At 39.1% G+C, this 288,358-nt stretch overlaps 11 protein-coding genes and 2 long non-coding RNA genes across 30 annotated transcripts in view; 10 read left to right on the top strand and 3 right to left on the bottom strand.

The window, feature by feature from the left end:
* The window catches only part of dcp2 (decapping mRNA 2), a 12,582-nt gene extending 1,288 nt beyond the window's left edge, over window positions 1-11,294 (top strand). Inside the window, exons 2-11 of one of the 2 annotated variants that reach the window (XM_080874146.1) lie at window positions 661-812; window positions 1,023-1,150; window positions 3,883-3,981; window positions 4,078-4,230; window positions 5,637-5,749; window positions 6,605-6,685; window positions 8,273-8,372; window positions 8,727-8,816; window positions 9,097-9,148; window positions 9,726-11,294. In XM_080874146.1, coding sequence (XP_080730272.1) covers window positions 661-812; window positions 1,023-1,150; window positions 3,883-3,981; window positions 4,078-4,230; window positions 5,637-5,749; window positions 6,605-6,685; window positions 8,273-8,372; window positions 8,727-8,816; window positions 9,097-9,148; window positions 9,726-9,850 — 1,093 coding nt within the window. In that variant the 3' untranslated portion in view covers window positions 9,851-11,294. Of the gene's footprint in view, window positions 1-660; window positions 813-1,022; window positions 1,151-3,882; window positions 3,982-4,077; window positions 4,231-5,636; window positions 5,750-6,604; window positions 6,686-8,272; window positions 8,373-8,726; window positions 8,832-9,096; window positions 9,149-9,725 lie in introns of both variants that reach the window. The other variant, XM_080874145.1, reaches the window with a different exon arrangement.
* A 2,020-nt stretch (window positions 11,295-13,314) lies between these two features.
* On the top strand, window positions 13,315-56,216 carry ythdc2 (YTH domain containing 2). Of its 5 annotated transcripts, none has more exons than XM_080875017.1 (31): window positions 13,315-13,470; window positions 15,263-15,428; window positions 15,606-15,696; window positions 17,175-17,371; window positions 17,919-18,121; window positions 18,579-18,745; window positions 20,508-20,610; window positions 22,405-22,561; window positions 23,504-23,611; window positions 23,741-23,871; window positions 26,502-26,637; window positions 26,835-26,961; window positions 27,275-27,340; window positions 30,490-30,665; window positions 31,588-31,684; window positions 32,076-32,163; window positions 33,874-33,954; window positions 34,047-34,129; window positions 34,262-34,367; window positions 35,792-35,911; window positions 35,992-36,264; window positions 37,672-37,798; window positions 39,274-39,461; window positions 40,584-40,773; window positions 41,707-41,798; window positions 42,971-43,090; window positions 43,185-43,339; window positions 46,009-46,177; window positions 51,258-51,473; window positions 51,595-51,780; window positions 55,457-56,216. In XM_080875017.1, the coding sequence occupies exons 2-31, from the start codon at window positions 15,269-15,271 to the stop codon at window positions 55,505-55,507; spliced, it is 4,164 nt and encodes a 1,387-aa protein (XP_080731143.1). In that variant the 5' UTR covers window positions 13,315-13,470; window positions 15,263-15,268; the 3' UTR covers window positions 55,508-56,216. The 5 variants fall into 5 exon arrangements, with proteins under 5 accessions (XP_080731143.1, XP_080731142.1, XP_080731141.1 ...); XM_080875016.1 differs by having other exon boundaries at window positions 17,175-17,383; window positions 40,587-40,773; XM_080875015.1 differs by having other exon boundaries at window positions 17,175-17,383; window positions 51,261-51,473.
* A 1,306-nt stretch (window positions 56,217-57,522) lies between these two features.
* On the top strand, window positions 57,523-67,848 carry hmgcs1 (3-hydroxy-3-methylglutaryl-CoA synthase 1 (soluble)). Its single transcript, XM_080875018.1, has 10 exons — window positions 57,523-57,673; window positions 59,458-59,906; window positions 61,047-61,172; window positions 61,470-61,634; window positions 62,374-62,542; window positions 62,712-62,882; window positions 63,688-63,794; window positions 63,909-64,034; window positions 64,563-64,720; window positions 67,011-67,848. The coding sequence occupies exons 2-10, from the start codon at window positions 59,459-59,461 to the stop codon at window positions 67,086-67,088; spliced, it is 1,548 nt and encodes a 515-aa protein (XP_080731144.1). The 5' UTR covers window positions 57,523-57,673; window position 59,458; the 3' UTR covers window positions 67,089-67,848.
* Window positions 67,849-70,787: 2,939 nt separating this feature from the next.
* On the top strand, window positions 70,788-132,299 carry tln1 (talin 1). 2 transcript variants are annotated; one of them, XM_080875007.1, is made up of 57 exons: window positions 70,788-71,249; window positions 84,832-84,891; window positions 86,579-86,741; window positions 87,147-87,244; window positions 87,543-87,672; window positions 87,841-87,993; window positions 90,080-90,222; window positions 91,309-91,436; window positions 91,534-91,594; window positions 91,777-91,881; window positions 92,336-92,491; window positions 93,986-94,087; window positions 94,866-94,942; window positions 95,212-95,392; window positions 95,765-95,878; window positions 95,985-96,093; window positions 97,840-98,048; window positions 98,137-98,235; window positions 98,430-98,597; window positions 98,739-99,033; window positions 101,013-101,179; window positions 101,283-101,411; window positions 101,950-102,063; window positions 102,642-102,755; window positions 103,515-103,649; window positions 104,014-104,142; window positions 104,297-104,399; window positions 106,252-106,460; window positions 106,585-106,704; window positions 107,116-107,313; window positions 107,556-107,695; window positions 107,798-107,891; window positions 108,110-108,199; window positions 108,812-108,934; window positions 109,856-109,999; window positions 110,098-110,259; window positions 110,785-110,925; window positions 111,061-111,242; window positions 111,776-111,908; window positions 112,405-112,506; window positions 112,647-112,817; window positions 112,943-113,191; window positions 114,190-114,309; window positions 114,402-114,548; window positions 114,719-114,885; window positions 115,250-115,433; window positions 115,944-116,069; window positions 117,363-117,479; window positions 117,842-118,027; window positions 118,321-118,428; window positions 124,612-124,717; window positions 125,117-125,241; window positions 125,665-125,790; window positions 125,947-126,009; window positions 126,090-126,272; window positions 130,189-130,314; window positions 130,723-132,299. In XM_080875007.1, the coding sequence occupies exons 3-57, from the start codon at window positions 86,612-86,614 to the stop codon at window positions 130,855-130,857; spliced, it is 7,626 nt and encodes a 2,541-aa protein (XP_080731133.1). In that variant the 5' UTR covers window positions 70,788-71,249; window positions 84,832-84,891; window positions 86,579-86,611; the 3' UTR covers window positions 130,858-132,299. The 2 variants fall into 2 exon arrangements, with proteins under 2 accessions (XP_080731133.1, XP_080731132.1); XM_080875006.1 differs by having other exon boundaries at window positions 84,828-84,891.
* Window positions 118,869-124,555, bottom strand: LOC308392130. Of its 4 annotated transcripts, none has more exons than XR_013970763.1 (5): window positions 122,339-124,555; window positions 121,732-121,797; window positions 121,231-121,387; window positions 120,682-120,778; window positions 118,869-120,385 (listed from the first exon to the last, which is right to left on the bottom strand). It is a non-coding gene; the product is annotated as an uncharacterized lncRNA (long non-coding RNA). The 4 variants fall into 4 exon arrangements; XR_013970764.1 differs by having other exon boundaries at window positions 122,495-124,554; XR_013970765.1 differs by lacking the exon at window positions 121,732-121,797 and having other exon boundaries at window positions 122,339-124,550.
* Window positions 132,300-133,330: 1,031 nt separating the features above from the next.
* Window positions 133,331-158,800, top strand: tpm2 (tropomyosin 2 (beta)). 4 transcript variants are annotated; one of them, XM_080876602.1, is made up of 9 exons: window positions 133,331-133,597; window positions 138,185-138,310; window positions 140,774-140,907; window positions 141,484-141,601; window positions 142,484-142,554; window positions 143,437-143,512; window positions 145,012-145,074; window positions 145,171-145,240; window positions 158,260-158,800. In XM_080876602.1, exons 1-9 carry the CDS (start codon window positions 133,484-133,486, stop codon window positions 158,340-158,342), a joined length of 855 nt encoding a protein of 284 aa, XP_080732728.1. In that variant the 5' UTR covers window positions 133,331-133,483; the 3' UTR covers window positions 158,343-158,800. The 4 variants fall into 4 exon arrangements, with proteins under 4 accessions (XP_080732728.1, XP_080732729.1, XP_080732727.1 ...); XM_080876603.1 differs by lacking the exon at window positions 158,260-158,800 and adding an exon at window positions 146,884-147,209 and having other exon boundaries at window positions 133,333-133,597; XM_080876601.1 differs by lacking the exon at window positions 143,437-143,512 and adding an exon at window positions 144,342-144,417 and having other exon boundaries at window positions 133,335-133,597; window positions 158,260-158,779.
* A 380-nt stretch (window positions 158,801-159,180) lies between these two features.
* Window positions 159,181-192,007, bottom strand: LOC308393097 (carnitine O-acetyltransferase-like). 2 transcript variants are annotated; one of them, XM_080876598.1, is made up of 15 exons: window positions 191,849-192,007; window positions 191,360-191,493; window positions 187,635-187,931; window positions 185,991-186,109; window positions 185,785-185,838; window positions 184,893-185,058; window positions 183,657-183,831; window positions 181,942-182,120; window positions 172,272-172,372; window positions 164,994-165,113; window positions 163,075-163,197; window positions 162,304-162,439; window positions 161,862-161,924; window positions 160,450-160,587; window positions 159,181-160,083 (listed from the first exon to the last, which is right to left on the bottom strand). In XM_080876598.1, exons 2-15 carry the CDS (start codon window positions 191,387-191,389, stop codon window positions 159,892-159,894), a joined length of 1,893 nt encoding a protein of 630 aa, XP_080732724.1. In that variant the 5' UTR covers window positions 191,390-191,493; window positions 191,849-192,007; the 3' UTR covers window positions 159,181-159,891. The 2 variants fall into 2 exon arrangements, with proteins under 2 accessions (XP_080732724.1, XP_080732725.1); XM_080876599.1 differs by lacking the exons at window positions 191,360-191,493; window positions 191,849-192,007 and adding an exon at window positions 190,951-191,290.
* Window positions 192,008-205,572: 13,565 nt separating this feature from the next.
* On the top strand, window positions 205,573-211,211 carry LOC308392267 (carnitine O-acetyltransferase-like). 3 transcript variants are annotated; one of them, XR_013970786.1, is made up of 7 exons: window positions 205,573-205,819; window positions 207,275-207,397; window positions 207,574-207,709; window positions 209,123-209,185; window positions 209,658-209,788; window positions 209,965-210,195; window positions 210,524-211,211. XR_013970786.1 is itself a non-coding variant. In XM_080875236.1 (6 exons), exons 1-6 carry the CDS (start codon window positions 205,719-205,721, stop codon window positions 210,011-210,013), a joined length of 603 nt encoding a protein of 200 aa, XP_080731362.1. In that variant the 5' UTR covers window positions 205,573-205,718; the 3' UTR covers window positions 210,014-210,383. The 3 variants fall into 3 exon arrangements, 2 of the variants coding, with proteins under 2 accessions (XP_080731362.1, XP_080731361.1); XM_080875236.1 differs by lacking the exon at window positions 210,524-211,211 and having other exon boundaries at window positions 209,965-210,383; XM_080875235.1 differs by lacking the exon at window positions 210,524-211,211 and having other exon boundaries at window positions 205,574-205,815; window positions 209,965-210,383.
* Window positions 211,212-222,056: 10,845 nt separating this feature from the next.
* Window positions 222,057-227,931, top strand: LOC308390431 (derlin-2). The gene is made up of 7 exons (XM_080872428.1): window positions 222,057-222,209; window positions 224,163-224,228; window positions 224,668-224,741; window positions 224,968-225,061; window positions 225,246-225,441; window positions 225,580-225,670; window positions 226,477-227,931. The coding sequence occupies exons 1-7, from the start codon at window positions 222,117-222,119 to the stop codon at window positions 226,580-226,582; spliced, it is 720 nt and encodes a 239-aa protein (XP_080728554.1). The 5' UTR covers window positions 222,057-222,116; the 3' UTR covers window positions 226,583-227,931.
* Window positions 227,932-228,199: 268 nt separating this feature from the next.
* LOC308390415 (SWI/SNF-related matrix-associated actin-dependent regulator of chromatin subfamily B member 1-like) lies at window positions 228,200-238,633 on the top strand. The gene is made up of 9 exons (XM_080872388.1): window positions 228,200-228,580; window positions 230,474-230,585; window positions 231,314-231,422; window positions 231,640-231,777; window positions 234,331-234,458; window positions 234,540-234,706; window positions 235,431-235,621; window positions 235,715-235,846; window positions 236,930-238,633. Exons 1-9 carry the CDS (start codon window positions 228,491-228,493, stop codon window positions 236,967-236,969), a joined length of 1,107 nt encoding a protein of 368 aa, XP_080728514.1. The 5' UTR covers window positions 228,200-228,490; the 3' UTR covers window positions 236,970-238,633.
* A 1,910-nt stretch (window positions 238,634-240,543) lies between these two features.
* LOC308390436 lies at window positions 240,544-242,065 on the top strand. Its single transcript, XR_013970444.1, has 3 exons — window positions 240,544-240,716; window positions 241,839-241,923; window positions 242,031-242,065. It is a non-coding gene; the product is annotated as an uncharacterized lncRNA (long non-coding RNA).
* Window positions 242,066-242,771: 706 nt separating this feature from the next.
* Window positions 242,772-249,026, top strand: psmb7 (proteasome 20S subunit beta 7). 2 transcript variants are annotated; one of them, XM_080872399.1, is made up of 9 exons: window positions 242,772-242,872; window positions 244,290-244,383; window positions 244,880-244,977; window positions 245,135-245,275; window positions 245,419-245,534; window positions 246,144-246,202; window positions 246,897-247,048; window positions 248,446-248,472; window positions 248,760-249,026. In XM_080872399.1, the coding sequence occupies exons 1-9, from the start codon at window positions 242,811-242,813 to the stop codon at window positions 248,869-248,871; spliced, it is 861 nt and encodes a 286-aa protein (XP_080728525.1). In that variant the 5' UTR covers window positions 242,772-242,810; the 3' UTR covers window positions 248,872-249,026. The 2 variants fall into 2 exon arrangements, with proteins under 2 accessions (XP_080728525.1, XP_080728526.1); XM_080872400.1 differs by lacking the exon at window positions 248,446-248,472 and having other exon boundaries at window positions 242,782-242,872.
* Window positions 249,027-260,375: 11,349 nt separating this feature from the next.
* Window positions 260,376-286,232, bottom strand: nek6 (NIMA-related kinase 6). Of its 2 annotated transcripts, XM_080871825.1 has the most exons (10): window positions 286,120-286,232; window positions 279,377-279,477; window positions 278,856-278,996; window positions 269,466-269,528; window positions 267,781-267,891; window positions 266,755-266,863; window positions 265,780-265,887; window positions 265,362-265,456; window positions 264,869-264,982; window positions 260,376-263,919 (listed from the first exon to the last, which is right to left on the bottom strand). In XM_080871825.1, exons 1-10 carry the CDS (start codon window positions 286,163-286,165, stop codon window positions 263,809-263,811), a joined length of 999 nt encoding a protein of 332 aa, XP_080727951.1. In that variant the 5' UTR covers window positions 286,166-286,232; the 3' UTR covers window positions 260,376-263,808. The 2 variants fall into 2 exon arrangements, with proteins under 2 accessions (XP_080727951.1, XP_080727952.1); XM_080871826.1 differs by lacking the exon at window positions 278,856-278,996 and having other exon boundaries at window positions 260,377-263,919.
* Window positions 286,233-288,358: the final 2,126 nt, after the last annotated feature.

Genomic DNA, 288,358 nt, shown 5'->3' with positions numbered 1-288,358 from the left:
TGGCAGGATATGAAAGGGGAGAATCTTATTATTCTACAGACCCAACGGTGTTGGTGCTTAGAGTAAAATGCTGTAAGAAAAGAGTACATGTTCCTATTGTTCGCCAAGAAGCTTTTAACTGTTAACTGGAGGAACATTGCTACTAGCACTGATCCAGTAGATACACAGACTGAAACACATTTACTTAACAGCAAAGCAAAGCTGTTAAGTATATTTGGTTGATTATACAGCCAAATATGGATACATATGTCTTAAGATGGACTCCAGTCATATCACACTTGAATGCCTAACTCCCTAAATATAACCAGATGCTCAACAAACAAAAACAGCATTAGAATTAAATAGCCCTTTGTCAAGGAAGGTTTTGGTAATATATGTTCAGTGTTGTTTACAAGAATCACAAAGAAAGCACCTCTCAGCATTAGCAAAGTTTTTCTCATTTTCCCATGCAAACTGTTTGTCTGCAGTTAATTTGTTAGAATCTGGTTAATGTCCTTCCTTTAAGCTTTAAAATGGAAAAAAACGCAACATGAAGTAACAAGACACAGTACAAACATTGAGTTGCAGAGCAACACAAAGTATAATGACAGTACTGTGAAAGGAGAAGCTCTACATACAGTTTCTGGTCCTAATCCCATTTCTTTATTTGTGCTTCCCCAGCCGGTTCATCCTGCACATCCCCAGTGAGGAAAGGGACAATGCTATCCGAGTTTGCTTCCAGATTGAGCTAGCCCACTGGTTCTACCTGGACTTCTGCATGCAAAACACTCCAGGAATTCCTCACTGCGGGATAAGAGACTTTGCCAAAGCTGATATCCTTACATGTTACAGAGATTTTAAATAACTTGTGATTTAAAAAAAAAAATCTGTTTTTTATAATGTGTATTACTTTTGAAGGCATTTTTTATAATGACAATAGGCAGTGTAGTTGTCCAGCACCTCTTCAGATGATCAAATGAGGTGTAGTTGCTGTTTATGTTACTTCATTTTAGCAGAGATAATTTTTCTTGACTGCTGCAAACTGTTCCATCACTGTCCGTTTCTGTTGCCTCACGGAGAGGATGTGCAGAAAGTTCTTGAGCAGTGGAAGGAGTACAAAATGGGTGTACCCACTTATGGTGCAATCATTCTAGATGAATCCCTTGAAAATGTGAGTTGTTGTATACTCATGCACTGCAATGGCTGTGAATTCTTTTCCTCTGTTTTAGCCACCGTGTTAATTAGTGACAGTATTGTATTTGTATGTTGAGATCTGGTAGCACTTAGAGAAAACAACTCCTCAATATGGCAAAAAATCTCAGCAAGTGGTGTGGTAATTAGTGTGGAAGTGGAATATTTTTATTCTGTGGACCCTATCGTTTTGGTACTTGATTCTTAAGGAAATCTGGATAGTAGATTCTAGGATGGGTCTTAGTTTATTTGAAAACGTTTTCTAAACTTCCTGTATAAAAAATGGTATTGACTGCAACAGATTCTTATAATTTAAATGGTAAATAATGTTCCTGGGTTTGTAGTGGGCAGAAAAATGTATTGAATATTTGGCAGGTGCTTTTTGTTTGAGGAATTAAAATCCTCTTTTTAGGTTAGCATGCATCACACAATGACTATAGATGCGTAGTAATGTGGTTTGGCTTCTACATCAAAATTGCTACAGGCCTGCTGTGCTATGTTTTTCATACAAAACCTAGATGCCATGCTATAATTGGGATGCTATAACAATATGTAGTATAGAAATGTTGTTGGATTACTGTGTCTGCAGTAATGCAACGCACATGCAACGCTGCTATGATGTCTGAGATGTTCGATGAGGTAGGTTCATGGCTGGTAGTTGGATAGGGCCAGTCCATTCTGGGAATCCTTGAGTGTCGGGACTTTCCGGCCTTCAGTTAGCCATTCTGTTTGTGTCTCATCCATTAGCAGCTGGTTCATTTATGCTGCCAGGCACTCATGAAGCACAGTTAGCTTCTTAAGCCTGTAGGTGTGGATCATATCTGCACCTGGTGCTATCCAACTCTTCATGCTTGACTCTTTCTTGGATGTCTCCCACTGTGATATGGATAATGGACCCTGTTCAGGGATATGTATCAATTCATTTCAAAGCCTTTATTGTCACTGCATTTGAAAACACAATGACATTTGAATCACATCACCCGGTTGGCAACCAAACACACCCAGATATGTGTCTCACATGTAAGCAGTGTGAACAAATAAATAAACAAAAAGTAGGAAAAAGATTCATTTAAATGTGCATTGTAATAAATACTAAAAATGAATATTTAAAAAATCTCCACTTTATTCATATTGAGAACAGATTTGACACAGTAAAGTAATTACACTGACTGTAGTTATTGCACTTGAACTGTTTTTGTGTAGTTGTTTTTGTTCAGGGTTATTGCCTGTGGGAATAAACTTTTGAGCCTACTGGTTCTCGTCTTCAGAGACCCGAGGGCAACATTTGGAACAGGTTATGGCCTGGATGTGAAGAGCCAGTGACGATTTTTATGCCCCTGCTGATGTAGTGTTTAACTGCAATTTGCCGAAAGGATGAGAGGTGGCAGCCAGTGACTTTTTTTGTGTGCTGTGTTTATGATGTGCTGTAGTCTTCTTTTTTTTTTTTTTTGTCTGTGGATGAGGAGCTTGCATACCACACTGTGATGCAGTATGATAGCAGGCTCTCACCAGTAGCTCCGGCTGCAACTTGTTTCTCTTCAGGCTCTAGGGAAGTGCCAGCACTGCTGAGCTTTTTTCACTGTGGCAGTGGTGTGAGCAGTCCAGGAGATGTTCTCTGCTAGGTGGGTTCCTAGGAGTCGGAAATCCTGGACCCTTTCTACAGTCTCCGTTGATGTATAAAGGGAGATGGTCTGCTCTGTACTCCCTGAAATCATTGATGACTTCCTTCTTTTTCTTTGTGTTGAAGGTGAGGCTGTTCACAGAGCACCAGGTGGACAGCCTCTGGATGAGTCCAACTATGTTGGTGTCATCTGTGAAATCTATTATGAAGTTAGTGGCGTGGATTGGTGTGAGTCATGAGTGTATAGTGAGTATAGAACCGGGCTCAGGGCGCAGCCTGTGGGGAGCTGGTGATAGGTGTGAGTGTAACACACAGAAATTAGTTGAGAGTGAAGGAGAGGTGGGGGCCGAGCTTTACTGTTTGTTGGCAATCTGGGGGGAATTTTTTTTAATCCAGATGCAGGTATGAAGGGGGAGATCAAAGGCAGACAGTTTGTTTATGAGTATGTCTGTGATTAGTGTATTAAAGAGCATTCGCACATGGTTTCTCCATTTGATTTTGCCTGTGAGTGAACTGGTGTGGGTCTCAGGATAAGGCTTTGGCTGGCTTCTGGCTTTAATGCGTCTTAATACCAGCCTCTCAAAACACTTCATAGCAACAGTGCAACCTGTTTGTAGTCAGTCAGGCTGTCAGGGGTGGATTTCTTGGGCAGGGGGAGGATGATTGCAGACTTCAGGAAGGGTGGGATGTTGGCTTGTGCTAAGAATGTGTTGAAGATCTTTGTGTAGACTTCTGTAAGTTGGTCAGAACATGCCTTGAGTAGCCTACCCGGCACACCATCAAGGCCGGCAGCTTTCCTCTGGTTCACTGCACTAAGCACCTGTCGCACTTTGTGCTGTTATACAGCGAGGGGTTTCATGCTGTTGTCAGATGGAATCAGTGTGTTCCGGCTGGGTCTTTTTTCCTCACACCTGGCAAAGAACTGATTTAGGTTTTCTGCCAGGGAGACACTGATATTTTGGGGAGAGGGGCTGCCTCTTTTGTAAATTATCAAGTGTATGAGGCCTGTGAACACTCGTGCATGTGTTTGGTGAATGAAAAGAATTCTGTGTGTTTCAACTTACTGGTCTTTTGTTTTATTTCAATTTCAGGTACTGCTTGTTCAGGGCTACCTTGCAAAATCTGGTTGGGGCTTTCCAAAGGGGAAGGTTAATGAGGATGAAGCGCCAAATGACTGTGCAGTTCGTGAAGTAAGTCAGGCAGTTCTTATATCAATTTAAAGAAATAAAAGTCACATATCTTAAAATGGCTTTAGTTCTTATTTGATAATGATGGTTGCTTTCCAGGTGTTGGAGGAGACGGGTTTTGACATCAAGAACCGTATCTGCAAAGATGTTTACATAGAGCAGAAAATCACTGACCAACTAGTGCGGCTCTACATCATACCAGGAGTGTCCAAGGATACAAAATTCAACCCCAAAACTAGAAAAGAGATAAGGGTAAAAAAACCCAACAGTTTTTCTACCTTTCGGTCCAGATTTATTAATGTCTTGAGCTTGTGCAAAGCCTCTTTTGTCACTTTCTGGATGAAAATGAATTAAAATGCACTGAATAAAAAGGAGGGAACAGAGAAGCCCAGAGCTCTCTCCTTATCCACCTCCTCCAGCTCTTAGCTGACACCTTTTTAGGCCAGCTAACAGGTGTAATCTCTCCAGTATGTCCTGGGTCTATCCCTGGGTCTTTTTCTAGTAGGACACACTCAGAACACCTTACCAGGGATGTTCATATAAGGTGGTTTAGGGATCGTAGTCCTATCCTCAAACCACTTCAGCTAGTTCTTTTTGATGAGGACGAGTAGTGGCTCTACTTTGACTCCTTTCTGGATGACTGAATTCCTCACTTTATCAATAAAGGTGGGGAGAGGAATCGAGCACCCATTCTTCTAGAAAACTGGGTCCCAGTTGTCCAGTTCCTTGGAATTGTTAGTCTGCCTGCATATCTATTCCGCTTATCGTTTCTTGCACTTGCACTACAATCAGCAGATTTCAGTTTATGTGTCAGAGGAGGAAAATAAAGAGACATATGGATATTTATTTTTATTACACAAAAGGACAAGATAAATGGTAAAGTGGAAAACTGCATCCAGGACAGAAACAACTGCATTATGCTGCTAACACAATTTTGGTTCTTTGCAAGCATCTGCCAAGACAGCATGCTAAAGCTAAGCTAGGTGTGAAGCGGCAGGAATGAGAATTAGCACCTCCATGTCTGAGGCATGGTTCTCAGCCAGAAAAATGGTAGTGTGCCATCTCCAGGTAAGTGACAAGTCACTGCCCCAAGTGGAGGAGTTTAAGTATCTTGGAGTCTTGTTCACGAGTGAGGGAAGAGGGGAGCAGGGAAATGGCAGAGAAAATTGGCCCGCTTGTGCAGTTATAAATACACTGAAATGGTTTGTTGTGATGAAAATAGAACTGAGCGAGAAATTGTCCATTTACCAGTTGATATATCTACAACCCTCACCTATTGTCACAAGCTGTAGATAGTGAACAAAAGAGGCTGTATTGTTTTTGTCCACTGCTCCTGCAAACACCCTTATCATGTCTGTCACACTATATGCACTAGTCTTAACAGATTGCAATGATCATGACTGTGTTTATTGAAAAATTGAAAAAACCTTACTCTCAATGGCTTAGACTATTTGCATTTGTGGCATTTTGCTAATTCACCCTACTGTCAACTCGCTTCAGCTGTAGTCAGTCAGCTGTTAATGTTTGTGAAGATTATTCGGTGTTGCAGTGAAGCAGAAGTTTTCTGGTCCTTGATCTGTACTGTCTGTAGCTGACAGAAATGTTTACACTTTCACTTTGTTTTTGCTTTTTGTTTTGTTTTTTTGCTTTTCTTGTAGAACATTGAATGGTTTCCTATCGAGAAGCTTCCCTGTCACAGGAATGACATGACACCAAAGTCTAAACTTGGACTTGCCCCAAACAGGTTTTTCATGGCCATTCCATTTATAAGGTGTGTTTCTAGAAAACAACATCTAATCATTTTTATTGTCCATTGATAGTTTTCAGTTATAGCAAGGTATACGTTTGTTTTCTTTCTGGTAATAAGATGAGCAAATAAATGTCACTCTTGTGTCTGTCTGAAATTCAGGTGAAATGTGTTGAGCCCAGCTTATCGTAAAGACTTGAAAAAAAAGGTTGCACTGACACTGGGCCGATTTTAGTACTTATACCATATAATACTTCTACTTCTACCAGCACTTCCTAGAAGTTGCGTGCTAATGTGCTCTCTTTAGTCTCACCATGGAATTGTGAAGAGAAGAAATGTCAATTTCTTTGTCACACTAAGATGATCACCATTACTCTTTGTAATACAGTTATTATTGTAGCAAAGTAATTTCAAATATCAATATACGATGGACGAATAAAGTATTTCTCATCTCAGCTCATCTCCTTTAACACATCCATGGGTTTGGGTACTCCCCAGGGTCAGAATGTCAGTGTGAAGATGTGGTTTCATGTACTGAGTTTAAATATTCAGTGAAATTGGCATGAAATCCATAATAGTAAATGAACAAGTTCATGGAGGGAGAAATGGATCAAAAGTAGCAGCTGCTCTGAAATCAGTATGGATGTCAGAGACGATCTGCTCTTCAGGGCCATCAGATCTGAAAATAGAACTAATGATCCTTACCCATATAAGTTAGCCTTCTTTTTGTAATTTGGTCCAGTTAATGCATATTGATCAACCAGTTGTGCATCCATGAAGTCTGTCAAACCTCTGAACTGTCTAAATAAAATTTTGCGTCTTGTTTGTCATGTTTTTGATTTTATGTCTAATGGCAGATCTTCTGCTTTACTTGTGTAGACCACTGCGAGACTGGATTAGCCGGAGGAAAGGCGAGTCAACAGACAGTGATGAGGACTTTGCAAACATCAGCAACATTCGGTAAAAAAACAAACAATTCTGCAACAGAAATCCCACACGGTAGTCAGTTCAAGTCAATTGTATTTATATAAGGCCTAATTACAAAATTTTTTACCTTAAGGCGCATTATTTTATAGGATAAAGACCCTGCAATATTAACCCTCGGAGGGTTAAGCAGGTTTTATAATTTTTAAATCTATGAGTCTGGTAGGGTCTGCTTGGGTCCCTGTTAGGTTAATTTTGTTATGCGATAGTGACAGCAAGGGTCAACTACTTGGTTTTTTGATTGCACAGACTCGTCTGTAGAAAATTTACATCACAATCCCCCAGCTACAAACACGCCCAGGCAGTGGACTTCAAAGAAGTATGACAGGAATGACTACTCAGCTGTCGGATCTCCACCCGTCTGTGTTCATGTCCGCACCAGGCTTTAGAGAGAAACTCCAACAATCAGCCAATCCCCTATTACCAAGCACTTGACGACAGTAGGAATTCCCTTTTAACAGTAAACCTCTGGCACAAGCAGGTTCAGGGAGGGGCAGCCATCTCTCATGTCAGGTATCACCAACTCTGCCATTCCCGTCAGCTCTACCGAGATTTATACCTTCTGGGAGCTCGACACATTCGCCTCAGTCCTAGCAGCAGGCTTTTCTAGTTTTACCATTTACCATTCAAAGCATGAAAGACTAAAAGGCATTTTGACCCATTTATGCAGAACATTATTCCGTTTCTTAAATAATGTTTGGGTTTTTTTGTCTCCAGGTTCTTTGGTGTCCTTAAAAAATCTAGAGACATGCATCCACAAAAGCCCCCCTATGAAATTGAAAGTTTTCACCTAAAGTGCTTTTTTAACAGAGCAGGTTTATTCTTTATTCTTTGCTCTACTGTGCAATGATGTGCTTTAGCCTTGTGATGCTCAAACCTTGTGAAGTCAAGTAAAAACAACTGTTGATGCTCACAAAGAAGGACATGGATTTTGTAACAGGCTTTGTGTAATCTTAGCCCCAAACAGACTCACAGACTATTTGGGCTCACAATGCAGATTTTACTTTATTTACAATGCGACAGTTCACAGACCAGCCAGCTCTGATGTCCTTGACTCTCCAACTCTCTGGCATGCAACTGGAATAGCCTTCCCTGGTACTGCCCCTGGAACCCACTGCACACCCCTCCCTGAGCCACAGAACAACCCCATAAAAGATGTGCAGTTATCACAGGACTTAGAGTAAAAAAGCTGGAGTGAGAAACATCATCAAGAAATTCACGGAAAGCCACACACTCAAAGTAGACAATCACTAGAACTCTGCATAGGAATGGACTGTGAGGTTGCATAATAACGATAATGTTGACACTCTTAGTTTTTGGAAATATTTGGGAATTTTTCTGTCTCTCTGAGATGGGCAGACTAAGCAATTTACCATCATGTGCACATAGAGCACTGAGAGTACTCCATGTGGGCTCTCAATGCTTTTAAAAGCATTGTTATGTTTATGTATAAACATAAGCAAATCAAAACATGAAATGAAATTCAGTGAAATTCCCACACTTTCATAGATTGCCGCAATTTCAAAAATCCAATTTCTTTTTGTTCTTCCTTCTGTCTCATAGGTCAAAATCTCGTCACCTCCCAGGTAGCGATGCCTTTCCAGGAGAGAGCTGGACAAAACACAAGCAGCAGAAAACTTTGGGCCAGTTTGAACTGAACCAGGTTAGAAAAAGACTACAGTCAGTCACCATGTGATAACAGCAGGCAGATAATTAAAAATGAGGGAAAGAATCTATCAGTAAGTGTAATGATTCTTTCAGCCTATGTCCTCATAGAAAATGTATGTCTCAGCAAGTCCAAATGAGAAAGATAAACATGTATGAACAGGCATTTGTTATGTTCTAGTTGCATGTGGAGTACTCAATGTGATTCAGGTCCAGACTTTGCCAAGGCTTTATTAAATACGTCTGATTTAAATATATTATTAATTACTATATAGGTATAAGATGGAAGTAGAATCTGTCATTTGTTATTATAACCACAGTCATCTCATAAAATCTGTTCTTTACTCTGTAGAAACCAAATGTGAAAGGCAATGGGAAGAAATTTCAAGACTTGCCTTATATGAAGAAAGGCTCTTGTGACAATGGAGCCAGCAACCAGCAGGTGAAAACCATATTAGTAAGTGCCAAAACATTTTTGGTCCAGATAGTGGTTTTTAGTAACCAGAGAAGCCTCAGACATTATGCTGACATTTAAACCAGAAAAAGTCTCAAGATCATCAGTCAAAAACAGCACATGCACTTTCTGCTGGTGCAACTTAGCTAATATTAAGGGTTTCAGATGCTGTTTTTATTGAATATATAATATTAGTAAGCATTTAAATTTGGCATCATGTAAATAGTTAATGAATTACCAGCATCACACTCTTTAACCGATTCTACAGAAGGAAGATAAAAGACTTCAACCGCGAAGACTACAAGACAGTTTTGAAAGAGGTATGATTTTTCAGCACTCTGACATTCTATTTGGTCGAAAGCCTTTACATAGATCGAGGGTTTATTTCTACTCATTTGACCAAAGGAGCACTTAAAAAGACAAGATATTCCTTTCACTGCAATTTATCTAAGAGCCTTCTGGACAGTCAGCAATGGCAAATGCTCCTTGCATCCTTCATATCACATGTTATTAACACTGTTAATAAAATGCATGTAATATATCATTATCTAATGGAGTAATGCTCACAATAGGAGTGTGTGCAATAAATCTAACTGCTTATAAGTAAATTTCATCTGAATCTATTGAAATAATGGTGATGTGGTTCTCAAAGGCAAACAGTAGTTATGTAGTCATCCCTTTGACCTGAATGGTTGACCATTCACTCTAATGCATCAAGTTACGTATGGAGCAATAATTTTATTTGGTGTGACAAATGATTTTTAATTTCTGTGCTTTCCATTTTATGCATATAAAGATTAATTTAATTTAATTTAATTTAATTTAATTTCATAGATGATGACCACTGATAGCCTCCAATTGCCACATCACACAGTTAAACGGCTTTTTTTTTAACAGATGCAGCTCCAAGCAGCTCCTGCGGTCATCAAGAGAGTAGAGATTATGAGCCAATGCTGTCCTCTAAGGCTTTCCTACATTTCAGATTTGACAGAGACGCCATCATGAAGAGTTTCGATTACTGATATCGTTGATGCTGATCTGTGCCTCCTCTGTAACGTCAAACCTTGAACTCAAGAGACATTCTAAATTAAGGATATGAGTAAACAAGGGATATTAAGGATGTAACTAAACCATCTCCTTCTCATCTTGACTTGCTTTTTATGTGCATGTGTGTTGCCTTTCTCACTTCAGAGTAAGTTTTCCTGAAAGAGGTAAACCATAGTAGAGGACTACGCAGGTAAATCAGTAACTTTTTACAGGTAAATGATGTTTTGAAAACATTTACTTTGAACTTTTAAGTACATTTATGATGACAGTAAAAAGTGGGAAATTAATACTTAGTGCATTTGGCCAGCGAATCTTTTTTTGAATTTGTCATGTTATATTTTGGTTTTAAGCTATAATATATTCAGATAATAGCTTCCTCCAGTCATTCAGTTAAGTAGCAAACATTTTCTGCACGTTGTCTTTTAACAGTGAAACTGGCTTAATGATATTACAGTGTTCTTCAGTTTTTTTCCTCTCAAGAAACTTTAGATTTTATGCAGAAATATAGAACTTTGTATAACATCTTTGAATAATGACTTGGGAAAGAAATAAAGTTGTCTTTAGATTGAATGCCATTAAATTCATGTTACTCTGTCACTGTATCACTCTATGACTGCCAATATTAAAATCACTATATAAAGCTGATGATTGCAGATCCAAGAAGTGAAAAGGTCTGCCATTATGAGAATGACCATGAAGCAGGATATTTCTTTTATTTTTGATTAGAGTTAGCTGAATCGAAGACAATTCAAATGAAAAACATGGAGGACTGCACAAATATCTTCCAGTTTAAATACGAAATTATAAGTGAATTTCACATTCAGTTTAATTAGCATCATGGTAGTGCAGCACTTATACACAATAGTTTTAATTTTGGTGTCATGTTTGCATTTTCACCATCAAATATGTACAAATGTACAAAGATGATTTTTTTCATATATCATTAAAGCTCAATCTGACTGATTTGCGATCTGCTTTAGACCTGTGTTTCTCAGTCTATTTCGAACAGTCTTAATTATAGCCTTTTACCACATCTACCATGTTTTACCATGTTTCCTGTGATATTTCTTAACTGTAAAAGTTCTCAGTCATAGCAACACTATCTGACTGCTATGGTATTCTGTTGGCATGAAAACTGGAAAAGTTTGGGTTATTTACTTTGATGGAGGATGGCACCATTGAGCCACTAGATCAGAAAACAAAAGCAAGGGCAGTTTTATAGATTATAGTTTCACTGAGAGTAACTGTTTTCAAACCACATCTCAAGCAGTTCTCATTTTCCTTGGAGGGATTATGCACTTGCAGATGATTTCATTGCATTTGATGTATTTTCTAGTAAAGTGAATCCCTGGGACTTACTTTTACCATTGACCGTAATTCATTTTGGGGTGTTTTGACTTTAAATGAGAATGTTAATAAAAACTTTTTTTCAGTCTCAGAATTTAACTTACTTAAAATAAAATCATACATCAAGAAATTCCCTTCAATGTGGTCCAAAAGTCCACTGCCCTCTCTCCTAAATATCTCCATACCTCCTGTACCTCCCCATGCTGTATGTCATCTGGGCCAACTGCCTTTTATCATTCTCTTCATAGCTGCTCCTTAAAAATTTCTCTGCATTTTCCAATTCGTCATCTGTCCTCCATCTGTCCTCGCTCTCTCATCTTTTCAACACTCTCTTCACTTAGCACACTTAGCACATTTCCATCTCTGTTCTTAACCACCTAACCTGCTACATGTCCTTTCTAGCTCAGTCTCTCTGCTCAGCCAATCAATACAAGTCATTTTTCTGTTCCTCAGTGTCCACCCTTACATGCAACTCAGTGAAAGCCTTGTACTTTAAGTCTGTCACCCCTCCTTTCGCCATGCATATAGCATCCCAGTAGTCCTTTCTACTGTATTAGGTGTTTGCCCTAAGTAGTACAGCTGTACTTCCCATCAATCTGAAAAATCTTGCCTACCACTACTACTATCTACTCCATTTAATCCTCTGGGTTTGATATGTGTGTGATCCTCAAGTTTGGGTCCTCGACCCAGAGGCCTGGGAGTTTGAACAGTCTGTACAGTGTCTTAGCTGCTCTTAAAACTACACTCTTCTGCACAGAGACCTCTAATGTTGTGCCTGCAATCTGCTGGAACCACTCTTCTAGATTTGGAGTTTTAACTTCTAATGCTGCTGTTACCACTCTTGAGTGGTAACAGCACTCACTTCCTACTTTTTCCAGGCTTGTTCTGTGTGGCTTTGAATTTGAATATTTCTGACAGCTCAAACCTTTACTGTGTGTGAATTGGAATATAACTTTTAACTTGATTTGAGTTGTGAAAAATGGCATCCCCAAAAATCCCAATTTCAACCCTATTAAAAATTTGACTTTAAAGCTGGGTCTGTGCTGGGGAACCAACCAATTAAAATCAGTTCTGCCAAGAACCACCAGAGAAACTTTTTGATGGCTACCAAAAGCATCTGGTTGAGGTGCAACTACTGTACCTAAGAGACATTTAATAAAAAATTCATGGGGGTGTTATATTTGAACCTGTGTATATACTTTTGACCCTGTGAGATGGCTCAGTTTGTAAGCCTGGGGGGCTCCCAGTCTGATGTGGTGGTTAGTAATACTGGGGAACCACAAGGAATGGTCCTATTGGCATTCTTGTTTACCTTGTACACCTCAGATTTCCGTTACAACAGTTAAACATGACACTGCAGTAGTTGGGTGTATTAAGGGTGGACAAGAGTGAGAGTACAGGAAGCTGTTAAGGAACTTTGTTGAGTTCAAAGAAATCACCTCCTTCTGAGTGTCAGCAAGACAAAAGAGATAGTGGTTGACTTCAGGAGGAAATAGCTTGCTGCTGGCGTGGAGGGAAGGGGACAGCATCAGTGCCAGAGATGCCAGCAGGATCAACAAACTCATCTGCAACCCTGCATCACTGGTCAGAATTTGGAGGTGTTTGAGTCAGTGATGGACAGGAGGTCACTGAATAAACTGCTCTACATCATGGACATCACTCCCACTCAACTCCACACTTCTCCTTCACCCTCAGACCGATTCGCCGCCATGAAGAACGCTTCAGAAAATCATTCTTGCCGTTCTCTATAAAGCTCTGTGGTAATTCTTCATTCTGTGACTGGTGAATACACATGTTAGACATAGGATTCTAAACATAATTTGTATTATACCTTCGTGCAGCTATGTTTCTTTGATTTATAGATTCATTAAATCACTTCTTTCATACATTTATCTATCTATAAAACACGCATGAGAAATAACTTGAAGGTAACATCAGAAAAATTTCTTGGTGAAAAATACACATCTATGTAACATATACATAACACCTATATTCTTGAAACAAACGGTTTACTTGAATTTTCAGCCTTCGGAGCCATGCTCCTCCAGTCCAGTAGGCGGCGGTAATGCTAATAAACTCAAAAGAAGAAGAAGACACAAAAACACGGGTTTAAATGGATCAGATTAGCGGTGGTCTAAGGTTTACATAAAAAGGAAACTCAATTCAGCTTTGGCTTCTTGCGTATTCATGTGAATCATCCTACTATGTGAATTGTTGAGACTACAGTCGAACGTCTTCACTAATCAAGGTACGATATAATTTCTAAATTCGTTTTCTGTCAGGTTTGGACCTACAGTCAGCTACATTTTATGACGATATTCCTTTCCTCTTAGCTAAATTATTTCTGTATTTGGCCACCAAAACAATGAAACACTTAAGCCACTTGTTAAGAGGGCTCTTTAAAGCAAACGTAGCTAACCGAAAGACTGCTTTGTCTAAAGTTGTAAGATGCTTCTCGCCGAGAACTGCACCTGTTTCGTAGTTATATAGCATGCTAGTAATGTAGTGGTAACCTTTATGCTAGAAGTTACACGGCTTACACAAGTTGCACTCTTTGGATAACTTTTCAAAAATAAATCAAAAGTAGATTAGTATTGATGTCCCAACTTCACTGTTTTTATGCTTTTTGGTGATGTTTTGGCAGCATGTCAACGTGTCCAAAGGTTTCAAGTCGCAGCTATGATATAAGTAGAAAGCAAGAGTAAAAGTCGTCTAAAATGTATTCCAACTTCTGGTCAAAACAGGTATAATCTTATCCTACCAACACTGTGATCCACAAGCACTACCCTATGCCGAGAACTGTAGTTCTGTATTTCTCTCGGTTATGATTGAAAATGTTTAAACTCATTAGTTGTGGATGCTACCTTTACGGTTTTGTAATTGGCGGGAAAGAAAATTGTTCGAAAACGACATGTATCTCCAAAGAAGAGTCTCGAAGCATTCTATGACTGTGAGTGGCTGAAACAGACCAAACCATAACTAGGTAGGGCTGGCGCCACTCGGGAAGCACAAGGGATCATGTGTCTGGTTAAAGTTTGAAGGTTCATCTACGCCAAAGTACAGATCAGGATGAACGATTTCCATAAGGTCCAATACAATCGTACTGCAGTTCCACTCACCACAAAAATCATCTGTTGGTTATATTGCCATTTGACTTTTTTCTGATACTGATACGCACAACAGCGCGCGCATAAACTTAAGAAATCCAGCAGCATAACTGAACCGATGAAAATGAATCGTGTCTTTATTTTGAACAAAATAATAGTATGATGGTGCATTATGTTGAGCAGGCACCTGACTTTGTAAAGCTGTGACGATCACCAGTTAACATGGGTGTGTTTCATAAATCAGTAACAGGTATTATACAGCTCACAGAGGGAGCAAGATGTGGCTGACCTGTGTACTCGTGGGAAAAACGTGTGCTTGCGATTTATGTCACATAAATGCATATATATGAAACTTCGGACTCTATTGATTTTTATTTCATTCATTTTAGTCATGTTTTGTATTTGTTAGTAAATTAACAGCTAGCTTAATGTACTTAACACCTTATCTTTTCTGATATCTTTCCTTTTTGAAGCACCCAATAGCAATACCACCTCACACAGCTAGATGGAAATACAATAAACAAATGAATCAATAACATAGTGGTGAGTTGACATTGATTGATTTAAGTGGCTTAAAAGACAGTAGAACATTTTGAATCACGCATTAAAAAAATTAACTACAATATTTGATTTTTAAAAGTTCTTTTTAGCTAGAGCATCACTAGTGCATTCAGACATTCCTCTACCATTGAATTAGGCAAGATTGTCTGAAGTTTCTTGCTTACTTAGCTTCAGCTGTTGTCATGCCAGTGGTTGTGGGGATGCTGAACAGAGTCACAGTCTCAGGGGGAAAAAAAATAACATTCAGGAGATATGCAAGTCTATAGATTCTCTTTTTATGTTGGTTTGTTTAGAGGTTAACAACAAATAGGCTGCAGGAAATGATGCATGCATGTATGTTTTCACAACACTTTTTCTGTTGTTTTCTTGCAGTGCAATATGTCAAAAATTGGTGCAGCTACACAAAAACCATCCATGAATCATAATGCACCACAACATGGTTCCAGTGTCAGCAACTTTAAAGAAATTCATATTGATGAAGAAGTCAAGATAGCAGTGACCTTGGCTTTTGAGAGGTTTCAGTACAGTGACCAGAAAGGTATAAGCTGTTTTTATTGGTCTATATAAGAAAATGAAAAACATTCATTCTTATAGTATCTGACATCATTTTGCCAGTGTCATATTCATTACATCTCCCAGAATGAGCAGAAAATAATTATGGTTGTCACTCAATAATTTGCTACTATTTATTATTTTTCTTTCCCTGACTAAACAGAGACGGAATTTCCTTCCTCCTTGACCAGTACAGAGAGGGCTTTCATTCATCGAATGGCCCAGTCTCTGGGTTACATTTCTAAGAGCAAAGGGTAAGTTCTTCCTCCAGGATTGTTGCTCATCAGTATCTCAGTCATTACACCTTGTGCTAAATGTAAGTAATTAGCACTGAAAATGAGCTGAGTAATTTAAAAATGAATGTACCCTCTTTCTTAAAAGGGAGACAGAGCATTAATCTGCAGTAAAGTTGGTTTGTAGTTTTGATTTAAGTGATTTTAATGGTGACTTTGCAATTGCATATAATGTCTATAGCCATACCTTATTGCTGATCTGGACTTCCTTAATAAAAAGAAATATAATACTTAGGAATTATTAGTATTAGGGTGAATACATAGATGCCAGTGGTCATTACAAATTGTGCTGTTTGTGTTTTCTCCTGCAACTTTGCACTTGGCATCTCTGAGGTCAATTTACCTCAGAGATGCCAAAAGTTGACAAAAGCCTTCTTTTCAGAAACAACTATGCATGCTTGAATAACTGCTCTGCTTCCTATTCAGCACTTACACAAGGATTAATTAAAGTTATCTAATTTAATTCCAGTTACAGGAGTACAGACATAGTCCATTGTAATTATATCAGTAAATAGCTTTTGATCACACCTTGTAGATTTTGCATTTGTAGAGACACTGAATTATAATCAATTTGCAAATTTGTGTTTAAGTATAATCACAATGTGATATGAACAGGGTTTGAATATTTAAAAAGAACATTTCATCAAAGATTTCAATTAATCCTTGAAACATTTTTATGTGATTTACTGCAAGACTAGTAAAGTAGTATTGGTTAAATTTTAATAAATGTTAATTATTCTAGATTATTTCAGGAACTATAAAATTCTCTGAGGTGATTGAGACGCTAGCATTTAAAGATTATACATTTTATCTAAAATTAATTAAGCCACATTCATTAGAGGTAACTAAACAGGTATGTGCAACTAAGTTAGACATATCACCACCATACCTCTCGTCAGACTTGTCAGATCTTACTGTCAGCTGGTAAACTGGTGGGTAATTAAAAGAAGAAATTTAATTATATTGAATAACCAATGTTGAATTCACAAAAAAACCCAAAAACTTGACAGCAGTGTAACAAGAAATACAAGACGTTTCTGTCTGTGAGTCCCACTTAATACAAGGAACAGTGTCTTGTTTTTCACAATACTGCAATTCAGTTTTTGCAGCATGACCAGTTCCTGGCACACATTTATTAAATTATGCTTTTTATGTCATTTCTGTCCTTAACAGCTCTCTTTCCAGTTCCTTCAAAATCCTCTTTTATCACTTATGCCTCACTTTACTGCTACACGCAAAGGGAAGGTCATTAGTGAACCTAACAACAGGGGTTTCAAATACATCACTTCTTCACTGAAGACCAACCACACATCCCCACAAGCTAGACTGGGACTGAGGAGCTGTCAAGCCTAACTTACAATTACAGAAACCCCCAGAGCAATAGACCAAAACAAGTTTTAATAAGTATGGTAATGGAGAACGTTTTCCTTGTCTTTCAGAAAGGGACCAAATCGCTTTGTCACCATCAGGAAGAAGAATGAAACGGATAATCCTCAGCCAACCATACCCATGACACTCTCCCAGAATACCTTCTATTTCATCCGCAGTCTGCTACAGAGGTTTCCCGTCAGCAAGAAGGAACGAATAGATATACAACCCAATGAAAAAAGTGGCATATCTGTGCCTGCAGAACCTGGTGACTGTCATTGTGTGTGCATAAAATACAGCTGTGTTTTACTGATGACTGCTAATATTCTCTATGAACTGGAGAGAAAACAACAAAAAAAGGACCAAACTGATGTTAAAGCAAAATGTTGACTCTTCGCTTACTGGGCTGCACGGGGAGAACATTGGTAGATATACATTGGCTATAACTTTATGTCTTAAAATATAAAGGTACAAAGTCACAGACAGAAATAAAGTCAACTTTGCTTATTATTCCAGTTTGGACATTTCAAAATAAAGACCCAAATTGCTTTAAAGACTGTGCACACTTTCAGCTGTCTTTTTTTTTTTTTTGTGTGTGTGTGTTTCCAAGCCTGACGGCACTAGTCATATGGGTTTGAAACGCTTTTTGATGTGGACCAAATCTCCCATATTGTGCTTCTGTAACAGTAATTGTAAAATAATAACAAACACACACACAAAGTGAAACAGAAATATCTTTTGACACCTTTCGTCTTTGGATATAGCTCAGTCAGCAGCTGCATTCTTCTTAGCCTGTCTTTGTTGTGTTCTTTCAGACAACAGTTATGACAAGAACAGAGCGAGCGGACGTTTAAACAATGGGATTCCTATGGTTCCTCGGAGGAGAAGTCCATCAGAGCTGGACAGTTTTCGATGCTCCCTGCCTGTGCATGAACACCAGGAGGAGATCATCCAAATTATCAAAAAAAACAGGGTCGTGCTCGTGTTGGGAGAGACTGGCTCTGGAAAAACAACACAGGTGTGTCTGTGGACAAATAGATATTCCAACACTCGGTTCTGACATCTTAGTCATGTTTGCTTTCTACATTTTTTATTTATTAAGATGTTTATCCTAAGATACACACTGAAAACGTAGACAACGCACCAGTAGCCTCTGGCTGTAATTGCTCTTAGGATGTGGAGGTTACTTGGTAACCTTACCTCCGGTACCTCTGCTTATAACAAGTAAAATATTTAGATACTCAACCTGTACCTATATGTTATGTTAATATTATAATATGTTAAAAATATCCAAAGAATATCTTTTTAGAATGGGTTTCTTTTCAAAAGTATAGTTGATAAAATATTTAATGCATGTTTTAAAAAAAATAAAGTCATAATTATATATTGTGTCTGGGAAAAATAGATCTTAAAATTTACTGTGTTGGGGTTTTCCATTTTCAATGTGGTTATACATATTGATATATTTTATCCAGATCCCACAGTTCCTTCTGGATGACTGCAGCAAGAAAGGAGAGTCCTGCAGGATCTTCTGCACTCAGCCCAGACGCCTGGCTGCCATTGCTGTGGCTGATAGAGTGGCAGCTGAGAGGGGGGAAGGTGTGGGCCAGACTGTCGGCTATCACATCAGACTTGAGAGCAGGTAGATAAGACCAAAGCGAAAAATGACCAAATTATATTTAGGTTTCAGTTAAGCAAAGGACTTGTAACATGTTCACAGTACACATGCAACTGTAAATAATTTTTAAACTGATAAAATAATCAGAGTTAAACCTAAAAAAAAATTCATATCCAAAAAAAACATTAGAGGCAAAACCGAAATATAAAAGCAGACCTGTCCCTTTGTAAATAATGTGCTGTGGATATAAAGCAACAGTATAGTTGAATTTAATTTTATTTATATAGGGCCAGTTCACAACAGCAGTCACCTCAAGGCACTTTATATTGTAAGGTAAAGATCCTACAATGTTAGAAAGAACATCCAACAATTAGATAATCCCATAGAAAAAAGCACTCTGTGACAGAACCAGGCTCAGGGAGGAGCAGCCATTTGCTGTGATGGTGAGGGGAATGGGAAGAGAACAGAGAAAGACAGGAGAAAAGGCAAACGATAAGAGAAAGAGCCAGAGTATAATGCTAGTGATTAAATACAGTAGTGGTGTATAAACACACAGATAGTTTAAAAAAAAAAAAAAAAAAGATGAGCGAAGAAGAAACGCTCAGTGCATCATGGGAAGCCTTCCAGCAGCCTAACACTATGGCAGCCATAACTATAACCTTTATCAAAAAAGAAAATGTTAAGCCTAATCTTAAAATTAGATAAAGTTTCTCTCTCCCAAATCTAATCTGGGAGCTGATTCCATAGTAAATGGGCCTTATAGCTAAAGGCTCTGCCTTTCATTCTGCTTTTGAAAACCCTTGCATTAGGGTTGTCCTCCTCATCCCTGTGTTGTTGTGGAATAGTGAGGCTTGGCTCTTGGAAAGTTTGAGCATTGTGCTCATAGTGTTGAGACATCCTGTTGTGCCAGTTACGCACGTCTTCTGATATCTTCCCCTGTCATTGTAAATCAATGCACACTCCAGTTAGCTACTGACACAAAATAAGTCATGCTTACTGGTGTTAAAATTAGCTTAATTTACAGTAAATGGCCTGGCACCACACTGAAACACAAAAACCATAGTAACTCAGGTTTGTTTGTTTCAGTGCGGAATAGACGAGATGAGCTTAATGGTGCACACTGAGAGATTTCTAACATGTTGTAATCAGCCAGTGTTTATAAAATAGAGTTTTCGTTTTATCGCAATTCCTTTCCTGTCTGCTTGAGAGTGTTTGCTGTAAGGAAGCTCCTAGCGATTAATTTCTCAGTTGACTAAACTAGCAAAAAAGAAAATTTGACTGAACAGTCTAAAACTAAGAAACACTCAGATATTACGTTAAATTTGAACTGTTTAATGGACAATGCCAACAATGTCAATGTTATGAACACAGCCCTACTCTAAGCTGATTGACTGAACTCCTCATCCTGTCACTAGGGGATCCGTGATCTCATTCTTTTGCCTTTTAAAGATCTCAAATTAACAGTGTTTTTATTCCCAAATAATTATAAAATCAATCTGGCTTCAATGCAAGTCTAATAGCAAACATTTTCATCCTGATATTGCAGTCGCCTGCATTGAGGTCCTCTCAGCTTGTTTTACAAGTGTGAACTTTCAGCTGAAGCATTGACAGTACTGACATGTAAGTGATGTCAGAAGCATGACAGAGCCAATGAAAAACCTGAGCTTTTTAAATACGAAATTCATTTTAAAATACATGCTTCGCACTTTTTGAAGAGTGATTTATGTTTGGAAGTTACATGTTTCTTAAAATGGAATTATAAATATGAATACTTTGCATTTCTCAGGGTATCTCCCAAGACATTGCTGACTTTTTGCACCAGTGGAGTACTCCTCAGAACACTGATGACTGGAGATGCAAGCCTGACAACTGTCACACACGTCATTGTGGTGGGTATGAGGATTATACAAGCAGACAGCATATAGTCTTAAAAAAATTTTCATCTACATTATATTGCCTAAAGTATTCACACATTATTCACTCATACAAATAATCGAGGTCAGCTTTTCCAATCACTTCCAGGGCCACTTGTGTAAATCAAGGTAACATCAAGCACCTAGGCACGCCGACTGCTTCTCCAAATGTGTGAAAGAATGGGTCTCTCTCAGGAGCTCAGTGATAATAGCATAATACCGTGATAGGAAGCCATCTATTAAACTGTTAGTGATATTAAAACAAAGTGAAAGCAATTAGGAGTTTAGGATGCCATGTAAAATCACTGAGCAGTGTACCTAGTGAGTAGGGATGGGTACCGGTATCCAGTGCTATTAAGGCACCGGTTCTGACATAAACTGTAGTAACCAGACCAAAAAGCAGCGCACATTTCGGTGCTTTATTTCTGTGCCCCCCCCCCCCCCCCCCCCCCCCCCCCCCCCCGAGATGTCATACACTTTGGATTCTAGCCAATCATTTTACCTTTGCAAGCGTAGTAGGCGGGCACAGGTGCGTACGTTCTTTTAGAGCAGAGCTACAGATTAAAAATGCCCAAGGCGAAGCGGTCAAAAGTCTGACTGTACTTCACAGCAAAAGATGCAAACTCAGCAGCCTGCAACAAGTGCTTTAAGGTGATACTGTGCAAAGGAGGTAACACCTCGAATCCAATGAAACACCTGGCGACGTATAGCATTTTGTTAAAAGCCAAGAAATGCGCCGTATTTGATAGCTTGCTGCGAACCACACACCGAGCACATCTACTGCGGGTGTGGTGCCTGTTATCGGACGCGGAGTTAGCAACATCCCCCGAGGAGTAGAGTCCTGGCCCCTAGCCCTGCCAGTGTAGCAGAAATGATGATGGATGATGACGGCAGCAGCAGCCGTTCTTCTCTGAGGGAGTAGCTTAATGTTGTTCGTGTGTAATTTACGTTGAGTAGGCTAATCACGTTATTACATTAATGCATGTAAGGTGAACTAGCAAACACAGTCGTAGTTACATGCGGCTGTCTTCTTGTTTGATGGCAGATACTCCCTTCACCCTGGCCAAAAAGGCTAAAATGACAAAAGAAAAAGTGGGAAACAGCTAAACATGAGAGGTTTTTGGACAAAGTTTTTTTTTTTTTTTTTTTTCTTCAATTGATTAAGCACTGCTTCCAGCCAAGAGTGATACCATATATGCCCTATAGCTGCAGAAAAGGCTAACATTGTTATCTTTTCACAAAAAAACAGCTGAACATAAGAGGTTTTTGGACAAATTGTGTGTTCTCCATTCTTTAAGCACTGGTTCGAGCACCGTTTAAGCACTGGCACCGTTTCAGAAGTACTGGTTTGGTATTGGTATCGGATAAAACCTAAACGATACCCATCCCTACTAGTGAGGTTCTATTGCAGAGTCCATAGCTACAGACCTCCAAATTCCACATAACCTTCAGATTAGCTCAAGAATAGGACATAGAGAGGTTCATGGAATGGGTTTCCATGGCCAAGCAGCGGCATCCAAGTTGGTGCTGACAGTTGCAGTCCAATTGATTTAGATTTTTGGCTATACTTGGTTATGTTTCTGGTATATAAAATAAATAGTAAATAAATGAAAACTGTCCTAGTGGAATGTAGTGTTTTTGCTGCCTTCTTTGCTTTTTCAAGAAGTTACCTCTTCTCACATAGTAGGCAAGATGTAGTACAACATGTCACAGAAAGCAACATTAAACCAATGGAGATAGTTAAAAGAAAATAAAACTGACTCTCAACAGGATGAGGTGCATGAGCGTGATGGTCTGACTGACTTCCTCCTCACGAAGATGCGGGATGTGCTTCAGAAGATTCCCACAATAAAACTGATCCTGTCTAGTGCAGCTCTGGATATAGACCTGTTCCGTCAATACTTTGGCTCCTGCCCAGTTATTCACCGTAAGTCTACAAACCTGTCTACAAAGTGTTAGTGAAATCAAAATTAATACCAGCTGGTGATGCTTTAGCACTTTGCTTACTTTATTAGTTACCTTTGTTTTTACTACAATGAGAGGAAATGCTTTACAATAAGAGCAAAATCTGGGATAATGGCGACAAGTAGAGGTTAAAAAAATAACCCTGTGTAGTAAAAAAAAAAAAAATCTTGTAATTATGAGAAGTCATAATAATGATCTAAAGTCATAAGTATAGCAAGCTTGCTCATTATGACAGCTCCTTTCTTTTTTTTGTACTAGTGGAAACAAGGTTGCATAGTCTGAGTCACAGCTGAACAACTGAGATAATAGATTAAAGATTGCGGTTTAGAGCAAGGTCCTGAAACACTTACAAATAATGAAATGACTACTATGGAGCAACAGTTATATATACTTGATATAGTATAAATATTTTCGTTATATAAACAAACATGACAAAAGCTTCTAGATTAACAGTAGCCATTGCCCAAAATATAGTCCATAATTATTTAAATAATGATACTTCTTTTGTAATTTTGCAGCTCTACAGTCAACAGTGGATTTAAATCAATCCAGATGAAATTAAAATGCAAAATTAATTTCAAATTATATTCATTTGTAATTTGAGCAAAGTTACATGGAAGGAAATTTATTCATGTCGATGTTGAACATAAATCTGTACAGCAGCTACAGATCACATTAAGGCATTTATTTTTTAATACAGATAAGATAAATGGACATGCTTTCATGGATTCCCTTCAGGAACAGTTCATTTCCATATTCAAAAATAAGTTCATATGTTTGGGAAATAAAAAAATGAGTGTGCTTCTCCAAGGTTTGTGGATTGTCTATATGTGTTGAAAAGTCATGTTTTCATTTTATTTGATATAACTTGAGGGGTTCAAAAATGTTCCTTTTTTTCCTGTAGTCAAAGGAAGACACTTTGAGGTGAAGGAGTTCTTTCTAGAGGATATTCTGAGGCTGACAGGTTTCACCAGAAAGGACATGAGGAAATACAAGGAAGAGACAGAAAAAAGTATGACTGCGCACACACACACACACACACACACACACACACACACACACACACACACACACACATATACACAGCGTTTGTTTGGTCTTGTCTTAATCTCTTTTGTGTATCACACATTCTGGTTCTCAGAGGACAGAGAACAGAAATATTTAACAGAGTGGTGTCAAGCAGTACAGACCAGTTCTGTTGGGCAGAAACAGAGCACCCATGCCACAGGCTTCCTCCCTGACAGTGACTGTGGGACTAGCGGCTTTAAGCAGGTAAACCACCACCACCACCAAAATACACCATGTTCTCTGTTACACCTAGAATAATAAAAAATATTATTTTTGTGTTTTCTGCAGAGAAAGGTTACATGTACAAACTAAGGAGAGGGATAGGGCTGTTAGACAGGGGTGTCTAATGTTTTCAGATGTTTTCAATTACCCATGCCAATGTTGGAGCCCTTTACTGACCATTTAGACTGATATCTGAAGTTGACTTTTGTTTTGATTTCTGCTTACTTCTTGAAGTTTTCTAACAGCATCTTAAACTATTGTAATTCTAGTGCATTAACAAAAGACACAGATGGACTGAAAGCCAATGTTCGTTGCAGGGCTCGCAAAATTGCTAGCACAACGTCCCAGGGCTAGCAATTTTTCCAGTCGGGCTACCAAAATCTATCTCTGCCCTGCCCGTCGGGCTATCATAGGAAGGAAAAATATATGTCAATGCTTTTGCATTCTTTCGAAAATGTAGCTGGGTAATTATGTCATTGGCATTGATGAGCCACTGTCAATATGTGACATATTGAAATCGCGTTTGAATTTGCGCTTGTTTTTTGCTTTCACCGTCACTTTGCGATCGCGTGAACGGTGTGTAGAGAGCAGCAGCACTGATTGGTGAGTGACGATTAATTGCGCACCAATTCCTCTGACATAGTCTTATCACTCATTAGCTTACTATGCAAACATGACAAGTGAAATCTCTCGCAGCAAGCTTAAACATGTGAGAAGTTGATCGCGCAGAGAATCGCTGACCGTTATGTAAGTACGTGTGTAAAAGCAGCAAGATTTAAGCCGGTATTTTAGTTCTGCTCAGCCAAATAAGACAGGTCAGGGTGAAGAAGGGACAGCCAAAGAAAAGCCGATCACAAAACGGAAAAGTTATGACAAATCAGACAATGAGGCAAAAAAAAAAAAAAGCGCAGCTTTTTTGGTTTCATGGACAAAAGAATTTCTGTAGCTGGAATATGACGAGCTAAATAACATGATGTTCTCCCAGGTGTGTTGTGAGTTTCATTCGATTTGTGAGTCAACAAGTGCCTTTGTTACTGGGACCAGTCATTTTAAGAAAGACCCCATCAGAACCCATGAGAAATGCAAGAAATGCATTATTGCCCACGGAAACAAAAACATAAATAAAAATGCTCTCTTTTTTATTCGGGCTACTTAAATTTATTTTGGGCTACCAAAAACTGAATTGTGCCGGCTCAAAGGGCTACCAGAGATTTTGAAATTTTGCGAGCCTTGCGTTGTGTAGAAGTTTCATGCATTTCACTGATTCGACAGTTTTGAAAAGTGTTACAATAAATTTATAATGAGCATATATTCAAGAAAGATTGTCTTAAATTAATATTGGCAGGTTCTAACATTAGATGTTGTTTTCAGTTAAATATAGGGTTTAGGTGTTTTGTAAATTATATTATGTTATGTTAAGCATGTATGTCCCATCATGCTTTAAACAAGCTATAGTTCAGCCTCTTCTTAAAAAACGTAACCTGGACCCAACTTTTCTGTCCAATTACAGGCCAATCTCAAAGCTTCCTTTTCTCTCTAAAGTTTTGGAGAAAGTGGTCTACTTACAGTTGCAGGCCCACCTTGATTTTAACAAGATCTCTGAAAAATTTCAATCTGGTTTTAAATCACTACATATCACTGACACAGCACTTTGAAGGATTTTTAATGATATGATAACTCTGGACTCTGGCAGCCCTGCTGCCTTTTATTGTTGCCGACCCCTGGTATAGACACACATCAGAACAATATTATAGTTCTATATTCACATTGCTCGCACTTTGGTTTGCTACTATGAGAAAGTAGCTTTTAAATAATACTGACTGCCAAGAGTGCATTTTGACATTTGTAAAACTGTTAAATAAAATCCCATCATCTCATACTTTATGACTCTACCTAAAATGAGCTTATAAAGATGAATAATTATTGCTGTGTTGAGGATGATATTTTGAGTTGGAACTGAGCAGATCAGAGTGAGGGAGTATGTGACCAAACCCATAGGGAAGTGGGTGGTTGCCAGCTGTTCTGAGGAGCAGTGCTGAACTGAGCTGAGAGTCCAGAGTGTGGAGAACTAATCCAAGCCAATAAAAATCCAGAGCACAGCAGCCAATCGGGTGTCAGGCCTGAGCAGGAGAGCCTAGGAGATGAAGCTGCAGAGCGGTGGCTGAATGAGAGGCTGCAGGTTTAGTGATTGGACGCAGATGTGACTTGGAAAAGCATGTGGAGAAACTTGACATTTGTACCAGTAAACAAGAGCACACAGGCTTGTGTTCCGTGGACTTTCTTTTAAAATGATATTAAGATGTTTATTATCCTGAATGAATCTAATACGTGCCCGTTTCTTAGCAGAGGTGGAGCATGAGTTAATTCTATAGAGCAAGTTACAGTTTGGATGCCTTTATACTTATTTCCATAGCAATTTGAAGAATTATGAAGCGTTTTATGGTTACATTTTGTCATATAGAAATCTTGACACCCTTGAACCAGATAATGGAAATGGGTGTAAACACAAAAACACAAACTTTGATTTTTGGCAACATATAAACAGACGTCTGTTTATATGTCAGCAAATTGTTTTATCCAGACAAGTTATGCTTTATATTGTTTTGTTACAGAATGAGAAGGACACTGAACAGATGGAACCATGGCTGAGGAGGGAGATGGACTCATGCATTTCTAGCATTTTCCTAAATGAGGACCAAGATTCTTTCATTCAGCTCTTCAATCTGATCCTCAGTGAAAGTGTTAATGGTATGAATCTGATGGGTTATCTTAAGTGTCGTTGTTAACAAAATAACATTTAACACTAACAGTGTTAAGTTGATGTAAAGCTGGAGATACTATCATAAAACTACAAAAAAAATAATGATGAGAAATAGTTTTATTTACATTACATGATATTCCAGTTCAGTTTGATTTGGATTGATTTCCCAAATCTTTTTATGTAGTGGACTACATGCACAGTGAAACAGGGACCACACCACTGATGGCAGCAGCAGGTCGAGGATTTATTACACAGCTGGAGCAACTCCTCAGTCTGGGTGCTGACATTAACATCAAGGCATCCAATGGATGGTAAGAAAACACAGTCACAATCCGGTTTATTAATCGACAGTGACCAGTCTGTGATTCACAGCCCTGTTGTTTGGTTTTCTTTCATCATCCATAGAAATAGACAAGGCATATCTTATAATTTATTAAAGCATGTAGTAGTAGTTATTAAGTAATGTAATCTTTAACAGTAACTACAGTTTACTACAGTCTTCCTGTAAAAAAAATATAAATAAAGAAAGAAAGAAATCAAAATAAATAAAATAATCAAAAATGTAGTTGCATAAACTGCAAAATTTCATACACGTGACTCTGTTTTTTATTATTCTGTTTTCAGGACTGCCTTAGACTTTGCCGAGCACTTCCAGCAGACTGATACTGTGGATCTATTGAAATCATCCATGTGAGTGTTTTTTGAAATGTTGTCCTTTGGAAAGTATTCAGACATGTACACGTGTTAATGTCTTATAGTTGTAATTCTAAATGAGTTTTTCCCTTTTACATATGGCATCTGTTGGTCATAGCTATGTACAGTTATGGTCAAAAGTTTACATACACTTGTAAAGAACAAAATATTACGGCTCTCTTGAGTTTCCCGTTATTTAGAATAGAATAGAATTCAACTTTATTGTCATTGCACAGGTACAGGGCAACGAAATGCAGTTTCTTTAGCCATGATATAGATATATTACAATATATATTAGCAATAATATAGATATGCAAGTATATTACAGAAATGGGTCTATTATGGTGTGTTATAATGTACACGGTATGAAGTATGTTATGAATATTCTATAACTATAAGTATGTACAGGCTGTAGTGAGTACAAGCTATGTACAGGCTATGAACAGGATATAAATATGAAATAAAAAACTATACAGAAATCTGAGATATACAGTTATACAGAAATGGGAACTATGCAAGTTATAAACAGTTGTAGGATTAAAAATTATCGTATGTACAGAATGATTATTTACACAGAGCTATACAGTAGTGCAGTTAAGATAAGCAAGATATGTGGATAATTTCTACAGAGCCTATATAAAGTGCTAGTGGTTGTGAGTGGTGGTTCAGTCCATTTTATTATTGTGTGTTTGAGGGTACAGTTGTCCATTTTGTGTGTGTGTGTGTGTGTGTGTGTGTGTGTGTGTGTGTGTGTGTGTGTGTGTGTGTGTGTGTGTGTGTGTGTGTGTGTGTGTGTGTGTGTGTGTGTGTGTGTGTGTGTGTGTGTGTGTGTGTGTTCAGTCCATGAGTTTAACGTGGGTCAGATGTCAGGAGGCAGAGTTCAGGAGTCTGACAGCTGTGGGGAAGAAGCTGTCAGTGGTCTGGTGGTCTTAGTCCGGAGGCTCCTGTAGCACCTCCCAGAGGGCAGGAGGGTGAAGAGTCCATGTGATGGGTGACTGGGGTCTCTGATGATTTTCCCAGCCCTTTTCAGACACCGCTTCCTGTAGATGTCCTTTATGGCAGGAAGTGGTGCTCCGGCGATGCGCTGGGCAGTTTTCACGACCCTCTGCAACGCCTTCCGGTCCGAGGCAGAGCAGTTCCCGCACCAGACTGTTATACAGTTGGTCAGGATGCTCTCGATGGTGCAGCGATAGAAGTTCACTAGGATGTCGGAGGACAGGTGGCTCTTCTTCAGTCCTCAAGAAGAAGAGGCGCTGGTGAGCCTTCTTGACCAGCTTGGAGCAGTTGGTCGTCCAGATGAGATCTTCGGAGATGTGGACTCCCAGGAACTTGAAGCTGGTCACACACTCCACAGCCGTCCCCTTAATGTGGATGGGTGGATGTGGGTCAGCATTCCTCCTGTAGTCCACGATGAGCTCCTTAGTCTTCTCGGTGTTAAGCAGCAGGTTGTTTCTGTCGCACCACTCAGCCAGACGATCCACCTCCTCCCTGTAGGCGGCCTCATCGTTGTCACTGATGAGGCCAATCACTGTGGTGTCATCTGCAAACTTAATGATGGTGTTGGAACAATCAGCAGGTCTGCAGTCGTGGGTGAAGAGGGAGTAGAGGAAAGGGCTCATCACACAGCCTTATTTCTACAACTCTGATTTTCCTCTGATAGAGTACATGGAACAGATACTTCTTTGTCACAAAAGAAATGCATGAAATTTGGTTCTTTTATGACTATATTATGGGTTAACAGAAAAAAAAAAGTGATCACATCTGCTGGGTCAAAAATATACATACAGCAGTGCTAATATTTGGTTACATGTCCCTTAGCCATTTTCACTTCAATTAGCCGCTTTTGGTAGCCATCCACAAGCTTCTGGCAAGCTTCTGATTGAAACTTTGACCACTCCTTTTGACAGAATTGGTGCAGTTCAGTTCAATTTGATGGCTTTCTGACATGGACTTGGTTCTTCAGCATTGTCCACATGTTTTCAATGGGGTTTAAGTCAGGACTTTGGGAAGGCCATTCTAAAACCCTTATTCTAGCCTGATTTAGCCATTCCTTTACCACTTTTGATGTGTGTTTGGGGTCATTGTCCTGTTTATTTATTTCTAGTTTTTGGATCGGAATAAACAGATTTGACCAATCAGAGCACTGCATTTTGCAATAAGTGCACTCATAACTCAAAACACACACTGGTACTGAATATATAATGATATGGAAATAGTAAAATAATAGACACACAGATAGACACTACTCCAGGTAAATCTCTACCTCCTCAGATGTGGTCCCCACTCTGGCAACACAAACTCAAACTCCCCCATTGAAGTGTGGGAATTCCAAAAAGTTGATTCTGTTCATCTGGACGTAGCGTGATTCTTGATCAGTAATGTGCAAATGGTCATGACAATTTGCGTATTAATGAAAGAAACTGACCTCACAGCCCATTTTTCGTTAGTGGTGCCAGTGGGGGGGGGGGGGGGGGGCTGTAGCTCAGGAGGTAGAGCAGGTCATCTACTGATCGTAAGGTTTGTGGTTCAGTCCCTGGCTCCCCCTAGTCTGCATGTGAAGTATCCTTGGGCAAGATATTAACCCCAAGTTCCTCTCCAATCCATCAGAGCAGGAATGTGTCTGAATTGTAGTGAATTGTAGTTAGCACTTCAAAGCATAGAAACAGTGCTTGGGTGTGATTGGGTGAATGTGGTATGTTGTATAGAGTGCTTTGAGTACTCCAGGAGAGTAGAAAAGCATTATATAAGAATCAGTCCATTTACCATTTAGTGTCAGTCATTATGCAAATTTACTATTTATGAGGTTAGGGGAAACCTGCAGTCAGCTGAGACTGAGTAAGTCACTTGGATGGGTCACTTAATGTTTCTCCCACTGAAAACTCTATGTCCAGATGAACAGAATCAACATTTTGGGATTTTCTTACGTGGCTGATTGAGCATGCATCATGAAGTGTGGGAAGTGTCAGTTTCTGATTATAATTTTTTGAAATGTAATAAATACCAGATACATAAATTAAAAGCTTTTTAGTTGTTCAGATGTTAATTTTATTCATTGTAATTTATGTTTACAACACTTGAGTCTTGTGAAAAACTTTAAGGTTTATGAATTCTTTGTGAAGCAACTGAATATTTTTGTTACTGTGCAGTCCTTTGGGAGAGGTGAGCAACCTCAATGAGTCAGCTCTGGTGCAGTGTGACCCTGAGATGAGCTTAGAAGACCAAGAACTTCTCAGGCTGTACCATCATAGCTTTGATGATCAGTGGGTAGACCTGGAGCTCATCATGAATCTGCTGCACAACATCTGCTCCAATACCAGTGATGGTAAGTATCAGGACGATAAAGCCACCCCTTATATATTTACTTTGGGAGACAGACTCTATTTTGTCCTTTTAAAGGGGTTTTGAGCAATAATTCTCCAGACTTTCTGAAGGTCTTTTTTTCTGTGGACATTGTCTGCTTTTACATTGATTTTAAGTTCACTCATGGCACCTGATGATTTTCAAAGGAAGGCTTTTTGTTTGTCAAGCCATTTAATACTGAACTGTGAACCATTTAATCATAAAAAGGCACATAACACATACTGCAAGAATTTGGCAAAGAACCAATTTTAAATTCTATCCTTAGGTGCTATGTTACTGTCAGCCATGATTTGTTTCCATTTCTTGATATGAGGAAAATGTCAAATGTAAGACACAAAAATAGCATTTTTTTGAATCAACAAAGTTATTTCCAAAGCGCTATTAGCCAAAAATATGGCACATCTCTGCTTAGCGTGCAGGCTGTTCTTAAGGAAACTAGACAAGTGGCAGGCCTAGCAAAACTGTCGGCAGCAGATGAATAGTATCTGAAAATCTGAAAGAGATGTCCTTAAGAAATAGGAAAACATTTAGCAAAGACCTGACACAGGAGCTGAATTCAAGGAGCTCTTGAATTCATGTACTGTTCACTGACACCTCATCAAAAAGGGTCTTAATGAAAGGGTGGCTGCCAAAGTTTTTGGGTGCTAGCCAGTGCAATACTCTTAAGTCTGGTTACAACAGGCTCTGCTGTAACATGAAACAGCATAGAAAGCAATGGGAAATCTGGTAGCACATGAATATCAACATAAAATGCAGATTGGTGTGAACCTGTGATTTATAGCAGTGTCTTAATCTTTTCTAATTCACAATGCCCTTACTTAGTTTAGTATATCTAACAGATATCACCAGCTGTGCTAGAAAGTGAGCCTTTTTTTGGTCTTTAGGTGCCATCCTAATTTTTCTTCCTGGATATGATGAAATAGTGGAACTCAGGGACCGCATTCTCCATGATGATAAGAGATTCTCTGGCCAAAGTGAAAGGTAAAATGGTTTCTGTTGGGATACAGTTCAAAATGTCAAGAAAAACACAATCCAATGATTCTGATATTATGTTAAGCCCAAAGTTGAAATGAGTTTTTTTGTCTTTGTTTTATATAATAACATATTTGATATACCAGTAAAACATTTCAGAAAAGTTGGGGCATGTATCAGGTCACGTTGGAGCACCTTTTTCTAAAAGTCTGTAAGCATTTGGGAATGTAACCACATGGTCAATTTAGTTGCTGATAGGAAATTATGTAATGTAATGTAATGTAATGCAAATATGTCCTTAATTTTCATTGCTTAGCTTGTTTCATTATTAAGTTGTGCTGAGAAGACAAAAGCTTGCAGAAAAGTGCATGCTTTCTGATAGAGGTGTGTTGTTTCTTAGGTACCATGTGTTTACTCTACATTCAGACATGCAGACTCAGGATCAGAAAAAAGCCTTAAAGACCTCTCCTCCTGGTGTCAGGAAGATAGTGAGTCACTGGTGTTTCAGATGATGTATAATGGTGTATTGTGTGTGTATGCGTGCATGTGTATGCGAATTAACTCCAAATTAAGTCTGGACCAAAAATTTGGTCCAGACTTAATTTGGAGTTAATTCAAATAGTTTAGCAGAACTGAACTACCGTATTTCCCGGACTACAAAGTGCACCTGAATATTAGCCGCACAAGCTAAAATCAGGGGAAAATCCTGTTTTGTACATACATTAGCCACACCTGACTAAAAGCCGCAGGTGTTTCAATGTTGACTTATCATATGTAAGAGAATATGCACAAAGGGAATTGTCAGGAAAGAGATGGCTGTTTGGAGACATTAATATTTTATTAATATTTTGAAAAACAAGTTACGGGTACATATTTGCATAACTTTTTAGGTATATGTACAAGTACTGGTAATTACAAGTACGAAACATGTACTGTGCTTCATAAATGAGTAACAAATGTAGTACATAACAATAACCTACAGCACACCAGAAAAATAGATTCGGACTACCTTTTAGGCTCAGGTGCAGTGACACGGCTTCAACAAGAAGAAAAGTCAGTCATTCACCACCATCTTCCTGCGCACTAAAACCACCAAAGTCCTCTTCTCCAGTGTCGGAACGAACAGGTTCAGGGTGGCTTCGTCATCCACTCTCAGCTTCTTTCATTCGTTGTCACTTTCAAAACCAAACAAATCCTCGTTGTCAGTGTCAGAGTCAAACACCCTCTGAAGGGCCGTGGCGGTGTCCTCCTCTCCATCATGCAGCAGTCCAGCACTTCGAAATCCGTTGGTGATCATGGATGTTTTCACACTTTTCCACGCTGTCAGAATCCACTGCTGGAGTTGAGCATAACTTGCTTTTCGCAAGTTTATCGCCGCTCATCATCCACGCCTCCCGCTGAACGCGTAGTAGTACTTTGAAGTTTGTTTTTCGCGCTACTTCGTACGGCACTACGTTGCCTGGCGAACGGACATGTGACCAACATACCACTCCTGAACCCCGATACTGTGTGTCTGATCACATGCCCTTCCGCCAGGCAACGTAGTGGCGTACAACAGCGGAACAAACAAAACAAATCGTCTTATGATATGACAAAAATCATGGAGAATCCATAGAAAAGCCGCACCTGACTAAAAGCCGCAGGGTTCAAAGCTTGTGCAAAAAGTAGCGGCTTATAGCCCGACAATTACGGTATTTAGGGATTATTACCATTACTGAGCCATTTTGTTGACTGTTTAATTGCATAGGCTGTATTCATACTAACTTTATACAGTGCAGTGCAGCCTTCAGATCTGGTTCATATTTGAATGTTTGGATTAGAACTTTATTCCACAGTAGTACAAAACCCCCAAAACTAACACGAGACATGTTTGACCTATAATAATGAACAAGAAGAATAGGATACTTGGAACAACCAACCTGTGAAGTGTATATATTAAAAAAAAAACAACCTCATTCTCCTACCCAGAAGAATGTATCCTAAAGGAAAATGGTATGTCCGACATTAATTTAATTCAGCATTGTCTGCTTTCTTTTATGAAGTTTGGAAGTTTCAACATCATTTCACAAAAGAAGCTGTAATCTAGTGATTTGTGCCATCGCTCAGGAGTATTTTATTCATTTAATATAACGCAAAATGATATTTGAAGGAAATGTGCTTATGAAACTAGATTGTAACTGGTCAGTTTTTCATTTCAGATTCTTTCTACTAACATAGCTGAGACGAGCATCACCATCAATGATGTTGTTTTCGTCATTGATTCTGGAAAGGTCAAAGAGGTACACTAACACTTCAGAAAGTTGGATTTAAATTATGACTCTATGGATTTCATAAAGGTGTTAGTATTTAACTGAAACGTTGCCTGTTGCAGAAGTCTTTTGATACTCTCAGCAATGTGTCCATGCTAAAGACTGTGTGGATCTCAAAAGCCAGTGCTCTGCAAAGGAAAGGAAGGTATTGTAGTGTTCATATTTTTATTATAAGTATCAAAAAAAACTATGCTAAAACTTACATTGTTGGCTTATGGGTTTTACTCTTACAACCAAATACTACTCCATTGCTGTTAAACAAATGACATGTCTACAGAGCTGGGCGCTGCAGGCCAGGGGTTTGCTTCCATCTCTTTAGTCGACTCAGGTTCAACAATATGCTGGAATTCCAAGTTCCACAGCTCCTCCGGATGCCTCTACAGGTAGAAACATACTACATGTTCATGTTTCAAGTCTAAATCTATTCCTGCAGTTGTGCAGGAGTTGGTTGCTGTTCTGCACCTGCAGAATGATATGTAAAATATATATTCCTTTATCAAAGCCTATAGCTATGCTTACAACTTCTGGCTATAGTGCAAAAACATTACTATTAGTTTTATAGCAAACATGCAGAGTCATAACACTTATGTTGAACTGATGGTTATCTACAGAACTGGTAAAAGTACAGACTTTCTGTACTGAAGTAGAGGTACAGATACTTGAGTTAAAAAATACTCTGTTAAAAGTTAAAGTACTGAAGAAACTTCTTTACTCAAGTAAAAGTAAAAAAAGTACAGGTTTTGAAATGTACTCAAACTAAAAAAGCAAAAAGTAGCTCCTTGAGGGACAATTCTATTGTCCATTTTTGTACAGAGGTAACTGAACCTTGTGCTATATTAATATAATGATAAAATAATATTAGTACATAAGAATACAAATTTTATTTGAATCTAAATTCAAATTCTAAGGAATGTACTCAGCTTGAATCTCTTATGTAGGCCACAAGCAGTGAAAGATAATTCTATATTTTCTCCACGCCTGAGCAGTAAAATGAGTACAGTCAGGGATTACAGTGGAATTCAACAGGTGGTGAAACTCTAAGATCTGTGTAGTGGCTCAGCATAGGGAAAGAATCTTTCAATAACTTTCAATAATTTCTAATGTGAGCTCCAGTTGGTTTTCTTAGTTTATGTGCTGTGATCAGCTGACTTGTTGCTCTTTGTGGATTTACACAGCTGAATTCAACAAGATATCAGCAGATGTTTCACAGCTATCCTGGCTGATTTCCATCCCCTACACTGACACTGTACTGTTTATACCATCTTTAAACTAGACAGGATACAGTTGGTTTGAAGTTGGAATTCAGTGAAGGACTCTAAGCATCATCAGTTTAGATGCAAATTCATCTCTGCTACACTTGTGTAACCTAACATTAACCATGAGCACCACTGCCATTGTGCACCAGTTCAACACAGAGCTTTACTGTCAACTCATCACTGCAAACTAACCTATTTATCCTGAATTAACCTACCATTACTAAATGAAAATGCATCTGTATGTGATGTGTTTTTGACATACAAATTCAATATGTGATTAAAATGATGCCATTACACATAAACTTTAAATCTGCAGTTTATCAAGCGCCACTGAGCAGAAAACGCTACTGTGCAATAATAAAGTATTTGTAAAACTTGTATCATGATGGCTACATGATATAAAATTTGACTATGGCTTACTTAAAGAGCAGGATGCTTTATTTCACCTTTTAAAATTCCACATGTAACATAGATGTGTGTTACCTGTGTTACAGTACAGTAGGTTGTTTATCCCAATAATTCTAAACACTAGATCATGTTGTGTGTGTAAGGAACTGTGTCTGCAGACCAAACTGCTGGCTCCCTCCTCCTGTCCAGTAGCTGAATTCTTGGCCAAGGCTCCCCAGCCACCTCCCACACATGCTGTCCGAAACGCTGTGCAAATGCTGAAGGTAATATTTGAAACAATCTGGCAATAAGCCTTTGTGTCCATATTGACTCTCACCACTCTTCTCTTTCTATTCACTTTTAGAAAATAGATGCTATGAACCAGTTTGAAGACCTGACTGATCTGGGCTACCACCTGGCTGATCTACCTGTGGAGCCCAATCTGGGGAAGATGGTGCTGTGTGCTGTTGTTCTTAAGTGTCTGGACCCCATTCTAACCATTGCCTGTACCCTGGCATATCGTGACCCTTTCATTCTTCCCACCCAAAGCTCACAGAAGAGAGCTGCTCTAAGCTGCAGAAAACGCTTCACTTCCAACACCTTTAGTGATCACATGGCCTTACTTAGAGCTTTCCAGGTAGGCAGAAACCCATACGAAGAGTGTTTTAGTAGGGGTGGGTTTTTATAATCGATTCATCGATTAAAATCGATTCTGGCTTGGATAACGTAAAATCGATTCATTAAAATCCTGAATCGATTTTTTAATATAAATTTATTTTGTCCGAAATGCCAGAATCTCTGGTGACATCTCACAAAATTTCAAGAACCACCAAACAGTAAATGAGAGCAGGTACAGGGATTCTGCACATAGACTTAAACACACAGCGCGACCCGCGGATCAGAATCAGTTAGATGTCGCCTTTCTCACAGTCGGGGCTGAAAGCCGACAGCTCGCTGATCCGGGTCCGCGCTTTGTGTTCACGTCCTTTATGCGCTGATTCTAAAGCTGTTAGTTTGATCTCTCTCCAAACAATATTGACCGAATCAGCAGCAAAAGAAGATCCAAACGCTTCACATAAACATCGTCATGAATTCACTCTTTTACTGTTTTGCTTCCATTGCGATGCGCAGCTCTCTCTCTCTCTCTCTCTCTCTCTCCCCCCCCCCCCTCGAACAGTTTCGCTTTCTTCATTATTCGCTTGCTTGTTACACAAGTCTACTGTTGCTTACAGCGCTGTCGGCCGCTGTTTTTTCCCCTTTTACATTCTTCCGAAAAGAAAACCTCATTTCTGCTGTTCAATACTGAACAAATTGAAACTTTTTAAAATTATTCAAAATGCAAAATGCTTAGCCATGTCTCTAATAAAACCGCTGTAACGTCAGAGGTAATGTTGATTAATTAATGGTTTTCTTTCGTTTTTGATGTACTGCAGAATATTTTTATAAAATCCCAGGCCAGGAAAATCACCTACATGTTTTTCTGTGTTTTATCTTCAGCTACTTTGACACAAAGGCATCTGCTGTGATGCTCACACCTTGGATAAAGTCTTGAGAGTGTCAGCTTCCTTTTTATAGATACAAAAATATGTAAATGTCCTGATCTGAATTATATCTCTGACTGTCAAAATTTCCCAGATTTAAATCGAATCGAATCGAATTAAATCGAATCGATTCGGGACCTTGTGAATCGGAATTGAATCGATTCTAGAAATCAGTGACGATACCCAGCCCTATGTTTTAGGTTGAGTGCTTGATTTTAACAATGTTGTAATGATGGGTTTTACGACGCTTGCGTTGATTTATTCCTATCTCCCTTTCAAAAGTAAATCTCATAATTTCTTAACGACACTAAGAAGACAACTTTTAACAGATATCTACCAAAAATGCATGATCAGTGATTTAAAAAATATTGACTCATTAATTGGGATGATCTATAAAAATGTATTTTTATACATGTTTTGGATTACAAATTTGAGGTCAGTCCCTTGTGATTAAAAGTTATTGTTAAACATTTCTCTGACATCTTTGTCTTCTGTGGTGCCAGGCATGGCAAAAGGCTCGCAGTGAAGGTTGGGAGAGAGCCTTCTGTGAGAAGAACTTCTTGTCCCAGGCTACCATGGACATGATACTTGGCATGAGGACACAACTGCTAGGACAACTCCGTGCAATTGGTCAGTTCTACTTTTTTCTGTGATATTCCATACATAACTCACTAAAGGTTAGATTCGCTGACCCCAAACCCTGCTGCTGGCATTATTGGATAAGTCTTAAATGGCCATTTTAAATTCTGCTTTTGCTTTTTGGGTTTTGAAATCATTTGTTATGTTATCAATATATTTTATTTAAACCTATTCTTCTTTGCTTAATTTTATCAAGTCTGATGTCAAATTTCTTTAAATTCCTTTTTACCTTATATTGGTTTTATTATGTTACATTCTGTTGAAGCATGTTTTAGCTCATTTGCATTTAACATGGTTACTTTTTATTGGAACAATAACATGATCACTGTGTGGTGATAGCTCACACCACTGATTGTAGTGCCAATGATTTGAGTCAGTCCTTCAGGTTGCTCTCTAGAAACTGGCTCTCAGTGTTTAGGGCAAAGCCCTAGGTATTTCCTGTCCCTGAGAGCATTGAGCAGGGAAATTCTCAATGTTTCTTTTATTTAATCCTCCTCAGTTTATCATGAAAATCAGATATTTAACATAATTGGGTTGGACAGCATTGTGTGGATTGTAAAAAAAATTATCATTTAAAGTTGTATATCAGTTCACTTAATAGGGCCTCTAATTTACTTGCACGTTGTGTGCCCCCCATTTTTTTTCCTCAATGAGTTTCTTCCTTCACTGCGGTGTGTTTTTCTGTACTGTCCTCTATTTGATATGCTACTAGAAGTGGCTAAAGTCTTACAATAGGAATTCTGGTGTGTCAGTGCCAGATTAATCAGTGTAAAGTACCAGCATGTAAACGCAAAGTTGATGAAAATGCTTGAATTTGACAGAATATCTGTGAACACTGTAATTTACATAAAGTATTAGATATATCTTATGACTGTTACAGGGATTATTACTACCCAACTCAAAAAATTTAAGTAATGCTTTTTAAACAAGAGTATAGCATCAAGTCAGTTAAACTTATGGAAAATTGATCTGCTCAGTCAAGTAGCACAGGGGGTTAATGAGTGCATGCATACATGCAAGTTGGTGCCAGTTTCAATGCTGTAGGTGTATTTCCTAAAAATCTTGGATAAATTCTAATGTTAGTGACCTCGACCAGATCAGAGGTAAAGTTTTCTGAAAATTTTGTGAAACCAATAACTAAAGAAAAATTTGAAATATCTAAGTGACCTAGGATTTTCAAATCAAATCTCAGATGAGTTTGAATCCTGGTGACCTTGACCTCAAGGTCAGAGGTCAGGTTTTTGGAAAATCGTGTAACTGCAATAACTTGAGTAAACGGTGGTGTAAATTGATACTATAGGTGTATTTACTAGGAGGCTGAGGGGTCGCAATGGCAGCCGCCAGTGTTTTTAAACATTCCTGTGGTTTTTGGCCAAGGTTAAAACTGATTTAGACCTTACTATGAAATTTGAATAACAAGGAAGGGTTAGGGATTAGTTAAGGTAAGCAGTCTGTTTGTCCCCCAGGTTTTGTGCGAGCCCGTGGGGGCTGTGACATCCGTGATGTGAATCTAAACTCGGAAAACTGGGCCATGGTGAAGGCAGCCCTGGTAGCTGGCATGTACCCAAATATGGTTAATTTCAACAAAGAGTCTTCCCTGAAGAAGCTTCACTTTCATCCCACATCTGTCCTAAGCCAGTTTCAGTTTAAGGAGGTAGGAGATGCACACACACACACACGCACACACAGTCTTATGCATACATGCAGTTAGCTTTATGGGTATTTGGAGAATGACCTAAGTTTTGTCATTTTTCCTATGTATACCACCAAAGTGGATTTTATATAACAAAGCCAAAATGTTATTCAAGGTGTAAACTTTCAGCCTTAATTCAAGCAGTTTCACAAAAGTATTCTATTAATTGTGAAGTACTTATTCCCATGTTCTCGATTTCCTTTTGATTCTCTTATCGCTTCTTATTGCCTCAACTTTGAGAGTCGCAACAATCTCTAAGCAGCATATTAAAGACATTACATCCATGCATGTTGTTGCATGTTAGACGTATATGTCTCCTCTATTTTGTGATCAGTGTTGGGGTCATTACTCAACAAAGTAATTAGAAGACGTATTACACAGAACACTTTTCTTAAAAGTAATGCAGTACATCACTTAATTACACTCAGTGTGTGCACTCAGTCAGATCATCTATAAGCACTGGTGACCTGATGTTATTGGATGTCCTACATGCCCATGCTAAAACATTCCCTCCACTATGTTTGACAGATGTGATATTCGGAATATGAGCTGTTTCTTACTTTCTCTCCACTTTTCTAATTCTTCTCCTACAAGATAATTTCAAATCTGATGAAAGCCCAGTAGTTAATCTAAAAAGGGATTGCACTCTTTTGGACAGAAACCTCTTGAGGTTTCACCTAGAATATGCTGGAGCTGCTCTGCCATTTGTACAATTATTGCTCTTAATGCTCCTTTTACCTCTCTGATCACTTTGGATTGTATTTTGCACATTTGCTATAGATGTTCGATCAAGCCCTGTTACTTCTCAGTTTTCTAGCACTCGTTTTTTTAATGTTACTTAGTCTCAGCTTTGAGTGCGTGCAGTTGTTCCCTTCCACCTGGGGTACCTAGAACATGTTATTTATTCTCAGCTCATTGGATCCATGTGTCATTGCAGGTGCTTGGGTATCATCTAATTCTTCTTTTACCACACTTGGCTCATTATTTCCGTACTGTTTTCCCTCTTACATAACATTTAAAAATGTTTTAAATCAGTGCAAGGAAAGGGTTTTAGTCGTGTGAATGTGTGTTTCTCCTGTTTAGAAGAACCAAACCAGAATGGCCCAGGCCCTTCCCACAGATTGGATGATCTATGACGAGATGAGCCGAGGCCACAGGATGGTCACTGTCCGCTGTTGCACCCTTGTGACTTCTATCACTGTTGCCATATTTGGAGGTTGTTCCAGATTACACAGCTCTGCCCTCCATGAACCTGCTGTACAGAAAACTAATGGTAAGCAAGTCATAATACTACATAGCTCAGCTTGGTAATGTTAATATAAGTTTTGTGTACAATACATGCATAATATGAACAAAAATACTCTGGCCTCAGCACTTAGTTGCACCACTCTTTAACTTTATGTGGTCTCCCACTCTGTGGCTGAATTTCTGAATACTTCCCACTTTGCAATATTACTTACAGTGCATTGTAGTATATCTAGGTACTTTATTTTATACCTTTGACAAAGAGACTAAAAGCACCTGAATTCAAAGATTAAGATTGTCCACAACGTGCATGTGATTATTGTGCTGACATGCAACATGGGAAAAATATGGCAATGCCTGCTTGTTAGACCTCACTGTTTACTGACAACAATATATCTTAATTATTGGCTAAACTAATCACTTCTGGATACTTAGAACAGAAACACAACAGAAAAGCTGACCAATGAACACAACAACAAATAAACACAATAAGAAAGGAAATTATGAGTTATTCTTATATGAGCAGAGTCAAAAGCAAAGTATTTAAAGAAAAATTATCTTGAGTCAGGCCATAAAATTACGGACAAGAAGACTTAAGAAGCCAATAAGCACACATAACTTTTAATGAAATGGATGATTCGAAAACAAACCAGCCCAATAACGAACCAAAAAAAATTGCATACATCTTCAGAGACTATTACAAGGAACGATACTCTCAATCATTCATTTCAAGCGCTTTAGTTTCACTTTGAGATAGGTCATGGTTCAGGTTCTTGGGTTATTCTTTCACGACCTGACTCCTGAGTTGAATTTCCTAGAGACATGGTCTTCTTGACCATTGTTAATTTAAAAAAACAAAAAAACCTAAAATGTAGACACATTAAATCTTTTAAATGCCACATTTTATAAGCCCACACTGTGCAGAATCACAGAGTCAATGTCTTAATTTTCTTTCTTTTAGAAAATCCACTGGATGACATCAGTGACAGTGAGACAGAGGATCTATCCGAGATAAGGATAGATGACTGGCTCGGCTTTGAAATGGACAGAGAGGTGGGAACAAAGGGAACATTGCTTCCAATGCCAACTTTTTACCTTTTGGAGTCCTTTGTTATTTTCCCTATATGAAAACATCTGGGCTGTTGTCTGCCAGTGATTAAAAATCCTCTTGTTTAATCTCATAAATCATAATAAGGAGGAGGATTTTAATTGCTTTGCATTTCTCAGTCACTTTGTAAATAATTGAATTCCAAAATCTACTCAAGTTAAACCCTTTGTGAAGATGGTTCTCAGTGTCCTGAGTCATTTAGTTCTTTTTGGCCAATTACACTTAATGACTAAATTAAAGTAATAGTCTAGAGAAGACCCTCATCATGCCTTATTAGAGATATTACCTCCTTCCATCCTATTTGAGACTCCAACTAGCATTGGTCTATGGTTGCCATCTATGATTAACAGTTCTCTGAGGCAAGGCCGTGGTTTACACATTAAGTTGGCAAACTAATAAATTATTCCCTCCGAGACACAAATCCCTTTGGATATTGCATTAGGAAACCTATCTGGCGTAAAATTGCCAACTCTGCTTCTTTTTGTTCAGCTGCCAAGTCCAGTGTTTGAAATGGCGGTGTAGTGTTTTATTCCTCTCTGGGCCTTTACATGTAAAATCTCATTCCTGTTTCTTTCATTTAATGAACAGTTCTAAGCTGTGACATGTGGTCTTCGTGGCTGTATTTGTTTACATGCATACAAAGACAGTTGCCAGACTATTTATCCCAGCTTCTTACTAAACATACTGCTGCTTGCAGTCTTTGATCAAAGGCTCAGAATGTAGTTTAGCAGACGGAGCATTTCAGTTGGTGGCACAAAGGCTTTAGAACAGCCTTCCACTCTACCTACTTATAAATGACTCTGTGGGTTATTTTAACAAGCAGCTAAAACTGTTTTGTTTAACCAGATTTTTTATTGATGAAACTGTTTTTAAATTACCAGCTAACTTTATTCTGTCTTAAATTAATTTTGTATTTCTGTTGTGGCACTTTATATTCTTATTTTATCCTGTTTTGTTCCCAAGCACTGACTGCTTGTCTATAAAAGAGCTTTATACATTTTATTTACTTTGTAATTATGTTTTCTATATTCTCTGGTGTTGTTTGAATTTTGTCACATTAATATTTTGGTATAAACTATTACATACATTTCTGAATAAAGTTGTATCTTGTGGTCAGGCTGCAGGATTGCTGTCTGAACTGAGGCAGAAGTGGCAAAGCCTATTTATCAAGAGGATCCGTTGTCCTTCAAAGCCCTGGTCACAACAGGATGAGGCTGTCATTCAGACTCTGGTTTCTGTATGTCTTATTCTTCTGCTTTCCATTTACGTTTCACTTATTTGGATACACTATATTTTCTCAGTGACTGCCATTTTTAACTAACTTTCCTCAGGTGCTTGGAGCAGAGGAGCAGGCAGCAGGCCTGCAGCAGCCCACTGGCATTGGTCAGCGGCCTAGGCCCATGCCATTAGAAGAAGGAACAAGGACCTCTGTGAAAAACCCCAAAAATACTCCCCGACTTCCCACCACCTCCACCACCAATGAAAGGTTAGAGTTCAATAGCTTTTACACCGCAGTGTAATTAATGCTATTGTTGTTATTATGTCCTGTCAATCCGAAATCAATCAAAAGGACAAAAGAGTAGATATCGACAGTAGATATGTTATTATTTTGCCATCTCAATAACAGCTGATATATTAAGAAACTAAATATTTTATTCAAGAATTCAAGGGGAAATGTTTTTTACTTTCTAGTTAAAAAGGAATAAATCAAATGGTAAAGATTTCCACAATTTAGACTTTTTGAAAGCAGGATATTTTATTAAAGCGATTTAGCAGGAGCAAAGGAAAAGCTGAATCAAATAATAATAAAAACAAAACAAGAATCAAATCACTGTAATTCTACTGTGAGTATAGACAGTGGATGAATAATATAAAATTGCTGTTACAGCTGTGTGGTTGTGGATTTGAGATTTTAGTTAATATTAACATGTATACTATGTAGCCAAAAGTATTCACTCGCTCATATCATTGATTTCAGATGTTCCGGTTACTTCCATGGCCACAGGTGTATAAAATCAAGCACCTAAATGTTCCACATTCAACCATTAGATTACAGAGTGGATCAGCGGATGCTGAGGTGCATAGTGTCTCAGCAGCCGCTTTTTATATACAAAGCTTATAGTGTTCCCAAGTACTCAGTGAGTCCCCTTCTGGGTGCATGACATACCCATATGGAAAAGATATATATATATATATATATATATATATATATATATATATATATATATATATATATATATATATATATATATATATATATATATATATATATATATATATATATATATATATATATATATATATATATATATATATATATATATATATATATATATCTCTTATAAAGTTTGTATCTGTCTTGTGTGAAATTTGTATGAAAAGCATATAAGAGTGAAAACAGATATAAGATCCCTTGAAAAATTATATAATGAAACTTGTATGTTTTGGATACTTACTAAAACAATATATGAAAGTAATGCGAAAGTGGCCACTTTCATGAGTAATCACATATAAGTTTTTACTATTTCTTTTCCATATGGGATATGTCTGTACAATAGTTTATACTCCTTCCATACTTTTGCGAGCATGTCTGCGATCCATGCAACCACTGCGTTGTTAAAATACTCCCCAGCAACCATGTGAAACTCACCAATCCCCTCTTTCTAATTGTACATGTTTCAATTGTTACCAGTGAAATGATGCAGACTGTAAAAAAATTTGAAATCATAGGCTACGTTCACTGCAGGTCTTAATGCTCAATTCCAATTTTTTGATCAAATCCGATTTTTTTTTTTTTTTTTTTTTTTTGTCTGCTTGTTCACACTACAAATGTTGGAGTCAAATTTTTAAATGTTGTCATTGTGTTTCTTAAATTTGTAAGTCTTAGTTCAAACTGTAGGATCAAAGACATTCCTTTGTCTCTGACCACCTCCCCAGCTACTCAGGTGCTGGGGGAGGCTTTATTAGGCACATCCTATCTGAAAGATCTGTTTCTTGTGTGGTAAGCTTCCTGCTTTTATGACCCTTTAGGTGAGCAGGAGGTCACCTAAAGGCCCCCCCCCCCCCCCCCCCCCCCCCCCCCCCCCCACACACACACACACACACACACACACACACACATAGTGCCTTGTCTTTTAGAACCATAGGGGAGTTTTACGAGGGGAGGTGCTTGTGTAAACTGTAACTGTCATGGAAATAAATAGCTGCGAGGAGGCCGGCTTGATGAACAAGTTGGGTTGGAGACAGGTGAGGAGCGTTGAGCTCCAAGAGCCTGGTTCCAACCAAGCCTTCCCTTGCTAGCAAGTAAAAGATGTTTGTCTTGTTTTTGTCGTTAACATGATAGCTCTACCTCTGTTGTATGTAACGAGAAGTTTCTAAACTAGCCTGGCCTGTGGAAGTGCAGACCCAACATAAAATGTGACAGCAAACGCGCTCTAGTGTGAACCCTCAAAGCGGCCCGCATGCGCAAAAGAAGATGTCACACAAAACGCGCTCTGTTTAGACCCAGTCCAAACAGTATTGTTTGACTGATGGCCCTTAATATAAAGACTTGTTTCGGACTTTACGTTTCCCAATTTTGCTTTAAGTTATAAAGTTATTTTGTTATTTACATATGGCCTAATAATGATCCTTATTGCTGTTTTAGAGAGGAGCAGTGCTTCAAAGGATAGTTGGAAATTTCTGTCAGAATCTGCAGATTATACAGTACGAATAAAATGTTCACGTTTCTCCAACGTTGTCTTCCCAACAGTTTCACTAACATCTACACGGGATGGCCAGGAAGCTTTCACGATGTCTTCGAGCGCTTCTCCAGCGCTGATAATTGCCGTCCGTCTTGTGTCAGTGACGTAAAAGACAGATTTAATGCGACATGACCATTCAAACAGCAGTCATTTTGTAAAACATTAGATATGTGTTGGATTTAGTACCACATACGAAAGTGACCCAGGTCGGATTTGAAAATATTGGATTTGTGCTGTTCACACTGTCATACCATGATCGGATATGGGTCGCATAGGGTCAAAAAAGTCAGATTTGATGCGCTTTCGCCTGCAGTGTAGCCACATTATTCTTTTCGATACACCTTTTATATGTTAGTCACAGTGAGTAACATAGTTGGTCATACTGTTCCACCATTTAATCATTTTCTTTTAGGTTTTGTCTAACAACAGCTTCAGACCTACATCAAATTCAACCCCACGGCCAAGATGAGCCCTCCCTGTCCAGATATCAGTTCTCTGATCATCCGTCTTCCAGTATTTCTTCCTGCTCTGCGACGTTGGACTGTCAGTCAGATACCGTTGATCATTTCTTCTCAAGAAAGGTATGAACAGTCTGCCAAGCAGTGTTTATTTCTACACATCATGTTTTCCTAACACCTTTCAAACTCTACTGATGGATACCCAATGCATATCCTAGACCAGGGGTGTCAAACTCATTTTACATTGATCTTAAGCTGGCTAGACCAGTGAAACTTCCCTACTACTATTTAACTGTTCATGATGAAGTGAAAGAAATAGGTCAGCACAACTCTTTGGACTTAAATTGTAAGAAATAAATGTGTAAAATTACAGAAAAAGTTTTGTAATAAGTGTGTCAAGAACCGTAGTTCTAACACGCAAGCTGGACCCAGAAGCAAACACAATACGCGGGAATGCACGCAAATTAACTTTATTTCTTAACTAAAGGTGACCCGGAATAACCAAAGGGAACACGCTGTTTTAATGTTAGAACAGAAGAGACCGGGAGATAAATGATTTGGGGATGCTGCAATCAGGACCGTGGGAGGCTGCAACAGTAAGGGGAGAGAGTTACTGGAGAGCAGGGAGATAACGGCATACAACAGGGGTAGAACTATTTATCTTACAATCGGGGTCGGACCGTGGGAACCGGAGGGAGGGGTGAGTGTCCGCGGGAGAGGATTCCAGGAAGACGGAGAGGATGATAGGCGGTTTTTCTGAACTCCAGGAGGACAGGCAGGTGAAGGCTTGAACGCGGCGGACAATAACCTGAGCAAACAGTGACAGGATTAACACAGTTCATAGAAACCAGAAATTCCACATCAACCGTAGTTACCACTGAATGGTGACTGATGGACTGGCGTGGCCACCTGGGCATCCCAATCGCTCCTCAGACACCGAGCCGCGGACCAAGACAAAGTGAAAAACAGCTACTCTTCTGTTTTTCACAAAGTCACAGAGTATTTATTAGAGACATAGCTAAGCATTTAGCAATTTGGCATAATTTGTGAAAGCTGAAATTTCTTCGGTATTAAGTAGCAAAAATTTGGCTTTTTTGTTAGAAGTAATTTTTGGGCTAAAGAAAAAGTGGCTGACCAAACTTTATTGAACCAGCAGCAAAAAGAAGTTTTGTGTACAGTGCTGTCAGAGTGACGAAACCTGCAGAATCTGCGAGATTTCTGCTTTCAGCTCCTGACAGTATGTCCATATCTATTTGTGGACTCTATGTACCTTCTTGTTAATTGTTTGCTGTTTTAGCTGTTTGGTGGTTGTTGAAATGACTCTTTGAGCATCTGGCGGTACATCTTGCTAAACCAGATGTTCTGCCCCTGTACCGGAGGTGTTGGGGTTCAACAGTTTAATTGTTTATTGCTTTATTACTTTGTGTAGTATGAATGGCCACAAGGGAGGTTTTTATCTGTAGGAAAACCTGGTAAACTTATGAAAATACAGCTAAAAGTCCAACATTTCTGCTTGTGCTTGTTTGTGGTGAGCAGCAGATCAAACAAGTTAAGAGGTATAAATAGCTTGAACCACGTTTAAGCCTGTGAGACTCATTTAGACACTCACGACACCGAGCCATGGCTCTGTGCTACATGCACACATTTCTGTGCCTTATATGCCTTATATGCATCTGCTACTACTAGACAAAACACACAAGTTTTAAGGTACAAGTTTGAATCTTTTCATCCTCCACAATTCTACACTCAGCTTTCCAGATGCTGCTTATTCACATTTTTGCTCCTTCCTTCACTTTTTTTCCAACATGCTTAATTAAAATCCGGCTACCCAACTTTCTGTATACCTGGCCTGTACCACTACACTTGCTGTCTTTTTCGGCTCCGACGTACTGACGGGCCATTAATGACTGAATATGAAATTATCTTGTGGGCTTGATATAATTGTATCGCAGGCCGGATGTGGGACGTACATTTGACACCCCTGTCCTAGACTTTAAAAGTCTACTTTTGTAATTCTCTGTTCATAAAATGTATTTAAGATCTCCATTAGTGTACTTTTTTTTTTATCTTGAATTCACAAACTGACGAGTTTTGGGTTTTTTTGTTTTGTTATTTCTTTGCAGTCATTTCTCTTGTCAGTCATGTTCTATTCTATTCTTCAGTTTTCCAAGATTTAAATATTAGAGATGGACCGATCCGATATTACGTATCGGTATCGGTCCGATACTGACCTAAATTACTGGATCGGATATCGGAGAAAAATAAAAAATGTAATCCGATCCATTAAATATCACGAAAGCACCTCACAAAACTTGCAACACGCCGTAACTCACCTCAGAACGTTAGCACGTCAGAGCAGTATGCATCACGTGATAGAGCGGCTGTGGCATGTGGGACCTGTCGGTGGTCTGGATTAGAGATGGCACGATACCACTTTTTTATGTCCGATACCGATACCATAAATTTGGATATCTGCCGATACCGATATGAATCCGATATAGTGTTTTTTAATCAACAAAACTGTTTTTTAAATATCTTGCTGCATTTTGTATAAGTTCATACTCAAGTTTAAAACAACAACTACACTAAAGCTATTCTGTTATACCTGTATGCAAAAAAAAATATTTCATAGTTCAGCAATACTGATCAATCTAATAAACTTAGACCTACACCATCCTCCCTATTCTGGTATTTTAAAGAGTACTTAGCATAAATATTAAGCAACCTAACTAATAGGGTTCCAACTCCCAGCAACAACAAAAATAAAAAAATAAAAAATAGGGAACCACCCCTCACGCTCCACCTCATGATGCTTAATCGACGTAATCAACCTTAATTTGATGCAGTGTGAAAAAAAATGCACAGAAATCAATTATTTTTCAAGAAATATTAAATAGATTCAACATCTTTCTTCAACAAAATTGCAGACTGCACAGATGGTACCTTCCCAAAGGGAAAAAGTACTATAGCTTACTAGGGTATATATATTAGACTTAATAGTTACTATATACAGTAATTGACTTCTATTCATTTTACATCAAATTAAAACTTTGGGTGTCAGATAATTATTTATTAAAAGCTAGACATTTTAAATGAGAATAAGAAAGAAAAGTATGTCTTTGTGCCCCCTTTTCCCTGTTAATGCCCTATCGGCCCCCCTGGCTAAACTTTGCTAGATCCGCCCCTGCACAGTTACCAGCGTCAGCTACGTAGAAAAAGATCCTGGAGTAGAAAGTAATATTAAATACATTCTAACAATAGCTGATCAAGCTTAAACGTGCTGCTGTTGTTCAGCCGCTGTTTTACTCTTTCTGGTGCAAAGTGGGCCAAAAACAAACTAGAGAGACGGACTCGCGACAGAAAAGCCGATCAGCTGATCGTTAAGCAGTTTCATGATTGAAGTAGCAGCAGGAGAGGCAGTCGCTCCATATGTCGCTTGTTAAGCTTAACGCAGGAATTCTTTACATTCAGAGATGGACTTACACACTTGCTTTACTTCTCTCGGGGATAACTTTGTCGGAGATACAAAGTTATCCCGAGAGAAGTTAAGCTTAACAAGCGATATATGGAGCGACTGCCTCTCCTGCTGCTACTTCAATCATGAAACTGCTTAACGATCAGCTGATCGGCTTTTCTGTCGCGAGTCCGTCTCTCTAGTTTGTTTTTGGCCCACTTTGCACCAGAAAGAGTAAACCAGCGGCTGAACAACAGCAGCACGTTTAAGCTTGATCAGCTATTGTTAGAATGTATTTAATATTACTTTCTACTCGAGGATCTTTTTCTACGTAGCTGACGCTGGTAACTGGCTGGTAAGTTTAGCCAGGGGGGCCGATAGGGCATTAACAGGGAAAAGGGGGCACAAAGACATACTTTTCTTTCTTATTCTCATTTAAAATGTCTAGCTTTTAATAAATAATTATCTGACACCCAAAGTTTTAATTTGATGTAAAATGAATAGAAGTCAATTACTGTATATAGTAACTATTAAGTCTAATATATATACCCTAGTAAGCTATAGTACTTTTTCCCTTTGGGAAGGTACCATCTGTGCAGTCTGCAATTTTGTTGAAGAAAGATGTTGAATCTATTTAATATTTCTTGAAAAATAATTGATTTCTGTGCATTTTTTTTCACACTGCATCAAATTAAGGTTGATTACGTCGATTAAGCATCATGAGGTGGAGCGTGAGGGGTGGTTCCCTATTTTTTATTTTTTTATTTTTGTTGTTGCTGGGAGTTGGAACCCTATTAGTTAGGTTGCTTAATATTTATGCTAAGTACTCTTTAAAATACCAGAATAGGGAGGATGGTGTAGGTTTAAGTTTATTAGATTGATCAGTATTGCTGAACTATGAAATATTTTTTTTTTTGCATACAGGTATAACAGAATAGCTTTAGTGTAGTTGTTGTTTTAAACTTGAGTATGAACTTATACAAAATGCAGCAAGATATTTAAAAAACAGTTTTGTTGATTAAAAAACACTATATCGGATTCATATCGGTATCGGCAGATATCCAAATTTATGATATCGGTATCGGTATCGGACATAAAAAAGTGGTATCGTGCATCTCTATTAAATATTACTACAAGATACTCTGTAATAAACTGACAGAAACCTTTAAGGTTGGGTGATATGTAAAAATTTTCCAACCAACAATTGTCAGTCCAATAAGCATTAATAGACTTTTCCATGGGCTGATCAATGTAATCATGCATGGACTGATTTGCTCATTTAGAATCTGTATGTTTTGTTTGGAGGGAATATTTTACCTTCTTGTTTGTTTCAGTATTAATATAGCTACTTTTTGGATCATTTATTTATTTATGTATGTATGTATGTATTTATTTTTTTTATTTGAGATGTATTTGAGACTCCTATGTTTTCGTTTTTCATCTTATTTAATATCTTAGACAATCTTAGTCTGGTTCTTTTGTGTTGCCAGTAACAAATATTTCAACTCAGTTCAGTATGTTAACAACTTTAAAATAATTTTTCAGTACAGTGCATCTGATATGATTTGGAAACACACACAGAGCACAAACAAAATGAACTAATGAGTCTCTAAGTGTCTGCTTCCTTTTGGGGTTTTTTTTAAACACAAACAGGTGAGCTTGGCGCACGTTACAGTCATACTAACTAAATGATGGGTTATTGAGGTTGGATGGTAATGCTTGCTAATGTTTCTCTCTCCACTTTTGCAGCAGGTTGTGAAGCCTGTGTGCACTCAGCTGGCCTGCCATCAGACATTAGTCCGATACTTTATTATGAAAAGCAGCAACATCAGGAACTTGGAAATTTCTCAGCAAAAAGGCATCTGGTCTACTACACCAAGTAATGAGACCAAACTCACCAAGGCCTTTTTGGAGAATAGCGCCATCATCCTTATCTTCTCTGTTCAGGGCTCTGGACACTTCCAGGTGACACTCTGTATGCATGATCATGTGTGCCAGAGTCATGATGCTGACTGTGAAATTGCAACAGTAAAAAGAAAATCGGTTTTGAAAGACCAAACTTGTGTTTTTGTTTTCTTTTTCACAGGGCTATGCTCGCATGACGTCTGTCGTCAGTCAGGAGGAGAGCTGTCATGACTGGGGCCTCATGGAACTAGGAGGGGCTTTCAGTGTAGAATGGATACACAAAGAAAATATTCCCTTCCAGTGCACCCAGCATATCCTCAACCCATGGAATGACAACAAGAAGGTCCAGATTAGCAGGGATGGGCAGGTACATATACAGGGTGCATCACAGCACAGAAGCTCTTTCACATATTGGTACAAGCAGTTAATGTGACTGCCAGCACGAATGGTAGTGGCATACTGCTCCAGCAGAGAATGCAGTGAACAGTTAATAAACGGATCATTTGCAAACACTAAATTAGAACTAAACACAAACTCCAAAGAGTTTTAATGTTGTGTAAAATGTGAATAAAATCTGATCTCATTAAACCATTTTTGTATCCACAAAAAACACAGAAAGCATACCGAATGCTTAAACTGAGCAAATATCCCCTTTTAAAGATGAAAAAGGTGATGGTAGCAACACTTCTCAGAAAACTTGGGACATAGCCATGTTTCCTACTGTGTGCTATCCCCTCTTTTAACACCCATTAAAACTTGCAGATCTTTTGGGAGAGAACTCTAGTCCCCTTCTTGTCTAATAGAGGATCTTAGCTTTTCAGCAGTTGTGGTCCTTTCTATATACAGTTTTATGATGCACCAAATATTTTACGTTGGTTAAAAGAGACGGTGGTGGCGTTTTTGTATCATATTTACATATAGCCTCCGGCTTCTTCTTTGTATCAGAGAACTTGAACTTGATTTGTGGATGGCATGGTGAAATGCATTTATAGATGGTGATTTGTGGTAGTGTTCCTGATCCCATGCAGTTATTTCCATGATAGAATCATGCCAGTTTTCTAAAAGTAGCTGTAGATAATATTACATCTGTGAGATGATTATTGGTAATTTTTTCTCTAATGATAAAAATTTTATTTGTGAAGAAGTTCATGAAGTCATTACTAGTTAACGTTAAAGGGATGGTTGGCTCAATAGAGCTCTGACTTTGTCAGCCTGGCTACAGTGCTGAAGAGAAATCTGGGGTTGTTCTAATTTTCTTCAATCAGTGATGAATAGTAAGATGTTCTGGCTTTGCAGAGGGCTTTTTTTATAAAGCAACAAACTATTTCTCCAGGCTAAATGATGATCTTCTAAATTTGTGACACGCCATTTCCTCTCCAGATTACGAGTCATCTGCTTTAGGCTACGTGTTTGAGAATTATACCACAGAATCAGGTACTTCTTATTTGAGGCCTTATGTTTTCACCAGAGCTACAGTATCCAGAGTCATACGTAGTGAGGAGGTAAAATTATTAACAAGATAATCGACCTCTGTTGGAGTAGCATTCAGGTAGCTGCTCTGCTCTGTGTTGGTACAGGGCATTGAAGATGATAACAGTGGGTGGATTATATTCATTCTAGTTCTTGATGGGGTTGAGGTTAGTAGGTTAGTACTTCCAATACCAAACGTATGAATTTGACCTTCAGCACCGGGCCACAGTGTTGTTGGAATAAAAAAGGCAAAGCGCCAAGCCAAGCCCATGATAAATCTGTGCTTTCATATTTATCCCAAATCCTGACCCTATTATAAAACTTTCTTCCCCAGAAAAAATGGATACTGGATATACTGGAAAAAAATTTTTTTTTGTCTTTTTCAGACCATTCTCTGCAAACCCTAGAGAAATCCCAGTAGATGAGCAGTTTTTGAAATACTGTTATGCATATTATTATTGACAGTTTTGTAGACTGTTGTCAACAAGGCAGAGAGAAAGACTCGCTCTCTGAGTTTGTTTCAGGCTTTGGTCTTGGTTGTGGTCACAGTGGAAAATCCGGATTCACACAGATATGTAGTTGTGAATGGGAGGAATTTCACAGCTCTCAGTGCCAGACATCCTTTGAGACAGCAATCCAAAAGGAGCCCAGGTCCAGTTTGCCCCACTGCAACTTTAAAGTGCTATCGGTGGAAACTTCCAGAAGATGGGATTAGAGATGTGAGGGCAAAGCGACATCACTTTGAGTGGGATCTGCAGAAAATAGGAAATATTCATCAAATTTCTCTGTCAGTTGTGAAAGGTGTTACAGACAGAATCACTGATCTTCACTTGAGGGGAGTTTTCCAAGATGAGAGATAAAAGTGAAAACATGTCCATCCTCTTTTCCTGGGCCCTCTTAGTCAATAAAGCAATTTTCCCCTTGAAAGCTTCAACTTTGTCTGCAACAAAAAACATGTTGCTGTTTCTCCCTTGAAGTGAGATGTTCAGCTGGTTCAGCAGTGAAAAAATGTCACAGAGGTAGGCAAGCTTGGCTTAATAATGTGCAAGAGCAGATTTTCTTTCTCTGTGAGAAAAGAGAAGACCTCGTTCCTCAGTTCAAATAAATGCTTGAGGACCAGTCCTCTTGAAAGCCAGCTTACCTCACTCTGGTAGAGCAGCTGGACCTGACCTGCTTCCATGTCCTCACAAAGCTTGGTAAAACATCTGTAGTTATTTTTAATGAATTTGATAGTTTACATCCATCACCTCGTGGAACTCAAGTGACATCTTTTTTGCTACAAGGATTTCACAGTAGAGAAAACAGTGGGTCCATTTCGCTTCTGGTGCACAATCAAAGATCTGCCTAATGATGCCTGCCAGTCTTTGAAGCTTCATCATTAGCGCACACCCCAACACAGTTCTGCCAGTTCAGATCGTTCTCAGTGAAGTAGTTGTCAATGCAGCGGAAACATTCCTGAGCCGTGGCTCGTGTTGGTAGCTCTCCACAAAACAGCATGTCTTCTGCTGTCCCAGCGATAACAAACTGAAACCAGCAATAATGCACCATTCGTGACATCAGTGAACTACTTTTTATTCTTTCTAGAAGCTGATGCTGTATGTCTAAGGCCATGTCCATGATATGGTGGCTTGCAGTGTTGTTTGAGAGTAGGATGGTCAGTACCTTTTTTGCAGCAGCCTCTCCGATCATTTCATGAAACATATGTACAGGGGCAGGCAAAATCAACTCTTCCACTATAGTGAAAGACTTTTTACTCTGTGACACAAGTCTGGATACAAGGTAGCTAGATTTTAAAGCACATTTAGAGTTACCAGTCAGTGACACAATAGACAGTTCCTGCATCTGTTGTCCATTTTTCTTTTCCCTTGAAATATTCCGCTGGTTTTCTTGCGAGTGTGGGATGTTTGGTTTCGAGATGCCGTTTTAATTTCAAAGGCTTTAGTGCTTCGTTGGATAGCATTAGTCCACACTCCACACATTGGGCTCTTGGGTCTGCTTCTTTTCTTTTCCGTTCACAAACCCATATTCAGGAAGTCAGGGTTGTACTTGCACAAAATTTTTGCGGGGGGGGGGGTTGTCACTTTTATCTTCATTTTTGCATTTTAAGAACTACTCCATATATTTTGCTGACGGCAGGCAGGGTGTCTTCTTCTGCTTGCTTATTGAGGCTGATTAAACAACTCTCACCAAGCCGGGAGAAGCTGTATTGTAACTGAGATTTTCATGGATAACAGTAGTCCCTGGTGTCTTCAATTAATAACTAATGATGTCCCACGGCCCACAGGTGTAAAACAAAAAAGGTGTTTTGCGCCCCTCAAGGCATGGCTCACCGATGGTTAAAAATCACTGGTGTAAGGTATATTCCTCAACCAGGCAACAATCAAAATACATTTTAATAACCTCACACAAAAGATTAAAATGTTCTGCTATACATATTGTTACAAACTGGGACTGAAAGCTGATCCTTTTTTTAATTATTGTTATTATTAGACACATTTTTCATAAATATATAATAATTTGATTATGCATTTGATTTGTTTTGAACTTTTCTGCCATTTTTTTTTCTAATGTAGGAATTGGAGCCACAAGCTGGAAGCCAGCTGCTGTTGTTATGGGAGAATTAATTCTGGGAGTCAAGTTAAATGAGAGGTAGCAGCCAAAAACCTCTCTCCATACTCCACACTCATTAAGTTTTGTTTTTATATCTCCTCATACCTGTTGTTATATCTGCATAAATTAAATCTTTTACTTATTACACGCATTATTTCTGTTTTACCTTCAGTGGTACACTGTTCTACTAGCTAAGGCTACGTAGCAGGAGCATGGAAGAAGGGCTGACTAATTGTAATTTTTTTTCCCTTGTTAATACACAAGTTCAGTTTTAGAATGTATTCAAAAGGGTACAGTGTTGTGTTAATGAACTGTTTGTTCAGAATAAAATATCTGATGCTTTAAAAAACTTACTAAACAGGGTTTTTAAATGTCTGACAAGAAAATGAATGAAAGAAAAATGCTTGTACTATGTTTGTAATATGTATGTACGTTACTGTTTTCATCATACATTTTATTGTGAAATTGTGATGTTCAGTTAGTTTGAATTACAGAGTTTTGACAGGGTCAAATGTTTACACTGTGTCCCATTTATAGCAAATAAACAGTGATTATTTCTTGTTGCCAACTTGCTGTAGTGCCTCATGCTTGGTATCATCAGGTCTTTAACCCATCAGCAAAATCAGTACGTTCTCTTTTGTTAAAGGAATATATATGTACACACACACACACACACACACACACACACACACACACACACACACACACACACACACACACACACACAGGTTTCTCCTGCCACATTTTGTGCTCTTCTTATCAATCTATTTTATACCTAATCTGTCCCATGATTTTTGCTGATGCATTTTTATTCATTGTGTAGCTCTTGATAGAGACTACATTTAATTGTTCCTCTCTACTAAGCAACTCTTAGTGGGGTTGCTGACTCAGTAGTATTGACCTGTTATTTACCTTATAACCTATAATTTTGAAGTTTTGTTTTTTTTTTCTAAATCTTTATGCTTTGGAATAATAATACAACCCAGATTCACAATTGAAGTGTAATGGTGTTCATTCTCGTCTTAAAGTGGTGGTGTTTTTACCGAATTAATTTTGCTTGTTTATTCGTTTTTTCACAGAAAAATGGTAAAATAAAGTAAATAACAGTCACTCTGGTTATCATTTGGAAACCTGTAGTTGGCAAGCAGATTTAACATATAGCTATTAAGCACGTTATGGCTTAGCTGCAGTGTTAAAATGTTGCTTGGAAGATTATTTCATCATATAATTATACACATCTCCATGTATATATGCATGTAAAACGCATATGACTTGTACAGACCACTAACTCTAGTCAATTCTGCAATTAGGGGGTTACTTTTATCTTTCATCTTTTGATTATTTTCCTGTCATCATTAACCTCCTAGGACCTGGCATCCACATATGTGGACATCATATTTTGGGTTATTTAGACCAAAATACTCAATTTTGCTCTACAGGGGCCTTATATCTAATTACGAGGACATTATACTATCAAAATTTTAAACGAATATCCTCATATGTGGCTCTCATTTTTCTTATAAACAAAAATTTGGTTAAAAAATAAATCTGGTAATTCTTTGTTTTTACATTCATAAGGTCCCAATCAGCCCAAATATCAAAGAGTAATTAAAAATGTATGCCGTGGAAGAGTTCGCGTCTTAGGAGGTTAAAATATATAAAGGTAGTCTAGAAGCCTATTGATTAGTGATTAATATAGTTTTAGCACAAGTAATGTGTATATAATGTTATTGTAATTCACATTGTTTTTGCAGTATAAAACACCTGGCAACTATTGATACTCACCAGAAATTATGACCGCTACAATTTTTCATAACCATGGTGCTCTGTACTACAAGTGCTACACACTACCGCGCCAGGAATTATTTGTGCAACCTGATTGGCTCTTTCTTTCTCACCAGACATCATGCATGTCATACTATTGGACAGCAAATACGGCCGTGATGCGTGGTTGTGATTGGTATTCTCCGATTGGTTGGAAGCTTTCAGGGGGTTCGTAGCGCCGCATCGTGCCTGTGAGCTGTGATTGGACAGGAAGCCAGGTGCTGTAGTACTGAAGTTACGCTGCCTCGTCACTGTCTGATATAAATACACCTCTACTTGACTACTGGAGGTTGCTGAGCTGGATATAAGAAACGCCGAAGAGAATAACCTTCATCGCTGAAGTTGACTACATACAGGTGAGAATCGCTACGAATATCCTGCAGCTACACATGTTCAGTTATGAAGAAAACACAAGAGAAATTTATTGTGCGTTGCTGTTAATCTGATTTTCACATGAGAATAAAGAATCGTTCTTGTGTGAGCACACACACACACACACACACACATATAAATAGATGTTTTAGTTAATGTAAGAATGTTAACACTGAAGACACAGACATGGCGAGTCAGACCCTTTAGTACAGGTTTATGACAGTGAGTGCATATATAAATATATACACCTCAGTTGGTCCGTCAGCTGTATTCTTCCGACTAGCAAACTGTCCGAAGAAACGCTTGTAGTCCGTACTGTGATCTATCAAAGTATGTGCCCTGCATAAGAATGTCATCAAACTAGTTACTTTTTAATTTTTTTTAATTTCATTTTTTTTTTTAATGAAAACAACATATTTTCATACGCAAGTGTCCCGTTAACTCAGTGTGGTAGACTATACTTTGGCTCCCAGGCATGCACTGCTTAAGTTCCAGGAAATCCAGTTGCCGTTGCCCTTTCACCCAATTTTGTTGCCCACTGTACTTATCTGGTCCCCGTCTAGTTCTATGTAGCCGTTTAGGTACGTATTCTGAATGGTATGAAAGCAAATATATAGTTATGGGCAGCTCCAGAAACGTGTCCTCCACTTTAAGCTAAGATTTAAGATTTGGTTCTGAAAATCTGCTGGGCCGACCTTTTGACTAGCTAATCTTACCGGCTTAATATGCATGTGGAGTGACAGTATATGTCAATATTTGATGATATTTATGTAAAGGTCAAGGAAAGAAAGAAGGTCATAGAATCAGTACAGCTGTAGCAAGTATATCACATTTGCTGTTCTCTTAGCTAACGTGGTTGCTAGCAATGCCACCCGTAATCGCAGCAAGTCGGCTAACGTTATCTGTCAGATTATTGGTAAAGAGATCATCAGTAAATAGACTAATATCAGTACACTGTTCTTTTCTAGTATTACTTTTTGTGCTTTCTAAATACTTTCTAATAAGTCTCAAACTAGCATACAGTTTGAGAGTTGGATTTTATTGTTTATGATTATTAGCCTGTAATGACTCGTGCTCTGCGACGTTGTTGTAATTAAATAAAATGTACCCCCATAATTATGCAGCTGTAAAGGTTTCGGTGCTGATGCCTGTGCATAAGTAATATTGTTATATTAGTTTATTTTGGCTGTACATTTTCAACCCTTATACAACCAATTTTATCCCTTTTCATCATCAGCATCTGTTAGTGTAGGGTATTTTAGTCTGAAGCCTGTTGAGGTAAATGTTGCTGTAATTTGGTGCTATATAAATAAAACTGATTTGAATGAGATATAACCAAGTACTTACCTGTCAATGGGGCTGGTCATATGCCAGTATTTTAAGGCTGAATGGTGATACTTAACATATGGATTTTTCCATATTTTCTATAAAAACATTAAAATTGTGCCATTTACTAACCTACTGATTTAACTTGTGTTAGAGTGATTCAGATTTCACCATCAGAGAGTGAATCCAAAACTGCATACTCACAGATGTAGATACTGGAACTGCTGCATATAGCTACTTAACATATATGATCAAATCCTTATTTTGTTTAACAAATTATCAGTATAAATTAACTCCTGTATGTATCCATCCACCCTGTTTATTGACATTTTTAAAACTGGTGTGCTTGGAAACTAAGAGCATATCTGTTTTTATGTGTTATCTGTGTGTTATTAATATAATGTTTAATATAAAACCCCTTCTTGTCCCCTAATTTGTTCAGGATGCCTGGCTCAGCCCCAGTTAGTTACCTGGGACCATGGCCTAAAGATGTGGGTATCATTGCCTTAGAACTGTACTTCCCATCCCAATATGTGGACCAGACTGAGTTGGAGGAGTTTGATGGTGTGCCCGCTGGTAAATACACCGTGGGCTTGGGCCAAGCTCGCATGGGCTTTTGTTCAGACCGTGAGGATATAAATTCTCTCTGCCTGACTGTGGTCCAGAGGTTGATGGAGAAGAATGCTCTATCCTACAACAGCATTGGTCGACTGGAAGTTGGTACTGAAACCATCATTGACAAGTCCAAGTCTGTCAAGACAGCCCTCATGCAGCTATTTGAGAACTCTGGCAATACAGATGTGGAGGGAATTGACACCACAAATGCTTGCTATGGTGGTACAGCTGCACTCTTCAACGCTGTCAACTGGGTGGAATCCAGCTCATGGGATGGTGAGTAAGCTTTTGTTAATGTTAAGCTGCTTTTGTTTATATCAAAAATTACCAGAAATATCTCATGTTTTCCAGTCAAAGCTGACCTCTCTAAACCCCAAAAGGTAAAATTTTACAATTAGATAAACCAAAGAAATCCACAAAATGTAAACATTTGAGATGCTGGAGCTCCAGAGTGGTTTCCATTTTTTGTTTAATAACTTAAGTAGTCTCCAAAGTGCATTGCACTGCTATAGTTATCATCCCAGTCCACTTAAAAAAAGTCTTTCAGTTAAGCATAATTACTCAGCATTACCCAGCAAGTCATGCAGCAATGTAATTTCATGAATGTTCACTTATTAGTGTTACAAGTTCTTCATATTTCACAAATCATTGTGTGTTAGTGAGCTGTGGCTTAGGTGAGTGAGCAGGGCGTCTACCAATCAGAAGCTTGGTGAATTGAACAGTTTCCTCAGATGTGTCCGTCGTGCGATCATGTGACTGTTAGACAAAAGTGCTGAATGAACGCTCTGGGTTCTCAACTTGAGAACAAAGGTCTAGAATCGACTCTGTGTGCAGTCATAGCGCCCAAAATATAACACATGTAAGCTTTTTGAAAAGCCACAGTGGCTTTTTTTTTAAATCTCTTCACCAGTGTTTAGTGACATGCTGACTCAAACATATCTCTCTTGTAAATGAGACACTAAGTCTCAGCGGGATTACCTGTATAAATAAAGTTTAAATAAAGTTAAAACATTATATTATGCATGAAAACTTAAGTAGATAGACTTGTATATGCAGTATGTGGGGTATGTAGGTATTTTTACTCAGTTGTATATAGCATTTGTATTCTATTTTTATCTTATTGTATATTTTATTCTATTTTATTCTACTGTATATAGTATTTTATTCTATTCTGTACAGTTGTGTACTGTATTTATTCTTATTGTATTCTAATTTTTGCTTCATAACTTTTGCAATGTCCACTTCCTGCTGTGACAAAACAAATTTCCCACGTGTGGGACTAATAAAGGTTATCTTATCTTATCTTATGTGTGTGTCTTTTTGGTGTAGTCTGTGTTGAGTGTACCTGAAGCAGCTTCTGTTTTTCTAAAAAGAATGCCTTAGTGATTTCCTGCTCCTTGTGTTTCTTCTCTGCAGGACGTTATGCTTTGGTGGTAGCAGGGGACATTGCTGTCTATGCCACAGGAAGCGCCCGGCCTACAGGGGGGGCTGGTGCTGTGGCCATCCTGATTGGGCCTAATGCTCCTCTGGCCTTTGAGCGAGGTCAGTTAATTGATAGCTTTGTTTCTTATGCTCAGTCTCTGAGACAGAGCTTTTGAGAAAGAAATTATACATTTTTGGAAAAAAGTTTTTCTGCTCAGATGAGTTATGATATAAGCACTTGTAATGGATACACCAGTAGGACTGTGTTAAATCTGTTAGTAGATAAAATGTATCCAGAAATGACCTCAGTCGTGCAACGTTTTAAATGAGCATCGCACAAAATGTGTCTGAACATATGTCTTTTGACATTTGTGGTAAAATGAGGGAATGACTGAAGTTGTTGTTTTTAATATACAGGCCTACGGGGAACCCACATGCAGCATGCATATGACTTCTATAAGCCAGACATGGTGTCAGAGTATCCTGTTGTAGATGGCAAGCTGTCGATACAGTGCTACCTGAGTGCCTTGGACCGCTGCTACTCTGTGTACCGCAACAAAATCCATGCACAGTGGCAACGAGGTTGGTAGTATATAGAAAGACACACACATGTCTGGTTTGCTATCCTCGTGAGGACATCTCATTGACATTATGCTTTCCCTAGCCGCTTACCCTAACCCTAACCCTAACCATCAAAAATGAATGCCTAATCCTTACCCTAAACCTTAACCATAACGCAATTGTAACCATGACACTAAAACCACATTTTGAGTCTTCAAACTCATGGGGACATGGATTTTGGTCCCCATCAGGCCTGTTGGTCCCAAAGAATAGTAAATTTCGTATTTTGGACCCCCCCAAATAGGAAAAACCAGTACACACACACACCTTGGCCAGAAAAATTACTTCTTTGGTTTTCTCTCAAGGTCAGCGGTTTGGTATAAACTGCTCTGTGGTATGGGGTCTGTAAATTGGAGTATGAGCCAAAAGCTCTTAGCTGCCCCTTTCTTTTTATTGAACAATGTGTTTTGATTTTGAACTGAAGTCACAAAGAATCTAAATCAAGCCCTAAAAACTAGCAGGAATTTATGCTGAGCTAGGAAGAAGTGCAACAAGATTTGAGTTGTATGTAGAAAAAACATGTTCAAGAGAAGTGTTGGTTTGAGTGAAACTCTTATCTATCATTTCAAACTGTCATTTACACCTGTGCCGTATGTAGCCTAGTGTGGTAGTACTGCTTGAGCTACACACAAGATAACCATTGTGTCATTCAGTAAATTAATTTTTTCACATGGTCTTTAATCATTATATTTTCTAACAGAGGGTTCAGATAAGAGCTTCAGCCTGGAGGACTTTGGCTTTTTAGTCTTCCACTCTCCTTATTGCAAGCTGGTACAGAAGTCATTGGCAAGACTGATGCTGAATGACTTTCTGAACCACCCCAGCCCAAACACTGAGACCGGACCCTTCACAGGCCTCGAAGCCTTCAGGTACTCTCAAAGTAAAGCACCTGGCCAGATAGTTTGTTTTAAAGTCGTGAGCTCAAGTGTAATTGCTAGTTTTGGACATATTTAGACATTTTCATCATTTGTACTTTTATACAAACACAAAGGGGGGAAAAGCACTTGTAGTAGTTTTCTTACTCATTGTGTGTTGCAGAGATGTACAGCCAGAGGATACCTACTTTGACCGGGATGTGGAGAAGGCATTCATGAAGGCCAGTACAGATATGTTTGAGAGGAAGACCAAGGCATCCCTGCTAATCTCCAACCAGAATGGAAACATGTACACCCCCTCTGTCTATGGCTGCCTGGCATCACTTATTGCACAGTATGTCTCATTGTCTTTTCTTCCTTTTGCATTTATTTGTCCACTGAGGTCAAACATTAGTTTGAATCACGTGCTTAAGAAGGTTGAAGTCAAAGCCTGGATTAACCTATAATAAATAAATTAAAGGCAGCAACACATGGGTGCAATAGTTTAGCTGTCTGCTGGAGCAGATGAACATATGCTGCAAGTCTTAAAGTAATGTCCTGGGTTCAACTCCAGTCTGAGCTCTTTGCTGCATGTCTTTCCCCACCTTCCTGTCTGCTCTTCACTGCACTATCTAGTCAAGGCAAAAAAGACAAAATCCACTCAGACTTGAGGCATAATTAAAATTCTGTGGGATGTGCTCCAAATTTTGTGTTAGGCTTTGTGTGTGTGTGTGTGTGTGTGTGTGTGTGTGTGTGTGTGTGTGTGTGTGTGTGTGTGTGTGTGTGAGTGAGCGCACAATTTTCCTTTCTTTTCTTTTCTTTTTCTTTTTTTTAAAATCCATGTTATAGTTCACTTCTCAACTGCCTGAATAATAAAGGCTGAACAGATCACATAGAAGTCCTGAATCCATACTGATTCCACAACACTAACATCAAGAGTCTCTTTGGATCCTTGTCCTTGATTTGAAATGCTTGTCCTGCTAAGATTACTATTTATTTGGGACTAGTTTTACTCATCCAGTATGTATATTTAAAAAAAAAAAAAAAAAAATATATATATATATATGTATATATATATGTATATATATGTATATATATATATATATATATATATATATATATATATATATATATATATATATTTGTTGCCTCTGTTGTAGACACACACCATCACAAATGGCAGGACAAAGGATTGGAGTTTTCTCCTATGGTTCAGGATTTGCTGCTACACTGTATTCTCTCAGAGTGACACAGGACCATATCCCTGGTAAGTCATATATTTTACAATTGACTTGTGTGACATAAGTAAAATTGCAAACTTTTGCCATTAAAAACAGTAGAAAGAAACTGTAGTTCATTTCTGGTTGGTTGTCTGTGTCAGGATCTAGTCTGGACAAACTTGTATTGAGCCTAAGCGACCTGAAGACAAGACTGGACTCGAGGAAGAAAGTTTCGCCAGCTCTTTTCTCTGAGAATATGAAGCTGCGAGAAGACACACACCACTTGGGTATGACCTCGCTTTTGTTGCTTGGTTATTATTTTTCCATATTTCTGACAGCAAGGACACTAAGAGCTGTCACAAACGCACAAAATAGCGTTCATGTAAGCACAAATAGAAAATGTTAATTGTGATGTTTACAGTAATGACAAGTATGTGATTCTTGTTCTAATATAATTAAAGAGCTTCACAACGGCTTTTGCTGTGCCCTAATATAAAATGTTACTTGGTTATTTATATATTATTCTGCACAAAGAAACATGATTAACAAATCTTGATTGACTGATTTAAGTCAAAAACAAAAATAGAAGATTCACACCCCAGGTAAATGTAAGACAGTGTACCCTGACTTTGCTTTCAAATTCACACATCTGAAGAGTACTTCAATGGAAAGTCTTTAACTTGTCAGAGTCTTGCCTCAGTAAAATAGGCTGGTTTGGCTAAAACGCTCACTGAGTTATTCACACACACAACTAGACTGGTATTTGGAATAATGGCTTGTTTACACTGATCACTTTTTTTTTTTCTTCCATACAGCCAACTATGTCCCACAAGGCTCTGTTGAGGATCTGTTCCCAGGTACATGGTACTTGACGCGAGTGGATGACAAACACCGCAGGGAATATGCCCGCAGACCTCTGGATGATGACCTGCCAGCAGAATCAGAACGGGTTCGCTCAAGCAGTGCCACAGAGGTACAGGAGGAATAAATATTTGGGCAGTTTTCTATCTTTCATATAGACAAAATGAATTCTGTAACAGTATTTTTTTTTTAATCTGTAAATGACTATATGAGCAGTCCCTTATAGAAACAAATGACATGGTGGGCATGTAAGAGTCCACATGCTTAGTAAGAGTATAAAACCTTTAATTGGTGAATCTAAATTGGCCATAGGTGTGAATGCGAGTACGAATGTCTGTCATCCCTGGCGATCCATCCGGGGTGTACCCAACCTCTTGCCCTATGGTAGCTGGAATAGGCTCCAACCTCCCTACGACTCTGATATGGATAAGTGGAAGAGCGTGGATGGATGAATGGATGAAATCACCCAGCTATTTTATATAATTTAGTTATATTCGGGTTGTGGGGGCTGCAGGCTAAACAGAGAACCACCTCTTCCAGCTTATCTGGGGGAACACTGTAGCATTCCCAGGCCAGTCGGTAGATGTCATCTCTCCAACGTGTTCTGAGGCTGAGCCTTCCTCCTCAGTATGACAAGCCCAGCTGGTGTTGCAACACTTTATTCAGGAGGCGACCACCTCAACTGTCTTCTTTTGTAGCTGCTGTGCTCTAAACCTTTCCTGAATGACTGAACTCCTCAGCCTGTTCTAAGGGAAAGCCCATCCACCTTGCAGAGACAGCTCGTTTCCACAGCTGGTATCAGCAATCTCATTCTTTTACATTTAGAAAAAGAACTAACAACTAGAAGAAGAAGAATAGTAAAGAATAAAGAGAAACAGGAACTCAGTAGTGTGAATGCTTTACAAAGCACACAATAAGCTTGTCAACAAAAAGATCAGGTGAGATTAAGAGATTTATGGGGTTTGTCAACAACAATCTCAGAGCAGCAGCTCCACCTGGTGGTAGATAGCATTTAGAAGACAGCAATTTACTGATATTTGGCATCAATTGAAAACAATTACATTAAACAACTAGTACATCTGGTACCAACTAGTGACAGTAGTGACGATTACTCCTGTAGTTGTCTAGTCATGCACATTCCTATACGCTATATTGCCAAAGGCATTTGTTTGTCTGCCTTCACATGCATATGAATTTAAATGACATCCCTTCCTTAATCCATCTAGTTTAATGTAATGTCAGTCCACTATTTGTGGCAGGAGCCTCCATTAGACACTTCCCTTTCCAGAATTGCATTCTTGAGGTCAGACATTGCTGTTGGGTGAGAAGGCCTGGCTCATGGTCACCTCTTTAATTCGTCCCAAAGGTGTTCTATAGGTTTGAGATCAGGACTCAGTCAAGTTCTTTGACACCAAATTCCCTCATCCATGTCTTTATGGACATGGCTTTGTACACTGGTGTGCAGTCATGTCGGAACAGGAAGAGGGGCTCCCCAAACTGGTCTCTAAAAGTTGGGAGCATCAAATTGTCCAAAATGTCTTGGATGCTGAATCATTAAGAGTTCCTCTCATTAGAACTAAGGAGCTGAGCCCTTCCTGAAAAACAACCCCACACCATAATCCCCAATACATTAAAAGTTCTTTTGGCAACAGCCAAACCCAGACTTGTCCATTGAATTGCCAAACAGAGAGTCGTGATTTGTAACTGGAGAGAACATGTCTCAGCTGCTCTAACAAATGATCTGCTTTGCATTGCACTTGGTGGTGAAAGGGTTGGATAAGTTTTCATCCAGGGATATGCGTTCCACGAAGCTCTTTGCACATTGTCCTTGAGCTAATTTCCACAGGAAGTTTGGAGGTGTTGATTCTGCAGAATGTTGCAAACTCTGCACCTCAGCATCCTCAGATTTTTACACGGCGTACCGCTTGGTGGCTGTCATTCCTAATCACTTCCACTTTGTTTTAATACAACTAAGAGAGTACTGTGGAATGGGAAAGAAATTCCACTGGTGGCATTCTATCACACTACCACACTTGTCATCTCAGATTTAAACTGGTCAGATGGTTCTTTTTCTCAGTGGAAATGCAAACAAGCAGTGGTCTGAAGGAACCATTTGGCTTCCTGAAAAGTGTTCCTGGGCACTTGGATGGATGACGGTTTATGTAAAACATAAATGTGGAGGAACCTGTGATTCAGAAGAGAAAGCTTGTCAGCATTCTCTCTCTGCATGTCTTGGTGTACCTAGACAAGATACTGAAGCCCTTTTCCCCATCTACGAAAGAATCCCCCTGCACATGCAGCATTGCTTCTCCCATATAATCAGAGGGCTCTAACTTGTCAAAATGCAATATATGGACAGTAATGAATTGTTTCATGATGTTGATTATTTTTTCTTCTTTCAGCACATCCCAAGTCCAGTAAAGAAGATGCCTCGTATGCCTGCAGCCACGGCTGGCTCTGAAAGAGCCGTCAGCAACTGAAAGTACTCTGCACTTACTTGGAGAATTATTAAGTTCCAGCAGTTTGGAAACTATGCGAGACAATAGAGATCAGATGAATAGCAACAGAAAGTGCTGTGCCGTGCAAAATTATGATTAAATCTCCATTAGTGGAGGACTACAAACAGCTGGAGTCCCCTTGTCTTCATGTGTTACTGCAGGACAGTAAACCTGAGCAGAGTCTGTTACCACAATATTTTATTTTAGTTATCCTTTATTTCAACTTTTATATTTCATGAACAGCTATATTTGGGAGAACCATAAACAGACATAGACATAGCATGATTGATTCTGACAGCTGCCAACCAGTGATGATGTGACTTCAGGTTTTCCTCTAATGAAACAGAACGAAGAGTATGTGTCACCTGTTTTTATGATTTAAAATTGTACTGCTGTCACAGCATATGATGGAGGTGCTGACTTTACAATGTCACTTGGTCATCATAAACCAGAACAGTTCAACACAAGAGGCAAAATGATGCTATATAAAGAGGAGCTTTTTCCAGTAGGCAAATGGTGCGTTATATTTAAACTTCTGATTCCGGGAGCCAAATATCTAAAACCCAATGTAAATCTGTAAAAAGAAAAAAAAAGAAAATATGCACTGTAGCATACTGTATACTTTGTAACACATACCTGGTTTTATTTTGTTGAGACACCAATCAATTTATTGAGGGGTTATTGTAAGAAAATGTTTAATAGTGTTAAACATTTCACTGATAAATAAATCAAAAATATCAAACTGTCTATGGCTTCTAATTTCCCATTTTTAAAAGAACTTTGTGTGAATTTGAGAAACTGGTCAGACAAGAAAAGACATGTTCTTGGACAGAGGGAACTTTAGCTGAAACTTCATATTTGCAGTCTAATTCATTAAACTGGGTAAGGTCATTGGTTGCATTGTCATTCATTGTTATTTTCTAAACCTGTTCTGTTCACTTACAGAAGTAAATAGCAAGCAAGTTATTTATTGCCTCTATGTGTACAGAAACAGTTCACTTTATTACAGGAAACAAAAAGGGGAAAGAAGATTATTTAAAAATGTCATGGAAACATTATAGCCAGTGCCTGCAAGGTTTTCTTCTTGTGATGTGGCCCTTTTTAAGAAATCTGAAATTTACATTCATCCAATCTAATCAGTGTTTCAGGGGGGAAAAATATAGGTACTGTACAAACAACTGCTAGAAATCCTTTGTAAACCTTCTTGAATTTGAGTAATTTATCCTATCATTCTTGAAAGTGCAGTCTGATCTTCTAATTAAATTTAGTTGTTAAATTTACACAAATTTACATGTGTACTTTTAGGTTTCTGTTGCAAACAGTGCAAGCAGAAAGCAGCCAAACAATTTCATTTCAGTAACTTGTAGTTTGACAACCTCGTAGAAGCAGGAACTTCCATCAGAAATTTCCTGTAGCTGCTTGTCATACTTATACAAAACATGGAAGAATCCTTTATTATTCCTGTAGAATGAGGGTGACTACATATGTATTCCAGTCACTGCCTTACACATACATACATTAGATTGGCATAAATTGAGTTGATAAATCTACCATCATCCTCATATTTGTCATCATTTGACTATTTATATATCAAAGTGCTTGAGAAATTGAACATAAAGTGATATAAAAAAGGGGGTTGCCTTTCTGATTTCCTCTTTTTCAATTGTTTGTTACACTTAAATGTTTCAAATCAAACACATTTAAATATTAGACAAAGATAACACAAGGAAACAGAAAATACAGTTTCAACATGGCACCATCACACTACCTCCACCATATTTTACTGGTGGTATGATTTTTTTGTTTTTGAAATGCTTTGGAAATGTAATGAACACACACCATTAAATTTCTCATAATTAGGTTAGTTATCAGAATTGGATTGTTGTGGGCAGCATAGTGGTGCTGTGGTTAGCACTGTTGCCTCACCTTAGGCCCATCCCTGTGTTTGCGTCAGTTCTCTCTGGGTGCTCCAGCTTCCTCCCACAGTCCAAAGGCTTGCAGTGATGGGTGTGAATGGTTCTCAGTCTCTGTTAGCCCTGTGATGTGCAGGCGACCTGTCCAGGGTATAGCCCACCTTTTGCCCTAGGAGAGGCTGGGATAGACTGATTAACTAAAGACTAAAAACATCTTAAGTTCAGATTAAAATGCAAACATACTGTTATCCTGTTCTAATAGGTGGAAACACCTAATGTTTTCCCGCCTCATATATACTTCACACTGCGGAAAACAATGTGTCTCCCTCTTTAATAGATTAAGGAATTTGTGATTATGATTTTGCAAGGATCACAACTAAACGGGATGTGGGATTTATTGTGCATCATTTATGTGGCATTAAATTTAGAATAGATACAACAATGCTGTTGTCTATTAGAGGCTTTCAAGAATCTAGTTTTTGATTAGATTCTAAATTGCCAATATTTCCTGGATATTTTTTTTTTTCAAATAATAAGGAGAGTTATTATATTTTAAATCCTCTAACTACTAACTGCAACACTGTAGTTAACAGAATTGTCAGCTAATTATTAAGCTGTTAAACTAACTCTACTCACCCATGATGTTGAGTGTGCATGGTAACAATGCTAATGTAATTGTTTTTACATGTGTAAATAGCTTTGAATTAAAATAAAACATATGCAGAAATATACAAGATCTCGGGTTACTTAAAGCAGTAAAACTGCTTTAAAATGATGGAAAATGTCTATGTTTTTACACAATGGTAATTTTCTGTTATTTCTGTACATCTATCCAAAATAATTTGCCATAAAAGAACACAAAATGTCTGTTTAGGTGGCAAAATAGATGACTAATTTGTTTTAGTAAGTTGCTTATTTGACAGAAGAAATAGCCATCTATCCATTTTCCTTCACTGATTTTAAATAACATTTCACTAAACTTAATTCACCACTAGTACTTGCAACTTGCAGAGTTGCATACTGAAGCATTTAGTATGTATACAGAATCTGTTTTTACAGTTCTCATCTTTTTTAATTAATATTAATTTGCAGAACATTTGTATTAAGCTTGAACATTAGACAGGTCTTGCAATAATCACAGAAAATATACCTTGCCCTAAAAACAGCAAATTAATACTGAGTGACTATTGACACTGACTGAATAATATAACATAATATAATATTATAATACTATAATAACATAATAATAATAAAGAGACAAACGAACTGTGTTTAATATGTGATTAAGATTTATTTAATGAAAAATAATCTTTGTTTTTTTATCTGAAAATTTATATTTATATCCTTGCAGATGGTGAGAAAGTAAGTCGCAGGTTCAAGAGCTTTGTAAGACAAGGAATGACAAGTCAGAAAGCCACCCAAGACTTCAACAGAATTTTAAAAATATATGTACCTCTCCACCTTTCTTCTTCTTTTTAATGTTAATTTGTTATTATTGTTTTTATTGCAGATAGTAGCTTTTTAAAAACTTTTTAAAAAATTACTAATCAAAGAGAACATTAAAAAGAGGGCTACAGAAGAGAAACACTGGGTTTCAGTCCCGTCACTGTCAGTGATGACAGCCGGATGCGAGCAGTGTTCAGGCCAAAGAAAAAGTAAGATAGGTTGAAGTTTCGAGGAGCTGACACTTTTACCGTTATGTGGCCCCAGCGTTGCGTGCGCACACCAGCTTTATAATACGACGATGTTGACACTTTTGACACACCCACCGAACCATCCTGGGCAACTTCAAATGCAGCTGGCCAACGTTTGAAGGAAACATGTCTGTCTACCCGGAAACCCTAACAAAGCAGATCTGAACGTCTCCGCGGTCTCCTCCAGCACAGTCCGTGCCATTAAGAGTCAAATTGAGTTGGTTTAGTGTTGAAAACAAGACAGAGTTTGGAAACAAAATAGAAAAGTATGAAAACACCCTCAGTGTTATTCGCCTGCAGCAGAACAGTACCCGAACTCTACACCGCCCCTCTGTGCGTCGACGCGCTGAGCCAGGGTGGAGTTTTTCGTAAGCCGCTGCCGAGGGATAGGGAGAGGAACTGAGAAAAAGTCGTCTTCTGGCCTTTCCCCTGGTGGAAAACTTTATTTGTTGTCGGGAGTTAATTTAAGGATCGTTAAATCAGCTCTGTTTTCCGTGTTTGAGTGGCCGTCGACGAGAGTGGATTAACGCGCCCAGGTCAGACTGAATGTTTCTAACTTTGAAAAGTTTCTAGCTTTTTTCTTCGTTTTTTTAAAACGCGAAGTCCCTGACGTCACCACAGACTCGACATGGAAGCGAGACAGATTAGTAAACGTATGCAGATTTGGGCCTTCTAATGTAGAGAGCGCATAAACGGTAGTGTATATGATAACCCAGAAGTTAAATCACACAAATGGGAGACGAATCGAAAGTATCAAGCGCCAAAAGAGACCACCTCTCACACACACACGCACACACATCTGAATTTTCTGTGCGCCGTGTCACTGTCCTCTCATGCTTCCCTACAATACGCGCATTTTGATGAGATATATATAAGTTACCTTTATACTATGAAATAGTTTGAATGTCAAAGTTAAAAGGAGTTAACAGCTGTATTGTTCCCCTTTTGACCTACAGCATGCAAGTTCAGTTCATCACAGTCATTTTGTAGGCCGCTCATAAGTGTCCTGGGCGTGTTGTGCAGCTGTTAGAACAAGAAAAAATATCGCCTCTGGGTGTAAATTCTTACACCGCTGTGATGTGTTGTGCAACACAATGAAGGAATTTGGATGCAGATATGTCTACTAACCACCGAGCAATAAAGGAAAAAACAAAGGGTACTTTCTACAGGCTGAAGGACGGCCTGTAGAAACTAGCCTGGAAGAATTAGGAGCTGTACATTTTTAGGCAGGCTCACCTAAAATAAGTAAATAAATAAACTAAACCAAACAAAAGCATTTTTGTCTCTGTGAAATTGCTTATTACATTAATTGATTAAAAGAATGTTATAACAATTAATAACTGCTTCATTTTGTATTTAAACTTGTATCTCATTAGATTTTTACATCTTTACATTTTTTTTATATCATGCTGCTGTAACACAATTTCCCAAATTTTGGGATAAATAAACGCTTATCATTCACTGAAAAGTAATGTCTTCAGTAAATGCTTCACCTTCTTTTTTGAACTTGTAAAGATCAGCCTGTGTTCATTAAATAAGGAGTTTTGTTACATGTTAGGTTGCTTATTCAATGCTTACCTTTCAAAAAAGAAGTGCAAAGAAAAAAAATATAAATAACTATCTGACACCAGAACACATATAAGGGAACAGTTAATATATGCACAAGATGGCATGCTCTCAGTGCACTGCACATTTTCGACCACAACCACAGCAAAAATAAATAAGTAAAAATCTAACTATTTTAAGTGGAGGCGAGTGAGCAAGAGATAAAGATAGAGAATCATGAGGTCTTACAAAAGTAAGAACAAAACGTAAACTGGAACTAAACAGAAATCCAATCACTCAGCTTATTGTGACTTGTTGTCTTTGCCTTCCTGAGTGTTGTGTTTGTTTTTAGTTGAACAGATTATTTGTTAGTTGATGTAGTCTTATATGTCTTGTGTGTGTGGATTTTTTTCATTAACCAGCTTCACATGTGTAGCAGAAGCTAACTTTTAACTGCCAAGCCACTATACACTGGTGAAACACTGTGATCTGGGCTGTAAAGAAATGAAGAAAGGCCTCCAGTATTCAAGGTTCAGGCCATGCTGTGTAGTAATCTGAGCTAATCTACCAGCCATACAGAATTCAGGTAACAGAGTAAAATCCCATTTTGGAAGTTGTATCGTGGACTATTCTCACACCAGTTAAGGAAACCTGCTTCCATTCCAATGTGTTGCCGTGGTTGGAGTGTAGTGTTTTAACTCAGCCATATTTGGTCAAGACAACATGTGCAGCCACTAGTCCACAAGAAATCATTTGTTTTAGACATAAGCCAATTCCCATGGCTGTGTGAGATGCCTGGGGAGTTCAGTCACACCAATGAGGAGACTGGAAGAAAATACAGCTCTTACTTAATTTAAAAATCACACAAAACCTTAATGTTGTTGGGTTGTTTATGATTAAATGAAACATGTATAAAGAATAAAAAGAAACAGAGCTTACCTTGTGATGGCATCACACTAACTGTAATACTGGCTGGTATTATGCCAAATTGTCAATAATTTCATCCATCAGAAACATTAATCCATGTATGGAGAACAACCTCCAGGTGAATTCTAGGGTCTTACATATGAGAACATAATAAAAAAATTCATTTGGTGCTTACCAGGTGCTGAAATTATGTAAATAAAACTTGAACACATGACATACAATGTCATTATTTATTTTGGAAAAAAACTAAGCAAAAATAGGTGTGTAACACAATGCTAATACATCATCAGTGGTCTTAGAGAAACTGTTGCTCACCACCAATCTGGGAAGGGTTTTAAAACCATTTTTAGAAAGACTATTCCCATGTGGAAAACATTCAAGACAGCTACCAATCTTCCCAAGAGTCAGTGTCCTAGTGAATTCAACTCATGGGTAGAGTGTGCACTGTTTTGAGAAAATGCAAAAAACACAGGAGCTACATCTCAGTCTCTACAGGCCTCAGTATGTTAAAATAAGAAGGAAATTGAACATGTATGGCTTGTTTGGAAGGGCTGCCAAATGAAAACCTTTTCTCTCAAAAAGGAATATGACAGCATGGCTTAGGTTTGCATCTCATCCAGCCACAAGACTTTTGGAACAATGTCATTCTGACAGACAAAACCAAAATTGAGATGTCTGTCCACAATGAACAGCACCACTTTTGGAGAAAACCAAATACAAATACAATACTCATACCAACTGTTAAGCGTGGTAGAGGGGGGTGATGGTTTGAGCTTGTTTTCCAGCCACAACACCTGGCCACCTCACATTCATATTCAAAAAAAGAAAAAACACACGTGTTTTAAAATTAACTACTCATTGGTTTCCCTTTTAGAAATTACAATGTTTTTAATGTTAGCCCTTCATCAGACTGGTGAAACATTAAGAGGAGTGTGTGTGGTGTGTGTTCATGTGTAAGGACCTGGTCTACATAGGCTTGGTCCTCTGAAGGATGTGGCCCCTGAATTTGGACACAGCCTGTGTGTTTAAATGTGCAATGAGTGAGTATGTGGTTGCTGCAATTAAGAAAAGTGAGCGTATCCTCATTCTCAGAATTAGGGATATTCCTTGGAACTAATTTCTTAGTCAACTAAGCAAGGGAAAAAAAATAGTGCAACCTGCAAGTGTGATCTACCCACATGTCTCTACATGTCTTCAGGATCGCTGCAGTGGCATACACAGTCTGAATAGTTTATATGATGCCTTTAGTCGTAATAGTGAGAAGAGCTGTGTTAAGTTCTGAAAACATCTGTTCTGGTGAGACACATCTGTCATTGCTAGTGTTGGATATTTGTTTAAAAATAGCATTATCCTGATAGAAGTAGATTGGGCTGATGCCAGTACAATTCCCATAGAACTGGGCTGTCCAACTACAGGCCTCAAGAGCCGGTGTCCTGCAGGTTTTTACATGTGTCCTTTATCCAGCACCGCTGATTTAAATGGCTAAATTGCCTCCTCAACATGTCTTGAAGTTCTCCAGAGGCCTGGTAATGAACTAATCATTTGATTCAGGTTTGTTGACCCAAGGTGATATCTAAAACCTGCAGGAAACCGGCTCTTGAGGCTTGGAGTTGGACATCCCTGTCATAGAAGCTTATTTCTATGAATGTTGATGTGTCTTGGTCATTGTGGATGCTGGGCATTTTGATATCAAAGTAACCTAAAATTAAGTTTCAGATGGGAGTTTCTAAAGTGTTTTTGGCATATTATTAGGAAGGGATCACTTTTCATTGCAGTGATAGGGTTCTTGATTGATACAGGACATACAAGATGCTGTCCAAAACCACATTTTTGAAAATCCTTTCAGAGGGGTTAGTTTGCTTATAACTTTCTAGAACAAATCCCAATTTTGATGCAAAAAAAGAAACTTTGCCCTAGCCAGGGGATCAGATCAGATCATGACTAGGTGAGTTCAAATGAGCTGCCTAAATACAGGAAAGCCAGTTGGGACACCTCACTTACTCAAGAATGAGTAGCTGGCTATGACACAAGAGCATGGGAACCATTGATTGCCTTCTGAACAGACTTCCAGTGACAGATGTGGAAACAGGAGAGGTACAAGTCGAGTCAGTCTATCCACTTGCAGTGCTGGGCAGCTGAGTTTCCATGGGGCTTTGGAGCAGGGAAGCTTCAGTCATTTCAGCCACCCAGTGTTTTACCTTATCATCTTGGAAAGGCTAGAGCATTTGATGGTTAGGAGCATAAGACCACATAACCAGCCAAAAAAGACACTACTCTCTGTATAGTCTTTTTAAGATACCAATTAAGAGCTCTCTTCGATTCACCATGAAGACAGATTAGAGTAAATGATAAAATCATAAAATTCCCCAGCAAACAAAGTAGCATCTGGGTTCATACTGGCCAGATCGTAGTGTAAAAATCAGGAAGAGAACCCAATGCAGGATACACATGGGCAGAGTAAAATCCAGTTTGGGAGGGTGTAGTCAAAAGGCAAAGTCCATAGAGCTGTCCAAAAGGAAATGAGAAGTTCACAAGGGAAAATAACAAAATCATGAGGAATGCTGGGGAGCTTGACTAAGCAAGTTTACCAGATGACAAGTGGTTAGCGCAAAGCTGGAGCTGTATATACTAACACCAGTGGCTAACTGAAAACAGGCATGGTAGGGCAACAAAGCAAAGGCTGGAAGTGTAACTAAGTGAGGTCTAAGACATACAGAAATTTCAAAATAAATCAGGAAGTAACCAGATATACAGTTGGTGAGATTAATCAGCATACAATCAAGGATGGAAAACTAATGCAGGAAGTAAAATTGACAACGATTTATGATGTACACAGGAAAATAACAAACACATGCGGTTTACAAGTAAGGTGCAGTTGGTATTCACAAGTGGACAGATATTAGTTGAACTGGTGAATTGTTATTAGCTTATAATATTTCTCCTATTCTTTATTTCATTTTTAAAGTTCTCTATAGTTTTAGGAGCCTTTGTTATATGTTTAAAATTGCTAACAGGCATAAGGCATAATTCTTACACCTGGCATTGTTCAGCGTGGGCCATGAAGTGCATCTTTAATCTGTTTGATCACAAACATTATGCCACACCGTCTAATCTGGAAGTTTTCACATTAAACTTTGCCAGCGTCATCAACACTGCTGCTGTTGTGTTATCAGTGTTTCTGTTTAAAACTGGGGGCTGTGGGCTTAATGTTGTCATACTTGTTATTTACACTTTTTATTCGCTGCTCCTAAATACGTTTGTATTTTCTGGTCAGTTTTTAGAAATATAACAAATGTGGGTGAAAAACTTAGGTATACATTGTTTAACACATCTGCACGCTACAGAGCCGTGGATTAAATGAAGCATCGAAGCAAAGAATTTGTGTCGAGAATTTTTTGTAATTGACTTATTTGAGTTACTTAATTAATCATTGCAGTTGTAATATAAACTTTAGGTAAATTCTTTAGGCAAAACTTTAAGAACTGCAGCAAATAAAACTTGTGTATAAAGTGGGTTTTATTGTCATTCTTCTAAATGACAACTATACATTTTAACAAAATGTTGTTTCTCCAAGACCTTTATGCAACTCAAAATGATTTATGTGATTTTAAAATTCAAGTTCAATTCAATTTTATTAATATAACGCCATATAACGTTGAAGACGCTTTATATTGTAAGGTAGACCTTACAATAATACATACAGAGAAAAACCCAACAATCAGATGACCCCCTATGAGAAAAAACTCCCTTTTAACAGGAAGAAGCCTCCGGCAGAACCAGGCTCAGGGAGGGGCGGCCATCGGTTGGGGTAAGAGAAGGAAGACAGGATAGAAGACATGCTGTGGAAGAGACAGATTAATAACAAGTGCGATTTAATGCAGAGAGGTGTATTAACACATAGTGAGTGAAAAAGGTGACTGAAAAGGAAAATGCATCATGGGTGTCCATGATGCATTTTCCTTTTCAGTCACCTAGGAGGGGTATGAGTCTGCCTACAGCAGCCTATGTCTATTGCAGCATAACTAAGGGAGGATTCAGGGTCACCTGGTCCAGCCCTAACTATATGCTTTAGCAAAAAGGAAAGTTTTAAGCCTAGTCTTAAAAGTAGAGATAGTGTCTGTCTCCCAAATCCAAACTGGAAGCTGGTTCCACAGAAGAGGGGCCTGAAAACCAAAGGCTCTCCCTCACATTCTACTTTTAAATACTCTAGGATCAACAAGTACGCCTGCAGTGTGAGAGTGAAGTGCTCTAATGGGGTGATATGGTACTACAAGGTCATTAAGATAAGATGGGGCCTGATTATTTAAGACATTGTATGTGAGGGGCAGGATTTTGAACTCAATTCTGGATTTAACAGGAAGCCAATATAGGAGAAATATGCTCTCTCTTTCTAGTCCCTGTCAGCACTTTTGCTGCAGCATTTTGGATTAGCTGAAGGTATTTCAGAGAGTTTTTAGGACGTCCTGATAATAATGAATTACAGTGGTCCAGCCTAGAAATATGCATGAACTAATTTTTCAGCATCACTCTGAGACAGGAAATTTCTAATTTTAGAGATGTTGTGCAAATGGAAGAAAGCAGTCTTACATATTTGTTTAATATGTGCATTGAAGGACATGTCCTGGTCAAAAATGACTCCAAGATTCCTCACAGTGTTACTGGAGGCCAAGGTAATGCCATCCAGAGTAAGAATCTGGTTAGATACCATATTTCTAAGATTTTCAGGGCCGAGTAAAATAACCTCAGCTTTATCTGAATTAAGAAGCAGAAAATTAGGTCTTTATGTCTTGAAGACATTCCTGCAGTTTAACTAATTGGTGTGTGTTATCTGGCTCCATGGATAGAGTTTTTTGCCATCTGCATAGCAGTGAAAATGTATACTATGTCTTCTGATGATACTGCCTAATAGGGCTGATCGATATAACAATATATATCGGATGACGATATAAAAACGTCTATCGTTGCATTTTACGCTATCGTTTGTTTCGTGGTGTCGCAAAATAAACTGTTTATGGCAATATTTTTTCATTATTTTGATGGTCACTGTAGTGGCTATATTAATTTATTAAAGTTCTCTCTTTCTCTTATATTTAATATAACCACACTACAGACAAGCACTTGTTTTTATGCATTGTCTTTAGCAACAACAACAGTAAAACCATCGCATGTCCGCTTGTTTATTTTCCACATAAACCTTTCACAAAAAAGCTCAAGATCCTGTTGAGACTTTTCAAAATAAACCGAATCACGCGAAAGATGCAGAGTATTTATGGATGAGAAGCAAAAAAGAGCCGTCAGGTGCTAAAAAATAAACCTTAGACTCAAACATTAGAACAGGCTTTTCCCCGCAGCACGCTGTGTAATAAATACTCATAAAGAAAACGGCGGCCGTTACAACCTATGTCTAAAAATGTATAGTTTCATGCATCAGTTAAAACACTCAACTCCAGGTACGCGACGCCCAGCTGGAAACACTTCAAGCAAGTCGAGCTGCCCGAGATTCACAGAATTTACAGAAAATGTTACATTTTTGTGATTTATATCATTATCGGACGATAGATGTCTTAATATCGGGATGTGAGATTTTGGTCATATCGCACAGCCCTACTGCCTAAGGAAAGCATGTATAATGCAAACAGAATTGGTCCTAGCACTGAACCCTGTGGAACTCCATAATTAACCTTAGTGTGTGAAGAGGACTTTCCATTTACATGAACAAATTGGAGCCTATTAGATAGATATGATACAAACCACTGCAGCGCAGTACCTGTATTACATACAGTATGCTACAATTGTTCTAATAGGATATTATGGTCGAACAGTATTGAACGCTGCGCTGAGGTCTAGCAGGACAATAACACAGAGATGAGTCCACTGTCAGAGGCCATAAGAAGATCATTTGTAACCTTCACTAAAGCTGTTTCTGTGCTGTGATGGGTTCTGAAACTCTTCAAAAATGCAAATATATAGTTGTGTTACACAATGGTTATATACGAAGGGCAATAAATATACCTGACAACATGTACAAAGAATTTAGAGAGTATTAAATTTGGCTAGTCTCCCATTTAAGATTATCTTCTCCTGCACCTCTTCATTGCTTTAATGTAGCTGCTATTTTTTAAATCATTCTTTGTGTTATTAGTTATTTGTGTTGAACCTTACATTGCGACTGGGCTATTGCTTATGCTTTTTCTTGTGCTTCTGCTTTTGTTGCTACTTCTGTTTTTTTCTGTTTCTTCTTCCTCTTCTTCTGCTGCTACTACCTCTGCAGAAAATTACTAGTACCACTTGCTGATTTACCAGTCGAGCAACCAAACTGGTCCATCATCAATCTTGTATTTTGAGGATTCAAGTGGTTACCTGACAGTTTTTCTGGGTTTCCAAGGCCAATAATTTACAGTTTTGTTTGTAAGCTCCTGGACAGTAAACATTTTTTTTTAAATTTTGCCTCTGCACACTGTCACAGTGGATTTTAAATCACACAAAATGTGATTAAGAGCAGACTTTAAGCTTTTAAGTACATTGTCAAACATCACCAAATACTGTTTCCTTCCTTGTGATGCTTTAGCAGGCCTTTACTGCAGCCACCTTCAGTTGCTGTTAGTTTCGAGGGTTTTCTGCTTTCGGTTTTGGGTCATTTCGTGTCAAATCATTGTGAGGCTTGTGGTCAGCCATCTCACATTCATATATCATATATCAAATGCTAAAAACTAGTTACCTGCTGCATAACATTGTCTCCATCATATCTGATATATGATGTGGTGTTTTTCTAATCATGAACTATGCCTTCCCTTTTCCATACTTTTCTCTTGCAATCATTAAGGTTCATCTTGGTTTCATCTTTCCAAAGATGTTTTTTTTTTTTGGACAGGCCCTTGTAGATGCTTCCTTTCAAAGTGTAATCTGCGTTGTTGTACACCATCTAAATTTGAATTCAAGAAGTTGCTCACAACTTAGTGTTCCATGTTTTGTGGTTTTTCAGGCCGTTGGTGTCGCTGAGCTGCTCAATTTTCCCATACTAATCTTACTTTTTTGCTGTCTCTGATTGCTTTATTTTGGAGGTCTTTAAGCCTAAAGAATATTTCTTCACATACATCGATATCTCTTTGGGTTTCATTTATCAAATGCAAGTTCAACACTCAATTCAAAATTCAACAACCAATTTCAATTTTTTTTCTCTAATTTGGTCAAGACACTAACCCTAAATTGCTCTCCGATGCGTTCATTGGAGTATAAATGTGTATGAATTGTAGTTAGGAAGCACTAAGAAACTTAGAAGACAGTGCTTGTGTGAATGGGTGTGATTGGGTGAATGTGGCATGTTGTATAGAGCTCTTTGAGTACTCTGGGAGAGTTGAAAAGCGCTATATAAGAATTAATCCATAAGTGTACGTAGGGCAGAGAGAGACTCCTACATAATGAAACTAATCTATTTAAAAAAAATATTGGCCACTTGGATAGTGGGAGTAGTGTAGTATTTTTACCGTTCATCTTCTGTGTTCAACAGAACAAGTTCTTTGTGAGAGTGTGATTGTCTCTGAAACATAGACTGAAGTTATTGTCAAAATAGACATTTTGACATTTTTTGGTTTTCAAATAGCTCATAATGTTGTAATTGTGTTGCCTTATACTAAAGGCAAATGCTGCTATTTTAACTTTCCTTCACCCGTATAAATTTCCCTCAAACAAGTGAAATCTGATCTGTACAGTACAGACCAGAACAGAAATAATTAGCCTCGTTTCCTTTTTCCCCCTTTTATAAATTCCCTTATAGATTTCCTGTTTACTCTAGGGTATTGTTTTGACAAAACCTTTTAGTGCACTGAATGGTCAGATTAAAAAAAAATGTATGAAATGCTAAAAAAACAAGAGAATTGGAGATTTTTTCTAGTTGGGGAATGGTATAATTACTGTATATGAGCATGTGTAGACTATAGAGTCGAGAGGAAATGTAAGAATGGGAGATGAGATGCAAAAGTTCAAATGCGGTCGTTGTGGTTACTTGTTTAAGATAGACTGTAACAATGCCACTGGGTTATTTTCACAGTGTCACATCAGGGTAAACACAGCTTCAATTTACAATAGTACAGCAAATGTGCATTAGCAGAGTGAAAGTTGTTGTGAAAAACTACCAGTAAAACAAATCATACTACAGTTGGATACAAGTGTACTAGTTACCTCAGCTCTGTAATAAGGACACTGCAATGACTTTGTTATTGTGTTATGTGCTCTGGAGCTACAGCTGTGTCTACATTTCTTGGACTCAAGAACTCTTCTATTAGTATCAGAGTGGTGCCAATGCCAATAGTGATGATCAAATGTGATATAAGCAGCAACCTTAAACTGGAAAAGTGTTTCTCATGATGTTTGTGTTGATAATAGTTAAGCAATTTCTGTGACAAATAACAAATATGACAAAAAATGACTTATTGAATTATAAAACAAAAATTCAAAACATGTTTTATTAAATTTAAGATTCTTATAAGAGCCGGTAACTTCTCTAAAACAGGTTGTCTTATTTTGAGCCTGATGAAGGTTCTGCAGTGACTTTAAGCTGGTTGCCCACATTGCAGCACAGCAGGCAGCAGAGACTGTTGAAGGCCACGATCACAGGAAGTTTAAAACTCTACCATCTGTATACGAAGCTACACTCAGTGGTTGCAAAGACTTGTATTGCAGCACTGTGAACTCCTGATAAACTATTCTTCACCATAAGTGGTTTTACTTGAGCAATAATATATGTCCACCCAGATGACCTCTTTCCTAATGTCCACAGATGTCCTGAGGTTACACAACCAAAACAAATTAAATCTGTTATTTCACTTTTTTCTTGTTCTTACATAGAAAAAGAGAAAAATGTTTTACTTGTATAATACAAGTACTATTGTTTTTCTTGTGACATTACCAATAAGTTTGATGTGTCACATGGCCCTCTTCCTATTAAAAAAACAAAAGTTGTATCCAAGATGGCCGACTTCTAAATGGCCACCATGGTCACCACACATATACTAATGTGCCACAAACACGACTTTAATATCACCAACCATTCCCATGTTATTACGGTGTATCCATATAAATGGCCCACCCTGGACATCGGGATATGCCAAACAAAAATCACATCTAGCGCACATAGGGCTGGAGAACAACAGGAAAACAGAAAAACAAAACAACTAGACCTAGTCCTTGTTTAGTCGTTTGAAAATTTATTTTAAACTTTGCACAATTTCTGATTGTCCCTCAACATAATATTTTCTTCATATCTGTGATGTGTTTCATTGCAACTAAATTAGTACATTTTCATTTTTTTCAAACTTGCACACCACACAGTTTAAAAAAAAAGAGTCAGCTAGACATTTTTGGAAATGGCTGATACTGGCAGAAATGACTGTAGCCAGAACTATAGTGAGGATGTACACAACGTACTTATCAGCCCTGAAGACTAGTTAAGTGAAATGTTTCATTCTGGCCTGAAAAGATAAGTTTTTGAAATAATCCTCTTGTTGTTAGTGGACAGTTTTACAGACACGTTAAAAAAATGGTCAGGCCTGTAGTACACTAGATAAAGACTGAGGTATAGAGTATCTGAATTCCATTGATAGCTTGGATACTTGGCTTTAGGATGACAGCTGGCCGCTGTCACTTTGCAGAGGAAGTCTGGCTTTGACTAACAGGAAGTCAAGTTAGCCACACATTTTTTTTCTTGTAAGAACCAAGTCATGTTTTCTGGAAAGAGGCATTAATTCAGAGTTATTGCAAAGATATATTTTAAGCACTAAAAGGAGAAAGTACCTTCAACGGCATAACTAATTTTATACTTTAAAAGCCCAAACTTGGAATCCCTTTTGCAACAGCTGGACATTTTTTATATCTGTACCATTAAAGAATTGTGTTTTCATTTGTGATATTGTTTTACAGTGTTTTTAGAGTACACTAAGACCTTTACTGTGCTATTTCTCATTTTTAGCAACTGCAGTAATTACTGTTGTGACCTCGCACTTCCTCTTTCAGTCAGGGTGGAGTGGGAAGCATTTACTGTACAATTTCTGAAGTCTGTAGACTTGCAATGTTTTTAAACAAGATTATCTTTCAGATTTCGAGCTGGTGTTAAATAAACAGGAAGATTTGAATGTTGAAGTAGCTTTTGCTCGATAATGGTCTTTGAACATTTAGAGCTTTAAAGTTTCTACATTGAATAATATTGAGGACTAACACTGACTAAACGTGAACATTGTAACTTTGAAACTTGAAGGACTAGGATGAGCTTTAGATTAGTAAGCTTTGTCAACAAACTGACCCAATACTCACTGCAGACTTCCAGCTAAGTCACTGCTGGGCATGTGTGGATGTTAGAGATGCCCATATATGGCGTTGAATGTCTTTTAAAAACAGGAAATGACATGTAGACAGCTGATTAGGAACTTGAAAGAATGCTGTCATTCCACAGCAGAGGAAGAGGAGTGGGTTCATTTCTAGAGATGAACCCACTCACTTGACCGACAGCTGCACTCCTCCTCCAATGCATGCACGCACACACACACACACACACACCTAAAATAGCTATTAATAACATGTAAAAATCTTTTACATCAGAAGAAATTATTCATATCATACAATAACTGTCTGCAATGCAACACATCTGTCTAGCAAAGAGTAATCTGTTCTCTCATGTTAAGTTTACTTTAACCCTGCACTCACGCTCACGTAAATACCACACCAATTTATTGCAGCGTCCACTACAACTTGCGCTGTTCTGCTGAGCCACTTTGATGTACTCTGATATTTGCTAGTCTGTTTCAGTGCATGTAGTACTGCTGATTATATTTAAAATTTAAATTCTGTTTTTGCTTGTTGATTTTCATATGATTATATTTCAAATATTTCTTTCTATATATTGTTTACATTTATGCTTGTTTTACTGTATTTATCAGATTAGTTTATACTTCAGCTGTATTTAACAATTTTTAACTGACGTAATGGAGGATGTCCCAACTCTTATTTTTCTTGCCTTGTCTTGTCCTGTCTTATTTTGCAAAGCACGCCACACCTTGCCACACTTCACCAAACAGAAACACACCAGTTATGTGGACCTTCTCACTAGTTACACGCTTAATTCTGACATTAATTTCACTAAAATGGATTAAACTAATATTTTATTTTATAACATTTTTTTAAAAAGTGTCTGCAATGTTATAAAAAAAAACCCAAAGAAATCAATCTCTAATATACAAACACATTCCAATTCGCTTTGTGTATTCTTTCAGTTGAGCAGCAGTTTCTGCTTTATTGTCAGATAAAATTCTTGAACTCTACTAGATTCCATTTGTGGGATTTATTGGAACATGTATGTGTGCGAACAGGGACTGAGCACTGTCTAAAGCTTGTGTACCGTATTCACAGTTAGCTTTTGGAATAGAACATTTAAATTACATGTCATATGTTGTGTCAAAAAGTGAGTTTATCTGCAGCTTTATATTTCAAATAGGACAACATTATTATGATGTGGAATTGCAAGAGTACAAAATGCTGTGGAACTGTGTTTTGTAAGATCGTTATAATGTAAAAGCATATCATTATGTCATTGAAAATGTTGGATCAATAAAATAAAATAAATCGTGTATCTGTTTATATTTGATTTTCCTCAGCTAGGTAGAAGAAACACAGAGCTGATCATCTGAGTGGCTGTTACAAAAAATTGGTTCAAGTCAGGTAAGTATTTTATTCATCTTCTTCATGATCATGTCAAATAGTAAAATCATAATCAGGAGCCCTAACAATGAGAAGCATACTTACATGTTAGCCATCCATCCATCTTCTTCTAGCATATTTTTCTGAAGTATAGTATGAAAACATTTTCTCCAACAAAACAATCTTTTAACATATAGTGAGTAGTACTCACTGATATATGATAACAATATATGAATGCTCCAGACAGTGGCTCATCTCACTCAGCCTGTTGTCACACTGGATTTTAGTCAGAAAACAGTTTGATTGTCATTTGATTGAGCAAGTAGACAGTAGGGATGGCACCGGTAGTAACCAGACCGAAAAGCAGCGCACATTTCGGTGTTTCTTTTTCCTGAGATGTCATACACTTTGGATTCTAGCCAATCATCTTACCTTTCCGAGGATAGTAGGCTTGCCCAGGTACGTACGTTCTTTTAGAGCAGAGCTACAGATTAAAAGTGCCCAAGGCAAAGCGGTCAAAAGTCTGACTGTACTTCACAGCAAAAGATGCAAACTCAGCAGCCTGCAACAAGTGCTTCAAGGTGATACTGTGCAAAGGAGGTAACACCTCGAATCTGATGAAACACCTGGCAACGCATAGCGTTTTTTAAAAGCTGAGAAATGCACCGTATTTGGTATCGGATAAAACCTAAACGATACCCATCCCTAGCAGACAGTGGTTCCATCCCTGGGTTGTGTGAGAATAGATGAATATGACTTGTAGTAAAAAGCAGTGCTTGAGTACTCAGAGTTGTAGAGTATTATATAACCAGTACATTTGGCATTGGTTTTTTTAATTTTATTTGTTTCTGCAGTAACCAGCATTCATGTTGCTAGCTGTACTTTTTAGGTTGAATCCCCTTTATACTACACAGGGAGCAAGATGGTGAAAGAGTGTTATCAGGATGCGAGTCTGACAGTTTTACAGTGATAAGTAAAATGTCATTTCAAAAAAGCTGAAAAAGAAAATCCCCTACTCTTTATTTCCTTCACCTCTCATTGCTATACAACCTCAGGATCTTGCATGAAGAAATGACAAAGAATCTCTCACAATGACAAAACCACAGAGAGTTGTTTTCCAAAAAAAACATACCTTTACTGGCATTTAAACAGTTAAGAGACAATTTCTTTTTATTCAGGAACCGGAAAACTGGATTTTCAGTTAAAAACATTTTTTTATATGTGACACATGTAAAAAAAGCTAGAGGTGGTGTTTCTCACTTTAACCTCAGCTTAAGACATGGGGCTGAGAGATTAGTTTTCACTTCCTACTAATGTGAAGTTCTTTAGCGGAATGTCATGTAAAGGAGTACCAAAATAAAATATATTTATGAATATAGCAGTTCTTGTCATAGCTATGTGCAATGAGAATACCTCTGATGTAGAGAACTTCCTGCTGTGTGCTACTTGTGAGAGGAGGCAGCTTTGACATTATTTAGAGTATACAGTTACAGCTGTTCTACACTTGCAGTTAAAACCTCCTTTTAACAGGAAATAAGGTGTGTGTGTGTGTGTTTATCAAAAAGTCTTTTTTTTTTTCCAATAGACTTTATATGTCTTTCAGATTGAGTTGTACTATTGGTATTGTGACTGTGAATTAAATATGCTATTTCACTGTAATGGTACAGTTGACATGTTATGACTAACTACTTTATGGATCCTCATGCAGGTGTGAGTTGGGTGGAGGTGCAGAGCAGCAATCATGGTGACCCTGTCATTAAAGATTAGTGTGGGGAATGTAGTGAAAACTATGCAGTTTGAGCCCTCCACCATGGTCTACGATGCCTGTCGCATCATCAGGGAGAGAGTCCCAGAGGCACAGCTTGGCCAGCGTAAGTTCTCTTTCTTTTTTTTTACTTCTTACTTCATCAGAACTGATTGTTGGATTGTTGACATGGAGAAATTGTATGCTGCATATAAGATAAGATAAGATAAGATAAGATAACCTTTATTAGTCCCACACGTGGGAATTGCACATAGACTGATCAGGCATGACATTGTAACCACCTGCCTAATATTGTGTCAGTCAACAGATTAGACTAGAATGGTCACATTTTGACTTTGGCAAGCTGATGTGAACCTGTTAAAACATGTTTGTTTGAAAGACTAATCCACTAATGTGATTTACATGAACAGGGGACTAGCACAAGTCCTTCTAGTCTACTGTCTGGAGATCCACAGGTATGGCAAGAAATAGAAATCCAGCGACTTAATCAGCGTTTGTGTTTCTTCTACAGCAAATGACTACGGACTGTTTTTGTCTGATGAAGATCCAAAGAAAGGCATCTGGTTGGAGGCTGGAAAGGCTCTGGACTACTACATGTTAAGGAATGGGGTAAGGAAGTATATCACACATTCAGCTATGACTAACTGTTAAATTTATGAATTAGGATGCATTTGTGATGATTTGTGAGTACTAAATACACTTTCACCAAGGGACATCACTGGTTTCTTTGCTCTAAATTAGCTGAGTCAGGTTGTTTTTGTTTAATGCTTCTGTAAAAAATGATGCTGTCTCTAGGAAGAAAAGCAGTGTGATGTGAGTATTGTGAGAAATAGCAGGATCTAGTTTAAATCTATTTCAAAGTTTCCAACAAAATATCAGCAGCTGGTCTGTTGCCTCTGTCTGACAGGACACTCTGGAATACAAGAAGAAGCAGAGGCCACTGAAGATCCGCATGTTGGATGGGACAGTGAAGACTGTAATGGTGGATGACTCCAAGATTGTCAGTGACATGCTGATGACCATATGTGCTAGAATAGGTCAGCTATAAGCCACACACAGCTCACATTTAATTTCCAGAACAAGATGTTGTGTGTTGTTACAGGTTTATTGCTTTCCCCCCCACTTACCATGAGATTCTTGTGTATATATAATGTTGTTGTAAAATGTAAAATAAATGTAGTAATTTCAATCTGTTTGTATGTCAGGTATTACAAACTATGATGAATATTCACTGGTGCGAGACATTGGTGAAGAGAAGAAGGAGGAAACCACAGGAACCCTGAAAAGAGACAAAACTCTTTTAAGAGATGACAAGAAAATGGAAAAGCTGAAGCAGAAACTCCACACAGACGATGAGTGTATGAGAAATACAAGCCTCCATTCTAATGCTCTATAACAGACTTGCTTAACCAAAGTGTGTGTCCCGGGTCACCTTCCACATCTTCTCTAGCTCCTCTCTCAGCTTCTTGTGTTCCATCTTCCTGTTGTTGCTATCGCTTGGTACACTCAACAAAAATATAAACGCAACACCTTTGTTTTTGCTCCCATTCCCCATGGGATGGACGTAGAGACCTAAAATTCTTTCCAGATACACAATATAACCATCCCTCCCAAACAGTGGTCACAAATCAGTCCAAATGTGTGGTAGTGGGCACATCTGCTATATTGAGATAATCCATCCCACCTCACAGGTGTGCCACATCAGGATGCTGATCTGACATCATGAGTAGTGCACAGGTGTACCTCAGACTGCCCACAACAAAAGGCCACCCTGGAATGTGCAGTTTTTTGCGCTATTGGGGGTCTGGGGACCCAGAACCGGTCAGTATCTGGTGTGACCACCATTTGCCTCATGCAGTGCAACACATCGTCGCATGGAGTCTATCAGATTGTCAATTGTGGCCTGTGGAATGTTGGTCCACTCCACTTCAATGGCTGTGCGAGGTTGTTGGATATTCGTGGGAACTGGTACACGCTGTCGTATACGCCGGTCAAGCACATCCCGAACATGCTCAATGGGTGACATGTCCGGTGAGTATGCTGGCCATGCAAGAACTGGGACATTCTCAGCTGCCATCTGCCCTGAACAATGTGAACCATGATTCATCTGTGAAGCGCACACCTCTCCAACGTGCCAGACGCCATCGAATGTGAGCATTTGCCCACACAAGTCTGTTACGGCGACGAGCTGGAGTCAGGTCAAGACCCCGATGAGGACGACGGGCATGCAGTTGAGCGTCCCTGAGACGGTTTCTGACTGTTTGTGCAGAAATTGTTTGGTTGTGCAAACCAATTGTTCCAGCAGCTGTCTGGGTGGCTGGTCTCAGACGATCTTGGAGGTGAACCTGCTGGATGTGGAGGTCCTGGGCTGGTTACACGAGGTCTGCGGTTGTGAGGCCGGTTGGATGTGCTGCCATATTCTCTGAAACGCCTGTGGAGACGGCTTATGGTTGAGAAATGAACATTCAATGCACGGGCGACAGATCTGGTTGACATTCCTGCTGTCAGCATGCCAATTGCACGCTCCCTCATTGCTTGTGGCATCTGTGGCATTTTGCTGTGAGACAAAACTGCACATTCCAGGGTGGCCTTTTGTTGTGGGCAGTCTGAGGTACACCTGTGCACTACTCATGATGTCAGATCAGCATCCTGATGTGGCACACCTGTGAGGTGGGATGGATTATCTAAATATAGCAGATGTGCCCACTACCACACATTTGGACTGATTTGTGACCACTGTTTGGGAGGGACGGTTATATTGTGTATCTGGAATGAATTTTAGGTCTCTACGTCCATCCCATGGGGAATGGGAGCAGTAACAAAGGTGTTGCGTTTATATTTTTGTTGAGTGTATTACTACCTCTATCACTACAATCTTCTTCTCTGCTTGTCCACCACTACTATCTCTGGTTAGTTAGCCATCACTATCTTGTCCGTCGGGATCTGGAAGTCCCAAGGGATAAATATTTAATAGTAAATAATTAAACTAATCTACCAAATCTTCACTGCCACATTCTTTAACTCTGTAACTCTGAAAGAAATTGGAAAGACTAGTCTTTTTTCTGTCTGGAAACACATTAGCCAATCCTTATGCTGAGCTTTATTCAAAAGAAAAAAAGACTTTAACCAATTTTTCTGAGTAAATTCAATGTCTGCTTTCCAAACGGGTATGTCTGCTTCTGAAACTCCTGTCCCATACGACGTTCATGGGAGAGGAGATTATAACAAAGTGTTCTGCTTAAATATTATGGTGTCATGAAACAGGAATGAGAAACATTTTTTCCAGAGAGTAAGCAAAGTGCTTTATCTGAATCAAAATATGGTTACAGATTACAATGAAAATATGACTGAAAAAATTCACCTTGATGCTAAAACATTTTGACTGGCTAATATATTTCTAATATTGGTCTTTATGGCATCCCGTTTGGTTTGGGCTTTCCGTAGTGAACTGGTTGGACCATGGAAGGACACTGAGGGAACAGGGCGTGGAGGAGACAGAGATGTTGCTGCTGCGAAGAAAATTCTTCTACTCAGACCAAAATGTGGATTCCAGAGATCCCGTCCAGCTCAACCTGCTTTATGTGCAGGTACAGAAAAACATTGACATTGACTTTCTCATTGACATTGTTTTTATTATTATTATTATTATTATTATTATTATTATTATTAATAATAATAATAATAATTTATTTTTCTCCTGTTGTCTTGGATAGACATTATGCAGTCTTGAGCCACCCCTCATTTCCTAATATTTTGTTCCAAGGAGCCAGATTTTCTTTTTCTTTGGCTATTGGCTGCCTTTGAACTCATTTTGTGTTGTTTGATGAGCCACTTAATATTTATCTATTAATCATTTAAGCATAAAAAAGGCACCTAATTCAAGGGATGAATCTGTGTTGTGTCAACTTTGCAAAGAACCCATTTTAAATTGTTTTTAGGAACTTTGCTACTGGCAGCTCATCACAAAAACACAGAATTTACTCCTGTTATTTTAGTTGAATCTATAAAAAACACCAAAGGTAACACAGATTGACAGGAATAAAATAATAGACAAACAAGTAGATTCCTGAAGAGTTATTAGCTAAAAACTTGGCATATCTTGGCATGGTGTGCAGTGTCTTTAAAACATTGTGGATAAAACTGGACAAGTGGGGGACAAAAGAAGACGAGACAGGCTTAAAAACAATCTGCAGCAGATAGATAGTATCTGAAAGTCGTGTCCTTAAAAAAAGGTCTTCTGCAAAGACCTGACACAGGACCTGAGAGATGCCCTTCAGTTGATCCATGTTCTTGGAAGCCTCACCAGAAATGGTTTCTGTGGCTCAGCTGGCTGTCAAGAGGCCGTTCTATAGGAAGGGAAATTGGGAGGAAAGGCTAAAGCATACCAAGTTACACAAGAACTGATGGAACCGACTCTTTTCTTATATATCATTTTAAATATATTTTTGAACTGGCTCAATAAATTATTGCACCTATTTTAAATTTTCCTAGTGAAGAAAATGAAGAGTGGCTCAAATGTTATATGCTGTTTTACACTGTAAATTTTTGCTCTAAAAAACTATAATGATTTTGTGTGTGTGTGTGTGTGTGTGTGTGTGTGTGTGTGTGTGTGTGTGTGTGTGTGTGTGTGTGTGTGTGTGTGTGTGTGTGTGTGTGTGTGTGTGTTGGGACAGGCTCGCGATGACATCCTGAATGGATCTCATCCAGTCTCCTTTGATAAGGCCTGTGAGTTTGCAGGCTATCAGTGTCAGATTCAATTTGGGGATCACAACGAGTCCAAACACAAGTCTGGCTTTTTAGAGTAAGCACTGGTATTTTGGTTGTATTGTTGTTTTGTCTTCAAACTGTAATGAGCTGCCTGTTAAATTTTTTTTTGATTTGACCTTTTTCCTCTTCAGTTTGAAAGAGTTCCTTCCCAAAGAATACATCAAGAACAAAGGGGAGAAGAAGATCTTCCAGGTAAGAAGTGGATTCTGTGGCAGTTTTGAACTAAATGTCAGTTCTGACTGTGCTGTTCTGTTTAATATTTTTGATGTATAAAGATCAGGTCAAACACAAATTTTATCAAGATGACTTATACTTGGAGGCTGGTACATAATACCACAGTGAGTTCTTCTAATCCTCTGACTGTGTTTCTGCAGGCACACAAAAACTGTCAAAACATGACAGAGATTGAGGCTAAAGTCAACTATGTGAAGCTGGCCAGGTCCCTGAAAACGTATGGTGTGTCATTCTTTCTGGTCAAGGTGAGAAGAACAATGGATTACCAAAGTGGAGGTTGCTTTTGATTTGAGACTTGAGACTCACTTTACAAATAATATTCATTTACATAATTAAATAATATTATTTACAATAATACGATCAGCACAAAGATAGAAACTTGCAATTTCTACCAACCAGTCCAGCATGTTGCATTAGTGGAAACTGTTCTCCAAACTAGCCAGTTTGCTACTACATTTCTGAAAAAGGGCTAGGGGAAGAGGAGGGTATGAATAAGAGTCAGAGAAGAAAAATTCACAAATAGGGCAAGATTCATCTGAAAATGTTTAAATACTTTATATGCTTTCTCTCATTCTGCAGTGCTAGCTGGATGATGGCTGAGTTAATTTGTTGATTGTGGATCTTCATGGATTGAGTCATTAATATTTGCCCAGTTTAATTTATGTTTACTTCACAGTCATTTCATTTCCCTTCATGCAGGAGAAAATGAAGGGTAAGAACAAATTGGTGCCTCGACTTCTGGGTATAACCAAAGAATGCGTGATGAGGGTTGATGAGAAGACCAAGGAGGTGATCCAGGAGTGGAACCTGACCAACATTAAACGTTGGGCTGCCTCACCAAAGAGCTTCACCCTGGTGAGTTCTTAAGTAGAGACAAGATAAGAGCATTGTTGAGCCTGGTTCAGAAATATCTTAACCAGATCTCTCTCTCTCTCTCTCTCTCTCTCTCTCTCTCTCTCTCTCTCTCTCTCCCTCCCTCCCTCGCTCTCTTGCTCTCTTTTTCTGATTTGAACACCTGAAATGACTTTTAACACATTATCAAACTGCCTTTTTTCTCATTTTACTATTTCCACCAGGCCAGTGCAACACCATAAGATTGTTTGGGTTTTTGTCACTGTGTAACATTGCATCTGACTTCTTCCCAAAACAGTTCTATTGCCTCTGTGCACTCAGTCATAGTGAGTTAATATGAAGCATGCATCCACGGTGTTTGAATTGCTTCACTTGCTGATTTTTATTTTTATTTTTTGCAAATATTTTTATTGAAAAAATAAAACAACACAGTACTTGCACTTACCAAAATACAATTAACCTTTCTTCATTTTCCTAAGTAAATATATTTATATATATAAAAAAAACAACTAAACAAAAACAAACTCTAAAACATTTTAACAACACTAATCTTACCGATTAACCCTCTCAAGGCAGGCGTTGCTGATTTGCAACAGTTAAAAACTAACAACCTGATTACCCCACATACATATTTTATGATTTTTTTTACTCAGAAGTACCACTGCAGGACTTGGTTGTGCATTAGCAACAAAAAGTTTAATTTGAGCCTGAGAGGGTTAAAGAAAGGGGGAGATTACCCTATCTTTGAATATCAGATGTAATCCTTGATATAAGGGGAGTCAAATTAGTTGATTTAAGGCCAGATAGAGAACGAGTCATATTAATCCCTATGTATTTAAACCTCGATGGACCACTTGCTGATTTCTAATCCTCTCCTAAAACGTCAATTTCCAAATATTCGTTCCATGCATTTTTCTAGCAAAATACTTTAGTGAGACCTAGAGATGGATGGCAATTACTGATATCACTTCTCTTTTCTCATGGGTGCGTTAAGAGTCACCACCATCGCTAAGTAGGATATCAAAGACATATTACATTCATGAAAATGATTTGCATGCTGTGTGGTCAAATGTTTGTGCATGTCAGAGGTATATCCCCACTTTGCTGTAATCAGTGTTGGGCTCATTACTCGAAAAAAGTACTTAGTAAACAGAACAATCCTCTTAAAAGTAATGCAGTACGTTGCATAATTACTTCCAGGGGAAAGTAATTCAAATTATGGAAGGCTCTCAAGCAAAAGCGCTTCTAGAAAATGTTCCATCAGTGGTATTAAAAGTTTTATTTTAAATTTGTATACAAATCATTTTCAGAAAAATTTCACCTTTGTTCAGATTGCATACGTTCAGTTGAGCCTTCAATTGATTCTTTGGTAATTTCTCACTACATCCTCTGTTCTTCACCTAACCTAATGGAATAGTTCACCTATTCAAGAAGCTATTCATTTTCCAGTATAATCTGTAAGGTATTTTAACTTCTGGTTGTTTGCTCTGCCTTTAGGACTTTGGAGATTACCAGGACGGTTACTATTCTGTGCAGACCACTGAGGGAGAGCAGATAGCTCAGCTTATTGCTGGTTACATCGACATCATCCTTAAAAAGGTCAGCAGCATTATACATTTCATTGACAACATGGATGCTTTGATGGGGGATGAAGAATTTATTTCCTAAAAAAATGTCAAAAAATACTACAACACCATTTTGTCTAGTGAGATTTCTTTTGACATGTCACTCTTTCCATGTCACTCTGTAAGTATTCAACGCAATAGAATTTCTTTACATACTACATATGTTACATATGTGCTGGTGTGTATTTATCATCATACCATAAGGTGATCTCAAGTTCTGTGCTGACATTTCACAAAGAAGATATGAAACACGAAGTCCTGCGTCTTTTCAGGTGTTTTACAAGCCCAAGCTTGAAAGTGGCTGCTCTTACTGCAGCACAACACTGTTTATCTTCTCTGTGCTCTGTTAAAATGTATTATTTAGTTCTTTAAAATATGTGCCTTTTGCTTGACAACTGGATTACCACTCATGGCACTTTCACACAGGACTGTGGACTCAGTGTGCTCGTCAGTGAGTCTGGTGTACTTTTGATCACAGTGTCGTTTTTCATGTCATCATTGGCTTTTCCAGTCACACTGTTAATGCCTACTCATTTTGCTAGACACTATGGTAGTGTCAAGAAGAGCAGTGCTTCCTGACCAACTGTTCAAAGTTGCATAAAAGTGATAGAAAAACATCTTACTAGGCAGCTGTCTGTACTGAAACTCATGTTTTTAATCTTTTCTTTATTTTGAAACAAAAGAAAATATAAATCCTTTAAAACTGAATTTGATATAATCCAGTGTGTCACCACATTTCTTTCTCTTGACAGAAAAAGAGCAAAGACCACTTTGGCTTGGAGGGAGATGAAGAGTCAACCATGCTAGAAGACTCTGTGTCACCCAAAAAGTAAGTGTATGAGTGTTACCACTGAATAGTTTTCTGTACTTGACACGTACAAGTTTCACTGAATGGTATTCCAACAATACTCCATCCATCCATGGAGTATTCAGCTTTCCTAAGTCGCCACCAGGTAGTTATTTGTTGACAGTGTAGCTCCTCTCTTCAGCTTAGCGTTCAAGAGTTGCAGCTGAAGAGACAACTACATTATTACAAACCGGATCATTGACCTGCACCTCAGGGCTTTCAGAACTAGGTTCTTTCTCATGCCACTCCAGGTCCACGGTGTTGCAGCAACAGTTCAACAGGGTCGGCAAAGTGGAGACAGGCTCAGTGGCCCTGCCAGCCATCATGCGCTCAGGAGCTGGTGGACCAGAGAGCTTCCAGATGGGCTCCATGCCTCAAGCTAAGCAGCACATAACCAGTGGACAGATGCACAGAGGACATATGCCTCCACTGGTATGACAGAATGATAAGACATGAAACAGAAATTGGAAATTAAACTGTAACAGTAGGCTTTATTTTCTCTTTCCTTAAAACTTAAATATAGCAGGCTAACATCCTCATAAACCCACGTGAACGTGCAAATGCCAGAATCCTTACTGAGCAGCCAATGTTGATCTGTAGCACTGAAGTGACGCTTTTATAAAAATTAGGAATTGCATATTTGTGAATTTGTTTTACAGAAATCCAAACAGCCAAGTACAGTTTTAAAAAATGCATTCATTATGTTTTTAGTTATAGGAGCAATTTCTGTTATTTTGTTGTTTCAAACACAGAATTATATTCACAATTTCTTTTAATTTAATACATTCACTTTTTTATCAACAGACTTCAGCACAGCAAGCCCTGACTGGAACCATTAACTCCAGTATGCATGCTGTCCAGGCTGCCCAAGCTTCACTGGATGATTTTGATACTCTGCCTCCATTAGGAACAGATGCAGTGAGATTTCACTTCATTTGCTTGGACTGATTTAAGTGCTGATTGTATTGATGATGTATAGTGAAGACTCCATTCTAAATGGATTGTTTTTTTGTTTTCTTTTAAGGCATCTCAAGCTTGGCGCAAAAACAAGATGGATGAGTCCAAACATGAAATCCATTCACAGGTGGATGCCATTACAGCAGGCACAGCCTCCATGGTCAACCTCACTGCGGGTAGGAATAGTGGAGCATCTCTCTGTTCTTGTAATCATGCTTTTTTCAACAACAAAAAAAACTCTATGGAAACTGTATGTATGCTCCCGGTGCACGTTTTGTCTGCTGATATTAATCACAGAACTCTGGAAGTTATTGAGTAAACGCAGCATTGTTGACTTTAATGCACTATGCACCTCAACATTGAGTCTGTGACTTGGTTGCTAAATGTTTCCTCTTTGCAATAACACCACTTACAACTGGTCATTAAATAGCTAGGAAGGAAGAATCAATTGTCTACTAATTGGAAGTTTGGTGGTTTGAATCCTGTTTGCTCCAGCCTCCATCTCACTTTAGCTGGAGTGGTCAAGATGTTGAACCTCGAGTTGCTCCCAATGCAGTTAGAGAGTGAATGTGTGTCTGAATGCTAGCTAAAAAGCACAGATGTAGAAAAGAGTCCTTGTAAGAATGTGTGTGTGAATGGGTGAATGAGACATGCTGTATAAAGTGTTTTGAGTTCTAAAGTAAGGATAAAAGCACTATATAAGAACCAGTCCATTTACCATTTGTTGCAATGGTGTCATTCTATTACACTACCTATTACAGCAAGGTCTTTACAGTTTTCACAAATGCTTGTGAAGGAAGACTGCGTGGCTACATGCTTTGTTTTATACAACTGGAAAACACCTGAATTCAAAGATTAAGAGAACTGTTCTCTTAACTGTTCTTTCCTCATACAATGTGTATTATCTGCACTGACAATGTGACTCTTAAAATACATTGAGGCATTTTATTCATAATTTCTTATCAAACCGAAAATACAACTATTAAACATTAAGTTTCCTGTTGGTCAGGTTCATTTGCAGTAATGATAATACGAATTTGGAAGACTGGTTGTCCTTCAGCATCAGCTCTCTTAGTATAAATTTCACTGCTCACTTTGCAGTTTTTGAGTTTTAATGCTAACATGTTCCCTACTTTGCTATGCAAAGCATTCACTAGTTTTGCATTTGGATAGGCCCTGTGTTCACTGCCCAGCATTGAGGACCTGATTACCATTTTCCATAGAATACCAGAACTGGCAGGTGGACCACTGGGGTTCTGTGCCTCACCCTGAGCATGTGGAAGATGTGAAAGAGTCTCAAGAAGCTGTTACGAAAGTTATGCTTTCTGTAACATGGGCAGCAGCACCATGACTGCCATTAAGAATCAGGATTAAATTCTCTGACCCCTTGTCAGACCCTATTGCCAATGCACCAGCAGGTGCATTGGCATGCAGGCAGTTCCTGGAGGATGGCCCCCACATTTGCCAGACCTAAACCTGTCAGAACATTTTTTGGGACATTATGTTTCTTTTTATCTATCCGACGTCGTAAGGTTTCACCTCAGACTGTCCAGGAGCTCAGTGATGTCCTGGTCTAGATCTGGGAGGAGATTCCCCGATGACACCATTCATAGTCTTACTAGGACTATGACCCAACATTGTCAGCCATGCATACAAGCACATGGAGGCCATACAAATTACCCGGCTGCATTGTTTTTTTTTCACTTAGATTTTTTGGGTTTCTTTGAATTCCCCTGTAGTAGGATAATTTTCATTTACTTCAAATGATGTAGCATCCTTTCATCCCAGCAGATATCCAGTGTTATTTTTTCCATTGATATCTGATCTGTTTTCTGAGTACTTTCTGAATTTTTTTCTTATGCAAATATAACAAGCGTCCTGTAGGAGATAAAGCACAAATCTCTGCCCTTCTCTGTCTTTAGGTGATCCAGCAGAGACAGATTACACAGCAGTAGGCTGTGCTGTTACTACAATCTCCTCCAACCTAACAGAGATGTCAAAGGGTGTTAAACTTCTGGCAGCACTTATGGAGGATGAAGGAGGAAATGGACAGCATCTGCTTGGTGCTGCCAAGAACCTGGCCTGTGCTGTCTCTGAAATGCTAAAGACTGCCCAACCTGCAAACACAGAGGTACACAGCCAAACTAAAAGGAAGACAGAGATACATTGTGTTTTTCTACTCTTTCTTGTTTGAGATCAGTAATATCTTTTGGTTCCAGCCTCGTCAGAATCTGCTGCAGGCTGCTGGAAATGTGGGCCAAGCCAGCGGAGAGCTGCTTTCTCACATAGGCGAGGCAGACACTGATCAACAGTTCCAGGTGTGCTCATCATAACATTTATTATTGTAGTGTTTTGCTGTTTTGGTAGTTCTTTGATTTTGCTGTGTAGCCATAGGAACTACTATTGTATATGCAAGACAAAGTATCACACATTAGATACTATTCACATTCAATTGACAAGACTTTATTTTCACCAATGATAAGGTATGCTAACTGCTGTTTGCTTTTGGCAGGACATGCTGATGCAATTGGCTAAAGCTGTGGCTAATGCTGCAGCAGCTCTGGTGCTCAAAGCAAAGAATGTGGCCCAGAAGACAGAAGACTCAGCCCAACAGAACCGGGTCATCGCAGCAGCAACTCAATGCGCTTTGTCCACATCTCAGCTAGTGGCTTGCACAAGAGTGAGAACTCGACTTTAATACAGTGTTCACCGTCTGATAGGGACAACTGTTGACTGAAACTGAAATGTTCTTTTTGCATTTGAGCCAAGCCTAAGGTCTTTCTACTTTTCTGTCCCACCAATAATCCTATCCCTCTTCAAGGTGGTGGCTCCAACAATCAGCTCTCCAGTGTGCCAGGAGCAGCTAATTGAGGCGGGCAAGCTGGTGGCTAAGTCAGTAGAGGGCTGTGTTGAGGCATCACAGGGAGCGACCAATGATGATGGTCTCCTGAAACAGGTGGGCATGGCTGCCACAGGTGTCACACAGGCTCTTAATGAGCTCCTTCAACACATCAAACAATATGCCAGTGGAGGCCATCCCATTGGACGTCATGGAGAAGCCACTGACCGCATTTTGGATGTCACTGAGAACATCTTTAGCTCTATGGGAGATGCTGGTAAGTGAAGGAAGCTAAAACTGTTTCCACAGGATGGCTTTGGATCCTTTTGTAATTTGAAATCTTTATAGGCTTTTTTTATACCCATAAAATTACATTCTCTAAAATGTGTTGTGAAGAATCTTGGTTTCCAGGAGCACCACTGGTTTACCCCAAATACGGAGTAGCATAGTTGAAGAAAAGCTGACACACAGGATATTCCATATATAATATCTATATATTAGAAAAGTCAGCATTTTTTTCACTTGTCACTGTTCAAAATCTTTTTATTTATTTTTTAAGATGTAATGTACTGGCAATGTAATATAGCAGTTTTCTGACCACTGAAAGCGCTTTAGACTACAAGTAACATTTTCACCATGCATTCATACAGTGCTTCATATTATACACTTCAAACTCATCCTCCACCTTATGTGCATGGCAATTTTTGAATCACCAGTTAACCTAAAATGCATCTCCTTGGACTGTGGGAGAAGCTGAAGTACTCACAGGAAACCCATAGTGATTCAGTGGGCACATTTAAACTCACAGTGAGGCCCAGCCGGAGTTCTTCTTTCTGTCAGGTGACACTAACCGCTCCACCAGCATGTTACCTGATCATATCTACATTAGTCTAGTTAAAAAAATATTCTCAGACTTCTTTTTAAGAGGCTAGTGCTAGAAAACAGTATGTAAAATCATGTAAAAGTAATTTCGTAATGGTAAGCTAAGTGATTAAAATCTGAGATGATCTTGAAAATGCATTATTACCTTATTATTATAAGTTTTACAGCTTGAAAATAACAAAAAAGGAAAAGAAGGTTTTACAAAAGTTTTACATATACTGTGATCCTTGCGTACTTCTATGTATGTTTCTGTTTGGAGGCTTATGACAAGGACATCTACTTCTGTGAGATTCTTGGCCTGTCTCGCATCAGCTGCTCCTCTAACTATCTGTAATTTTTCAGTAATCTTTGGTTCATGTTTGTGACTGTTGATGCCTCAAAACCTTGAGCTTGTTCCTCTTGATGTTGTCTATAATCAGCAGCTTGCTTCCAGACTTTTCTGTTTTTAACCAGACTCCCATTAAGAAATCAGTGGGACCAGTGGGACAGGTGATATTAGCTATTTGCGATACACCACTATCTGGATTCATAACTGAAGATAAATCCATCCATGAATTTTTCTGGGGCTGGGTCTCCAGGACAGCAGCCTAAGCAGAGAGCTTTGTCTGAGGGAACACCGAGGCCAGCCAAGAGATATAATCTATTACTATGTGCATATTAGTATTGTACAGCACTTTGGTCTACCAGGTGCTATATAAATAAATAAATGATGATGATGATGATGATAATCTCCCCAGCATGCCTCCTTCCGGTGGGACATGGCCAGAACTTCACCCGGGAGGCATCCTTGGGAAAAACACACTTGAATAATTTGTGTTTGCTATATAGTTTGTCCACCAGATGGCAGTCTATAACTTCTTTCCTAGGAACAAATATTTGAAGCACAGCAAACAACTGATCCACATTTATTTGTGAAAATAAAATAGGATTATTTTCGAACTGCTTTATGGGATTATGTTAGTAAGCACTCATAAACAGCTACACATAACTAATGTTAGGGAGATCCATTTATGTTTTGTGAAAAAAAGCATCAGTCTTAAAAATCCTAAATCATTTAAGTTTTTTGAAATATAATATTCTTCTTGTCTGTTATCGTTTAGTTTAACCTCCACTTTTCATGCTAATTATATTACGTTACCTTTTCTACATTCTTAGAACCTTCTGTTTTGTGGGACATGGTTAAGGAGTTGATTATTTAGAAAGAGTTTTTATACTATGCTTGCTCAGAATATTAAAATAATATTTCTTCTTTAGCTTTCTGCCTTCTAAAGATCAATTTATATTCTTCTCACACAACTGTTGGAAGGACGAAATTTTCTTTATTGTTTTTTTAATCATCACATTTTTCTCCATCTTTCTTTTTTGCTACACTAGGTGAGATGGTCCGTCAGGCTCGTATCCTTGCTCAAGCCACCTCTGATCTGGTCAATGCTATCAAGATGGATGCAGAAGGAGAGTCTGACCTAGAGAACTCACGCAAGCTTCTTTCTGCTGCCAAGCTGCTGGCTGATGCCACAGCCAAGATGGTGGAGGCCGCTAAGGTCTGCCTTTGTCTTTTTCTTTTTTTTAAACTCTGTGGATAAGACTGTGTTATCATTTTGTTGATTTGTTGGTTTAATATATAATGTGAATATTTTATCCCAGGGTGCAGCAGCAAATCCCGACAGTGAGGAACAGCAGCAGAAATTACGAGAGGCGGCTGAAGGTCTCCGCATGGCCACCAACGCTGCGGCGCAGAATGCTATCAAGAAACGCCTAGTCAACAAACTGGAGGTAACACCCCCAACCGGTTTGGAAGATAGCTGCCTCTCCCTGAACTTGGTTGCGCTGGAGTTTTCTTCCTGTTAAAAGGGAAATTTTCCTTCCTACTGTCACCGTCATCTGATTGTTGGGGTTTTCTCTGTATTATTGGAGGGTCTTTACCTTGCAATATAATGCACCTTGAGACAACTGTTACTTTGATTTGGCACCATATAAATAGCATTGAATTGATTTACCACAAAAATGCTTTTAAAATGATGTCTGATGCTGATGCAGCTATTTCACACCCAACCACGATCGGTGGAACTCTGAATATTTCTTAAACACTTTAGTACAGCGTCTCTTTTGGGAATATAACTAAGTTTAACTTTGTGGCCTGTCTGACATGATGCTTAATTATAATACTGGCTTCAGTAACTTCCTGTTTTAACTTTAAAAGTTTAACATTTGCATCTTATTATTAGTTCTGTCTGAGTCATTTCCCTGATTATTGCTAGTCTTGTGCTCTTTGCTGTTTTTTTTGACTTGTCGTGTTCCTTTTTTCTGGCAGAACGCAGCCAAACAAGCAGCAGCAGCAGCCACTCAGACCATTGCTGCTGCACAACATGCAGCCTCAACCAACAAGAACCAGGCTGCCCAGCAGCAGCTTGTTGTGGGCTGCAAGGTAAAAACTCAGTACTTGCTTTGGTTTATATAAACATATATGGAACTAAGCTTGCTATGTAGAATCAACAATCAGTGGTACAAACAGTAAATTTCATGGAGGTTTTGGGTCTTTTTTTTAAAAAGATATATGGACAACCTAATATCGTCTTGTAGTGATTGACCCGACACACTGTATCACTTTGAGGAGTATCACTTGAGCTCACTCTCCCACTCCTCCCCTGCAGCTGAGCCACACCTCTGCCACACTCCTATTAATAAACTTGATATACTCAAAGAAATGATAAATAAAAATTACATTTTCTCATAATTAAAACAATGTAAAAAAAAAAACCCAGAGTATTCCCACTAATAGTAAGTACATGCCTTTATCTATTATCTTTCAAATCTGTGAGAATCAGACGATCCACACCAGGTATGATGACTAGAACCTTTTAAAGGAGGGACAGACTGGAGTGTACAGAGGTTTCTAAACCCTTCAAACTGAAGGATCTGAATGCGACTGTCCACCTTAGCAAAGTTATGCTTGTTGTGTTAAGATATTTTTAAAAACTGTATTGTGTGTGTGTGTGTCTCCAGGCTGTCGCAGAGCAGATCCCTCAGCTGGTTCAGGGAGTCAGAGGCAGCCAGTCTCAGCCTGACAGCCCAAGTGCACAGCTGGCTCTCATTAGTGCCAGCCAGAACTTCCTGCAGGTGACTGTCACACCACCAACTTCACTGAGTGACAGCAGACTAACAAAACAACAGAAGAGTATAGCTATGTAACTGTGTTACAGTCATAATAAACAGCCACAAACAGATTGTGGCCTCATTGTTTTGAGCAACAAATCTTAAAACACAGACAGAGTAACACTGTTGTCTGTCACTGGGTTAGAAATCTTTTCTGATGATTTTACTGCAACCTGGGAATTTTCTGTGTCACCAATGTGTCTTTTTTAGGTAGCTAAATCACTGATAACTTATGCCATGCATGTAACCTGGTTGCATCTTTCAGTTTAACCTTTTTTGTGATTTCTTGCCTCTTTGGAACTAAAGGAGACCACCCAAACACATGAGATATCATTGGAAAGTCAAGATGTTGTCTATTGAACACATTTAGTAGTAACTTAGTAGGGTAGCTCAAATAAGTCAAAAGATATAGACCAAAAACTAATTTCCATTATAGAGGACATAAATGAATAGGCTGGGTCTCAGTAGGTTAGGGGGAGATGAAAAAGAATAGTCAGAAATCTGAAAACAATATGGCTTGGCACTGTCTATATTTTCATTGAGTTTTTTTTATTGATTATATGTTTATTTACACCATTATTAACTAGAGATAAGAATGAGGAGATGTAAACGCACTTCTAGCAAAAGTTTTAGGAAAAGCAAACACTTTATAGTCCCTTTCTTTTTTAGAATGAATTGCTTTAAATCAAAACCAATGCAACATGTCTCTCTTCCCTCTACCAGCCCGGTGCTAAGATGGTTACAGCCTCCAAAGCTGCTGTTCCCACCATCAGTGACCAGGCTTCAGCTATGCAGCTCAGCCAGTGTGCTAAAAACCTGGCCAGTGCCTTGGCAGAGCTCCGCACTGCCTCACAAAAGGTAGTACTAATTATATATATTCATCAGTTTGATTCTGAGAAAGATTTCAGCGTTCATTGTACTGTGCTAGCTGGAGTCAGCAAAGTGAGTGAAAGACCTAAGAAACACTCATGCATGTTTGAACTTTTGTGAAATGATATCATACAGGAATGATCTAATTCTCCAGATTTCTTTTTACTGTTTTAGATTAAGAAATACATGAATTTCCAGATTTCTAACAGATGGCCTATTTTTTTGGTCAATGAATCAAGTGAAGCAATTATGGTGTAGAACTTTTTTCTGATTTTTTTTGACTGATATCTAATTCATGCAAGATATAACTATGTTTTATTTAACTAATCACAGATATTTTTGTGTATCTTAGGCTCAGGAAGCTTGTGGACCACTGGAAATAGACAATGCTCTATCAACGGTGAGAGATTTGGAAAAGGAGATTCAAGAGGCCAAGGCATCAGCAGAAGAAGGCAAACTTAAACCACTACCAGGAGAGACGGTAAGGAACACTGAAATAGTTTTGGTTCACTGGACAACACCATGAACGAAGCATAAACATAACATTTTTTTAATAATAATAATTGGTGAGTTATTTTCAAAAGGTAGGAATGGTTGATAATGTTTCTTTCCATGTCTTCTGCTGTGTTGTTCAGCTTGAGAAATGCTCCCAGGATCTGGGTAACAGCACCAAGGCTGTGAGCTCAGCCATAGCCCAGCTGCTGAGTGAAGCCACCCAGGGAAATGAGAACTACACTGGTGAGTTTAACATAACCAGAATGTCAGCTATTAAGTATATTTTTTGTTCAAGAGGAAAAATAGTACAATAAAGCTTTACTTGCAATGAGATGTGACAGGATGAAACGGCAATACGAGTCTGTCACTTTAAAAATGGGTTTGTTTCTGATCCCAGTCAAATTTTTATAGTAGGGCCTTTACCTTACAGCAGCGGTCCCCAACCCTCGGACCGGTACCGGTCCGTGAGTCGTTTGGTACCGGGCCGTGAGAGTTGAGGATCAGGTGTGAAATGTATGGTTTTCAGGGTTTTTATCGGTTTTCAGCGTTATTTTGTTATCGTTTTTATCGTTAACTTGGTTTCCCTGGGTCTTTTCACGTGTGTTATGAATAAATCTTCTTTTTTTCGGTACCGGTACTGGTTTTATTTTGTTGTATTTATCCGCGACACCTTAAAGGCCGGTCCGTGAAAATATTGTCGGGCATAAACCGGTCCGTGGCGCAAAAAAGGTTGGGGACCGCTGCCTTACAGTATAAAGCACATGTGGCATCTTTTGTTGTGATTTGGTGTTGAGTGATATACCATTCTTAGGGCATAGGCTTTAGTATGGTGTCATCCCATGCTTTGCCGCTATAACAGCTTCAACTCTTCTGGGAAACCAAATCACAACAGCAGTCACCTCAAGCCACTTTATATTGTAAGGCAGACCCTACAATAATACATGCTATGAGCAAGCACTTTGGCGACAGTGGGAAGGAAAAACTCCCCTTTAAAAGGAAGAAACCTCCAACAGACCCAGGCTCAGGGAGGGGCGGCCATCTGCTGCAACTGGTTTGGGTGAGAGAAGGAAGACAGGATAAAAGACATGCTGTGGAAGAGAGTCAGAGATTAATAACAAGTATGATTCAATGCAGAGAGGTCTATTAACACATAGTGAGTGAGAAAGGTGACTGAAGAAGAAATAGTCAATGCATCATGGGAATCTCCCAGCAGCCTACACCTGTTGCAGCATAACTAAAGGAGGATTCAGGCTCACCTGATCCAGCCCTAACTATATGCTTTAGCAAAAAGGAAAGTTTTAAACCTAATCTTAAAAGTAGAGATAGTGTCTGTCTCCTGAATACAAACTGGAAGCTGGTTCCACAGAAGAGGGGCCTGAAAACTGAAGGCTCTCCCTCCCATTCTACTTTTAAATACTCTAGGAACAACAAGTAGGCCTGCAGAGCGAGAGCGAAGTGCTATAAGGATATTAAGATCAGATGGGGCCTGATTATTCAAGACTTGAATAATGTGAGGAGCAGGAATTTGAATTCAATTCTGGATTTAACAGGGAGCCAATGAAGGGAATCCAATATAAGAGAAATATGCTCTCTCTTTCTAGTCCCTGTCAGTACTCTCACGGCAGCATTTTTTGATTAACGGAAGGCTTTTCATGGAGTTTTTAGGACATCCTGATAATAATGAATTACAGTAGTCCAGCCTAGAAGTAATAAATGCATTAACTAGTTTTTCAGCGTTGCTCTGAGACAGGACAAGATGGACAATTTGTAACATTTCTCATGGAATCAACAGAAGAAATAGGAACCAGTTTTGTTTCACTCATTCAATCCTTGCGTTAGGTCCCTGTTTAGACTGAAGTGGTTCAACAAAAAAACAACAAGACAATCTTGAAAATGGTCAAGTAGAATGTCTGGACTAAAGATGAGTGATGCAAAAGAAATGACGAGTGACTCAAGAATTTTGCATTATACTACATTTCAAAATATCTTTTTTATTAATTTAAACAAATTAGACCTTAGGCATTCCCAGACTGTAAATTTTGTATTATGTCTTTCTACGCACCAAAGTTTCTCTCCTCTGTCCTGTTGGATCCAGGTATGGCAGCCAGAGATGTGGCTCAGGCTCTAAAGTCACTAGCTTCGGCTGCCAGAGGAGTCGCTGCTACCACAGATGACTCAGCAGCACGTAGTGCCATACTGGACTGTGCTGGGGATGTCATGGACAAGTCATCCAACCTCATTGAAGAGACCAAGAGGGCCATTGCTAAACCAGGAGCTGCAGAGAGTCAGCAGAGATTGGCCCAGGTTAGAGCCAGACCGAGAGATTACAAATGCTTTTGTTTGGTAGCTACAGTAGTTTATTTCTGAATGTTTATATGTCTTTCATATAATAATGACAATCATCATGTGCATGTGTTTCTGTGTGAAGGTGGCTAAGGCGGTTTCCCAGGCCTTGAACAGATGTGTGAATTGCCTTCCTGGCCAGAGGGATGTAGACAATGCCATCCGCACTGTGGGCGAAGCTAGCAAGTCTCTCCTGGCTGATTCCGTTAGTACAAAATTAACAGTTTTTAACAAATGTAGATTGTAGTTACTGATAAAAAGATCTCAGGTGAATAGTATTTCACCCTGAAGCTATTCTATTAATCAATCAAGTTCCATCACCTACTGTTTTTCATAATTTTCCTGATCTCTCTTTTTTTCTCTTCTTTTTTTTTTTTACCTGTGAAACACAGTTGCACAGCAAAACTAGTCTTTCTTCTCCAAAATTGTACATATCATGGAACCCTGGAAGACAGTCTTTGGAGACAAGTTAATTGTGGATGCTTGAGGATGAAAACATAATTTATGAGTCAGGCCTAGTTGCTTACAGTTATAACCAAAGTTATAACCAGTTGTAGCCAATATTCTTTTCTATATTGCTACTTGCAGTATTAGAATTTTTTTCTTCCCAACATAGTTCCCGTCTAGTGGAAAGAGCTTCCAGGAGGTTCAAGCTCATCTCAACGAGGTTGCAGCTGGTCTAAATCAATCAGCCAATGAAGTGGTCCAGTCATCCAGAGGAACTACCCAGGACCTGGCCAGGGCCACTAGCAAATTTGGACAGGAATTTAGCAACTTCCTAGAGGCTGGTGTTGACATGGCTGGAACATCTCAGGTCAGTTTGAATGAGTTACCACCAGGCAAACTGTCGTCCAATTTTTTAAAACATGTATTTATGAGTTTTATATCCTCAAAAATGTACTGTCCTTTGTATCGTTGTGGTGTACCACGCAAAGAGCAGACACAGGTTCATATTCCAAGAAGCTGGGTCATCATGACACATGATTTAGGTGAAAAAATATTAATTGCAAAAGCCATAGAGTTTTCAGTGTCTTCACACTTCTTCCTTTCCTCTAGTCTAAGGAGGACCAGACCCAGGTGGTGTCTAACCTGAAGACAATCTCAATGTCATCAAGCAAGCTGCTTTTAGCAGCTAAAGCTCTGTCCACTGATCCTAGCTCCCCCAACCTCAAGAACCAGCTGGCAGCAGCTGCCCGGTAAAACCCCCCCACAAAAAAACCCCCAAACCAAAATAAAAAAATCAATTTTCTGCAGCTTTGGTTTTAACCACTTATCTGTCTTATCATTTGTCTTTGCAGGGCTGTTACAGACACTATTAACCAGCTCATCACCATGTGCACTCAGCAGGCTCCAGGTCAGAAGGAGTGTGATAATGCTCTCAGAGAGCTTGAGGTAACAGCCACCATCAAACAGTTTCTCTTTTTTATCTTTTCTTTAGCTTCCCATGTCCCGGACGCATCATAAAAATCTCTAAAACTGTATAATAATAATAATAAAGAAAACCATAAACAATCAATACATTTCAGTCATAGAGGTTGTGTGACACTCAGCTGAGTTGTACAGTTTAACAGTGTGAGTTTGTCAGGAGTGTATGCTGTGTTTGTGTGCAGTCAGTGAAGGGGATGCTGGAGAACCCGACAGAAGCAATCACTGAGCTGTCATACTTTGACTGCATTGACAGTGTCATGGAGAACTCCAAGGTACTGTAGAATACACATCATTAATGCCTTTCTTTTATGGTTTTAGTTCTATTTTTTTAGGATTTTCAACATTGGCAGTTCCTGTCTAATTTGGAATAGGTAATAGACTGGAAACAGTAGAAGCGCGGGCTGTTTCTCCCACAGAAAAAAAGAGGACGTGATTCTATCAGATCACATATTCTCCGTCTTATTGCATCAGTTTAGACAATGTCATCAGAATCAGAATGCTTTATTAATCCCTAAGGAAATTATGCACATATACATTATGCCTATGAAAGTGTCATGTTTTTTTTTTTTTTTTGCTGTGAGCTCCATCGGTTAGACAGTAACTAAAAGAAAATTTCTTGGTAATGATAAAAGATGAAATAAACAACATAATGAGCCAAAGCAAACGTGATACAAGTTTTAATTTCTTCTTGTTTTTCAACACCTTAAACTATTTAAGTATTTAAGCAATTTGTTTCGTCGGCAACAAACTACAAAGCTTGGATGTAGACTACAATGTTATGGTTCAGTCAGTGCTTTGTCAGTGCTTTAGCTTTACTCAATATCATCATTAAATGTGTGATGCTCCACTCTTTGATTTCTGATTCTCTTGTTATTTGTCAATAGGTCCTCGGTGAGTCCATGGCTGGTATTTCTCATAATGCCAAAAACTCCAACCTGCCCGAGTTTGGTGACTCAGTCAGTACTGGCTCCAGAGCTCTTTGTGGTCTCACTGAAGCAGCTGCACAGGTAAAATCCATACTGTAGATTACTGTATTATTGCCTTAAGACAGCAGCTCAGAGGCAAGTAAAGTATGCTGGTAACATGTCTATTTTGGCTTGCTACACACTAGAAGTATTTACATACTGCTGACTGTGGTCGTGAGGTCTCAGAATATGCGCTTTGAGCAAAAGAATGACAAGACCACGGAACTGAAGGTTAATAACATCATGGAGAAACTCGCGGTTCTCCAACGGGAGATTGAGAGACCAGTGTCGCAGTGTGAAAGAACAGCTTGAAATTCTCATGAGTTGTTGCAAAAGAAAAATTACCATCATAATCCGGCTACCCCTTCGGCGCCACCTGTGGGCTCAAGGCTGGAGCCGAACAACAACTCCCTGATAACGACTGTGTTGAGTCTGTTCCTTCCCATTCCCTACAAGGCCACCTGGGTTGGCTGGAAGACTGTTTACTTAGCCAGGCAGGGCGAAGGACACTATCTCAGCTGAACTATGGACACGCACACACATACATATACTGATACTGACGCATCACCCTCCCTACCCCGGATCCAACGCCACCTCCAACGCTTACCTCCCCTCTGATGTGGACATTGGGTCAGCTGGAGGCGCAGTCGAAGATTGCAGCGGTCCCAGATCAGATGTACGCACTGGAAAACGTTCCCATGTTACTGTCTGTGTTTATTGTGCTATGGTGTGTTGATATCTGTGCATTCCTGTATTATCCTTCTGTGTTACACATTTCGATGTTTTTTTTCCTCGCTACCTAGCCTGACCTGTCTCCCCAATGTGATGTTTGTGTATTGTATGTACGGTCGGCAAGGTCTGTCATCTCAGTTGTGGGCAAAAGACCTGCAACTGACAAATAAAGGCTATCTCATCTCGTCATCATCTCATACAATGAACTTATAGGTGATTTTATGTCTCTAGGCTGCCTATTTACTGGGTGTATCAGACCCCAACAGCACAGCAGGTCAGAAGGGCCTGGTAGACCCTGCTCAGTTTGCACGAGCCAATCAGTCTATTCAGATGGCCTGTCAGAACCTGGTGGACCCAGCTTGTACTCAATCCCAGGTAAATGCTTGCCTCACTGCAAGTAATTGTCAGTTTTATCAGATTTCTTTGACTGATTATTGAGTCTGAATGTGATGACCATTACTCTCCCCATGCAGGTGCTCTCCGCAGCAACCATAGTGGCCAAGCACACCTCTGCGCTCTGTAATGCCTGCAGATTGGCCTCCTCTAAAACTCCTAACCCTATTGCCAAGAGGCAGTTTGTCCAGTCAGCCAAAGAAGTGGCCAACACCACTGCCAACTTGGTCAAATCCATAAAGGTTTGTAATAAAAGCCATATCAAACACACATCAGTATCATTCATACACACACACCCACAGCTTGAGTGAAAAGGTTAATTATGATGTAGTGACAAGTATTAATTTACAAACTGAACTACAGTCAATTATGTTTAACTATCATTTAAGAATAGGATTTTCAAAAAAATGTAAGAAAAGTAATAAAAACATGTAAGAAATGTCTTTACTTTTAGTTCTCGGTCAGACATATTAGGGTTGTCGGACATATGTTTACTGAGACATGTCTTCCGGCCTTTATCCAGTATACATCTGAAAGTGTGTAAAAATGGAACAGTCGAATCCACGTTTTCTATAATAAAAGAAAACTAATAAAACTCATAAAAAAGGATTAAACAAGAGCTCATTAGCTCACTTTTGACAGCTATATTATTTAAACCTCTTCTTCCTTGCTACATTACACTGCTCTAGGAGGTAAACAGCTAGTCTTCTAGAACTAAATAGTGCTGAAAAATTCTTATGGAAGTCATGTCTGTGTCCCCTGCATAGGCTTTGGATGGAGCCTTTAACCAGGCGAACAGAGAAAAGTGTAAAGCTGCCACTGGCCCTCTAATAGAAGCTGTGGACAACCTGACTGCTTTTGCCTCCAATCCTGAATTCGCCAGCATTCCTGCTCAGATCAGCCCTGAGGTATTTCCAAGAGCTGCCATTACAGCATTGCTATGACACTAATGTGCCCTGTCATATCATTACAAGTTACAGAATCTAACATCAGGAGATTTTCATATTCTCAGATAGATCCTGATTTGTTATTCTCTGGTTCAGGGTCTTGCAGCTATGGAGCCCATTGTGGCAGCAGCTAAGACAATGCTGGAAAGCTCCACTGGCCTGATCCAGACTGCCCGTTCTTTGGCTGTCAACCCCAAAGACCCGCCCAAGTGGTCCGTGCTTGCTGGACACTCCAGAACTGTGTCTGACTCCATCAAGAAACTCATCACCAACATGAGGTAGACCCTGCTCTGCACACTGGCCTCTTCCACTACTACTACTGTCTGGGCTCCCTCTCAACCATCACACCTAGAAAACAGTGTAACAGTATATTATGTAAATGACCAAAACTTTGGAATAGATTTGTATCAGACTTTTGAATGACATATATAACATATAAGGGGGGTTGTTTAGTTTATTATAATTATTATAATAATAACTGTATAGCACTTAACACAGAGTTAAAAAAGTGCTTCACAGTTCAAATAAAAGCCACACAAACATACAGACACATAATCAGCTACACCGGCAGGCATTCACTCCAACATAGACACATACAGTCAAATAGTTGCAAACTATGGCCAAAAATGAAAGGGAAAAGATGAAGGGAACACTGACCTGGAATGAAAATTAAAATAATCTAAAAAAAAAAAAAGCCCAAACAAGTCAAAATGTAAAAAACTATAAAAGTAAGAATTGGTTCTCTGCTTAGATTGAGTCAAGCAGGTTATAAGAGTGTGTAGTAATTACACCCTTCATCTCATGTGTGCAGAGAAAAAGCTCCTGGCCAGAGAGAATGTGATGATGCTATTGAAGCGCTAAATGGCTGCATCCGTGAAGTTGATCAGGCCTCTCTGGCAGCCATAAGCCAGCACCTAACACCACGAGAGGACATCTCAATGGAGGTAAACATGCACACTCCACTATTAGTTTTTCACTGACTCTGTATGAATGCAGCAAGAAAATTGAATTGCTGTATCCTATACAAAATAAAAGCATTACACTTGATTGTTTGTTGTTTATTCTACGTTGAATATATATGTATGTGTCTATATGTATCTAATTTCACCTACTAAACCCCTGAAAAATCATGGTATGGATGTTACCTCCCCCACAGAATATTTCTTCCTGCCAATCCCCTGAACAGCCTGTGCATTGGTCCATGCTAGTTAGAATGACCATTTTACAAGAAGGAAAGTGAAAAGTTATTGTGAGGAAACACAAAAGTGTTTTGAGGGACAAACGGTTCAGGAAGCCACTGTGATGTAGTGTACTTCAGCATGCATTGTTCCTTGACCTGATGTGTAATAAGTCTGTTGGTAGACATAGTAAATGAAGCTGAATTTGGGGCTAATTTAAAGTATCTGAGTTTGACTGACAGTTCATATGTGTATGTTTTAGACTCTCCATGAGCAGATGGCTGCCTCAGTCCATGAGATTAGTAACTTGATTGATCCCGTGGCTGTAGCTGCTCGATCTGAGGCCTCCCAGCTGGGACACAAGGTAAACCTTAAGACAGCAACTTTTTACAGGCAACACAATTTGGACGATGTGATGGTCCAGCTACAGGCTGAAGTCTGACATGTTCCTTTTATTTTGGAATCAGTTTTGTACTTAAATAAAATTATTTGTTGCCCACACAGGTCTCTCAGATGGCCAGTTACTTTGAGCCCCTGATCATGGGAGCCATTGGCACAGCATCCAAGATTCTCAATAGTCAACAACAGATGGCTGTTTTAGACCAAACCAAAACCCTGACTGAGTCGGCCCTGCAGATGCTCTACACTGCTAAGGAGGCTGGAGGCAATCCAAAGGTAATGAAAGTTGAAATATAATGTCTTCTGGATATGTGTACTTGATTGTACTCTATGTGATTAAGTACCACTGAACACACTGAGCATTTTTGCACTGCTCACACCAATGTGCTTCCTTTATCTAGGCAGCCCACATGCACGAGGCCTTGGAGGAGTCCGTGCAGATGATGAAAGAAGCAGTGGATGACTTGGGTGCCACACTGTCTGAAGCAGCCAGTGCAGCTGGTGCAGTAGGTGGTATGGTGGACTCCATCAATGATTCCATCAATAAAATGGAAGATACACCAATGCAAGAACCTGAAGGCACCTTTGTGGACTACCAGACTACCATGGTTAAGACAGCCAAGGCCATCGCTGTGACTGTGCAAGAGATGGTAACATATTATGATAATAATGCATGGGGGATAGTTTTTGGTTTGTTGTTAGTCATTAATTTTTCCATTTAAAAGTTGAGCTCAGTTAGAAATTCTAAATGAATAAAGCATGCTCCCTCTTAGTGAGGATTGAGCATGAAAAAGTACCATATTAGGAGACAGCTGTGGGATTTCCTGTCATTGCCACTAAACAGTTATGAATGGAATAAAACAAATCACACCACAAAGGCTGTCATATGCAAAAACAGCAAGAGTATCGATTGAACATACTATTACTATTACTGCATCCTTTCAGTGGTTCAGGCCCTAAAATCTGGTAATTAGTATTTTGGCAGAACCTAAGCTGGGTAGTCCTCCAGTTTTTACTCCTCAGCTGTAAAAGACTGATGGGGTATTGTCATCACACCACCGGGTAGGTGGGCGAGCAGCGTGGACACGCTGTGAATGCAAAAAACTAGAGACCAAGGTGATGTAGGAGTTTCAAAATGATAACACAGGTGGCTCTACTAAAAAATCCTGACACAAGTCAGGAAAACTAAATGGAACCAACAAAACTGGAACGCATAGGCTGTAAACAGAGGATCATGCACACAGGTAACAAAGACACAGTACCACCCTAGGCGTAGCGTAGATTTACATGCAAGCCTTGGGACAACCTCACATTTCACCAATAGAATCAGACTTCTACCAGATAGATGTATGTTATTGAAAAATGTATCTTTTTTCTCCAACCGTAATATTATTTCTGTTACTTATCATTCTTTTCTTGCACTTTAATAGCATTCATTGTGATAAGGATATTATGAAGACAAAAACGCATACAAAGCCATGTGCAAACACACATAATTTCCACAAAAGCCTCTTGATTTCTTTATTATTGACACACTCATTAAATGATCGTATGAAACTCATGTTAGTAAATTTGCATCAATACTTAATTAATGTTGAAACATGTGTGGAACAAACTCGGTAACTAGCATCCTCTTATTTGTCTTCAGGTGACCAAGTCTAACACCAACCCAGATGACCTTGGAGGATTAGCTAACGAGCTGACCAATGAGTTTGGAAATCTTGCGAACGAAGCCAAATATGCAGCCGTTACTGCAGAGAATCATGAAGTAAATCAAACGAATGTGTCTAATGTGTGGAGTGTCTATACTTGGAAAGTGTCCTTTCCACAGTTTTCATGTTGTCATGTCTTTGTTTCCAGATTGGTTCTCATATTAAGAAGCAGGTGGGTGAGTTGGGTTTCACCTGCACAAGTCTGGTGACAAAAGCTGGAGCTCTTCAGTGCAGCCCTAATGACACCTTTACTAAGAAAGAGCTGATTGAAAGCGCACGGAAAGTCTCTGAGAAGGTCAGAACACAGGCTAACACATAACTTGTCTTTTGAATTCTTTTTTGGTCAGTTTGTCTTTATTAGATCAGCAGTGAAAAAAATTAGACATTTTCTCCTACTCTGTGGTTTTTATTCTTAATTTACCTTTCCATTTATAAAACTTATAAGACTTATTGATTTTCTTGCAGGTCTCCCATGTGTTAGCATCTCTGCAGGCAGGTAACCGTGGCACCCAGGCCTGCATCACTGCTGCCAGTGCAGTGTCTGGAATTATTGCAGACCTTGACACCACCATTATGTTTGCAACTGCTGGAACTTTGAACCGTGAAAATGCAGAAACCTTCGCTGACCACAGGTACTAATTAGAGACCCTCTGTAGGCTATATTACAGATGATTTGTTGATTTGACAAGTTGATTTGCAGTCTAGTGTCATGATATGATCAGGCTTTGTGAACATCAGCAATGCATTTTAAACATGCAAACATCTTATTCTGGCTTCAGAAACCAGCAAATTACCTTAGCCTTATTTTGAGAAAGTAAAAACTACAACTGGAGTAAGTAAGTAGTAGTGGAAGGAACTATGGCCCTGTTCTAGGAAGCATGTTTAGTGAAAATTCTAAATTTGTAAACCCCGGAATGATGGTTTCTGTACCAGAAAGAAAGATAAGGTCATTTTTGAGTCGAAGTCATATAATGTTCATCTTTGCTGTTTTTACAGGGAATGCATCCTAAAGACAGCCAAGGCTCTGGTGGAGGACACCAAGTTGCTGGTGGCTGGTGCTGGGGCCAGTCAGGAAAGGCTGGCCCAGGCGGCCCAGTCCTCAGTGTCCACCATTACCAAACTGGCAGATGTGGTAAAACTGGGGGCAGCCAGCTTGGGTTCCGAAGACCCAGAGACCCAGGTATGGATGCATTTTTGTCTGCTTCTATACTGGCAAATATGTATGTTTGCTTCTTATGAAAAGGTACAAATATATTAGACCGCCTGCCATAATAACAAGAAAAGCATTTTAGAAATCTGTCAAAAACTTGCTTAAAACTAAGGATTGTGTTATTATTCATTAGAAAAATATTAAAGTGAATTTTTTATGGCCAAATTTGAGCCAGCGTACTGACTTTTCTGAGAAGTCAGAAGTTAATCAAACATTTAACAACTAAAACTCATTTTACTGTTTAGGAATGCAAATAAATAGCTGTAATTTGGCTTCTTAATGAGAAAAAGAAATGTTTTTATTAAAGAGCTTGTGCATCCTAGTAGATGAACCATTATGGAAACAAAAATAATTATTGTAATTACCGATACTGTTAATTTAAGGCAGCTAGGGCATAAACCTTACATTGGGTGGTGATCAAATAATTTGTTAAGCACTGTATCAGATAACAATTTAAGCTCTGTGCCCTGCTGAGTACAGGTGGTGTTGATCAATGCAGTGAAAGATGTGGCCAAAGCCCTAGGAAACCTCATCAGCGCCACAAAGGCAGCTGCAGGCAAGCCTCACGATGACCCCAGCATGCTGCAGCTTAAAAATTCTGCTAAGGTAAGATACAAAACTAGCAATCAGTTCAAGTCAGTTTTATTTGCTGACACTTTACAACAATAGACACCTTGACTTTTACGTGGTTGTAATTTTTAACAAAGCTTAAATATGTTTTTCTGGCTTGAACATTTCATTTAGCTACCTCCTATACTTTACAAGGAGTAGTTACAAGGGCTTGACACCATTTGAAAAAATAAGGCAACTTGAAATTGCCTTATAATGTGCAGGTCTGTGGTATAAAGGTACAATTTTACATGGCTACATTAAATCTGCTAAAAGTATACAAAAAAAAATAGCTGATTCTGAAAGGATCTGGTGGGAAGCACTTAGCGATTTTACACTGAATGACCAGAAGTTTTTATAAATGTGCAGTTCTATCTGTGCATTGACAGATTTGTAATGTTTTATTTTTCAGGAAATTATATTTATCATTGTCCACACATGAAATTATGGTCTAAAGCTACTGTTTCCCACATATTTATTGGCAAGCGAGTCATTGATTTTTCTTTTTACAATTTGAGAAAATATTTAAAGTTTAAAGTTTATGCTTCTAAGGACTTCAAAACATTCAGGATCTAAATACATGTCCAGATGCTGATATTGAACAGGTAGTGATATACACATATACATTTTGTTTTGGTTTAAGTTTTATAAAAGCACACAAAAAATAAAATTAATTCTAGATCCTGAAAACACATGATGATATAATGACAAATACAAACTTTTAAAAACAGTTTTATGTGTACATGCAGTTTTATTCTAGTCTAATTGCATGGAACCAAAATTGGAAAATTGAAGTATCAAGAGAGGATTTGTAATTATGTTGCAGTGAAATTCTTACCAGTACAATGAATACACGTTTAAGATTAACACATAAATCTTTTCAGTTGTTAGGATTATTTAAAAAGAGCCTTCACCAAATCCAGAGCACTTTGTACTTGGTCTGTATCCAGAAAAAAACACCCCTTCATGACCTTTTTAAATGTCAAAAACCTAAAAGCAACATCTTCTGGATGAAAAAAACCCAAAATGCTGTCCACTACAATAGAAAACAGACAGCATATGAAGAGAAGGAGAGACAAAAATATTTTCTAATATGTAATAAATATAATATATAAAATACTTTTTATTATATAGTGTATATATATTTAAATATTTCTGTTAAGTGCTACGTATTCTAAAAATCTAATTAAAATATGCTAGTGACATCTAGTTTAAAAATAATGTATCAAATATTTAAGATATTTTCATCACTCTAATGTATTACCACATAATTTGACCTGACTCCTCTAGGTGATGGTGACCAATGTAACATCGCTTCTGAAGACTGTGAAGGCTGTGGAGGATGAAGCCACCAAGGGGACGAGAGCTTTGGAGGCCACTATTGAACACATCAAACAGGAATTGGCTGTGAGTGTGGGATAAATGTTTCTTTACAGTTTAAGCCAGTTGGAAATACCCTGCCAAGGATTCAGTTAAAACACAGGAGATTCCTCCACAGGGGCCATGGCCATTTCCTAACCCCTGTTTCACAAGCCAGTGAAAAGCTTTTAGAATAAGAACCCTCATCTGCATAATATTAATATCTTCCAGTTCAAAACTTTTGAGGCAACTGCCATCTCAAAGATGTCTTATGGCAGCAAGAAGAGAGTTTTGACTAAAGGCCTTGGTGTTACATAAAATAGCTTTTGGGACCACGTGTCCTACCATGAGGTAAGTAAATTAATGCACAAGGAAAACTCACTAACATTCAACCTGGTTTTATCACACAGGTATTCAACAGTGCTGATCCTCCAGCAAAGACCACCACACCAGAAGAGTTCATCCGCATGACTAAAGGAATTACAATGGCAACAGCAAAGGCAGTGGCTGCTGGGAACTCTTGTCGTCAGGAAGACATCATTGCCACAGCTAACCTTAGCAGAAGGGCCATTGCTGAGATGCTGCATTCCTGCAAGGTACGGCAGACCATGAACTACTAAATAGTGTTTGTTCATGGGCTGCCAAACAAAGTTCAATGTGCAGTAATTAATGAGGTCTCAGAGAATAGTTTGGTAGGTATTTTTGTCATAATGACAAAAAATATATACATACAACTTAGACACTATAATATTGGCATTTCCAATATTCAGATTACATGGGACTACTTATAATCACATGCAGCTCTAGCCAGAATTACCTTTTAATATGAATAAGATATCTTTCTGCCCTTGCTATCACTGACTGACTTTTCTTACTGTTTGCCTTGCAGCAAGCTGCCTACCACCCAGAGGTCAGCAAAGACGTGCAAATGAGAGCTCTGCGCTATGGCAAAGAATGTGCTTCTGGATATCTGGGATTGCTGGAGCATGTATTGGTGGTAAGATGATATGGAGAGCAGTGAATAACAGGAATTTTAAGCCTCTGTCATGACAGCATTTACACCACAATCACTACACTCAAAAAAATGAAACGTTGACTTTAATTAAAATTATTTTGTCAACAGGTTCCACGAAATTGAATTATGTTAAAGCAAAAATCTTTAGTTCATCTAATTTAAAAAAACTACTTAAGATTAACAAGACATATTTAAGACTAACTAAATCAAGTTATGTTGTATGAACATAGATGATATATTTTCAGGTTAGATAGTTTAGATTAGTTACTTCAACACATTTCTTATTTGTGGCAGTAAAATGTTAAATTTAAGTTAGATTAATTCAAATATTATATTTTCAGCCACCTTGTGCTTTATTAATTAGTTTTACATAAATCTATTTTGTCAACAGGTTCCACACAAATGAATTAAGTACATCCAACTTATTTTTTAAAATTTATTTTATTGCCAACACATTCAGTGAGCATTTGTGTAAACCCAGTCCAAAATAAAACACAACAGCTCATTAGGGTTAGTAATTAACAGTATGTAGACAGATGCAACATCAAGACTTTAAATTAAATGTCTGTATCTACCAGAAATAGAAGAGAAAAAAAACGCATTGAAGATCACATAACACATTGATAAGATGACACTTGAGTTATGCACATGTGATGCTAGTAAGGTCTGTGAGTGTTTTTTTCTTTTAGTGTCTAAAATGGATAGCAAAGTTGCTATTTGCAATGATTGCTTAGGGTCAGTCCAGTAACACAATGCCAATGAAGTGCTTTCCTTTAACAATGCAAAGTGAAGTGTCCACCTCAACAGCCACAATTTAAAAAAAAAAAATGTAACAACAACAACAATAATAATAATAATAATAATAATAATAATAAATAGTCCACTGATATTAGCAATCAAAGAAAATTACATCACCATCCCAAATAAAACTTTAACAAAACATGCCAACATTATGGTCTAACAATAAAACAGCTTGTCAGCGTTCAGTTTTTTTGCAACAGCACAGCAGTAACCATTTAACACTCGCCACTGTCAACATTTATTTTACCAGTGTTTGGGCAAAAAACTTCAGATGTAAACATTTTAACATGGAAACAATTGTTCGTCTTTAAAAGTCCACAAAATATACATTCATCCTGCATTCCCAACTTGGATGATCTGATATCCTCGTGTTGGTGTTGTTCCCAGACCATCATGAAAATGTTGTTCCAGGTTCAACATTGCAAGTGACCAATCACATTGTTGTGACGTTATTCTATTCCAAGCCATTCGTGCATTTATGAAATTCCAATGTTGCAAGGACAATATCAATTCTGCTTACTGTTTATTAAAGGGTTACGGTTAGGGTCAGTTGATCGGCGGACAGAGGCGGTTTCACGCAGCTTAAGTACAGTTTTTTGTTTTACGCCGGTTTTTCCCGAAGTCGCAAAAGTATGACGTCACAACATTCTGATTGGTCACTTGCAATGTTGATCCTGGAACAACATTTAGTATGATGATCTGGGAACAACACCAACACGAGGATATCAGATCAACCTCCTAACTTACCCTTATTTTTAGTATGTATTGCAATTACCTTTACAATGCACACAATGTAACACAAACTGAATATGAACATATTTCCACCTCATAACAATATGCCTTGAACGCTAATATACACACCACCCTTCAACATTTCTGGTGCAGTATCATCTCTCAATTAAATCCTTTAAATCTCAATGCTTTTGATTGTCTCTTAGCTTTCAGTCTTGAGGTTAACTGAGATTCAGTGCATATATCCCACCCATTAAGAGTGCACATGCAGAGGCCAGGTCTTCCAGGTCATGCAGGACACACTAGATGGTTATACCCACATCGGCTGGAGGAGTGCTGGCATCAGCTCTTTCGATGGTAAAGATAGCAAGGGTAATTTGTTCCAGCTCCCTCTGAACAGCTGTAGCTTAGACACAAAAACATAGAAAAATGGCATCCAGTTTTAAAAAAAGAAAGAAAAAGGGCCAAAGCTACCCTTTAATGACGTAAACACAATATTAGGAACATGCACCCCAGTGCGCCACTATTTTAGACTACAGATTCAACGATAAATATAAATAGTTTGGGTATACAAGAAGATTTCCCAAAACATTTAAACAGGTTCCATGCAAATTACAACAACAACAACAACATTACAACATGCAACAACATTAGTTATTCAAAATTTGGTTTAATACAGATAAAAAACTAAACTAAAATTACCAATCAATTATTCTTTGAAGAGGATGCTTGGGTCTTCATTCAGGTAAAAAGGTAGTGCCCTGAGGACACACTCCCTCCCCTTTTCAATGGTTTCCTTCTGTAGAGAGTGGCAGAGATACAGGAAGAGAAAACAGATATACTTTAGGATGACAGAAACTCACATTATACGCAAAATGAATGACATATCCACTGCACAGATAGACATGTACACAAGACCAACTAATCATCACATGGACATGAATAGTTAACCTGTTGGGCAGGGTTTCCACCACATTATATATGTCCATAATGGAGGTAAAGACAAACTAATACATCATCTTTTTTGCATTCAAAACATAACATAAAAACATTCACTTCTGGTTTAACCTAAATCAAGGGATCAGATTTTACATATGTTTAGGTAATTTAAATTTTCCAACGTTTTGAGTACCAAACTTTGTCTTGCTTAATATAAATGTAAGTGCACTGTGCAGCTACCATACACTAGCTGTTTAAATTTGAAAATGATCTTATTAGCCATAATATTTTGCTACCAACAGAATAATGCACCTGTGTGGCTGGGGCCAAAGTTTGTCTAATTTTCTTCCCTGCAACGCCTCCTTTTTTTCTTGAAGACTTTTATGAGCTGGTCAGTGTATTGGTCAAGTTGTGTAAAAAGCCTTGGAACATGTGCAGCAGTAGTAATCCTCACATATTCTGCTTCCACCTGAAAATATGTCAACAAACACAACATACTGTACTGTAAATATACATACTATATGTACACATATACAAACTAAAACTAATGTAGTAAGACCTCATTAAAGCTATAATTTTAACACAAACATTTACACAAAATGCTAATGGAGCCATTACAGCTTTTATTGTTATTTATCAAGTTCCAAAAAATATTGATCACAGCTGATCTGAAAAGAATTTCATGCCTCAGGCCCTTGAACTGCAACCATGGTTCAGATGTGGAGAAGAAATAACAGGGGCATGGGATGGGTCACAAAAGAAAACTTAACTTATAAAACAGTTTTGTTTTTAAAAGTATAACAGTTCACATACCACATACAAGCTCAGCAATACCACATACACCACATCTGTATAGGAGGGAGCAGGTAAAGGCAGGATCTGAGATTTATAAAGAAAAAAAAAATTAATTCCTTAATTTCAAGAAGCAAATTATTGTTTGAATTACAACTAAATAAAATACTACTCAGAAGAAAAGCAAGAGATTGACACTGCCATGTGCTAACTTTCTATAGAAGCAATTATCACCAGGTCTGTCGACCTCCATTGTCTGTCCACTCATATGTCTTGAATAATTTTATTAAAAAAAGTAAGTGTGTACTTTCACAAACTGTAATTTATAACTACATTGATATGTATAACTCCGCTAGGAAACATGCTGTATTTACAGACCATTTTTACATAATACAGATTACTGATAGAGCAGAACAATGGTGTCACAGTGGCTTTCGCCCTTGACTTTTTGGATTTTAAATGTCACTTTATGCTATCCTTGCTATCCTATTCGATATTTCCGACTCTCGGATTACAGAAAAGGAATCCCAAGAAAGCAAATGGAAAAATAACCCCTTGAAAGAATAACCCCATGAACCCCTGTAGCTAATCCCTTAATAAAACAAAAAACAATAAAAATGTTTCTTACACAGTCCACAAAATAAGCATGTCCAGGACCCAGTAAAACTAATGTAAAACAAGCACACGCAAACGATATAACATGTCTTGTAAGACAAACGCAAAATATAACCATGCTGGACATATAGATACTACACAACATAGTCAAAGAAAAAAGTGGTCTTACCTCTCAAAGAAACAGCAGCTTGGCGCCAAAACAGCCTTTTTCAGTTAAATTTGAAGTCTTGTGCATGAGCAGGCACAAGCCGTGAAACCTTCTTGTTCTGCGCGGTTTCATTACAACTGTTTTTGCATTACTGCCACCTTGTGGATATACAAGGTATATCGATCCTAATTGACTTAACTTAAATGTTATGCGATCAAGTAACACATTAGTATTATGTACGTTGAATAATAGACACAATTACGTAGACTTGATTAGAAAAACATATGTTAACTTAACAAAAACATATATTTTAAGTAAAATGAAAATAAATAATTAATATACACTGAACAATCCACCTCATTCATTTTTTTGAGTGTAGTACCTTCAGCAAGGAGAAATGCATAACAAGCACCTTTTTCAGAAATTCAGTCTGAAAGAATATAAAATTACATTAAAAAAAAAGCAACATCTAGACTAAAGATGAAATAACTAGTAGATCAGTGTTCCAACATCCAGAAGAAGCAACTGCTATCACAACTAGAGATTGATGAGGTACTAAACAAATTCTACAGCAAGAGGGAGCCAAGACATCAGGTTAGGGGGGAGATTTCATCATTCCAACCCTCCAATCTCGGAGAGAGCGCTAATGGATGAGGCACGAGAATGGCTAACTAACTAAATGAAGAGGTTTTATCATAAATTCAATGGGGATGAGGTGAACAGCACTAGAGACCAACTTCATGCCAATAACACAAGTATGGTATTTACTGAGGAGTTGCTCTGTCCCCACTGCTGTTCTGCATAAGCCTAAACCCCCTGAATGAGATCATTCATGGGACTGGCTATGGATGCCAACTACAGAATGGCGCAATTATGACTCATCACTTCTACATGGATGACATGAAGCTGTATGCCAAAGTGAATGAGACATCCACTTACTGCTAGGATTTACAGCAATGACATTGGAATGTCATTTGGACTGGACAAGTGCAATTGGATGGTAACAAGGAGAAGGAATGTAGTCAGAACTAAGCGGATTGCACTACCAGAAGGAGACTTTTCAGACATTGAGGACAGCTGTACCTCAGGAGAGAAATCTTCTGATCGGAAGGTTCGTGCTTTGGTCCTTGGCTGCTGCAGTCTGCATGCCAAATATCCTTTGGCAAGACACTCTCTGGTGAATCCATGAATCCATCAAAGTAAATATGCGTGTGAATTTTGGATAGAAAGCATTTTCTCAGGAAAAAAAGAGAAAAACATACTTATATAAATGGATGTGAATGGGTAAATGAGGCAAGTTGTATAAAGCAATTTGAGTGCTCAGGTAGAGTAGAAAAGAGCTATATAAAAACTAGTCCACAGCTTCAGATAGAACCTGGGTATCCCACAGGCAAATGGGAACCACGAAGAGGCCGCTAGGAAAGCTGCAACCACCAAATACCTGCAAAGAGTAAGGCAAGCCCTGAGGAGTCAGCTGAATAGGAAGAACAAAATCTGAGCAATCGACACCTATGCCCTGCTGGTTGTCAGATACCCTGCTGGAATTATAATATGGCCAAAGGAGTAGATAGAAGCCACTGACATCAAGACAAAACCCTCCATGCGTATAGGGTTTATCCCAAGTCCTGCAACCTGACACTGTACGCTAAGGGGAAGGAAGGAGGCTCATGACTTGAGTGTCAGAACCACTATCTAGGATGGCACAACATAGATCCCTGAGTATATCGGGAAGTTAGTCTAGTCTTGCTACACAACACAGTATAACTGAAAAAATGTAAACATACAGAAATAAAGTCGCATCTTGAATTTGAATAAAGAGCACAGAATTGTAATTTTACACTTTTTTTTTGTTTTAATTTTATGCATGTTTTCATCTATCCGCTCTGCTCTTATTGCCCCTGTACTTGATGTTCATCCAGATTTGTAGTTGAACTTTACTAAAAGGTGATATGATACAGGCTCATTACTGCCTTACTAGATAGTAAAGCTTAGATATTTGACTCAAAGGAGAGTGGCGTACGGTGCAATGTAATATCATCTACTTTGATTATCTTAGCATTAGTTTAGTACAGGCTGGGATTTGATTAATTCAAGTACATGCAGTAATAAAGTTTGTGACTTTCTTCCTTTATACACAGATCATCATGAAGCCATCTCATGATCTGAAGCAGCAGTTGGCCAGCTACTCCAAGCAGGTGGCAGGCTCCGTCACTGAGCTTATCCAGGCTGCTGAGGCCATGAAAGGTATCTAAATCTTTGATCTTTAACAACTTTGCCTGAAGTTAAAGGATTAATATATAGCACTGTTTTTTTTCTACTGTTCTGTAAAGCGCTATACAAATCCAAGTTTTTAATTGTCATTATTATTATTATTATCATCATCATCATTATTAGACACTAGATGGTATAAGATCAGGTAGTATTGATTTAGTCACTGTCTGTGTCAATAGGGAGTGTCAAATAGGAAACCTGTGTGGCATCCTATAGCCTCAATTTGCTACATGCCACCTAGGTAAACACTGCTACTAACTAGGTAAACCCCTTTTTGCCCATAGGATTCTAGGTTGGGGTTGATGGAAGAGTTTAAAATGTGTTTTTGAGCACAGAGTGACAGTACTCTTTTTTTCCCCCCGTGTCTTTTAGGCACAGAGTGGGTGGACCCTGAGGATCCCACTGTCATTGCAGAGAATGAACTGCTGGGAGCAGCAGCAGCTATTGAAGCTGCTGCCAAGAAACTGGAGCAGCTGAGGCCGAGGACTAAGCCCAAGGTCAGAGGGTTTTTTACAGAGCACAAGTATTCACACTGATCCTGTTAACCTCAACACCAGGTCACAGTCATTTTGTGTGTCACATCTCTTATGTGCTGACAACTACTCACAACACAGATAATGGCAGCACCACAAAGCTTATTCTTGACGCTCTTAATACTTTTCATACTTATTAATTTATTCTCCAAACCAATATTTCCTGTAGACAAGCCCTATTCATTTTTTGTCTGAATATTTTTGTCTCAGCCTCTTTTTATTTATTCTTGCTGTCTTACTATTTATATTTAATTCCTGCACAGCTAGCGTGGGGAATCCATAGTTTCATTGTGCATGTACAATGACAATAAAGAGCTAGTCTGTTCTATTCTACAGTTAATCATAGTGCAGCATTTTTCTTTACTATTGGTTTGTTCTCTAAAACAGGAGGCCGATGAGAGCTTGAACTTTGAGGAGCAGATTCTGGAGGCAGCCAAGTCTATTGCAGCTGCCACCAGTGCTCTGGTAAAAGCTGCTTCAGCAGCACAGAGGGAGCTGGTGGCTCAAGGGAAGGTATGTGAGAACCAACAAAAGAACTGATATGTGCATTTAAACATAAGCGAAATCCCACAAATAAAGCTAATAATCATTTCTATCAAGGAGTTTAGTAACATTCATTCATAAATGTCATTTTGATGTCCGTCAAAAATAATTATCCTGGATTTTCAGGTGGGGGCAATCCCAGCTAATGCTGTAGATGATGGACAGTGGTCTCAGGGGCTCATTTCAGCTGTAAGTCTCCTGTTATAATTTTGTAATTTTTTTAAAGGTATTCCTAAAACATCTAACCACTGAGAACTTTGACTCCATAGGCTCGAATGGTCGCTGCAGCAACCAACAACCTGTGTGAGGCAGCAAACTCTGCAGTACAGGGACATGCCAGTGAAGAGAAGCTCATCTCATCAGCAAAGCAGGTGGCAGCCTCCACTGCTCAGCTGCTGGTAGCCTGCAAGGTCAAGGCTGACCAGGACTCACAGACCATGAAGAGGCTCCAGGTCAGCACTGCATGTTAATTTTGCTCAAGGCGCAAAAACACAGGAGAGCTACTATTACTTCTGTTACTATGCCACTTTAAAAGGCCTTATTTGGCTAGATGCTGAGGTCAAAGTCACAACTGTCAAGAAGAGACAGAGTGTGTAGCCAGCCCGATAAATGAACATAAACAAAAGGACAAGGAAAGATGGCAAAAGACTGGCGGTAGTATTTAATACTGTCCAAGGTCAGTTTCACATTTTGTTTGTTCTGCATGAAAAAAAAAACATTATTTATAACACACTTAACACAACTGGAGAGGTAAACATGACGTCATGGGTTATTATGGACAGTAACTCAGGAAGCGGGAACCCAGACAAAAGTGGTGCAAATCAAATCAAATCAAATCAATCAAATCACTTTTATTGTCACATCACATGTGCAGGCACACTGGCACAGCACATGCGAGTGAAATTCTTGTGTGCGAGCCCCACAAGCAACAGAGATGTGCAAACACAACAACACAAACGAGCAAAATACAAGAATGGCCAACCTGAAACTAATAAATATATGTACAATATATAATAGTGTATGCATTTCTGGATGTGTATACTAAATATTTTCTTACGTGTGTGTGTGTGTGTGTGTGTGTGTGTACACATTTTTACAAATTAAATAGTAAACACAATGGTGAAAAGATGTTTCAATCGTGGCAGTTCCTTAAAGCTGTGCAGCCTTTGAACCATGTGTGAAATGACCCATTTAGCCAGACCCCTAACAGATGCATTGCAAAGCTAAGTGACTGTCATATTAAAATAGATGTAGCTGTGGTAGCATTTTAAGATCAATAGCTATGTAGTGGTAAATGGCCTGTATTTATATAGCGCTTTACTAGTCCCTAAGGACCCCAAAAGCGCTTTACATATCCAGTCATCCACCCATTCACACACACATTCACACACTGGTGATGGCAAGCTACTTTGTAGCCACAGCCACCCTGGGGCGCACTGACAGAGGCGAGGCTGCCGGACACTGGCGCTACCGGGCCCTCTGACCACCACCAGTAGGCAACGGGTGAAGTGTCTTGCCCAAGGACACAACGACCGAGACTGTCCAAGCCGGGGCTCGAACCGGCAACCTTCCGATTACAAGGCGAACGCCCAACTCTTGAGCCACGATCGCCATTTACAAGGATATCACTGAATTGTTTGTATTGAGTTTGTTTTAGCTTGAGCCATTTTCTCAAGACTGAAAAGCAAAGAGTTAGGTCCAAAATTAGATCTGACATGGGCAAATTCACCGTGAGATGTGTGCTCGTCATCTCTACTTATGATTCCAACACTACAGTTCTACTGAAGGGACAATAACATTAGTCATTCTGCAACAGCTGAGGCTTTTAGAGAGCACACAGTATATTATAGTGTATTAATAGGCTGGAATTTCAAAGTTTAGGGTTACAGGTGAGCTGCGTGATTTGTACAGCTGCTAACAAGGATTAGCATGCTCTATATTTGGCACAAGTAAGAATGCCCTTTGCATATTGCTTTCTTTCAGTATTTATTAAATGCTGCTCAGAGATGTATTTCTTTCTGTGACATCATTGGGTATATAATTTCAGAATGGGCAAAGCTCCTGCAGAGTCGGTGTTTAAGGCTCAGAAATTGGTTATATAATGATAGTAAAGCATTTTCACAGGTTTGGTATAACAAATTAGTGACTCTTTAAAAAGATGTAAAACCTTTTTCTTCTTGCTCAAACTCTGCTCAAAAGAGTTGTTATGACCTTTTAGGTGTAACTGATGCTCGGCAGTTGCAAGACATAACAGAAAGTACAAGTATTTCCTGTCACTTCATCCACCCAAAAATACTATCTTTGAGTGTAGCTGTGAGCACATCGGCCTGCCAGCCCAACTCATATTCTCTGATCCAATCAGCAGTGGCTTATCTCCTCCTCTTTTGGACCTGCAGCTGCCACCACAGTAATTCTCATACATTTATGTCTACAAGAGCTCTGGAAACAATCTACCCAGTCCACACATAGCACTAAGAACTGGAAATATTAGCCTTGATCTATGATTACACTAGAACCATTTGCTCTTAGCTATATTCTGTATTAATGGTTTCTCTATTAAATGTTTGAATATTTCTGGAAAGAAGGATTTTTGAACTCTTTTTTTATTGCAGCCAGTAGTTTGTGGATAACACAGTTAATATTTTATGTTATACCACCTACAAAAATCTAATATTTAATATTAATTAATTTATAAGAAGAATCCTCGCAATCATATGCCACAATAACATTTTCTGTTAGCAAACGAATAAAAAGTCACACAACATAATGTCCATTGATGCTGTCTGCAATGTTGCCTTCTTGTAGTTCAGTCTTCTCAGTTTTGACTGCTTTACCTCTGGCATCACAGAGCACTTCTCCTGTCCGAATGACATTCCGATGTCATTGCTGTAGATCCTAGCAGTATGGATCAGTGAGTCCATGTAGAGGTGTCTAATGATTCTGTAATTTTAAAGCAAGTTCCAACTTGACCACCTCAGAATTAGATGAACAAAAATGAGCTGTGTTAATAATAAAAATATATTTTTAGTTTCAGGTACTATAGTTACTAGGCTTAAATGTTGTGCTTTTTAATTTACCTTTGTTTTTCTGTCATTTGGACATCAGCACAATGTAAACTGCACATCAAGCACTTGGAACTGCCTAATGTAGCCATGTTTTTACACTAGCAAATATAGCTTACGGCTGTAACATTGAGAGACGTTGTTCTATTGGCTTGTGTTGTTGTTGTAGTGCCACTCAGGCTGTTAAAGTTGCGAACATTTCACCACAGCACTCGTTTCCATTGTCCATTTGCACTACATCACCTGCAGAGGAGGCATACAATAATTGCTCAATTGGTCATGATAATTTGCATATTAATGATCAAGGAACTGACCTCACAATCCATTGTTCATTAAGTGGGCTAGTTTCATTTATTGTGCAAAGGTACTGTTTATAAGGTTGGGGAAACCTGCAGTCAGCTGAGACTGAAGAAGTCACTTGGATGATTCCGAAACATTTCTCCCACTGAAAACGTTACGTCCAGATGAACAGAATCTTTTTTCTTTTTTTTTGGTTTTCTTACTATGCTTATGCTCCCCATTTGGGAGGATGTAATTTCAAAAGGTGGGCTCTGTGTGAAGGTACTGAAAGTGCATCAGCGCAGTGGAAATTGTAACTGCATGCCTCCAACCAAACTCATTAGCCAAGGCCACAGGCCACGTACCTTAAAGCTTTCGAGATTTATCTTCATGTCTTTAAGGCTAAGGTTTGGGAGTGACATGTGTTGCACCTCATTCTTCTCCTTAAGGTAACAGAATTCATAGACATAATATTTTGCTTCATGCATTGTGCCTACATGATGATATATGATATTTAGACAATCAGGGAGGGAAAAGGGCTCCAAGAGAAATTTTCTGTCTGTGTGGAAGTGGATGTTCCTGGATTCAAACAGATTTACTGTGTTGTTATTTAATTATTTTTTCTCGTCTCAGCCCACTGGCTGATTCAGCCCACTGAGCCTCAAAAGGAGAAACCTTGTCTTCATTGAGCCAAGTTGCCCAATAAGAATTGTTTGGCTTTGACTGATGTTTGGGACTGATCCTTGTTGCCTTTTATAGCTTTCCTCCTGTGTCAAGAACAAAACAACTGTTATGGTTTTCTGTCAGAGCCCAGTTGGACTCATTACTGCCTTTCCAGGAGTTGCTGTTTAGTAGAGAAAGGTTGATGACTGTGTTCTACATGCACCTCAAAGACTCAAATCATAGACCATTGGTTAGACATACTGAGTGTCTTTTATACATTCCTTTTGTAATGTTTTCCATCTTTACTCAAGTTTAAAGCCTTTAAGTTGTGATTTGACTTGAAATCTTGTGTGCGTTTCTGCAGGCTGCTGGAAATGCTGTGAAAAGAGCCTCTGATAATCTGGTGAAAGCAGCACAAAAAGCAGCATTTGAAGAACAAGACGACCAGGCTGTGGTGGTCAAGAGTAAGATGGTGGGAGGTATTGCTCAGGTAAGTTAGAGATCCGAAGCACATGTTCTACATGTAACTTCGCCTTCAGTCTCATTGTGTGTTGTAAACTCATTTGTGTTACATTTCTATAATCGTGATAAAGCACTGTCTCATGTGTATGTGTGACTGTGAAGTGTAACAGCTGGGTAGCTCAGCAGGATAGGACTGAATTAGAAAAAGGGAAACTGGAAGTACTGACCCAGGATGGGCATGTGGCTCAGCTGTACGCACCGCTGTTTTATAGGAAGAAAGGTCAAGTTCACATCTTTTGTATAGGTTAGGACTTAAGTGTGCGGAGGTCTGGATTGGGATCTGTTCATCTGACTTAAGTTCAGTTTCATGTGTGTGATTGTGAAACAAGTGTTTCTTAAGTGTGGTGACATGGTGACCAATTGTGTTGTGTTGTAGATCATTGCCGCTCAGGAGGAGATGCTACGGAAAGAAAGGGAATTGGAGGAAGCCAGGAAGAAGTTGGCCATGATCAGACAACAGCAGTACAAATTCCTCCCGTCAGAACTGCGGGAAGATGGCCAGGAACAGTGAGAGAATAAGTGTGCGTCTGTAGCAGCATGCAGTGTCGTCAGCAGAAGTCATCTTTGGAATGATAAGGACCTGTTCTCAGCTCATCTTTAAGTGGAGAAAACTATAACATATAACTATAACTGTAACATTAAACAATCTGACTTCAATTCCACAGCAAACTGTTTCACATTTAGTTTCAAAAGTTAACAATGACGTCCGTAACGCTGATTAAGGTATCTGTACTTTTGATTATATGGTTACACACCTATCAGTATATTTTTCTCTATTTTGAATTCTTTTTTTTTTCATCTTTGTGTGTACATGCTGTGTAAAATGGCAGTCACGCCATTAAATTATACTTGCCTTAACTGTCCTAGATATAGATATCTTATATAGGCAAGCAGAATTAATGCTTCCATGACAATTATGCAGAATCTATGCAAATTTTATATGCCGTGTGTGCGTGCGTGTGTGTGCTGGTATGCGTGTGTGTGTGTTTACAGACACAAAGTGCCTTGATGTATAGGAGTTCATTGTGAAAAAGAGATCTGTGGTTGTATGACAGTAATGATATTCAATATGTTAATTGACGTACTGGTTAAACTTAATATATAAAATTACACATTTTAAATCTAAATTGGGATAAAATAATTATACAGTGGAAAAAATCATAGTGTTTTTTTACAACCTTCAGAATATGTTAAAAGGATATCCTCCAGTACATTGCTATGTTTTTCTGTGTGGGTTTTTGGATTTAACCATCTTCAGTATTTAGCCAGAAATCAGACTAGAGGACTCATTTGTGTTCAAATAATGAAGCCATATATTTAATTTTTAAATATTTGAGATTGTTGCAAAGAGTCCAGCACTGTCAGGATTTCTTTAAACAAATAAAGTGTTTTAAATTTATACCTTTATGTATTATGTACCAGGGACATGGGATCAGCTGTAAGTTTATACTTGTATCCTAAGTTTTTAGTACTTTCTATGTAACATGACTTGTGCTTGATGAGGGTCTAGTAGAGAAAAATTATGAATATATTTTTGCAATTACACAGTGAAAGTGTATTTGCAACAGGAATATTTGACATTAAATTGACTGTATTTGGATTCTTAGTGGTTATTGACTTGCTCCTATGATATGTTATTTGTGGGATTTTTCTAAAGAATTCCTACAACTGAAAAGGAAATGATCTGAGGTATATATTGGCATTTTATATGGATGAACACAAAAATAGATTATAAGATAATGATTAAAATCTGCCCTTACGTTGGCCTTTTTTTCTTTTGCATATTATTTGCATATTATTTTTAGGATAGCTAGAGCAGTATGCAGTATAACATACAAAGGCTTTTTAAAATTTTGTGCACATTTTGACTAATTATAATGCTCATTCACAATAGTACCGATGATGGACACTGTAACTGTGATTTATATTCAATAAAGACAGTGTTTAAAGAGATGTTGACATCTGTTGTTTAACAGTTTGTTTGTCCCAACATAGATATCATGTCCCTAAAAGGTGAAAACTCAGTGTTACACAGTGGAGAATCTATAACACAGCTTGCATTATTTTCAATAAATATATTTAAACAAAATGTGTTTGGAACTATATTCTCTATTTATTCTTTCCCCTCGCCCTCAACCAGTCAGAGACTGCTTATGCTACATCTGCTTTTCCTGTTAAAACTTCTTCCCTTCATCCTCCCTACCATTGCCCAGTGCTTGTTTAAAGGGCTTCTTTACATTACAATACAAAACACCTTTAGACAATTGTCGTGAACTGAAACTACAAAGTAAATAAAGCTGAACTAAATGGATATTAGCCACATGTCTCACTAGTTACCTTATTGCCTCTAAATAGCAGTAGTGATTGTATAGCTCGCAAACCTGTATCTTGTAGAGACTAACACATTGTTAAATCGTCTCACTTTAACTGAAATCATCACACCCCACTGCACTACAAAGCCCTTGTGGGGACTTTCTCAACTCTGATTTGAAAGTAGGACCTCCTCATTTATACAGATAAGTAGAAATGGAGACTCAATAAAAATAAATGCTTTGGTTTAGCTACCAGTTTTCCCAGATTATAGGTATGTTATGTCTTACACTATAACTGTGTCCTTCTGTTTACGCGGTATAGACTTTCTCTCTTTGTGTTTTAACTTTCAATTTTGGATTTTTATGTTTTCAGTATGTACATCTTCACATATGACCCAGTCAGTTGTGGGTTTTTTTGTTTGTTTGTTTGTTTTAATTCAACGCCTTTAATATTTTAATTGGTAATTTTCGGATTGGTACTACTTTTTTCATCTCTAAACGTTTTAGATCAGTGATTTGCTCTGTTACCTTTGCTGATGTCCCAGTGGTCGGGGATAGTCTTGATTTATTCTCACATACTGAACACACACGTCAGACAGCCTGCACAGCTTTCAGTGCCTAAACATGGTCAACGAATCGTACGGATCCAAAGTGGGAGAAAAAGAGGAGTGCGTGGGCTCGTACTGCTGTCATGCCATCCTCTCTTACTCTCTTGAACAGCTTCACAGAGACCCTCCTGTTCTCCTGTCACGGACCGTTGCCTGTGTCTGTCCCGAAAGCTGGGTGCAGTTCTCTTTCTGTTTAGCTCACAGACACTGAAGAAACATGGAGGCCATCAAGAAGAAAATGCAGATGCTGAAGCTGGATAAGGAGAACGCTATAGACCGGGCAGAACAGGCTGAAATAGACAAAAAAGGAGCAGAGGACAAATGCAAACAGGTAAAGGAAGGAGCTACGCTGCACCTCACAGGCAACTCGTTGAACACTTTTAAACGTTTCAACGTAAACATAATGAAGGAAAAGTTATGAAATAAATACCTTAAAATACACACAGAACTATATAAAATAATTTAGAAGAAGTGCTGAAAAGCAAAACCCGACTAAGTTGTAAATGGGCGAAAGGTCTGACGTGAAATGCACCTCCATACCAGTTGATGTTGATATCGTCCTGTTATCATTTACCTGCACCGCACATACATAATTCAATATGTAAAATGTACTGTAGCTTTTGGCTGCTAAAGTTGATTTTTCTTATCACTGTTTGATGTATACTGCTGACACTTCTCATTCAGGATATTCTTTGCTTGTGGCTTTATGTTTTGGCATTTAACGTCAATGTTTGGCACTGTCCATAAAAAAACGAGTCTAAGACACTTTTTGCTCTTTTATTTCACTTTTTTTCTATTTAGTTGTGCTCCCCTTTCTTTTCTTTTACTTTTTTGAGTGATTTTGTTTTCCAGTATTGTATTTATTTTATTGAGCTCTTGTATTTCAATTTGATATAGGTTCTGTTTAATGTTTCGGCTGCTGTGACACAATAATTTTCCAAATGTAGAGATAGTTAAAGTATATCCTGTATTATCTTTATTTTCACTTGAAACTTGATATTTACATAGGTATACTTTATGTTTATTTAAAATCGGGGAAAAGTGCACAAATATTATAACCAAAATGCATTTTAAATTTCCAAAGTGAGAGTATTTCTTATATGCTAAAATTATTCCGTGATGGATACTTTTAAAGGGTCTCTGCTTATATCGGATATCACTGACAAAAGCTGCTTGTTCTGTAATTTAACCTGATCATATACAGTTCAGCTCAGTCAGTGACAAGATCAATCTCTCAGGTTTGAAAAGACGATTATATAATATGATATGCAGTTAAATGTATTTATATATAACTACAAAACTAAACATGACAAGTAACTACAAAAGCAAATACAAAATGTCTCTCTTTTTTTGTTCAAAAAAGTATAGTGAAATACTTTGATATGTTTCAGACTTTTTTTTAATTTTTAATCTGATGATTAAGGTTTAGGAAAATCAGAAATCCAGCATCAAATTATTAGAGTATTATTTTAAATCAATACAGAAACATTCAGCTTCTGAAATGTATGTTCCTGGTTGGGACTTCTTCACAACAAGTTACTGTATGAGTGCAGTACATAGAGGCAATCAGCTTTGATAGATTTGATGGTGGCCTTTAGCTTGTCTGTGTTTTTAGCTTTTGTGTTACTCATCTCTTCCTGTTGACAATACCCCACAAATTGTTTATGAGGTTCAGGTCAGGTTGGTTGGCAGCTATTTCAGTACTATAATAACATGGACAGCAAACCATCTTGTAGGAGTTTTGGCATTGTGGACATGTGTTAATAAGGAAATCAGTATTTTCGTAATGCTTGCCAACAGATAGAAGCACAAGGTTTTCTAAAATCTCCTGGTGGACTTCTGAGTTGACTCTGGACTACAACAAAGTGGACCAATCATTACAATCGCAACTTCGCACTAGACTTTAAGACCTTGGGTTATGTGCCTCTCTACTCTCAATGCAACATTTATTTGCATCTGAAAAAGAGAACTTTGGACCATTAAGCAAAAGTCCATTTCCCCCCTCTTTATCCCAAGTTAAACGCTTCTGATGCTCTCCCAAGTTCTTGAATCAACTTTTCTTGAAAATCTTCTTGAGATTGAAGTCATACCTCTTGCTCATGACTTTTTCCTACCACACTTTTCCATACCTGACAACTTACCATTGATATCTTTGAGACTGTTGTGCCGAAATGAACTGAATGAAATAGTTATTTTTTCTTGAGAAGGGCACATCAAATTATGGCATAAGTTAGCACAGTGTATCAGAAGTGTTTGCAGTAGTAATATTTAAGGCATAGCTTTAACACCAAACTGGAATTTAACTGTCAAGCTTCAGTGACAGAGCATTAAGGCCCATCAGTGTCCATTCTATTTCTTTCTTCTTCTTCTTCTTTTGTAGATTCAATTAAAGCAAGGAGAACAGATGATGTTTTTCTGACAGCCTGCTAGTAGCAAAGTTCCTAAAGATATACATGTAAACTGGTTCTTTGATAAGTTGTCTGTTATGTGTAGACGGAACACTTAGTCATAAGTGGCTTAAAAACAACAACAACAAAGAAAAGTCATTGAAAATGGTCATTTACAAGGACTGAACTGAAAGTGACTGAAATGCACCAAAAGCAGTCTGGCTTTCTGGAAATCAACAGCTGCAACGTTGAAGCGATATACACATCAACAATTATGATTATGAATTATGCTATCAGCCAGATTTAGATCTGACCCATCTATGTCAAAATTATGTCTAAACAATAAATATATCAATTGATTTTCATCTTAAAATTTGAAAACTGACTTATGTACCTGCAACCTGCTATAATTTCATAAGAATCAGAATACTGTTCATTTTAAATGTCTGAAAAGGAATGTTTGTTGGATAACATGATTATGTTCTCTATGTACATTGTACAAAACATTTTTAGACTACAGAATGTTTAAAACCAAAATAATATACCACACCAGTATTTAAGCACCACCACCAATATTTAAGATCCCATTCTGTGGTCCCAGTTAAGATCAACTGACACAAGATGTGAGTGGGCGTTAAGGCACCTGGGAAGGGAAAAACTGGATTATAGGTGACAGACAGTGGGTGTCACAAGCCACCACCTCTGTTCAAGGATGGTCGTTCACAGTGGACATAGATTGTTGGTGTATTGAAAACCAAACCCCAGCAATCAGACAATCCCTTATTACCAAACAATTGAGAGTGGGAAGGAAAAACTCCTTTTAAACAGAAAGAAATCTCCAGCAGAACCAAACTCAGGTTCTGCCATCTTCCATGAGCTTTTGGGGGATGAAAGAAAGGAGAAGAGAAAAATAACTATGGGAGGCAAAGAAGTACTTATTGCATAACTAAAGAATGATTCACTATCACCTAATTCATCCCTAACTATATGCTTTATCAAAAAGGAAACTCTGAAGTAATCTTAAAAGTACAGAGGTGGTTCCACAGGAGAGGGGCCTGATACCTGAATGCTCTGCTTCTTATTTCCCTTTCAGAATACACGAGTAAGCCAGTAGCTCACAAAAAATCAGTTTACTCAGTCTACATGTGATTCCACTATTTTCTATTCAAAACTGACTGCTTTTTCTAACTCTTGAACACATGAGAAAATATTCATAATTTATTGTTTTGAGAAACATCTGACAACGCAGTGAAATTCCTGTATGGCTTATAGTCTCTCTGGTGTAGTTCTATTGTGTATTTTCTCAAGATCACATAGCAATCTGTTAACATTCAACTATGCACCAGCTATCATAGAAATTATTCCCAGGGGATACCAGCTTGCTATCACCATCAGCTCTACCTAGAACCAATGAACATTTCCATTTATATTTCTACATCTAAGTAACTCACCTTTGAATTGTCACAGTTTTTAAGAGTCTGTCAAGGCCGTTGTCTTGGTTACCACTATGACAGGAACTATAGGACTGCCATATGCTATATGTGAGTATCAGGCCTTAGATGGCTGTGAGAGGCTGTCAGAAGAGATATTTAAAGCACATTTGTACTAGGAACACTGTTGTCAGGCCACATCACTGTCATTTGCAACTGGCTTTTTATAGTCCTGAAAGCTTCTGTTGGAAAAGGGAATCTGGTTGTTAGATTCAGATTTACCGTTGGGGGTTAAGAAAAAAGTGTTTTCTTCTCTGAAGAATATGCACACAGATTTTACACCAATCATCTAACTAGATCATTAATAGAGTGTTACAAATGACACTAGATTTGTGTTGGATTTGATAGGCATCTGGGGTTGGTGGCTACTGTCACTGTTTATATGCTGTTACTGCACACAGCAACTTGGTAAAAATATATTTGAGACACTGGATAACAAAGAATTTCTTTTGTCTGTTATAAGTGAACACAGTGTTCCTTTTGGGAGCATGGATATGCTCAAAGATCCATGTCTGTTACGTTAATATCAGAATTTTATAACTAATACAACATCATCAGGAGGTTGTAAAGCAACATTTCTCACATATGCCAGTTAGATTTTGAGTATTTGGATTTTTACTGAATACAGCTCATGTTATAATTTGTTGCATAATAATGAACTTAGGCCTAATCAAGTACATTTATTTGCAGAGTTGTTGCTGCCTCTACATTCTCACTGCAGGTCAAAAGAACTACATTTTCAACATTGTCAGAATATTTTAATACAAATCTATTACTGCTGGGGTTAAAAACACTAAGCTAAAATAAATAGTGAGATATTTTTTTGTAATTTTTTGATAGGTGCTTAATCATTTCAAAAATAATGAAATAATGCAAGGTTTCTTTTCATTTGTCACATTATTGTAAACTGAATGTTTTTTGGCAAATCGATTATGAGCAATTAAATAAAATAAAAATTCTTTTTTGTTTTGTTCAATTTTCCCCAATGCTTCTAAAATAAAATAATTTTGTGTTTTGTGTCTTGGTATATTTCGGCTTTAGCTTGAAGAGGAGTTGCTTGCCCTGCAAAAGAAGCTGAAAGGAGTAGAAGATGAGCTCGACAAATACTCGGAATCACTGAAGGATGCCCAGGAGAAGCTGGAGCAAGCTGAAAAAAAGGCAGCAGATGTAAGTGAGCATAAATGACAGTATTACTAGAGGGCGACATTGTCGAGATCACATTAGCTTACTGTGTCTGGTCACAGTGATGGTTGTTACCTTATGTGTACTGTCATTCTTAAATGTTCTGTCACTATTCAATCCAGTCACTTCAGGTGTTTAGCACTGGGTTGTAACTGAAATTAAGGTCATGTAGGCCATCACTAATGCTATAAAACTAGTAGCAAGTCTTAGCTTCTACTATGTCTGAAATATGCACAAGCTACTTTTACAGTAAGTCAAACTTTACATTCCATCAACTTATACATATCCAAAAATCATCACCAATTCATATGATGTAAAAGCTATTTGTGCTGAATCCTCCAAATCACTATCATCATTTGCAGTGAACTCATTTTCAGCTACTTGAGAAAAATGATTATTAGCACACTGAGGACAATTACAACTAATCTATCAAGTCTTAACAGTTTATTAGGCAAGATTTTATTTTGGGCAGCATGGTGGTGCAGTGGTTAATACTATGGTTAACTATTTGGAGCTTACCGGTGTAACAATCTTCAATATCTGTACAGGTACTTGAATTACTACTATATTTAATGAGTATATATTTAACTTTCTATTCCTACAACTATAATAGTTTTGTTGGATGTATTATGTTTGACTTATGGAACAGGATTAGTAGTGAAAATGGGGCCACAATGCCTTTTATGAGAGTCACAGTCATTTTTGTGGTCTAGTTTTCTTTAAAAGTTCTGAGTCAAAATGAGCAATGCAGGAAAGAGTGAGACCACATGCATTGGTCCTAAAAGGAGTGGAACTTTGTCTTGTCTGCAGAGTCACTGTGAGGTTTCCAAAGATGGAAAAGCATCAGAGCAATGCATTCATTTGTTTATGCTTCCTCTGCTTGTAACTGATGTTCACTCTAACATAAATACCTTTGCCTTGGGACATCAAGTTCTATTCTCAAACACATTTATGTTGTGCATATATATGTACTTTGAAAATAATTTGAAATAAATAATTTGAAAAGTTTGACTTTTTACCATCATTAGTGCCTTTACAAATTGTCCTTCTTATTGACACTGTAGCCAATTTCTTACTTACATTATCTGGAGGTGTGCAAAAAAATATGAGCAGTCATATTCCATGTTGTATTGCTGTACTGTTAGCATAAGGGTGAAAAATGAACCTAATCGAGTATACTGTTATATAAAAATATGCATTATTATAATCTATAATCTATCTAAAATCTTACTTTATTACCTATGAAGGAATATTAGAAAAATTATCTGTCCAAATAACTTGTGTCATTGCTAAGCTGTGTTCCATTTACCTCTGAGGATGAGGCTAGTGAACTCTGAGAAGCCTGGAAAAACAGGATTTATTTTGTTCCTGCAAGGTAGATGGTTCAGTAGCAAAACAAAACTGCTTATTCATTTATTTATTTATTTATTTTAAAACCACTATGGAGCACATTCATTGGTAGAGCCTGTTCAACTCTCTATTTATAGAACATGTATATATTACCATTTTTACAGTGTTGCTAATGTTTATGTGCAAAACCTCCATCTTCAATTCTTAACTCGAAGATGGAAGCCCGAGTTGGAAATCCGAGTTAAGCGGGCGTTCCATTTGAAAAGAGTGACTTCCGACTTCACCTGGAACGCCAACTTTTATTTTGAAACAGTAACCAGAAAACTCTTGCATTGATTCCGACTTACAGTTGCCAAGGCAACGCCGTGACGCCTGCGAAAAGCTCGAAGTTGAATATTCGCAGCATGGCGACTTTGACGTCCATAGACTCTGTCAGACGGAAAATACAGACACTGCAGCAAGCGACGCATGAGGCCGAAGAACAAGCAGAGCTGCTGCGGGAAGAAGCTGACATGGAGAGGCAGGCCAGGGAAAGGGTAATACTCAGAAACACCGTCTTAAGACCGCTACACCGGAAACTGCAGTCGTCAATGAACGGCTGTTTCCCCTTTGTTTGTAAAAGTGGAAATATAACTATAAAAAATAACTGACAAATAAAAGAATTAAAGCAATTTAATGGCATTATATTCTAAAATAAAACATTAAATGAAAGTCTTGCCACTCGGTAGCCATCTTGAAACTCTTTAGGCGACTTAAAAAAAAGCTTCAAAACATTGTTGACTTTATATGCTTCTACCACCGTCTTTGCTCATTTAATGTCATTTAAAAAGTCCTGCATTTTTTTTGGTCAAATATCACATCCTTGTTTCTTTTAATAGTAACCCAATTAGAAAAAACAAACAAACTGTAAGGAACATATCTTAGGACTCCGCTTAGCAATCAAAAACAACTTTTTTTTTTCTTTTACCCTCAAGATAATAGACGTGTGGATTCAGTCTAGATGTGCAAATTAATGACTACTTGGAGCCAGGAGAGAAGAACAGGGGGGGAAAAAACACAAAAAAGACAAAAAATAATTGTGTGTGTGTGTCCCCGCAGGCTGAGGCAGAAGTGGCATCCTTAAACAGACGTATCCAGTTGGTTGAGGAGGAGTTGGATAGAGCTCAGGAGAGACTGGCTACTGCTTTGCAGAAGCTGGAGGAGGCTGAGAAAGCTGCAGATGAGAGTGAGAGGTGATGAGCTTCATGTCCATCCATCTAAAATTTGAACTCTCTGTCTGTAGAGTTAAGATGCTGTTTGCTATTCTTTATGCTCCTCTTTATGAATGCTAGTGTGTTATTGAAGGTACAGTTGTTTTTGTTAAACTATTACTGTTACTCTTTTAAGCGTGGGACATGGCAAATACATCCAGCCTTTTTTATAAGGCACTTCTTCACTTTAATTTGAGTTTTCAGCTATCCAATCCTGTACTATACAACCCAGTATTGTATTTACTATGACTATCAGCATTACATTTTGAACCATGATTCAGCTCTGTCATAGTCTTTCATGACTTTAGTGTAGTTACTGTACATCTGACAGTTACTCTATCTATTCCCATGGGGACAATTGAGAGCATGGAGAGTGGCATATTTAATACAGAGACAAAAAAATTACACAGACACACACAATCTCTCTCTCTCTCTCTCTCTCTCTCTCTCTCTCTCTATATATATATATATATATATATATATATATATATATATAAAAAATATATAAATTCCACTGCTGTATACACTGCTTATTCCGTCACATTTCCTGTTATTCAGAGGAATGAAAGTCATAGAGAACAGAGCAACAAAAGATGAAGAGAAAATGGAGATCCAGGAGATGCAGCTGAAGGAAGCCAAACACATCGCTGAGGAGGCTGACCGCAAATATGAAGAGGTGTTGTATTGCTGTTTTTTTTCATGGTTATTGCATGATGTCCCAGTTGGAGAAAAAACAACAACAACTAATACTCTACACAAATTCTAAGTAGGTTCTCAGTAGGTTACCTTAAAAAAGAAAAATGATTATATGGCAAAAAGTTGACAAAAAGTTTTGTCAAAAGATCAAGGAACTGACCTAACAGCCCACTGTTCATTCAGTGGTGCTTTTTTCAGTAATCTTGCAAAGCTAAGGTTGGGGAAACCTGCAGTTAGCTGAGACTGAAGAAGTCACTTGGATGAGTGACGAAACGTTTCTTCCACTGAAACGCAACGTCCAGATGAACAGAGTCAACTTTTTAGGAATTCCTTACCTGGATGATTGAGCATGTATGAAGATAAAATGATTTCCAAGTTCTAATTCAGTGATCCAGTGTTTTACACAACTTGCCTTGTTCACCCATTCATACAAGCACTTCTTTCTATGTAAGTGCTTTCTATCTAACATGCACACACATTCTTAAATTATTGAGTACGCCAAAGGATATTTGGCATGCAGACTGGAGGGATTGAACCACCAACCTTCCAATTAGCAGATGACCTGCTCTGCCATGTGAGCTACATCTACCCCAAAGGCTTACTGACATTATATTAAACCCTATGTATTAAGAATGGGATGTTGGTTTGTATGCATTTGAAGGAAGATGAGCAAATACTTTTTTACAGCACTATAATGACTTGACTGAACATAGTGCAGACTCACAGTATATAATTGGTCAGTAATAGGGTCAACAAAGATAAATACCAGAAGTTCACATAAATACAATATTTTTACTAAGCAAAATGAGTTAACAGACTTGTTATGTTATTTGGGATGACTTAAGTGTGTGAATATCTGCAGGTTGCACGCAAACTGGTGATCCTGGAGGGTGAATTGGAGCGCTCAGAGGAGCGTGCTGAAGTAGCTGAGGCGTAAGTCAATACCTGCACTCCAAAAACACTAGCAAGTGTCACTTACATACATACATGTTGTCATGGTAGAGATCATGTGACTCCTACCATCACAAAATAATCTTGCTCATTTGTTGTTTTAAATAATATAATTCATACCCGTATGTCTAGATTAAATAGTAGTGGGATCTCTAAGTGTTGCATGTCATAAGAATTCTCTTAACAACTGCGACTAATGATCACTGCTGTTTAATCTACTTATTCTGTTTTTATCTCTGCTTAAATTGCAAAGCCATGATTTGCAATTATTTGTGAAGATTTAACTTATTTTGGAATTTTAGCTCTATAAGTGATCTAAATTACAAATATTATTGTAATTGTTTAATTTTCTTGTGATGCACGACTTGAATGCTTACTTAACAATTTCATCACAAATGCAAAGTGTTATTGTGTGCTGTCATCAAGTAGGACATAAAACTAATGACACAGAGACGTGAGGTTGTACTATGAAGCAAACGTAATGGCTGCAGGCTTATTAAGCTGGCTCTTTTTTTAACCTGGCTACATCATCATGGCAGCTTATGCTGTATACTTAAACCTCATCCAGAGGAGGTCATAGTCAGAGCTTTAAATTAATATCAGTTTAAGCACCCTGTTTTCTTAGAATAATTCAGATTTTTAACTGTGGGATTATGTAATGTACACAAACCTGTTAGATTGGGATTTTAGAGCCGTAGAGCCAGCTAATGCAAAGATAGTCCTGCCTACATAGTATACCTCTCTGGCTGTGTGTTGTTCTTTCTTTCTGTGTTTTTGTGAATGAATGCATGTTTGCACAACCACTGTCTCTTTGGCAACCACCAATCCTCCTCACCCCCAAACATTTTGGACTAACTCGTGCAGGAGAATGAGGGAGCTGGAGGAGGAGCTCAAACTAATGGAGCAAAATTTCAAGTCCATGATGTGCTCAGAAGAAGAGGTACTTACTGTATGAACACCACTGAGGTCTAATTGTGACCTGCTGTCTTGTGCTCCTTTGACCTGCAGCCTCTTTACTTTTCCATCTATGTTTTCTACATTTCCCTCTTATACTGCACTTAAGTACTGCTGATATTCTACTTTTTTTCTTTAAAATTAATAAGACCAGCAAGAATCCATCCATCCATCTATACAGTGGTACTTAAAGTATTTTTTTTTTATATTTCAGAATAAAAATAAACACAATTATATAAATAACACTGAAATTGTGTTCCCTCACATCAGTGTATTGTTTGTCATCTATTAATATTTCTTTAAGGAAATTAGTCAAGTGTTTTAAAATGAAAAAATACATTTATTTTATTGAATTAAAATATTTGTTAGTAGAGACAGTAGCCTTATGGCCTTGTCACTCATTGGGTAATAAAGACAAAGCACCGAGAGACGGATGAAGACATTATTGGTATCTGTCTGTTAGTAGGTTTATAGGCACATTAAAAAGTAGATTTTTTATATTTTTAAATTTCTCTTTCTTTATTCTACGCAGTTAGGGACTTTATATACATTGCATCCATGCTTGCGACCAATTTAGATTCACCAGTTAAGCTAACGTGCATGTCTTTGAGCTGTGGAAGGAATACCTGGAAGAAACTGATCAAAGACCATGCACGCTCCCTCCAAAAACAGATTCTAACCAAAGCCTGGCGGTTTTTGTTATAAGTCATGTAGTCTTTTATTAGTCAATGTCTGAGTTTAGTCTCTTCTGCTATTCTACCTTTCAAGTCACTACTTTCTCTTCTTTTGCTTTTCATCTTTCTTACATTGGTCAGTAAATCAGGTGACCTTGAGGAAGAGCTGAAAAATGTCACCAACAACTTGAAGTCACTGGAAGCACAGGCTGAAAAGGTACAGTAGGAGCTGAGGGGTATTTAGCCTGAAGAGTGGCCAGTCAGATTGTATATATATGAAATATAACCCGTAAAAATACTGTAAAATACCTGTAAAAATATAACCTGTAAAAAAGAGGGACCAGTCACTCGGCCTCACCTCAAACAAATCTAAAGACATCAATAGAAACCCTATATCCATTCAACAAAACGCATTTATAATTTGCTATGAGGATACAGACACATAAACAGTCCATAAATAAATGAAACTTTGTTTCAAGTTCAGCGGCATACAGCAAAATTAACTTAAATGACATGATGGAAATTGTCATGATGATAATTATTTGATTTGTGTCCATTTCCATTTTTAGTTTTAAATTTAAGGTTAAACTAAATAGGTTTCCACATTTCCAGCATCTTTTTGATTGAAACACACCACTGAAAATATGAAACAGCTATAATTTTATCCACATGGTTAAAAGTTAGAGATAAAGCCTGGGAAAACAGATGGAAAATACTTACATAAGGTACTCAGGCCAACTGCACTCATGAAATGGAAATGTTGTTTAAACACACTTTGTGAAAGTTTGTATGTTATTTGTTTATATTTCAGTACTCTCAAAAGGAGGACAAATATGAAGAAGAAATAAAAGTTCTTACTGACAAACTGAAGGAGGTAAAGTTTTTCCAGTCTAGTTTTATTATTATTATTTTTGTTGTATACTTATGATTTATGGAGTAAGCTGATGCTTTGCTGTGGTTTGGATTCCAGGCTGAGACCCGTGCAGAGTTTGCTGAGAGGTCTGTGGCCAAGCTGGAGAAGACCATTGATGATTTAGAAGGTAGTCCACACACACCTCTTATCTCTGCCAGTACTTCCACTAACATGTCTGCTCAGTGTCCCTCAGTGAACATTAAAATCACACAGAGTTTCACTTATGGGGTGTTGTAACTGAACTGGCACTTTGTTGGACAGCTGTTCTCTGCAGTTACAATTTCCTGAATAAAGCCAATGATAAGTGGAAGGACCAAATTCCTCTAATCCAGTTATGGTGTCTTTGCTTAATTTTAATTGCTTAATTTTAATACTTAGAGTTAATGCACTTGGCCGTCATTCTGCATGTTCTTACCTACAACATTTATAGTAATACAGCAACTATGAGAAATGCCACTAAGACAAAAAGCAAGAATATTTTTTATTTTATGACACCTTAATAGAAATGGACTTCATATATAGTTCTTTCCTAGTTTTAGGGACTAAAAGCCCTATTTAGGCAAACATATACAATACTTTATTGTAGAAACAATACACTTTATTTCTCAGAATTCTGAGTTTAATCTGAATTTTGGAGATGTCCCCACTGTTTTTTCTCTTTTCAGTGGCCCTACTCCTCTTTTGTAGGTTTAATAATCTTTCTTTCCCTTAATAATTTAAATCATCATTTAAAAGCTGAATATTTTATCTTTAGATGATGAGATAGCGTTTATTTGTTAGTTGCGGTTGCCCACAACCGAGATGACAGACCTTGCGGACCGTACATACAATAAACAAACATCACATTGGGGAGACAGGTCAGGCTAGGTAGCAAAAGGAAAAACAGTGAAATGTGTAACGCAAAAGGGTAATCCAGGAGAAAAAGAATACACAGATATCATCACACCCAGGTATTTACCCAGGTTGACTTTGTTTCTTGCATCTTTCACACACTTACATGTTTCAGACCAAACAAACAAATACTTTTTCATAGCACAATATGCCACAATGAAGGTAGTTAGCTAGCAAAATGACTAGTTGTAAAACTTGATGTTGCTGCTATATTAATTAATTTTTTTTCTTTTGGGCATTTTTGCCTTTATGCCATTCATGGTGGTATGCACCCACACCTAAACATTCAGATATCGGTTTGACGGTTTCCTAAGATTTCTCTTACCCTAATAGTGATAGAAAAACATATCCACACATCTTTGTGGATCTAGAAACAGATAACAGTGTGTTTGTCAATATTTGTCTTTGTACATAAACACAACAGTGAAAACATTGTTGTTGAATGATGTAGACTTTTAACATGGTGTTTTGTGGTTGTAGTTCTGATATGTGAATTCATTAATTATTTTCATAACAGTTGTTGAATGAAAATAGTTTGAACTTGGTTTGAAGTGCTTACATTGATACTTATCCTGGTGTCTGTGGTATCAAGGCTAAATTGTACCAACCAATAATTCCAGTTATTTGTTCAATTTGTATCTTTTCCTTACTAATCAAAGTCAGGGATGTTGGCATTTGCTTGACTAAGCTCAGGTTTGGCTGTCTGTTGTCTTGGTGAGCTGAAGTAACAAGCTGATGTGATGGCATTAACACTTGTGAATCGGTATGAAGATTTACAGTTTAAACTATTTTCTTTTCTTTTTCCTGTCTTCCTACCTCTATCCGATCTCTGTCTCTCTATGTGATTAATTGTTTCCGTGTCTCAATGTCCTCCTTTAGATGAAGTATATGCTCAGAAGCTGAAGGGCAAGGCTCTCAGTGAGGAGCTGGACCTGGCCCTCAACGATATGACTACACTGTAGAAGTTGTCTTACTTCTTCGCTGCCCCTCTTTCCTGTCTGAACTCTACTGCCTGTTTGCTGTTCTTTTTCTCCACTCCACAGTGCTACTGTGTGGTAAAAGAGTAAGCTATTTCACAGGACTGGTCTTTTTTAAAGAAGAAGGTTGAGCTACTATGTTGCTGTCTTCTCTTTAGCAAAATATTAGTTAAGCAATTCTGTTTTGTCTTTCCCCTGTAATAAAGCTGTCTTCACTTCACAACTTTCTCTCAGTTTTCCTTGTCACTCTCGTAATTCGTCAGTTTGTCAGTTCGTAATTGTGTGTGTATTTTACCCAGTCATGGGATGGCCACATCAGTGAATTCCTAGTGCTTCTCCCAAGCACTAAATGGGGATGGTTCCATCAGGAAGGGCATACATCATAAAACCTTGGCCAAATCAAATATGTGGATCATCAGTCCTCATTAACACTGACTGCTTCCTCTGCACTTGGCCAACGGTTTGCTGGTGGAATTTGTAAATGCTAAATGTAATGTGATTGATAGAACATTTCTACTCTCCCGGAGCATTCGAAGTGCTTTAAACAACACAAATTCAAATTCAAATTTTATTTGTCACACACACACAACCATACACAGTATGACATGGGGGTGAAATGCTTGTAGCTGTACAATGCCCGACCATTAAATGACAGAAGAAAAGTTTTACAATATTTACAATTTACTACAAAAATTTACAAATTAACTTAGGAATTTACAGTAAAGAATGTGCAAATAGCAGAAGAGATTATAAAGATAAGGATTATAAATTATAGGAATTATAGGATTATAGGAAATGTGTGGTGGTGCGTGTGGTGACGTGTGTGAGAGTCCAGTCTTATAGTGACGTGTTTGGGAGAGTCCAGTCCTACACCTGGTTCAGGCCCCGAATAGCCTGGGGGAAGAAGCTCCTCTTCATTCTCTCTGTTTTGGCCTTAAGGGAGCGGAAGCGCTTCCCAGACCTCAACAGTGAGAAGAGTCCATTGTTGGGATGGGAGAGGTCCATCATAATCTTCCTAGCTTTGGACTTGCACCGCTTGGTGTAGATGGACAGCAGGTCAGGGAGCTCTGATTGAATGATGCGTTCACATTCGTTCACACGCCACATTCACCCAAGCACTTTCTGTTTTCTATGCTTTCAAGTGCTTTCTATGGATGGGGCATTTCTATCAATGGATGCATCTGTATCTTGCCCAAGAATATTTGGCATGCAGGCTGGGAGAGCCAGAGTTCAAACCACCAACCTTCAGATCAGCAGATGACCTGCTTTACCCCCTGAGCTACAGCCACCCCTGTAATGAGAAGAAGAAGAGAGGGGAAAAGCATGTTAGGAAGCAGTGAGAAAGAAAGAAAGGCAGGAGTATGTGAGCTGGCTGATATGATGGAGAAAAGGAAGTTATGATGTGACAGGATGTGTAAAGAACCTGTTCACAGTTGTCCAATTCGTCTGCCTGCCTGCCCTATCAGTCCTGCTTATCGTTTCTTGCACTCTTGCTATGATCAACTGATTTCAGTTTGTGTGTCAGAGGAAAATAGTGATGTAGTTTACAGCATATGGACTGTTTTTTATAGAAGAAAGGATGGGAATACAATTGTAAAGTGGAGACTGCTCAGGGACAAAAACTTATACTGTTAACACAAGTTTGGCTCTTTGCAAGCACCTTCACAAACAGCATGCTAAGGCTAAGCTGGCCAAGAAACCAGAGTGACATTGAAGTTGAGTAAATGCTGAACCCAGAGTAACATGAAAGTAATGAGTAGTATATCATGTCTTTCTCCTGGGTGTAATTAAGCAAGGTACTGCATTACTTTTAAGAAAAGTGTTCTGTGTAATATGCGTAATAACTTTTTTAGCAATACTGATCACAACAGGGGAAATACCTCCAACATGCACAAATATTTGATCACGCAGCATATAATTAATTTGTATGGATGTAATGTCTTTGATATGCTGCTTAGAGATGGTGGTGACTCTCAAAGTGGAGCCAGTGAGCCGAGAGGCTGGATTATAGATGGCAGACAGTTGGTGTTGTAAGCCACCACCTCTGTTCAAAGATTGCCATTCACAGTGGACAAAGATGGCTTCTTTCACTCCTCTTTCAAACAATCTGTCTTCTCAGTCCAAGGTGGCTCTTCTATATTGTGCCTCTCCAATGTAGAGGTCTGAGCATTCCTCGATGCACTGTACAGCATACAGGGTTTATCAGAGAAACTCAGGAGAGTCTTCTCCAAGCATAACATCCCAGTGTCCTTCAGACCCAGGCATACACTCCGACAAAAACTGGTTCATCCCAAAGACAAAACTCCCAAACCGGCTACATAGGGGATGTTCCATTTGTGTTTCTGATTCTCCCTAGTTGGTGTCTGACATTCTTTTCTGTGCATCTTTGCTGATTTGATGAAAGCCCAATTAGGATAACCACATGTGTTTTAAGAGCTTTCTTTATATGTGTGTGTTCTTCTTTTTCCCTTCTGGCTTAGATAGAACGTTTTCTGCCCGGTGTTGTAGGGTATTGATTGCTCCATTACTCCATCGATAATGGAATTGGAATTAGAGCAGGGCGATATGACCAAAAATATTTACCACGATATACATTTGAAAATTTGCGATAACAATATAACTGACGATATAATTGACACTAGACAAAATACTTTACAACTCCACAACTTTATTAGTGGAAAAAACCCCCAATGTATTTTCACTTAAACAAGCAGCTGTTTTTTATGTGGATTAAAGCTATATAAAAATGTAACAGTGCAAATGCAAATTCCTTGCTGACAGTTTAACCAAAAGGCATTTCCAGTGGAAATTGGCCAACATATCCTCAGCATAACCATGTATAATATCCACAAAACTTAAAAAGAGGTTATACACACAATACGGTAATATTATGTTGAAGCACAGTACGTATCATTCCGCGAGCCTCCTGCCTACGATAGCCGTAATGCTCCGACAATCCATCAAGCGGTGCGAGTTTGTAGCTTATTAAAGTCGTACTAAAACATTTGACAGATTTTCGAGCGCCGTGTACCACATAAAATCGTTTCCAGGTCAGTAAACACAACCAGAATTCATACATAAGGCACACGGGATTATAAGGGGCACTGTCGATTTTCAGAAAAATCAAAGGATTGATTTTAAGTGTGCCGTATTTTCCAAAAAACACAGTAATAACGACGGCCCACTAGCATACTCTACCAAAAATAGTGCTTTGTTGTGTATCTGACAGACGAAAGCTAAACCAGTTCCACACCACTGAAGTTGCAGCATTTTTACAAACCAATTCTGGTTCATCCGTTTCATTCAACGATCCGCTTTCGCCCTTCTCATTCTCCATCGCTGCCATGCTTTTTCCGCCATGTGCCGCCATCAATCAGTATTGGATTACAGTGGTCTTTGAGCTTTAAGGTGGCATGGCATTAAAAGCGGGTGTGATTCTGTTGTGGAAATCACTGAATTGCACTAAGAAATACTTCCAGAAATCACTGCCTGTGAACACAGTTCACTGTACCATCAGATGTATGTTAAAACTCTACCATGCAAAGAAACTTCATCATCTTCTGTGCACCAAAGGCCATTTAAAATGGACTGAGGTAAAGTGGAAAAGTGTTCTATAGTCAGACATATCAAATTTGTGAATTCTTTTTTGGAAAACATGGACGCTGTGTCCTCTGGACTAAAGAAAAGGGACCATCTGACTTGTTATCATGGCTCAATTCAAACATACATTTCTGACTGTATCAGGGTATTATTGTTGTCTATGGAACTGGCAGCGGTACATCTGAAAATGCACCATCACTGTTGTATCTATCGTACAATATTGTATACAGCATAAATACAGAGTTTAGCCCACCATGTGGTCCCATCCAAACAATGTCGTTTTTAGGGACGGCCTTGCATATTTTAGCAAGAGAATGCTAAACCAGTGCAATACTACATCTATTACAAAAGCATAGCGTTGTAGTCGAAAAGTCTGGGTGCTGAACTGGCCTACCTGCACTTCAGAAACTTCATCAATAATTATAATGAGTTTTTCCTTCCCACTGTTGCCAAGTGCTTGCTCATGGGAGGTCATATGATTGTTGGGGTTTTGTGTATGATTGTAGGGTCTTTAACAGCATATAGAGATTGTTGTTGTGATTTGGCACTATATAAATAAACTGAATTAAATTAAATGCTTTTTTAAGCCAGAAAGGAAAGCTGAAAATCGAGACTGTGTAAGTTAATAAAGCTTTGGTAATGATCAAGAATATTGCATCCATCCATCTTCCGCTTATCTAGGCCGGTTCATGGGGGCTCCCTCTCCCCGGCGACCACCTCCAGCTTATCCGGGGGAACACCAAGGAGTTCCTAGGCCAGCCGAGAGGTATAATCTCTCCAGTGTGTCCTGGGGCTGCCCCAGGGCCTCCTCCCGGTGGGACATGCCCAGAACACCTCACCCAGGAGGCATCCTTATCAGATGCCCGAACCACCTCAACTGGCTCCTTTCAATGTGGAGGAGCAGCAGCTTTACTCTGAGCCATCTTCTGAATTGCTCTTTGTCTGGTCAGGGACCAGACAAAGAGCCATGAGAGTCCCTACCAGGGGGTAAAAGCCCCCAGACAACATACAGTGGCTTGCAAAAGTATTTGGCCCCCTTGAACTTTTCCACATTTTGTCACATTACAGCCACAAACATGAATCAATTTTATTGGAATTCCATGTGAAAGACCAATACAAAGTAGTGTACATGAGAAGTGTAACGAAAATCATACATGATTCCAAACATTTTTTACAAATAAATAACTGCAAAGTGGGGTGTGTGCGTTAGGCACTGTTGGGACTAACGCATTATTAAGTAACGCGTTACAGTAACTACGTTATTATTGTGGTAACGAGCACGGTAACTAGTTATTATGCCAAAATCAGGAACGCGTTACTCGTTACTGGGATTTAGATAGGGTCGTTACTCGTTACTTCGTGTGGTGGCTATCGCGGAGCTTCCACAGATTCAGTAACATTAGCAAGTGTTGGAGGCCAGCAGGTGGAGGATGGAAAGGGACGCAGAAGGAAAAGAGACCTGAGGCGGCCGCTGGTCCAAGTGTGAACTGAACTTCAGGTAAGAAGTTATGACCTGCAGTCTCTCTGGGTCAGATATAAACCAAGTTTAGGTGGAGTTTATTTTCGTTATTCTGACTTTTTCCGTACTGCGTGCTAGCTAGCATGACGGAGTTTCTATACAGCTGGGTGGTGCTATGAAGTTAATGATGTTGAACTTTATTTTGTTCATAAGTTATTAGAGTTGCCAACCGTCCCGTCTGGTATTCAGAGAAAATATTACGCGTTTCTTATTGAGGTGAAAAGAAACAGTTTGTCCCGTAATTCAGTTACAATGGAAAAGGCACAAAGCTGCAGTTATTCTGTCTTTACGCTGCACAGCTGCCTCTTCTCCTCTCATTCTCCCCCCTCCCTCTCCCGTTTCTACTTCAATCATGAAACTGATCAATGATCAGCTGATCGGCTCTCTTGTTTGTTTATCGCTCACTTTGCGCCGAAAGAGGAAACCAGCGGATGTCGCGCTAAACAACAGCAGCACATTTAAGCTTGATCAGCTGTTGTTAGAATTTATTTAATATTAATTTCTAGTATCAGCTGATGTTTGCTGGAGCCACAGCTGTAAAGCTGCTGGTCATGATGTCGGTTTGGTTATCTGGTGAGAGGGAAACATGAAGATGAAACCAGGAGATGTCCTTACTCAAATCAAATCAAATCACTTTTTATTGTCACATCACATGTGCAGGCACACTGGCACAGCACATGCGAGTGAAATTCTTGTGTGCGAGCCCCACAAGCAACAGAGATGTGCAAACACAACAACACAAACGAGCAAAATACAAGAATGGCCAACCTGAAACTAATAAATATATGTACAATATATAATAGTGTATGCATTTCTGGATGTGTATACTAAATATTTTCCTACGTGTGTGTGTGTGTGTGTGTGTGTGTGTGTGTGTGTGTATACACATTTTTACAAATTAAATAGTAAAAAAATAAAATAAAATAATAATAATAATAATAATTATAAAATATACAGAGTTGAATATGTGCAAAACAAGTGGCATTTATATACAGTGTGGAGTGCATAATGTTGAAACTGGATCATCAGAGCTGTGATGGAGAAACAGGTTTACCTTTTAGGTGACATGAATGAGTTGAAGGGAAGTTATGAACAGTTTCTGAGAGACAAATAACCCCAGGATCCTTTTTTAGGTAGCTGACAGCTGGTAACTGTGCAGGTGCAGATCTAGCAAAGTGTTGCCAGGGGTCCATGCAACAGGGAGAGGTGGGCACAAGGAAATACTTTTCTTTCTTATTCTCATTTAAAATGTCTCGCTTTTAAAAAATAATTATCTGAATCTTACAACAAACGATTGATAGATTGATACATATATACCATCAAAACAGTGTACATCACTGTCACAACAGTGTTTGTTTTCATTCAAAGGCTTTAAGATTTTTCCTATAATGGTGGTCAAAGATATGACACTAGTCAAAGTGCCCGGGCTGATTTTCTGTCCCAGTCCAGCCCTGTATGCAGCTCATCTGCAGTCTGGTGTTGCCTACATCTTCCTATTCAGAAGGCAGAATTTCCGAGTTCTGAGTACAATCAAAAGCACCACGACTGCAGTTTTTGTGTTGGATGTAAAAGGCGCACATGACTCTGTGACGTAGGCTAGAATCATGGCAACAGTCAATGACGGTCCAGGCGTGGGATTTCTCTCGTGGAAATATGCACATTATCTTTTCCTTTCTACTGGTAGGTGGCACAGTGCACTTGTGGCAAGTAAGCAAGCTAGAAGACTGGCAAAGTTATGGAAGCAACACATTAACAAGAGAATTCTGAGTAAAACCAAAGTTACTTTCCCTAGTAACTAGTTACTTTGAAAGTAACGAGTAACTTGAAGTAACTGAGTTACTTTTGAGAGAAGTAACTAGTAATGTAACTAAGTTACTATTTTAAAGTAACTTACCCAACACTGGCGTTAGGGCTGGGCGATATGACCCAAAATTCATATCTTGATATTTTTTTAGCTGGATGGCGATATAAGATATATATCTCGATAATTTTTTTAAGCCATAAAGTAAGAGCAAAAAGAGAGTTCTTAGTTAAAGCTGTTTCCCAGATGTCACACAGGCACTTTTATTAACATACAGCATAGATGTACATGAAAGAATTACTCAAAAATAAATTATGAGCATTTATTAATTAATATGCTCCATAAATAAACTAAAGCAATGTTGTTTTTGTGCATAACAAAAAGCTCACAATTGTGCAGTCAAAATGTAAACTAAAAGATGCTGAGCATAATAACAAAGAGACAGATTTCACAGCTGCTCTATTCCCAAGTTCTACCGCGTGACTGACAGCCTGGAGTTTGAAATCCGCTTCGTAACCATGACTCTGAACAGGTGCCATTTATGGTCCTTATACACACACAGTACGGTAATATTACGTTGAAACACGGTACGTATTACTCCGCGAGGCTCCTCGGTAGCCGTAATGCTCCGACAAGTCATCAAGCAGTGCAGCTCCGTAGCTTACTAAAGTCGTACTCAAACATTTTTTTGACAGATTGCTGAGCGCCGTGTACCACATAAAATCGGTTCGCGGTCATCAAGCACAACCAGAATTCATACATAAGGCGCGCTGTCAACTTTTGAAAAAATGAAAGGATTTTGGGCTGCATGGCGTTAGCGTGGTTAGGTCGTTAACACGTTGATGCGCAGTAACTCGTTAACGGAGATTTGCCGTGTCCATCTTGTCGCTGCCTGCAGGTGAAGCGATGGGGGAGGAGGGGGAGTTGTGTTCAGTGAAGGAGAGAGGCGAGGCAGAGTAACGTTGCGTAGAGACAAAAGTGGACGAAAGAGAGGCAAACTTGCGGCTCCACAAGTATAATTATAACATAACATAGACTATATCGATATAAAGGATATTGTCACATCTTATATCTCCTATAAAAATGTATCGATATTTTTAAAAAACTCGATATATTGCCCAGCCCTAGTGTGCGTAACTACTCAGCCCCCTTAGTCAATACTTTGTAGAACCACCTTTTGCTGCAATTACAGCTGCCAGTCTTTTAGGGTCTGTCTCTACCAGCTTTGCACATCTAGAGACTGAAATCTTTGCCCATTTTTCTTTGCAAAACAGCTCCAGCTCAGTCAGATTAGATGGACAGCGTTTGTGAACAGCAGTTTTCAGATCTTGCCACAGATTCTCGATTGGATTTAGATCTGGACTTTGACTATCCCTGACCTGTCTGGGTGTGTTCTTTGGACTTCATGGTTTTGTTGCTCCCAATTTTCTCTTAGACAACCTCTGAGGCCGTCTGTGATGGCTGCACTTACAGCCACACAGTGGTAATACCCACCATGTTAGTGTAGAGGCTTATAAGTAACATTGCATTCACATTTCTTTCTTTAAATATAGGAATTAATTTACAGTAGGGCTGCTCAATTAATCGAATTTTAATCACGATTACGATCTGGGCTTTCAACGATCATTAAAAATGACTGAGCCGATTATTAGCCCCTCCCTAATTTATCCGCGACACCTTAAAGGCCGGTCCGTGAAAATATTGTCGGGCATAAACTGGTCCGTGGCGCAAAAAAGGTTGGAGACCGCTGATTAAGAGGACCCGAGGGAAGCTCGGAAAGCTAAGCAGAAGTTATTTGGAGAGTGACTGCCGTTGGTTGAAAAGAGAGTTTAAAAAAAAAAAAAACTTCAGTGGTGTTGCACACTATTTTATATTATTTTTTTAAAGTCATTGTTAACCCTTTAAAGCCGGTCAGAGCAGCACGCTCCGTTTTGCGTAACTATTTTTAAATCCCTGTAGAATCTGAACCGTGTAAGCTAGCGCAATAATTTGTTTTGCATATGAAACCGGAGGAGTTGTACTTACATCTGATGCCATCAGCTTGTCCTCGGTCACGGTTTCGTTCCACATATAGCTTTGCAAAAATTGCATAAAAAGCGCTTGCAGGAACAAAAACATAATATTCCAGAAACACGCTTTGCCGTTCCTATCACTTCCCACAGTGAAATGATGCACATGCTGTTTTCTTTGCAAATTTGCATCATAGGATTGTTTTTTGTTTTTCCTGCAGTATATAAAAATTGGTGTATCTCCAAAATAAAACTATGAAGACACTCAAAATAAATTTCCTGTGGTGGGAAACTATTTTTTGCAACTTTATTGTATTTAAAGTTTTGAGGGATAAGCCTCTTAAATTTCTCCAAGTAGAAATATATGTAAACAAAACAAAAGCGATTTTCAATTTTTTTTGTAGTTTATTGCACTTTTTTGCAATTTATGTAATTACTATGCACTTAATGCATACATATTATTAAAATATGGGCTATAACAGTTGTATTGATGTATAGCAACTTGAAATGCTCCCACAAATGGCACTACAGCATGTAAAAAAAATAATATAAGCTCTGGTGGACTTGGTTCTATAGTAGGTCTTAAAGGGTTAAATAAATATCGTCAAATAATCGTGATCTCAATTTCAGTGAAAATAATCGTGATTATCATTTTTGCCATAATCGAGCAGCCCTAATTTACAGGACAATAAATAACTGGTTTTGGTTTAGAGTTAATTCACATATCCACATAACACTGCATTCTAAAATAAGTGCGCACATTTTAGTTTACACTGTTATGTATGATTCATTTTTTGTTTTCTGAGTTACCTTAGTTGCAGCTGTTCCAGTCCCTTGATTAAGGAGCCAAGAGGTGGAAAAGGGGCGGAGCGAGCTTTAAAGGAAGAATACAAATTGGTTCACGCCATAACTCAGGACCATGGGGGGGAATTGGAGTTCATTATGTTTGGTTTGTTAGGTTTTGTGTGTTTTACCCCTTCTCCTGTTTTTGTGGGCTGATCAGCCACTATTAAAGTTTTCCCTTTGTCTCATTAAGTTAGGTCAGTTTGTTTGAGTTATCAGTTGTGTTGTCAACTTTGAGTAGAGTTTTGTTATTTTGACCTCTTTTATGGGCCCAAGATTTTGAGTCTTTTTGCATGAGTTAACCAATTATGTTTTTTGGGTTAAATAAAAAAAATCATTTTTTTGGACTTTAACCTGTGCCTAAGTTTCCTTCACTGCTCGGTCCATCACACCGTCAGAGCAGCTGTATTTGTACTGACATTAGATTACACACAGGTGCACTCTATTTAGTCATTAGCACTCATCAGGCAATGTCTATGGGCAACTGACTGCACTCATACCAAAGGGGGCTGAATAATTACGCATACCCCACTTTGCAGTTATTTATTTGTAAAAAAATGTTTGGACTCATGTATGATTTTCGTTCCACTTCTCACGTGTACACCACTTTGTGTTGGTCTTTCACGTGGAATTCTAATAAAATTGATTCATGTTTGTGGCTGTAATGTGACAAAATGTGGAAAAGTTCAAGGGGGCCGAATACTTTTGCAAGCCACTGTAGTCCCTGGGACACACAAACCCCTCCACCATGATAAGGTAGAGAATTGCAGAGGGGAAGAATATTGAAGTCATTCAAAAAGGAGACAATATTACATACAAAGCAATTCTAGCCGTCTTTTTCATTAAATTAGTGTGTTATTTCAATGTGTGTAGGACTACTTTAGTCCTATTTTTGCATGTACTGAGTTGCTTCTAAGAATCTATATTTCATATTGAACAATCTGTATTTCATACCGTAGCCTACTGTATATAACCTGTAGGCTGTACGGCAGGCTTTATTTTACTATAGTAGGCTATAAATTAAAACATTTATTTATCAGGAGCATTTCCTTTCATTTCATTTGATCCTTGAACACCTGTTTGACTCAACTATTCTATTGTAAAACTCACACTGGCTGTAGCTCAGGTGGCAGAGCGGATCAGCCACTAACCAGAAGGTCGGTGGTTTGATCCCAGGCTGCTCCAGTCTGCATGCCAAATATCCTTGGGCAAGATACTAACCCCATGTTGCTCTCCGATGCATCCATCGGAGTGTGTATGAATGTTAGATACTTAGCACTTAAGCTTAGAAGTGCTTGTGTGATTATACAAGTAATTCATTCACCCAAAGTGCTTTGAGTGCTCAGACAGAGTAGAAAAGCGCTATATAAGAACCAGTCCATTTACCTTTTACACAAAGACTATGCATAACAACTTTGCATTTGAGAGCAATTCGATTTTTTAGATATTCATCATAGACAGAACATTAACTTGGAAGGTAACTTGTGTCTTTGTTTCCAACTCTAGAGAAACTGGCCCACGCCAAAGAAGAAAATCTGGACATGCACCAGGTATTGGACCAAACCCTTTTGGAACTCAACAATCTATAGTGACCTTTACAGATATCAGTGAACGACAGCCTGAATGAAAGCAGGAGGAAAAACCAGATTCATCTTTCATAATACTCCCAGGCTGCATCTCTAAAATAAATAAAGGAAATATGAGGTTTTGCTATTCACATAATTCTAAAAGCAGGAGCAAGAAAAACGCCTTTTGCAGTGAATGTGAAACTTCAAAATATCTTAGATATTGTCAAAACTTCAATCATTATTAAACTGAAATTAAACTAGAACATCAATCATGGAAACGGCTATATTAAAAAACAGACATTTATGTATCACAAGACATACAGTATGTGCATTGTCACCGTTATTAAAGGATAGTAAGATTAAAATTGTTTTAAAAAGAAACCCAGCTATGTGATAAAAGAAGGTTTTAAGTATTTTTACTTTTATTTCTTGCCATGGATGACATTTTAGGTTTCACCTCTTCATTTTGCCGTTGTTACTTTTCATGCTTTGTTCTTTATATGGAGATATGAATACTGATCCCTCAATAAAAGCCAATATTATAGACATGTTGGTTTTGTAATTGTAATGCTTTATTTTATAGGTCTGGAAATGTCATGGTAATACACACACAAACATGAGTTTTTGCTGCTGTTGTCATAACTACCACACGTTCAGTCAGACATTGAGTTAACTTGGCTTTGGAATACAGCATGGGTCTGAAATAGCAGGATAGATAGTAAAAAAAAAAAAAAAAAAAAAAAAAAAGAGTAAATTCTGCACTAAATATCCTTCTAACATTAAGACTTGATTTAGGCTTCTGCAGGAAATCTACATCCTAACTTACATAGTACCGGAAAACCCTTCCCCCCCCCCCCCCCCCCGTACACCATAACCAACTGAAGGCTCAGAATTAAAATACCAAAATACAAAACCACGAATTACAGAGACAAAACAAAAAAATCTCTAGAGAGCTGATCGGCCTGGTGATATCCTCTGAGTTGTGGAAAAGGTAAAAGTGTGGGGACCTTCCACATGCCATCAGTTCTTCTGTGTTGACAGACAAATTGCATATTTTATCATAGAAAATCTCCTGGACAGTTTTTTCAAATATTCTGTGTAAAATCATACATTTCAGTTTGTTTTTTTAATTAGGTACTTAGTTGGACACATTGTACTTGCTATTAAGCCTTGACATTATGGTCATATATATGAGCCTTAAAACAGAATGGATGGAGACCTTTTCGCTTCACAATAATTAAATATCTTTTTAGCCACCTGTACTTCTTTTTTAACACAAAAATAGGCGTCAAATTGACTTCAAAAACAGAATTGCCTGGACAAGTTTGAATTCATTTTAGATTTTCTCTAACACTTGGCATCAAATGTATACAGGTTCAAATATATAACTCACTTAAATCTTTTAATAAGTTGTACAAACTTGTATAAACTTCTCATTAGTGATTACAATTGACTACAACTGATCATTTCTTTTTACCAGCATAAACATTTGCTTGACCAACAGTGTTGGTCAAGCAAATGTTGCATTCAACAAAAGTGAAAAGCCACCACTTTATTCATGTCTTTGTTTTCACAGTATGGTCCTCATGTCCAGCAGTGCATCCTCCACAGCTTTTTTCAGCTCTTCTGAATTATTTTCTGTGTTTGTTTTGAAGGCTGACAACACAAAAGCCATGTCATCCTTCAAAAGAGTATAGCATATATCATACGTTTTACGTTGATAAGGGCAAGCACATGGGAGACAACCAGATTTGGACTGCACCTTGTGAAGTAGAACAAAGTTTGACATAGTGGTTAATTATTGTGTTAAACAATATAGTTGTTTGATATGCACTTTGTGAGAATGATTGAAACCTCATTAGCAACACAGCTAATACCATGTCATATAGCCTAAGAGTGTCCTTGATCTTAATAGATGTGTTGTGTTCATCATAACTATCAGTTGAGGCTGAAAACAAAAATAATATTTAAACAAAAGAATATAAATGAGTCCCTTCCTCATCAGTTTGGAAAGATACCAATTGGAGAAACATTAACCATTTTTTGCGGCAGACAGAAGTTTGATTATGTCTCTAGTAATATAATACTATTAAGACTTTGTCAGCTCAGTTTCAGCTGTGCTCCTCACCTGACTTGTAGCAAGTCGATAGTCAAAAACTCTATCAAAGGAGGCGTCTGTGAAGATGTCCGGCATGGGAATATTTTTCTCAGTTGCTTGGTGCTGTAGACCCAGGAAGTGCCCAAAGACTGTCTGTCCACTAATTTCCTATTACAAAGAAGACAACTCACAATGTTTGCACAGGACTAAACATGACCTGTAGAGTGCTTACACAGCATTTTTCAGACAGTTTCAGCACAACAGCAACAAAGAAGTCCGATTCTTTTATCCATGTTTGCATGGGTTTTTTGTACCCCATAGTTTTATATCCTATGGTCATCTTCTTAAGCCTAGATTATACTAACATGGACATGTAGAGCTAAGTAGCCATTCCTGATATACCTCTTTGAAGTCCATTGCCTAGGCCCATATGCAGGTGGTACATTTTGATGAAAAGTTTCATTTTGAAGAAAAAGGTCATCTGGTCTCAGATTCAAGTAGATGCAAGCAGACTTACAGATACACAAGGGATAACGTAGACTTTCTGTAATTATACAGTCTCCATTTATTTAGGTTACCCATCCTTTGTTTTTACCATGGCTGTATAGAGAAGACTACAATCTAGTCATAATTCTAGATTATCAGAGATTGTATTTACCTAACAAACTACAGAAAAACTAAGCCAAAACAAAGAAGCAGTGTGGGGATTTTTAAGGTGTTTTATTTTTTTAAAATGTCAGTTTTCTGCTCTTGGAGCATTCAGCACTAAAGAGAAAGGCCATCAAATAATTTTAGAAGAGCAGTTGTTGCTGCCTATCAGTATGACAGTATGTCCTCTCTTCCCCCATCTTTGCCGTTCTTTCCTGCATTTATTACCTTGTTGGTATCAGTGTGGAGTAGAGTTCAGTATCTTTACAGGAGTCTTAAACTTTACACTTTTATTCATTGCCAATTGATGTCATATTAATGTGAGTGTCACATGTCCCCATAATTTACATTTATAGCATATTTGAAGTTTCCCAGAAATATCAGACAGCATTTTTTGTACCATGTCTGCAACAATCATCTGTTTCAGTGTCTGTCGCTTTAAATCAACCTGGCTGCTGCACTGCCCCTTTCAGGAAAGGATCTGAGTGATGGGAACAGCCAATAGGAACAGCACTGCTCATTCTGTAGTCTACACAGCTGCTCATACAGACTAACAGTGTGACTTCCATCACTCTCAACAATGTTGTTATTTTTAAATACAGCTGAAAGATATGTAAATACAGAGCTTGTTAGTGGCGTTGTGTTTACCCAGCCTGGATTTAGAGGTGCAAAGTTTGTAAGCTGATTTTTACTGTAGTGTGGTGCGTGTTAATGTTAACATTTTGTTGTCCCATTTAACAGGAACAGACTGCCACTAAACTGAAGCACTGAGCAGTTTTGTCATTAAAACTCACCATGCTAGTGTTCCACTTGTGCACTTCTATAGCTTTCCTCAAAAGATCCACTTTCTCTGTGTTCTGTACAACAAGATTACAAGTTACAATTCATCACTTGTAACAAGGTAGTGTTTATGACAGAAGTTTGTAATCTAAAGCATTACATACCAGCAACATGCAAATAAGTGAAACTGTCAGCTTACTTCAAATACTGAAGTGACACCAAAGAAAAGTAGGCAACAGAACAGAGTGTTCTGCAGGTAAAAAAAAAAAAAAAAAATCCCATTCAGATTCTTCATGGGGATTGATTTGATTAGTCATAATGCAATCATCCACAGCAGATGTATTGTGAACTCTGAATATAAAACTCAGTGCCACAGAAAATTATGTCAGTGTCAAAGAAAAATAACTCTACCCACAATCCTAGAGTGAAATACCTGCACACACACCCTCCCCATACCTTCTTGTTTGGGTCATTAAAAGCCACGACAAAGGCAACTGAGGCACTTGAAGTTGAGGGGATTTCACCTACACGTCCCTGCCTGAACAGTCGCATTGAGGCAGCTTCATAAGATGCACAGTGCTGCCGGTGCACCCTGCCAAGAGATTGGAGAAAAATATTTTAAACAACCTGTGTTCCAAAATGAAACCCCAATTCCAAAAATGTTGGGATACTGTGTAAAAACAAAATATAAGAGAAGTCAATGATGTGCAAGTCAAAGCTATGTTCTAGTCACACTACAATATTTGTTTTTTTATTCTTTATCTTTACAATGCATGGTTAATAAACAGACAAGTTTAAAACTTCAACATTTTGTTGGTGCAGCCCAAACCTTCTCTAAATTGAGAATTGCAACCATCACCAGTCTCATACAAATGACTTCATTACAGCTTAACAGTTGTAATGAAAATCTTGTGTCAGGCCCTTCAGAAGGGTCAGCTGGCAACAATCTAATTACTAAGCAGGCTATAAAGTTTAGGCATATAGATTAACAAAGAAATACATGTGCTTTTGATAAGGATCAACATTTTATGTGAATGTTAAATAAGCTTTGCTCTCAATTAGGTCTATGCAGGAAAAAAAAATTGTTAAATCTGTGACTACAGCATTTTGTATGAGTGTGAACCCAGGTTGTTACGGTTAATGAGTTTAGGATTGTCTGTTCCATCTTAACTTGGTCAAGAAAAAGTCAGCCTACAGAAACATCTCCGTAAGGTTTAGATTACTCACCTGTAGTAGGCCAGCTGTATAGCCATCTGTATGAAAGGATCAGGACTCATCTTGTTTGCTTTTAGAAAGTTTTTCCCATAGTGGCTGAATGAGAGAATACTGAAATCCAGGTCTTGGACGATTCTGTTGTGAAGAGGATAGGATAACAGATGTGTTTGTGTATTGCATGCTCCTGTTATAAGTATTGCTATTAAAATATGTATATATGCCATGTTAAGTATGGAGAATGGAGGTAATGAACTATGGAGTTTTGCACTGCAATTTCTCTTTTCAGAATCAGGACACTGGGAGAGGTGGCACCAATGAAGGGAGGCAGGACAACACACAATGTATAAAACAGTAACTAATGATCAAATGCAGAATGAAAAGTGTCTTCCTTACTCACATCAGTGCATCATGGGAAGCCCCAGTAACCTACACCTATTTCAGTGTAACTAAAGAAAGATTCAGGGTCACCTGATCTAGTCCTACCTGTATGCTTTATCAAACAGGAAAGCTTTAAGCCTAATCTTAATCTTAAAAGTAAAGATGGTTTCTGTCTCCTGAATACAAACTGGAAGCTGGTTCCACAGAAAGGGGGCCTGAAAGCTGAAGGCTCTGCCTCACATTCTACTTTTAAATATCCTAGAAAACGAGTAAGTCTGCACTCTGAGAGTAACAAGTGCTAATGGGGTGATACAGTACCATAAGGTCATTAAGATTAAGATGGAGCCTGAATATTCAAGAACTTGTATGAGCAGGATTTTAACTTGGATACTGGATTTAACAGAGCTAAAGATAAGCCAATATGCCGTTTTTTTTTTTTTATGTCACTGCCTAAGGACAGCATGTATAATGTGAAACAGAAGCGGTCCCAGAACAGATTTATCTGGAACACTATAAATTAACCTTAGTGTGTAAGGAAGACTCCCCATTTACATGGACATCAGATATGGTTCTAACCACTGCAGTGCATCATCTTTAATTCCTACGGCATGCTCAACTCTGTAATAAAATGTTACAGTAATATCGAATGCTGCACGGAGGTCTAGCAGGACAGGCACAGAGGAGAGTCCACTCTCAGTCATGTTTGTTGCTTGGATAGAGAAAAAAAAAAAGTAATGAACCCTATACATAAAGTAACATCTGAGGGATGGTTATTTATTTATTTTAAATGGTTAAAATTATATGAATCAAAAATTTCTTTTCAGACTCTCTCAGCCTAGCTACAGTGTTGAAAAGAAACCTGGGGTTATTTTCTTCCTCCTCAGAGGCCTCATGACATTATGGCCCACAGAGGGTTTTCCATTTCAATGAGCCTCTGTCTATAGCTGGGGGCTCATTTATAAACCTTTTAGTTTTAAAGTTGTGCTCCATTGATAGTTACTTTGAAGCAAAGTTTAGTCTGTTTAGTCCATTTAAAATCAAACTCATTTGTGCATGTGTGAACATTTGATCACACTCTGGTGTGGATCCGACCAATCTAAACTTTAAAAGGTGTACATTTCAAGTTTGAGCTAAAAACTTCCCATAGCAACATACAATTTGCATTCTCATTGTAGCAAAGTACTATGGATGTGCAAGGTCTGCAGGGGCTTACAACTAGCTGTGAAATGAATGGAAATTCTCTGTTCTCCAATAGTCCAGGATTACAGCACCTTCTTCAGATGTTTACTTTTGTTGCTTCTGCCCCAGACACATCTGGCCAAAGAACTGAACGCGACGCATTTTGCTGCGCTTGAAGTATACTTTGATTATTCTCTGTATGAAAACAACCCAAACCACGAGAGTTTACAAACTCATTTACTGATTTGAACTAAATGAACTATAGGTGTGAAAACACCCTTAGTCGTGTTTATTTGGGTTTTTCCTCTGGGGATGGATTTTTGTTTTCAGTGGGGCTATGCAACTAAAACTTGAGCAGTAGCTTTTGTACTCACTTATCAATGCTTTGTTTGGCCTCCTCAATTGCTTTTTTGATGTCAGCTGTGATGTTGAAGTGTAGTTTCTGAGGTGTGGGCAAAGGCACCGTGGGAGACTCTATGATCTCTAGTTTCTTGCTGTTTCCAAAAAGGAGAAAAAAACAAAACAAATGACAAACAGGGAATGCTACTGAGGGGCAGAAAAAAGCCAGCACAGGTAAAACAATCTCTTATGTCAATGGACATTTCTATCAAGAGACTTTTTGCAAGTGTGTTGAAAGCTTAAGGAGAAAAAAAAAAGAAAAAAGTATAAAGTCACAGATGGGCTTTCCACCCACAGGAAGCATTCTAGTGTGTTTTGGGTGGCAGTCAGAGGCACAGGCCCTGGCAGGCTCTTTAAGTTGGCTATTGGCACATTGAATGTCACCTCTCTGGTGGGAAAGCTGGAGTTAGTGCTGTCTCTAGATTGGGCAACTCCAGATTGAAACCACAGTAACTGGACTTTTACTTTCATAGCGCTTTGTTACCCTGAGCACTCAAAGCCTCAAGCATCTCCAAAGACACTTTTTTTTATAATGTCAAGAAAGCCAGCATTGAAAGAGATCCCATCCCCAAGAACACTTTTTTTTAAACCCTTTGTTAAACATTAAAGATAAAAACCTGAGTATTAATCCACATTAGTATAAATAGCTCTAACAGGTTAGACCACCATTTTTATAGTAACAGATCCCTAGGGCTTAATGTCTAGGCTACAAAACCAAACCCAGTCATAGTCCAAGAGCAGTGATCTAGAAGGGAGCTGCCAGAACAGGAGTGGCTGGTAGAAGAGCTTCCGGAAAGTGGCATTCAAAACTGGGCAAGCCTTCTTGGATTGAGGTTCTGGTTCCACAAATTGACAACGCCTAAGCTTTTTGTCTAAAATTTGTGCACACAATCAAATTCCAATAGTTGTACATGGATAATTTGACATGCAGACTGAAGTAGCTGGTGAATCCATCCTTTGGCATGGGTTTCATAGATTGTTGCTTCCCTGCACTTCTGGGCCAGAAAACAGACTGTTGTCTGTCCTTATGTGCCAAAAGACAGTTCAGAGTAGCCAGCATTGTCGAAGTTGTTAGGTGGGGTGCTAGAGAGTACACCACCAAGCAACTTTGTCCTATGGGGAGACTTCAATAATAATGTGGGCAATGACAGCAAGACCTGGAGGGGTGTGATTAGAGGAATGGCCTGCCTGATCTGAATCTGACCACACTCAGATTAAGATCAGTCTGTCCATAACATGTTCAAACATAAGGGTCTTCATGAGAAAATGTGGCACCAAGACATCGCAGGGTGATGAAAGGTGGCGGATTGGACAGATGCTGGCAGACGTGTAAAAATAACGCAATTGTTTGGTAGTGGCTATGGTGGAGCTTTCACAGATTCAGTAAAATTAGCAAGTGATGGAGGCCAGCAGGTGGATGGGGGAAAGGGGAGGCGGAGGTGGCGAGACCCAAAGCAGCCGCCAATCCGACTGTCTGGTGAGATGAGCTTCAGGTAAGAAGTTATGACCTGCAGTCTATCTGGGTCAGATATAAACCAAGTTTAGGTGGAGTTTATTTTCGTTCTGTTAACTTTTTACAGTCAGTTACAATAACTGGTACTGTGTACTAGCTAGCATGACGGACTTTCTATAGAGTTGGGTGGGTGCTATTATGTTACTGGTGAACTTTATTTTATTCATATGGTTAGTTAGTAGAGTTGCCTACCAACCCGTAAAAAACAGAATCCTCTGGTATTCAGAGTTAATATTACACGTTTCGTATTGAGCTGAAAATAAACGCGATTTGTCCCGTACTTCAGCTACAATAAAAAGAAAAAAAAAAAAGACAAAAAGCTGGAGTTATTCTGTGTCTTTACGCTGTCAGCTGCCTCTTCTCTCATCCCCCCCTGTTGCTACTTCAATCACAAAACTGATCAATGATCAGCTGATCGGCGTTTCTGCCGCAAGTCCCGTCTCTCTTGCTTGTTTGTCTCCTGCTTTGCGCCAGAAAGAGGAAACTAGCTGAGGTCGTGTTCAACAGCAGAAGCGCCTTTAAACTTGATCAGCTGTTGTTAGAATTTATTTAATATTACTTTCTAGTATCAGCTGAGGTTTGCTGGAGCTACAGCTGTAAAAAGTGCTGGTCATGATATCAGTTTGGTTATCTGGTGAGAGGGAAACATGAAGATGAAACCAGGAGAGGTCCTTACTGAATCATCAGAGCTGAACAGGTGATGGAGAAACAGGTTTACCTTTTAGGTGACATGAATGGGTTGAAGGGAAGCTATGAACTGATTCTGAGAGACAACTTACACCTTTTCTATGTAGCTGACAGCTGGTAACTGTGCAGGGGCGGGTCTAGCAAAGTTTTGCCAGGGGGCCAGGTAGGGCATTAACAGGGAAAGGGGGGCACAAAGAAATACTTTTCTTTCTTATTCTCATTTAAAATTTCTAGCTTTTAACAAATAATTATCTGAATCTTACAACCAATGTTTTCATCTGATGTCAAATTTATAGAAATCCATTATTGTACATAGTAAGTTCTTTTCAGGGTCCCAACATAATTTCTTCAGAAGAAATTACTGTACATGATGCCAGTATTTTCCCCACATTTTCTAGATACTGTACTAGTACTTTGTGTAAAATGCCTTCAAAAAGTCAGTTTAGTTTTATTCTTTCTCACCTGTCTTTCTGTCTCCTTTCACTTTTAAAAGGTTGCCATGTTAGAAAAAATATTTTGCCCTGCCATGCCGTTTATTGATGTGGTAAATAAATAGTTTATGAAAATATCGCTAAATCTGTCATTTATTATTTTTAATATTCAGTAATAGTCATGTCTTACTTCTAGTCTTCTCTGTCTTAATTTCAGGTTTCCACCATATGTTGTAGATAGTTCAGGAAGTTAACTCAACCAAGCAGTCTTTGGGTTTCGGCTAAGTACTGTTTAGAATACCAGAATAGGGAGGATGGTGTAGGTTTAAGTTTATTAGATTGATACATATGTACCAACAAGACAGTGTACATCACTGTCACAACGACGTTTGTTTTCATTCAAAGGCTTTATGGTTTTTCCTATAATACCTGGTGGGCCGGTCTCTAGTCAAAATACCCGGGCTGATTTTTTGTCCCAGTCCAGCCCTGTCTGTGGCTGTATGGTCTGGACACTCGGGCTGAGCGGTCAACTAAGCATCACCTTGTGGTGAGTTGATGAGGTGGTGGGGAGGATGCTGAACAGGGTTGGCATGCCTAAATGTGTAAAGGTCCACTGGGATGATCTGGGAGAAGCCCCCCTGGTCCAGGAGATCTTTAATTCCTACCTCCAGTAATAATAATAATAATAATAATAATAATAATAATAATAATAATAATAATAATACATTTTATTTAAATAGCGCCTTTCAAAGCACCCAAGGACACTGTACAACAGATAAAAACTGGAAATATACACAATGGTAAAAATAGAAGATAAAAGTTAAAACATACAGAAATTTAAGAATAGGCAATTTTAAACAGATGAGTTTTGAGGGTGGACTTAAAAAGAGAGAATGAACTAATATTTCTGAGGTCCGGGGGTAGGGAATTCCAAAGTCGAGGGGCAGAGCAGCTAAAGGCCCTCCCTCCCATTGTGATCAGACGAGCAGAGGGAACAGAGAGAGAAAGAGAAGATGAAGATCTGAGGCAGCGGGATGGGAGCTTCATCTGTAATAAGTCAGAGAGGTACGGTGGAGAGAGAGAATGAATAGCCTTGAATGTATACAGAATTATTTTAAAATGGATACGAAATTTGACCGGGAGCCAGTGAAGTTGCTTCAGGATTGGGGAGATGTGGTGGGTAGAAGAAGTCCTAGTAATAATACGGGCAGCAGAGTTCTGGACACGTTGGAGCTTGTTGATAGATTTTTGTGTAAGGCCAAATAATGAGTTGCAGTAGTCAATTCTAGAGATAACAAGATTATGGATGAGAATGGCAGTGGCGTGAGGTGTGAGGAAGGGGCGGAGGCGATTAATGTTACGGAGTTGGAAATATGCTGCACGTGTAATATTATTGATATGTGAGTTAAAGGATAATGTGCTATCGAGAATGACACCCAAGCTTTTCACAGAGGGAGAGATAGGGACCAGCGAGTTATTGATGGTGAGAGAGAAATTGTTAATTCTGGATAGCAGTCGTTTAGTGCCAACCAGAAGAAGTTCCGATTTATTGCTGTTGAGTTTAAGAGAGTTGGAGGAGAACCAAGAATTAAGTTCAGCTAGACAGAGAATGAGGGAGGGTGGAGGAAGAGTAGAGTCAGGTTTGGTAGAGAGATAGAGCTGGGTGTCATCGGCGTAGCAGTGGAACTGAATATTATATTTACGAAAAATATGTCCGAGTGGAAGAAGGTAGATGATGAAAAGAAGGGGCCCGAGGACAGATCCCTGGGGCACCCCAGTGGATAAAGGAGAAAGCTGAGAAGTGAAGGATTTTAATTGAATGAACTGAGTGCGGTCAGATAGGTATGATTTAAACCAGGCTAGTGGAGTGTGAGAGAGACCAATAGAAGCTAATCTGCTAAGGAGAATGGGATGAGAGATGGTGTCAAAAGCTGCACTCAGATCAAGAAGGATAAGGATGGAGAGGAGACCAGAATCAGCTGCTATAAGAAGGTCGTTTGTTATTTTTATAAGAGCAGTTTCAGTGCTATGTAGAGGACGAAAGCCAGACTGGAACTGTTCGTAAAGGTTATTATCAGTTAGGTGAAGATGGACTTGTGAAGCAACTATTTTTTCAAGGATTTTTGAGAGAAATGGTAGATTGGAGATAGGACGAAAATTATTAAAGTTGTTGGGATCTAGACCAGTTTTTTTCAGAATTGGGGTAATAGCAGCAACTTTGAAGGAAGCAGGAACAGTTCCAGTGGTGAGTGAAGAGTGAATAATAGCAGATATGAGGGGAAGGAGAAGGAGTAAGCAGGCTTTGACGAGGACAGTGGGGATAGGATCGAGCTGGCAGGTAGAAGGCTTTGATTTATGGATGAGATCAGCAATATCAGCTAAGGATGGAAGTTGAAAAACAGAGAGGAAGTGAGAAGGGGGAGAAGTTAGGACAGAGAAGCTACATTGAGCATTAGGGTCCAGGTCTAAGTGTATTTTATGAATTTTATCAATAAAGAATAGCATTAGAGCATCACAGAAGTTAGATGAATAGAGATGAGCAGGGAGAGAATCAGGTGGCCTGTTAAAAGAGTTGAATAGTGAGAAAAGGGTCTTGGTAGAGTTCTCACTTGAGCAGACAATAGCAGAGTAATAAGCAGATTTGGTTTGACTAATACATTCCTGGTAAAACAGAACGTGGTTATTAAACATATCCTTATGAATAGTAAGGCCAGTTTTCTTATAGAGACGTTCAAGCTGTCGGCCTTTAGCTTCAGTAGCCGGAGTTCAGGGGTGTACCAGGGTGCAGAGCGAGAAAAAAGTACAGTTCTGTTTTTTTGTGGAGCCAGGGAATTTAAAATACTACTAAGGCTATGATTATAAAAAAGTACCAGGTCCTCTTGAATAGCTAAGTTGTTAGAAGACAAGCAGCTAGAAAAAGCAGAGGAAAGGATATCAAGATTTATATTCTTGATATTCCGGAAAGAGATAATACGGGGATTGTTAATTACAGAGAGGGTCATGTGAACATTAAAGGAGAGAAGTAGATGGTCCGAAATAAGCAGTTCGTCAGCTGTACAGATGGAGGGGGTAAGTCCAGAACAGCAGACTAGGTCCAAAGTGTGGCCCTTAATGTGGGTAGGGAAGTTTATGTATTGTTTAAGGCTGAAGCTATCAAGGCAGGATAGAAGGTCCTTGGTAAGAGGATGGTCGCAGTTATCCACGTGAACGTTAAAGTCACCCAGCAATATTATATTAGGGGAGACAGTAGCTAGATTGGTCAGCAGATCGCCAAAGTCACTGATAAAAACAGAATTAAATTTTGGGGGGCGGTAGATGACAGCTATTACAGTTGGGGTAGGTCCTGAAAGTTGACAAACAACAGATTCAAAGGAACTGTACGTAGGGGCGGACAGCGGCGAGACTTTCCAGTTCTCGCGATAGATTATCGCGAGGCCACCACCACGGCCGGACTCGCGAGGTTGGCAGGTGTAAACAAACCCCGGGGGGGTGGAGTCGTTGAGTTGCGAAAAGTCATTGGGCTGTTGCCATGTCTCAGTCAAGCAGAAAAAGTCAAACTTACGGTCTGTTAGGAGATCCTGGATGAGATGTCCTTTGTTCGTAAGCGAACGGATATTAAGCAGGCCGAAGTTGACAGAAATACTGTCGGACTGGATGAGAGTGTTAGCCGACCTAGGCAGACCAGTCAGAACATTGCGGTCAATAGACCTGCAGGGGTTCCGTTGAGAGCGACCAGAGGTGGACCAGAAGGACTGAATTGGTTTGGAATTATCCTGATGGAAATACCGACGGGAGCCTCGATGTACGTACTTTCGACGAGGGAGGAAGGCAATGTCCGTGTGGAAATGAAGAGCAGCCAACGGCGGAGCAGCTAAAGAGAAGCGGAGGCAGAGGAGCTCATCAGCTGTATATTGATGAAGTCCAGTGCCGAGTCGGTAGATCGATGACATAAGGATCCAGACCCACACTGAGAGTACATAGATCCTGAAAGGCCACATCATGGACAGGAACAGCCGGGTAGGGACACCGGTGGGCCTTAGAAACAGGAGTAGGACAAAAGTCCAGAAGTCCAGAGTCCAGTAGCGTTAACGTTAGCGATAGTGGTGAGTGGCGGCCGGTGAGTAGCGGCAGCCAGTCGCGCCAGCGTTCACTCAACCGGAAAAGCTTACGTAGAACTCATCTCAATATCCTGTTCAGGAGTGAGCTGTTCATGGGACTTTTGCCGGCTCTGTAATGATGTGGATGTTGTACCACTACATTGTGGTGAAGTTAGCTGAGGGTAAAAGGGAAGCTGTTGATTAAGTTGTTGATCAAGCTACGTCCCCATGCTCACTTATGGTCAATGAATTGGCGGAAAGAATGAGTTTGCCTTTACAAGCAGTGGAAATGAGCTTTCTCTGAAAGTTCTCTCCTTAGGCTGTTGCCTCCATGTCCAAGCCCCAAGCACAAGGATCAGTCTATCCTTGTGTCTTATAAATTTAATGGAAAAGAAATACACTTGTCTGTGTTAGGGTAAGAATAATGTATTTTTAGAAGTCACCTTGCCTCATATTTGAGCTTTTGTTAACAGACCAAACAACAAAACTAAACTATAGAACACTGCATTTTAAATGTATACTTACATGGATGCTGAAACATAATCAGTCAAGGTCATACCAATTGTACCATCTGCACAACTATGCGAGACGTTGTTACCAAATGCCCCATCTTCTCCAATAATGAACTGAAACAAAGAAGGCAAAACAGCCATTAGCATTACATTTCAAGCTGGATTAGTCTATATCTTTCAGTAATTAAGACATTGTGCTTCAGTTTTAGTTTTGCTCTGTAGATCTTTAGACTGTCTGCAAATTGTGACGCAAGAATACATTTTAATTCAATATATCATATACAGTGGGGCAAAAAAGTATTTAGTCAGCCACCGATTGTGCAAGTTCCCCCACTAAAAATGATGACAGAGGTCAGTAATTTGCACCAGAGGTACACTTCAACTGTGAGAGACAGAATGTGAAAAAAAATCCATGAATTCACATGGTAGGATTTGTAAAGAATTTATTCGTAAATCAGGGTGGAAAATAAGTATTTGGTCACCTCAAACATGGAAAATCTCTGGCTCTCACAGACCTGTAACGTCTTCTGTAAGAAGCTTTTCTGTCCCCCACTCGTTACCTGTATGAATGGCACCTGTTTGAACTCATCATCTGTATAAAAGACACCTGTCCACAGCCTCAAACAGTCAGACTCCAAACTCCGCCATGGCCAAGACCAAAGAGCTTTCGAAGGACACCAGGAAAAGTATTGTAGACCTGCACCAGACTGGGAAGAGTGAATCTACAATAGGCAAGCAGCTTGGTGTGAAAAAAATCAACTGTGGGAGCAATCATAAGAAAATGGAAGACATACAAGACCACTGATAATCTCCCTCGATCTGGGGCTCCACCCAAGATCTCATCAAGCAAAGATCACAGAACCACACGGGGGGGACCTGGTGAATGACCTGCAGAGAGCTGGGACCAAAGTAACAAAGGTCACCATCAGTAACACACTACAACGGCAGGGAATCAAATCCCGCAGTGCCAGACGTGTTCCGCTGCTGAAGCCAGTGCATGTCCAGGCCCGTCTGAAGTTTGCCAGAGAGCACATGGATGATACAGCAGAGGATTGGGAGAATGTCATGTGGTCAGACGAAACCAAAGTAGAACTTTTTGGTATAAACTCAACTCGTCGTGTTTGGAGGAAGAAGAATACTGAGTTGCATCCCAAGAACACCATACCTACTGTGAAGCATGGGGGTGGAAACATCATGCTATGGGGCTGTTTTTCTGCCAAGGGGACAGGACGGCTGATCCGTGTTAAGGACAGAATGAATGGGGCCATGTATCGTGAGATTTTGAGCCAAAACCTCCTTCCATCAGTGAGAACTTTGAAGATGAAACGAGGCTGGGTCTTCCAACATGACAATGATCCAAAACACACCGCCCGGGCAACAAAGGAGTGGCTCCGTAAGAAGCATTTGAAAGTCCTGGAGTGGCCTAGCCAGTCTCCAGACCTCAACCCCATAGAAAATCTGTGGCGGGAGTTGAAAGTCCGTGTTGCTCGGCGACAGCCCCAAAACATCACTGCTCTCGAGAAGATCTGCATGGAGGAATGGGCCAAAATACCAGCTACTGTGTGTGCAAACCTGTTAAAGACCTATAGTAAACGTTTGACCTCTGTTATTGCCAACAAAGGTTATGTTACAAAGTATTGAGTTGCATTTTTGTTATTTTTTTCACATTCTGTCTCTCACAGTTGAAGTGTACCTCTGGTGCAAATTACTGACCTCTGTCATCATTTTAGGTGGGAGAACTTGCACAATCGGTGGCTGACTAAATACTTTTTTGCCCCACTGTAAGGCCAAATCATAGCAGTTGCCCTAAGTTGCTTTATATTTTAATGTAAAGAACCTACAATAATCCAGAGAAAAGACTAACAATCACATGTTCCAATTGGGTCATATGGTACTTTAAAGTCTTAGTAAGATGAAGTGTTTATTCAGGACCTTGTATGTTGTGAAAGTATTTTAAATTAGATTGTGGATTTAACAGGGAGCCAATGAAGAGAAGCCAGTATAGGAGAAATCTGCTCAAAGAAGAAGAACTAATAATTACAGTAGTTCCACCTAGAAGTAATAAATGCAGGAATTAGTTTTTCTGCATCACTATGAGACAGGATATTTCTCATTTTATGCTTATGCAAATGGAGGAAAATCAGTTCTACATATTCGTTTAACATGCCCACCAAAGGACATATCCTGGTTTACAAGGTCTCCAAGATTCCTCACCAGTGTTGGTCAAGTTACTTGAAAAAAGTAATCAGTAACTAATTACTGATTACTTCCCCCCAAAAGTAATCCCGTTACTTTACTGATTACTTATTTTCAAAAGTAATTAATTACTTAGTTACTTTTTAAAAACACGATTTACAACCTGAAGAGGTGATAAAGCGATAGAGCTTTCAGCCCAATTCTACTTTTTCTGCATAATCCATCATACAAAATGTAATCAAATGGAAAAGTATCTTTTTTTAAACTTGTTTTATCAGTTTTAATCTTTTAACTTTATGCATCAAGCAAAAATTTAATTATATGCAACATTCTCTGACTTGAATAAATTAGTTTAACATTTAAACCTATTTTCTGCACATTCCAGCACATAAAATAAAATATTTTTTGTGTTTACACTCACTCTTTCAAATAGATGCAAGTAAAACACAGCAGAAAATAAATAAAGTCAAAGACTCAGCGGTCCTTTTGCTCTATTTTCACCTGTAAAGCAGGAGTAGGGTAGGCGGAGGTTTCCTCTGGTGCAGGTGTGCTGCGGTCAGTTGAAGAATCCGCGAGTTTCTCTGTGAGTTTCCCATTACGTCGTAGCACACTCGGTGCTTGCTTGGAAGTTTAGGGGTTTTTTCGCTGTAAAAAGAAGTTTTCTTCCCATGCACAACGGACGCTAATGTTTTTGTCACTTTTTATGGAATCAAACTTAAAGGTCAGTACTTCCACGCTTTAAACGCTGCATGCTCATACTCTCTCCCGCACTCCATATATTATCCATTGTTGATCTGCACACAGCTGTTGTCACGAACGTTGCACTTGCTTACGTCACTGTCATGAGACATTCTCGCAAAAAATAAATAAATAAATAAATCACGGTTTTAGTAATGCAGTAACGCAGCATTCCTACGGGAAAGTAACGGTAATCTAATTACAGTTTTTGCAATAGTACTATAGTATTACTATAGTAATAGTAATAGATTTGGAGTCAACAGTATCCTTGACACACAACGTAACGTTCGGTCATGTGCAAAAGCATCAGCTCTAAGAGCCGTGCTTAGAGAGTGCTTTGTAGTCAATCAGAAGAGTCGACTCCCACTGAATGAGAGCCGGCTCCTCACTTAATTTCCTTTAGCTGCTCAGCTCTCACGCAGTGGCTCAGTTATGCTCCAATCCCTCCATATTGTGGCCAATCACATGCGAGGATATAGGATAATATCATTATGTGAAAAACAGAGGATGAGAGACGCGACAGTCAAGTGGAGCGTGCGTCTGTCCTCTCAGTGAGTGAGACAGTAGACAGCAGTGAGGAGGGCTGTGAGAGTGCATCGCAAAAACACATAAATATGCCTGACACCCGTAAACGAAGCAGCATCTGGCTGTAGTTCAAAGACTTTTGTCTCGGCCTTGGTCTCATCTCAACTTTGTCTTGGTCTCGATACCCTCCAGTCTTGGTGTTGTCTTGGTTTAGGCGGTCTTGACTACAAGTCTATTAGATACTGTAGAATGTTTAGCTGATTTTAGAGTTTAGAAATGTGTTAAAATATAATGTAGAACTATTGTAGAGACACTGCCCTTAAAGTAATAAAGGCTGACTGTGTCGTGAACTTAGGAGTAGAGTGTAGGAGACCTCCCCCACTGAGTGGAAATTCCCCAGAGGGGTTTTATGACCTCTAGGGAGTTACCTACACCCACAGTGTTTTAACTGTCACGCACACACATCCACACGCACACTCACTCATGTGCACTCACACATACACACAGGTATGCGTACACAGTCACACACGAGAACTCACATAGACACGCGGGAACGTGCACATGTAGGCATTCATGTGCTCGTGCACATAGACACAGACAGAGTTTGCAGCACACCGTAGGGGGTTTTATGATGGGGTCACTTCTATAAATCTGGCTGTAACTAACAAAGGGGTGAAGATTTTGGAGAGGGACACCGGCCTCGTCTTCCCTTCTAGAAGATGCATGCTTAAATGAAGATGAATAAAGATGAATAAAGGTTTTGTGAAATGGCTACTGAGTTCCGGTGCCGTCTCTGGAAGTTTTGACGAATAAAAGAACCGGGGTAAAACTGATTTCTCAACAATACCTATTGCATGCTCTAGTCACTGTAATAATACATCATTGTCCACAGTACTGAATGCGGCACTTAGGACAATTACAACAACAAACCAACTAACCGTTCAACCTAGTTGCACCTAAGGTTTTAAAGTTAAAATTTATGATTTGTTAGAATATTCTTTGTACTCACTTCTGTGATTTTGTATCCAATTATATATACACATTTTTAAAATACTTTATAAGTGATTCTAGAATTTTTTTTTTAATTAATTAAATTTTATTTTATTTATTTATTTATTTTTTACACCTGTGATGGCCAAACCCATGGCCACACTCTAAAGTCAGTAACTTTTGTATTTTCATTCTTCATTTGAACATATTAATACATTTTAGTTTCCAATAACTTTATTGATTGGTTTGGATACATTTGTTCTATTTGTAAGCGCGCACATTTAGTTTACTTATGTATTCATACTAGTGATGGGACGTTCTGTATCGAGGCTTCGGAGCGTGTGTCGAGTAATGGAGGGGGCGTTTCCGCGAAGCGCGTATCGAGGCTTGCTTCATTTATGGGAGGAGCTGAAAATGATGACGTCCGAAGCCTCGCTGCCCGGCTGTACCACGTGACTGGTTCATGAAGCGGTTCGAACTTTGCCGCAAATAATCATTTTCCATACTGCCAGCATAAATATACACAGTATACTGCCATCACTACACTATAGGTGTTTTACACACTCCTTTTGTTGTTGACATTTACAGGCTGTGTGCAAAATGCCACACTCTTCAAATTCATGCCAGCTATTATTTTTACGTCCAGTAGGTGTCCTGCTAGAGCAAATGAAGCTTCATGAAGCTTCGCGTTGGGGTGAACCAATTGGATGAAAAGCTTCAGTGCTTCATGGGGCTTCATCTGCCCATCACTAATTCATACTACTTCATTTCTTTGCTTTCTGACTAACCTTTGTCTTTTTATTTCTTACCTGCCATCATCCCTGGGAGTTGCCGGACAAAAGATGGTAGCCAGGGTTTGAAACCATTAAATATGAAGGAAGATAATTGGACCACACCACCACTTCCTGCTGAAGGGGGAATGTGTGTTTTCTTTACTTTAAAAACAAAGTATTTGTATTTAATTAAATATTTGAGTTTAGGGTTTAATGGGGTTTTTTGATTTTCTTCTTTAGTGTTTAGTTTATTAACAAACTAGATTGTACTGCTCTTTGTGATTTATGATTGTGTTTTGTTTGTTACCCCTCATGTGTCACAATGGTCTGATCAGCCATTATATATACACCCTTGTATGTCATTTCATGTTTAGGTCAATTATGTACGTTTGGGCAGTCATTTGGTTTGTTAAGGTTGCAGTCTTTGCCTGAGTTCAGTTTTGTTTCTTTGACCTCTTTTATGAGCTCAACATTTATTAGTCTTGTAAATATAATTTTTGGGGGTTAAATAAATGGAAACTATATTTTTCTAATAATTCCTGGGCTCCTCCTGTTCTTCAACTCGGTCCATCACATGTGGTGTCAGAAGTGGGATCCTTCAGTTGAGGAGACAGGATTTTTTTTTGTTGCATTTTTCTGCCCTTTTTCCTCCCCTGACAAACTTTTTGAGCCATGCAGAATGCTGTGCGCCCAAAGAGAGGAAATAAAATGGAGGCCAGAGAGGCCTTGCAGCAGCCAGAGAGGGAGAAGGAGATGGAAGAAGGAATTTCAGTTGTGGCTGGAGACACTGAAGGAGAGGATACCAGGGAGCCAACTCTCCTTGATATTGCTGGGATTCTTCAGGCTTTCATGGGACAACAGGAAGTTCGAGATAAAAAGCAGAGAGAGGATGCTATACTGCAAGAACAGCGTTTTAAGAGGTTGCAACACCAGTTTCGGCTTTTGCAAATGGAAGTGCAGGCCAGAACCACCCCACTTCCAGAGCCCACATCAACTGATCCAGAGTCTGTTGAAACTCCAGCTGATTATCAGACACAAGCAACATCTCAGCATGAGGGTTCTGGCTCAGCCTCCATATTAACAGGTCAGTCTGTGCATATTCATCATCCTAAACTGGAGAAACTAGCTGTTGAAGATGATGTTGAACATTTTCTGACCACTTTTGAGAGAATTGCAGCTGCTTGTCGTTGGCCAGAGTCAGACTGGATTTTTCACCTCATTCCTCTTCTTACTGGTAAGGCTCGAAGTGCCTATGTTAATATGGATGTGGACGATTCACTGCAATATGACAAGGTAAAAGCTGCCATTTTGCAAAAATATGATATAAACCCAGAAACATACAGGCAAAGATTTCGTTGTCTTGAAGTTTTTGATGAGAGTCCCAAGGAACTGTATGCAAGACTGAAAGAACTTTATGAAAAATGGATTCAGCCGAAAAACAGAACTGTAAAAGAAGTTGGTGAAATTATTATCTTGGAGCAGTTTTTAAGAATGCTGTGTCCTGAGCTTCAGGTCTGGATTAAGGAGCATAATCCAAAGTCTGCTGCAGAGGCTGCCACCCTGGCTGATGTGTTTGTAGCTGCCCGAAGTAAGAGTCAGCCATGGAGCAACAGTGCATGGAAGGCTGCCAGAGATTCACGTCCGTCGCAACCCCCTCAGCATCCTCAGAGGTCAGCGACGGGTGTGGGTAAGCCCTTTACAAGGGAAAAGCAGCCCCTGAATACCTCAAAGCCAGGTAAAAGGCCACCAGTGTGCTACCTTTGTGGACAGGAAGGTCACACTAAGCCCATGTGTCCTAATAATCAAAGAAAATTATCTCAGATGTGTTTCGTGCCTCATCAGAATGTGGATATTAAATCTGAGAGAAAGCAGTCAAATAAAATCACCACAGTTAAGATTAATGGACAAGAAATTAATGCTTTAATAGATACTGGCAGCACACAGACTCTGGTACACAGGAAATATGTGTCAAACGATTACACATGCCCCTCTGAAACCATATCAGTTTGCTGTATACATGGTGATGAAAGACCATACCCTACTGCTGATCTGTTTATTGAAGTGCAGGGGACACCCTATCTGTTAAAGGTTGGTGTAGCTGATAATCTGCCCTATCCTGTAGTTCTTGGGGAGGATCTGCCAGTCATCTATGATTTGTTGAGAGAAGTGCAAGAGTGCAATGTTGCTATAACAAGGGCTCAAACTAAAAATCAGGATGAGCATTATGCAACCCTCAGTGCTTTACCCTTCTTTGAGGCTGAACTAGAGACAGATCCCGGGAAGTCTCGGAAGCCACGCAGTCAAAGAAGACGTGAAAAATTTCAACACACTGTTGGAAAGACATCAGTTCAGGCTGCTCCAGATATGCCTTTAGGTTTTTCAGTACCTACGAACATCAGACAAATGCAGCAGGTTGATCCAACTTTGTCTGCCATGTTGCTGAGGGCTAAGGAAAAGGACTCTGTTGAATCTGACACAAATAAAGAGCTGTACATTCTGCAAGATGGCATTTTATACCACCAGCACGGCCAGGTTAAACAGTTAGTGGTACCTAAAGTAGCCTGTGAAACAGTGCTTACTTTGGGGCACTCCATTCCCTGGGCTGGCCACCTGGGGAAGCATAAGACCACCGCTCGCATCAAGCGATACTTTTTCTGGCCTGGCTTGCGCTCAGATGTTGCTATGTTTTGCAGGAGTTGTCCTCAATGTCAGAAGACTTCAATTAGGGTCCCCACCAAAGCACCACTCCAACCTCTCCCAATCATCGGTATACCATTTCAGCGTCTTGGCATGGACGTAGTTGGTCCGGTAGAAAAAAGTAAATCTGGAAATCGCTTTATGCTAGTCATTACAGACTATGCTACGAGGTATCCTGAAGTCTTTCCATTAAAAACTGTTAAAGCAAAAACTGTAGCTTCCTCATTGATTCAACTGTTCTCAAGGGTTGGATTCCCACAGGAGATTTTAACTGACCAGGGCACTAATTTTATGTCCACACTGTTGAAAGAGGTCTATAAGCTGTTAGGCATCAGGAGTGTGCGGACAACCCCTTATCACCCACAGACAGATGGACTGACGGAGCGCTTCAACCAAACTCTCAAACAAATGCTCCGAAAGTTTGTCAATGATACAGGGTCTGATTGGGACCAGTGGCTGCCATACCTCCTTTTTGCCTACAGGGAAGTTCCTCAAGCTTCCACTGGCTTCTCCCCATTTGAGCTTCTTTATGGCCATGAGGTGAGAGGCCCATTGACCCTGCTAAAGGACTCATGGGAGGGAGAGCAAGGTAAAGAGGAATCAGTCAATGTTATTTCATATGTTATTCATATGAGAGAAAAGCTTCAGCAGATGAGTGAACTGGCTCAGAGCCATATGGCAGCTGCTCAGAGGCAACAAAAGACTTTGTTTGATTAAAAAAAGCTCGCCACAGGAGTTTTGTCCCTGGCCAGAAGGTTTTGGTAATGTTGCCAACTTCTGACAGCAAGTTGCTGGCAAAGTGGCAGGGACCCTTTGAAGTACAGAAGAAACTTGGACCTACTACCTACAAAGTTTCTACACCAGGTCTCCAGCGAGGGAGTAGAGTGCTCCATGTTAACCTTCTTAAGGAATGGATTCCACGCACTGAGAATAAAACAGAGGGTTTGCTTATTCACAGCGTGGATGAGGAGGAAGAAGTTAATGACTACTTGCCTTCAGTAACAGTCTCTGTCCTGGACCTGAGCCATCTCACCAGTGAGCAACAGTCTCAGGTAACGCCTCTGATTAATTCAGACATATTTCAAAAGTACCCAGGTCGCACGAGTCTGGTGGAGCATGACATTGTTTTAAAACCTGATGCAGCTGTGAAGCGTATGAGTTACAGGATACCGGAACGCTTCCTGGTGGAGTTAAAGGAGGAGGTGGACCTCATGCTGTCTCTTGGAATCATCCAACCTTCAACAAGTGAGTGGTGCAACCCTGTTGTGTTGGCTCCGAAAAAGGATAGCACGATACGTTTCTGCATCGACTTCAGGTATCTCAATTCCATATCAAAATTTGACTCTTACCCAATGCCACACATTGACGATCTCATTGAGCGTTTGGGGAAGGCAAAATATCTAACGACCATTGATCTCTCCAAGGGATACTGGCAAGTACCTCTCACTAAGCAGTCTCAAGAATTGACAGCATTCCGTACTCCGTGGGGATTGTTCGAGTTCAGTCTTGCCATTTGGTTTGCATGGGGCCCCAGCAACATTTCAAAGGCTAATGGATAAGGTACTCTGTGGGCTCTCAGCATTCACCTGTGCGTACCTTGATGATGTTGTCGTTTTCAGTGGAACTTGGAATTTTTGGGGGTTAAATAAATGGAAACTATATTTTTCTAATAATTCCTGGGCTCCTCCTGTTCTTCAACTCGGTCCATCACAACACCAAACCATTTTTATACAAATGAAGTTTATCTACTATGATTCAAATCACCTGTACTGATTTATCAAACCAGCGGTTGGCACTGTTCCACTGGCTGCCTCCTCCATGCATCATCTGGAGGACATTACCTCTGGAGTACATGTCATCGGGCACTTGAGGCATGGCTTTATCCAGACATACTACACAGATGCTCCTCTGGATAGCTGACAGCGCTTCTTTGTTGGGCTTATCTGGACACAAATGCAACAGACAAAGCATACATGATACCCATTCATATTCAGTCAAATACTTATGCCTACTTACACGTTTAGAAGTTATTGCATAACTTGTATATTACCATTGATAATAATAATAAAAAAAATAATTCATTGTTGTTGACCAAATGTTGCAGTATATGCTAGTCAATAGAAACTGAATTAACCAGAGCTTTATTATGTTGTTCATATAGGGAAACGCCATTTTAATACAAGGGTCCTCTCAAATGCACTGTTACCTTGTCTCTGTCCCCCTGTCCCAGCACTTCTGCTTTTCAGGGGATTCTTGGTGTCTGTCACCCAGATTATCACCGCCATTTCCCCTGTGATAATGCTGACTTTACTTTTATTCACTAGTATTTAATACCGAGACAATTGAGTGACCAAAAGAATTACAACCATATGGAATAAACTTTTGATCCCTTTTCCTCTAAAACAGTCGTTTTGATTACAAGGACCAGGCCGCAAGGACCACTCGCATCTTCAAACGGACTTTGGGTGTGTCAAGATGGTGATAAAACTAGGATAAAATAAATAAAAGATTGAGTCAGTTGATTGTAAGGGGTCACTTAAATGCCATTTGTTTGCATTAACCATCAGATACTAAGCAGTCTGTGTGACAAGATAGTGTTACAATGCCAGTTTCATAAATGCATGCATCACTTTGGGGTTTTTTGCAGTGTGTGAAACTCAAGGTTCTATTTGCTGGGGAGGAGGAGGTTGATTTTCCTGCCTCTGTCCAATTTCCCCCACGTCTGCTAAATTACTTTTTAGTGTTCAAAGTAGGTTTAAAAACATCCCCTCTACTCTTTGCATTACACCTTGAAATCAATTGTAACAATACAAAAACAGTTGATGGAATAAATGATCTCAAATGTCTAAGGAGGAAAGCATAAGAGTGGGAATACTGTGCATATGACTAACACAACATACCGTTTAGTAGTAGCACAGTCCCATTAACAGCTGCATTTTGGCCAATTTATATAAACATTCCTATGCTCCGTTAAGTCCAGTTCTGCTCTGTTTCAATAAATTCCTAGTATTATTACAGAACGGCAATGTGTGAGGTTTGGCTGTAAACACTCAGAAAAACAGGACAGAGTTTACTGAGCTCAGTTTAGTGGAATCCACTGGTGCCCATTATACCCTTATTATGAAAACATCACCCTTCGTCAAATTAATGAACACTCATAGTGGCAACTCTTATTCCACATGCTCTTTTCTACCTTTTATTTTTTAAATGAAAAAAATAGATAAAAATAAAATAAAGCTATGCTATGAGATGAACAGGGTTTTTCCAGAGATTCAATAAAGCAGTTTGATTTTCACTGACTACTTAATATAACTTTCTTACATGGAGAAATTCCAATTTTACCTGGCCTCTTATGATCAAGTATTACGTTGTTTAGTTTTAACATCAGTTTAGCGCTTGCATTACAGCATTTCCCAGTTAATCCCCCTTACATATACATTAGCTTCTTTACAACTGTACAAAAGCATAATTGTGCTCACCTTGGATCAATCTGTCATAGCATTTGCTCCAGGAGTCACGATTTAAGGAGGTGAGGATGCCAACAGGCTCTGTGCTGGTCTCCAGCGAAGAGCTGCATATTCTCTCCAGCTGAACACAAAGCTGGTGCACAGTCAAAGGAGTCCCATCACTATTGTAGACATCCACCATAAAGAACTGAAGCAAGGACACACACAAAAGCAAGGCTCCTTATTGGAAGGGAGTGTATGAGAGAGTGAACTTTCTCACCATAAGAGAATTAAATAACTGGTTGTAAAACATTCCTTCAGAAATTTGGATGTGCATCATCTGACATAGATCCATTTAGCACAGAGTTTAATTTTTATTTACACTTATTACCAGTGTGAGCAAAGAAACCTTTTACCATGATCACCATCCCATGCAGTCTGGGGCTTTTGCTAATCTGCAGCATCAGTGCCAGAAGGATCAAACTGATCCTCAAGGCTGGAAGCATCATTGGTCAGAAATGAGGTACAGACAAACTGCTCTACAGCATGGACATTACTCCCACTCAAGTCCACACTTCTGAGGCAGCAGAGCTCCTTCACCCTCTGATGGATTCAGCCTCGCTGCCATAAAGGATTATTCAGGAATTTTTTCCTATCGATTTCTGTAAAGCTGTATAATAACATTATTTATTAAAGCAATTTGAACTTCTCATCTACATGATGTCAGTCTGATGTTTTTGTTTTTAGCCCAACTTTATTTGTAATTTTGTGCTATAAGAACTGTTGTTAATACAAAAAAAATTAAATTAAATCTCCACTCGTTCATAGTATAATGCCCTTACCAGGAGCCTGTGGAAGTTTTTGTGCAAATGTGAACACTGGTGCACACTGTGGACTGATGTTCCTACCGCACACCCAAAGTCAGCTGTGAAAGGCTCCAGAATTGACTTCCCCCATAAAATGATTTATAATATAAATGAATTGGCAGAGTTCCTGAAAATCCTTGTCTCTAGTGCCTGTGATATACATATTACCGTTTATGTTGAGGGCTGAATCTCAACAATATTGGAGAAGTATGATTTGTGGATTGTGGAAGATGCAGTTGCAGTTAGCACAGTGAAAACTGTGCATTCTACACCTTTTAAACTGCTTGATAATTTGATCTTCACCTTCACTTTTTCTACTAAGATGCATTATAACACCATTCTTTGTAAATGGATGAATACAGTCCCAGAATGTCAGACAAGTGTGTGATGATGTGCTCCTCACCTGACTGTTATAAGCCAATGTAATGTATCTGGAAGGGTAAGAAGTCTTGCCATGGAACACAACAGAGTCCATCTCCAGGCCCGGAATACGGCATGATGATAGCAATTGGGAATACTGGTTCATACACAGGGGTTTTCCTCTCAGGTAATCAACTGGTATCGTCTCACTGTTAAACATGATGCCTGTGTCAACAATTTCTTACTGTTCATGTCTGAAGCTATGGCACTTTGATTAAAGTTAAACCTCAGCCACATAAGAAACAAGGACTTATTTTTATGTGTGGGAATAATACTAAACAGTAAAAATCAGTATCAGCCTTATAAGGGAAATGCCAACAATTTTATACTGCAATGACCTGAAACTTCCAGGATATGATCACATGATGTGTTTATGGTATACCTGGAACTCACAATTACTCATTTCCAGACAGACAGACAGACAGACAGATACACAACCCTCAAAGCCATTTCAAATAAGTGCAAGTACAAGTACATTAGCATGGTGTATGTGTATTTGTTTTGTTTGCAAGTTTGCTTTCCACAGCTTTTGATATTTCACACCAACTTTGAGAAAACAAATTAAAATGTGATTAGGAATTAATAGCAAGGTAGCTAAGCTAAGAAAAGAAGAAGAAAAAAAAAGTTTTGACCATGTAATGTGCATTTCCCCACACAAGGAAAACAATGGACATTTCAAATGTTATCAGTCCTGGTTGGAGGTTGGAAACCCAAATGACTATACTGTAGTGATACAGTAAACCCAGATCCCGTTAGCACCATTCTCTTGACAGGAGGTAATCACAGAATATTGAATTTTAAATAATAACTGTCTATACCTGCCACTTTCTAAGCTTTTACATTTTTTTTTTTTTACTTGAGCTGATAATACTCACTTGTCAATCATAGTCTTGAAGTCCAAAATAGCTCTTATCACTTTGGCAGCACACCTAGGCAGAGAACATGATTATTTAGTTAAACATTTGCATGGCATTGACATAATACAACGTCCCTAATATAGCAATCAGAAACGGCCAAGATTCAGACCTTCAGAATCTATTGTCCCCCCCTTCACAATGCAGTATACAGTTATATAGTTCACCTTATTTGTCCCTGCTTATCCCTGAAGTCCATTCGGGGAAAGGAACCACTGATATTTGAATAAGCCACCACAGGCAGACGGTTGTCAAGATAGTCAGTCTGCACCATATAGTCTGCTAACTAAACACAGATAAGTGCAAGAATGTATTACAGTCCATCCAGAAAATTCAGGATTGTGTTTGTGCAACAATAAGTTAAATGTAGTTGATAACATCTGCACTTTTATTGAGAACTCGCTAATACTCAACTAGTGTATCTGTTGATCTATTTATGCTGCAATTTATGAAGATCTATATCACTGACATCAAGTCATAATTTATAATAATAAAAAAAAAAAAAAAAAAAAAAAAAAAAAAAAAAAAGGAGGGTTCTATAGTGAGTATTGTGAATTTTGAGAATACAACTTGAGGTACTTAAATGTATATAGCCAGGTTGACTAACAGACAGGAGACAGAGTGACTGTTATGTGAAGGCTGTGTGCAGGTAGGAAAAGGACCCAAAGTGCAGACAGTCAGAGACAAAGGGTGAACTTAAATACAGCTTTAATGTCAGTGCCATCACCAGTGTGTGAATGGGTGGATGACTGAATGTGTAAAGCGCTTTGAGGTCCTTGGAGACTAGTAAAGCACTATACAAATGCAGGCCATTTACCATTTAATGCTGAACTCCAAAAAGTAACAAAACTGAGACTCCAAGGTAAACTTATGCAGACAGACCACACAGCTAGATAAGGGTAGATCACGACACAGAGACAGAGAAACACAGGGCACAGAGGGAGCAATCAGGGAATGAGTAACAGGAGGGAAACACAGCTGGGGCAAATCAGGGGCAAATCAGGCCTAATGAAACAGGGGAAGCAAAACCAGATACATTAACATAAGACATGGACCTTCAAAATAAAACAGGAAACAGACTGAACTTATAGACACAGACTCACAAGCAGGCACTGTAACAGATGTGGGAACAGGGCAGACACAGACACTGACTGGACACAGAATAGAGGGAGCATGGAAACCCACACCTGAGAACTACATAATCAAACATCAAGAAGAACTGGGGAAAAATTGGAAATGCAAAACAGAAACTAAAACCTTCACAAAAACAAACTAAGATAAGAACACCAATAAAAAAGGTACAAAACTGAAACCACTGGGTCAACGACCCAGGTACCCTAACAGTCACAGTGGTCCACTGTTAAATCAGTGCATTACTTTAATACCAATGAAGGCTTCTGCTCTCTCTAGTAAAATGCTATGGTCAGCGTTGTTTAATGTTGCACTCAGGTCTAGTAGGACAAACACAAAGACAAGTTCATTGTGAGAACCAATGAAAACTTAGTTTATCACTCCTCAGCAGTCTTGATAAGAACCGAGAATTATTAAATGAAAAAGATTAGAAATTTGTGTACATTTAGCTAAGATAGGACCAGGTAAGGGCTTTTTCAGTAAGAGTTTAATTTTACCAGCTTGAAAGCTTGTTAACAATGATCAAATTTCAAAAAAACAAACAAGTCAAGTTTTGAAGATGTGGATAAATTAATTAAGTCACTACTTAAAGCTAAAGGAATGAGAGGCTCAGAGCTCCCTGTGAGCTTTCATAACAATCGCACCTATAAGCTCCCCTTCAGTGCTGCTGTTAGGCTTACCCAGTTGTCAGTATTGAGAGCCTTCTTTTCTAGGCCTTTCTGCAGTTTTTCTCCAACGCCTCCTGGTTTCAGGAATTCTTGAACCAGCTGTTTTGTTCTCTTCAGCTCATCCACCTCCACAAAGGGCTCCAGGAGTATGAGGTAGCGCTCACAGGTATGCTGAAGTGTGGGCACTGGCTGAGTTGGCAGGGCTTGTTGGTAGGTCAGGCATCTGCCATTAACCCAAGTCCTTGATACAGGCTTCATCAAATGGCAGGAACTGACTAAGGCACAGGGTTTCACCATGCCCATCTTTACCTGATAATTACAAGAACTACTGAGGTGAAGAACAACATGAGTAATAAGAGAACAGTCTGGCTGGTCAACAGCCAGTGAAACAATATATGGATTGAAATAAAACTAAGACTTAAAAAAAAAAAAAAAAAAAAAAGACAGTAAAATGAGCATTATGCTAGCATTAACTGAGAGTGCTGAGAAAGAAAGAAAAACTAACACTTTAAAGTTTTGTACTTTTCTGCATAAATGATCTAAAACATCATCTAACTTCCTTAATCTCCAAAGAGTAGATAAAGTATGATGAAACATGATTGATTATTCATTTGCTGAGGTACTGATACAATATTCATATCCAATGGGGAAAAGAGACCAGACTTTAAAGATTAGTCATTAATTTGAAGAAGAAATGATGAGTATAAATGTGTGCAAATGTTGGATACAAAGCACTTTGGTGTATATTTAAATTTAGAAAAAAAAAAGTACTGTTGGAATGGGTGCAAATGGGTGATGTTGTATAAAGCACTTTGAGTGCTGAAGTAGAACGGAAAAGTGCTATATAAGAATCAGTCCATTTACCATTTATAGCGATAAGGTTCTGGGTTTAAATCCAACATCTAGCTAGCGGCTTTCTGTGTGGAGTTAGCATGTTCTCCTCATGTCTGTGTGGGATTTCTTTGGGTACTGTGGCTTCCTCCCACATCCCAAAGACATGCAGTTGTTAGGGTTAGGTTAACTGGAGATTCTAAATTGGTCATAGGTTGGAATGGCTGTCAGTCTGTGACAGACTGGTGGCCTGTACCCATTTATTACTTATGCAGAAAAGTACAGCTGGGATTGTCTCCAGCTTTTGCGTGCTTCAAATGAGCACTTTTATTATGATTTTAAATCTAATTATTCATCTGTAACCTGAGAGAGACAAAACGTATGAAAAAGATTCTGGTACAAATCAGACAATTTACTGATGGACCTCTGATATTAGTCACCCATATAGTAACAGACTCAAGAGTGGATCTGCCCTTTTTATTTAAGAATAATAATAAAAACTCTTTGCTAAGGTTTATGACCATTCATTATGTTTGTTTATCTAATATCAGCCTTTACTGATCGATGATGGCTTCCTCACAGCCAACGTTTCACATTTAACTAACCTTTCATTTTGGGTATTTCAGTATATTTTTGGAAGATGAGACATTTTAAATAAGGAATACAGATCAAAAATGTAAAATAAGGTGCTATGAACAGATCCAGATGTGATGAGCTGGGAAATGATGGGATGAAAGGGGGGGGGCAAAACGCTTGGACACTGCTAGCACTGGAGCCTACACAAATGCAAAGCAGGAGATGAAGCATAGCTGAATATGTTTCCAAACCAACTTCATTCTAAGCCAAAGACTAGAAAATATGGTGAAGCATATCTTCCCTTTGGCTTCACCTGCACAAGTGCCGAGGTAGGTCTCCCCTGCAGAATTTGTTTTCCCTTCGTAGGGAGCAGCGCTGGGCTGTTTAAATCACGGACAAACAGTATCCCACATTCTTGATTTTTAGTTCACAAACACTTCTTGTAATGCCTAACTACTCCTGTCATTTTGGAGATACACATAGTATAGGGGAGACCGGGGATAGTTGTAACGTGGGTCAGTTGAAACACTTCCAATTTCTCCAATCAGGGCTAAGTTTCAAATGATGTGACTCATCCTATACATGCCCAATTCAGTTCCGCTATTACATGTGAAAAATCAGCACATTTTGTCAAACACAGACAATTTAACATGAAAAAAGTAATTTGTATGCCAAAAAGTAAGTTTTTCTACTTTATTTCAATTTGTAATAACATTATTTGCTTTGCAGTTAAACTCATCAAACTTAAATTATGTTATTTGTATGTCTATGGGGATATATTCTGTGTAGGTCTTTAGTGCTAATGTTTTAGCCGTTGGCTGTAATGTTAGCTAGTTCATGGCTATAGGAGTTCTGGGTCAGTTGTAACAGCAACAGTCTGGGTTAGTTGTAACAATAATGCAGATGTTGCAACTTACCACACTATTACTTTAACTTATATTAAACAAGTTGGGGCAACGACATCAGCAGAGAGAGGTTCACTGGTCGCATTTGTATATGCGGTTAATGCCATTGGCAACACAATTCCTCCACTGTTTGTGTTCCCACACATACATTATGCAGACCTCTGTGTCAGAGATGGAACAGTAGGAAGTACTGGTAGTGGAAGTAAATCAGGATGGGTGCAAGAAACAGATTTCCTCATCTTTCTGAAGCACTCTGCAAACCACACCAAGGTAAGCCATGATAAAAAGTAATGGAATTGAGATGCTGGTGAACAACTACATTTTTTCAGCTTCATTGTTATTTTCAAAATTGGTGCAAGAGTTGCAGGTTATAATGCCCACTGAGCCAATGAGGCCAAACTCAAGGAAGACCAACCAAAATTAATGAAATATTCAGTTGCAGAAAATTCCATAACTTGTCTTTTTTGGGGGGTTGGAATATGTTGCAAAGCTAGATTTCTGCATTCTGTCTCTCTCTCTCTCTCTCTCTCACACACACACACACACACACACACACACACACACACACACACACACACACACACACACACACACACACACACACACGTGTTGAATAAACAAAGATTGCATGTTAATGTTTTGTTAGTACCCTTATTTCATTGTGTTACATTTCACCCCAGGATATGTTTAAAACTAACCCAGACTATGGGGTTAATTGTAACATTTCACTCTTTGTGTTTGAGGCCATACCATGCAATGGGTAATTGTGCTGAACTATTTAATAGCAGAGACATGTAAATACTTTGCATTACATTTTGAATCCACTACCTTAAAAGAGCTCCAATTTACAGACAGAAATGTCAAAAATGTTACAACTATCCCCGGTCTCCCCCATGTAAGCGTGTAAAACCTGCAGATAGTCAGATTAACAGTATTTTGTCTCTATCTGCCATTCTGCAATTCATCTCATGTAAACAATAACGTGGCGCACAGCTGACATGAAAAAAGGCACATACCTTTGACGTTGCGTGACCAGCTCTGTATTCCTCGTCCACACGTAAACATAAAAAAGGAGTTTTTAAAAAAAATCTCAGTTTTCGGTGATTCGAAACGCCGTTTACGTGTGGATGAAACAGCTGCGTTTTCAAAAATACCCGTGTAGGTGCAGACGCAGCGTAAAAGAGTTAGTTTATTTTCTTACTACCTGTAATTTATCGCAGATTACTTGTATTTGCTTAATTGTTTACTAAATGTTTGAGGTGTGAAATAAACCGCAATGGAGCAAAATATGGGTGTGTGTGGTTGGAGGATGTGTGCGTACGCGTGCACGCGGGGGGCGCGCGAACATTTTTCTTGTAAAACAAAGGGGGGCCCAGCAAAAAAAAGTTTGGGAACCACGGAGTTAAATGAAAGGATATTTCTTACCACAGTTCTGGTGCAGAATCTCAGTATCATATTTCCACAGAATGACGCTGGACGGTATTCACCAGCGTAAAATAAGACGATGAGGTGTTCGCAAACGAAGAACTTTGCTCCCAACACTCACACGAATGCTTTACCTAAATAAACAGGACAAATACGAGTGTGACAGGTTCTCCGGATTTAATGTTTTTTTGTTTTGTTTTTTTAATGCAAGTTTCTAATGTTACTGAGATACATAAAGCAATGCTATATTCAGATTTAGCATGCCCCATCTGGTGGTGGACAAGCTTCAAAATTCTTCAATTCTTGAAGAGACTGTTCCCTTACTTGCGTGCATCTGAGAATCTATCAGTTTGTTACCGACATGGGTGGGGATGATGTCATATTGTACTGCCCCGTGGGTGAAACAGCAAGTGTTTAAACAGAAGAACAGGTACAGCCAAAATTAAATTAATATATAGTTGTTGGTTTTGTTTTGTTTTTTTAACTTACTTTAAGACGCCTTGCAGTACAAGCCAAGAGAGAAGAGCAGGGACTTAAATAGTCAGAGTTAAACAGGCCCTAGAACTAATGGCTCTTCTTAGCGATGTTCCACCAATAGGAATTTTCCACTTGTGGGGTTTACACCAATAGCAAACTTCCACGAGCTGGTTAAGTTAACTCAGTAAGGTAACCCACATGAAATGGATGGTTTTAGCAGCATCTGGCCTATCTAAGAGGGGCGTTTCATGGATCATGTGACTTTTATTCCACACTAAATGATCCCTATGAATGACACCTATTCTCGTCACAGACATTATGACATGATGATAAAATTGTATAGGATCTATAAAGAACATAAAAAAGATAACTGGAAAATGCAACACTGTTGCCAAAAGGGCACAGTCAATAATGCAGAAAATCATTAATCTGGTTATTTAGCGCAAACAGCATTAAAATCAACATTTTCATTTAAGTTAATGATTTTATCTCTCAGTTTGCTCTCGGTGTTGCTGAAATTAAAACTTACTCCCCTACAGCCTAATAAAGGAGACATGGAAATCACTTTGGTTGTCAACAGATCAAAGTGAATCAATAATTTCATTCTTTAAAAAGGAATTCTTGGTGTGTGTTCTGTGATGGTATGCCTTGCTTATATAAACTGTAATCCCCAGCAGAGAATCTCTAATATGTTTGAAACATTACCAATGCTCATCAGGGAAACAACCAGTTCAGATGCTACTAAAAATCTTCAGATCCTTAGTCTCCCTGCAGAGGTCTGAGAGATTTTCCTGAAATGGTGATGCTGTTTTCTGGAGAATTGATTGGTCAGTATGCAGATTTCTTTCTGCTGATTAAGCTACAGGCTAGGCTCCACTGACAATTAGTTTTCCAGAAAATAGTTTCGCCATTCCTAGAAAATCTCTCAGAGCAGGTTAGGTTCGTAGAATAATTTACCATGGGGATTTATGCTGATTTACCCAAGCTGCAACTTTTACTGAAGCCTTCTTTCCCTGCATGTTCCACATATAAAAACAACTATAAAAGATTATTAGAAGCAAATGGATTATTCAGGGTTAACAATGACTCGACTCTTTTGTACTGTTAAAGAGGAAGGGATGAGGGAGCGGGTCACTTGAGACAGGCCCTGCAGACTCTTATCTAGAAAACAGAGTAAATATAGACACAGCTCATCTGATGTTTATTGAAGATCTAAAAGATACGCTTTTGAGGGAAAGAAAAAACACTTTGCAGAACTGCAAGGCCAAAATCCCTGAACAGGGTTACTTCTGTCATGTGAGATGCACTTGTGTCTTTATGGTCACGCATCCTGCTCAGACAAGTCTTATGCCAATTGAAAGTGATGGTAAGACTAGAAACAGTAAAACTAGTATTGCCATCAGACTTTTTCATGTTTTAGCACCAAAGTTATAATAATTGGGGAACTCAAACTACTTTTTACATGCTTGGTTTGCCAGACGTGCAGAAAACCTGCAAGAGATTACAAGTGACACACTGGAGAATGTACCTGACAATATCCTAATTTGACAAAAACTTTAACATGAACTTACATTTTTTGCTTTGAGCTGATTTTTCACTGCCTGTTTTCTAAATGCAAATAAGGATAGCTCATCCAATCAACATGATTTATAGAAAATTCAAATAAAAGCTATTTAGTGCTTAAACTCAGATGAACCAATATGGCAGAATGGAGACCCAGGAATGACACGAATTAGGATAGGATCCCCCACATTCTAGATGCTGGCATTGGTGAAAATGAAGATGGAGGATGGGTGTAGCTTACCAATGAAGCTCCGATTACCAATGTAGTGTAACTGAATTCAGATAATGTAAAGATAACCTGGATACGCTGAACTTGCTTTATTGAATAGGGCTCTGATTGTCTACTCCACCTTAATTGCTTCCATCAGAGTTCCCACCTGTGTCTCAGAAAACCATAACTAAACCCAAGCTGTGACAGCAGACGGTTCAGTGCTTAATCAGCAGAAGATTTACTCGGGTAACAATAAACAGTAGATGGCAGCAATATACCATTGATGCATCTAGTCAATCTACCCCAAAGAAGTAGAAGAAGATAGATTGTTCTGTTTGGTTGGTCTTTATATTTCAATCAACTTCACCATTACCTTCATCTTTTGCTAAACCAGGAAGAGCTGTAGCTGCTGACAGGTAACTCCAAAGGCAAAAAAGGCAAAACTATTAGCAAACTGTGCACCAAATTTAAACATAAACACACAACAGAATAATTTACCAATTTATTGGTGACTGTAAGTTAAAAGTGGTAACGATGTTATTTTAATACTATCAAAATATATTAATTATTATTAACTATTAAACCGTTCTATTTGCTTTATTAACTGCTGCAGAGAAAAAGAAAGGCTTTCATGTCCCTTTTTATCTGGTTTACTTAAGTTAATTGTCTTGTTGGGGGAGGGGAGCATTTATCATTTCCTTTAACCAGAGGATTTTCTTTTTCAGATATTTTCTCAACAGCACTGTGACCTGACAGTTAAACGGGTTTAACAATTAACTCCAAGTGTGGAAGTTTACTGAAAGAAAAATGTTGAGAATTCTGAACAGAATTATAGTAAGTAACACGCTCTCAGTTAACTTAGCCTTTTGTTAATGTAATAGTGTAAATCATTTCCCTGGCTCTTTTTTTTTTATTGTGTCATTATTAATGCTCTTATTTTTATTTTGCTCACAGAATTTAATGTAGTAACTAAAACATTTTTGCATCTGTCAGGTGAATGTTGGAATGATGAATTCTTATGGCTTGGTGAAATCCTGTCGGCTGGTAAATTCTGCATCGGACACTCTGATGGGTGGCAGGTATCTGAACCATCAGAAAGGACTGCCCCGTCTGCCTGTGCCCCCTCTGCGGGAGACCTGTGAACGCTATCTGAGTTGTCTGGAGCCCCTTGTAACAGAGGATGAGCTGAAGCACATAAAACGGCTGATGAAGGAGTTCCTCAAAGAAGGAGGTGATGGAGAGAAACTGCAGAGAAGCCTGGAGAGGAAAGCGTGCACTACTGACAACTGGGTGAGTGCAAAACATGGATTAAATGTCCTTAACTGTCCATGTTAGTGGTCGGACAGGAGAGCTGATAGGTGCAGTTTAGGAGGGACTGTGGTGAGAAATCATGGGCAGCATAATGGTTTTTGTCCTGATGTGTCTCCATTCACAGCTTTTTCAGAAACATTGTCAGTGGCTTATTGTTGGGTTGTTTTATTATAAGTTGGAGCTGGTGATCCTGAATCCTCCCTTAGGAAACAATAGGTCTAGGCTGCCATAATTCATTGTGTATTTCTCCTTTCGTCGCCTTTTTCAATCACGTATTTATATACGGCAGCACGGTGGCACGGTGGTTAGCACTGTTGCCGCACAGCAAGAAGGTCCTGAGTTCAATTCCAACATCAGGCCGGGGTCTTTCTGTGTGGAGTTTGCATGTTCTCCCCGTGTTTGCGTGGGTTCCCTCCGGGTACTCCGGCTTCCTCCCACCGTCCAAAGACATGCAGCTTGTGGGGATAGGTTAATTGGATAATCCAAATTGTCACTAGGTGTGAATGTGCGAATGACTGTGAGTGCGAATGGTTGTCTGTCCCTGTGTGTTGGCCCTGCGACAGACTGGCGACCTGTCCAGGGTGTACCCCGCCTCTCGCCCTATGACAGTTGGGATAGGCTCCAGTGCCCCCCGCGACCCTGAACAGGATAAGCGGAAGCGAATGGATGGATTGATGGATGGCATTTATATACTTCTCTGCATTTAATTATTTGTTATTATTAATCTCTGGCTCTCTTCCACATCATGTCTTTTTCCTGTCTATCTCCAACCAGTTGCAGCAGATAGTCAGCCCTCCCTGAGCCTGGTTCTGCTGGAGTTTTCTTCCTGTTAAAAGGGAGTTTTTCCTTCCCATTGTTCCCAAGACGTTTGCTCATAGGGGGTCATATGATTGTTGGGGTGTTTGTTTTCTTTGTATTATAATTTTTTTTTTTTTACAATATAAAACACCTTGAGCCATTTGTTGTTGGGATCTGGCACTGTATAAATAAAATTGAATTGAACTACTAAACATTAAAAGTAATCAAAGACTTTTCAGACAGACTGTTTATGCGTTTTCTTTTTGCAGCTTGCAGATTATGGGATACAGATTAATTATTTGGACTCGAGGGAATCTTTGCTGATTTCTAACGGTGGATTTGTTCTTCCCAAAATGGACTTCACTGATAAACAGGGACAAATAAGGTAAGCACATGTGCACACACATCAAACAAATGACATGGAAGGACTTAAGGTCTGTTTTAGTTAGCTGAGCATCTGACTTTATGGACATCAGAAAAGGAAAATATACTACCATGCATTTGTAATTTTGTACATTAGAAAATACAAAGATGTGCACTGGCCCACTGTCTTATCCAACTTGCTCAGCTTGGACCTGCACTTGGACCCTACTATTGCAGGATTTTTTTTTAAATGTAAACACAGACCCAGCAAGTGGTTTTGTTGTTTTGTTTTTTTTAAATCTTCCAAAAGATTAAACTAAGTAAACATGTGGCAATATCCCATCCAATAGGCTAACAGTGAGTTAACTAGCTTAGGGGAAATATTCTGTGTTTTTTAATGTATATGTGGAGATGAGAAAAGTCCTACAATGATGATCAGCTTGATGACATTCAGCTGGTTTTAGGGGTTATCATCGTAGAAGGTGGTTCTCTTCTAACTGTCCTTCAACCAGTACAACTAATACTCCAAAACTGCTTGCCATCACCTTTGTTCATTTGGGAAATCTTACTCAAATGAAGCAAACCTGCCAACGACTTTCCATATTCTATTTCAAGATGAACTACACCCTAAGAATTTACAACCTATCGGTACATTAACTCCAGCTTCAAAAATCCTAGCATGCTTCATCGTCAGAGCCTGTTCACACTCACAGAGTCCAACTATGTCACTTCCCCTCAGTTTTCCATCAAGTTCTTGTGTAATCCAGGATTTCTTCTGATCACTTCTCATTTATTCTGCATTTGTGCTGGTACATCAGTCACTCACCCCGACCACCGGATCGAGATTGTGGGTCGAACTTTAATTTTAGTGTCCCAGCTTTTTCTGAATTTGGTTTTGTGTATAACTTCAATAATTCATGCAGGATCAACTGCTCTGTGTGAAAATAGCTGAACATATTTTGTCCATGGGCAGTTACAGATAAATTGTACGGTATAAATTATAAGGATCTTTGGTTTTAGGAGTTTGACCCACATTAGGTATCTTGGCCACTTTGCTTTTAGTGAGTCATATTGCATTGAAAACTTTTATGTTGTATTGTTTTATAACTGTTTTTTCTGACCAGGTGTGCTGCCAAAGTGATAAAAGCTGTTCTGGACTTCAAGACAATGATTGAGGAGTGAGTACCATCAGATCACTTAAAACTTCTTGCAATCACAAACATGGCAAAGATGGTGTAGTGGACCATGGACACAATGTGAAACACTGAAAGATGCCTGGTTGGGGACCAGGGTTGTATTCCAGGAAGCATGTTTGACAAACTCTGGGTTTACTTTATAATAATGTAAAATAGTCAGTGAACTCTATGAACCAGAATATTTGAATAGAGGTTTTAAAGTTATTGCTTGTCTTGTCTTTTTTTTTTTTTTTTTTTTTTTTTTTTAATTTAACCACGAATGTATGTTAGGACACACCCTCTTAATTTTGCAGTGAGACACTACCAGTACAATATATGCGAGGAGAGCCCCTCTGTATGATGCAATACTTCCGGGCACTGTCATCCTGCCGTGTCCCTGGACAGAAGACTGACTCATTGGTGTTCCATGCCAAGAACTCCAACCCCAGACACATTACAGTGGCACAAAACTCTCAGGTGAGGTGTCAAACATACACCTTTATTGAGGTGTTTGAGTTCAGGGCCCCATTATTTATCAAACTTGAATTCTACAAGTCCAGGTAAAAAAGCACCGGCTCAAGCACCAGCTTCTTCTAATAACTCTTGAAAAGTTATCACAGCACATACAGAAAAACAAATCAAACAAGGTTTCTCCCTACATTTACACTCATTTCATTGGCATCCTTGAAAAAGGATTTAAAGGACAAAGGACACTCTTTCGAGGATGCCATCTTCACATTTTGGACAGAGAAGACAGATGGTTTGAAAGAGGAGTGAAAGAAGCCATTTATGTCCACTGTGAAGGACCATCTTATGGCACCAACTGTCTGCCATCTATAATCCAGTGTTGAGATTCCTTCCCAGACTCCTTAACGCCCACTCACATCCCGGGCCATTTAAACTCAGGAAATCACATTATAGGGTGGGGCTAGGTTTCACAATGAGCTCAACTAAAACCATGCCTGATTGTGACCTACACCCGTTTTTACACCTGGGCTCGTGTGATTAAGTAGAGGATCATTAGGGGGTCCTTTTGTCCCTCTTGGGGTGGACCCTTGAACTGAAGAAGCTTCTCGGATGAGAGGTGAAACATCTTCAAGCAATTTAGAGAAGTCCAGACGCTCTTCTTTCTAAGAATCTTAGACCTCTAAGGCTTAATTTAAGGTGCTACTAAAATTGTCATACATTTCACAGGAATACTCATGTTTAATTTATTTGGAATAAGTTTTGATCTTCCAGTTCCTTTAACAATGGGCAGTAATGCCTGAATTACAAGTGGTCTCTTTCTCAGTGTTGAACTGTCAGTCCAGCATTGTTGTCTCTCTTTTCAGTTCTTTACAGTGGAGGTCTACCACAGTGATGGCACTCCGATCACTGCTGATCAGCTTTGTGTTCAGCTGGAGCGGATCTGTAATTCATCACTAGAGACCAACACAGAACATGTTGGTATTCTCACGACCCTGCACCGGGACACCTGGTACAAATACTATAACAAACTGGTCCAGGGTGAGCACAATTATACTTCCATAGACATGTAAAGGGGCTTACAGAAATTGTGTGTAATAAGTAAAAACAAGGATTTTAAGGGCAAAGATTCATTGTTAAGGGACACAGTAGATTATAATTAGTCATATGCAAAGTGTTAAGGTCACCTGTGTAACCCCCACCTACCATTGGGACACAAATGTTAATACAAGAGCAATAAATTTAGGTCAGAATAATAAGTAATATCATAATCTAACCACCACCTATTTCCAGTTTGAATTCACTTTAGATGTATTCATTTATTTATTTAAAAATGTGTAAATGTAGACACTTTAAGCAATTTCAAGCTCAACCTGTGAAATGCTGTCATTTGTTATTTTACTGTAGAGCATGTGCAAGAGGGTGTAAGTATTGCAGTGTATTAAATGGAGGAGATGCAAGGGGATGGCCAGGGGCAGGAATGATTTTCTGAGTCGTTCAGTGGTGCTTTTTAGTAATCTTGGTCTCTCACTGAACATGCTCCTGTAACTAGCCAGCAGAGAGTAGGGTAGGGTGGGGGCCATTATGGCCAGCATTATCCTTATCTTAGACAACATCCACCTCTTAGACACCACCCTAAGGGAGTCCAGCTCCATCCCAGCAGCGTTACTGGCCTTGCGGAACAGTTTGAGTCTGTTGGCATCTGCAACCCTCTACCAGCTGCCCCAGCATGCAACAGCATAGACGATCACCCAGAAGAGTTGGCCTCATGGTATTGAATGCACTGGAAACATCGAAAAACATGACCCCACCATGCTTCCGGCTCATCCAAATGGGTGTAGACACAATTGAGCTGGTAGATGATGGCGTCCTCAGCTCTGAGGTGGGGCTGGTAAGCAAACTGAAGGGGATCCTGATTTGGCCAGACTAGAGGTCGGAGCTGGTCAAGGATGAGTCTTCCCAGGGTCTTCATGATGTGGGAGTTTCTCCTGTAATTGTCCTCAGCCTCTCTGATCTTGCCCTTCAATAATGCCTGAACCACTCTGAAGCCCTCTTCTTGTCCTTCAGGAGTGCTTTGATGTCCTTAGTTACCCACAGCTTGTTATTTGGGTAACAATGGACAGTCTGAGTTGGGACAGTGGAGTTGGTGCAGAAGGTTATGTAGTCGGTGATAGGATCAGTAAGTCCATTGATGCCCTCACTCTAAGAACCTTCCAGTTTGTCAATTCAAAACAACCCTGTTGTTCCGCTAAGGCCTCCGACCACCTCCTAATACTTGTAGTGGTCACAGGCTCCCTCCCCACAATAAGCACATAGCAGGGTGTGAGGTGAATCAGGTTATGATCTGACTTACCGAGTGGGGGGGAGGGAGAATGAACTGCATGCGTCCTTGACATTACTATGCAGTGCATCTAAAAGTCTCCCCATGCTGGTGTGACAGACCACATATTGTGTGAAAGTTGGCAGTGTAGTGTCCAAGGCGACATGGTTGAAATCACCCAAGATGGAAGTGAAAGCACTCGGGTGCTGAGTGTGTAACTGGGCTATAGCAGAGTGGATAATGTCACATGCAGCTGTGGGGTTAGTCGAGGGGGGAACGTAAACAGTCACCAAGCTCACATGGGAACATTTCCTGGGCAAATAATACAGCCCTAGTTCAACAGTGCACAGTTTGATGACAGGTGCCATGCCAACGGCATCAGGGCGATCAGCTGATCTCTGGAGTAAACAACCTGTGCGGTGTGTAGCGGCTCCTCCGCGCTGCCATTCCTCAAAAAAAGTAACTATTCCGTGGCAATAAACGGAACAAAAACTCTATCGATCCAAATGTTTTAAAAAGAGATATTAAAAAAAGGAGGAACACTCTTAAGTACTAAGGTCAAAGAAATAAGTAAGAAAAAAGCTAAAGTAAAAAGCAAGAGCAACTGAAACAGGCTGCATGCTGTTTGATGCATGTGCACATGCATTAATACTCCCATGGATGAATCGGAAAACAACTTGGAGTTAGATGTTTGGCATGCAGAATGGATCGAACGGCTAACCTTCAGATTAGAATATTACATTTTAGGTTTTCTAGAATATTAAACAATTGTGTTAAATTTAAACAATTGTGTTAAATTTATCTTAACAGCATATTTGCTTTGTGTGTCTTTGTGCTTAATTTGTTCAGATCCCTCCAACAAAAAATCAGTTTCAGCCATTGAAAGGAGCATCTGTGTGCTGTGTTTGGACAAAGCCATGCCTCGGACATATGAGAAGTATAGCAGGTTTGAACCAGTGCAGGTTTTGCATGGAGGCGGCACCCAGTGGAACAGTGCTAACCGCTGGTTTGACAAATCGCTGCAGGTGAGAGAAGGAAAACCGAACCACTGATGTATCATTCAGGCAAGCTCTATTTTACCTTGCATAGAGATCAGATTCAAGTTGTGCGAAAAGTTAATGATAGAGTAGTTCTACTAATGCAAAAGAAAAGTGAAAACGGTCTGTCTCAGTGTGAGAATAGTAAAAAGGGTTAGTATGTTTAAATGCCAATGACCTTCTAGGTGCCTTTACCTTAGTAGTTGTTGTTGTTGTTGTTGTTGTTGTAGTAGTGTTATTTTTACATTTTAAACCAGCACTTTAAAAGCCTATATTGATGGCCCAATTTACTAAAAAACTTCCCTATCATAGAAGCTCAGTAACAGAACCGCACATGAAGAAACTTAATTTGTGTGTCTTTCTTTCAGTTTATTGTTGGTGAAGATGGGACATGTGGGTTTACCATGTTGCATGCCATTATTGATGGCACACCATGTATGGCTCTATCAGATTATATCACATCTTCCATGTAAGTTTACATCCTCTAAAAAAACCACACTTCAGGAGCATGTCACGTTTTCTTTATAAATTTTAATTTCCGTTGTTTTTGCAAATGTAATTATGTCATCTTAAACATCATTAAGCAATTTTCTAGCACACCTAACAGTGACTGTCACTTCGTCTGTCACTAGATTTGATGTTCTGTTCTACTGTTTGTTTTTTTTTGTTTTTTTTTTGTTTTTGTTTTTTTAAATGTGTGGAGACAGGAAGAAACCACAGATGATGGAGTCTCCTGTGGCACTTTTGCCAATGCCTCAGAAACTACACTTTAACATCACACCTGACATTAAAACAGCCATTGAGGAGGCTAAACAGAGTGTTGACAAGTAAGCGCACATGCCTGTTTAAGCTCGGTCCTATTTCATGCAAGTCTGTCTCAGAAACACTAGGTTTGTAGTTTTGCACTACAGTTAAAGGGTTGGACAACTAAAACATTTTAATTTAAAACTCTGTAGTAATGTTTAAGTTTAGCTTTAACTGGGTGTGAACTCTCCTTTGTCAGTAACCATACAAGCTAGCATAAGAACAGCAGATATCATAGCAGAGGGAAGCAGCATGAAGGTGAGGTGTTGAGGGCATGTACCTAGGAGTCCATTTACTGTGGGAGAGTGGAAATCAGAAACTGTGAACTGATTCTCTTGAACGTGGCGTTAAGAAATGCCAGAGTTTGAAATTATTCTACAGTACTACATAACTCTTCCTGTTGTCCATACTGACAGTCACAGTTCATATGTATTTGGACAATGATTAAAGTTCAGACTTTCAGCTTCAATTCAAGGGATTTAACAACTATTTCATTGCAGTTTAGGAAATACATCTATTGCTGTACATAGTCCATATTCAGAGACGTCAAGCTGTAATTGGACGTCTCTTTGTTTGTTTTTTTCTTCCCCTCTATATACAGTATACTTAGATGAAAATCATTTGACTGGCTGAAGTCCCGAATCCATGCACATCACCAACGGCTGCATTTGTTTGTTTGTTTTTCCCTTTGGTGTACTGAATATCTTTCTGCATTCAATTTTCTTTTCAGGAACTAAAAAGTATGTCTTTGTGGACTGTGATCAAATGACTGACTTGAGTATTGGAATATATTCAGCCAAATTCTTCAAAAACTGACTCAACACCACTTCGGTGCAAATAGAAAATAATCACAAGCATATTGCAAAAGGAGAGTTTCTCAGGGCAGAGTTTTGCATGGTACACTTAACAAATCATCCTGTTATTTCTGTCAGGAGTCACATCAATAAATAGTAATGCTGGTCAATCAAAAATGTAACTGGTCACTTAAAGCAATTTATTCAACTCCTACAACACAGTGGAGTTGTACACCCCATTCTTCCATCTACATCACCTACAATCAACAGTTGGGGGTTCCCAAACAGTTATCCCTTCCAAAACCAACATAAAGCTTCTGAAATGGCCCTCCCAATACCCCAACCCATTAACAGATTAAATCTTTTGTGTATTATGATTAAAAGCTGGGTCCGAGCCAAGAAACTAACCAGTTTTAAAGTAATTCTGCCAAGTAGTGGTCAAATATCCAGGCAGAATTATGCCAGAAACTTGTTGATGGCTACCAAGATACAGTGGGGCAAAAAAGTATTTAGTCAGCCACTGATTGTGCAAGTTCCCCCACTTAAAATGATGACAGAGGTCAGTAATTTGCACCAGAGGTACACTTCAACTGTGAGAGACAGAATGTGAAAAAAAAAATCCACGAATTCACATGGTAGGATTTGTAAAGAATTTATTCGTAAATTAGGGTGGAAAATAAGTATTTGGTCACCTCAAACATGGAAAATCTCTGGCTCTCACAGACCTGTAACGTCTTCTGTAAGAAGCTTTTCTGTCCCCCACTCGTTACCTGTATGAATGGCACCTGTTTGAACTCATCATCTGTATAAAAGACACCTGTCCACAGCCTCAAACAGTCAGACTCCAAACTCCGCCATGGCCAAGACCAAAGAGCTTTCGAAGGACACCAGGAAAAGTATTGTAGACCTGCACCAGACTGGGAAGAGTGAATCTACAATAGGCAAGCAGCTTGGTGTGAAAAAATCAACTGTGGGAGCAATCATCAGAAAATGGAAGACATACAAGACCACTGATAATCTCCCTAGATCTGGGGCTCCACGCAAGATCTCATCCCGTGGGGTCAAAATGATCATGAGAACGGTGAGCAAAGATCCCAGAACCACACGGGGGGACCTGGTGAATGACCTCCAGAGAGCTGGGACCAAAGTAACAAAGGTCACCATCAGTAACACACTACAACGGCAGGGAATCAAATCCCGCAGTGCCAGACGTGTTCCGCTGCTGAAGCCAGTGCATGTCCAGGCCCGTCTGAAGTTTGCCAGAGAGCACATGGATGATACAGCAGAGGATTGGGAGAATGTCATGTGGTCAGATGAAACCAAAGTAGAACTTTTTGGTATAAACTCAACTCGTCGTGTTTGGAGGAAGAAGAATATTGAGTTGCATCCCAAGAACACCATACCTACTGTGAAGCATGGGGGTGGAAACATCATGCTATGGGGCTGTTTTTCTGCCAAGGGGACAGGACGACTGATCCGTGTTAAGGACAGAATGAATGGGGCCATGTATCGTGAGCTTTTGAGCCAAAACCTCCTTCCATCAGTGAGAACTTTGAAGATGAAACGAGGCTGGGTCTTCCAACATGACAATGATCCAAAACACACCGCCCGGGCAACAAAGGAATGGCTCCGTAAGAAGCATTTGAAAGTCCTGGAGTGGCCTAGCCAGTCTCCAGACCTCAACCCCATAGAAAATCTGTGGCGGGAGTTGAAAGTCCGTGTTGCTCGGCAACAGCCCCAAAACATCACTGCTCTCGAGAAGATCTGCATGGAGGAATGGGCCAAAATACCAGCTACTGTGTGTGCAAACCTGGTAAAGACCTATAGTAAACGTTTGACCTCTGTTATTGCCAACAAAGGTTATGTTACAAAGTATTGAGTTGTATTTTTGTTATTGACCAAATACTTATTTTCCACCCTGATTTATGAATAAATTCTTTACAAATCCTACCATGTGGATTCATGGATTTTTTTTTTTTCGCATTCTGTCTCTCACAGTTGAAGTGTACCTCTGGTGCAAATTACTGACCTCTGTCATCATTTTAAGTGGGGGAACTTGCACAATCGGTGGCTGACTAAATACTTTTTTTGCCCCACTGTATCTGTGGAGGTGTAACCTGCTAAGGGACATTCTGTGTGGATTAGAGGTATGCTTGTTTTTGTGTTTTCACAAGAATTGCATTATCAAGATGTCACAGTGGCAAAAGTGACCAGATGGTTTCACTGTGGGGATGGTGGTCAGATTGATAGTAGGGTTGTCAAACATAAGGGTTGAGGGCCTCCAATCCGGTCCAGTGGATGGCTTTTTAAGTTTTTGGACTTTTAAGAACATTTTCATAGGTTTAAAAACAAAGCCATTGATATTACATCAAACTAATTAAGTAATAAATAAACAATAAAATGGCAAAAGGATCATATTTCTTCTTCGCCTTTGCCTTCGCCGCATTAAGAACAAAGTGTGCTGTATGTGGCATGTGATGTAAAATGAGTTTGACATTCCTGTTTCTGGTTCACAAAGCCTTGTTTTTGCCGGTAACTAGTAAAAGAATCCAAAATTCTAGTAACAAGCAGTAAGAACACAAGGAAGAGCGACAGACGTAGTGAGAAGTAAGAGGAGAACTTAAATATAAACAAGTGTCATGAGAGCCAGCTGAACACACTGGGACAGTCAAACAAGAGAAGCAAAACAGGAAGTGGGTTACAATAACTGGAACGAGGAAACTCAGACAAAAATACATTTGGCACAGGAAAAGGAGAACTGAGAGAAATGCCATGAAAACTAATAAACTCTAATGTAAAAAGTACAAAATAAGCAATTAATAAATTAATTTTGAGTAATAAGTAGAGATGGACCGATCCGATATTATGTATCGGTATCGGTCCGATACTGACCTAAATTACTGGATCGGATATCGGAGAAAAATAAAAAATGTAATCCGATCCATTAAATATCACGAAAGCACCTCACAAAACTTGCAACACGCCGTAACTCGCCTCAGAACGTCGGAGCAGTATGCATCACGTGATAGAGCAGCTGTGGCATGCGGGACCTGTCGGTGGTCTGGATAGCATTTGGAGCTTCGCTAGCAACCTGGCATTTCATCTCCGACAAAGTTATCCCCGAGAGAAGTAAAGCAAGTGTGTAAGTCCATCTCTGAATGTTTGTAAAGCATTCCCACGTTAAGCTTAACGAGCGACTGCCTCTCGCTCTCCGGCTGCTACTTCAATCGTGAAACTGCTAATGATCAGTTGATCGGCTTTTCTGTCGTGAGTCTCTCTTGTTTGTTTTTGGTCCACTTTGCGCCAGAAAGAGGAAACCAGCGGCTGAACAACAGCAGCACGTTTAAGCTTGATAAGCTGTTGTTACAATTTATTTAATATTACTTTCTACACCAGGATCTTTTTCTAGTAGCTGACGGCTGGTAACTGTGCAGGGGCGGATCTAGCAAAGTTTAGCCAGGGCATTAGATAGGGCATTAACTGGGAAAAGGGGGCACAAAGACATACTTTTCTTTCTTATTCTAATTTAAAATGTCTAGCTTTTAATAAATAATTATCTGACACCCAAAGTTTTAATTTGATGTAAAATGAATAGAAGTCAATTACTGTATATAGTGACTATTAAGTCTAATATATATACCCTAGTAAGCTATAGTACATTTTCCTTTGGGAAGGTACCATCTGTGCAGTCTGCAATTTTGTTGAAGAAAGATGTTGAATCTATTTAATATTTCTTGAAAAATAATTGATTTCTGTGCATTTTTTTTCACACTGCATCAAATTAAGGTTGATTACGTTGATTAAGCATCATGAGGTGGAGCGTGAGGGGTGGTTCCCTATTTTTTTTATTTTTTTATTTTTGTTGTTGCTGGGAGTTGGAACCCTATTAGTTAGGTTGCTTAATATTTACGCTAAGTACTCTTTAAAATACCAGAATAGGGAGGATGGTGTAGGTCTAAGTTTATTAGATTGATCAGTATTGCTGAACTATGAAATATTTTTTTTGTATACAGGTATAACAGAATAGCTTTAGTGTAGTTGTTGTTTTAAACTTGAGTATGAACTTGCAGACTTGCAAAATGCAGCAAGATATTTTAAAAAAACAGTTTTGTTGATTAAAAAACACTATATCGGATTCATATCGGTATCGGCAGATATCCAAATTTATGATATCGGTATCGGTATCGGACATAAAAAAGTGGTATCGTGCCATCTCTAGTAATAAGCAGAATATTTTAAAGTGCAAAAACTGAATAACCTGGGTGTAAGGCACAGGACCATGATAGCAACAACCTGCCTGAATCATTAGGTAGGCTCATTTTAAAGCATGCCTATAGTGGGGAGCATTATTTGCAAAAGTCTCATTAAATCAGACTTTAGAAATGTATCAGGAAAACAGATTAAATGAGCTCCAGAGTTATTTTCTCAGAACTTAAATTAATCAGTTTGTTTCCGCAGACAGTGGATTATATACAGAAAACATGGAAGTTTAGAATACAGCTCCAAAGAAAGAGGGAACAGCCACATGGATCTGAAATGAAGAACACTAGCATAACTGTGTGACTGTTACACATATCTTCTATCTCCACCATCACAGGCATGCCCAAGACCTGGACCTCAGGGTTTTGGTATTCAATCACTTTGGGAAACAAATTCCAAAAGCACATCAAATAAGCCCAGATGCTTTTATACAGATGGCAATACAGCTGGCCTACTATAGGTGAGATACTAAAGGACTAAAAGCATGGTGTTTTTTTTTTTCTTTTTAAAGACAAAGTCTTGTTTCCATTAACAATGGTGATTTATGCAGTTTTAACATAGCTCTAAGGTGATGATTTCAACATTTCATATGCTGAGTTGACCACTTTTTTTTTTTTTTTTCCCTTATCTTGGCAGGATCCACCAGCAGTGCTGTGCATCATATGAAGCAGCCTCCATGCGTTTGTTCAGGAAAGGACGGTTAGGTGTAATCCTTTCAACCTCCAGTGCCTCAGCTGCCTTTGTCAAGTCTTTTGATGATCCCAAAAAGCAGGTCAAATAGGAAGAATTCGACTCAATGTCAATATGCAACCGTGCAATATGTGTCAATTTTGCTAATTCTGCTAATGTGTCAATGATTCTGAATCTGAGCCCATCTCTAAAAGACTAATTTTCTTAGGTGGCCCATCTTCACAAGTCTGTCAAGGTGGGGACTGATCATTCAGCATTCTTCCAACTGTGGGCCACACCCTCTCTCTGTCACTCTTGGAGAGGCCTTTCAATTCCTTGAAACGAGCATCCAAAGCTGTTGCAATCTTGATTCATTCATCGTTGATATTGTTTTCTTAAGGGGAGGTTAGGTCTGCTTGGAATGCCGTTTTAAACCTAGCGACTCATCATCATCAGAGATTTCCATAACATGATGCAAGTGGAAGAGGGCAGGCAGTACCACTGAGAAGGAAACGTAGGATTCCCCACCGGGAATCTCAGTTACATACCTGTAGTGAAAACACACAGAAGGAAAGATGGAAGACGAACAAAATGGTTCTTCTTCCATCTTTCAAATCAAGAAATTGATTTTGTTTAATCAATTTTATTTCAGCCTAAATGTTATATAGATTGCTGACTTCCAGGGCTCCAGAAGAGACTCCACCTTCTGCCGTTTGTCCCATTCTTTTGGCATCAGCCTGACAAGTTTGTGGCTCTGTTGGTCTAAGGTCGCTTTAATTGCTGCTTGGTTGCGGTTTAGACGCTTGACCATTTCTAGTGTTGAATTCCAGCGTGTTGGCACGTCCTGGATCAATGGCTCCTTCCCCTGCCCCAGGGTTGTTTGCTGTGTTTCCAGCTCTGAGGCGTCGCTGGACTATGTTTGAAGCGGCCAACATTTTTTTTTTTTTTTCTAGCACTTGACACACCAAGACCCACAGTGATGCATCTCTGTAAGATGTGAGCCACACAAGGCATGTGCTCAAATGGCAAATGTTTAGCTGCAGGTGTCATGTTACGTGCACACTCAGTTTCTACAGTTGTGATTTTTTTTTTTCTTTTTTTTTTTTTTTCCCTTTTCAGTTTCACAGAGCCCATGCATTTTTGACATTGTGCTTCTTCTTGGAGCCTTGTTCAATTAATCTTGCAAAACCTTTGTAAAGCCTGTGTCCTCGACAATATTAATAGGTCTGCAGTTTGTTGCAATCCACTTGGGAATTGTGTTAGTCAGTTTGTCCAAGGTATACTTACTGAGGCCCTGACGTTCTTTGAGAGTGGTTTGTCGCAAGCCGGGTGAAGCGTTAACCAAAGTGCTAGCAGCATCTCCGACTAACGTATGCTTCGAGTTAATGTGATATTTTAAACCCCAAACTGTTTTCTACTTAAATCCTGTGGTTTTGTGTTGTGTCACTGCTTTGGGTGTCTAACACAACGTATTTGGTTAAAAGTATGGCTTATAACCTTGTCTTGTTTTTTCCAGAACTCAGAGAAACGTAATTTATTGGAAAATGCTATAAAAGTGCATATGTGGAACACCAACATGGTGAGTATCATTTCCATAACCGTTCAGTACATACATTAGTGTGACTACAATTTATAAACTGTAAATATGTTTGTGTTTTTGTTCCCTTTGTTTTTCTAAGTCAAAACTGACAGAGTCAAGTTTTTGAGAAACAGTTGAATCACTTAAAATACAACTGTAATGGAATAAAATGTCAAACACAGCTGGTCCATAGATAGTATTTGAAGTGAGGAGAGGATGACCTAAAGCACAAGGTTTGGGTTGTTCCTGGAAGTAGACAGACATTGTTCATGTTGTCTGTGTGTATTGGGTATAACGGTTTTGCTGTGCAGTCAAATCTATTTAAAGTAATTAATCTTAGGAAGAATAACATTTAGTTGTGCTAAACCTCATCCTTTAACAGAAAATTGTGCCCTGTGAAGAATAATACTACAGCAATACTACATCTGGTGATTATTGTTACAAATAAATTGACTCGTCTCCATCATGACAGGAAATTCGTGGCCGGACAACATTTGGACACTTCTTGGGCCTGAAAGTTCAAGCTATTGAGAACAATATCCCCATGCCAGACATCTACACAGATACCTCCCTTAATAAAGCCTTTAACTTTCTACAAGTCAGGTGAGGGCTGGGCCTGAAAATGTTTCATACTATAAGCCTACTGCAGTTCAAATAGAGATGATTAATTTTATTATTATTTTTTTTTTATCCAATACCTTTTTATATGCTCTAAAATTGATTATGACAAACGATCACCAGTAACTAATGATTACATTCTCACTTCTGTTATTCACAAGGTGGCGTTCAAGGCTGCCTGTCTGGGTTCTGCTGTTCCAGAAAAACTAAACTCATATGATTTTTGCTACAGTGTTACAAGTGACAATTTCACCTTTGTAGTGTCAGCCTGGAAAAGCTGCAAAGAAAATAATGTGGTACGACTGATACAAACCCTAGAAGATACACTGGTAGACATGAAGATGCTGTTGGAGGAAACTAAGCTAGAGCCAGATGGCTCTACCTAGATCTAGGTAAAGAAGCTATTTGATAGCAAAATTCAAAGCAATTGGTTGATTAATACGAGTCATTCAACTTTATTTTTCAACTGTATTTTATTTTTGTTTGTTTTAAAATAAAACATGTCATAAAAAGCTCTTATGTTATAGATCGTTAACTCATGATTCTTGTACATTTCAAATAAATTGCTTAATGACTGGACTATTTTAATTGACTGTTAATTTTTGACTATGATTTGAAACTAGTTCAGATTAAACATGCTAAGGAAATGCACCTTATTAAACAGTCAAATTAAAGAATATTATTATTTTGCTTATCTGGATTATACACTGTTAGATCTAGATCTGGACCAGGGTATCGCTGAACTCCATGACAGTCTGAGGTGCAACCTGATGGCGTCGGATGGACACAAGTCTCCTCTGGGCCCAGAGGAGTTCTATTAGATTTAGGTTCAGGCAAGCATGGGAGCCAGTCAGTGCTATCATTTCCTTCACCCTCCAGGAACTGCCTGCATATTCTCACAACGAGACTGGTTATTGTAGTGCACCAGTGTAGGGTCTAACAGGGACTCCGAGGATTTCTTCCTGATACCTATTGAGAGTCAGGGTGCCATTGCCTAGCGTGTAGATGTCTGTGCATCAATGTTACAGGCAGCAAAACTTTCTTGATCACTTCTCCAGACCCTGTCACATCTGTCACATGTACAGAGATTGAACCTATTCTCATTTGTGAAAAGCACAGGGTGTTAGGGGTGGAGCTGCCAATTCTCATATGTCATTTTCTCATGGCAGATTCCAATCTGGCTCCATAGTGTTGAGAAGTGACACGGGGCTCAAGCCACCCTTTGAAGTCTATTTGTGATTGTTTGGTTCGAGACATTCACACCAGTTGCCTGATGGTGGTCATTTTGAAAGACACAAAGATACTGGTCTTGCAGTTGAGTTGAGGACCTTTTATAGCCCTGTCCAGCTCTCTCGAAGTCTCAAGAGTGCTGGACATTAAAAACTTCAAACCTTCTGGCAATGGCATGTATTAATATGATTTTACAATCATAGAGCATTATGTCCTTCCACATCAGTGGTTTGTGCTATGGCTCGATAAATAAATTCCTAATTCTGAAACAGTTTTCGTGTGTCCAAATGGAATTAGTTCCTCACTACCATTCATACACATTCACACTCTGAATGCATCTGAGAGCAATTTGGGGTTAGGATCTTGCCCAAGGATACTTGGCATGCAGACTAGAGGAGCCAGGGATCGAACCGAACCATTAAGAATTTTTCAACATCAGGGCCCTATTTCAGGAAGCCGGTTTAGAAAACTCAGAGTGAAAAACGATACTCAGAGTTGAGTAACCCCGAACTGTCCAACTCGGAATATTCGGTTTCAGAAAGGCTGATAACAATTAGTTCAGTCAACGCGGAGTTGCTTTAACCCCAAGTTAAGCGCGCGCACGAGGATACATAAAGCCCTGATTAGTGGAGCACAGATTAAGCGAGTCACCATGGAGACAGAGGGAAAGAAGGCGCAGTCAATGTATTTTACAGCGTTTGAGGCCGAAATTCTGATGGCAGCATATGCCGATAACATGCAAATTTTGCGGAAAAAAAGTAACACAGCCTCAGCTGCAAAAGAAAGGGAGCATGCATGGCAAAACATAGCCGACAGAGTCAATGCGTGAGTGTTAATTTAAACATTGATCTAGGGATTTCCACCCATTTAACACGTTATTTTATTATATTTTATTTTATTTTTTATTTCATACATTTTATTTTGTGATGTGATGTGAGCGCAGGTGCAACCCAACAGGCCCCAAACGTTCCTGGCAGCAAGTACAAATGAAATATAAAAATATAGTCCAAACAGGTAAGGTGTAATTGTATTATGAGCCATAGTGCTTGGTCTGTTTGTCCGATGTAAATCAATTGCAGTTAGAGGCTACATTAATTTCCCCTCTGTAAGCACTTATTGAAATTATCTGAGCACATTACAAGTACATATTTGCTTACTCTGTATGCTCGAATGTGACCCGTTATAGCCAACAGAAAAAAAGCGGAGGCCCGAAAAACAGGTGGGGGTCCGCCACCACCACTCACAGAGGCTGAGCAGTTGGCTTCCACATTTGTGATAATGTTGGCAGCATCACATATGATCTTCACAGTGCAGAGAACACAATTAGCATCCATTACTATAATGAAATAATTTGTTAGTTTGAAATGCTACAGGGAACTATGTACCTGTACATTAATGCTGTGGAAAGACTTCCTGTTCACATAGTCTCCTTCATTTACTGAAGGAGCAATGATTGGAATGTGAGTGCCATCTATACAGCCAATCACGCCTGGGAACCGTGAAAATAAATGTAAAATGTAAGTAGTAGTTCAAGTATCACCACATCATGAATTAAATTTCGTTCATCCTGATACCTGCAATTTTGTGGCATCCCTCTTTGATAAATCTTGTGGGTCTATGACCGGGGAACACCACAAACGAGTACACGAGACGTTTCAGTGCAACTGTAACATTCCTGACTGCCCGACAGACGGTAGCCTTGGAAACGTGCTCAGCGTCACCAATATTATACAGAAAGCTCCTGTTTGCAAAAAACCGAAGTGCAATACAAATAATATGTACAGAACTGAGAGAATGTCAGCGATGTGTCACATGAGCAATATTAGGCCTGAGGATGTTATTCAAATAAATTATAGATTGTGCTGAAAAACGGTAACGTTCACACAGAAAATCATCAGGAAATGATAAAATGTCCAAACGCGCTCTAATCACTCTCTCCTGGCGGAGAGCTCTGCGGAGAATTTGGGCTTCAACATCTACTGGCTCTTCAAGGAAGGAGCACGCCATGTCTGACACTTCCTACAGTCAGGTTTCTGACAAAGAGGCGGAGAAAGTTAGGGTTAGTTGAAGTAAACCTGCTAGGGGGCAGGTTAGCTTCACGGAGTGTGTCGTCATAGTAACTCACTCAGAATTAATCTAAACTCGCTTTGTGAAACCGAAAACCCAGAGTTTTCGTTAACTCAGGGTATACTTACTCAGAGTTTGCACTAAACCGGCTTCCTGAAATAGGGCCCAGTCGGTCACAGTGACTGTTCGATCTGTTGGTGGTACGTGTCTGTCCTTCCATGCTGGCTCCTGTTCTTGCTCCTGTTCTTTCTCGGGGTTCTAGTTCCTGAGGTATTCACTAATGTTTTGAAGGAAGGCTCAAGAGATTGGAGATTGTTACCATCATGGGCTCATATGGTCAGGATGAGAATGAACAGTCAGCAATCACTTGCAGGTTTCTCGTTTTATTGAACATTCAGTATTAAAAGGAAAGACACACATAGACTACTAACTCTGAAAGGAAATGAAGTGTGATTTTCTGGTTGAAACCGTCCATGGAGCTTTATTGTGTTGACGTCAGTGGCTCCTTTGGCCAGCTTATTATTCCGGCAGAGCATCTGTTGATTGGCAGAGTGTAGCTGTTGCCCAGATCTTGTCCTTCCCATTCAGCTGACTCCTCAGAACTTGCCTTATTTGGTGGTTGTGGTTTTCCTAGCAGCTACTTCATGGTTCCCATTTGTGTGGGTACAGGTACAGGTAGCTATCCTCAATGCCTGCAATGCGGCTTTCTGGCAGTTCACTCCCCTCAGTTCTGATTAACTTCCCTCTCTTTTTTACCATATAAACACACTTTTCCAGTCCGAATAACATTCCAATACTGTTGCAGTAGAGCCAAGTGGTGTAGATTGGTGAATGGATGTCTTGTTTACTCCTGGCGTATAACTTGATGCCAACCATGTAGAGGAAGCAGCTGACATTTGCTCCAGTCCGTAGCCAGTCTTATTAATGAGCTGGCTGAGGAGACTCAGGCCTATGCTGAACAGAAGTGGGAACAGAGCATTTCCTTGGTAAATCCCACACTTGATGGTGACTTGTCCATCTGGCTTGAAGTTGGCTGTTTACCATCTCTCCCTGTTCCTCACACCACGGTATTCACCACTCATCCAACGTGTGAAACCTGCTGTGAGGACAATTAAAGTGTGGCCAGAGGGGACAGACGCAGTGCTCCAGGACAGATTTAAAAACACAGACTGGAATATGTTCACCCACACAGACCTGGACCAGTACGCCTCATCTGTACTGGATTACATCTCCAAAACCACAGACAGTGTCACCACCCAGAAACGGATCACCATGTACCCCAACCAGAAGCCTTGGATGAACCGGGATGTTCGTCTCCTCCTGAAGGCCCGCAACACTGCCTTTAGGTCAGGAGATGCACACGCCTACAGTACAGCCAGGGCTAATCTAAAGAAGGGCATCAAAAAAGCCAAACACCATTACAAAAAGAAGGTAGAAGAACACTTCTCCAACTCCAACCCCCGACGCATGTGGCAAGGACTCCAGACCATCACAGACTACAGGACCACCAAACCCTCCCCCGCATCCTCTGATGTCTCCTTCCTCAATGAGCTCAACAACTTTTATGCTCGTTTTGAGCGAGGGAACCCCACAACCACAACCAAAGCAGACATGACGCCAGACCACCAACCTATGACTCTCTCCCCCACCGATGTAGGAGCGGTGCTGAGCAGGATCAATGTCCACAAGGCGTGTTCTCAGAGCGTGTTCTGGGGAGCTTGCAGGAGTGCTCACAGACATATTCAATCTGTCCTTGGCCCACGCTGTGGTACCGGCCTGCTTCAAATCCACCTCCATCGTCCCGATACCCAAAAACTCCAACCCATCTTGCCTCAATGATTACCGCCCAGTAGCACTCACCCCCATCATCACTAAGTGCTTAGAGCGACTGGTCCTAGCACACTTCAAATCCTGTCTCCCCCCCACCCTGGACCCCCACCAATTCGCATACCGCCGGAACAGGAGCACAGAGGATGCAGTCTCCATCGCAATGCACTCTGTCCTCTCACACCTGGACAACAACAACACCTTCGCCAGAATGCTGTTTATAGACTTCAGTTCAGCATTCAATACAATCCACCCCTCACAACTCATCAGGAAACTGACAGACCTGGGTATCAGTTCCCTCATCTGCAAATGGTTACTGGACTTCCTGACCAACCGCCCCCAACATGTCCGGCTGGATAACCGCTGCTCATCTACCATCACAATGAACACCGGTGTACCACAAGGCTGTGTGATGAGCCCTTTCCTCTACTCCCTCTTCACCCACGACTGCAGACCTGCTGATGGTTCCAACACCATCATTAAGTTTGCAGATGACACCACGGTGATTGGCCTCATCAGTGACAACGATGAGGCCGCCTACAGGGAGGAGGTGGATCGTCTGGCTGAGTGGTGCGACAGAAACAACCTGCTGCTTAACACCGAGAAGACCAAGGAGCTCATCGTGGACTACAGGAGGAATGCTGACCCACATCCACCCATCCACATTAAGGGGACGGCTGTGGAGCGTGTGAGCAGCTTCAAGTTCCTGGGAGTCCACATCTCCGAGGATCTCACCTGGACGACCAACTGCTCCAAGCTGGTCAAGAAGGCTCACCAGCGCCTCTTCTTCTTGAGGACTCTGAGGAAGAACCACCTGTCCTCAGACATCCTGGTGAACTTCTATCGCTGCACCATCGAGAGCATCCTGACCAACTGTATAACAGTCTGGTACGGGAACTGCTCTGCCTCGGACCGGAAGGCGTTGCAGAGGGTTGTGAAAACTGCCCAGCGCATCGCCGGAGCACCACTTCCTGCCATAAAAGACATCTACAGGAAGCGGTGTCTGAAAAGGGCTGGGAAAATCATCAAAGACCCCAGTCACCCATCACATGGACTCTTCACCCTCCTGCCCTCTGGGAGGCGCCACAGGAGCCTCCGGACTAAGACCACCAGGTACCGGAACAGCTTCTTCCCCACAGCTGTCAGACTCCTGAACTCTGCCTCCTGACATCTGACCCACGTTAAACTCATGAACTGAACATACACACACCCACAATGGACAACTGTACCCTCAAACACAATAATAACATGGACTGAACCACCACTCACAACCACTAGCACTTTATATAGCCTCTGTAGAAACTATCTACACCCTCACTTATCTTAACTGCACTACTGTATAGCTCTGTGTAAATAATCATTCTGTACATTCGATAATTTTTAATCCTACAACTGTTTACAACTTGCATAGTTCCCATTTCTGTATAGCTGTATATCTCAGATTCTGTAAAGTTATTTATTTCATATTCTGTATAGTTTTTCATATTTATATCCTGTTCATATCCTGTACATAGCTTGTACTCACTACAGCCTGTACATACTTATAGTTATAGAATATTCACAACATACTTCATACCGTGTACATTATAACATACCATAATAGACCCATTTCTGTAATATACTCACATATCTATATTATTGCTAATATATATTGTAATATATCTATATCACTAAAGCACTTCTGGATGGATGCAAACTGCATTTCGTTGCCCTGTACCTGTGCATGTGCAATGACAATAAAGTTGAATTCTATTCTATTCTATTCTATTCTATTCTATTCTATTATAATAATAATAATACATTTTATTTGAGGGCGCCTTTCAGAAACCCAAGGTCACCTTACAAAAAACACAATTAATAAAAGGAACAATAGTCATAAAATACATAAAATAAGTTAAAATTACAAAACAGAGCGTGACAACAGATAAAATCAGCATTAAAGCGAGTAAGCCAGTTTAAACAGATGTGTTTTGAGCTGTGTCTTAAATACGGAGAGGGAGTCAATATTTCTTAGTGCAGGAGTGAAGGAAACGGTTTCCAGGGCCTAATCCGTGGATCGACTTCCTTCGAGGCGTGGACGTCTATCAGCAGAGAATGTACCTTCACCTATCAGCAGAGAATGTCCCTTAGTCTGTAACACAGTCAAATATATTCTCAAGTAATATTCAAGCATGCCATTCAGCGTGTTAGTACGAGCTCGGGAGCAGCTTGGGAGAACAAGAAAACAGAGACTGCTTTAGATTGTCTTCCCAAAGTGACTCAACTTTATTCACAAGTACAACAGTTTATATAGAGGGTAAAATTCATGAGACAGCAGATTATCAGTTTAAACCAGTACAGACCAAGATAAGGCAGCGTCTTCCTGCCCTTGGGTGAAGAAGCATCCTTTGTGTAGTTTATCAGTTCAGCTACAATTGTGATTATCTCAGCGACATATTTTCAAGGCACAAAACAAAGAGTTCTTACATTAGTGAAATCTGAAACAAACCATTTGGCCTTCAACAGGCGTCTCCTAAAAGATTAAGAAACTAATGTAGCTGAGGGAGTGATCTCTGTGGTATTTCAACCTTGTACCAGCCTGTGATTCTCACACATCAATTCTTGGGTCAAAGAGAAAAATAACTAAAACAAAGGGGCCTTATTGAATGACAGAGTTTTCCTGTATAATGTCACTATAAAACAATATCCAGTAAATGCTACCATGGTACTAAAATACCTAACAAGGAGGAAGAGAGTTCCAGAGCCGAGGAGCAGAGCGACTGAAAGCTCTGTTCCCCATAGTGATAAGGTGTGAGGACGGAACAGTAAGATGAATAGCAGATGATGATCTGAGAGTGCGGGAAACAGTGGTGATATGGAGCAGGTCACACAAATATGAAGGAGCAGATTTATGGATACACTTGTATGCAAGAAGTAAGATTTTAAAATTTATCCTGGCTTCTATGGGCAACCAGTGAAGCTGCTGAAGAACTGGGGTAATATGAGCACTTAACGGAGTGCAAGTTATGACCCGAGCTGCAGAATTTTGAAGAAGTTGGAGTTTATGAAGGGACCTTTTAGGGAGACCAAATAGGAGGGAATTACAGTAATCAATACGGGATGTAATAAGACTATGGACAAGGATGGCAGCAGCATGGGGAGTAAGGAAGGGACGGAGTCGGTGAATATTACGTAAATGGAAGTAAGCAGACCGTGTTATGTAATTAATGTGAGACTGGAATGAAAGAGTATTATCAAGTATGACACCCAAACTCTTAACCTGAGGGGAGGGAAGGGTGGGAGAATTTTCAACGTTAATGGAAAAGCTGTGGGATTTGGTTAAGACAGATGGTGTACCAACAAGTAAAACTTCAGTTTTATTACTGTTAAGTTTGAGGAAATTGGAGGAGAACCAATATCCCCATTGCATTCCTGATGAAGGCTCTTATTTAGTTCACTGAGTCAAACGCCTTCTTGTAGTAAATCCAGGCAGTGCACAGGTTGGTCCGCCTGGTCTTACCATCCATGAGTAGTTGTACCAGTAGCTGGGATTTTGCCCCACTGGTGTTGCTGCTAATTCCTTTCTGGGCCTTGCTCATGTATTGAACATGAACTTTTCGTCATGGGCGCTATGATGCCTGGCAGGAGCTTCCATTTGGTGCTGAGGCCAGTTATTGGTCTGTAGTTGGATGGAAGTGGCCCCTTCTGAGACTGAGGACTGTTCAGCGTTCAGTTAGTCAGTCTGAATATATATCACATCCATTATCTATTATCCCTATCCAGTAGAAGCTGGTTCACTTGTCCTATTTGACACTGGAGTGCAGTTAGCTTCTTTAGGCAGTAACTGTGAATCATGGTGCCATTTAGCTCTTTATGCTTGAGTCTTCCACTGTGATGATTTTTGGAGCTTGTTGATGGAGGTTGCTAGCCACTAAGCATTGTTTTTATGTGTTGCCTCTTTCTCCCATGTGCTCTTCGAGAATTGCTTAGTCTCTAGCCTTGGCAGGGCTGTTCTCATATTCAGAGGTGGGACCAAGTCATTGTTTTGCAAGTCTCAAGTAAGTCTCAAGTCTTTATCCTCAAGTCTCAAGTCAAGTCTCAAGTAATGTCAGGCAAGTCAGAGTCGAGTCTCAAGTCACTGGTGTAAAAGTCCGAGTCAAGTCACAAGTCTGAAACTTTGAATTTCAAGTCCTTTCGAGTCTTTAAAAAAAAAAACGAAAAAATAATGTTGCAGTTATGCTAAATGTAAATATTAGACCATGTAATTTTTAAATCTGTGTTTTTCTCAACACATGACAAAATAGTGAACTTAGAAAATATACACAAATTGTGAAATTGCACCTCTTTAGAATGCAGCTCAATTAAACCTAGCTCCAAGAATAATTTTCACCGACAGTTCTGAGATAAGCTGCATGTTATTCTTGGATGCGGTTGTAGGACCGGCTTTAAAATCGCATGACAAAAATATCATACATATTAAAAAAAACTGAATCACCAACGTAGCCTGGAAAACATTTGCTAGTTAGATGAAGTCAGCTATCTCATCGTAGCATATTTATATGCATATTTATAATCATACGGTTCTTGGAGTGAGTGCATACACTCATGAAGTTTAGTAACTTCAGGTCACTGCAACAAGCCCAGGTACAGTTTACCGACGGATGGGTACAGGACCTTGAAATGCACCGTGTAGAACGAAAGACCATCATACGTATCATAAGTTTACCAGTCTCACAAATCGTCGTCATAAATACACATTCGTTAACCGTTTATTAATAGGACCTTTGAGCTCAACGGTAATTAATTAGTAGTGGAAATAATTTCTGGTACCCATCACAGAAATGTAGCAGTGACAACAATATTGTATGCTGTAATCGTACTGGGCAATTAGTGATACAAAAAACCTGTTTTATCCTGTGAATAAAAGTATATGTTTTTGTCAGTGTACCATAATAACAGAAGCGAAACGCAATATTGTGTCAGGACAATTCACTATTTATGCACAATAAATAAAGGAGCATAGCGCGACAATTTCTGTTCAGCGCCAGACTTGCTTGTAACCTATATCACCAATTATGTTAACTACAACAGCAGACTGACCTTCGTGTAAATGCTTGGAGCAGACTAACCTGTGAGCTGGAGGGTTCTGGGACGTTATATTTGATCTTTGAATGGCTGCAATCCAGACCATCCGTCGCGTCTTTGTTACTTCGGAAACATGGCTGAACAATTTCTCTTCAACGACGTAATCCGATAACAACCGATCTCTTTACCCGTCGGCTTCCCGTGGCTGTCATGCGACCGGCTATTGCAGTTAATAATACAACAGCTTCTTGACATTTTTGTGTTTCTTTTTATCGCTGTGTGACTGATTTCAATTGAAAGCCTGCATGCGCTAGTACCGCTTGCCACGAGTTCCCAGAATCCTTTGCGGTTCTACCCGTGAATGACGTCACATTTTCAATCTCTATATAATATGCATGTTAAATTTTATATTTGGGGTAAAATATCAAGTCTTTTCAAGTAAACCGGTTCAAGTCCAATTCAAGTCCCAAGTCATTGGTGTAAAAGTCCAAGTCAAGTCACAAGTCTTACAACATTTTTTCAAGTCAAGTCTAAAGTCATAAAATTAATGACTCGAGTCTGACTCGAGTCCAAGTCATGTGACTCGAGTCCACACCTCTGCTCATATTATCCCCCTGCCACTGAGAGTACAGCTTGGATGGCTCAGTTGAGTAGAGCTGGTTTATTCTCCTGGCTTCTCTCTGGTATATCTCTTTAGGCAGTTAGGCAAGGCTGTGAGTCTTTGCTTGGCAGGTGGGGATGATGACATCTTCCTGCTTATCTGACATCCTGGCTCTCCCTTGTCATAGCATTTGTGTTGGACCTCATCAATCTCTAGTTGTAATAGCAGTTGCTTCTTCCAGATGTTGTTATAGCAGCTAGATATATAGGCAAGCATAAAGATTGTCAAATTTGCACAAAGGCCACATTGTAATGATCAGACGACTGGACTGGAGCACCTCTGAAACTGCAGCTCTTGTGGGATGCTCCTGGTCTGCAGTGTTCATTATCTATCAAAAGTGTTCCAAGGAAGGAACAGTGGTGAACCCACAGTAGTTTTATGGCAAGCATAGTATGACATCCATGTGGGGAGTCGAGGCTCAGGCTGGCCTGTATAATCGGATACAACAAATTAGTTAACTATAGCTCAAACTGCTGAAAAGTTAATATAGGTTCTGATAGAAAAGTGTCAGAATACACAGTCCATCACAGTTTGTCACTTATGGGGCAGCATGGCTTCAGACCAGTGCCAATAACGGATGTGTGAGCATCAGAACTAATCCACAGAGCAATGGAAGAAGCTGGCCTGGTCTGATGAATCACATTTTCTTTTACATCACATGAATGTCCATACACGTGCTTACCTGGGGAAGATTTCATTCATCAAGATATGTGTTTTAACTCCTCTTTTTGAGCAGTGTATTTACTAGTCATTCAGTGTTTTGTTCTAGAACTTTAAGTGATTTCTATTACACACACACACACACACACACACACACACACACACACACACACACACACACACACACACACACACACAAAAATTTACGAGGTTAAAATTTGAAAGCTTTCTTTTGAAGAGACCACCTGCTTTCTTTTCCAAGGCTGGATCTTGACACAGCCAGTGTAAAGAGGGAATACCCCATGAATGTTGGCAACACGCTTCTCCACACGCCTCTGATAATATGCTGTTTCTTGGCTAAAATAATTTCGACAGGTCTTGTGTTCTAAAAGGTAATATACCCTCATACATCTTTAAGATATTTCAATAAAAGGAATAGAGCAACCTAAAGTGTATAACAATCTCCAGGTAATATCCTATTTCGTCTTAGAACATTACGTGTATTTTCAAGTCTTCGTCTTTTTTTTTTCCTTTTTTTTGAACGTTATCATGTCAAACATGTCAAAACAAAATAAATAAAAACTGTACTACATTAGTTCTTCTTGAAATATGGAAACTACAAAAACCATCAGTCTTACGATCCACATCTGTATATTCAGTAAAAACATCGGCGAAAGACCATAGATTGTATAAAAGTGTAGAAACTGGAACATTTGCCATTTGTCCAACGTGCTTGAATGCAGCACCGTTGGCTTTGTGGGATGACGTGTCAAGAAAGTGCCGGAAGCTTTCAGTCGGTCTAAAATGGCTTACCAGACGCTGCAACAGGAATACCTACAGATTCCTGTTGTTACCAGGGCATACACAACCGCCTGTGTACTCACAACTGCTGCGGTGGTAAGACTCATTCAGGTGTTCTTAGTGTTAGACAGGGAATAATAAACTCGCACTGCCTACCGCGGTCATCGTAAGGTGGTTACTTCGGTGCTAGCTCGGTGCTTGGGAACCTGTTAGAAGGGTACGTGCCTGAACGGAACCTAGTTGGATCTCTTGCTTAAGTGATATGAAGCAATAAGCGGAGCGGGCTACTTGTACCCGGTGCCACGGGTACGACCGATAATTTCCTTAGTGGCCTCACAAGCTACAGCTGTTGTTTATTTATCCTGTAGGGTTAAGTGCTACCTGGTGCTAGCGGCTCACGTCACTCTCATCATCATGGATAAACGTTATTAGAATTCTACAGTCCAGTTTTAGGGAATACATGTTATATATGCTCTTTCTTTCAAGCTGTCTTAGATGTAAAATGTGGGCACTGTCGCACTGCATTAGACGAATTTGTTTTTCTGCATGTGTGTGCAGCAGTGGGAAAAGGTGATACAGAACTGGCCGATGATGTTTCAGTTGGTCACAGTGGAGCCATTTTAAAGCCCATGTAGGTAGGTTGATAAGGTGTTGGGTGCAAATCATTCCTTCCCAGGAGAGGCCAGCCTACCAAAATTACTCCAAACCTGCGTCAACCACTAATTCTGCTAATATGAGTGGGCCAGATTTCACCCAGATACATCTTAAAAACCTCATAGCCGGTTATCGCAAAGGCTGGTTTGCCGTTATTGTTGCTGGGGGTGGCATTAACAGTTAGGGTCAGAGGGCAGTTACTTTTCCACACAGGGTCAGGTATGTTTGGATAGCTTTTTCACTTAATGAATAAAATCACTAGTTAAAAAACTGAAATTTGTATTTGCTTGGGTTCTCTTTATGTAATGTTAAAATTTGCTTGATCTGAAAAAAAAATGTGTGACAGTACAAAAAAGAGGGAAAGAAAGAATTCATTAAGGGGGGCTAAAAGTTTTTCACAGAACTGCATGAAGCTGACCGTGAAATTTTGGTATTTTGGAGCTTCTTATGGTTTTTTTTTAAAAACAGTAGTCAGTATTTTTGAATTATTGTACTTATTAGCATAAAATGGCTTATTTTCCAGTTACTGTTATGATGTGCACAGTCGTGTCATTTTCAGTTTCTGATGCAATAACAAGAAATATGCAAAATAGCTGCCTAAACCCCATGTGAGTTGGCTGATAAGGCATTCTGAGTGTACTTTTTACAGTACTGTCACAGTTCTGAAAGTAAATGCACTTCTTATTGATTATTGGATATTGGTATTTTCAGAGTCGGCAATATCAGCTATCAGCAAATAAGATGAATTTACCAGTGTCACGGGCTGATCTTGATCTGTGTTTTCTAGATTTGCTTTGTTTTTAATGTTTAAAAATAGTGTGACGATGAAGAGCTGAAGGACCTTAAGTGGATTTAACTGTTTGTGAAGATATATCTCTGGTACAAAGGAGAAAATAAATAACTAAAAGGCAACAAGAAATCCAGAGTAAAACAGTAGGGTTTCTCCAGCATTCACTGCTTTGATCTCAAATAGAAAGAGGAAATACAGGGGTAGATAATGGCTCAGTGTCAGTATTTTACAAAGTTTTACATGTCTTGTAAAACATGTCTTGATTCCTTGTTCATTACTAATACTTATAAATTAAAGTATTGTGATGTTGGTGCTTTTAGCTCCAGGTAACATTAAAGTGTAGAAAAGAAAGCGGAGCAGGACTCCGACTTGTCTGACTGCAGTTCTGTTGTCTTGATGAATCAAGCTTAGACTTATACTGTGTAAGCAGCTGTCTTATGCAGCTGATTTTCCAGAAAATGGCAGGTCAGATTTGTCTAAACCAGAGCATTATTTCTGTTTGTGTACACAGTGGACTAAGCTTGGTTTTAATAAAGATACACTGGATCTTTTTGTGCCATTGTCATTGTTGTTACATATAACTTATTCTTTGCTTTCTCTTTCAGCAACTAGAGATCATCACACCATTTCAGCTCTACTTCAACCCAGATTTAATTCTAAGAAATTATCAGGTGAGTTATCTGACCCTCAGTTTAAGACCATACCAAAATGAAAACCCGCTGTTTAAGCAGCCAGTCAGAAGATTGAAAATATATGGGTAAGCAGTAAAACTGAGGGACCTCAACAATGGGCAGTATAAGACAAATAATGATTATTTTGAACTGTGACTCAATAAAAACTACTCTAAACTAATACTAAAAATAAGGAACCGGAAAGTAACAGATCTGGTTCCATTTAACGAAAAATTTAAAACTGCTGGTGCAAAATATAAACTACAGTAAAATAATTACATAATTAAATAAAAATCAAGATTTCAACATTTCTATGTGAATGGGAACTTGTTGAGCTGAGAATTAAACAAAACCTGCACTGACATTATTTTAAACTGGACAAATGGATGTAGTAGTTTTACTGTTATCTGCAGCTGAATGTTGTTTCTTTCACTTCTAGGTATGGCGACTAATAACCAACTTCCTGTTTTTTGGTCCGGTTGGTTTCAATTTCCTGTTCAATATGATTTTTCTGTATCCTTCTCAGTTCCACAGCTCTTTACATATAAAGTCGCTATGCATGCTTTACTTTCTGGTTCACTGGGGAACACCGGGTGTGGTTTTAGAGATGATATGTTAAAAAGTTATGTACAAATAGAGTTCTTGTAAAAAATAAATAAAAAAAATTAAAGAACAAATTGGGATGATGGTGATGACGTGTACATTTTTCTCGCAGCTTTCCTTAACCATGTACTTGCAGGTACAGATACTGTCGAATGCTGGAGGAGGGCTCTTTCAGGGGACGCACGGCTGACTTTGTCTTCATGTTTCTCTTTGGTGGACTTCTTATGACTGTATCCTCTTAAATCGTTCAGAGAACAACTTTATATACGACATATATACATACATACACTCCTTATGTGGTAAGCAACTTTTCGATCTCTCTGCTGCCGTTGATTGATTATTAGTCTGTTAATGTTGGGCAGACACAAACAGTCAGCAGTAATGTTCAGCCATTTGTCCTCAATGAAGTCTCAGATATTTGGCACTTTTGTGAGTCTGGTGTTTCTGGGCCAGGCCTTCACCATCATGCTGGTATACGTGTGGAGTCGACGGAACCCGAATGTTCGCATGAACTTCTTTGGCCTGCTCAACTTTCAGGCACCCTTCTTGCCCTGGGTGCTAATGGGATTCTCACTTCTGCTGGGCAACTCTATCATCGTGGATCTTTTAGGTGCTTATAATTGACCCCTGCTGTCAGTGTTCAGTACTTTGGTGGTATGCTAAGATTTGCAGGTACCTGCTGTGTTTAGTGGTGTACAGCAAGGTTTTGATGGGTTAGAATAAAACTGATTTGTATTTTTCTCTTGAGGTATTGCTGTTGGTCATGTGTACTTCTTCCTGGAGGATGTTTTCCCAAATCAACCAGGTGGTGGAAGGTGGCTCAAGACCCCATCAATCATGTGAGTCACAGAATAATTGTAATATTTGTGGTGTGAGAGAAGTTTTAAGTAGCAGATGGGAATTTCTCTAAACAGACATGTGGCTGCAGTCACCATGTGCAGCTGGTCTTTACACACACAGAGGTGTCTGTTATAATTTAAGTACTTTTCTAAGATCCAGTTATTGTTCTTTCCTTAGATTTTTCTCTCTTCCCTAAGGCCAGCTGAAGTAGGAGAACAGTGGAAAAAGCATGTCATGCCCTTAAAATCAATAACGAGCTACAAAACACACTTCAAGCACAAATTAATTTGGTTGGCTGAAATCCAATTGTTGTTTCACGAAATGCTTTTGTCATTTAAACATTATGTTGACATATGCTCAAGCTATATTCTTCATTAACAGAAATAAAACTTGGAATTCACAAAGTACTAAACAGTGTCTTCGAAGACTAACTGAAATTGCGCAAGTTGCAAAACGCAGATAAGAGCAGACCATTTTTTTTTTTTTCTATCAAAAATAGTGGATTCTTAAAAAATGACATCATCAAAAGGGGCTATGGTAGAAATTCATAATAAATTCATGGGAGGTTCCTATGTGGCTCTTGAAATCAAGGCAAACCCTGAAAAGACAAGAGGCCTACATATGTAGACAGCAGTCCGTTTCCATATTTTGTTCTGGATAAAGCTGCTGTGTATCTTCAGTTTGATTGACATATTTTTTTTTATGTTGGACAATCTAACAAAAGTCCGTTCTTAGCTGCATCACTAGCACTACTTCTGTGTTTGTAGAAATGACTCATTCTCCTTTTGCCGTGTTTCTCCCACAGAAAGATGCTCTTTGACACTCCAGAAGAAGATGCCAACTATAACCCCCTGCCAGAGGACCGCCCGGGAGGGTTTGCATGGGGGGAAGGACAGCGCCTTGGTGGTTAAATACACCCTCTATTTCATCCCTGATCATCAGGTCACCTTCAGGGACCTTCTCTCAGAGAGTTGAAGACATGGTCTTTGTTTTTGACGTGTTTGTTTAGTTGTGGATGAGGAATGCCAAACAGCCACAAGTGGTTTGGAGATAACGGTGTGTTGTCTGTGTATATGGGCTTTAATCATCTTCACAAACTCTTCTTGATGCCAGGTCGTCGCTCTAAGACTATTTGATAGAATACAAGCTTCCGATGGAACTGTGGATGGTGAACCTGAGGGCCTCAGGTGATATTTGTCTTTGTCTCCGGGGAAAAATAAATGAATAAATTATGGCATACAATTATATGAAAGAGGAAAATGACAGCAGTGGAATATTATTGAAATGAATTTATTTACAAAGAGTGCATTTTTTTTATTTCACTTTTTTAAAGAATAAATGTCTGTTGCAAACAACAGTTTGGTTTCATCTCTTTGAAGTGTTTTAGTTTTTGCTTGAAACCAAAGATGTTCTTACTAATTCTGAGTGTAAAAATGCAACATGTCAGTTGAAAGACTCTTGTAACTTGTCTTATTGTTAGAGATGGAGATGTCAGGATTTTCACTGTTTTTGATTTCATAGTCCATGAGGTGTGGCGCAAAGTGAGAATAATGGGTTAGCAAGCTATCTTGAGTCTAAAGGCAGACATTTCAATGTCATGTCAGATTTGCTGAATCTGCTGTAAGTGTAAAGTTGTTGGCATGTCAAAGCTACCCATTTGAAAACACCTTCAGGCATTTATGCAGCCAGTTATTATTAAGCAATATCTTTTTACAAGAACACTTAATTTTTCTTGCCTTATTGGTAGCAAAACAAAATTTTGACTTTTTGAAAATTCAAATGGTAGATATGTTTTTAAGTGTTCCAGAAAGACAAGTATGTAAATTTTGTTCCTTGCACGCACTTCTGGAATATTGGTGTCTTCTGCACTGTTGTCATATTTAATTTGATTGAGATAGCTTTAAACATATCTGTAATACACAATCCATTTTTATAGTAGACTTACTGGAGTAGAAAGAATCCTTCATGTGCCTAAAAAAAATGGATTTATGAATACTTGGGCTAATCTCGGTTATTTGGCACTCTGTGTGTGTATTTTGATCCAATATCTAGAAGACCTATGTGCCGTTTGCATTAGATCAGCAGTCCCCAGCCCCCAAGGTGGTACCGGTCCATGAGTTGTTTGGTACCGGACTGTGAGAGTTGAGGCTTGGGTGTGAAATTTATGGTTTTCAAGGTTTTATAGGTTTTAGCATTTTTTTTTATCATTAACTCGGTTTCCCTGGGTCTTTTCCCGTGTGTTATGAATAAATCTTCTTTTTTTGGTACCGGTACTGGTTTTATTTTGTTGTATTTATCCGCGGCACCTTAAAGGCCGGTCCGTGAAAATATTATCGGACATAAACCGGTCCGTGGCGCAAAAAAGGTTGGGGACCGCTGCATTAGATTCATAAGGAATTGTGAGAACTCTACAATAATATGGATATCGCAGATAACCTCTGCAGCTGGAGGAGTTAAATCTCATTTTAATGTAGAACAGTAGGGGCGGTAATGAGCACTGGAAATTGTTCATCCACTTTGAGCGAGGACAGAAAGAGAGTAGCATCCCATGAAGCGTTTAGACTTTTCGGGAAAAATTCTTCCAAATTTGAATGTCCTCATTTAATCCATCTAAATAGGGACTGGTACAGAAATTGCTGTAGTTTTCAATTTTTTGTGGATAATCTTCATGTCGTTTTATACTTGGTAAGCAGACATGCTCCTAATTGGAGTAAGCAAAACCTATTTGAAGGGACGATATCGGATTTCCCATTTTCAACTCAGGCTGCGAACGCACCTGAAGAAAGGCTGCTCAAATAATTAGCAGTGACTGCGTAAAGATGCAATTAGCTCTCAGTAAAACGTTTGGCCAGAAGCCGGTAAAATTTCAGCTCGAACAAGATGGAGACTTTTACATGGTGGGGTCGGAGGTATGTGACGGTCTGTACACAAACTTTCGGGGCCTAAATCTCTTATGCTTGCTGCAGTTATCCTTTCTGCTGGCTAGATGATGCTAGCATGCTAACGAGCGCCACTGATGCCTCAATAAACAAAGAAGCATGTGAAACGAAGAGCGGGGTGTAGTCAGTCAAACAAGCTGCTACCAAAGCTCTAATTGTGCCGTTCAAAACCAGTAAAAACTAACCTCAGCTTCTGCCGTTTTGCTGTAACTTGGTATTCCCCACTGGGTTACTGCAGTTACTTTATTTTAACATAACCCATTTCAACTAAGCTTGAGCCGTCTGCCATTATTATTCTGACCGTTTTGATGTCACTTTTGCGCTGCTTGAGTCGACAAACACAACCCACTTGGTTAAAAAAAAAAAAAAAAAAGGTGAATAAAAACGTATAGTTGTCCACTGCACTGTGCGGGCTAGCACTGTTTGGAAGACCTTAAAGGTATTTTTTGTAATCACCTTCTTTGCAGAGTTCAGTTAAATTTTTCACCACAGCAGCATTTTGGAGGCACCGATCTTAGGATGTTTTGTGACTCACTGCTGATCTTTTAAAGAATGGTTAAAATTTGATTGACAGTTACCGGTAGCTCAAAACATGGCATCAATACTGAGCTGTGGCACCTTCGAATGTCACATCCTACCTCAGCTGTTTGGAGGGAATGTCATGAGCTGCTATAGCTTCTAGCCCTGGTGTTGTCTTGTTAGGAGTTTCTTCTTGGTAAATTACTGTATGCATGTGCGGGTTAAAGGGTCTGATCCTCTCATTATGTCCACATTATTGCTTACAAGAAGAGAAACGGGGTTTATTTTCACACCTGGTTGGGGGAAAAAGTGTGTGTGTGTGTGTGTGTGTGTGTGTGTGTGTGTGTGTGTGTGTGTGTGTGTGTGTTTTGTTTTTCGTTTTTAAAGCAGAAGACTAGTTTGGAAATAAGACAGATCAAGATAAGACAGTTTTGGATGGTATTTCAAAGCCAGGACTGTGCTATGCTTACAACTGGTGCAGCTCCTTTTGTTTCTACAAACAGTGATTGAAATGTTTGATAGCTTTCAAATTAGTTGGCATGACAATGAAAAGCAGTCCTAATGTTTATTAACATTTGCAAGGTGGTTTGGAAACATTTGTTTTTCTTAATGAATGATTTGCATCTTTAGTGTGCTAATAGTTAAGACAACATCCATTTTCTTCAGATTATCCAGTTTGTTTGGGCTAAAGTCTATCCCCAACTGATTTAGTTCTGTTTCACATATTTAACAAGGAACTGGAAACATTCCTGAGAGATTTGGGTCCACAGTGTCTTCATAGCGTCACACTGATTGATTGATATCTTTTGACTACCTTTTGAACAGTGCAAAAGTGACATCAAAACGGTCTTAATACTAATGACAGACTGCTCAAGCTGCGTCACTTAAGCATGTTACACAAAGCAGAAAGATATTTTTTTCCAGTCTTACTTTATTTTAACATAACCCATTTCAACTAACTGCAGTAACCCAAGTTACGTAGGGAATACGAAGTTACAGCAAAACGGCAGAAGCTGAGGTTAGTTTTTACTGGTTTTGAATGGCACAATTAGAGCTTTGGTAGCAGCTTGTTTGACTGAGTGTACACATGCTTCTTTGTTTATTGAGGCATCAGTGGCGCTCGTTAGCATGCTAGCATCATCTAGCCAGCAGAAAGCAGTAGTTGGATCTGCATTTAAGAACACGGAAGAACAATTACAGCTAAATCACTATAAACAAAAAATGAAATGGTCCTTTTGATAGAACTGCAGTTATGACAGGTGCTGTTATCTGTTTCTTTGGTTCTTTGTTTTTAACATTTGTTTCACTGTGGATTGGAAAAACACATGCACTTTGCTGTTCAAGGTTGGAAACTATCTGCGGATGTTCAGAGGCTCCCTTTATAAAAGATATCCATCTTTATGGAGGAGGCTGGCCTCTGTGGAGGAGAGAAAGAAAATTGTAGCATCGTCACATGGTGAGTGGCTTTTTGTATGTGTGCAGGGTAAGGGGTTACTGTGGATACTAACATGATTTGGACTACTCCCAGGGTTGTATAGAATTTCCTATCCACAAAATCTTCTGCAGACATGAAGGCAGTTTGAGAAAACCCCGGACACTACCACAACAAAAAAATACTAAAGTCCTACTTTCAATCAATTGCTCAAAATGATATGGAGAAATGTAAGCAATACACTCAGCTGTGCAGAAATAAAAAAGTACATTTACCTTCAAAAAACGAGTTAAGTCCGTAGATGGCAAAAACTGCAAACATTTCAAGTATTTAAACAATATTATGCCTGAGTTTATTACTGGACTATCAATTACATCATGTATCTTGAGACTTTACCTTTACAGATTGATGTGACTGTCAGTGTTGTTACAGATGACTAAAAGTAAACTTAAAAAATCTAAAAACATTTCCTGTAACTGAAATAAAATAAATCCTTTTAATATTGTGTACTTACAAAAAATTAAAAAACAGTAAGAACAAAAAGTATACAATATTGCTTGTGTACTTTAATATTTTTTAATTAAAGTGCAATAGTAAAAACTTTTTCCTTTTTAAAGTAAAATTTATAGGAAATGTCTTTAATTTTGGTGTTGAGCTGAACTTCTTGCCACAAACAAATATTGCCCCCCCAAAAAAGCTAAAGCTACTGTAAAACATGTGTCTTTGTTCTCTGGACGATTGTTCATTTACAGCCACCAGTGTTACTCTGCTGAAGGCTTCAGAGTGTGAAGAGATCTTTGATGGAAATGATGAGAAATACAAAGCAGTGTCTATCAACACAGAGCCCCCTGCTTACCTCAGGTAATCTGCTGATGAATGCAGACCCCAGTTATACGATGACATCAACTCATGACTCAGTTTTGTTGGTTGCATAGATGAATGGAGTTTTTTGTTTTGTTTTTTTACATTTTAGCAAAGCTTCAAGAGAGCTTTGATAAGTCTGTAATTCTAAGTGATGAAATCCCTTATTGCTGATCATTGTTGAGACAGAAGATGTTTGTTTATTCTTCTTGTAAAGGGAGCAAAAGGCAAAGAGAAGTAGTCAGTGGGTTCCCACACTGCCCAACAGCTCTCACCATCTGGATGCTGTGCCTTGCTCCACCACCATCAACCGGAACCGAATGGGCCGTGACAAGAAGAGGACCTTCCCTCTTTGGTATGGAAGCTGTTTGTTCCCATTCTCATGTGTTTTGTGGACTTATTACTACTGTATGTATTCTGCTTGTTCATGTCAGAGTTAAGGTTCGCAATGACACACCATCATGTAATATAATTCAACAGCACAATCCTGGGCCTTAAAAAAATGAACGCATCATTCTTTATTCATTTGTCAGCAACTACAACTCACCAATGACCATTAAAATGATCATATTTCATAGCTTATCTAGTAGAATTTACTACATTGTTTCTGAACTTCTCAGCATAGTTTGTAGTACATACAGAAATCAGGCATATCAATGTGATCACTGACATGTGAAGTGAATAACACTCTTCGCCGTGGCACCTGATAGTGGGTGGGAGCGAGTGAACAATTTGTCCTTAAAATGGGCAAGTGTCTTTCAACAAGTTTGGTGGCTTGGCTAGCCAAATTATGATGGCTAGAAGACTAGGTGAGAGCATCTACATAACTGCAGCTCTTGTGGGGTGTTCCCAGTCTGCAGTGGTCTGTGTCTAAGGAAGGACCAGTGATGAACCAGTGACAGAGTCATTAAAGCTCCTTGATGCATATGGAGAGAGAAAGCTGGGCCATGTGGTTCAGTCCAACAGACAGTTTGATTAACAACAGTAAATCAAATATCTGAAAAAATTTAATGCTGGTTTTGATAGAAAGGTACACAGTGTCCCACACTTTGTTGTATATGGGGCTGCATAGCATTCAGATCAGCCAGGATGCCCATGTCAACTACCAAGAGCACCAATAATGGGTGTGTGAGCATCAGAACTTGATCACAGAGCAATGGAAGAAGGTGGCCTGGTCTGATTAACTACATGTTTTTTTACATTACACTAGATGAGTGTGCATCTTACCTGGGAAACACCTAGCACCAGGATGCACTACGGGAAGAAGGTGAGCCCATGGAGGCAATATGATGCTTTGGACAATGATCTGCTTGGAAATCTTGAGTCCTGCCATCCATGTGGATGTTACTTTCACATGTACCACCTACCTAAGCATTGTTGCAGACCATGTAGATCCTGTCACGGAAATGGTATTTGCTGATGGCTATGGCCTCTTTCAGCCGAGTAATGTCAAGATGGACAGCAATCAGCATATGTGGGATGTGCTGGACAAACAAGTCTGATCCACGCAGGCCCCACACAGCTTACAAACTCAATAAATCTCTTGCTAACATCTTGGTGCCAAATACCAGAGCACACCTTCAAGGGTCTAGTGGAGCTGATGCCTTGAGCAGTCAGGGCTGTTTGGCAGCTACCCTGGGGCCAACACAAAATATTCCTGCCAATTTAAGTGACAGAAATGAATATAATATTAAAAATTAATATTTGGATCAATCACCATCTGACAGTAAATGTTTTGTGTTGTTCTACTTATTCTATTGGCCAGCTGTTACATATCTGTTTCAGGTCTTTCTGGATTTGCTTGTAGTAAAGCCACTCTTGATGAATCCTGCTCACATTTATTTAGAGAACAGCTACCTCAGTTTTCAAGATCCCACACAGTCTCCATCAGTTGTTTACTTTTTATATCAACAACATTGATTGTCTTTACTCACTTGCTCATTTGGATAGTCTTTTTTTGTACATAGTCTAGTAGTTTTCCCTTCAGTAATTTCACTTTTATTCAGTAATTTGCTCAGCTCTTGGTAGATAGCATTGGTGACACTAGGGTGGCTGTGGCTCAGGCAGTTGAGCAGGTCATCTGCCAGTTGGAAGGTTGTTGATTCAATTCTTGGCTGCTCTAGCATGGATGCCAAAGTATCATTTGGCAAGTATCCTTGCTCCCAGTGTCCTCATCAGAATGTGAATGTTACAAAGTCATGTTACTACATACCTGAAACTTATGAAACAAACAAAACCAACATAACAGAATGAGAATACAAGTAAATAAATAGAAAATCCATATACTTTGATTATGAGATAGAGTTAGCAATAGTCATATGTAAAGTAGCATTGGCATGCTTATATTATACCAGGGCCCGTGAGAAAATGGCAGCAATATCCAAACTGGCATACAGCATAAATAGGTCCCATATTTTATGAAACCTATGGTCCCTACTATGTAACTTGCATGTTAGGAAGTCTTACAACACATATTCCAGTACCTTTTGCTGCCATTGAGTCTTAGATGGGCCCGTGCCCATGATCCAGTTCAAAAGGACACATTTCCTTGCATAGAACGTTAGCAGCCTGTAAAGCTGCTTTCCAAACTTCCCTCTGATTTTTGTCATTCGCTGCTCCGAGTAGCATGCACAATGAATTACATTCAGTGTCAGTAGAGAAGATCTTATCCAGTTCACATTTTATAACGAACCAAAATTGTTGTATTTTCCTGCAGGACCATAGACAATGCGTGAGGTTGCCCATCTCTATTTTACATTTAGGGCACAGCGGAGAAAGGTCTGAATTGTATCTATGACCTTGAGAAAGTGATATGTGAGCTCTGTGTGGAATTTTAATTTGGATTAGTGTTGACCATTTTGAGTAAAACAAGAATAATGCAACATCAGATTGTATGCATCTCACTTAGTTTTGATGACCACGACCCTGCAGTAATCCATGAGAATGCAGCCCAGATAGAGGCACTGGTCCCTGTTCGTCTAGACATGGAGATAGATGGGCAGAAACTGCGGGATACCTTCACATGGAATATGAATGGTACTTATACACGTCTACTACTTTGAAAATATCTGCAAGATCTGGTGCTATTTTGTGTTTAATTACCTGCTTTTTCCTTAGAAAAACTTATGACCCCAGAGATGTTTGCTGAGATTTTGTGTGATGACCTCGACTTGAATCCTCTGGCTTTTGTCCCAGCCATCGCATCAGCTATTCGTCAGCAGATTGAGTCTTACCCCACTGACAGTCTCTTAGAAGACCAGGCGGACCAGAGAGTCATCATCAAGGTAGGTGCTGCACCGAAGTAACAATTTTAACAGGAAGTCAAGAAATGACATGTCTAGCAAGAAAATTTTAAATTATTTTAGACAAGCTCATCAGCCATGATCAATGATGTATATCTTAACCTGATTTGATTTAATTCAATTTTATTTATACAGCACCAAATCATAGCAGTTACATCAAGGTACTTTATATTGTAAGGCAAAGACCCCATAATAATGCAGTATGCATGCCAAAGCAATCAAATGACCCCCCTTTGGCCAAGCACAACAGTGGGCTCTGTAAAGACCAGTGGGGGGTCATGACAGGACAAAAATTGCACTGAAAGGATTAATAGTAACTAAAAAGCATATTGAAGGACATATCCTGATCAAAATGACTCCAAGATTCCTTACAGTGTTACTGGAGGTCAAGATAATGCCATCGTGCACAAGCATCTATTTAGATAACATATTTCTAAGATTAAGATTAAGGCTGAGTACAATTATCTCAGTTTTATCTGAATTTAGAAGCAGGAAATTAGAGGTCATCCAGGTCTTTGTCTATTCCTGCAGTTAAGCTATTTGTTGTCTCATCTGGCTTCATGGATAGATAGACCTGTGTATCATCTGCATAGCAATGAAAATGCCTGCCTAAGGGAAGCATGTATAATGTAAACAAATCTTGGCAGTGTTGAACAGAAATACGTCTATAATAGGTTGGTATATGAAAATTTCATATGTCCCACAGCTGAACATCCATGTAGGGAACATCTCTCTGGTGGACCAGTTTGAGTGGGACATGTCAGAGAGGGAGAACTCTCCAGAGTCATTTGCATTGAAGCTGTGCTCTGAGCTGGGTCTCGGCGGGGAGTTTGTCACCACTATTGCCTACAGCATCCGTGGTCAGCTCAGCTGGCACCAGAGGACCTATGCTTTCAGGTAAGTCACTGTAATAAGCCTTTGAGAATGACTGTGAATCTTGGTGTGTTATGGTGCACTCATTTGTTACTCTCATACTTGGAATGTGTCCAGTGAGAACCCACTACCCACAGTAGAGATTGCCATTCGCAACACAGGTGATGCAGACCAGTGGTGCCCCCTGTTGGAGACCCTGACAGATGCGGAAATGGAGAAGAAGATCAGAGACCAAGACAGAAACACAAGGTGACACAGTCAGATGCATTTAATATAGTTATTATCTGCTCCATTGACTTTTATCAGACTGACAGTCATATGGTGCCACTAAATAGGTTAGTAATAAAAAAAAAAAAAGGATCCCATAAATGGGCAGAGTCACAAATTCAAAGTGTACATGTTGTACATGTTAATTAGTCTACGCTTCAGAACATGGTTGATGAACTCATGATGAAATGTAATATCGAGGCTTTATTTTCAGAGCAGCTGAGCAGAACGGGTTCAACTCTGAGTGTTAATAGTGCAATATCAAAATCAGCCTAACAATGTTTCCCTGCAGAGACGTTCTAAAAATCTCTGATCTTTAACAACAGTGCATCTCACCCGTCTCACGCTCTTCATAAAAGCTTCATTATTCCTCTTATTCCATCATTGAAGTAATGGAAGGCTCTAGCCACCATTTTCAGTATTCCACACCTTGGGCAGCCTTGGCTGGATGCATTGTTTTTGACTTGTCTGTCCATCCTTACATATTAATTTAAATGGGGGTTTTTTCTCATGAAATAATCTATAATCAGTAGTGTAGAGTCATTTACACAGTAGTGTTTTGAAACCTCTTTTTTCAGAAGCCATAATTCTTGCATCATCTAAGACATGATATGGATGATATAGTCATTGTGAATTTTAATTTCCTTGCAATGGGAGTGGTTTTAACTATTAATATTTACATAGTTTGGGCCAGTATATAAAAGGAACTCCTTATAAGTTCCTATATGCTGCTTTTCTACTCTGAGCACTTAATGCAACATGCATCAGTCATTCATGCATACAAGCATACACTGACGTGCTTTCTATCTAACATTCACACTCTTGCAGTATCTTGCAGACTGGAAGAGCCAGGCATTGAACCTTCTTTACAATAATTTACTGATTGTTTAATGGTGTCATCTCAATAATTAAGATCAGTGTGTATGTATTGTGGCACTAGAACGTATGCATGTCTTTTTTTAGTTTGACCAAATCATACTTTGTACTGGGTTATCAGGCTTGTAAAATCTCTGATCATTCCTACAGTTTTTAAAGAATTCTTCTTCAAATAAACTGTTTTTGTAGGCGTATGAGACGACTGGCCAACACCGCCCCCTCTTGGTAGAAGGCAATGTGAAGCTGGTCAGGAGGCTCCTGTTACTCGTTAAAACAACTAAGGACATAAGTCATCCTTAAAGCATCAACGTAGCATCTGGACGAGCGTGAACACAGACGTATGTATGGTCAGTTCTGCGGCAGCCTGTGATTAAGGACACCGCATTCCTCAGCACACATGGACTCCACCACCAATATGTTTCACTCTGCTCATGGCAGCAGCATACTGCTAAGTATCAAATGTTTACTCTAGAGGAACTGATTCAGATGTCTGAGACACACACACACACACAGTGATGCTCACATTAGGGCAATGCACATGGTATTGAGTTTATTTATGTGAATGGTTACTGAAATGACAACCTGATCTGAACAGCTTTATGTACTTGGACAAGTGGAACATCTTCATGTTTCTAACAGGGAACTAATATCATCTACAGCAGCAGTTGTCTTACTTAGATATTAGTATTACACTGTGTTTTTCCCTTTTTAATAAGGCATGTCAGCATTTCTGTCACATGGCCTACATTTGGATTTCTGAGACTTGATGTACTATGGAGATGGAAAGATCAGTCAGTCCATTAGTCCTTCAGCAGAAGAATGTTATCTGTTTAGATAGATAACAATATAGATCCCAACAGAAAAATAGCCAAGAGATGATGGTTTTTATGGTTTCAGACTTTTCCAAAGAAACCGTTTATTAATAATCATATTAATACGAGTCAAGTGAGATTTCGCCTGTTTCAACCTGGCTAAAAAATCTGAATGTCTGTCTTTGGGTTGACCGCTTGAGGTGTTTCCTCCTTTAATTTGAAAGCATTCTACCATTCACCTTAATTTTCAATATCTATATTGCTATAAGACAACCAAGCCATGTTTGGGTTGTCTTTTTGTTGTCGTTTGTTTGTTTTCATTTTATTTTTTTACTTATGGATGTTCAGACCCAATTCTTTGTCATAATGCACCTTTGTATGTATCTGTGCGTCAGAGGAATTGCCAAACATTTAAATAGAGAGCAGTAAGCAGCCATGACTTTTTAGGGCTTTTGGGGACGTTTGAAAGGATCTGCTGGATTTCTGCATTAACATTCTGTACTCACAGGCTTTTTATGGTCCCACAAGTGTGTTCAGAAGTGGAACATGGAAAACCTGTAAGTGTGAAGTCTGGATAGTAGAAGGACCCAAAGAGCTGACAGGTTGGTGAAGGTCAACAACAATTTATTTTTGAAAAGTAAAAAAATTGAAGTACTTAAAGGGTAACGCTGCCTCAGATCCCTGCCTCAGATCTGTAAAGTCCTTTCAGTGAATGAGAGTTGAATTGATTTTAGCATGTAGACGGTGTTCTGATTGTAGTTTTGTGCACTAGTAGACATCTGCATGCTGAAACCTAGATGGTTCATACTGTTCCCTGTGCATGAGGGACTGATTGTTCCACTGTTACTTCACTCCAGCCTCCTTTTTCAGCTAGCATGGAGGAGTGAAAACAAGTTGAAAATATTTATTTTCTATCATAAAGTGATGATTTTCAACTTGAATATACTCTGAAGAATTATGTTAACATGTACTGTTGCTTCTTTCTTTTATTTGTTTAGTTACTGTCGCTTTATAGTAATTTTTTGCTTTTTCTTTTGCTTTTCCTATGAAAAATAAAAAAAAAATGCCTGTTGGGAACCTACTGCTTTAACCTGTTTGTCTTCAAGTCACATTTTTAACCATTTCATGAACTGAAATATAGTAGTACATATTTTAAAAAAAATGGTATACTGCACCATTTGTTTATCTTTTTGTTTTATAAACAAAGTGAGATATTTCAAGCTATTTGTTTGAGGTTTGATCTCAAACCTTCAAAAAGCAGTATTTAACTCATTTAGAAGAATCAACAATATGTGAAATATAAGAAATAAATTTAAGCTGAACTGATCTGAATTAAAATCAGTTACAGTAATAAACTGTAGAGTGTATTTTGTGAAAGTTCTCAGGAACAGTGATGTGCAGCAGTGGGTCCCTCAGTCTATCAGTCTCAGTCTCAGAACACTTGAAGTTCTCACACATGGAAATCGAATGTATGATAAGCTGCAGGATTCAAACACAAGTGTAACTTATAAATACATGTTCATGCTTTTATGAAACAATGAGAGAGAGAGAAGGGAAAAGAGCAGGGCAGACAGAAAGGTGACAGTCTCAGGTGTATAGACTATAACAAAACTGTAACAGGAGTATTTTCTGTTTGTGTTATTAGCAGTAGTAAATAAGATCCCAGCTGGTGATCACATGTTTGACTTCTATGAAAAAAGCACCTTTCTTTTAGCTTAAGGAGTAAACCATCAGCTCGTTAAAACAAACGTTAAAGTCCGTTTGGCTTGACACCACGGAACCGAGCCAGCGCAGTAATCGAGCTAACATTAACAGTACTATGAATCCTGGTTGTACCGTGTATATTCGGGACTGAAAACCAGGCAGCATTCACAACCTGTCTGCATTTCAGCTTGTTCTGTTTGTGGATATAACACTGACTTTAATTGTCGAAAAACTCTTCACATTCTCTGTAAGATTAAAGTTAACCATTGAACGCCGTATATTTTAAAGGCTTTAAAACCAAGTAGAACCTGAACCGCGTTAAGTACTAACACCACTAATTTTGCCGACATGTGGCCAACAGTATTGTTTTAATGTTCTTCGTTATTAAAGCATTTGTATCGCTCCATAAATAACAGATCATGTCACATGTCCACATCAATGCTCCCTCTATTTTTTTCATGTGTATGAGCGAACATACAAACTCCCTGAGCGGTCTCTTGTGAGCAACAGCAGATGTGTGCACTGCAGGCACGTGCAGAGGGGGGCTAGAGGGGCCCCGCCCCTTTCCTGATGGGTGCCCAAAGTGCCCTTTTGTTGAGGCAACTTTTTAAAAAATTTTTAGTGTGTGTGTGTGTGTGCGTGCGGAGTCCTGTCTGTGCCCCTCAACAATAATATTTAACTATTAATCACAGTTTTGCTAAATCAGAATCAGAATGGGTTTTATTGCCAAATGTTGAGCAGGTTTACAACATTAGGAAATTGCTGCGGTGCTTCAGTGAAAACATGCTGTCATAAATTGCGCTTAAATAGACATGAAAAAAATAAAAGTAAGAATAAGAATTAAAAGTGCTACGTAGAAAGATATATGCATGAGATATACATGAGATATATACATGAGAATAAGAATTAAAAGTGCTACGTAGAAAGATATATACATGAGTGCAGGTGGTGATCAGTGCCAAAACATGGAATCATGCAGTGAACACAGCGTAGGGTCATGAGTTAGTGGTGGGGACAGTCGTACGTTTATTGTTCATGTGTCCAACAGCAGAGGGGAAGAAACTGTTCTTATGGCGAGAGGTTCTGGTGCGAATGGACCGGAGCCTCCTGCCTGAGGGGAGCAGGTCAAACAGACTGTATCCAGGGTGAGAAGGGTCAGCTGAGATCCGAGCTGCACGCCGCAGTGTCCTGGAGGTGTACAGGTCCTGCAAAGATGGGAGTCTACAGCCAATCACCTTCTCAGCAGAGCGCACAACACGCTGCAGTCTCAGTAAGTAAATAAAAGGCTCTGGCTTGCATCAGTCACATGATCACATTTAACCAATGATCGCCCTTGACGGCAGAACGCGCTGGTTACGAGCCGGGAACGAGCTCACAAAGAGCACGCGCATTTTTTCCGGTCCGGAGCTGTAGGAGAAACACAAGTTAACTCAGAGACACAGACTGATGCGACAAAACCAGTAAGTAGGTGTACAGCGTACACTGTAGTGTATAGCACCCAGGAGTATTAGCTTATTTTGTACACGTTGGTAAGCTGTCTTGTTGCAACTGATGAACTGAAACAAACGAGCTGTGCAACAGCGCGACAAACATTACCTGTCCTTTTATTAACTGCACAAGTAGTGCTGGTCACAGCTGCTGGCTACCTGTGTAAGGCTGTCATGGGTCTGTAGCTCTGTCACCGTTTTAGGGAACATATTTAGTTTTAAAGTATTTAGAAACATATTTAGTTTTAAAGCAAGTTACAGGGCTTTTCCTGCCTTTCTGGAGGGATTATATTTCACTAAAAAAATGATCTAATATGCATGTCCACATAATTATGCATTATTATAATTATAATATATTAAAAAACACACACTGTATTTTAAAGAACATACATTAAGAAGCAGATTATATTAGATTTATATTTTAAATAAGACAAAATTAGGATTTTACAGCAGTAAAAATAAGCTTTGCCCTGCACAGAGTGGATAGTGAAACAAATGGAATCATCATAATGACATTATTTCATATTTATTACTTCCCCCTCCTCATTGCTTTATTATTGTAGCTCTAGTAATAAATAATAATGTAAGGATGCCCATAGTATATACAGTATTCTGAAGAAGGTCTAAAATTTCACTGTGTGCGTGCATGTGTGTGTTTTTATGTATATGGATTATTTTAAATTATTACTCATGATATAACATTGTCCAGACATGCCTGGTAAGGACATGAGGAGGAAACAGTAGGAGCTGTGTGAGGCTACTAAAGGCAGTGCTATAACATTTTTCTGTCATCATTTTATTATAGATTAAGTGCAAGAGTTGTTAGGTGTGGATAATTAGATTATAGTTTATTGCAATAACAAGTTGTGCCTTGTTCTCAGATAGACAGCAAGTGGAGAGTGATATATGAAATGATGGGATGGAAGGAAGAAGAGAAGCAAAGAGTGAATCACAGGCAGAGCCTAATTTATTTCTCACAGTTTTTTGTTGCCTTATGGTTCCAAGCGCTGTCACCAGTCTTTGCATTTTGTTATTATCTCATGACACTTGTTTAATCAGCTACCATCTCTCCTATGGACTTTTTAATGTCTACAGTCTCAGATCAACACAGCCCCGCCCTCCAGCACTATCAGCAGCAGGAGCAGCAGCAACCCCTCAACAGCAACATTGTACCCATCAGGTAAAACACCGGCTACGTTTGCTTTACTTGTTGCCCATATTAGATTCTTGATGAATGTTTGTTGTTGTTATTCAGCCTGGTTCAATGTGCCCCTTTTTAACTTTGAGCACCTGCCCCTTTAAACGTCTCTGCACGGCCCTGGTGCACTGTGGTCACGCCAGCATCGAATCCATCCAAGTTACATGGTTTATTAAAATAATCAAATTACAGCATTTACATTTATGTCGGACTACTTTTAATTAACTGCTTTAGCCCACTTACAATGAAAATTTTAAAAGAATCTTGTTCATGACCTGTGTAGTATGTTAACACTATTGTTAACTTGAACTCCAATTTTGAAAACAAAACTTTCTTCTTTTTTTTTTTTTTATAATAAAGCTCTGACTTATATTATGAGTATGAGTCTAGGGTCTGGGACAGAGTCCTGTAACTCTCTGTATGCAAAATACAGTATATAATGACCAATGTTGGGCAATTAATTATATAGTTACTTCTTCAAAAAGGTAACTGAGTTATGCAAACAACAAAGTTTTTTGCAGCTGTTTACCTAAAAATGCAGCCAAGGCGTTTTTTAAATAAACATTAAATAAACTATTTACAGAACAATCAGCTGCTCTGCATCAAATTTGATGCCACACAAATCATAATAATCCGATTATTTCTAATAAAAGAAGAATGTGAAACTTAAGTTTGCCTTTTTACTTCTAGGACTTGAGATAATTTGAGCAGTGGTACGTTTTTGGTTTTTTGCCACTCAAGTGGGGGCATTCAAAACGCCACTCGGTGCCGATGTTTGGCTCTTCTGGCTTGCCATACCGCAATATGGTCCCCATAACATATAGACCAACTTCCTTTACTTCCCGGAAATACAGCATTCATTCACTAAGATGGCGACACTGACAGCAGTCCGGCCAGCTTTCGGGGGTTTCAGTTTCGACAACTGTAAAAGGTGAGCGTTTTTCCGCGAATGAAAATTAGAGCAGAGGAAGTACATCATTGAGTTTAATAGATGCCACTGTTTAAATGTGGACGCCGCTTAGGTTTGTCGCCTTTTCGTTTGGCTTTCCCAGTGATGCTAACTCGGCTTCCACACAGTGACTCAGGCTTTTCCCCCATGTTAGTATTAACGATTCACATGCCGCTCATGTTTAAAACCACGACAGGCTTTGCTGTTCATAGTGGGTTTTGCGTGTGTTTTTATATATGTTGCAGTGAAGTCATTTCGTTTAAAAAAAAAAAAAAAAAAACAGTCTGAACTTCGTTAGGTTAGGTAAAATAAAACAGGTCCTGGCAGTTTTTATTTAGGAACCCGAACCCCCCGCCTAGCCTAGCCAATCAGGGGATTATGGTTAGCTAGTTGTGAAAAAAACACGAACTCGCATCCAAATTAAAAACGAGACGTCTGAAATAGTATGAAGATTAACTGAAACCATATTGCAAAATTGGCTAAATTAAATATGAAGTGTGCATAGACAGTGTCTGTCCGCTCTTGTTGGGTCGTAACATATAAAGAGCTGAAGTGGAACTGAGTGTCAAAAAGTGTTCACACTCTGTCCTTTTCATTCTTTTCTTCTTCTTCTTTTTTATCTTTGACGTTTTTTTCGGGGTTTTCTCATTCACGATCAACTCCGCGATCACTATGCTCTATTCCGGCACACTTGTCAACCAGTCAACATTCGGCAGTCCCTTCCTTCACCTGCTTCCAGCGACTCGCAGTCAGGATCTTGTACTCAATAAACAAATTAAAACGCAACTGAATTTAAAATAAATATTCAAAATGGGCTAAAGAAAAAATATTTAAAACGATAAAAACACGAAGCGGACCCCCAATTCAGTTATTGACATGAAAAGTGGACTGAAACAAGTTATAACATGGTTATGTTATAATATAATAATTACATAATATACCCTTATATTATAACGTGTTATGATATAAATTGTTGTGTTATAATATAAATATGAAAAACTTTTTGCCTAACTGACATAAAATAGAAATGCAAAACTAACTGAACTAATATTCTAAAACCTATGTGCTCTTTAAACGTTCCCCTGATAAAGGCGACTCATTAAAGAAAATGTATTAAAACTAGCCATCTTGCTCTGGAAATTCAAAAACATGTGAGACAAAAAACAAAACTGAGCTCTGTTATTGTCATTGTGAGTGCTATTCTAAACCAAAGCTTTTTTATGTTTGTATTATTTGCTTATTGGCAATGTAAGTAAAGAATATTTTGAACTTTTGACTGTGATGCAAGGCTGCTTCAGTAGAAAGTAAAAAATGTTCAATAGATGACATATGAACACAATTGTGTTTGTGTAGCTGTGCAGTCGTGTTAGGTAATACCAGTAATATTTTTTCTTCACAGAAATGCAGTTTTGGAAATTGAAGCTAGCAAAGTGGGTTGCAGCGTCCCTGCTGCTCGAAAAACAGGAACCACAATCTGCGGTGTTGTCTTTAAGGTGAGCTACCAAAACCAGGCTGCTGCACATTGGTCAGTTAGGAGCGAGTGTGTTGTAAATGGCCTGTATTTGTATAGCGCTTTATTTAGTCCATGGACCCCAAAGCGCTTTACACTACATTCAGTCATTCACCCATTCACACACACATTCACACACTGGTGATGGCAAGCTACATTGTAGCCACAGCTGCCCTGGGGCACACTGACAGGGTTATTGTTGAGTGCATATAAACATAGGGTACTTATTTTTTTAAAGTTTGCTTTCAATAGATTTAAACAAAGTATTACAATAATGAAAAACTGTTGACTGTTAAAGAATTAAACAGTTAATCAGAATTTAGTCTTCTGCAGAATTGGTATACTCGTACTATAAGATACTTGGGTTCAGAAACAAAGTATTAAATTATTATTTACCTTTGCGGAATAGCACTAAAGCCAGCAGTGTTTCAGAGTGGCTCTTTAGAGTTTGAATGTTGTGTTGTGTTTTTTTCGTGAAGGATGGAGTTGTCCTTGGAGCTGACACACGAGCCACTGAGGGAATGATAGTAGCAGACAAGAACTGCTCCAAGATCCACTACATATCCCCAAACATTTAGTAAGTAACAGGTTTTTGAGCTTTGTGATTTTTTTTTTTCTTTTAAATCTAGATTTTATACTTATACGTACACACAAAGCTTTGAGAAAATATCCCTATTTATTTATTTTTTAAATTAATGTCTCATTGATTCTGGTGCAACTGCATTATTGTCCAGCTGCTGTGGGGCAGGAACAGCTGCAGACACAGAGATGACCACTCAGCTTATCTCCTCCAACCTGGAGTTGCACTCCCTCTCCACAGGCAGGCTGCCACGTGTTGCCACCGCCAACCGCATGCTCAAACAGATGCTGTTCAGGTATACGCTTCCTTCTCTGTAACTCAGTATTGTCATGTAATAGTAGTCCTAAAGAAAGTGAGGAACAAATTACATTGCATATTTCTGCTCTTGTTAAAAGTTTATATAAAAAAAGAAAATGGTATATGTGATTGTGTTTGTAGGTACCAGGGTTACATTGGTGCTGCCCTGGTCCTGGGTGGAGTAGACTGCAATGGCCCTCATCTTTACAGCATCTACCCTCACGGCTCCACTGACAAGTTGCCCTATGTTACTATGGGTCAGTGCCACACACTGCTATATGCCTCTCATGTATAAGCTCCAGCTTTATGTGTCGTTGGATCTGTGTAAAACCAACAGTGGCAACATGAACCAAACATCAAACATTGATATTTTTAGTTTGATAGTCTTAAATGTATATATCCTGGTATTTTCCTGTAAAATGTCACAAATGTTTCTACTAAAATAGACGGACCAACATAAATTGCAAAACATAAATGAAATAAAAATGATAATTCACAAATTTAAATTTCTGTCAGGAGGTGTTGCAGTCTGGGTAAAACGGTTTCACATTTCTTTCTGTTACCCAGCTTGTTCACCTTTTCACTGGGAAAGTTGTTTTCACTCATTTAGGAATAATTTGGTGTATTTGAAGTAGGATTATATGAGGGTCTGATCCTACACATTTAAAAGAATGAATATAGGTCTGTGACCTGGTTCATGCCGACAGAATTGATTCTTAGTCATGATTAATGGTGTTTAATGTAGAGTCGTGTCAGGTGACTGGAGATGAGTTATAGTGGTAATGTGTTCTGTTTGTCATGTTTTCTGACTCGGTTAATTATGGCAGTTGGCACCTTAGTAATGTACATTTTTTTTCCCCCTACAGGTTCCGGGTCCCTAGCTGCCATGGCAGTGTTTGAGGACCGTTACAAGCCTGACATGGAGGTGATTCTGCCACTTGTGTATTTTATTCAGTTTAATTAATTCTATTTATATATCACCAGTTCACAACAGGACTCACCTCAAGGTACTTGATATTGTAAACTAAAGATCCTACAGTATTAGAGAGAAAACCTCAACATTAAGACTATGAGGTGCACTTGGTGACAGTGGGAACAAAGAACTCCCTTTTTAATGTGAAGAAACCACCAGAAGAGTCATGTTGGGAAGGTTCCAGCAGCCATCGGTCACTGAAAGGGAAGAGGGTGAAAAAAGTGCAAAGACAAGGACAAAACAGAAACTAACATGCAGTAATGACATTTAAATGCAAGTACGTTAGCAGCCTAAACTTAATCTTAAAAGTAGAGATTATGTCCCAAACTGGGAGCAGGTTCCAAAGAAGAGTGTAATACCTGAAGGATTTGCCACGTATTCTATTTTAAAGAAATGAAACTACGTGTAACCACATGTGACATTAAAAAAAAATAACAGTGGAGGAAGATTTTGTTAATCACTTTCAAATGGAAACACAGTACTGAACTCTTTCCCAATGTTTTACAGACCATTATACTAAAATAAAGGTTAAGACATGGTCAGACAAGTAGTTCACATAGACACAACATGCTACCTGCAGATTTAAAAAAAAATAAATGTGATGATGTAATTTTTAATTTTTAAAAAAAAAAAATTGTTTCCAAAGGAGGATGCAGCCAAGCAGCTTGTGCGTGATGCCATTGCTGCAGGCATCTTTAATGATTTGGGCTCTGGCAGCAACATCGACCTGTGTGTCATCACCAAGAACAAAGTGAACTACATCAGACCACATGATGAGGCCAACAAGAAAGGTGTCAGGTAAGAACGATAATGCTTCAGCAACGATAGTTTAGCTTTTGAATTAGCATCTGAATTTCATCCCTTCCTGAGGTTGTTACCATGATGACGTGAGTTGGATAATCCAGAGCTGATGGAAATGTTTTTCTGGGAGTTTTCAGTCCCAGAAACAGATGAGTTAATTCTGAATTCTGGTTTTTAAATATAACTACAGATTCTGTCTCCCCAACTCCTGCTCAGCCTGAAGGAAGTGACACAAAGTTTATTTTCCTCATACTAAGGGGGTAAGCTGTGACCCTAAAAGCAGCCTTACAAGTATCTAAATGAACAACTTGTAAAAAATTTCACACAACTTTCTTCTGCTAAACGTACTCCTTAACAGGCCACTACAAATTTTTACCCCTCGGCTGTAAAAGACTGATGGGGTGTTGTCCTCACCCCACCAGGCAGGTGGGCGGCGTGGACACTTAAGTTTGTGAATGTGATAACGTAGGCGCTTCAAATTGATTATGTGCATCTGCCAAAAGTCTTGGACGAGTTTGAATCTGTGACCTTGATCTCAAGGTCAGAGTAAGTTTTCTGAAAATCTTCTCAATGTGATAACTTAAGAACACAGTGATGTAGTATTTCCAAATTGATACCATAAGTGTCTCTACTAAGAGGCTGAGGAGTCGAGCTGGTGGTTGCCAGTGTTCTTCCTACATTGCATTGTCATCAGTTTTTTAATCACCTCTTGGCTGGTTTTGAGTTTGCAATCAATGTGGCCAGTCCTTCTGTAAAGAGCCATGTCTGTTCTTGCACCCAGACATCACACAGAGGGGATCCATTATGAGGCAGCTGTCAAGTTCTGGTCACTGTTTAAACCCAGGACACTTTTTGTTTTGTTTTTTGTCACCTTATTGGAGTTATTAATCATTAGTCCTGCATGTGTGATTGCTGCCATCTGCATTTTAACATTGTCATAGACTGATGGTATTTGGAAAGGCTCCATCCCTTTGAAATGAACGAATGAATTATTATTTTATTTTATACCCTGTGCTTAACTGTGATTACGTGGTGAACGCAAACTCGAGGCATGTTGTTTCTTGCGTTGGGGAACTAAAACGTCTCATATTTGGGGGATTTTCAGTTCAAAGTTGAGGTTGTTGTCACACAATTCGCGTTGAGCACTCAAATGCAGCCAGTTGTAAGAGCAGATGCTGCTGCTTCATGTCTGACCAACACAAGTCAAATGGATTGTAAAGAACAGTGAAAGTTCTGTTCCTTTAATAAATTGTCATTTGGGACTGTGAGTCACTATGAGACCTGAGAATTCAAGATATTTAGCTGCTGCACTTGTACACTTGTGTTAAATTGGACATGTGGACAAGCAGCATTTGATGATCAGACGCTGAATTGTTGTCTTGTTCTGCTTGAAGAGCCACTGAGCTTGAAGCCTTACAGCTGTGAGTATACAGAGTGCATTTTTTGTAGTCCAAGCCTAACAGTCTGTCACCTTTACCTGAGTGGACTACTAACCACATTTCTGATTTGGGTCCACTGGGCCTGCTTAGTGTGACTTCGCCTAACTAATGTGCATGGCAGTGTGCTTTAGATGAAGTGGCATGTTGTGCTAATAAAAATGAAATGTGTATTAAATGAGCGCCAGCACAGACTTGTTACATGGAAGCGATGAGCTCTGGGGTTTTGTTTTTTTTAATTGGAAATCTTTATTCCATGTATCTCTTTGTAGAACCGGCGACTACAAGTACAAACAGGGAACTACAGGTGTCCTGACCAAGGCTGTAACTCCAATTGACCTGGAGCTGCTGGAGGAGTCTGTACAGACCATGGACACCTCCTAAAATGGAATGGTGTGACTCACTACCCTGATAAAGCCTAAAACACGTTGCATGTTTTTCCCATTTTTTGAAATAAAATATTTTTCCCTGGTTTTGTTCCTGGCTGTGCCTAAATTTGAACTAGAAATAAAATGGTCTCAAAAGATTCAGTCATATCACAGCTGCTTACTGTCTTAAATGTTTAATTCCAAAAGTTTTTTACTTTAACAAAAATAATTTTAAAGTTGAGGTTTCTAGTTTTGGAAAAAGAGAAAAACATTGCGTTTTCATCATTTTAAAATATATATTTTTTTGTTTAATTCTTAGTAACTGCCGTTTTTGTTTGGTTTTAAAGAATAAAAGAGAAATGAAATGGAATAAGGAAAGAAATAATTAGACCTGGGAGTAAGGGAGTCCTTATCCCTAGAAGATAAACAAAAATAAAAACATAAAACAATTAAAACGTTAAAAAAAAAAGAGAAATATGAAAATACATTAAACAGTAAAAGAGAATTTAAATAAGACCGTAATGGCGGACATTGCAATCTCACCTGAAATGGAGAATTTGGGTCAATTAGAAAAATATGTCAACGACAGGATGTTGGATAGTATAGAAGATAAGAAAGCCAGATCTACAACGGAAAAGAAATTCAACAAGAGATGGGGGTAACTGGAAAAAGGAATGGTATGTATCATCTTGTCTTGAGGGGCTAATACCCAGGGGTGCAGCCTGGGTATTTGGCTGCACTCCTTAGGAGAATATGAGCAAGCACAGAAAGAATGGAAGGAAGGAGGGATGAAATGGATATCAAGCGAGAGCACATGGTGACGACCGTAGATATGTGCTACTGGACTAAGTAAAAGTCCAGACTACAAGTTTCAAGGTGAAGACCACATAACAAAGAACTGGACTGCTGACTACAAGACCTGGAGTTTGTACTGTGCCCAAACTTTACCCAGAATTACCTGATTGTGTGAGTTTGCCTAAATATTACAGCACACATGGGAACGCTGGTCTACAGCTCAGGCAGTAGTTGAATTCAGGGATAATAGATGTCACACCTATGGGAGAACCTGATGCAGAGGAAGGAAAAACAACAGGATGCTGGTGAACAGTGTGAGGAAGAGAGAAGGTGGTCCTTTTTGAAGGAGGGGACCAAGAGATTAAATAAGTTAATGACAAATTGGCCCAATATGACTGCCAAAGTGGATGTAACCACAGATCTCAGGTAAGGAGGGCACATGGTCGTTGAGGCCCTGGTCTATGCCGATTCCTCCACATCAGGGGATTTCAATTGGAGTTCAGCAGCCCTGAGGAAATGAGAGGATGAGTGACTAAGATTGGTCATATGGTTCGCCAGTGATACTCAGAAGCCAGAGGGATAATTATGACACACAGGATGAAATAGATTATGAAGAATTACCTGCATCTACATCAGATCTACGAACTGAACCACTGGAGCATCCGGATCTCACCTTGTATACAGACTGATGTTGTTACAGGGGAGAGAAAGGGAACGGAAAAGGGAAAAATTACACAGCCAGCCTCAGATCAGGTGCCAGAGATTGTGGCTCTCACCAAAGCACTACAACTCTCAGAAGGGAAAAGAGTGAAGAACAATTGGAAGAAAAGATACGAGCTGTACTGATGCCCAGAGAAGTAGCAGTGATGAACACTCCCTACTGTGTATTTACTAGATGGAAGTATGCACCTCCAAGTATGCAGTTTTCAATTCAATTTTGTTTATATAGTACTCTTTTACAACACTTCACATTTCAATGTGCTTTATGTAGTAAGGAGCAGACCCTAGCAATCTAGTGATCCTTAACGAACCAGTTAGAGAGGGAGAGTGTCCACCCTAATGAGCTAGAGGGTGAAAGCGAAGCAGGGGTGTTTCCACAATTTTTGAAAATTGTGTGACCATAAACAAAGCATGGTGTAAATTAAGGTGTAAATTAAGTGCTCAAAAAATGGTTTTAAAAAAAGGTAAAAAGATTACAAGACATTGTTTTCTTTGTTTCTTTCCTTCAGGAATCCAGGAGAGTGACTGTCTTTTAAAAGATTTAATTTGTTTCAGCAGTTGAAATTACAAGTTACAGCACGCTGGAATCAATGTGAACCAACGATCTGCTTCACAAAGGGGATGACGATGATGATGGGGTAATGCAGTTCTATATCACAACAAAAACAAATATTATTTTGACTATCTTCTCCTGAAAAACAATGCGGCCGGTCCTGTCGTCTCTGACTCGATATTCCTCTGCACTTCAGTCATCGTCTCGAAACCCTGCTCCTTTTCCTGGAAAAAGACAGAAAGAAAAACACCTCGCTCCCTAACCTTGCTGTATTAATATTAGATAATAAGTAGAAAATAACAGGCTGAGAATTGCTAGCTAAGTCTGAGACATTCTGTTCACACTCCCTTGGCCAAGAAAAATATCCCCCTGACTTTAACTAGTTATGATCTATAAGCATATTTGCAATCCCACTGCAACTCAACATATCAATCTCAATAGTTCAATTCAATCAATCTGAACTAATGCTTCTGACCTTTACTACACGGAGTGCCAGCTCTTAATGAGCACACTTGGAATGTGTATATAAAAATCACAAAAACAGCTTTATTTAATAATTTTATTCCTAACAGCATCCACATATGCATAAGCATACTCTTATATACAAATGCCTATACAAGCATCTAGCATACTAAATACAAATAATTGCATAAAGCATCTATGGGAAAAATTTATCTGAGGAGACCTTGTTTGTGTTGACTTGACCCTAGTCCCATCCGCTCACATGGAAGAGACAGGGTTTATGACCTATACTGCACCCAAACACCAGGGGCGATAGATATGTTTCGCCTTCATTTTTTGGGGAGCGTTTAGGTTGTCCCTATTTTTTAAAACAAGTGAGTAGCCCCCCAAAACAGGAAAGTTGTGTACAATGTGAGGAACCATGGAGTAATTTTTGATTTGGATATAGTCAAAAAATAATAAAAGATAGTACACCCTTTGCAGACCATCACCAGGTCTTTACCTGGGTTCAAAATGATTTAAATTCAAATGAAGAACAACATGTGACATATTACAGGGTGTCAGTTTTTAACATAATGCTGCCCTTTTGGTTTAGTTTTTGTCAAATGAAGAAGTACACACCATGATTCAAGAGCTTATAGAAACCACCATAGCAATGAACTGGTCTGCATTGGTGCATCATATCTTTATTCTCTTCCCCCTCCTGCCCCCCCCCCCCCCCTTTCTTAAATAGATAACTATCATATCTGATATCATATCTCACAGTACAATAATATTGAATGGGTTGCATTGTTGTATTTTGTCATGTTTCTCAGGTCTTTGTCTGAATTTCTACGAACATTATTGCTAAGGATTGTCTTATTGCATTGGAGTCACACTGGGTTAAATATGTACACTTGGGTTTTAAGGGGTATTTATTATTTTCTTCTTTTTTTGGGGTTGTATGGAAGCCCCAAACGCAATTTCATTGTTCTTGACAATGACAATAAATAAATAAATACTTCAAATACTTCAAAAATAGCAGCAAAATATTTAAGTAATGATTTTCTTAATGACTTTATCAGTCTCTTACATGCCTGTGGATGAAAATTGGCACACTCTTCTTTATGTCATTGAGGCTCATCGAGGTTTCCGGGCATTCCGAGATCTCTTAAATCAGCGGTCCCCAACCTTTTTTGCGCCATGGACCGGTTTATGCCCGACAATATTTTCATGGACAGGCCTTTAAGGTGTTGCGGATAAATACAACAAAATAAAACTAGTACTGGTACCGAAAAAAATATTTATTCATAACACACGTGAAAAGATCCAGGAAAACCGAGTAAACGATAAAAACGATAACAAAATAACGCTGAAAACCGATAAAAACCCTGAAAACTATACATTTCACACCTGAGCCTCAACTCTCGCGGACTGGTACCGGTCCGAGGCCCGGGGGTTGGGGACCACTGTCTTAAACTCTCACCACAACATTTCAAGGTTTAGGTCTTAATGTTGACTGGGCCGTTGCAACACACTGATTATTTTCTTTTTAGCCACCCTGTTGTATATTTTCTGGTGTGCTGGGAATAATTTCCTGCTGCATGACACGGTTTCAGCCAGGCTTTAGTTGTTGGAAAGATGGCCCCACATTTTACTCTAGAATACTTTACTTAGAATACTATACAGAGAAGTTCATGGTTGACTCAGAGCAAAGCAAGGCCAAAAGATTATGCCTCCACCAATGTGCTTGACAGTTGGAATTAGATGTTTGTGCTGATACGCTACATTTGGTTTTCTCCAAACTTGGCCAAACGTTTCCACTTGTTTAAAAAGTCTTATCGTTTGCTGAGATACAGCTTTGCAAACTCAAGCTGTGCTGATGTGTTCTTCTTATGGTGAAGGGTCTTGCTCCTAGTAACCCTTCTGAACAAGTAATAATTATTTAGTCTTTTTCCAATTACTGTCAAGAACTTTAATATTTACCACACAGACAGATGTCTCTCTGAATATTGCGTTTGTGAATAATATTTCTCACTGTAGAATGTTGGACTTCAAATTGTTTTCGTTTCTCTAAGATCATTACTGATATCTTTTCAACTAATAATGAACACACTTCTGAATGCTCCCGACTAGCAAACTAAGACAACGGCTGTCATAGATAGTTGCACTTGCTAATAATCCTTTATCATCAGCTGCAGATGTTCTATCAGTCTGTGGCGGTGTGCTTGGAATAACTGAGCAACAAGTGTGCTTTTCTAGTCTGTTGGAGAGGCAGCATCAGAAAAAATTCTGGGATCAATAACGTTATTCTTATTGTTTGTATTATTATTCTTAATAAGAGACATTTGATTAGCTGGCTGTTCCTTATCCTATTATTTCCTCTGTAAGCAGGGGTTTAGTTATTTTTCCACACACTGCTTCTTTATTTTTGATTAGTTTTGTCAGAAAAAAAGTAATATTTTGTGTGTTAAGATTAGAGATGGCACGATACCACTTTTTTTATGTCCGATACCGATACCGATATCATAAATTTGGATATCTGCCGATACCGATATGAATCCGATATAGTGTTTTTTAATCAACGAAACTGTTTTTTAAAATATCTTGCTGCATTTTGCAAGTCTGCAAGTTCATACTCAAGTTTAAAACAACAACTACACTAAAGCTATTCTGTTATACCTGTATACAAAAAAAATATTTCATAGTTCAGCAATACTGATCAATCTAATAAACTTAAACCTACACCATCCTCACTATTCTGGTATTTTAAAGAGTACTTAGCGTAAATATTAAGCAACCTAACTAATAGGGTTCCAACTCCCAGCAACAACAAAAATAAATAAATAAAAAATAGGGAACCACCCCTCACGCTCCACCTCATGATGCTTAATCGACGTAATCAACCTTAATTTGATGAAGTGTGAAAAAAATGCACAGAAATCAATTATTTTTCAAGAAATATTAAATAGATTCAGCATCTTTCTTCAACAAAATTGCAGACAGCACAGATGGTACCATCCCAAAGTAAAAAGTACTATAGCTTACTAGGGTATATATATTAGACTTAATAGTCACTATATACAGTAATTGACTTCTATTCATTTTACATCAAATTAAAACTTTGGGTGTCAGATAATTATTTATTAAAAGCTCGACATTTTAAATGAGAGTAAGAAAGAAAAGTATGTCTTTGTGCCCCCTTTTCCCTGTTCATGCCCTTATCGGCCCCCCTGGCTAAACTTTGCTAGATCCGCCCCTGCACAGTTACGTCAGCTACATAGAAAAAGATCCTCGAGTAGAAAGTAATATTAAATAAATTCTAACAACAGCTTATCAAGCTTAAACGTGCTGCTGTTGTTCAGCCGCTGGTTTCCTCTTTCTGGTGCAAAGTGGGGCAAAAACAAACAAGAGAGACTCACGACAGAAAAGCCGATCAGCTGATCATTAAGCAGTTTCATGATTGAAGTAGCAGCCGGAGAGCGAGAGGCAGTCGCTTGTTAAGCTTAACGCAGGAATGCTTTACAAACATTCAGAGATGGACTTACACACTTGCTTTACTTCTCTCGGGGATAACTTTGTCGGAGATGAAATGCCAGGTTGCTAGCGAAGCTCCACATGCTATCCAGACCACCGACAGGTCCCGCATGCCACAGCCGCTCTATCACGTGATGCATACTGCTCCGACGTGCTAACGTTCTGAGGTGAGTTACAGCGTGTTGCAAGTTTTGTGAGGTGCTTTCGTGATATTTAATGGATCGGATTACATTTTTTTATTTTTCTCCGATATCCGATCCAGTAATTTAGGTCAGTATCGGACCGATACCGATACGTAATATCGGATCGGTCCATCTCTAGTTAAGATTATATAATATGAGAGTGTATTTAGAACTCAGATACATCTGGAAGAATCAGCTGCATCAGTCAGACAGTTGCAGAATATGATCAATTGGAACTGAAAACATTTAACTATATGGATCACAACACACATGACTTGGAATATGAAATAGATCCAGACAACAACTTTTTCTCATCTAACAATAACAATTGCTGCTACTATACAAATAAAGACTACAATCAGAGGATTAAAACTGAGAATAAATTATCAATTATCCACTTTAACTGTAGAAGTCTCTATGCTAATTTTAGTCATATCAAAGAATATCTTAACCAGTTTTCACATCCATTTAGTGTCATTGCCTTATCAGAAACTTGGATCAATATGGAAAAAGGAACAGACTTTGAACTGGAGGGTTATGAATTCACATTTATAACTAGGCGAAACAAAGGAGGAGGAGGAGTGGCCTTGTATGTGGACAAATCCTTGAAATTTAATGTGGTGGAAAAGATGACGATGGTGATTGATAATGTACTAGAAAGCTCTTACTGGAACAGTGGCGCGGCTGCCCCTCTGTTGGTCTTCCATGGTTTCTTGTGTTCTGGGGGCCTCTGGATGTCTGGAGTTTTGATCTCCTCCATACCTGCCTCACACCCTGGAGGATGGGGCTGTGGCCCCCCCACACTCCCTAGCAGATCATTACATGGAGAAACCTTTGGAATACAAACGCGCTGATCCACACAGGTATGCACACGGGTGTTCACTGCTCGTAGACCCAAATTACACCTTTCTTGGCTGCTACTTCGAAGCACATCTGTCCTGCGTGCTGCACAACAACATTGAATATTTAGTATTTACTGCTGTTTACACTTAGCTAGATTAATGCGATGGTGTTGTGTTTAGTATGTTGCTTTGTTTCTTTTTTTTTTTGTCTTTTTTTGCTTGTTTTCTATTCTTCTCTCAACAGGTGATCCAGGAGATTTTTTTTCTCCCCCCCTTTCTCACTGTCCCTCTCCCCTTCTGTTTTTCCTTTCCTTCCTCTTTCTTTCTCCCTTTCCTATCTCTCACTCATGTCTGTCCCGTCTGTAACATCTGAAAATAAAATATAATAAATAATAAAAACAAAGATCGACCAAATGGACCAATACGGCAATGCCACGATGATCCATTTGGCAAAGTAAATCCATTGGGTATCCTTGTTGGTCTTCAGACAACAATTCTGATGGCTAAAGAACCAAATGGGACAGGCGGAAGAAAAAGAAAAAAAAAAGATAATGTACTAGAATGTATTACAGTTGAAATTTGTAAAGAAAAAAGTAAAAATGTGCTCATTAGCTGTATATACAGAGCTCCAGGTAGTAGTATTGAGACATTTAAAGACTGGATAGAAGAAACATTTATTGAAATAGCTCGCAAAAAAGTTTTCATTTGTGGAGACTTCAATATTGATTTGCTAAACCCAAATAAACATAAAACCACTGAGGAATTTATAAACACAATGCACTGTATGAACCTATTCCCTAAAATTACTAGACCTACCAGGATTACATCACATTGTGCAACTCTCATAGACAACATTTTTACAAATGACATTGAAAATAAGACTGTAAGTGGACTCCTGATTAACGACATAAGTGACCATCTTCCAATTTTTACAATCTATGATAGGAATTACAAGATCAATAAAATGGACAGTAAAAAAGAGTACAGACGAGTAAGAACAGAAGAAAGAATGAATGCATTTAAAAAAGATTTATTGAAGGAAAACTGGGGTGAAGTATATCAGGAACAGGACGTTAATAGTGCTTATAATAAATTCCTTAGAATATTTACATTACTGTACAATACCAACTGTCCAATAAAGCAATATAGTAGGAAACAGAAATATATGGACTGTCCATGGATAACAAAAGGTCTGCAAAATGCATGTATAAAGAAAAATGCTCTATACAGAGAGTTCTTAAGAACGAGAACTAAAGATGCTGAAATCAGATACAAAAGATATAAAAATAGGTTAACTAATATACTTAGATTTAGTAAAAAGGAATACTATAAGAAGCAATTAGATATAAATAGAAATAATAATAAAAGATTATGGGAAATCCTGAACAGTGTTATAAAATGTGGGACTGGACAAAAGAACTATCCCAAGTATTTCATTTGTAATGACCATGAAGAATACAATATGGATGTTGTGGCAAATAGTCTCAATGAATTCTTTGTAACTGCTGGACCAAATTTAGCAAGAACAATCACTCATCCTGGGAAAGCACAGGAAAAACCCGATACACTGATTGACAGAAATCCATATTCTATGTTTCTCACAGCCGTTGATGAAAATGAAGTTCTTGAAATTGTCAAAAAATGTAAAAATCACAAATCTTTGGATTGTAATGATATTGATATGATAGTGGTTAAAAGAGTCATTGAGGCCATTATAAAACCATTTACATACATCTGTAATTTATCATTTCAAACTGGTCGATTTCCAGACAGAATGAAAATAGCAAAAGTTATACCTCTATACAAATCTGGAAACAAACACCATTTCACAAACTACAGGCCTGTCTCTTTACTACCTCAATTCTCAAAAGTTCTTGAAAAACTGTTTAAAAACAGACTGGAAAAATTTATAGATAAACATAAACTACTCACTGAGAGTCAGTACGGATTCAGATCAAGCAGATCAACATCATCGGCACTATTAGATTCAATAGAATACATCACAAATTCCATAGACAAAAAGCAATATGTGGCTGGGTTATTCATAGACTTGACAAAGGCATTTGACACTATAGATCATGATATATTAATAAGAAAACTGGAACGTTATGGTGTCAGAGGGGTAGTTTTAGATTGGGTCCGGAGTTATTTAAGTGACAGAAAGCAGTTTGTGAAAATAAATGGTGGTTGCTCCTTATGTATGGACATTGCTTGTGGTGTACCCCAAGGGTCAGTTTTGGGTCCAAAATTCTTCAACTTGTACATTAACGACATCTGTAAAGTGTCCAAAGTATTAAAAATGGTTCTCTTTGCTGACAATACAAACATTTTTTGCTCTGGTGATGATCTGCAGAATTTATTGGAGGATATGACTAATGAAATAAGTAAAGTGAAGTTCTGGCTTGATAAAAACAAATTATCATTAAATTTGAATAAATCTAAACTGATGTTATTTGGAAATAGTAGTTTAAATACAAATGCAAAGATTCAAATAAATGGTGTTGATATTGAAAGAGTCAGTGAAAATAAATTTCTGGGGGTAATAATAGATGAAAAACTTAACTGGAGAGCTCACGTAAGATATATTCATTCCAAAGTATCACGAAGCATTGCAGTACTAAACAAGGCAAAACGGGTATTCGACAGAACATCACTTCATATTCTCTACTGTTCACTGGTTTCACCATACTTAAGCTATTGTGCAGAGGTCTGGGGCAATAACTATAAAACCACATTACATTCACTTTTTACTCTTCAAAAAAAAGCAATTCGAATCATCCACAATGCAGGTTATAGGGAACATACAAACTCACTATTTTTGCAGTCTGAAATATTGAAAATTGACGATATAGTGAAATTCCAAACAGCACAAATTCTATTCAAAGCAAAAAATAAAGAACTGCCAGGTAATATTCAGAGTATGTTTTTTTTGAAAGAAGGAAGTTATAATTTAAGGGTTTTTTGTAACTTCAAAACAATGAAGGTACGTACTACAAGAAAAGGCTTTTGTGTTTCTGTTCATGGAGTGAAACTATGGAACAGTCTGAATATGGAATTAAAGCAATGTCCAAACATAAAACTGTTCAAAAAGAGTTATAAAAATATGATCTTCTCGATCTATAAAGAAAAGGAAAATATTTAAATTAAGTGAATGTCTCTATTTAAAAACAAACAAACAAACAAACAAACAAACAAAAAATTCATGATGTGATATTATAGTATATAGTATATCAGAAATCTGTTCACTATTTTTATTACAAATTATATCAGTAAGGAAGCTGACTAAATATTCACTGATAATTTATGGCAAAGGGGTGGGATTAAATAAGTGTATACTTCTTCCCACTCCCTTTCAACATGTAAATTAATCAGAATGGTTTTTTGTATGTAATTTGTATAGTATTTTTTTCTCTCTTATTTCTTTTCTAAATGTACTTGTATATTGTTCACATGTTGAAATAAATTACCAATCAATCAATCAATCAAATCATTTTAAAAACTAGTAAGGGCCAGCACAGTGAGAAAGTAGCACTATTGCCAGGTCTTGGGTTCAAATCCACCATCTCCTTGGGACCTTTATGTATTGCATATTCTCCCCATCTGAGTGGCTTTTCTCTTGGTTCTCCAGCTTACTCCCACAGCCCAAAGGCATGCAGTTTGTGGGGCTAGGTTAATTGAAGCCTCTAAATTGGTCGTAGTAAGGAATGGTTGTCTGTCTCTCTGTGTTAGTCCTGCGACCAGGAAGTATCCCACCTTTTGCTCTACGGCATCTAGGATTGGCTCAGGCATTCAACAATAAGTTGATCAGTATCTATCAAAAGTGGTCAGAGAAAGGAACAGTGGTGAACCAGTTCAGGGTCATGGGGCTCACTGATGCACATTGGAAATGTAAGCTGCCCCATGTGGTCTGATCCAACAGAAGAGTTATTGTAGCTCAAATCACTTAAAATTTATTGTCAGGTCTGATAGAAATGTGTAAAAATACACAGTGCATCATAGTTTGTTGGCTGCATAACCACAGACCCATGCCGGCCCGTCCACCGCCAACAATGGGCATGCGAGCAACAGAACTTCGAGCAGGGAGCAACAAAAACACATAATCTTGTCTGATCAGCCACATTTTCTCTTCCCCGTGTGTGCCACCTACCTAATCATTGCTGCAAAGCATCTACATGCTTTCATGGAAATGGCGTTCCCTGACAGCTGTGGCTTCCTTCAGCAAGATAACGCACCCTGGCATAAAGCAAATGCAAAAATGGTCCAGGATTGGTTTGAGAACAACTTTGAGGACTGAGGTGTTGACCTCCAAATTCTCCAGATTTCAATCCAAATGAGGATCTGTGGGATGTGCTAGGCAAAATAAGTTAAATTCATGAAGCCCTCACCTCACAACTTACAGGACGTAAGGATCTCTTGCAAACATCTTGGTGCCATCTTGGTGCCAGACATCACATCATACCTTAAGGACTGTTTCGTCAAGTCAAATCAAAATTAGGCATACTACATGCCTAATTTGGAGTCAAAGACACCAAACTAGAAAACAAGTTTTTATCATTACTGTAATGACAATTCCCGTGACAATTGTGGATTTTCCTATATTCATTTAGGTTCAGCTCAATTCAATTTATATAACGCCAAATCTCAACAACAGTTGCCTCAAGTCACTTTCTGAAGTAAGGCTAAAAACCCTAAAATAATATAAAAATATTTCAAGATATTAATTTAATTTTCAGACAAAAAGTCTCAAAGATCAGACAGAAACTGGGTAAACTCCGGGTCTAAACGATAATAAACTACAAAACTTGTGTGTGTACCTGTTAGGGCGCTGAAGGATAAAGGAAGATATTCAAGAAAATTATAGCAAAGTCTTGATTAGCTACCATGAAAGATTGTTGCTACTCTAGCAAACTCATGTTTTCAGGATTCTGACAGTTATGAATGAGGGATGTTGATGAATTTAAACCAACATATTTTTAAAAAAAATTTAATTCACCTACAGCAAACATATTCATCCTCACATTGAAATCTGCTGCAGGTTTCAGTGTGATTAAGTTAAAAGCAAAGCTTTACATCAAAAGAAATATGACTGAACTGAATTTAATATCACTTTGCACAGAAAAGCACAGTCAACATAAACATAATGGCACAATGCTTTGGAGACGATTGATAAGCATGGTAGATGGAAGATGAAGATACAAGTTATTTAAACAAGATGAAAACGGTAAGCTCTCACTCTGTGCATCTAATACATGTATTTCAAAAACATCGCGCAATTCATTCATTCATTCATTTTCACAGCATCTAATGTTTATGGTGTTTACAGTTTCACAGCAAGATTGGTCCAAATTTATAAATTAGAAGCAGACCATGACTGCATTCTCATACAATCAACACAAAACTACAACGCCACTGGAGCAACACTCACCACGACAGTATCAATTCCAGATTAATTTCTGTGTGTGTTTGATTTGTTCTCCTTTACTCAAACTGTGGCATGAAGCACTTTTTCTTTCCCAAAACTGCAGATATGCAAAATGTAAACATTTAATAATAATAATAATAAAAACACAAACAAACTCCAGATCTCTAAATATAATTATCTATGGAGCTGATTGGGGCTGGTAAGGTTTTTGAGTTTATGTGGTGGAGCACATATGGCTATTCAGTTCACAGTGACCGAGCAACAACACAAAGAAACATTTAGGCAATTAATGGCATTAGAGCCAATTTCTTTTACTGCTCACTCACAATTATCATGTGGCTCAACTGGAATTCAGCAGAGAATATCAGAACTGACAGGTCTGCCACCATCTAGACCTATTCATGCCTGTCACATTGTTCACTGTGAACCTGTTTCATTTGTGAACTAAATGGGTGCCCTATGTGGTGCTCTGTGGTGAATGCCAATTGGGCACATGATGATGTATTTGTTTTGTTTTTTTGTAAATTCTGAGATTTCAGAGGTTCAGCCAGAGCCGATTTTATACTTTCAGCCAATTATCAGTGCAGTTTGGTAGTCATTTATAACTTGTATTTTTCATTTAGTCACCTTTGTTCTATGTCTTTGGTTTGCAGGGCTGACAGAATGTGATATAAACAAAATTTAACAGGATGGAGTTAAATAAGTTCTCACAGTTCCATGACTGCTCCTCCCAGCAACACAACATTTGTCTTTCACCATCATCTGATTCTTGATTCTATTGTTCCATCAGTTTTAATGTGACAACGCAAATTAAACCAACTAAATCAAATGTAGTCTTAACAGGAACTTGGGTATTGACTGACAGAACTTAACTACTTGTAAAGTAGTAAAGCTTTAAGACGCTGAGGATAACAGACCAGCATGTGAACACAGTGGGGAACTGAAACAGCTTCAAATGTTTCTTTTTGAAACCTGTGGAAACCAAAGCACAGATAAAAGGAGAGTAAAGTGAGATTTATAAGGTGGACACAACATGATTTCCCAACTCATAAAATTAAAATACGGCCACATTTGACTTCACAAGGCTTGATCCAAGAAATTCAGTGGTAACTCAGTCTTTAAAGCTCAACATATGATTGGAAAGTTCTATGAATATGTAAGTTCACTTTCAGATTTGAGCCACTGGTGGCAACCTTTAGATACATACATGACAAACTGTCCTCAGTCAGAAGCAACATCTTCTTTTGACTGCTTCTTCATTCATAGGGGGTTTGCACAACAGACAGCTCCACATATTTGATTTCACAAATTTATACACTGGATGCAACCCTAACAAGATTTGATCCTTCACCAGGTCTTTAAGCAGGGAAAATGTATAAATCACTACATGATGGAGAACTGCCCTTAAGAAAACTTCCCAAATTGTTCTTAGGGCTTTCATAGACTTAGAGAATATACTGAATCAGAAAAGGCAGAAACACTGTGGGTGCTCAGCTGCTTGTCCACAGGTGAATGAATGTGACATCCATGAGAAAGCATTATTATAAGTGATTATTGAATAATCCCATAAACCTGGCTACTTCTTTAAGCTTTCAGCCACAGTTCTGTCAGGAACTTCTCAGTTAAAATAGGATTGTTATTCCATTTGGAGTCATTTTCAATTTCTGGCCTTATTCGTGGATGACCTCCTGCCTTTCCCACAACAAAAACCTTAAAAGGTTTTCAGCACAAACAGATCAGGCATCAGTGCCAACACGCAAGCACTGATTATTTCACATAAGAATAAGATGAAAAAAAGGAGTTGGAGATGGGTTGCAACGAGCAGCAAGGCCCAAGCAGCTTAAATAGAATAACCTGTGTGAGATTTATCTATATTTATATTCCAGAAGTGCTAACTGAGCTCTCCACTGTTTGTAAAAGGCAATATTAACTAGCTACGCTTCATCTGATCATAAAACTATTTTTATTTTATGATTTCACTTCAATTTCAGTTTCCCCTGCATTCTTTCGTTGTTGTTTTTTTCTGAGAATAGGCATTTATTAGCTGTCCATTTTGAACACTAAATGAGGTACTTTACAATGTATAAAAACATGTATGATATGATTATAGTAGACGACATGACAAATATTCAAACTGCCCAGCCCTACTACACAGGAAGACACGGTTGAACTGGGAATGCAACTCTTATTTGAGGAATCTGTCATCAGAGGGAGACACAGCTCTTTTGGCTATGTTCTCAGCTAAAGAAACAGGCAGACATACGGTTACCTCTCACTTTTGTTTTCCGTGAGTATACCCATGTACCTCTTCACATCTTCCATGACTGAAAAGATACATCACAGTATTTCCAAGGTTACAGTCTGCTAAGATGAGGTAAGGGCAAACTTGCTTCTGCAAGGACAGGCACATAGTAAGTGGAAAGCCTCAAATTGAGCAGAGAAGAGGGCTTGAAAGTGTCACTCAGGTGCTGGAAGTCCACATGTGCATCTGTTTTGCAAACTGCAGCACAAAGACAATGTCAGGCCTCTGGTCCGGGTCTGGGTTGATGCACATGCTGACCAGGTCACGCAGCTGCAAAAAGCATGAGGCTGTTATTTCAGCTTTTAAAAAACAAAAAAACAAAACAAACTACGCTGTGCATAAATTGGTGTAAGCAAAAGGACACATGCTTCAGGGCTATTTTACAGAACAAAAATCACCACATTCAGAGAAGGAGCTAAAGTAAGTAGTAGTAAAGTAGGACTTGAGAGTTCACTTTACCCACAGGCCATGTTCTCAGAATTGTTCAGTCATGCTAAACATAATTTTATAGGCACAGTCGAGATGCAGCAGCGCACGCTATTCTCCACGCTCATCATCTTGTGACGCCCTAGACTGCTTTCAGTGTCGATTATACATACTCTCCCTGTGCCTGCCTCTCACAGTCCAAAGTTATGCACCTTAGGTTAACTGGTATACTAAATTAACCAAAGTTATGAGGTTGTGTTTAAAGTTTAAAAAATATTACACTGTATGAATGTATTAAATGTGGCTTGTAGCTAAAGCACTTTCTGTGGTCAGTAAGACCACAGACACAGAAAGAAATGCAAGGGCAAATATAGTACTTTCTTTATATTGCAAAATACCACACATTATGCTGTCTAAACCTTTTAACTTACAATGACTGGAATGAGCCACTGTTTCAACAGCATTGCGCTTGTGTGTTATCAGGGAAGGTCAAATCTATGATTATCTGTCCAAGTTTACCAATATCAGTGCGAGTGGAGAAGGTAGGCTCCCTCTCCATATATTCACTTATCTTGTGTGAACAACTAACATGTTGAAACAAACTGTATTAGCTTTCATGGAATAGCTTTTCAAGCGCTCAATATAAGGACCTATGTATTCTTCATATGGCCCCTGCGAGGCTCTGTACACCTTTTTTGCCAAACAGAAAAATAAAACTAGCAACATAATAAACCAAAAAGTTAATGAAACTCAAATTCAAATCAAAACCAAACGTGGCTTTGTATTACTTTACCTTATCAGAGTAATGGTCCGTGGGGAGAGGGGGGTAATCACACTGCTCTATCTTCTGACAGAGGGACAGAAGGTTCATCTTGTCCCCATAAAATGGACTCTGCAGTGCAGCCATCTGGAGCAAAGAGGGATAAGGGATAAGGAAAGAAGAAAAATGAATTAGCTTGGTTGGCACTACCTACAAGTGAAATATTATTCCTGACCAGAGTTCAAGTAACATTGTGGTGTTCAGAGAGGTCTCTATTCTCGTGCCAGGGTGCTCGGCGGAAGTGTAAATAAAAGAAAACGTTTAAGCTTATTTATAAGATCCCACCTCTGGGTTTAAAGTTGAAACGTTTTTTTTTTTTTATTTACATTTCCGCCGAGCACCCTGGGACTAATCAGCCAACAGGCACCACAAGCTTGGTTTTCTTTTTTCCAGGGTAAGAAAGTCATTTTCTGTTGAATCATTCACTATAAACACAATGAAAAAGTCAAAGTGTCTTTGGACCTACCTCATACAGAAGACAGCCCAGGGACCAGATATCTGACTTAAAATTGTAGCCATTCTCATGGATTCTCTCGGGTGACATGTAGTAAGGTGTTCCCACTGACACACAGAAAACAACAGACTTGTCATTTTGTGCATAAATGAAAAAGATGAAAACACTATTTATGCAGTAGTTTAAGTGTTAAACCTTATAGTAGGAAAACACATACGACAGTGAATTGTTTATTTTTTTATTTTTTTATTACCACACCCCCAAGATATCTTTGTTTAGATTTTTGTTTTACACAGTTTCCATTTTCGTCACTAAAATATTTAATTCTGTGTTCTATATGATCTGCATGCCTGAATCAAGAGCTGATCTGACAGAAAATTATCCACAACATAGAAATTGTGCATAAACGTGTGTTGTGTGTGTGCGTCACCTAAAGAATGTGCTACAGTGGTCTTGGAACTGAAGAAGCGTCCTAGTCCAAGGTCTCCCAGTTTTACCTCCCCGGTGGCTGTTATAAACACGTTGGCTGGCTTGATATCTGGTTTAAACACATGCACACATTGACATTCATTGCAAATACACTGCAATTCTGTTCTAAACCCAAGAATATAGTGACATTATATACACTCTACACACAGTAGTTGATTTCCTGCAACTATGAGAGGTGTGCTTACGGCTAATTCAATTTTGAGAAAGAACCATGCCGTTTCCTGTTTACAGACAAGTTACAGCTCCAACATTTACCGCGTCCAGTGAAAACTGCTGTAATTACGTCACAAACCAATTCAACTTTGCTTGGTTTTGGGGGGATATTAGAAATGTTTGGTCTGTGCTGTTATTTTTCTATTTAACAATACTTTCCATTAAAATAGAAAAACAAAATCACAATTTCTTTGAAAATCAGATTTAAAAAGATTTAGGTAGGCCAAAAAGCATAATCTGATTTTCAGTGAAACTGACACCTTACTGTGATTTTCTTTTTTAATTTTAATGGAAAGCATCATTATCAATATAAAAATCACAACTTCTCTGACAATCAGATTCTGCTTTTTGGCCTAAATCTTTTCCAACCTGGCAAGTACCACAGTATTAAAATACAAACTCCATACCAAAATAGTTTTGGGCGTGCAAATAACAACAGGATCCAACATTTTGCAAATTGTTTTTTCCTTTGGAAAGAGATTCTTTTTATTTTAACACCATGTAACATGTTATTATTCCCAATTGCTGGATACACCTGTACATATCAGTTCCTTGTATTTTAATTTTGACTGACAAAAGAAAGAAGGTTAGGAAGATATGAATGCACAACAACTGAGGTGTTTGAGCAGATTAACTACATCAGCATAATGATGGCAATGGAGATGAGGTGTGCATGGTAAAAATGCAAAGTGGAGTTGTTTACCACGGTGCATTACTCTGCGTGAATGCATGTGCTCCAGAGCGCTGCAGAGTTGCACAAAATATTTCCAAATTGTTCTCTCTGGGATAAGTCGTCTCTTCTTCTTGAAGTACTGAACAGAAAGAAGGAAGAAGTGTAACTAATCTAATTCTACATGTTAGAACAATGACACAATATTATTGCTCTAACTATCCCTCAATCATATAAACACACTTTCAGCTCTTTATTCCTAGCACTTTAAGTGTTTTGTCTAGCTTTTACACACACACAAACATAGGTGAAGCGGCCTCCTTTTCCTTGGATTGGTCTGTCTGATTAATAAACACTGCTTTGACAATAGTCAAAGCAGTGTTGCTGCCTCTTTCTGTTGATACTGTTTATATGGTTATTGGTTTATTGGTTATAATAAAGCCTTATTTTGTGTTAAACACCTCTGCCTGGTGTCCTTTTCATTCCAATCCGGATCAAATTGTTACTGTCCTCCACCCTGTTTGCCTAGCTTTCATGTGGGGACGTAAAATGAAGATAGCTGAGACTTTATTTATAAATACTTTACAAGGCAAAAATAGTCCTCACTTTAAATGAGGCCACACAAATATTCATTAAATCTTTATTAACACCTTCACAAACAATGAGCTCATGTCTTTACCATTATATATTTGAAATTAATGTGCACTTAAATATTTAAATCACTTCTTTAGACTTTTATTATATATGAGCTTATTAATTAACAATCGATTTTTATATGTGATTTGATAAATTACATACTAAGTAATAACTGTATCCAAAATGCAAGCATAAATTCAAATGATCACAGGAATACTCAGGGCCATTTATATACAAAAAGTTAATCAAGGAAGTGGAAAAATATTGGCAACTCCTAGTACTATCCCTCAGCCTATTAGTAAACACACCTATGACATCAATTTCAAAATCCTATGTTGCATCGTTCTCGAGTTGTTGAATTCACAATAAAACATTTCCTCTGATCTTTGACTGAGATTTGAACGAGTCACAGGGTTTTCTGACCTTTATCATCTGGGACAGATCTCCAGCATCCGCAAGCTCCAGAACAATGTTGAGCTCATTTTCTTCAATAAAAGAATCAAGGTACTTGATTACATTGGGGTGATTCAGCTGCTGCAGTGGACAAACAAAAGAAAAATGGTAGCGTCAACGGAGCTGTCACAAGCAAGGTGTATAGCAGAGCCGTCCATGCAAATGTTTCAAACAAATAAAATACTGGCGGCATCAAATGCCATTAATTTCAAAATCCTGTGCTGCCTCACACGATTTCCTGAAAACTCAGTGACCTTCGCCAAGGTCATTGTCACTGAGTTTTAAACACATCTGAGATTTTTAGTAGATACACCTATGGTGAACTTGAAACTCTTACATTGCCTCACTCTCAAGTTATAGCATTCACAAACTTGGGTCCATGCCATCTACCTGTCTGGCAGGGTGACCACCAGTGTTGGTCAAGTTACTTGAAAAAAGTAATTAGTCGCTATTTACTGATTACTTATTTTCAAAAGTAATTAGTTACTTTACTACTTGGTTACTTTTTAAAAACATGATACATAACATGAATATATAATAAAGCAATAGACCTTTCAGCCCAATTGTATTTTTTCTGCATAATCATTCATATAAAATTGAATCAAATGAAAAAGTCTCTTTTTAAAACTTGTTAATCCTTTAACTCTATGCACATTGCATCAAGCAAAAATTTAATTATATGCAACATTCTCTGACTGGAAGAAATTTGTTTAACATTTAAACCTATTTTCCGCTTATTCCAGCATATAAAATTAAATCTTTTTTTTATGTTTACACTCACTCTTTCAAATAGATGCAAGTAAAACACAGCAAAAAATAAATTAAATCAAAGATTCAGCGACACTGAGTCCTGTCGCTCTTAAATCTATTTTCACCTGTTTAGCAGGAGTGGGGCCGGTGGAGGTTTGCGGTCATGTCAGTGGGGGGGATCAGGGGGTTTCTCTGAATTTCACATTCCCGTGGCAGCATGCTAGGTGCTTGTTCAGATTTGAAATTTAATTTTTTTCGCTGTAGAAAGAAGTTTTCTTCCTACGCAGAGTGTACAGTGGACGCTAATGTTTTTGTCACTTTTTATGGAATCAAACTCAAAGTAATGTCAGTACTTCCAAGCTTTAAACGCTGCATGGTCGTACTCTCTCCCACACTCCATATTATCCATTGTTGATCTAAACGTGTGTTGCTACCATGGACGTCGCACGTTCGTACGTCATTGTCATTAGACACTCTCACAAACAAAATCACGGTTTAGTAACACAGTATCCTTAAGTACTTTCTAACACAGCGGTCCCCAACCTTTTTTGTGCCATGGACCGGTTTATGCCCGACAATATTTTCATGGACCGGCCTTTAAGGTGTCGCGGATAAATACAACAAAATAAAACTAGTGCCGGTACCGAAAAAAAGAAAATCATAACACACGTGAAAAGACCCAGGAAAACAGAGTAAACGATAAAAACGATAACAAAATAACGCTGAAAACCGATGAAAACCCTGAAAACTATACATTTCACACCTGAGCCTCAAAACGGTACCAAACAACTCACGGACCGGTACCGGTCCGAGGCCCGAGGTCTTTCTCCTGAGTAACCGCCACCCAATTTCGCACTCATTCACTTATTATCAACCAGAGTATAATTTGCTTTGACAGACTTTACCTTCAGTAAATCAATCTCTTTGATGCAGTCCTGACGAGCCTTAGCATCCATCATCTCGAAGATCTGCAAAGATATATTGTGAGCAAATGTGGAAAGAAAGAACTTCATTTTAACTGAAAGAGACCTCCTGCAAATCTTCAACAAGCAGTTTAGTGGTGAGGGAAGAAAAGACGATTTGGAAAAATTAATTACTCAAGTCCGCTAAAAGCAGTCAATAGAAGAGAAACAATCTAAATAAACCATCAGTAATTATTAAGGCTGTATTATATTGAGACTGTGACACTATTGACACGATAATCAGCTTCTGTTTGAGTAAAGTTCTGATAGCTCTTCCACATTGTGTTGGCTCATGACGCTTAAGAAAACAACAATGGAGGAATCACTGTCTTACATTTAGTTATAGTTCTTTCAGATAGATATCTAGTGTACTGAAACTCACCCCTAGTGCTGTGTAGTCCATTATTGTAAAATTAAATGTTTTAAGAAATAACCACGTCAGGAAATACAGTCCCAATTCCCCAAAGTTTGGAAAAGATATGTAAATGTAAATAAAACATAATGAAATGATTCGTGTTACGTTCCCCCCGAAGGGGTCTAGGCATGTGAGTGAGGGGACCAGTAACAAATGAGTCCGGAATCAGAATGAAAAGGAAAACAGACAGAGTTGTTCTGTATTAATAGAACTTTATTACGAAATGGTACAGGTGGATTACAAACGACATTAACATTAACTTAAAGGGCCGGCAACGCCGTCTTACCAACAACGCCAAAGAAACAAAGAAAACGCTCGCAGCCACGAAAGGCAGGAAGACTACCAAACAAACACAATAAAAAAGGAGGCACTTCCCACACTTCCTACCCTACTCCCCACCACGGGGAGACACTCTCAGGGCCCACAAGCCCGTCTGCTCACTGGTCAGAAAGAGGCTGTCTGTCCAAAATCTAGCACAGAACCGCGTAGAGCCACCGAGGAAAAAGCCACCCTGCTCACAGCTCATCCCCAGTTTAAATAGCCTCAGAGGATGATTGCTGACTGGAGTCAGGTGGCAAACGAGGCTAATCAGCAGCAGCTGTGTCCTGGGGAGAGAGGAGAGTGAGAGAGACAGAGAGGGGTAGGAGCGGCAAGAGGGGTGGAGGCGGGGAGAGTGGGCAAACACCCCACCCACACACTCCCACAGCCTCACAGAACGTAACATCCCCCCCCCCCCCTTACATTGAAGCCCTACCAAAACAACAACAACAGCAACAACAACAACAACAACAACACCCTATTGCGAGCTGCGTGAGAGTGCATCAGCCACTATATTGTCAGTACCTTTCTTGTGTATGATCATCAGATTGTAATCCTGGGCCAGGAGTGCCCAGCGCATCAGTCGCTGGTTGTGATTGTACATCCGGTTCAGAAAAACGAGGGGGTTGTGGTCTGTGTACACGGTCACCGGGGAAGCGCTGGAGCCCACATACACTTCAAAGTGCTGCAGAGCTAGAAGCAGAGCTAAGGCTTCCTTCTCTATGGTAGAGTAGTTCAGTTGATGGGGTTTGAACTTTGCAGAGAAATAACAGACCGGATGGCACACACCTTCCTCATCATCCTGCAGCAGGACTGCCCCGGCTCCGGTGGCACTGGCATCGACCTCTAGCTTAAAGGGGCGAGAGAAGTTTGGAGCTGCCAATACAGGGGTGCTGCACAGAAGAGATTTTGCCGACTCAAAGGCATGCTGGCATTCAACTGACCATTCAAAAGGCACCTTTGGGCTACACAGTTTGGTTAGCGGGGTCACGACCACAGAAAAGTTCTTACAGAAACACCGGTAATATCCGGTCATCCCTAGGAACCGCCTTAGTTCCCGTCTGGTGGCTGGACTTGGGTAGTCCAGGATTGCAGCAACCTTCGCCTCCACTGGGCGGACCTGCCCAAACCCCACCTGCTTACCTAGGTAAGTGACGGTTGCCTTACCAAACTCACACTTAGCGAGATTGAGGGTCAACGAGGCCTCGGCTAGCCGCTGAAACACTGTCCTCAGAAGGGACATATGATCTGCCCATGTGTCTGTGTATAGCACCACGTCATCTAGATACACATTGCACTGGGGCACATCTCCCAACACCAACTGCATCAGTCGTTGAAAAGTAGCTGGGGCATTTTTCATGCCAAAGGCCATTACTGTGTATTGCATGAAGTGGTCAGGGGTGACAAATGCAGAAATCTCTGAAGCTCTGGGAGTGAGAGGCACCTGCCAGTAGCCTTTAAGGAGATCGAGTTTGGTGATGAATTTGGCAGGGCCGATGCTGTCAATGCAGTCTTCCATACGAGGAAACGGAAAAGAGTCAGAGACCGTTACAGCGTTTATCTTCCGATAATCTGTGCAGAAACGGGGTGTGCCATCAGACTTAGGTGTTAGTAGACATGGGGAGCTCCAGGGGCTACAACTAGGTTGTGCCAAGCCGTTTTCTACTAAGTACTCAACTTCTTCTTTCATGACCTCACGTTTGGCGAAGGGGCAACGATATGCATGCTGCTTGATTGGGACTGCGTCTCCAACATCAATGTCATGCTCACAAACGTGGGTACGCGAGGGTACGTCACTAAAAAGAGACAGGTAGGAGTGCAGCAAGTCAAGTACCTCTTTACACTGGGACGGAGGAAGGTGAGATAGGTTGGCCTCGGCCTTAGCTAAAAAAACAGAATTTGACAACCGCCCACATTGCTGTCCCTCAGAAAGGGTACCCAGATCATCATCACCCTTAACTTCAACACTTAGCAGGGCAACAGGGACTGAACCGGGGACAGCCGTCCCAGCAGTGTCTGATGATTCTGTCATGCTGGTGTCTCTGGTATGGTATGGTTTCAACATGTTGACATGGCATAGGCGAGTCTTCCTTCTGCGTTCTGGGGTGTTGAGAATATAGTTGGTGTCAGACACTTTTTTCACTATCACATAGGGGCCTGAGAAACGAGCCATGAGGGCAGAACTGGGCACGGGCAACAACACAAGAACTTTGTCCCCAGGCTGGAACTGTCTTTCCACTGCTTTTTGATCACATCGTTTTTTCATGTTTGCCTGGGATACACAGAGAGCCTCTTTTGCTAACAAAGTAGCCCGTTGCCACCTGTCCTTGCATGTTTTTACAAACTCCACCACAGTAGTTTTAGGCACACAACCACTGAGAAAACTCTCCTTCAGCAACTTTAGCGGACCCCGCATGTCATGTCCAAACACCAGGGTAGCTGGGCTGAACCCCAAAGACTCCTGCTTCGCATCACGTATAGCGAACAATACAAAAGGGACCCCTTCATCCCAGCTTTTTCCGGTGTCGTGGCAATACTTACTCAACATCGCCTTGAGAGTTTGATGCCACCGCTCCAGTGCACCTTGTGACTCTGGGTGATAAGCACTAGACACAGAATGAGAAACTCCAAAGGACCGTAGAGTCAGATTAAAATCCCTGGACATGAAATTGGTACCCTGATCTGTCTGCACGGTTTTCGGGAGGCCAAAGGTGGTAAAGAATTTGACTAGTGCTTTGGTAATGCTTGCTGTCGTGATTTTCCGCAGAGGAATCGCCTCTGGGTATCGAGTGGACACACACATTATGGTTAACAAGAACTGATTCCCTGCCCGCGTCTTTGGTAAGGGGCCAACACAGTCTACCAGGATATGCTCAAAAGGTTCACCGACAGCAGGGATAGGACGTAGGGGGGCGGGGGGCACCGCCTGGTTCGGTTTACCCACAAGCTGGCAAGTGTGACAGGTGTTACAAAACTGCACTACATCTGCTTTCATTGCCGGCCAAAAGAAATGCTGCAGTATACGGTCATATGTTTTAGTGACACCCAAATGACCTGACCATGCGTGATCATGTGCTAACTGCAGCACATGCCACCGCAGACTGGTCGGAACCACCAACTGCCGCACTACGCTCCAGTCTTCTCCAGGCCTTGGGGTCCACTTGCGCATCAATAAACCTTCCCAAACGAAAAATGTCTGCCTCTTGCTCCCCTCACCTCCCTTATCCTGAGCTGCTGCGGTAAAACACTGAACTAATGAAGGGTCTTCTGTCTGAGCCTTCACAAGTGCTTCCCGGGTGAGCAGAAAAGGAGCTCCAGACACAGGAGCTGGCTCAACCACACTGTGAGCTAACTCTAAGGCTCCATTATCTCCCTCATCGGTGCAGGGCATCACATCCTTCTCTAGAATAGAGCCGATCACTGATTCTGACAAATCAACCCCCCCACCTTGTTGCTGGGCACGTGAACGAGTCAGAACGCTCACCGGGAACACATCCGGGTGCTGCAGGCTGAGGGCATCTAACACAGGCTCTATAACAGGATTGTTGGTCACCTCAGGGGTAGGGTAAACTTTCCCACCCGTGATATCATTTCCCATTATAAAATCCACCCCATTAATCGGGAGAGAAGGCCGCACACCCACTGAGAAGAAACCACTCACCAGCTCACTCTGTACCCAGATACGATGGAGGGGAGCAGGCACAAAACTCATCCCAACACCTCTTACAATGATGCTAGAGTCACAGTCAGACTTCTCATTAAATTCAAGCACACTAGCTAGTATGAGGGACTGTGAGCCACCAGTATCACGCAGAATGGTCACTTCACGCTTATCCTCGGTCTTACCAGAAAGCGAAACTATCCCCTTAAAAATGAAGGGCTTAAAACACTCATCCGGGGTCTCAGGGGAAGGGGGCCTACTGACAGGAGGCATGGTTTTAATCAGCCCAACCCCTTTTGGTTTACGTGAAGACGAGACTGATTGTTTCCGTCTGTAAGCTTCACAATCTGCGATCAGGTGGCCAGACTTAAAACAGAAAAAACACTTTCGGTCTGCCTTGGGACGAAACACAAGTACCTCACTCTTTGGGTGCTGTGCAACTGGCACCTCGCTAGCCTTCACTGGGGCATCGCGCCGGTCATACCTACTGACACTGGTTTTATGGACGAGCGCGAACTCATCAGCCAGCGTCGCAGCCTGCTGTAGCGAGGAAACCTTCTGTTCATTAATATATACCGCGATGCGCTCAGCAATGCAGTTCTTAAATTCCTCTATGAGCATTAGTTCCCGGATCGAAGCCAGGTCAGTGGCTTTGCAGGCCGCACACCACCGATCGAAAAGAACACCTTTTTCCCTGGCGAAACCAAGATAGGACTGACCCTGACCTCTTCTCAACCCCCGGAAACGCTGCCTATAGGCTTCTGGGACCAGCTCATAGGCCAGCAGGATAGCCCTTTTCAGCTTGTCATAGTCCAAGCTGTCCTCAGCTGACAACGAGGAACAAACTTCTTGAGCCTTACCCGCCAGCTTACATTGGAGCAAAATGGCCCATGAATCCCGTGGCCAGTGCAAGGCCGTGGCTATTCGTTCAAACGACTCGAAGTAGCTGTCGACCTCAGTGTCACGGAACATCGGAACCAGACGACTGTTTTTCCCTACGTCAAACGGGGTGTCTGCCTGACGAATGGAGGCAGTCGGAGGAAGGGAAACCTGCCGGAGTTCCAGCTGTCGCAACCTCACAGCTGTCTCTGCCTCCACCTCCACCTTCCTCAATTCGACCTCTCTGGCTCTAGCAAGCTCTGCGTCTAAATGCCTAAGCTCCAGCTCTTTCTTTAGCTGGAACTCCCTCTCACGGTCCTCCTTTTCTAACTGGAGACGAGCCAGGCGTACACGGAGCTTAGCATCCTGCTTCGAGCCTTCACTTGATTCAATGGAGAGGGGTTCGAAGCGAGGCAATGTCATGGGTTTGTCCTCAGGCAGCCCCTGATCAACAGGTGTCGACACCAATGGACCTACAGCTTGAGCTGACGCCTGCGGAACAGGCTGAGATGCTGCCCCATGCTCAAGTGGACTGGCAGATACTGGCAAGGCCACTATCCCTTTCTCCACCAAGCCAGACACAAGAGCAGCTTTCAGCTCAGCCTTACGCAGAGCTGTGGAAACAGAAATGCTATAACCTGATGCCACCTCATGCAAATCCCTCTTCCTACAGGCGTCCAGTTGGACAAGCGAGGGGTTTTTCTTAAACACGGCAATATCAAAGGTAGCCATCAACTCTAAAAACAAAAAACTACCTGAGGCTAACAATAACAACAAAGAAGCACCACCTCCAATACACAAATGAGAAAACAGGCGGGAAAAGTGTGGCCAGAGGTTAACCAATAAATAAAAGTACCGCCGCCCCTCTCCCCAGACCTGCCTACTAAAATCTTAGCCTAGTTAGCTTCTGGAGTGTACCAGGCTCGAGGCAACTTTAAAGGCTAAGCATCAAGTGCACAAAGCACCGACAAGCCTACCCCCGACAGGGAACTAATCCCCACCCGGGATTACTCCGAAAATAATAAAGGAAAAATAAAAAATGAGTGCCTGAAGGAGGAGCTTACGCTCAGCTAGACACTCCCCTTTTGCTAACTGGAGAGGGAGCGCAGCCGATACAATACAACTAACCAGGCCACCGGCAAACAACTCACAAAAACTCAATTTTCCTTCCATTCATATCCTGGACGAGCCCCCACATTGTTACGTTCCCCCCGAAGGGGTCTAGGCATGTGAGTGAGGGGACCAGTAACAAATGAGTCCGGAATCAGAATGAAAAGGAAAACAGACAGAGTTGTTCTGTATTAATAGAACTTTATTACGAAATGGTACAGGTGGATTACAAACGACATTAACATTAACTTAAAGGGCCGGCAACGCCGTCTTACCAACAACGCCAAAGAAACAAAGAAAACGCTCGCAGCCACGAAAGGCAGGAAGACTACCAAACAAACACAATAAAAAAGGAGGCACTTCCCACACTTCCTACCCTACTCCCCACCACGGGGAGACACTCTCAGGGCCCACAAGCCCGTCTGCTCACTGGTCAGAAAGAGGCTGTCTGTCCAAAATCTAGCACAGAACCGCGTAGAGCCACCGAGGAAAAAGCCACCCTGCTCACAGCTCATCCCCAGTTTAAATAGCCTCAGAGGATGATTGCTGACTGGAGTCAGGTGGCAAACGAGGCTAATCAGCAGCAGCTGTGTCCTGGGGAGAGAGGAGAGTGAGAGAGACAGAGAGGGGTAGGAGCGGCAAGAGGGGTGGAGGCGGGGAGAGTGGGCAAACACCCCACCCACACACTCCCACAGCCTCACAGAACGTAACAATTCGTAAATGTCATAAACCCACGTTTTATTCACAACAGAACACATAAAACAATACCAAATGTTTAAAGTGATAAAATGAACAATTTTACAAAAAAGATTGTCTAATTTTTTAATTTGATGGCAGCAACAGGTCTAAAAAAAAAAGTTGGGGCAAGGTCATGTTTACCACTGTGTACCATCCCGCATTTTTTAACAACAGTGAATAAAAATGTAGGAACTGAAGAGACCAGTTGATGGAGAGGAATGTTGTGCCATTCTTGTCTAGTACGGGATTCTAGCTGCTTAAAGGTCCCAAGTATTCTTTGTCACATTTGTTTTGTTTCCTAATAAGTCAAATGCTTTCAACTGGTAAAAGGTCTGGACTGCAGGCACATCAGTTCAGCACTTAACTCATTCACTGCCATTGACGTCTATAGACGTCAATTACGTTTTTCAATGGGAGGGGCTAGAATACAACCTCGGGCAGCTTGTCAGTGAAGTTTATTTTTTCATATATTTGTAAATAAATTGTTTTGATAAAACATAACCTTTCTCAGTGTTATTTCTGTTTTATAGAAGTGAAAAACTATTTTACCGGTATATGTTAGAGGTGTCACAAAGCAAGAAATATTAGTGTCAAAGGCACTTTTCTGCTTGAAATGTATTTTTCACAAAAAGCTCGTTTTCTCCCTTTTTTTGGTCAAAACAGGCATTTTTGGTGGAACCCACCTCTCTTCTACAGCTGATTACTAAAGAATGGAAAATGGTAGAAACAAGCTTTTTTTTTTTGGATGAAAGAAGAGAGTCTGTTCTTCATTTTGGTAGGTTCAGCATTTATATGATCATAACACACAGTTTTCTGTGGCTCTTCAAAAATGAGTAAAAATGCTCAAAAACCCTGGCAGTGGGGAGTTACCTGATTTGGAAATGGCTGGCAGTGAATGAGTTAACATCTTCTCTACAAAGTCATGCTGTTTAAATAGATGTAGTATGCGGTTTAGCATTATCTTGCTGAAATATGCAAGACCTTCCCTTAAGATGATGTCTGGATGGGAGCGCATGTCAGTATAAGACCTGTATATACCTTTCAGCACCACTGAGTTGCTGCTGTTTCAATTAGCATATATCCACAGTAACAAGATTACATGCATTAGTCATTATAACTGATTACATGATCAAATCTTAGTTTGACTTTATTAATAGATCATAAAACCATCTCCATCTTCTTTGTCAGACTATCTTTATTAAATTATAATTATTTCTGAGATCTTCCGTAGATGTGCATGTCTACCTCTTTCTCACGGTAGAATAATGTGTCAATTAATAAACAGTTATGAGTGGGTGAATGCCAAAGGCACAGCTTTCCTCATTTACCATTGTTATTAACAAGTAAAGATGGTTTGTTTTCCACAAAACTCATGTTTCAGAATGAGAACACAGAAGATGAAGTCTTTCTGTGCAGTGAAATATTAAAATACTTAACTCTATACAGGTCTAGGGAGTTTTGAGTTTGAATAAACACTATAATGGAGAACATTTGGGTAGCGTGGGAGCAGACAGAAAGATCTCATGAAAGATCTCATATGGATTACTATAACTATACTCTAATTGGTTTATTAAACAGAAGGAAGATCAAGAGCTCAGGTATCTTAGGCTCCTGAGGGAAATAAACATCAGTCAGTGGAAGATGAAATACAGTGTTAATGTAATTCAAGCAATGTGTTCCTTGTTTTGTCTGAATTTTACTTTTTTTAGTTTGTGTTCGGTGCAAATGTGATAGCTGCCACTAGTCGCCTCACTCAATCCTCACCCTGCAGGTTTAAAGCTAAGCCCAACATACTTCTACTCCTGAGGAATACTGGTATTATACTGGTAACACAGCAGAACTGAATTCAGCTTCATGCATCTTGGTTTTACTAGTATTATTAGCACTAAAGGAGGCTGAAATTCACTTAATATTTGACACATTCATGTAAACAACTATGCTACCAGTGTTTAAACAGTGGTTAAAGCTAAGCTAGCAAAGACTAAAATAAATTAACATTATGCCTACAAGTTGCAGATGATTAAGCAGAAGAATGTATTTGATAAGGCGTGTACAGTTTACTTTGTAAAATAAAATACTTTAAGTAATCAAGTTAAACACATTAACTTGCAAAACACCAATTTCCACTATAATAAACATAAACAGGAAATGACATTGCACTGCAGTGAGATCTAACACCACATGTATTGCGACTAAGTACAAAGAGCTGTACCTGGACCTTCTTGAGTGCCACCAGCTGTCCATCAAGCAGATATGTTGCTTTATAGACCTCACTGAACTGACCCTGACCGATCTTCTTCTCAATGTGGAAGTTTGCCATTGTGCAGCAGTAATTATAGCTTGGAACATTTTTCTGAACAAGAAAACACCATCAGCAGTAAAACAAAGCAGTATATTATAACTCAATAGATGTCTTTTTTTTTTTTCAGCTTAGTGATTTTAACATATCTCTCAATACTATGTGTTGTTTCAAAGTCTAAGGCTAATACAGACAGAACATTTTGAATATGTTGATGGTAGTTATCATCAACTACCACATGCTAATAGAAGAAGAACATTACACTCTGTTAGTCACAATGTCTAAAATTATCTTGTACAGTGCTTTAACTTACAATGTCATATAGACACTATACATTTTGGAACATGTAATGCTCTTCTTTTGGCAAAAAAAAAAAAAGAAAAAGAAAAAAGGCCAATACTATTTTTTGGGTCAATACTACTACTACTACCTACCTGATTTTCCTGGCTTGGTATCTTGTAGAGATTATTGTGTTTGTCTAAGGTGGGCTGGTTGTTGTTCTGCACCTCCATGTTTGCATCACACCTACCCACCTCTGCAACAAAGAATAGTTGAAATGACTTATTTAAAATCATGGTACATCTGCTTAAAACATTAAAAAAAACCCAAAAAACTCCAGTCATAATACGCAGAAACTGGGATAAAGTGTAAGCATGAAAAACTAGTTAATGCATTTATTACTTCTAGGTTGAACTACCTCCTTCAGTTAATTCAAAATGCTGCAGCAAGAGTTATGACGGGGACTAGAAAGAGAGAGCATTTTTCTCCTATATCTGCTTCTGGCTTAGCTTCCTGTTAAATCCAGAATTTAAATCCAAATTTAAAATACTCCCACCACAAGGTCTTGAATAATCAGGCCATGTTATCTTAATGACCTCATAGTAGCATATCACCCCATTAGAGCACTTCGCTGTCAGACTGCTGACTTACTTGTGGTATTTAAAAGTAGAACGGAGGCAGAGCCTTTAGCTCCCAGGCCCTGTGGAACCAGATTCTACTTGGATTTAAGACACAGACACCCTTGCTACTTTTAAGATTAGGTTTAAAATTTTGCTTTTTAATAAAGCATATAGTTATGGCTGGATCAGGAGAGCCTGAATCCTCCCTTAGTTACACTGCAATAGGTCTAGGCTATTCCCATGATGCACTGAGTGTTTCTTCTTCACTCAATATGTGTTTATACCCCTCCCTGCATTTAACCATTAATCTTTGTTATTAATCTTAATCACTATTAATCTCTGACTCTTTTCCACAGTGTTTGTTTTTTTTCTTCTCCCCTCACTCTGAACCGGTCACGGCAGATGGCTGCACCTCCTTGAGGCCGGTTCTGCCACAGGTTTCTACCAGCTACAAGATTTTTCTTTCTCCATTTCACCAAAGTGCTTCTTCATAGGGGATCATCTGGTTGTTGGGTTTTCTCTGTATTATTGTAGGGTCTTTATCTTAATATAAAGTGTCAGGCAACTGTTGTTGTGATTTGGTTGTATGAAACTGAATTGAATGTACATACATATGAAATAAGATGTCTGTTTATGCAGCTAAAATGTACATGCATTTCTTGGTCTTTACTTATATGAATTATTGTATTACTACATGGTCACAGGATGGTCTTTATTAGGGGTGGGTTTTGATTATCGACTTAGGGATTAAAATCGATTCTAGCTTGGATAACGTGATATTAGAGCTGGGCGATAGAACGATAACGATATGTATCGCGATATAACTTTTACTCGATAGAGAAATTAAGCTATCGCGATAGACCTCGCCGCTCTTGTCCTCTTAAAAAAAAAAAAAAAAAAAAAAGGTCAGCCAATCCAAATCAAGTAGCGCAGAGCCGAACCAATCACAGCCGCAGCGTCACGTCGCGTGACTTGTTACATACAGCACAAGTGCCAAGCCGCACGTGTGTTTGTTTGGGAAGCAGCCAGCCACTTTGTTTCTAAGTGGAATTGACAATTTAGTCTGTTTCGTTTGTTCTATTTTGAAACTTAAACGCTTTAGCGGCTGCCTTTTGTGTAGTTTGCAATATTTGCCTTTATTTATCTGAAAAAGTCTCATGTTCCTTAAGTACATCTACCCTGTTGAACTTATTATGGGAAATAAATATTTAAATAAAAACAAGCTGCTGATTATTTCACATTTTACTTGTGAGCAACGGCACATTTAAATCTTACAAATATAGTTATTTGGCTCATATCGTGATAGATATCGTTATCGCCTGAAATGAAAAAAAACATATCGTGATATGAAAAAATCTCATATCGCCCAGCTCTACGTGATATCGATTCATTAAAATCCTGAACCGATTTTTAAATATAAATTTATTTTGCCCGAAACACCAAAATCTCAGGTTAAACCTCACAAAATTTCAACAACCACCAAACAGCTAAAACAGTAAATGAGAGCAGGTACACAGATTCTGCACAAAGATGTAAACACAAAGCACGGACCCGCCGACAGATCGGAATCAGTGAGATGGCGCCTTTCTCACCCGATGGCACGGGCATGGACATGGTCGGGGCTGAAAGCCAACAGCTCGCTGATTCTAATGTTTCGGCGGGTTCACGCTTTGTGTTTACGTCCTTTTTGCGCTAGATTCTGAAGCTGCAGGTTTTATCTCTCTCCAAACAATATTGATTGAACCAGCAGCAAAAGAAGATCCAAACTACGCTTCACATAAACATCGTCATGAATTCCTTACTTTTGCTGTTTCGCTTCCAACACGATAAAAATCACACTTCATGCACAGCTCTCACTCTCTCTCTGTGTACTTCAAGAACAGCTTCCAATCTAAAAATCTCTGTTTTCTGCATTATTCGCTTGTTTATTACGCACAAGTCTACCGTTCTTTATAGCGCTGTCGGCCGCTGTTTTTTTTTCCTTTTCCTTTCTTCCGAAAAGAAAGCCTCATTTCTGCTGTTCAATACTGAACAAATTTAAACTTTTTAAAATTATGCAAAATGCTTAGCTGTGTCCCTAATACAACCTCTGTAACTTTGCTCTGCTTCACTTCAGTAGCATCAGGTAATGTTCATATGTTGATTAATGGTTTTCTTTTGTTTTTGATCTACCGCAGAATATTTTTAAGGTCAAATTCTGCAATAGAATCCCAGACCAGGAAAGTCGCCTTCATGTTTTTCTGTGTTTTATCCTCAGTTACTCTGACACAAAGGCATCTGCTGTGATGTTTACACCTTTGATAAAGTCTGGCAAGTCTCAGCTTTCTTTTTATAAAAGATATGGATATGTACTGATACGTGATCAGAATTATAATATTTCTGACTGTCTGAGGCAAAATTTCCCGATTCAAATTGAATCGAATAAAATCGTGGATCAAATCGATTCGGGAGATCAGTAACGATACCCAGCCCTAGTCTTTATGCTTTATAACCATTACAGTTTGTATATAACTGTGATTTGGCACATATAGATAAAAATAAAATTAGTTAAAATCAAGATGACCTGTTAGTTTAAGACATGTAGCTCTTGAACTTCCTTCTCTAGGTGTTCTTTCATATACAGTGGTATGCAAAAGTCTGGGCACCCTTGATAATTTTCCTTCATAAATCATTGGTTGTTTGGATCAGCAATTTCATTTAAATATATCATATAGTAGATGAACACAATGATACTTGAGAAGTGAAATGAAGCTTCTAGGATTTACAGAAAGTGTGCAATAGTTACTTAAACTAAATTAGGTAGGTGCATACATTTGGGCACCCCAACAGAAAAATTATATCAATATTTAGTAGATCCTCCTTTTGCAGAAATAATGCCTCCAAACACTTCCTATAGCTTCCAATGAGAGTCTGGATTCTGGTTGAAGGTATTTTGGACCTTTCGTCTTTACAAAACATTAGTTCAGTCAGGTTTGATGATTTCACAGCATGGACAGCCCGCTTTAAGTCACACCATAGCTTTTCAATAATATTCAGGTCTGGGAACTGAGATGGCCATTCCAGAACATTGTACTTGATCCTCTGCCTGATTTTGAACAGTGTTAAGGGTCGTTGTCTTGTTGAAATATCCAGCCCTGGTGCAACTTCAACTTTGTCACTGATTCTTGAACATTGTTCTCTCTTTATGCACTGAAGCTGGCACGTTCCCTGAGTTTTTCCAGCAAGATGGTGCACCACCACATTACGGGTGCCAGGTCCGAGCATTCCTAGATGAACAGTTTCCTGGAAAGTGGATTGGTCATCGTGGGCCAGTTGAATGGCCCCCAAGGTCTCCCAATCTGACCCCCTTAGACTTTTATCTTTGGGGTCATCTGAAGGCAATTGTCTATGGTGTGAAGATACGAGATGTGCAGCACCTGAAACTACGGATACTGGATGCCTGTTCTGGCATTTCTCCTGCGGTGTTGCTATCAGTGTGTGAAGCGTGGGAGAAGAGGGCTGCATTGACAATCCAACACAATGGGCAGCACATTGAACACATTTTATATGTGGTCAGAAACTTATAAATAACTCATGAAAGAATAATGTTACGTTGAAACCGAGCACACCATTGTTTTTCTTGTGACATTACCAATAAGTTTGATGTGTCACATGGCCCTCTTCCTATTGAAAAAACAAAAGTTGTATCCAAGATGGCCGACTTCTAAATGGCCACCATGGTCACCACCCATCTTGAGGAGTTTGCCCCCTCACATATACTAATGTGCCACAAACAGGACTTTAATATCACCAACCATTCCCATGTTATTACGGTGTATCCATATAAATGGCCCACCCTGTACTTGTCACGTGCAGACTCCTACATCATTATGATGAAAGCATTGGGGTTCAATTTGCCCAAAGACACTTCAACATGCTGAATGGAGGAGTGAGGGATTGATTGATTGGTGGATGACCCGACTCAACCCCTGAGTCACAGCTGTAACGTTCAACTTAGCAGTGTACAGGTCACATCCATAGGGCAAGACTGCACAGTTGGGTATGTTTAACTACCCAACTGAACATCATATAAGAGCATTTTTATAGTTTATTACAAGAATCATATTTACTTTCTATGGATAGTTATCCAAATCATAACAACTCTTGAATAGGGTAATTTTTTAATGACTCGTTCACCTGGATACTGTACTTAATTGCAATGTGGAGTCATTAACTCTTCATTAACCTTTCTCCAGTTACAAAAGGACTCTGTTGCCAGGTTTCGGCAACAGGTTTGGGTCCTGTGGTGACTACAATAATTCAAGCCAAAGCTATTTTCAGACCACCAGATCACTAAAAGTAACTCAAAATAGCTGGTACTGCATCTCTGTGTGTGCTAAGTTATTATGACTAGATGAGTTATTTTAACAATTTTGTACCTTCTCTCGCAACTTAAGAGTCCAATAAAAACAAACCAAAAGCAAACGTTTTGGATCAATTGAAGTTTTTTTAAGGAATTTTCAAAACAATCTGATAATAATTAATTATAATAGTCCAGCCTAGAAAGTAATAAATGCATTGCCAAATGCAAATATGACATGCTTAGAGCAGATACCAACTGATCGCTGTAACAAGGTCCATGCTAATCATGCACTAATCAGGACATCTGATTACCAGAAGTTAAGAAAAAGAGTGAATAGCAGAATAAGCTGTTTGGCATTGGTAGAGTTTGGCATTTTCATGGGCACAACTATGCTACTCAACCCACAAATGCATTTTTGCTAAGTTGTATGCACATATGTTTTTGACTTTTTGCAAAAGTGTCAAGGAATACCCGCACCTGTGAAATTAAAATGCATTGTTTCTGATTATCTTTTTTCTCACATGCAGCTTTTGACATAAACATAACTCTTCATGTAGTGAAGAAGAGCATGCAGAGGGTTGATGAGACATGCTAAGGTAAGATGGTGGCGTCTGCTCTGGGGACCCCTAACGGGAGCAGCCAAAAGAACAACAATCTGACATAGCTCCCACGCCCTCATATGCCAGCAGAAAATCGTTGTTGATTGAAGTTGCTCAATGTCATTGGCAATCTCTGGATGCCACATGACTATTAGTCGCTTCCTGTGTAGACAGTCTTACTACTCAACCTTTCCTTTCATATTCAAAGATGTCGAGTGCTCTATGAAACTATTGCCCAATGGCTTTTGGCTACTGTTGGTAAAAGAACAAAAACTTAATTGGGTAATTTCAACAGGTCACATGATAGAGTGAGGCAACATCTCACAGTGGTTTCACCTAAAACTTCTAGTTGTAATGACCCATACCTTTTTTTCACACCTTGGCTCATGTGATGAGCATATGATAAGGAGTGGGTCAACAAACATCTTAAAGGACAAACCCCAATACCTGGTACTCTCCAACATTTGGTTTTAGAACTGCAAAAGCTCTTGGATGAGAGTTGAAACCTCTTCAAGAAATTTAAACAAGTACAATGGTTTTCTTATACTGTTTCTACATATAATGTTCACTTCTACACAGAAACCACACACCCAGACAGGAGGGGTGGGGGTACAGCTTGTTACTCATGTTTGATACACAAATATTGTCATTGTTATATGGATGTGTTTTGTTTGGGGGTTTTTTGTGTGTATTTTTAAACTAATGCCAGAGATGCTATCACATAATACACCCAATGCCGCATCTCTGTTCTACCCAATTACCTCACGTTGTAATCGACTAACTTAATGTATAATCCAAATTGGTCTAAGTCAAAAGTACAAAAATTATATTCACAGGAAGATAAACCAGGAGCTGCAGAAGTTACGAGTTTTGCAGTGGTTTCCTGTTGTGAAAGAAGAGCCTGCAGAGACGAGAATTACCCCAATAACACTCACCATTACTTCATTTAGCTTGAGTGACAGGTCGCCGATAATTACTTTAAAGTGGCAATGGAAACATGGAAATTAAATGGATGTGAATTTCAGTCCAAGTGTTCTGCTGCGTGCTCTTTTCCGGGCCTGGTGCAGCACGATTGTTTAAAATAGAAAAAAATATATAATATTATGTTTAAACTATAGACCAGGAATCTATAAGGTCTCGTTTCTGTCCGGGTAAGCAGCACGCTAACGTTGCTGCTAACTAGTTAACTGCTACGAAGGTTGTGCAGCTCTCCAAAATGAGGCTGTATCCTGTTCCATGACGCGTGTTATGATTCAGCCACACACGAACTTACTGAAGCGAGCTGCTGCACAATTCTGCGAGCTGCCACCGTCTCCTTACTACTGACTGTGTCTTACCTGGAGAGGAGTCAGTAATGTCCTGCGGCGTGAAGGCCTTCCACATTTTACAACTTCTGTTAGTTCGTGTTGTTGTGCAACTCCTCACACCAACAATGTGAGTCAGACCCCCGCCCCCGAGTCTCTCTCTCCCGCCCCCGAGTCTCTCTCAATCGCCCCCCGCTCGCTGTCCAGCAGCTTGTTCAATAGAGCTCGCTGATAACTGAATAACAGAAAGATACGACAAAGTTTTCAGTCTCTGGTTGCTAAAGTGGACGCGAAATTGTGAGAAGTGTTTGAGCAAAGTGGGTCAGTAGTCTCCGCGCCCTGCTTCTAAGTCTCCTGCATACGGGATGGGGCTTTTTTTAAGAGTCTGGTCTGAAAATAGATTTGTATAAATTAACATGTTGAAACGAAAGAAAAAAACGTGGTGACAGATGAGGTTGAAACGGAGATGAAATTTCTATTAAACGTTAATCATTCGGGGAGGGGGGGAAACAACTACAAAACAACAAAGCAAGGAAGAACATAATTTAATCTGTTCGGATCTGTAATACAAAATTACTAAAGCAAACTTTTGTATCAAAATGTAAAAAAAAAAAGAACAAAGAACAATGAGAGACCTGAACACACACAGGTGCATACATTTTACAATTGTTTATTTATCAAGCATATTTAATTAAACTGAATTAATATACATTTATCCTTGTGCTGTTTTAAGCTATGTTGTGTTAATTATTTGTATATGTATTTTTTGATGCTTTGGCAATAGTATTTTGCCATGGTTATTTGGGTCAGTGTTGTTTTTTGTTTGTTTGTTGGGATTTTATATATTTTTTGCCTCTGTACACCATCACAGTGGATTCAGCATCAATCAAACGTCAATATGCGATTGAAGTGCAGCCTTTAATTACAGGGTTTTAACAAAAGAATTCAAGGAGGTGTTGTTGCAAGTCTTATGGTCCAGGCTTGCAGGCTGATACAGAACTAAGAATAGGGACAGAGCCAGACTAGTTCAAGCTTCACCTTTTTTGTCTCTGCAGTGTGAACCACACCCAAAACATAATTAAACTAAAACAACCTGACCAACATTTATAACAAAAGTGCTGTAAACTGAGAAAATAAATATATATTTAAAGTATATATATATATGTGTGTGTGTGTGTGTGTGTGTGTGTGTGTGTGTGTGTGTGTGTGTGTGTGTGTATACGCACGAGTGCCCGATGCCATCTAGTAGGCTCTGTGCTTATTGTCCAGCTCCATGGAGCCCACTTGCCATAGAATATCAGAATTGGCAGGCCAACCACTGGCACCCTTTGCTTTTCACAGATGAGAGCAGATTCACCAAGAGCACATGTGACAGAAGTGAAAGGGTCTGGAGAAGCTGTGGAGAATGTCATGCTGCCTGTAAAAGTTTTGGTGTTTGGTGGTGTGTCAGTGATAGTCTGGTGAGGCATATCCATGGAGGGACGCACAGACCTCTACAGGTTAGCCTGAGCTATTTCTAATAGAAAGCCTCTTGGACATTATATTTTGGTTCAGTTTGTGGGGCAGTGATGGCCTGGTCCAGATCTGGGAGGACATCCCCCATGATACTGTCTGTTATCATAGTAGGAGGATGCCCCAATGTTGTCAGTCATGCATACAAGCATGTAGAGGCTATATAAACTGCTGAATACCACTTTGAATTGCAGCAATGAAATTTCAGCAAAAACAGATTAGTCTGTTGCATCAGTTTTTTCCTCTTTGATTTTTGGACTATCTTTGAATTTAGCCCTGTGTAGGTTGATAATTTTCATTTCCATCAAACAATGTGGCATCCTAACAGATTATCCAGTCCACATCAGCATAGACATCCAGTGTAATTTTTTTTTCCTATTGAGGTCTGATGTGTTTTCAGAAGGTTCATTTAAATATTTTTGAACAGTTTAGAGAATAGTAGAACAAAGATGTAAACTTTGTGGGAATTTTTGTTTTATCATTTTTCTATTTTGCTCTAGTGTTTTGGAAAAAACAGCTTCACTGTAGGAAAAAACACAGGACACACAAATCTGCTGTTTTTTGGAGCATCCGCCCCAATTTTTCCTCTTGTTAATCCACGTAGCTGTCATTTTCATTTATTTTCCTTTTACATTACATTACATTTAAAAACAAAATGTTTGTGACATAAATAATATAATTTATATTTTAGATTATTTCAAAATTAATATTGGTAGAAAATATTACTACTTTATATTAAACTATAAATTATCTCCAAAAC

Source organism: Rhamphochromis sp. 'chilingali' (genome assembly GCF_963969265.1).
Source record: "Rhamphochromis sp. 'chilingali' genome assembly, chromosome: 2".
NCBI classification, from domain to species: Eukaryota; Metazoa; Chordata; class Actinopteri; order Cichliformes; family Cichlidae; genus Rhamphochromis; species Rhamphochromis sp. 'chilingali'.
Note: the sequence above shows the minus strand (reverse complement) of the source record. Positions and strands in the feature narration are given on the sequence as shown.

Coding starts and splice junctions, on each gene's coding strand:
- ythdc2 (XM_080875013.1), top strand. CDS start 15,269: ATGTCAAAAATTGGTGCAGCTACACAAAAACCATCCATGAATCATAAT. Junction 23,612..23,740: donor CAAGGAAGAGACAGAAAAAA/GTATGACTGCGC, acceptor TCTGGTTCTCAG/AGGACAGAGAACAGAAATAT. Junction 36,265..37,671: donor CCTTACTTAGAGCTTTCCAG/GTAGGCAGAAAC, acceptor CTGTGGTGCCAG/GCATGGCAAAAGGCTCGCAG.
- hmgcs1 (XM_080875018.1), top strand. CDS start 59,459: ATGCCTGGCTCAGCCCCAGTTAGTTACCTGGGACCATGGCCTAAAGAT. Junction 59,907..61,046: donor GGAATCCAGCTCATGGGATG/GTGAGTAAGCTT, acceptor TCTTCTCTGCAG/GACGTTATGCTTTGGTGGTA. Junction 61,173..61,469: donor TCCTCTGGCCTTTGAGCGAG/GTCAGTTAATTG, acceptor TTTAATATACAG/GCCTACGGGGAACCCACATG.
- tln1 (XM_080875007.1), top strand. CDS start 86,612: ATGGTGACCCTGTCATTAAAGATTAGTGTGGGGAATGTAGTGAAAACT. Junction 87,673..87,840: donor GACCATATGTGCTAGAATAG/GTCAGCTATAAG, acceptor TTTGTATGTCAG/GTATTACAAACTATGATGAA. Junction 87,994..90,079: donor ACTCCACACAGACGATGAGT/GTATGAGAAATA, acceptor GGCTTTCCGTAG/TGAACTGGTTGGACCATGGA.
- tpm2 (XM_080876602.1), top strand. CDS start 133,484: ATGGAGGCCATCAAGAAGAAAATGCAGATGCTGAAGCTGGATAAGGAG. Junction 133,598..138,184: donor CAGAGGACAAATGCAAACAG/GTAAAGGAAGGA, acceptor TTTCGGCTTTAG/CTTGAAGAGGAGTTGCTTGC. Junction 141,602..142,483: donor CTGACCGCAAATATGAAGAG/GTGTTGTATTGC, acceptor GAATATCTGCAG/GTTGCACGCAAACTGGTGAT.
- LOC308393097 (XM_080876598.1), bottom strand. CDS start 191,389: ATGATACTGAGATTCTGCACCAGAACTGTG. Junction 163,198..164,993: donor GCCAAACAAAGCATTGATAA/GTGAGTACAAAA, acceptor TCTTCACAACAG/AATCGTCCAAGACCTGGATT. Junction 161,925..162,303: donor TTAATGACCCAAACAAGAAG/GTATGGGGAGGG, acceptor CTTGTTGTACAG/AACACAGAGAAAGTGGATCT.
- LOC308392267 (XM_080875236.1), top strand. CDS start 205,719: ATGCGGGACCTGTCGGTGGTCTGGATAGCATTTGGAGCTTCGCTAGCA. Junction 205,820..207,274: donor GAGAGAAGTAAAGCAAGTGT/GTAAGTCCATCT, acceptor CCACCATCACAG/GCATGCCCAAGACCTGGACC. Junction 207,398..207,573: donor ATACAGCTGGCCTACTATAG/GTGAGATACTAA, acceptor TTATCTTGGCAG/GATCCACCAGCAGTGCTGTG.
- LOC308390431 (XM_080872428.1), top strand. CDS start 222,117: ATGGCTTACCAGACGCTGCAACAGGAATACCTACAGATTCCTGTTGTT. Junction 224,742..224,967: donor CTGTTCAATATGATTTTTCT/GTATCCTTCTCA, acceptor ATGTACTTGCAG/GTACAGATACTGTCGAATGC. Junction 225,671..226,476: donor CTCAAGACCCCATCAATCAT/GTGAGTCACAGA, acceptor TTTCTCCCACAG/AAAGATGCTCTTTGACACTC.
- LOC308390415 (XM_080872388.1), top strand. CDS start 228,491: ATGCAATTAGCTCTCAGTAAAACGTTTGGCCAGAAGCCGGTAAAATTT. Junction 230,586..231,313: donor AATTGTAGCATCGTCACATG/GTGAGTGGCTTT, acceptor GTTCATTTACAG/CCACCAGTGTTACTCTGCTG. Junction 235,847..236,929: donor GACCAAGACAGAAACACAAG/GTGACACAGTCA, acceptor CTGTTTTTGTAG/GCGTATGAGACGACTGGCCA.
- psmb7 (XM_080872399.1), top strand. CDS start 242,811: ATGGCGACACTGACAGCAGTCCGGCCAGCTTTCGGGGGTTTCAGTTTC. Junction 244,978..245,134: donor TACATATCCCCAAACATTTA/GTAAGTAACAGG, acceptor ATTATTGTCCAG/CTGCTGTGGGGCAGGAACAG. Junction 245,535..246,143: donor GTTGCCCTATGTTACTATGG/GTCAGTGCCACA, acceptor TTCCCCCTACAG/GTTCCGGGTCCCTAGCTGCC.
- nek6 (XM_080871825.1), bottom strand. CDS start 286,165: ATGTGGAAGGCCTTCACGCCGCAGGACATTACTGACTCCTCTCCAG. Junction 267,892..269,465: donor AAGAGATTGATTTACTGAAG/GTAAAGTCTGTC, acceptor TGTCCACTGCAG/CAGCTGAATCACCCCAATGT. Junction 265,888..266,754: donor ACGCAGAGTAATGCACCGTG/GTAAACAACTCC, acceptor TGTTTAAACCAG/ATATCAAGCCAGCCAACGTG.